Below are 288,358 nucleotides of genomic sequence, written 5' to 3'. Positions count from 1 at the left end.
GGGTCTGAAGGAGAGGAAACTCTCCTTCAGGCCCTGGGATCCATATTCATGTAAAAAAATAAAGAATAAAAATAAAAAATATGGATATACTCACCCTCGGACGGCCCCTGGCTGTCACCGCTGCAAGCATCTGCCTCCGTTCCTAAGAATGCAGAGTGAAGGACCTTCGATGACGTCGCGGCTTGTGATTGGTCACGTGACCGCTCATGTGACCGCTCACACGACTAATCACAAGCCGCGACGTCATCGCAGGTCCTACACTCACTGCATTCTTAGGAACGGAGGCTGCCAGTTGCACGGCTGAGGTCCGGGTCCGTTGGAGGGGTGAGTATATCCATATTTTTATTTTTATTCTTTATTTTTTACATGAATATGGATCCCAGGGCCTGAAGGAGAGTCTCCTCTCCTCTCCTCCAGACCCTGGGAACTATACGCACCGCACATGCCTGGGAACTTATAGGAACTTCCGATTCCGATTTCCGATATCACAAAAATATCGGAACTCGGTATCGGAATTCCGATACAGCGAATATCGACCGATACCCGATATTTGCAGTATCAGAATGCTCAACACTACCTATGACAAAACAGAGGTCATTTTCGGATTCAGCGCACTTAAAAACATAAAGATTACGTGGAATAACCAAAACAGCTCTTGAAAAAAATTTTTTTTCAGCCCTGTGTAATGAGCCATCCAGCATTGCCTTCAGTCGCAAAGACAGGCTTGGGGTCAACTTTGTTGCCGGAAAACCTTTTCCATGACACAGATTCCGAGGAACCGCACCCTGAAGAGTCCAAAAATCACTCAGGCAATTAACCAAAATCCAAACATAAATAGGAGGTTATCATCCACCCGATGTACAACCCCCACCACAGTTTTGCCACTAACTACAAGAACCCTCTCACTAGGGTTGAGCGAAACGGGTCGGCCATTTTCAGAAGTCGCCGACTTTTGGCAAAGTCGGGTTTCATGAAACCCGACCCGACCCCTGTGTGGGGTCGGCCATGAGGTCGGCAATCTTCTGAATCTGGTATCGGAATTCCGATACCGAGTTCCGAAATGTTTGCGATATCGGGAATCGGTATCGGAATCCATATTTAAGTGTTAAATAAAGAATCAAAATAAAAAATATTGATATACTCACCCTCGGACGTGCCCTGGTAATAACCGGCAGCCTTCCTTCCTAAGAATGAGCGCTTGAATGACCTGCGGTGACGTCGCGGCTTGTGATTGGTCGCGAGCGGTCACATGGGCGATCACGTGACCAATCACAAGCCGCGACGTCATCTAAGGTCCTTCACACGCTCATTCTTAGGAAGGAAGGCTGCCAGAAAGAAGCAGGGTGTGTCCGAGGGTGAGTATATACCTAATAGGAATATACTCACCCTCGGACGCGCCCTGCTTCTTTCCGGCAGCCTTCCTTCCTAAGAATGAGCGCGTGAAGGACCTTAGATGACATCGCGGCTTGTGATTGGTCGCGTGACCGCCCATGTGACCGCTCGCGACCAATCACAAGCCGCGACATCACCGCAGGTCATTCACGCGCTCATTCTTAGGAAGGAAGGTTGCCGGTTAGTACCAGGGCGCGTCCGAGGGTGAGTATATCAATATTTTTTATTTTGATTCTTTATTTTACACATTAATATGGATCCCAGGGCCTGAAGGAGAGTTTCCTCTCCTTCAGACCCTGGGAACCATAGTATCCCATTGCACTGCATTGGGTTTCGTGTTTCGGCCGACCCCGACCCCGACTTTTTTATAGGATCGGCCAATTTCACTCGACCCGACTTTTGAGAAAGTCGGGTTTCGTGAAACCCGACCCAATCCTATAAAAATGAAAGTCGCTCAACCCTACCTCTCACCACTGCTCATCGAAATGACCCAACCACATCCCCATCTGACATTTTCGATAATTCAACCTTACTTGAACCCCCAAGTTAAGGGTTGGGACCTTTGTTCTTGGTGCCTCCTGCAGATTGATAGCCCCCACCCCATCTAAGATAATATATAGGCCTGCTCTATTGTAAACACCCCCCCCCCTTTTACCAACCCCCTTAAACTTTTGACCACATAGAGCCTGAACTTCTTCTACCTTTGTTAATTTAACCCATGCTTGCCCTTCAAAGTTTAGTCATGGGTCACTGCACAAATGGCTCTGCTGTGGGCTTTGTTTATCCTTTAAATGAACACTCCAGATAAAAACACAGTATGATGGCATTCCTTCCTTCCTTTCTTTCTTTTCTGTCTCTCATTCTTACTTGTTTTCTCTCATTCTTTCTTTCTTTCTTTCTTTCTTTCTTTCTTTCTTTCTCTCTCTCTTTCCTCTTTCTTTTTCCTTTCTTTCTTCCTTTCTTCCTTCCTTCCTTCCTTCCTTCCTTCCTTCCTTTCTTTCTTTCATCCTTCCTTCCTTTTTTTCCTCTCTCTCATTCTTACTTTATTTCTCTCATTCTTTCTTTCACTCTCTCATTCTTTCTTTTTCTCTCTCTTTCTTTTTCCTTCCTTCCTTCCTTCCTTCCTTCCTTCCTTCCTTCCTTCCTTCCTTCCTTCCTTTCTTCCTTCTTTCCTTCCTTCCTTCCTTCCTTCCTTCCTTCTTTCTTTCTTCCTTCCTTCCTTCCTTTCTTTCCTCTCTCTCATTCTTACTTTTTTCTCTCATTCTTTCTTTCAGTCTCATTCTTTCTTTCTTTCTTTTTCTCTTTCTTTCTTTCTCTCTTTCTTTCTTTATTTCTCTTTCTTTCTTTCTTTCTTTCTTTCTTTCTTTCTTTCTTTCTTTCTTTCTTTCTTTCTTTCTTTCTTTCTTTCCCTCTTATATGTTTAGCTTGTGATGATGCACACCCCTCACTGTAAATCATGTTGAGTGAGAGTTAGTAATGAATAATTTATTATGTTCAGATTTGTGATTCACATGGGGGCTGACAGCTGAAAAACTCCAAAACCAACAGCTGTTTTCTGCAGAGATTCTCTGATTTCTCCAATTATTTTGGGATATAAAATAAAAATAAACTGTCATTTATCAGCCCGTCCTTATTATGTCCCTGACCGTAACTTACGGACATAACAGTATGACACCGACCACAGCTGAAGGTGAGGGACAGTCCGGGATCTATGAGGTCTGCAAAACATTGCATCCAACAGGATCGCAAAATATATTCCCTTCTCTTTTCCCTATCAACAGAAGGTCATATTTTGTAATAAGCAGCCAATAAAGCTGCATTGGGGCCCCTGGGGAAAAGGGGGCCAGAACCAGTTGGCTGCATACTTTTTTGCTCTCATTTTTCAAAACCGATTGGTCTGCAATGATCAATAATAATAATAATAATTTTTATTTATATAGCGCCAAAATATTCCGCAGTGCTTTACAAATTATAGAGGGGACTTGTACAGACAATAGACCATTGTCTGTAGAGATCAAACCATTTGAGCATCAGATCAGTGCCTAATGAGTGGCCAATTAATGTATTAATTTGCATACTGCAGAGAAATAGGCACGTAGGATATATGAGGAATGAAGGCATAGTGCTATTTTTTGGGAACATTGGCAAGAACTCATTAAAGCTCAAAGACACGTCTTTGAAACGATTATTAGCCTAGTAAATAGTGTTGAGCGATACCTTCCGATACTTGAAAGTATCGGTATCGGATAGTATCGGCCGATACCCGAAAAATATCGGATATCGCCGATACCGATACCCGATACCAATACAAGTCAATGGGACACAAGTATCAGAAGCTATCCAGGATGGTTCCCAGGGTCTGGAGGAGAGGAAACTCTCCTTCAGGCCCTGGGATCCATATTCATGTAAAAAATAAAGAATTAAAATAAAAAATATGGATATACTCACCCCTCCGGCGGCCCCTGGAGCTTACCGATGTAACCGGCACCCTCCATTCCTAAGAATGAGCAGTGAAGGACCTTCGATGACGTCGCGGCTTGTGATTGGTCGCGTGACCGCTCATGTTACCGCTCACGCGACCAATCACAAGCCGCGACGTCATTGCAGGTCCTAAACTCCTCATTCTTAGGAACGGAGGCTGCCGGTTACATCGGTAAGGTCCAGGGGCCGCCGGACGGGTGAGTATATCCATATTTTTTATTTTAATTCTTTATTTTTTACATGAATATGGATCCCAGGGCCTGAAGGAGAGTCTCCCCTCCTCCAGACCCTGGGAACCATACACTGGGAACTTCCGATTCCGATTTCCGATATCACAAAAATATCGGAACTCGGTATCGAAATTCCGATACCGCAAATATCGGCCGATACCCGATACTTGCGGTATCGGAATGCTCAACACTACTAGTAAATAAGTAGAGTCAATATGACGTTCTCATGTCTCAGTGACATACGGGAAAATATCTAGATAGGGTTGTATATTTTCAACAATCCATTCTTATTGGATAGAACTCATATAAAAAAAATTGGCCAATAATGAGCAGTGGTTCAGAGTTAATTGCCCCCACTGTAAATATTTGAATCTCCGTAAATTCCTGGATAGTTAGTTCCCTATGAGTCCAATATTGAACCTCCAATCCCGCACTCAAGTATTGAACTTCTTATCCCTCGACTCCATGTATTGTATTTTAAGAATTATAATAGCATTTATATGTTGCCTTTCAGTTCTGTACTTTTTTCTAAAAAGTTATAAATTGTTATTTTTCTTTGCTTAAATTACATTTTTAGTGACTTTTTATGTAAGACTTTTATAAATCTAACCCTAACTCTAGACTAAAGGTACCTTCACACTAAGCGACGCTGCAGCGATATCGACAACGATGCCGATCGCTGCAGCGTCGCTGTTTGGTCACTAGAGAGCTGTCACACAGACAGCTCTCCAGCGACCAACGATGCCGAAGTCCCCGGGTAACCAGGGTAAACATCGGGTTACTAAGCGCAGGGCTGCGCTTAGTAACCCAATGTTTACCCTGGTTACCAGTGTTAAATGTAAAAAAACAAACACTACATACTTACATTTGCGTCCCCCGGTGTCCGCTTCCCTGCACTGTGTGAGCGCCGGCCCTAACAGCAGAGCGGTGACGTCACCGCTGTGCTTTGCTTTACGGCCGGCACTGACACACTCAGTGCAGGAAGCTCTGAGCAGCAGCGCGGACGCCGGGGGACGTGACAGACATCAGAGGGTGAGTATGTACTGTTTTTTTTTTACTTTTACAATGGTAACCAGGGTAAACATCGGGTTACTAAGCGCGGCCCTGTGCTTAGTAACCCGATATTTACCCTGGTTACCATTGTAAAACATTGCTGGCATCGTTGCTTTTGCTGTCAAACACAACGATACACACCGATCTGACGACCAAATAAAGTTCTGAACTTTCAGCAACGACCAGCGATATCACAGCGGGATCCAGATCGCTGCTGCGTGTCAAACACAACGATATCGCTATCCAGGACGCTGCAACGTCACGGATCGCTATTGTTATCGTTGTAAAGTCGCTTAGTGTGAAGGTACCTTTAGTCCTAATACTATCATGTATGACGAATTCTCTAATAGGAAATGTAAGGAAAAATATAATAGTAGGACTATAATATTAGGATAAATCTGACATTCACATGATTAATTCTGCCCAAAGGGCCATAAAATCCATGAACTCTTATTACAGGTCAGGAGTCTAAGAGGAACTCGGACCCAAGAGGAAGAATCAACAGGATTGCCGAGAGTGTAATTCTTGACACATCAGCTTGGTGAACATGAGTTTGGGTTGGGCAGATGGTACTATGTAGCCAAACTGGACATTCCCCCATTTACTATAAGATGGGGACATGGAAGAAAATAAACTATGTAATATTCAATGTACAGGGTGGGCCATTTATAAAGTTGCATCCAAAATGGCCACCATGGTCACCACCCATCTTGAAAAGCTTTCCCCTTCCCATATACTAATGTGCCAGAAACAGGAAGTTGATATCACCAATAGTGTTGAGCATTCCGATACCGCAAGTATCGGGTATCGGCCGATACTTGCGGTATCGGAATTCCGATACCGGTATTCCGATACTTGCCGCGTATCGGATACCGGAATCGGAAGTTCCAAGATTCAAAATTCAGAAATTCAGCCAATGAGAATGATTCCAAGTGTGGGCACATCCTGTTTAGCATGGAGGGCATGAAACTACTGGCAAGGCTGTGATTGGCTGCTGAAATGATGTCATGATGCAGTTTAAAAGTCGCTGGCGCCATTTTCCGATCACTCTGCTGTGAATTCAGTTAGTGACAGGACGCTGTTTGCTGACTGAGGGACAGTTTAGAGATAGCGATTTGCTTCTTTGTGCTTTCCAAAGGCTAATTTAGCAACCGCTGTGTTCACCTACTATTCACCTTGCTTTTGCCTTGTAGCGCTGTTTTCACAGCGATCTGCAAGGTCTGTGTGTGTGTGTGTGTGTGAGTGCAGCCCACTCTCTAGTCTGAGTGCAGCCACATAGGCCATCCATAGCTGGTTGTATTCAGTTCAGGGAGGGTGGTTCATTGCCTCATACTGTTCTTTTTTTTTTTTTTTTTTCAAGTAGTGTAGTCTGCTGCTAATTTATTCAAAAAAATCCTATTAGTGTCTTTCCACCCGTCTCCAGCTAATTTGTGGAAAAACACTACATAGGATAAAGTGATCATAATACCCTAAACCCTAGACCCCAAAAGGGAATGGGTTACACTCCATTAAACTATCTAACATACCAATCCTTGAACAGGATCAAGAAGTGCCAAAAGACAATTCACATTCAATAAAACAATTTCTTTATTTAGAATATGTAATAATTTAACATGTAACAAACATATAATAAAATTGGTGCCTCAAACCAAAATACCAGGAGGTTGGTGGGTAGAATGAAATACAATTTTTGATTTCATAAACAATCATTTGAAATTGCGGGAACATAGGTATTGAGAGTCAGACTCTAGGTGGATCACATTTTTGTATATGGGGAAAGGAAGCAAAAGTGCACCAAAAAATTCTGCCGCTAAATTGCACCTAGATGCTGGGATAAACTCATCTCGCATCAGGCATACACCCTTTTTCCCTCAAAACACCAGAAGTAAAAATACAGAGTCACACTATCTTCATATTACCTAAGACTGTAATCCCACGTGTTTGACCAGACCTCCGGACCCCTACGCACGTTTCGCTGTCGCTTCCCCCAGGAAGAAGCGACAGCGAAACGTGCGTTGTCTCCAGCTCAGGGTTGTTCACTGCGTCATACCGCCAAATCAATTTTAATTTTTTTTCAAGTAGTGTAGTCTGCTGCTAATTAATTTTAAAAAATCCTATTAGTGTCTTTCCACCCGTCTCCAGCTAATTTGTTGAAAAACACTACATAGGATAAAGTAGAGGAGGGTTTTTGGGCCTTGCAGCGCCGTTTACGTCTGTCTGCACGGTCTCTGTGTGACTGCAGCTCTATCTGTTGTCAGTTCAGCCCCCAAAAAAGAAATAAATAATAAAGTTCACCAAACACACCAGTTACACCACTTTACATTTGTGTAGGCCACATTAGCTCATATTAAAGTCTAGTCCACACTTTAGAAAATTAGTGTTTCTTATACCTGTTAGGAGGAGTTGCTCAGGAATAAGCACACAAATCCGTTAGTACTTTTCTGCTTATCTTTATCAGTCAACCAAGATGAAGAAGGCAGTGAGTAAGGCACGTGGGCGTGGGCGCGGAGCAGGGAGGGGACGTGGGGATTCTGTGCCTGCTGCGGGCACCGGTGACTCATCAGCACCCACTTTCACCAGGCAACAGTCGTTCATGCGCAGCTTTGTGTCAGAGCGCCGTACACCGCTGCTGCGTGAAGACCAAATTGAAGCCGTTGTCGGATGGATGGCAGCTAATGCATCAACTTCCATTAGTGCCACATCCTCTCAGACACAGAGCACTGGAGAGCAGCCATCTGTCTCTTCACCACCTGCCAAATTGCCCAGGCAGACAGAGAGCCCAGGACAGGAGCCGTCTCTACTTCTGTTCTCTGAATCTCTTGGCTTGGAAACAGGGGGCCAGCCAAGCAGCATTGGAGAAATGGAAGAAGAGGCAGGGTGCAGTGATGCCCAACAGCTTTTTCTGTCTTCCTCTGAAGAGGCGGGTGGGCCAGTGGCTCCGGTCACCACATCGCAGGCCGCATCAGCTGATGATGACACTCAGGTGCCACTTACTGGTGCGTGCTCTGCTGCTGAGACTACCCAGGAGGAGCAGTTGGGGGCAGAGGGTAGTGTAGATGATGAGGTCCTCGACCCATCTTGGCGTGAGGGACAGGAAGGTGGTGGGAGCAGCTCTGAGGAAGAGATTCCCCGTACGGCCCAAAGAGGGAGAGGGAGGGGGAAGACTGCGGATCCTGCAGCCTCCGCTTTGGCACCCGTTAGGAGCATGTCTCTTCCAAAAGCCAAAAAGGGCGCTCCCAAGACTTGCAGTGCCTGGTCCTTTTTTGACACAGTTGCAGATGACATTTGCTATGTCAGATGCAACGTGTGTCATCACAAAGTCAAAAGAGGTCGAAATGTCAGCAGCCTCAATACCTCCAACATGTGGAAACATGTGCGCACCAGGCACCCGGCGTTGTTAGAAAAACACACTGAAGAGGTAGGCCAACCAACAGCGGCAGCTACCACCTCTTCAGCTCGTGTTGCCTCTTCCTCTAGCTCACACGCAGCTGGTTCGGCTTCCTCCCAGGATCGCCGTGGAAGAACCTCTGGCCCTGTTGTCCAGAGACCCGCTGTAATTCCACCCGCAGCACCACTTTCCCAGTCATCCACACACTCCCAGCCCAGTCTACAGCCATCGGTAGTACAGGCATGGGAGAAAAGGCGGCCTTTCTCGTCAAACCACCCACGAGCACAGGCTCTGACTGCAGGCATTGCCAAACTTCTGTCACTGGAAATGCTGTCATTCAGGCTGGTGGAGACTGACAGCTTCCGTGACTTGATGTCATTGGCAGTCCCACAGTACAATGTGCCCAGCCGCTTTTACTTCAGCAGGCAAGCCGTCCCTGCCCTGCACAAGCATGTGGAGGGACACATAAAACACGCGCTACTGAACGCCGTCAGTAGCAAGGTCCACCTCACCACCGATGCGTGGACCAGTCAACATGGACAGGGGCGATACCTTTCCCTCACTGCCCATTGGGTTAATGTCATTGAGCCGGGTACAGACCGTGCGAGTGGCGCAGGACGTGTCCTGCCCACTCCAAGGATTGCAGGAATCCATTCTGTACGCATTGACTCCTCCTCTTACACCAGTTCCTCAGAATCATCGCTGCAGGAGCCGTCACAGTCCACCTCCACATGGACCCGTGATGAACGTGTACCTGTTACGACCGACATGAGCACAGCCGTGGCCAAACGTCAACAGGCCGTGTTGAAATTAATTTTTTGGGGGAATCGTAGCCACACAGCGCAGGAGCTCTGGAATGCCATCAAGCAGGAGAGCGATCTCCAGCCAGGCATGGTAGTGTGTGATAATGGCCGAAATCTGGTGGCAGCTCTGGGCCTCGGCAACCTCACTCACATCCCATGTCTGGCACATGTGCTCAATTTGGTCGTGCAGAGCTTTTTGAGGGACTATCCGGATCTTGATGCACTGCTGCACAAGGTCCGCCTAGAGTGTGCTCACTTGCGGCGTTCCAGCACGGCAAAAGCGCGCATTGCGGCTCTGCAGCGCCGATACCGCCTGCCGGAACATCGCATCATATGTGACCTACCTACCAGGTGGAATTCCACGTTACATATGTTGGAGCGGTTGTGTGAGCAGCAGCAAGCTGTAATGGAGTACCAGCTGCTTCAGGCGCAAAGAAGTCGCACTCAGCGCCGTACAGACTTCACAACCACAGAGTGGGCCACTATGAATGACGTCTGCCAGGTTTTGCGTCCCTTTGATTATTCCACGCGGATGGCGAGTGCAGATGATGCACTAGTCAGCATGACTGTCCCCCTTATCTGCCTGCTTGAAAAATCACTGCAAGCACTAAGGGATGATGTTGTGGAAGAGGTGGAGGATGAGGATTCACCATTTCCATCATCTTCTGGACAGTCAGCGCCACGTGGTTCCTCACAAACGCTTAGGCAGGGGACAGTTTGTGAGGAGGATGAGGAGGAGTCAATGGAGGAGGAAGACGTCCGTCCAGAGGAGGGAGTTACCGAATTGTCCAGTACTCAGTGTGTACAGCGAGGGTGGGGTGATGACGAGCGGGCAGAGATCACGCCTCCAGCAGGGGACAGCGTTTCTTGGGCAGTTGGCAGTCTGCAGCACATGGTGGATTACATGCTGCAGTGCCTGAGAAACGACCGCCGCATCGCCCACATTCTCAACATGTCTGATTATTGGGTGTTCACCCTCCTCGATCCTCGCTACCGGGACAACGTAGAAAGCCTCATCACACCGTTGAACCGTGAGCGAAAAATGCGGGAGTACCAAGACACACTGGTCAATTCCATCATCTTCTCCATTCCAACTGAGAGAAGTGCTGCTAGTGCATTCCAAAGCAGCTCAGTGCGTCCAGGCAGTGGTGGAGGCTCTGCACAAAGAGGGAGCAGAAGCAGTGCCTCTGCCCAAGGCAAGACCAGTATGGCCCAACTGTGGCACAGTTTTCTGTGCCCCCCACAAAAGTCTACACCATCACAGACGGCTCCAGTCAGCAGGAGGCAACGGTTCCGTCAGATGGTGACAGACTACATGTCTTGCCCTCTTGCTGTACTCCCAGACGGCTCTTCCCCTTTCAAGTTTTGGGTCTCAAAGCTGGATACATGGCCAGAGCTAAGCCAGTATGCATTGGAGGTGCTGTCTTGCCCTGCGGCCAGTGTATTATCGGAACGTGTCTTTAGTGCTGCAGGTGGTGTACTAACTGACCGTCGCATGCGACTATCCTCCGATAACGTTGACCGGCTTACTTTCCTGAAAATGAACAAGGCCTGGATCTCGCAGGAATTTGCCACTCCTCCTCCTGATTAAATAATTAGGTCACTGTATACGTTATCCAGGTCTCCTGTTGTGTTCATCTTTCTACCACCTGAACTTTAATTCCTGGGCTCCAACACCGCCAGTTGAGGCTCAGAAGTGCCGTCTGCACAGTCAAAACATACGACCCAGTGTTATTGGGTTTCAGTAACGTCAGCTGATCCCCAGCTGTGTAGCCGGCAATGTGTCATGCGACCGCCACGCTGACACAACAACTGAAATGTAAGGGAATCTGTCCCCCCCCCCCAAGGCGTTTGTTACTGAAAGAGCCACCTTGTGCAGCAGTAATGCTGCACAAGGAAAAGGTAGCTATTTTTGTTTAGCTCCTTGCACACGCAGAACTTAACACTTATAAAATGTGTCCCCTGCAACCGTAAAACCGTCCCGGAGGTGGGACTTTCCTTCGTAATGTGACGCAGCACAGCCGTCATTCCTACCCCCCCGGCGCCGCGCACCGGCTCCTCAGCGTTGTTTTATTCCGTCCCGGAGCCTGCGCTGTTATGTTATCCCGTGGCCAGGCACACTTAGCGCTGCCCGTCTTCTGGCATCATTTGGTGTCAGGATGGCTGCGCCTGTGCGGCCGCGCTGGCAGAGAGCCCGCCTCGCAGTGTCTTCTGATTTAATTCCACTGGGGGCCTGGGATCCATGGACATGCGCAGTGCATATCTGAACCTCCACCTCTCACTCATTTCCCTATGGCTTCTTCAGACTGTTCGGTGTCAGCTGGTCCCTAATAGCATGCCACGGCCGTGACACCGCACAGTCTTAAGAAGCCGTAGGGAGGGGAGTGAGAGGCGAGGATATGCACTGCGCATGTCCATGGATCCCAGGCCCCCAGTGGGATTAAATCAGAAGACACTGCGAGGCGGGCTCTCTGCCAGCGCGGCCGCACAGGCGCAGCCAGCCTGACACCAAATGATGTCAGAAGATGGGCAGCGCTAAGTGTGCCTGGCCACGGGATAACATAACAGCGCAGGCTCCGGGACGGAATCAAACAACGCTGAGGAGCCGGGGCACGGCGCCGGGGGGGTAGGAATGACGGTTGTGCTGCGTCATATTACGAAGGAAAGTCCCACCTCCGGGACGGTTTCACGGTTTCAGGGGACACATTTTATAAGTGTTTAGTTCTGCGTGTGCAAGGAGCATGATGAAAAGAGCCACCTTTTCCTTTTGCATCTTTTGTGCTGCACAAGCTGGCTCTTTCAGCTACAAACGCCTTGGGGGGGGGTTAAAGGTTCCCTTTCGACTTTCTCAGGCTTCGGCCTACATTGTGTTCCTCTGCTTTTCCACCTGTCCCTGGGCTCCAACACCGCCAGTTGCCGTCCAGAAGTGCTGTACGCACAGTCAACAGTCCCTCCTCTGTTATTGGGGTTCAGTAACGTCAGCTGTTCCCCTGCTGTGTGTGTGGCAATCCCTCCAACCTCCTCCAACCTCCTCCTCCTCCTCCACCTGTCCCTGGGCTCCAACACCGCCAGTTGCCGTCCAGAAGTGCTGTACGCACAGTCAACAGTCCCTCCTCTGTTATTGGGGTTCAGTAACGTCAGCTGTTCCCCTGCTGTGTGTGTGGCAATCCCTCCTACCTCCTCCAACCTCCTCCAACCTCCTCCTCCTCCTCTGTTGTGAATTTGGATTCTGGGCTCCCCCGGTGGCCGCTTGTGGAATTGGACTTGTCATCCTCTTTCCTGTTTCACCTGGTTCCATCAGTAGTGGGTGTCGCTATTTAAGCTCATTTCTCTGGTGGTTTCTTGCCGGTCAACAATGTTATCTGATGCCTCTCAGTGCTTGTTCCTGCTTCTAGACTACTACTAGATAAGTTGGACTTTTGTCCATGTTTTGTTTTGCCTATTTGTTCCAGTTCACAGCTGAAGTTTTGTTACTGTGTCTGGAAAGCTCTCGTTGATCAGGGATTGCTACTCTGGCGTTATGAGTTAATGCCAGAGTTTAAGGTAATCTCTGGATGGTGTTTTGTTAGTGTTTTTCTGCTGACCATGAAAGTATACTATCTGTCTTCTGCTATCTAGTAAGCGGACCTCAAATTTGCTAAGACTATTTTCCTGCTGCGTTTGTTGTTTCATCTGAACTCACCGTCATTATATGTGGGGGGCTACTGTCTTCTTTGGAATATTTCTCTAGAGGTGAGCCAGGTCTTATATTTCCCTCTGCTAGCTATTTAGGTCTTAGGCCAGAGCTGGGCATCTAGCGATAAATAGGAAATGCTACCTGGCTATTTCTAGTTGCGCGGCAGGCTTAGTTCATGGTCAGTATAGTTCCATCTTCCGAGAGCTTGTCCCTCTATAGGCTTGCTATGATCTCTGCCTGCAGAGATCATGACAAAGATGGTGAGTTTGACCGGCCAATAAAGTGTTAAAGACCCAGGTTGAGAAAGGAGAGTTATAAGAAGTCTGCTGGAATTTTTTTTTTTTTTTTTTTTTCCTCCAGTCTGCCTTGCTGCAGTCTTTTTTCTCTCTCTCCTCCTAATCTCTGTATGGCTCTGTGTGCACCTGACAATAATGGATCTCCAGAGTGTAACTGCGGGTTTGAATAATCTCATCACGAAAGTACAAAATTTACAAAATTTTGTGGTACATGCTCCGGTATCTGAGCCGAGAATTCCTTTGCCGGAGTTCTTCACAGGGAATAGAGCTAGCTTCCAGAATTTCCGAAATAATTGTAAGCTTTATTTGTCCCTGAAGTCTCGTTCAGCTGGAGACCCTGCTCAGCAGGTTAGGATTGTGATTTCCTTGCTCAGGGGTGACCCTCAAGATTGGGCCTTCTCATTGCCAGCAGGGGATCCTGCGTTACGCGATGTGGATGCGTTTTTTCTGGCCTTGGGCTTGCTTTATGAGGAACCTCATTTGGAACTTCAGGCAGAAAAAACTTTGATGGCACTATCTCAGGGGCAAGACGAAGCTGAAGTTTTCTGCCAAAAATTCCGTAAATGGTCTGTGCTTACTCAGTGGAATGAGTGCGCCTTGGCGGCAACTTTCAGAGAAGGTCTCTCTGATGCCGTTAAGGATGTTATGGTGGGGTTCCCTGTGCCTGCAGGTCTGAATGAGTCCATGACAATGGCTATTCAGATTGATAGGCGTCTGCGGGAGCGCAAACCGGTGCACCATCTGGCGGTGTCTATGGAAAAGACGCCAGAAAGTATGCAGTGTGATAGAATTCTGTCCAGGAGCGAGCGACAGAATTTTAGACGGAAGAATGGATTGTGTTTCTATTGTGGGGATTCTACTCATGTTATATCAGCATGCTCTAGGCGTACAAAGAAGCTTGATAAGTCTGTTTCCATTGGCACCATTCAGTCTAAGTTTATTTTGTCTGTAACCCTGATTTGCTCTTTGTCATCCATTGCCACGGACGCCTATGTTGACTCTGGCGCCGCTCTGAGTCTTATGGATTGGTCCTTTGCCAATCGTTGTGGTTTTGATTTAGAGCCTTTGGAGACTCTTATTCCTCTGAAGGGGATTGACTCCACCCCATTGGCTAATAATAAACCACAATACTGGACCCAAGTAACCATGCGTATCAATCCGGATCACCAGGAGATTATTCGTTTCCTGGTGCTGTATAATTTACATGACGATTTGGTACTGGGATTGCCATGGTTGCAGTCTCACAACCCAGTCTTGGACTGGAGAGCAATGTCTGTGTTGAGCTGGGGATGTAAGGGTATTCATGGGGACTTACCTTTGGTTTCTATTTCGTCGTCCATTCCCTCTGAAGTCCCTGAGTTCCTCTCTGATTATCAAGATGTCTTTGACGAACCCAAGCTTGGGTCGTTACCTCCACACCGTGAGTGCGATTGTGCCATAGATTTGATACCGGGTTGTAAATATCCCAAGGGTCGTTTGTTTAATCTGTCTGTGCCGGAACATGCTGCTATGCGGGAATATATAAAGGAGTCTTTGGAAAAGGGACATATTCGTCCATCTTCTTCTCCCTTGGGAGCTGGGTTTTTCTTTGTCTCAAAAAAAGACGGCTCTTTGAGACCATGTATTGATTATCGGCTTCTGAATAAGATCACTGTTAAGTATCAATACCCATTGCCATTGCTTACTGATTTGTTTGCTCGTATAGAGGGTGCTAAGTGGTTCTCTAAAATTGATCTTCGTGGGGCGTATAATTTGGTGCGGATCAGGCAGGGGGATGAGTGGAAGACCGCATTTAATACGCCCGAGGGCCACTTTGAGTATTTGGTCATGCCTTTCGGTCTTTCTAATGCCCCTTCAGTTTTCCAGTCTTTTATGCATGATATTTTCCGCGATTTTCTGGATAAATTTATGATAATATATCTGGATGATATTCTGATTTTTTCTGATGACTGGGACTCTCATGTCCAGCAGGTCAGGAGAGTTTTTCAGGTTCTGCGGTCTAATTCTTTATGTGTGAAGGGGTCTAAGTGCGTTTTTGGGGTCCAGAAAATTTCCTTTTTGGGGTATATTTTTTCTCCCTCTTCCATTGAGATGGATCCCGTCAAGGTGCAAGCTATTTGTGACTGGACTCAGCCCTCCTCTCTTAAGGGTCTTCAGAGATTGCATCACATCTGGGGGCAGGTTATGGACAATTTGAAGTTGTCCCAGGAGAAGACTCAGCGTTTTGCCAACCGTCATCGTCGTGTTGGTTCTCGGCTTTGTGTTGGAGATTTGGTGTGGTTGTCTTCTCGTTTTGTCCCTATGAGGGTCTCTTCTCCTAAGTTTAAACCTCGGTTCATCGGCCCTTATAGAATATTGGAGATTCTTAATCCTGTTTCTTTCCGTTTGGACCTCCCTGCGTCCTTTTCCATTCATAACGTTTTTCATCGGTCGTTATTGCGCAGGTATGAGGTACCTGTGGTACCTTCAGTTGAGCCTCCTGCTCCGGTGTTGGTTGAGGGTGAGTTGGAGTACGTTGTGGAGAAAATTTTGGACTCTCGTGTTTCCAGACGGAGACTCCAGTATCTGGTCAACTGGAAGGGTTACGGCCAGGAGGATAATTCTTGGGTCAATGCATCTGATGTTCATGCTTCTGATCTTGTTCGTGCCTTCCATAGGGCTCATCCTGGTCGCCCTGGTGGATCTGGTGAGGGTTCGGTGCCCCCTCCTTGAGGGGGGGGTACTGTTGTGAATTTGGATTCTGGGCTCCCCCGGTGGCCGCTTGTGGAATTGGACTTGTCATCCTCTTTCCTGTTTCACCTGGTTCCATCAGTAGTGGGTGTCGCTATTTAAGCTCATTTCTCTGGTGGTTTCTTGCCGGTCAACAATGTTATCTGATGCCTCTCAGTGCTTGTTCCTGCTTCTAGACTACTACTAGATAAGTTGGACTTTTGTCCATGTTTTGTTTTGCCTATTTGTTCCAGTTCACAGCTGAAGTTTTGTTACTGTGTCTGGAAAGCTCTCGTTGATCAGGGATTGCTACTCTGGCGTTATGAGTTAATGCCAGAGTTTAAGGTAATCTCTGGATGGTGTTTTGTTAGTGTTTTTCTGCTGACCATGAAAGTATACTATCTGTCTTCTGCTATCTAGTAAGCGGACCTCAAATTTGCTAAGACTATTTTCCTGCTGCGTTTGTTGTTTCATCTGAACTCACCGTCATTATATGTGGGGGGCTACTGTCTTCTTTGGAATATTTCTCTAGAGGTGAGCCAGGTCTTATATTTCCCTCTGCTAGCTATTTAGGTCTTAGGCCAGAGCTGGGCATCTAGCGATAAATAGGAAATGCTACCTGGCTATTTCTAGTTGCGCGGCAGGCTTAGTTCATGGTCAGTATAGTTCCATCTTCCGAGAGCTTGTCCCTCTATAGGCTTGCTATGATCTCTGCCTGCAGAGATCATGACACTCCTCCACCTGTCCCTGGGCTCCAACACCGCCAGTTGCCGTCCAAAAGTGCTGTACGCACAGTCAACAGTCCCTCCTCTGTTATTGGGGTTCAGTAACGTCAGCTGTTCCCCTGCTGTGTGTGTGGCAATCCCTCCTACCTCCTCCAACCTCCTCCAACCTCCTCCTCCTCCTCCACCTGTCCCTGGGCTCCAACACCGCCAGTTGCCGTCCAGAAGTGCTGTACGCACAGTCAACAGTCCCTCCTCTGTTATTGGGGTTCAGTAACGTCAGCTGTTCCCCTGCTGTGTGTGTGGCAATCCCTCCTACCTCCTCCAACCTCCTCCAACCTCCTCCTCCTCCTCCACCTGTCCCTGGGCTCCAACACCGCCAGTTGCCGTCCAGAAGTGCTGTACGCACAGTCAACAGTCCCTCCTCTGTTATTGGGGTTCAGTAACGTCAGCTGTTCCCCTGCTGTGTGTGTGGCAATCCCTCCTACCTCCTCCAACCTCCTCCTCCTCCACCTGTCCCTGGGCTCCAACACCGCCAGTTGCCGTCCAGAAGTGCTGTACGCACAGTCAACAGTCCCTCCTCTGTTATTGGGGTTCAGTAACGTCAGCTGTTCCCCTGCTGTGTGTGTGGCAATCCCTCCTACCTCCTCCAACCTCCTCCAACCTCCTCCTCCTCCTCCACCTGTCCCTGGGCTCCAACACCGCCAGTTGCCGTCCAGAAGTGCTGTACGCACAGTCAACAGTCCCTCCTCTGTTATTGGGGTTCAGTAACGTCAGCTGTTCCCCTGCTGTGTGTGTGGCAATCCCTCCTACCTCCTCCAACCTCCTCCTCCTCCACCTGTCCCTGGGCTCCAACACCGCCAGTTGCCGTCCAGAAGTGCTGTACGCACAGTCAACAGTCCCTCCTCTGTTATTGGGGTTCAGTAACGTCAGCTGTTCCCCTGCTGTGTGTGTGGCAATCCCTCCTACCTCCTCCAACCTCCTCCAACCTCCTCCTCCTCCTCCACCTGTCCCTGGGCTCCAACACCGCCAGTTGCCGTCCAGAAGTGCTGTACGCACAGTCAACAGTCCCTCCTCTGTTATTGGGGTTCAGTAACGTCAGCTGTTCCCCTGCTGTGTGTGTGGCAATCCCTCCTACCTCCTCCAACCTCCTCCTCCTCCACCTGTCCCTGGGCTCCAACACCGCCAGTTGCCGTCCAGAAGTGCTGTACGCACAGTCAACAGTCCCTCCTCTGTTATTGGGGTTCAGTAACGTCAGCTGTTCCCCTGCTGTGTGTGTGGCAATCCCTCCTACCTCCTCCAACCTCCTCCAACCTCCTCCTCCTCCTCCACCTGTCCCTGGGCTCCAACACCGCCAGTTGCCGTCCAGAAGTGCTGTACGCACAGTCAACAGTCCCTCCTCTGTTATTGGGGTTCAGTAACGTCAGCTGTTCCCCTGCTGTGTGTGTGGCAATCCCTCCTACCTCCTCCAACCTCCTCCTCCTCCACCTGTCCCTGGGCTCCAACACCGCCAGTTGCCGTCCAGAAGTGCTGTACGCACAGTCAACAGTCCCTCCTCTGTTATTGGGGTTCAGTAACGTCAGCTGTTCCCCTGCTGTGTGTGTGGCAATCCCTCCTACCTCCTCCAACCTCCTCCAACCTCCTCCTCCTCCTCCACCTGTCCCTGGGCTCCAACACCGCCAGTTGCCGTCCAGAAGTGCTGTACGCACAGTCAACAGTCCCTCCTCTGTTATTGGGGTTCAGTAACGTCAGCTGTTCCCCTGCTGTGTGTGTGGCAATCCCTCCAACCTCCTCCAACCTCCTCCTCCTCCTCCACCTGTCCCTGGGCTCCAACACCGCCAGTTGCCGTCCAGAAGTGCTGTACGCACAGTCAACAGTCCCTCCTCTGTTATTGGGGTTCAGTAACGTCAGCTGTTCCCCTGCTGTGTGTGTGGCAATCCCTCCTACCTCCTCCAACCTCCTCCAACCTCCTCCTCCTCCTCCACCTGTCCCTGGGCTCCAACACCGCCAGTTGCCGTCCAGAAGTGCTGTACGCACAGTCAACAGTCCCTCCTCTGTTATTGGGGTTCAGTAACGTCAGCTGTTCCCCTGCTGTGTGTGTGGCAATCCCTCCAACCTCCTCCAACCTCCTCCTCCTCCACCTGTCCCTGGGCTCCAACACCGCCAGTTGCCGTCCAGAAGTGCTGTACGCACAGTCAACAGTCCCTCCTCTGTTATTGGGGTTCAGTAACGTCAGCTGTTCCCCTGCTGTGTGTGTGGCAATCCCTCCTACCTCCTCCAACCTCCTCCAACCTCCTCCTCCTCCTCCACCTGTCCCTGGGCTCCAACACCGCCAGTTGCCATCCAGAAGTGCTGTACGCACAGTCAACAGTCCCTCCTCTGTTATTGGGGTTCAGTAACGTCAGCTGTTCCCCTGCTGTGTGTGTGGCAATCCCTCCAACCTCCTCCAACCTCCTCCTCCTCCACCTGTCCCTGGGCTCCAACACCGCCAGTTGCCGTCCAGAAGTGCTGTACGCACAGTCAACAGTCCCTCCTCTGTTATTGGGGTTCAGTAACGTCAGCTGTTCCCCTGCTGTGTGTGTGGCAATCCCTCCTACCTCCTCCAACCTCCTCCAACCTCCTCCTCCTCCACCTGTCCCTGGGCTCCAACACCGCCAGTTGCCGTCCAGAAGTGCTGTACGCACAGAGCCAAACACCTCGCCAATGTGTTAGTGGGGTTCAGCACCGCCAGCTGTTCCCCTGCTGTGTATACGGCAACGTGTACTGCGACCGCCACGCAGTCACAACAAGTTTACTTTAAGGGAACCTGTCCCCCCCCCCCCCCCAGGCGTTTGTTACTGAAGGAGCCACCTTGTGCAGCAGTAATGATGCAAAGGGAAAAAGTGCCTCTTTTCGTGGTGCTCCTTGCACATGCGGAACCTAACAGTTATGAAATGTGTCCCCTCACAGCGTTAAACCGTCCGGTAGGTGGAACTTTCCTTTGTCGTGTGACGCAGCACAGCCATCATTTTTACCCCCTTGGCGCCGTGCGCCGCCTCCTCAGCGTTGTTTGAATCTGTCCCGGAGCCTGCGCTGTTAGGTTAGCCCTTGGCCATGCACACATTTTGCGCTGCCCGTCTTCTGACATCATTTGGTGTCAGGCTGGCTGCGCCTGTGCGGGTGCGCTGGCCGAGATCCCGCCTCGCAGTGTCGTCTAATGTAATCCCACCGCGGGCCTGTGATCCGTGCCCGTGCGCAGTGCATATCCTCGCCTCTCACTCCCCTCCCTACGGCTTCTTCAGACTGTGCGATGTCAGCTGGTCCCTAATGGCATGCCACGGCCGTGACACCGCACAGTCTGAAAAAGCCGTAGGGAGGGGAGTGAGAGGCGAGGATATGCACTGCGCACGGGCACGGATCACAGGCCCGCGGTGGGATTACATTAGACGACACTGCGAGGCGGGATCTCGGCCAGCGCACCCGCACAGGCGCAGCCAGCCTGACACCAAATGATGTCAGAAGACGGGCAGCGCAAAATGTGTGCATGGCCAAGGGCTAACCTAACAGCGCAGGCTCCGGGACAGATTCAAACAACGCTGAGGAGGCGGCGCACGGCGCCAAGGGGGTAAAAATGATGGCTGTGCTGCGTCACACGACAAAGGAAAGTTCCACCTACCGGACGGTTTAACGCTGTGAGGGGACACATTTCATAACTGTTAGGTTCCGCATGTGCAAGGACCATAATTAAAAGAGCTAAGTTTACCTTTTCCAGCATTAGTGCTGTACACAATGGCTCTTTCAGCTACAAACGCCTGGGGGGGGGGGGGGGGTTAAAGGTTTCCTTTCAACTTGCTCGAGTGCAGGCTTCGGCCTACACTCCGCTCCCCCTGCTCCTCCTGCTGACCCTGGGCTCTAACACCGCCAGTTGGGGCCCGGTACTGCTAGCTGCACAGAGAAAAACACCTCGCCAATGTGTCAGTGGGGTTCAGCACCGCCAGCTGTTCCCCTGCTGTGCAGCCGGCATCGTGTCCTGCGACCGCCACGCAGACACAACAGACCCAAAGCTGCCGCCAGTGCAGGCTTCGGCCTACACTCCCCTCCCCCTGCTCCTGCTCCTCCTCCTCCTGCTGACCCTGGGCTCTAACAAACCGCCAGTTGGGGCCCAGATGTGCTAGCTGCACAGAGAAAAACACCAGCCAATGTGTCAGTGGGGTCCAGCACCGCCAGCTGTTCCCCTGCTGTGCAGCCGGCAACGTGTCCTGCAAAAGCCACGCAGACACAAGAACTGAAATTGAAGGGAACCTGTCCCCCCTCCCCCAGGCGTTTTTACGTTATCCAGCCACCTTGTACAGCGGTAATGCTGCATGTGTGCAAGGTGGCTCAGAAACGTATTCTCCTCGCACATGTGGAACTGAAAACACGTCTGCAATGTGTCCTCTGTGTGACCATTTAACCGTCCCGGTGGTGTGACTTTCCTTTGTAATGACACGCTGCAACCCCCTTGGTAGCGCTGCCCGTCTTCTGGCATCATTGTTTGGCTGCCTGCGCCTCTGCGGCCGCCCTGACCCACACAACGCCCCTCGGTGTCTTATTTATTGGGACTGCGAGGGTGTGTTTGATGGGCATGAGCAGTGCATCAGTTCGCCTGTCCCTCATCTCCTTCCGCCTTCTTCAGACTGTGCGGCTTCATGGCCGTGGCATGCGATAAGGGATCAGCTGACGCCACATAGTCTGAAGCAGGTGTAAGAACCCAAGCGAGAGGCGAACATATGTACTGCGCCAGGCCATGAATCCCAGCCCCGCAGTGTTTTAACTATGTCAATACACTGCGGGGCTGTGATTCATGGGCATCGCGAACCGCACCAGCCAACATTAAATGAGGTCAGAAGATGGGCAGCGCTAACAGCGCTAGGCCAGGGGATAACACGACAGTGCAGACTCCTGTACAGCAAATAACAACGCTCAGGAGGCTGCACCCAGCACCAAGGTGGGATTCTTGACATCTGTGCTGCGTCTCATTACAAAGGGAACTCGCGCCTCCAACACAGTTTGACTGTATAAAGGGCTAAATGTTATACGTGTTTCATTCAGCGTGTGCAAGGAGCGAAATTAAAAGAGCAACCTTTGACTTGTGCAGCACTACTGCTGCATAAGCTGTGGCTCTTCTACTTTCTAACCCCTGAGGGGGGGTTAAAGGTTACCTTTGAAATTGGTTCAAGTAGGCTTCGGCCTACACTCTGCTCCCCCTGCAGAGCCCGGGCTCCAACACCGCTAGTTGCTGTCCGGAAGTGCTGGCTGCACAGAGCCAAACACCTCGCCAATGTGTCAGTGGGGTCCAGCACCGCCAGCTGTTCCCCTGCTGTGCAGCCGGCAACGTGTCCTGCAAAAGCCACGCAGACACTTGCTCTTGGACCTTCTGCTCCCCATCCTGGTTCCAGTACCGTCAGCTGGTTCCGGGCAGAGCCTTTGGCTTAGGTGCCTCCCTTTGGTATCCGAGTTCCACCAACGTCAGGTGGTCCTTGGTAGTGCTTTCAGGCACGGGTACCTCCTGCTTAGTAACCGGGTTCCAGTAACGTCAGCTGGTCCTCGGTAGTTCCATTGGCTCTTGGACCTTCGGCTACCCATCCGGGTTCCAGCACCGTCAGCTGGTTCTCGGCAGTGTCTTTTGCTCTTGTACCTTCTGCTCCCCATCCTGGTTCCAGTACCGTCAGCTGGTTCCGGGCAGAGCCTTTGGCTTAGGTGCCTCCCTCTGGGTATCTGAGTTCCACCAACGTCAGGTGGTCCTTGGTAGTGCTTTCAGCACAGGTACCTCCTGCTTAGTAACCGGGTTCCAGTAACGTCAGCTGGTCCTTGGTCGTTCCATTGGCTCTTGGACCTTCGGGTAGCCATCCGAGTTCCAGTTCCATCAGCTGGTTCTCGGCATTTTCTCAGCCTTCTTGTACCTTCTGCTACATTTCCAAGTTCAAGAGACTAAACACGATGACCCGGAAGACCACCCCTAAGATGACGACGACACCAGAGACGACAACCACCGTGATGACGACGACCCTGGAGACGATGACCCTGAAGACCACCCCGATGACGACGACCCCGGAGACCACCCCGATGACGACGACCCCGGAGACGACGACCCTGGAGACGACGACGACCTGGAAGACCGAGAAGCAGAAGAACAAGAGGCTGCAGAACAAAGAGCAGAAGGACATTAAGCATAACACAAAATATCAGAGCAAAAAATATTATGTAAATTATAAGCAGAAGAAGACTAAGCAGTGTATGGGGGTGAGTCCGTTCCTCCTCGTGGTGCCCCTGGATAAAGCCTGATGCTGCAGGCCAAACTGAACGCGGACAAATGTAACTGTTTTGTGACAGGCAGAACGGAAGGTGTAATCTTCAAACTTTTATAGATAACAACTACGGGAATGCCTGTCACAAATAAGAATATGATGAAGAAGTAGAATATGATGAAGATAATAGTAAACTAAAAACAATATGAACAATGTAACCCAAAAAATAATAGGTAGAAGATGAAGAAGAAGATGAATAAGGTGAAGAAGTTGATGTCAAAGAAGCTGATGATGAGGATAATTAAGAAGAAAGCGTGGGAGAAGTAAAAAAAAAGGTGAAGGGCGTGGAAGCAGTGAAACATCAATATCTGACATTAAAAAAAAAATTAACATAGTCAAATTCTTTCTAACGCCGAACGTCATAAAAAAAAACGCAAAATCCTGCTATTCTATTACATTGGGCTAAACCTCTGTGCCTTTAATATCTCCGCCACGTCCCCCAATACATCCTACATTATTCTTAGTTGTTTTCCTTCATGTAGAATGAACCTACAAGTGTATAAAGGGTTTATTTTAATTCCGATATTTTCGTCCCATTGACTTGCATTGGGATCGGGTATCGGTATCGGATTAGATCCGATACTTTGACGGTATCGGCCGATACTTTCCGATACCGATACTTTCCGATATCGGAAGGTATCACTCAACACTAATCACCAACCATTCCCATTTTATTTAGGTGTATCCATATACATGGCCCATCCAGGTCTATCTATATGAATAACCCACCCTATATTTGCCTCCTTAATAACCTATGATCCAGTTTCAGTCTTAGTCTTGTGATGTCTATATTACAATGTGGCCCATCCTAGAAACTTGAGCCCAGGACTAAGATATAAAAATGGGTAAAACAATCGAAAGATGTCAACATGTTGTGGAGTCAGCCAAGCTGAGTGTGATCCATAACCTTCTCTAACCTCAAGGAACCAGAAGAACAACTTTAGACAGAAATGTTTAGGTATTTCTGTCATTTCTCTTTTTTTATTTTATTCCTTTTCTTTGTGTGTTGCCTCGTTGTTCTCTTTTTATCCATTTTTTGTATGGTCTGTACTTTTTATATTAAACCTTAAAACTTTAATATGTTTCGTCCTTCTATGCTTTAAAAAAATCCATAGACCTTGGAGTCGCAACCTTCGCCATGATTTGAAAAATGTGTGACCGAATATTAGAAAAAATAAAGTTGTTTTTTTTTTTTTTTTTCTAATGTAGAAGAATTTGAGGGCATGTTCACAGAGGATGGATAAATTGTGGATTTTCTGGGATTTTACCAAATATTAAAGGATGCATTTTAATGCATACCTAACTCATGTGGATTTTGTTGCAGTTTTTCGGCAGATTTTGCAGCGATTGATTTTTTTCAGCTTAATATACAGATAAAGACTTACGTTTAATGAATTTTTTTCCTGCTTTTAAACCTGTCAAAGCTCACTGGTTGTGGTGCAAATCTTGGGTTATCTATAGTCATGACCACTGCAGTCAATCAGTAACTTCTGATCGGCTGCAGCCTTCATGCTCTGTCTTAGGTGGTTTCTTCCACTCGGAATGGAATGTGAAGGCTGCAGTGGTTGCTGACTGCCTGAAGATGACATATGTAGCCTCCACTTGATGTTAATACCCCAAAACCGATAGGGTACACAGTGGTAAGTGTGGCGAAGCTGTGCTTGTTCTCTAGAGGAGTATAGGATTATTTTTTCATTACCCCACACTTGTCATTTGGATCAAAATTGATCATGTGTCTGATTTTTTTCATTGACCGTTGGGTCTGAGGAAAAATTCAGCCCTATAGAATATCATAGGTACGAGTGCTATCCTTGAAAACCATAAATAGCAGCTGTCCAAGAAAATCGGTCATGTGCACGAGTCCTAAGGAGTTTTTTTTTCTTCTTGATTTATATGAGGTGGTAGCCTCCCCGTGCACCGACAAAAATGGTTTGATGAGTATCCGACTCATCAGGTCTCCTTTGCCTTTTTCGAGCAGAGTTATGGAAGTTCAGTGAGGAATTGGAAGGTGAGTATATGTAGTAATTTTTTGTTTAGACCATCCTGAGTCCAGATTTAGAGAGTGAGAAAGAGATGAACAATCCCTCAAAGCAATTTTACTTGCCTTCAAGATTTATTTTGTTGACTATACCTTACAGGGATACATTGAAACTGCCTATATTGTGCAGACCAGATATAATTTGGAGCTTTTTGCTGATATACAAAAATTGCAAACCGGTAATTCTCGTCAGTATAGTCTGACTTTCAGAAACCTTTTAAAACACTTAGTTTTATATAAGAATGATGCCATATGCCAGAGTTATGGTCCTCTCCCGCAGTGGATGGATCATTGATGTTGTCGTCAGCTCAGTCACGTCCTAGCCTCTTGTTTTTCTAATGCGGAGGATTGGAGGTCACGTCACTTTTCTATACATAAAAAAAAATGGCTGTAAAAAGAAGTTATTTCTCGGGATATTGTGTTGTACAGAAGGTTGCCATCTGGCTCCATAAAACCTAAATGGGCTCAGCCATTCTGGGCGTTTTAGAAATACAAGAAGAGATTTGCAGTTCAAAAATGGCTGAGGCTGCTCATAATAATCTGCAGCCATCAATTTAACCCACCTGCATGATACCGGAGAGCGACTAAAACATGATTTTTATTCTACATCTACATTACAGGACAAACTGATGTCAAAGCAGAATTATGGTGCAGATCTCACCCGACGCTGCTGTTTTATTCAAATGTTTCCTTTATTTATGGACTGTGCTATATAGACGCTGACCCGGAGCATCAATTATAATGGTGCCGCATAAAAACAAGCTTAGCCTTATGTGATAAAACCTGCGCCGCTGACATGTCGTTTTGCCAGATTCGAGGTATTCTTGTTTTCATCAACCAGGTTATGTAAATCCATAGCGGCCAGGCATTTATATTATTTGAAATTAAAGGAGTTGTCCAGCCACCGACATCTTTTTAATAACAATTAAAGATGAGTGAATCTCCTGATACACCGCCACACAATAACCATATATTATCACCGCATAGGGTCTGAGTACAACCACCAATCTGTTACTGAAGAAATTCCACTATACCAATACCAATATAACAATAATACCACATCAAGTGGATAAATACCGCCATACAATGACCATATATTATCACTGCATAGTGTCTGAGTACAACCACCACCAATCTGCTCTAAACAAAAACATTATACTAAGACCTATATACCAATAATGCCACATACAAGGGATAAATGCTGCCACACCATGTCCAGACCACATATTACCCCCACATAGTAATCATATATTGCCACGTAAAGTGGATAAATACCGCCACACAATAACCATGTATTATCATGCATAGTATCTGCGCACAACCACCATTCTGCTACTAAGCAAAAAACATCATACTATGATCTATATACCAATAATACTACATACAAGGGATAAATGCTGCAACACTATGTCTGGACCACATATTACCCCCACATAGTGATCAAAAATGACCACATAAAGTGGATAAATACAACCACACAATGGCCATAAATAATCACTGCTTAGTGTCAGAGTACATCCAATCTGTTACTGAAAGAATTCCACTATGCCAAGACCAATATGACAATAATACCACATAAAGTGGTTAAATACCGCCACTCAATAACCATATACTATGCTTACATAATGTCTGTGTACAGCCACCATCATATTAGTAATCAAAATCCACTATATCATGACCAGTAATATGACATAGAAGGGATAAATCCCACCACATTATTTCCGGACCACATGTGACCACCACATAGTAACTGAATAATACATCCATACTGACCATTACCTAAAACAACAGTACAAAGGTCAAAATTGTACTGTATATTTTATATTTTGCTATTGATTTACAGCTGCATTTGATTGCAGTGTTTAAAAAAGTTTTGAACAAAAGTTATAAAAATTTTAACAAAAATACATTTTTTCCTAAAAATGCTATGTATGAAACCACCGTAAATAAAATGTTTGAACCTGATATTTCAATACAAACCATGCAAATGCATTGGGCAGAGTTGTAATACCAGACACCTCTCTTTTTTTGGAAAACAACATATCCAACTCCTTAATATTTCAAACTCCTAAATATACCATAAAGTCAGAAGTGTTTTTCGACTCAATTATTAATTTTTACTTTGGGAATTTATTGAGATTTTCCATGTTTTTTTACTTTTACATAGAAGACCTACAAAAATCAGGATCCATATCCCCAATTCACATAAATGAAGTGATCTTGGCCCACTTGGAGATCAGAAAATGAGAAACCTCTTTCTGGGACAATATACTGACATTGTTTTCTTTCTAGTGTAACGTTCCTTTGAAGGCTCCTATTGGGAAAATTATTGAAATTTTACTCATTTTTTGTCTATTATTTACAAAACCCACCAAAATCTGATTCCATATTTCCAATTGTTTTCAATTAATTTATCTCAGCTTCCGTGGAGATCAGACATCAGGAAATCTCTGTGTGGGACACTTGACTGACATTGCTTTCCTTCTAGTGCAAACTTCCACTTGCAACCGGAACATCACTGCCATTGGCTTTAACCTTCCAGTTAGTAGTAGCACCAAACACAGGTCACAATTAGCTTACTTTTCCTCTGATAAACATTGTAGTGTTGAGGAAGCAGAGGACTTTTTCAATATATGGAAAATCACTCAACCCAGTCACAGCAGTATGATGTTACCTCTGACAGAGACACCATCAGTTTGAGTTAGTGTTCTGCATAGTCCATTTCCTCCACCACCATATCAGTAAATCTTTTACTTTGTAGACATTCCGTTATGTCAATGATTCATATATCTGTTCTGCCCCTTATTCCATAATTCCGCAGCACTCCAGGAGGCTAAGGAAGGTTTCACAATAGCAACTTTTTCCTGTTTATTTACTGAATGAGATGAAGAATACACCTTAGTATTCAGATGACATGGAGCTGGAGGAGAGTTAGGACACAATTTAAATGCTTAATTGTTTTCATGACAATGTCTGCCCTAATTGTAGGTCAGAAGTTCAAGTGGCACACTGAATCAGGACAAATCTAGAGGTGGAAATAATTTGGGGTCAAGGAGCTCAGAACATTTACCACACTTAAGCAACTGTCATTGTAGACAGAAATGAATGATAATGATATTTATGTGATGAACAAGACCTGGGAACAAGTTCGAGGTGCCAAGAAGGTGATGTAATAAGAGAAAGAGAGTGGTGGCATTAGCCATAAAGAGCTGGCCAGACACATAACCCAAAGATCTTCTGTTTCTCAGATGAATTCGAGAGTAGTTCATGCCATGACTGAAGCTCAGCAGCACCTGGATACTCTGCATATTTGTAAATCACTATGGAATTAATGGCGCTATATAAGCGGGTAAAATAAATGAAAAAAAATTAAGTCTAATGGTTGGAAAGGCTGATCAAACCAGGAATCTATCTCTAACTCTATGTTTTCTGTGGTCTGGACTAGGGTTGAGCGAAACGGGTCGTTCATTTTCATAAGTCGCCGACTTTTGGCAAAGTCGGCGTCTCATGAAACCCGATCCGATCCCAGTGTGGGTCGGCCACGTGGAACGCGAACTTGGCGCCAAAGTCGCGTTTCGAATGACGCCTTCCCCGCCATTTTTTTGAGCCAATTAATTGTGGGCAGCGTGATGACATAGGTTCCGGCTCCTGCGGCATCATAGTGCTATGTTACGTTTTCGGACGTAGTAATTTCCGGAGTCAAAAAAATAACATATGTCTTGCACGGAGGGGAGAGAGAGAGAGAGAGAGAGAGAGAGAGAGAGAGAGAGAGAGAGAGAGAGAGAGAGAGAGAGAGAGAGAGAGAGAGAGAGAGAGAGAGAGAGAGAGAGAGAGAGAGAGAGAGAGAGAGAGAGAGAGAGAGAGAGAGAGAGAGAGAGAGAGAGAGAGAGAGAGAGAGAGAGAGAGAGAGAAATAAAAAAATAAAAAAATAATTTCATTGACATACATTGGGTTTCGTGTTCCGGGTCCGGACCCCGACTTTACAGTAGAATCGGCCGATTCCATACGATCCGACATCCGAGAAGGTCGGGTTTCACAAAACCCACCTCGATCCTAAAAAAGCTAAGGTCGCTCAACCCTAGTCTGGACACAATCTTAGGTGCATAAAGCAACGCATCAAGTGTATAAGGCACAGTGTCAGTGATACATGAATGGATGGTCGTACTCAAGTTCAGGACCCTTCATTCATACATTAGAAAATGCATGTTCAACCAGGCTTGGCGTAGACCCCAGGTAAAGGAAGATCAATTCTTAGGAGGCCCCTGAGCAGGAAATTTCAGTTGTTCTCCTGGAATTACAGGCAGTAACAGAAATGTCTTTCTGATCACAAAAGACTAAAATCATGATTCATCAAGGCTTGTACTCCAGTATTCTGGTGTAAAAGCTTTGAAAAGTTTAAGAATTTTGGCACAACTTGAGGCAGCGCTAGCATTTGGTAACTTTTAATGTTCCTATGCTGTTTTTGCCCAGCTCCTAAAAAGTGACCACCACTCTTCGTGAATCTTAGCATGGACTGGAGTATGATTTATGAAAAATTGGCCACCACTTGTCCTGAATCCTAGTAGGGACTGGAGTAAGATTTATGACAAGACACACATAGATGCGCATGCCACTTGTCTGATGCTCCAAATTCATAAAGAGGATTGCGCCTCTTAATGAATCAAGGGTCTCTGACACCAGCACACCTCCTTGTCAAGACTGACACGAATAATGCCTGTCTAGATAAATCTGAGCTAAGAGGGATAATTTTTAGACATTTTTTTAGTTTTAAAAAGCCTGAAGACTTTGTCAGCTCCCTGTGTTATTAAACAGACTATTGATTACCACCAGTTAACATCAGTTTAATGAGTTACTGTTTTTGTGTTAAAGGCTCGAAAGGGGCTCATTACAGTCCTAGACATCAGTTATACATATTTTCAAGGTTTTAGAAAAGTTAGATGAAGGTGATGAATTTGAACCCTAAAAGACTTAAGCTTAAACCGTCATTATTGTTTCATCAAACTATGTATAAAATAATTGTACAAGTGAATATAAGAAACTTTGTAATATGTCTTTTTAGAGAAATACTTTATGTTTCTCTCTCCATTTGTGAGCCACTTTTCCTTGTGAACTCATTACTCATTCTAATAAAAAAAAGCTAAAATCCATCTTGATCAAAAACAAAAAAGGCTGCTAGATGACTGATGTGTCAGATTACAGCTGCCTATTGAAGTCTATGGAGAAAAAGAAGGAGGGGGGATGTGAGAGAGTGGCACAGAAGATGCTGCTGGTTCTATTATCTTAACTCACTCCGGTGCTGGATTCACATTTACACTGCTCAGTGCTGTTGTATAATATCCTCTATACTGGTGAACATGTAGTACATAAAGTGAAGAAAGCAGGAATCATGACCATGAATAGTGTTATTCCACAAGTACACACACGTGACATCTTACTCTGAGTTTTCACCTAACAGGTACACTATAAATCTGCAAGAAAAGGCAACACTGGTCAGACTCACAAAAAACTATTTGAAGGAGAGTTATGGTTGACTAAGAGTTATGTCTTGAGTAATGAGCATATCATGAAGTCCGGTGTAATAATAGTGTCCATATACAGAGACTTGACAAATAAACCCAATGAGCCAGATTTACTATTTAGGAATGACATCACTCACGTCCAAGTAAAAACGCGACATAATTATTCCGCAAAGACGTCTACTTATCATTGTCACTACAACACTGTTATAATTTATTAGAAATAGTTTGGTTATATTTTCTTCTTCTGCTTCTCTTCGAGCTCCCATGCTTCGGTTACAGCTGTGCGTACTGACCTGCTGACACTACATGGAGTCCCTACTGTTCTGTACTTCCGAGCTGTGGGCGTCCTGTGTCCTTCTAGATGAACTATGCATATAATATAGCGCCAAATTATGGAGCTCTTCTCCAGCAGAAGCAATGTTTTCTAAGGGGAGAATACCTCAACACTTCGGCACCCAACGGAGCAAGGTAGAGTTTAGTTTCTCTAGGATGCTGTAGGAAATAGATCAACAATATCAGTTTATGAACTTTTATAGGAGTAATACAGATATGTCCACCTTGTAAGATACATACTCTAAAAATGCATATTCATTTTTAAACCGTAGCCATTTCATGTCGTTTTGGTAAAAGCTCTAATTATTCCCCGAAATGAAGATACAGTTGAAATTGCGATGCCTATTGGTGGAAGTATGACAGTGGCATTAGGCACTGAGCATGCCCAATCTAGTGGCCATAAAGAGGGTAATCTCTTATGGCCAGCAGGGTCCTCTCTCTCCTGTAGAGTGTAAGCCCTTATGGTCAGTGGGATGTTCTCTCTCTCTCATAGACTGCAAGTACTTAGGGCAATTTTTTTTGTAAAATACTAGGTGAATTTAATTTCCCCCTAAGCTTTTTAGTAAAAAGATGATCAAAAGTAGACAGCTCCTTTAAATATTTGGCTATACAACTCCATTCTCCCATGCATGGCTTTGTGCTCGCACTCTATAATACATCTCCGGCATTACAATATTATAATGTCAGACTGAAGCTCGGTTATAAGTAGTTCTATTGATTGGGAGAATTGTGCAGGTTAACAGCGGCTCAGTGTGATTTCACTCTCCGAGTTATAGCTATGATTTTCCAATAATGTCTATTCATCTTCATTAATGATGTGTTAACATGGTGCTGCCGTTGTTCAATATCGCAATGTATAAAAATATTGGAGCTGTTTAGAGCCTATTAAATCGCCATATAACTAGCTCATTAGTAAACACAATCAGGTACGGAATGCGGAGGCGGGGGAGGGGTACGGTTGGAGAAAATGAAGTGATTTAAACCAGAGCAATGGCTTCTTCTAATCTGCTAAATTAGGGTCTAATCACAAATAGACATTGGGAACGTGTCTGAAGTTGTGTGTAAAATATTTTCCCTAAAATGTATTTATATACGGATTGTGATATATGTGGTGGTGTAGTGACCCCTGTGGCAGTTAGGGGGCGCTCTGTGCGCTCTGCGAGATATGCATGGAGGCGTATCTGTTGTGGTGATATTCGTGGTGAACCTGTGATCGGCAGTGTTGTAAATGGCCGATATGTGTCGCAGAGAGAGTCTGCGTAGTAAGTCTGATGTTTTGTGTTTATGCTGGGACCTGTAGTCCCTCAAGAGTTTCTGTAATGTGTATAGTTAAGTTTGGGTGACTTACTAGGCTAGTCATGAGAGACGGGAGGGTCAGACTAGCCACACATCCACACACACATCCAGGGGTGTGGTTTCAGGTATATAATGTGACCAGGATGTGCGTCACATGGGAGGTGTGTCCGGTAGGTCCTGTGTGGTTCCTGTGTGGAACCTGTGTATGGACCTGACCGGTGAAGGTGCTGGATCGTCCTGGGAATGACTAGGGTCCGGAGAGCACCTGGGAACGGTGCGGGACTTTCCTAGGAATGACTAGGGTCCCGAATGGTGCTGGATTGGCCTAGGAACGACTAGGGTCCGGAGAGCACCTAAGACCGTGAGACTTGGCTTCGGGTGGCCTGGGTATTGGACGTGCCCGGCTGCGGAAGGACGTCCTGAAGAATACCCGGACTAGGCCACCGGCGTGATCCTGGTAACCTGAGGTAACGGGTGGAGGACGGGGTCCAGGACCTAAGCTGACAGGTGGAGGACGGGGTCCAGGACCTAAGCTGATAGGTGGAGGACGGGGTCCAGGACCTAAGCTGACAGGTGGAGGACGGGGTCCAGGACCTGTGGTAACGAGGAGAGAGCCAGGATCTGCGGAGCCAGAGACTGTTCCTGTGTGGGGAAGCTGCAGTCCTTCGGTGAGGTCCGGACTGACTACTGTGTGCCGGACAGGCAAGTTGGGGACCCCCGTTAGGCAGCTTACCCAGAAGCATGTTAACAGAGTGTGGGGAAGCTGGAGTCCTTCGGTGAGATCTGGACTGACTACTGTGTATTGACCAGGCGAGTTGGTGATCCCCGTTAGGCAGCTTACCCAAAGGCTGTTGGAAGAGTCGGCAAGGTGGAGCAGGAGCTCCCGTCAGGTACCAAAGAGACTGTTGGTGCCTGTTGTATTCTATGTAATGAACTGTGCTTAAACCCGGTTTATGTGGCTTAATAAACCGTATGGACTGCTTTCTTTTATAAACCCGTGCTGTGTGCTTAAATATCGCGGTCAAGCGAGTGTCCCCCAACACTCTCAGTAAGAGAAACCTTACAATTGGTGGAGAATTTTGGCAACAATCCCGCTAGCACACGTGGAGTTAATTGCTGTGGCAGAGCCACGAAGGTGACAAGCGTCTAGCTGTAACTCGGCGGGGTTACGAAAGTGACAAGCGTCTGCTGTGACTCGGCGGGGTCACGAAGGTGACAAGCGGCAGCGGTGGAGCCGTGCAGAGCCGTGTGGAGAGTAGCCGCGGTTGCAGCGAGAGGTTCCGTAGCAGCCAGAGCTGCAGTGGCAGCAGCGGTGACTTGTGGTTGGCAGCACCTGGAGGTGCCGGTTGTGTGTGACTGCAGCGGGAGCTGTGGCGGTACCAGCAGGAGCTGGTGAACTGACATAGAAAAAAAAAAAAAAAAAAAATTTTTTTTTGTGCAGACTCTTAAAGGGCCAGTACAATCCCAGAGACGTTGGGGTGTACTGTGTGAACTGGGGCCTGCCGTGGGGAAGTTCACGGGGTGTATCCCAGGGAGGGGAGTATCCCTAATAGTGAGCAGGAACCCAAATGGAGATAGTTGCCCAAAAGGGGGCGGAGTCCCAAAAAGGGGCGGTAACCCGAATAGGGGTAATGGCCCAAAAAGGGGTGGAATCCCAAAGGGGGGCTGAATCCCGAAACGGGGTGGTGTTAAAAAGCAAAGCACTTGCCCAAAAAGGGGGTGGAGCCAAAAAAGGGGTGGAAATCAGTGAGGAGCCACGTCTGTGTACTTTTTGGCTGAATGGAAAGTGTGTGCGGGGGTTGATAGACCCAGGGAGAGAAGCGTCTGTGCTGGGAACCCGTCCAGGAGGTTCTGTATCACCTGGGGACACTAAATGTCTTCAGGCAGCCACTCTCTCCGTTACTGCAGTTGATGTTTCCACATACCATGAGGTGATTGTAGTCCCGAGCTGGCCGTGTCCTATGGTTAAAGGACAAGATTTGGTGAGACTGGGGGACTGGTGGAAAACGGGTGAAGTGTTTGTGGATGTTATGTGGAAGGGTGGTAGTATTAGTGAGAATGCACTCCCTAGAGTTGACAGTCCTAAGGTGGGCGTGACTAAAGGAAATGATAAATGTGCCCAACTTACGGACATGCCACCTGAAGTGTGCCACAATGCGACTGGTAGTGGTCTGGTGGAAAAAATAAATGGAACTGACACCCAGACAGAGAGTGACTTGTGGGGTCAACGTACTGTGGAGTGTGACACAGACTCTGGGGGTGACTGTGACAAGTCAGGGCCAGTAACAAGGGCATGTGCCGTGCTGACGATTGGTGATGACTCCCATTCAGACGGTGATGCCAGTGAGAAAGAAAGGCTCCTGAGACAAGAGGCTGAGCACAGGCTGAATGAGCTGGAGAAGGAAGTCTCGGAGCTCAGAGGTCACCCGTTATCTAGGGAAGATGTGAAAGGGCTCAGAGAAGCATTAAGTGGTCTTCTACAAGAGAAGAAGATGCTGGTTGAAGACTCACGTCTGCTAATGCCTATCGTGACCAGGGGTCTGGAAGAGGGTAAAGCTGAAGAAGAGTGGGCGTTAAGAGCCGAACAAGAGAGTCACCCGGTTGTGGCAGATGTCTTGTTGGAAAGGACGATGGCAAAACAGGGGCCGTCCGTTCCTGAAGAAAGTGTGGATCCACTCTTCAAGTGGGTGATAGATGTACCCGAAGAGGCACAAGATGCATGTACCGGTGAGGGTGTGCATGAAGCCTTTAAAAAGACAGTAAAAGCGTATAGTGTGCATTGGGCACTAGAGATGAAACAGATGATCCTGTTGAGGAATAATGAAGCAACTCGACGTTTGGAGCAGGCCAGGGAAGCTAAAAATCGCCTGGGCCTGGTGGAGTGGCTGATCGCCAAGGAAGAGTTAGAGGCAGTAATTCCTCAGTTAACTCAGTGTTGAGTGACCTAGGTGGGAGACCTGGTAGAGAAAATGTGGTGACTAAGGGTTAGTGACACAGACTGTGATTTAAGGGCCAAAACTCAAGGCCTACGTGTGGACCGCTGGGGGCGGGGTAACCCGACAAGAGTATGAATATGATTATGAGTGTTGCTCAAAACCGTTTGAGACAGTCTTCTCGACTGGTGGGACAAGAAAGTGTGTGTGACCTGTTTCGAGATTTCAGGTGTTTGTCAGGTGTTCAACCCTACGGGTGTGAACAGAGGGGGAGGATATGTGATATATGTGGTGGCGTAGTGACCCCTGTGGCAGTTAGGGGGCGCTCTGTGCGCTCTGCGAGATATGCATGGAGGCGTATCTGTTGTGGTGATATTCGTGGTGAACCTGTGATCGGCAGTGTTGTAAATGGCCGATATGTGTCGCAGAGGGAGTCTGCGTAGTAAGTCTGATGTTTTGTGTTTATGCTGGGACCTGTAGTCCCTCAAGAGTTTCTGTAATGTGTATAGTTAAGTTTGGGTGACTTACTAGGCTAGTCATGAGAGACGGGAGGGTCAGACTAGCCACACATCCACACACACATCCAGGGGTGTGGTTTCAGGTATATAATGTGACCAGGATGTGGGTCACATGGGAGGTGTGTCCGGTAGGTCCTGTGTGGTTCCTGTGTGGAACCTGTGTATGGACCTGACCGGTGAAGGTGCTGGATCTCCTAGGAATGACTAGGGTCCAGAGAGCACCTGGGAATGGTGCGGGACTGTCCTAGGAATGACTAGGGTCCCGAATGGTGCTGGATCGTCCTGGGAATGACTAGGGTCCGGAGAGCACCTGGGAACGGTGCGGGACTGTCCTAGGAATGACTAGGGTCCCGAATGGTGCTGGATTGGCCTAGGAACGACTAGGGTCCGGAGAGCACCTAAGAACGTGAGACTTGGCTTCGGGTGGCCTGGGTATTGGACGTGCCCGGCTGCGGAAGGACGTCCTGAAGAATACCCGGACTAGGCCACCGGCGTGATCCTGGTAACCTGAGATAACGGGTGGAGGACGGGGTCCAGGACCTAAGCTGACAGGTGGAGGACGGGGTCCAGGACCTAAGCTGACAGGTGGAGGACGGGGTCCAGGACCTGTTGTGACAGGTGGAGGACGGGGTCCAGGACCTAAGCTGATAGGTGGAGGACGGGGTCCAGGACCTAAGCTGACAGGTGGAGGACGGGGTCCAGGACCTGTGGTAACGAGGTGAGAGCCAGGATCTCCGGAGCCAGAGACTGTTCCTGTGTGGGGAAGCTGCAGTCCTTCGGTGAGGTCCGGACTGACTACTGTGTGCCGGACAGGCAAGTTGGGGACCCCCGTTAGGCAGCTTACCCAGAAGCATGTTAACAGAGTGTGGGGAAGCTGGAGTCCTTCGGTGAGATCTGGACTGACTACTGTGTATTGACCAGGCGAGTTGGTGATCCCCGTTAGGCAGCTTACCCAAAGGCTGTTGGAAGAGTCGGCAAGGTGGAGCAGGAGCTCCCGTCAGGTACCAAAGAGACTGTTGGTGCCTGTTGTATTCTATGTAATGAACTGTGCTTAAACCCGGTTTATGTGGCTTAATAAACCGTATGGACTGCTTTCTTTTATAAACCCGTGCTGTGTGCTTAAATATCGCGGTCAAGCGAGTGTCCCCCAACACTCTCAGTAAGAGAAACCTTACAGGATGCAATTAGGAACGGTGTAGAAATATGACATTAGAGGCAATTATAAAAATGAGGCAATGATGAGGTTGGTAAAGAGTCAAATACAAACATCTTCTGGGGTTTATATTGTGCACTAATAATGGATCGCATAATGGAAGTTTTGGAAAACCCTAAAAAATTTAACAAATCTGCAAAAATTTCTAAGAATTTCTTGAATTTATAGGATGGGATACAGTTCCACTCCCAAAAATATCCTTAAGTTACCCACATGGAGTAAACATTAAAATATATATCCATCTTCTAAGATAATGTTGCTTTTTGATCCAAAATTTGATTCCCTAAAATATCTTTATGGCGATTGATTTCTTGTTTTCATGATACTTAGCTCCAATTTTTTTTGCTTGGACATTGGGCAAACAATACACCTCTGGTTGCCAGAAGTCACCACTAAGAAGGGCTTATTGGCTTGGTAGGAACCTCCACTTGGAGGACCTTAGGACCTTACCATTTTTTTCACTATTTCAATGTACAGAATTTTATAAATCAATGGGAATTTTGGGCCAATTGAAGAATAAAAAAATTCAGCTTAGTTTTCTGTGTGCTCGAGAGTGACATTCTGTATGAGCACTGTTTATTGCCCCTTCTCTAATTGGAAGGGTGTGGAAATAAAGCACAGAAGCTGGACTGGATGCCACTTCACCCTCTGTAGTGTGTACAGAACATACACAGGCTCCACGACAAAAAAAACAAATAATAGGAACAATTCAACAAGTCTTCATTTACAGCCACCCAACCGAACTTGTTGGCACTTGCACCTTTAATGTTGCACAACCGCAGAACACTTCAAGAAGTACATGCAGTCTCTGGCCTCTCCACCTTTCCTGGACTTGCCACTTTAACACCACTGTTCTTTCAACCACATGGTCAGTCAACTCTTGAAGCATGGTCACACTTTTTGTACCATTTTCCCAGTTCTCTCAATGAAGCTCACTTTCGCACTGGTATTTGTGATTGAGCTCCACATCATTCCAGGCCTTGACCCTCACTGTGCCCACTTGCACAACTGAACGTAACTCTCCTGAACGTGCACTCCATGCCCTAGTCCTTACAGTGCCAATTGCACCAACCAGACAACATCCTCCTTAATCACAAAGCTTTCCAATATGGCACCTGTATCGGTGCCTGACTTTACTGCCTCTGCTTCTGTTGCCGGGCAGCACCACATTCTCATGTCGGGTGAGGAGGGGAGACACTTCTAGTTTTGTGTCCTCTGGGATTTGTAGTCTCATCCATACTATAGAGTTAACTGATTTGTGGTTTGGATGGAGATGCACTCTATTTAAGCTCCTGAAAGCCTTCTGTTCACTGCCAATTACTATTCTCCCAGTAGATATTCCTGATTTTCTACCTCAGCTTGCTTTTTTACTTTTCTCATTCTTTACAATTTTGTCCCTATGATGACCTACTGATTCTGACCTGGCAATCCAACTATTCTTTTTCTCTTTTTCTCTTTTTTGCTCCTCCAGATAGCAGCTCATCCTTGGAAGCAATCCAGTGGTCCCAATTTCAAGACCATATCCATGTACACGGGATAAAGGATGAAGGCCGGGTTCCTCGGGAATCTTCCAGATGGAGTAGCTTGCTCCAAGGTTGCCTTTTTGAACCTCTGACAGACATAACATCCTACCGCTACCAGTCATTATCCCACTTGCTACTTCAGGTGCAGACATTCATTCTTCTGGTTACTGGCTATGCTCATGAAGCTTTAGCTATGGCAGCTACTTCATGTAGAACTCTCACTCAGATGTTGACTTGGAATTTGTCCTCCATTTCCAGTACTTACCTCCTCTTAAGTGGCAAACTCCATCAGGGCGGTCTTTTCCTTCTCTCCTTAAGAGGCTGCCGGTCTACGACACCCGGGACAGGAATAGATCTTCCTTCTCCAGCCTTATACAGAACTCAGTACTCCTACTACTCTTCTTGTAGCTACTACTCAACACCATGGTTCCTTCTCAATAGACAGGCCCTATGTATCTGACGCAGAACGGAGGGAAGCCAATCGCTAAATGACCACTGGCCTGTTGTGATTTTGCTTTTTGCTCCCTCTAGTGGTCATTAGTGATTTGACTCTGGAGCGTCTGTCTTTTCCTATATCCTCACCTGGGCCGTTAGTTCAGGGGCGTTGCTATATAAGCTCCCTGGACCTTCAGTTCAATGCCTGGCATCGTTGAAATCAGAGCTAATCTGTTGTGCTCTTGTCCTCTGATCCTGTTCCTGTTTTTCAAGCTAAGTCTGCTTCTTTGCTTTTTGCTTTTGTTTTGTTTGGTATTTTTGTCCAGCTTGTTCCTATCTGTATCCTGACCTTTGCTGGAAGCTCTAGGGGGCTGGTGTTCTCCCCCCGGACCGTTAGACGGTTCGGGGGTTCTTGAATCTCCAGCGTGGATTTTTATAGGGTTTTTGTTGACCAGATAAGTTATCTTGCTATATTCTGCTATTAGTAAGCTGGCCTCTCTTTGCTGAACCTGGTTCATTTCTGTGTTTGTCATTTCCTCTTACCTCACCGTTATTATTTGTGGGGGGCTTGTATCTTGCTTTGGGGTCCCTTTCTCTGGAGGCAAGAGAGGTCTTTGTTTTCTTCTCCTAGGGGTAGTTAGATTCTCCGGCTGGCGCGAGTCATCTAGCGATCACCGTAGGCATGATCCCCGGCTACTTCTAGTGTTGGCGTTAGGAGTAGCTATTTGGTCAACCCAGTTACCACAGCCCTATGAGCTGGATTTTTGAATCTCGCAGACTTACACGTTCCTCTGAGACCCTGTCCACTGGGGTCATAACAGTATGCCAGGCCAGTATTAAATGTTTAATGCATTGCAGAAGTGGGATTATAAGAAAGAAAATTTTGAGTTTTTTTTTTTCCCTCTCTCATTTTTTTTTTTCTTTTCCCCTTTACCTCAGAGTGGCTTAAGCTTGCTGCAGACATGAATGTCCAGACCTTGATTACAAGTGTGGACCAGCTTGCCGCTCGTGTGCAGGGTATACAAGATTATGTTACCAGAAATCCTAGGTCTGAACCCAAGATTCCGATTCCTGAACTGTTTTCAGGAGACCGATTTAAGTTTAGGAATTTCAGGAATAATTGTAAATTATTTTTGTCCCTGAAACCTTGTTCGTCTGGAGACTCTGCTCAACAAGTAAAAATTGTTATTTCATTCTTACGGGGTGACCCTCAGGATTGGGCTTTTTCGTTGGCGCCAGGAGATCCGGCATTGGCTGATATTGATGCGTTTTTTCTGGCGCTCGGTTTACTTTATGAGGAACCCAATCTTGAGATTCAGGCAGAGAAAGCCTTGCTGGCTATGTCTCAGGGCCAGGACGAGGCTGAGGTGTATTGCCAAAAATTTCGGAAATGGTCCGTGCTGACACATTGGAACGAGTGTGCACTGGCCGCTAATTTTAGAAATGGCCTTTCTGAGGCCATTAAGAATGTTATGGTGGGTTTTCCCATTCCCACAGGTCTGAATGATACCATGTCCCTGGCTATTCAAATTGACCGGCGGTTGCGGGAGCGCAAAACCGCAAATTCCCTCATGTTGTTGTCTGAACAGACACCTGATGTGATGCAATGTGATAGAAAAACCGCAAATTCCCTCATGGTGTTGTCTGAACGGACACCTGATTTGATGCAATGTGATAGAATCCTGACTAGAAATGAGAGGAAAATTCATAGACGCCGGAATGGCTTGTGCTACTACTGTGGTGATTCTACACATGTTATCTCAGCATGCTCTAAACGTATATCTAAGGTTGTTAGTCCTGTCACCGTTGGTAATTTGCATCCTAAGTTTATTCTGTCTGTAACTTTGATTTGCTCACTGTCATCTTATCCTGTCATGGCGTTTGTAGATTCAGGTGCTGCCCTGAGTCTTATGGATCTCTCATTTGCTAAGCGCTGTGGTTTTATTCTTGAACCATTAGAAAATCCTATCCCTCTTAGGGGTATTGATGCTACGCCATTGGCAGAAAATAAGCCGCAGTATTGGACACAGGTTACCATGTGCATGACTCCTGAACACCGCGAGGTGATACGTTTTCTCGTTCTACATAAAATGCATGATTTGGTTGTTTTGGGGCTGCCATGGTTACAGACCCATAATCCAGTCCTTGACTGGAAGGCTATGTCAGTGTCTAGTTGGGGCTGTCATGGTATTCATGAGGATTCCCTGCCTGTGTCTATTGCTTCTTCTACGCCTTCGGAAGTTCCGGAGTACTTGTCTGATTATCAGGATGTCTTTAGCGAGTCCAGGTCCAGTGCATTGCCTCCTCATAGGGAATGTGACTGTGCAATAGATTTGATTCCAGGCAGTAAATTTCCTAAGGGAAGACTGTTTAATCTGTCGATACCTGAACATACCGCTATGCGTTCATATATCAAGGAGTCTCTGGAGAAAGGACACATCCGTCCGTCTTCTTCCCCTCTTGGTGCGGGATTCTTTTTTGTGGCTAAAAAGGACGGATCTTTGAGGCCTTGTATTGACTATCGGCTTTTAAATAAGATCACTGTCAAATTTCAGTATCCTTTGCCGCTGTTGTCTGACTTGTTTGCCCGGATTAAAGGTGCCAAGTGGTTTACCAAGATAGACCTTCGTGGTGCGTACAACCTTGTGCGCATTAAGCAAGGGGATGAATGGAAAACCGCATTCAATACGCCCGAAGGTCATTTTGAGTACTTGGTGATGCCTTTTGGGCTCTCTAATGCCCCTTCAGTTTTTCAGTCCTTTATGCATGACATTTTCCGGAACTATCTGGATAAATTTCTGATCGTTTATCTGGATGATATTCTGGTTTTTTCTGATAATTGGGACTCGCATGTGGAGCAGGTCAGGATGGTCTTTAAAATTTTGCGTGAAAATTCTTTGTTTGTCAAGGGCTCAAAGTGTCTTTTTGGTGTACAGAAGGTTCCCTTTTTGGGGTTCATTTTTTCCCCTTCTGCTGTGGAGATGGACCCAGTCAAGGTCCGAGCTATTCTTTATTGGACTCAGCCCTCGTCAGTTAAGAGTCTTCAGAAGTTCTTGGGTTTCGCTAACTTCTACCGTCGTTTTATCGCTAACTTTTCTAGCATTGTGAAACCTTTGACGGATATGACCAAGAAGGGCTCTGATGTGGTTAATTGGGCTCCTGCTGCCGTGGAGGCTTTCCAGGAGTTGAAACGTCGGTTTACTTTGGCGCCTGTTTTGTGCCAGCCTGATGTCTCGCTTCCCTTTCAAGTTGAGGTGGATGCTTCAGAGATTGGAGCAGGGGCCGTTTTGTCGCAGAGAGGCCCTGGTTGCTCTGTTATGAGACCTTGCGCCTTTTTCTCTAGGAAGTTTTCGCCTGCGGAGCGAAATTATGATGTGGGCAATCGGGAGTTGTTGGCCATGAAATGGGCATTTGAGGAGTGGCGTCATTGGCTCGAGGGTGCTAAGCATCGTGTGGTGGTCTTGACTGATCACAAAAATCTGATGTATCTCGAGTCTGCTAAACGCCTGAATCCTAGACAGGCCCGCTGGTCATTGTTTTTCTCCCGATTTGACTTTGTTGTCTCGTATTTACCAGGTTCAAAGAATGTGAAGGCCGATGCTCTTTCCAGGAGCTTTGTGCCTGATGCTCCTGGAGTCGCTGAACCTGTTGGTATTCTTAAGGATGGTATTATCTTGTCAGCTATTTCTCCTGATCTGCGACGTGTGTTGCAGAGATTTCAGGCTGATAGGCCTGATTCTTGTCCACCTGACAGACTGTTTGTGCCTGATAAGTGGACCAGCAGAGTCATTTCCGAGGTTCATTCCTCGGTGTTGGCAGGTCACCCAGGAATTTTTGGCACCAGAGATCTGGTGGCCAGATCCTTTTGGTGGCCTTCCTTGTCTAGGGATGTGCAGTCATTTGTACAGTCCTGTGGGACTTGTGCTCGAGCTAAGCCTTGCTGTTCTCGTGCCAGCGGGTTGCTCTTGCCCTTGCCTGTCCCTAAGAGACCTTGGACACATATCTCCATGGATTTCATTTCTGATCTTCCGGTGTCTCAGGGCATGTCTGTTATCTGGGTGATATGTGATCGCTTCTCCAAGATGGTCCATTTGGTTCCTTTGCCTAAACTGCCTTCCTCTTCCGATCTGGTTCCTGTGTTTTTCCAGAACGTGGTTCGTTTGCACGGCATCCCTGAGAATATTGGGTCAGACAGAGGATCCCAGTTCGTTTCCAGATTCTGGCGATCCTTTTGTAGTAGGATGGGCATTGACTTGTCGTTTTCGTCTGCTTTCCATCCTCAGACTAATGGACAGACGGAGCGAACTAATCAGACTTTGGAGGCTTATTTGAGGTGTTTTGTCTCTGCTGATCAGGACGATTGGGTGACCTTCTTGCCGTTAGCTGAGTTTGCCCTTAATAATCGGGCTAGTTCCGCCACCTTGGTTTCGCCGTTTTTCTGCAACTCTGGTTTCCACCCTCGTTTTTCTTCGGGTCATGTGGAACCTTCTGACTGCCCTGGGGTGGATTCTGTGGTGGATAGGTTGCAGCGGATCTGGAATCTTGTGGTGGACAACTTGAAGTTGTCACAGGAGAGGGCTCAGCGCTTTGCCAACCGCCGCCGCGGTGTGGGTCCCCGACTACGTGTTGGGGATTTGGTGTGGCTTTCTTCCCGCTTTGTTCCTATGAAGGTTTCCTCTCCCAAATTTAAACCTCGTTTCATTGGTCCTTACAAGATATTGGAAATTCTTAATCCTGTATCCTTTCGCCTGGATCTACCTGTGTCGTTTGCTATCCACAACGTGTTTCATAGGTCCTTGTTGCGGCGGTACGTTGTGCCTGTGGTTCCTTCTGCTGAGCCTCCTGCTCCGGTGTTGGTTGAGGGCGAGTTGGAGTACGTGGTGGAGAAAATCTTGGATTCTCGTCTCTCCAGGCGGAGGCTTCAGTACCTGGTCAAGTGGAAGGGCTATGGTCAGGAAGATAATTCCTGGGTGGTCGCCTCTGATGTTCATGCGGCCGATTTAGTTCGTGCCTTTCACGCCGCTCATCCTGATCGCCCTGGTGGTCGTGGTGAGGGTTCGGTGACCCCTCACTAAGGGGGGGTACTGTTGTGATTTTGCTTTTTGCTCCCCCTAGTGGTCATTAGTGATTTGACTCTGGAGCGTCTGTCTTTTCCTATATCCTCACCTGGGCCGTTAGTTCAGGGGCGTTGCTATATAAGCTCCCTGGACCTTCAGTTCAATGCCTGGCATCGTTGAAATCAGAGCTAATCTGTTGTGCTCTTGTCCTCTGATCCTGTTCCTGTTTTTCAAGCTAAGTCTGCTTCTTTGCTTTTTGCTTTTGTTTTGTTTGGTATTTTTGTCCAGCTTGTTCCTATCTGTATCCTGACCTTTGCTGGAAGCTCTAGGGGCTGGTGTTCTCCCCCCGGACCGTTAGACGGTTCGGGGGTTCTTGAATCTCCAGCGTGGATTTTTATAGGGTTTTTGTTGACCAGATAAGTTATCTTGCTATATTCTGCTATTAGTAAGCTGGCCTCTCTTTGCTGAACCTGGTTCATTTCTGTGTTTGTCATTTCCTCTTACCTCACCGTTATTATTTGTGGGGGGCTTGTATCTTGCTTTGGGGTCCCTTTCTCTGGAGGCAAGAGAGGTCTTTGTTTTCTTCTCCTAGGGGTAGTTAGATTCTCCGGCTGGCGCGAGTCATCTAGCGATCACCGTAGGCATGATCCCCGGCTACTTCTAGTGTTGGCGTTAGGAGTAGCTATTTGGTCAACCCAGTTACCACAGCCCTATGAGCTGGATTTTTGAATCTCGCAGACTTACACGTTCCTCTGAGACCCTGTCCACTGGGGTCATAACACTGGCCATCACTAACATATTGTCTTCTCAGACTCCTGGACAAAGGTCACAGCTCCTAGCAAGACTCAGCATCCCCCGAGGCACAGAGCATATACGGAGAAGTCATTGCCAGAAATACACACACAAAACAAAAACAAGTGCACTGAACATAAGTCCATGTCAGCACAAGAAACAATCATCACCGGTCCTCATCATCTTTCTCTGGCAATGCTGTGACCTAACAATAAAATAAAATGAATATAAATGCACAGTGCAAAAAGAACAATGTAATAATGGCATTATCGAAGATAAATTTGTTGAACATGTCTCTTTTTTCAACCATGTAATAATGTAACATGCTCAAATTATAAAAGAGAATCTGTCAGGTTTTTGCTATGTTTATTTGAGAGCAGCATGATGTCGGGGCAGAGAGCCAAATCCCTGTGATGTATCACTTACTGGGCTGCTGGGTGCAGTTTTAATAAAATCCCTGTTTTCTCTTCTGCAGATCTAGCAGGGCTGTGAATGCTGAGCTCTGTATCACCCTGCCCTCACCACTGATTGACAGCTCCCTTTATGTATAGTGCATTGTCAGCAATCTGCTAATCAGAGGTGAGGGCGCAGTTACACAGATTAGATGGACTTCTCTGCACATGACACCTAGTCCTGTAGTGATAATCTCCTGCTAATAAAACAATGATTGTATTGAAACTGCACCAAATAGCTGAGCATTTAATACATGTCTGGAATCAGGTTCACTGTCCCTACATTATGCTTCTGGATAACATATTGGTGACAGATTCCTTTTAATAAAAGCCAAACTGGCAAGAGGTTGAATAGAGTTTACGTTCATCCTCTTACAAGGATCATCCCGCTGCCCAGTATATGTAATATGTGAATGTCTTTGGATAAAATTGGCAGAGTCTGCTGGACACCATGGGTTCTGAGAGAAGGAGTCGGTCAAGTTGAGCACACAAGAGCCTTTGATTTTTTGCATTTTCTTAAATGAGGACAACAACCAGCAACAAGTGAAATAAATGATATTTTTAATATTTAGGTTGATTGGAATGAATCACCTAAGAAATTACACATTTAGTGCATACAGCTAAAATTCTCTACCTTACCTTTGCTCATAGTGAAGAGCTGACTGCTGTGATTCTAAAATGCCCTGTGTGAACCCAACCTCATTGTACTCCATTCTTCAGAAATCTGATACAATTTGTGGCTTTAGAAAGAAAGAACATTTTGAGCAGTTTCGCTCTTTATTCTAGTTAAGTATTGTATATCTTTAATTAGCACATTTTTTCTGGCTAAAAGAAAGAGAGATAATGAGGGAAAGAAAGAAAGAAAGAAAGAAAGAAAGAAAGAAAGAAAGAAAGAAAGAAAGAAAGAAAGAAAGAAGGGAAAAAAAGATAAGAAACGTGGAAAGACAAGGGAACAAACAAATGAAACACATTAACTAATAGGCAAAGAGAGAATAAATGAAGAAAGAAAAAAGAATGAGAGAATGAAAAAAAAAGAAATCAAGAAAGGAAAAGAAAATATAAAAAAGAAAAGGGAAAATGAAACAAAGAAAGGAATAAACAAATTCAGAAAGGTGACAGAAAAGAAGGAAAGAGAGAATGAAATATGAAAGAAAAGGGAAAGCGGAAATGAAGAAGGAGGAAAGATGGAAAGATAAAAAGAAAGGAAGAAAGAAAGAAAGAAAGAAAGAAAGAAAGAAAGAAAGCAAAGCAGAAAAAAAGACAAAGTTAATGGAGAAAGAAAGAAAGAAAGAAAGAAAGAAAGAAAGAAAGAAAGAAAGAAAGAAAGAAAGAAAGAGGGAAAAGAAGGGAATAAACAAATTAAGAAAAGAAAGAATGAAGGATGAAAGAAAAGGCAAAGAGGAAATAAAGAAGGAAAGAAAAAAGAAAGGAAGAGAAAGAAAAGGAAGGAAAAAAAGAAAAAGGGAAGAAAGAAAGAAAGAAAGAAAGAAAGAAAGAAAGAAAGAAAGAAAGAAAGAAAGAGAGAAAGAACGAAAGAGGGCAAAGAAGGGAATAAACAGATGAAGAAAGATGAGAGAAAAGAAAGAATGATGGATGAAAGAAAAGGAAAAGAGGAAATAAAGAAGGAAAGAAAAAAGAAAGGAAGAAAGAAAAAAGAACGAAAGGAAAAAAAGAAAAACAGAAGGAAGGAAGAAAGAAAGAAAAGTAAATGTTATCGTATCCAAAAGGGATTTTTTTATGGTTAACGGAGGGAAGAGTGTGGAATAAGAGATAAGAAAGAACACTTTAATGGTGGAGAAGGTAAGAAAGGAAGCAAGGAAGAATAAAATTAAGTAACTAAAGTAATAAAGGAAGGATCAAGAAGAGAATGAAGGAAGAAAAGGAAGAGGGAAGTGCTATTAATCAGATATAGTAGGTGTGAAAGGTGTGAAATAGAAGAAGGAACATTTTTTTTTGCAAAGGAATTGAATCTTATGACTGCTCTGTGGTGTCATTACTTCCCTCCCGACATTACTTACCCATCTGTCATAATCTCTATGATGCAGAGCAGAAGAATCTTAGCAGTTAGATTAATAAAACTAGAGGAAAAGAAATCTGCCCAGAGATAGGCCTTAAACAATATATATCACTGAGTTATAGTTGCCAACCGTCCAGAAATTCAAGGACACTTTGTAAACATTGGGAACCTTTTGTCCTGTCCACAAAAAAATGTAAGGTGCTAAAGAAGCTTCTACATATTATTTTGACTGTAATTATCATCATTTTACATATCAGAATTATGGGCTGCAGACACCAATCACTTATAATCATAACGATTTATTGTGCTTTTCCAATGTGTCCATAAAATATATTGCCTTTCCTTGATTTTTTTTAAACACTATACATAAAAAAATAAAAAGTCAAGTTGGCAATCCTGCACTGTGAATTGCGTTCTGTAGAGCAGGACTGCAGTACTTATTTCCACCACTAAGTCAAGCTTTACAGTGCTGTTTTATGTTCTACACAGCGCACCATGTGGTCAGGCAGGGTACTGCAACTTGTACTTTTTAATAAATTGAATGTCACCTATTATAATCTACCCAAAGTGGCATAATTAGAAAATTTTATATGCTAAATCTCTCTCTCTTACCACTAAAATCTACAAGTAAACATGAAATATTTGGAGATGTACCCATCTGCGAAAACACACAAACAACGAGAAAAAAAAAATGGTGACGTTAATCACTTTTGATACCAGCGAGAGTGGAAATGTAATTGATAAAGATGAGTTAACATTAAAAGATATGAAAGCCACATGAAGATCGCAGATGAAAGCGGACAGGGAGACGTCGGGAAATCAGAAGATAATGTGGCTCTGGCAGGATGAGAGTGCTGATAAGTAAAAGGGCTTCTGATCAGCGAGGATGTAAGGAAAGGATCTGTCGGAAATACGTACAAGCTCATGTCACCCAGCAGTGAATATGGGAGAAAAATACGCCAAATAGAGCCCAAGTTTAGAACTCCAATTTAGAAAATGTTAATAGGGAGAGTGATTTGAAGGCTTTTTAAATGTTTTGACACTGAAGCTCACCAGGGGGGAGTAATAAGCTCTGACAGAGCTGTTTTCTATGGTAATGCACTTTACTGACTGAAATGTTGTTTACTGTAAAAATGTCTGTTTATGCAAATAATGTTCCCGGCACCGAGGCGCGGAAGCGCAAAAAATCCATTTATCCCATTTTTAACATTCCCCCCCCCCCCCCTCAAAAAAAAAAAAATAAGTCATTTCTATTTTTTAATTCGAGGCTGAACTGAAATTTTAAATTTTGCAGATCTTTAGCGAACGGTATCGATGGCTTTCAAGTGCCAGCTTCCATATTTTATCATTTGCAATGAGTTCTCGGATGACGCGGAGGCAAACGACTGACAGTTTTGTCTGCTATAAATTTAGCCCGGCGTCGGGAAGTGTTTTGGCAGTGTCTGCTTTCTAAATGTTTGCACAGTAAGGAAGCAAAAAATAAAATAGAATTTCAAAGTGATTTTTTTTTTTTTTTTCGGGTATATGTGTTAAGAAGTTTAGAAACTTTGTGAATAAACATTTTTTTTTTTTTTTAACTAAGAGCTAACAACTTCCATAAAGTTCTAGAGCAAAAAATAAATAGAAAAAGAAAAATGGAATGACACGAAAAATCACTTAGTGCCAAAAGGTGGAAAATTCAGTAGGGTTGTCACTACCGTTCCCATTGAGGGTTGTCGCCAGCGTAAGATGGTAAGACACATTAGGCCGGAGTCACACTAGAGAGGAATACGGACGAATACGGAAAAAATCGCATAGCACTCGGACCAATGTTAATCTATGTGGCTGCTCACATCATCCGTTGTTTTCTCTGCCGTATTATACGTGCGAGTGAAATCGCAGCATGCTGAGATTGTACCATTTATCAGCCGAGACTCGCCAATGAAAGTCTATGGGTGCGAGAAAAACTCGCACACCACACGGACCATCAGTGTGACTTATGAGAAATACGCACCAGTGTCCTGTAGAAAAGTCGGCAATTCAGTGCGGTGTACAGTAAAATCACACTGACAGGTTAGAATAGAATAGATAAAACAAATGTCTACACATAGAATAGGTATATGTATATGACACTAATATATATAGTGTCTATGAGATATATATATATATATATATATATATATATCATAGATAGATTAAAGAATAGCTGACAATTCAATTGTCGTGTTCTATAAAATCATCACAGAACCCAACAGCATATGAGACATAGTTTACATATGGTAAACCATTGCATATCCGTTAGTTTTTTTTATACGTCCCTGACTAATAATGTTAGTAGTGTGTGTGTATAAAATTTTGGAGCTGTAGGTGTTAAGTTAAAGGATTAATTCACGGAAAAAACTGGTGTGGGCTTCCAGGCAATTTTGTCCGCCAGAGAGGGAAAGCCAGTGACTGAGGGCAGATATTAATAACCTAGAGATGGACCATGGATATTGCCCCCCCCCAGCTAAAAAAAATCTGCCCCCAGCCACCTCAGAAAAGGAGCATCTGTAAGATGCGCCTATGCTGGCACGTAGCCCCTCTCTTCCCATTGCCCTATAGCATTGGCATATGGGGTAATAAGGGGTTAATGTCACCTTGCTATTGTAAGGTGACAATAAGCCAGATTAATAATGGAGAGATGTCAATAAGACACCTATCCATTATTAATCCAATAGTATGAATGGGTTAAAAAATACACACACATTAAGAATAAAGTATTTTAATGAAATAATGAAACACACAGGTTTACCATCTTTATTACACTCTCAATCCAAGTGAAGCCCTCGCTCTTCTCTAAAAAAAATAAAATAAAAAAGCAACAATATCCCATACCTGTCTGCTGTACAGTCAAGTCCCACGCTACAATCCATCTCAAGGGGTTAAATAGTTTACAACCGGGAGCACTGCTAATGCTACCGGCCGGGCTGTAAACCATGGAGGAATGAATGAAAAGCTGCAAAGCTGCCTGCGCAGCCTCCCTGCCTGACTGGACATGAACTAATTAGCGTGGGAAAGTTTCAGAACATTTTCCCACGCTGTCAAGTTCACGGCGTCAGGCCGTGTGACGTCAGCGGTAGCCTGACCCGCCTGACCTGAGGTGAACTTGACAGCGTTCAGAAACACAGATTAGCCTGACTACCTGGCAAGTGACACCTAGTCCAGCAGTGATAATGTCCTGCTGATAAAACACTGATTGTATTGAAACTACGGCAGGTGACAGATCGCTGGAATCATTTCTCTGCCCCTACATTATGCTTCTCTCAGATTAACTAACAGAAAACTGCTGACAGATTACATTTAAATAGAATTCAGCAACAATTTTTTTTTTTATATTTTCTGCTGCTAAAACCTACCGTGATCAGCTGTAATCACTGCAAATATTTGGTAATAACTGTTTAAATACCCTGCAGCACTCCTGCAGGTGAAATGAAGCATTACCCAGGTTCTATGGGAGATTCATATTGGCTCCATGTAATGTACGGACATGCTGGTTCCTCCAGAGTAAAACATACTCTACTCAAAGGCAAACAAATGAAGTGACAGCACATAATGGAGGATTGACATTTTTTAAAGCAGAATTTCTTGTTAGCATTTTTTATATATTTTCTACCAAGTTCCCTTTGCAGGGCATATAGTTTTAAATATCTTTTATTTTTGAGTTTGAGTTTTCTAGTATCTACCTGGAAACCATCAAGAAGCAGGGGGAATTTTTAAAGATTGAATTTAAAGTTGAGCCTAAAGATTTAAAGGATATCATCATTCGAGTGATGGCCGAGGAAGTTTGCACTGCCCTTGACCAGCAGCCACAGATTACTAGCGCAGACACAGAACCATGGATTTGCTTAACTCCGCTGTAAAGGTGGAAACACGCAAAGTTTCCACAGCAAAAATCGTGCCAATATATTATATTATAAATTGTCAATGTTTTCAAATGGTTTTAAAAGTAAATTTGTCTTATACCTGCAAAACCACATGGTTATTAACAATCTACCGTGAGAGTTTGCTGTAAGACTCCATGGTGGGGAGATCGCTACATCTAGTTTTGGAAAGTCCTGGTAATCAGATGGTATCATCTGAGACAGTTATTGCCAGCCTCATAGTCTCCTTGCATTAGCCACTACAGGAGAAATAAAGAGGTATTTTAATTTGGAAGCTATACTCTATCAGTGGGATACGGGGACAACTTCTCAATCAATGGGGATACTACCACGGGGACCATCACCAATCTCCAGAACTGGGGTTCTGAAGAACCCTGTTTGAATGGAGCAGTGGTCAACCTTTCGCACTGCCGATCCATTCTTTCTTATGGGAGTGCCAAAGATCAGCCAAGTACTGTGATTGGTTTTATCTCCTATAAAAAAAGAAAGGAGAAGCAGTGCATATGATTAACCACAGCTCCATTAACACCGGGCATTTCAGACCCCTAGTTCATCAGATAGATGAGGTCACAGTGCACAGACTCCCATACGATATAGATTAGATATTAGAAAAAAAGCTTTTTGACAGTGAAGATGATCAATGAGTGGAAGAGACTGCCACCAGAGGAGGTGAGTTCTCCTTCAATGGAAGTCTTCAAACAGAGGCTGGACAGACATCGGTCGGAGAAGGGTTAGAGAATCCTGCATTGAGCAGGGGGTTGGACCTGATGACCCCTGAGGTCCCGTCCAACTCTAACACTCTAACATTCTATGATCAAGACGTTTGCCCCTATCCTGTGAATAGGTGACATCTTCTAATCATGAGACAACCCCTTTAAAGAGTTACATGAGTTTCAACAAAAAAATTCTGAATAGGAACTTAGATTTATTAATATTCTTTAAGTTATATTTTTTTAACTTTTTGCCCACAATTTCATATTAAAAAATGAGTTTTACTGTTATGAATTTGAGCGCAGAGTACATAGATGTAAAAAATATAGTGTTGTAAATTGGAAATAAAACTGAGATTAGACACGTCCTTTCCACTGTAGCACTTGCACACAACATTAATTATATTTTTCAATTTATACGATTTTAAATATAATTAAAAGGATCAAACGCGAGCTGTACAGAAAGCCGTAAACAGGTCATTACAGAATCAAACCACGGACTCTATTAAATTGGACATTAATAATTACCAACCAATAGCAATATACAGTAAACTATAAGACTAATACAGCTTAAAACCTTATTCTTTTAAGCTACGACGGACGAGTGCTATCTAATTATTTATGGGATAGCACACTGATCCATGTTATTTAAAGGGGCAGTGCAGAAGGCCAATTTTTTTTTCACTTACAGAATCACAGAGTGCTGCTATTTTACTCTGAAATTAGGTGAGACTCATCCATTCCAATTTATTGGTGTGATACAAAAATCGGATGTCAGTGCAGAATCCGATTTTTATGGATCCATAGCAATTCTATAACATAGGAAACTGTAAATGGTCTTGTAAAAGAAAAAAAAGATTAATATCTGATGTTTAGAGATGAATGAACCCGAACGGTAAAATCCGGGATTGGTACCAAACACCTATTGTCCAGTGCTGAACCCCAGAAACAGATTTCTAAAATGAAGTCCATGTTACTGTTCGGGGTCGCCAGTAAAGCTCGTTGAAAGGCTGCAGTGCAGCCAATCAACAAGCTTCAAAGCTGTGGGGACTTCCAGCCCATCGCAGCCACGCAGTCCGGGACGCATCCTGTATAACTGTGCTATGACTAGCTTAGGGACAGTGTAAAATAAATAAATAAATAATTTAAAAAAACAGCATGGGGTCCCCCCTATATTTTAGTAACCAGCCAAAGGAAAGCAGGCAGCTGTGAGCTGGTCTTTTTATGCTGGGAAGGGGCCAATATCCATGGACCTTTCAGGCCTACTAATATCAGCCACAGGCTAATAGTTTTGCGGTTGTCAGCTGTGTAATGTTAGCTGGCATTAAGGCCAGGGGTTAGTAATGGAAAGGCGTCTATCAGACACCCCCATTACTAACTCCATATTTAAAAATGAAAAAAAAAATACACACACAGGAAAAAACATTTTTTTTAAAATAAAGACTCCCCAACACATTCCGTAGTTTACCCATTTATCATTAAAACAAATCCCCGCAGCTCCGACCTAATCCATTCTGGTTCCCACGATGTCCAGCGATTCTCTCCTCAAAATATGTAGTCTCGATCTGAGAAAGACACTCCATGGTTCACTCTCAGACATGTTTCATGGGCTATGATGTCAGCTTCTAATTTAATCACCAGTGGGACATGACTCCGAGTGACCTCATATGATGAAAGGCAGGAAAAGTTGGGCTTGTTTAACTTCGAAAAAAGACGTTTTACATATTTCTATGTCAAGGAGCTGCAAAGTAACCAGAAAAAATGGGATGCTATACTGTGGCTCTGTACGGCATCCGATTTTTTTCTTGCACCTTCAGACTTGTATGGGTGAGTCTAATCCAAATTTTGTAGGAAAATTGTTCATGCTGCAATTTTTCTCATTAAGTGACAAAAATTGTTGATCTGCACTGCCCCATTAAATAACATTGGTCCAAGTGCGAACTAATATTTTGTTGAATAGGACTCGGACCGTGTGATACCATTATCTCAACACCCTTTCTCCAGCAGCTGGAGAAACAGTGGGCGCTATCATTTTTCATCACTGTAGGTTTTTTGTTTTGCTACATATAGGACACAGTAAAAGATTTTTCAGCAAATTGAGAAGTTGGAGCTTTTAGCCATAGGACCTCTTTAGTTCATGTCTGCCAGAGACACCAGTTTGCATAGTCTTAACGAAAGTCATTTATTTCACTCAAGTATCCAAATGAAACAAAATATATTTCCTCCTCATTTGATGATTGTAATTGAATTAGTTGCTTAAACTTATATTAGTATTTTTTCCATCAAGGAACATGAGTGATTAATATTCTAAACACTACAGGAAAATATAATCTTGAGATTAATATTAATTTATTCTTTTATTATATTTCTTTAACTAAACTTCTTAAGTTATAGTTATGGAAATTGGGTAACTATATAAAGCACTCAATAATTCCATGAATATTAATTATAGAAATCATGTAATTTAATGGTTATACAAGGTTCTGTAATTTTCTTTTTAATCTTTTCATTTTAGTCTTTTCCAGAATGAAACAGATTGTAGACATCAATCTTGAACTCTTCCTTTGTACTCAATGTTTTAAAATGCTGGCAGAAGATCTAAAATTTGGCAACTTTTGATATAGTCTGAATTAAGTATTTTATTGTTTTGTGTATACAGTTCCATCGCAGACCGGTTGTCCCTGAGAAAGTCTCTTGGTTTGCCCTCCTGACTCTGTGTCTTTACTTTGTTGTTGAGCTCTGGACCATTTGACCACCCATGTGCTTTTCACCCATGTGCTTTTTGTTTTGTACTGTAGTACTTCTTTTTGTTTTTAACCTTTTGACTTTCCACTTGCCATGTTAATAGGTCTGACTTGGTGCCTGACGTCATTGTCTAGCGCCGAACTCCCGCAGTAGGACAGTTCACCTGAGTTTATAGCTGTACTCCCGTGAACTCACGTATGGCACCGCTGCATGGGAAATTTCTCACTCAGCGAGCAGTGCAGGAAATTCACCAAGGTTCAGATATGAACTCCAGTGAGCTTTCTCACTGCCAGAGCTCAGTGCTAGACACTGACAGGAGTGATTAAGCTCCTGTCAGTGTGTGTCATCAGGCGAGGAGAGCAGTCACTAATGTGACTGCTCTCCAAGTCATTCACATTATTGTGGGACAGTATGGATTAGCTACAATTCGAACAGGTGAGGAATATGGTTGTTTATTATTTTTCTTTTATTACAGGGGGCATGGGCATCGGTGGATTAGGTGTAAGGTGAGGATTTTTATTTTTTGTTATTTTTTTACAGGTGACAAGGGCTTCAATGTGATGGGCATTAGCTGGGTATAACTTTCCTTCTTTTAAATTAAATTGTAAAACAGAGTGAGGATTTTTATTTCAAACAAAGGACTTTATTGTGGGTAGTTTTCATTTGCAATATGACAGTGGGATTAGTATAAAGCTGAAAGGTGAGAGTTGCAGACTGCAGCTGTCAGTTTTGACATGCTGGTTATCAAAAATAGAACAGAACCCACACATATTTTCTTAATCTATTTATAGTGCAGGCACTGGCTGATGAATACTCCCATCATCAGCGCCTGCTCTCACTGTTATTAGCGGCAGCAGGTGTTGGCTAAGGGGAGTAGTACTCTTTCATCAGCCAACGCCTCTGTGACTGGAGGTAAACTTTTTACTGCCGGTCACAGCTGCTGGCTCATGCTGCCGTCTGCCAGTGTGGGAACCACAACTCTCTGAGCACCGGTAATAGTTTTACCCCGATCAGAGGCAGTGTTTGCTACGCTGTGAGACAGATGATAGCGTGGTAAACAACGGATGTTCAGGCCCCCCATTCATCCGAATGGGGTCCGGGTTTGTGTACAGCTCTGGTATGAACATCCAGGGGTTGTACTAATCGTGTGCGCTATTTTGATAAATAAAACTAAAATCACAAGACAAAAAAGGAAAGTGACTTAAAAATACTCCCGGCAATAATGAATTTACCAAATTGACAGAAGGAACTAGAAGACAAACAAAAGGCTGAACCTTTAAGGCTCGTAATCTTGAGAACTGTTACCTAAAGACATATGGAAAACCCTTGAGGTGCAAGGACTGTAACTTAGGGATATGCAAGACCCAAGAAACAAGGGTCCTGAAGTGGAAGTGGAATGACCAAAAGCTGAACCAAAGTCCAGAAATTAGACTTGTACATAATTATCACTGACATCCATATGTTTTAAAATTGTGTGCAAAGGTGTCATGGAGTATGTGGCATAAGAGGGTAGCACAGCACTGAAGGTTTTAACAAGCTAGAGCAAGGATGTGTCCGCCATAGTGTATCTCTGCTGCCATAGCCTCTAGTGCTGAAATATCAACTGCACCCTGCAAATTGATACTAGATGCAGGATGAAATGTCCAGGTGAATAAATTAGTCAACGATAACACGATTTAATGCATTAGTCAATACATTAATGGTCGTAAGCTTTGACCTCGGCTTCTGAAGCCGCCGGTGGCCACACAAATTTGCTTTCTCTGCAAATCCAGATGCAATGTCATCCTAACTCCCTATGATAGATTCCCAAATGTAGCGCTTGCACTTACATTTAAATTATTACTGCAACCCACTCATCAATCAAGACAAAGGGGATGAATAATGAGACGTTATTATTGACATCCCCGTGCAGCTGTAAGTGGTTAGAGCAGGAAGCAATGGAGTTATATGCGTCAACCCTGTATATTATTAGTGATCACCAGCCTTTCACTGCGGACATCAGAAGACTTGACCTGCCTTGTTTGCGTCTGCAGTTCACATCCTCAATGATAATCAATGAGGCTACCTATAAATAAACCTTAAGTAGACAATACGTCAGGACAAGACGGACATCTTTAGCTGTGTTTGCTTTTGGCTTCTAAATCATAGCCAAAAATGTAAATGAGCAACCGCAACTGAGAAAAGGATCAATTAGAGAAAGAGACGGAAGATTTAACTATCGTCTAAAAGCCGTATAACCACTTTTAACGAACGTATTAACTAGCATTGTGGGGGATATAGTATTAGGGTTACCCTAATCTTAGCCGACATGTGTAAACTAAGACAGCCTAGTAGAGGGTATAGCTTCTATAAAATCACATATTTAGTGCTCAAATTGCTGCATAAACTGAAACTTAAACATGCTAAGTAGGGTGCACTGTTGGTGTGGCCAAGTGGCTCAGTGCACCTTTCCATCCACTGGTTTCAACCGCACCTGCTCCCTTACTGGGGTTTGACAGCACTTATTTGCCTGAGATTTCAATGCAAACATTGATGGCTACAGACAAACCAAAGCTGTCAATCACCAGTGAGGGCAGCTGGTACATGCAATTCCAGCGGGCTGAAGTGCATTGAGCTTTTTGCCACACCAAGGGTACACTGAACTGTAGTAAAACTATTGCTATTATAAAATGACTATAGAGTCAACCTTTCATTGTGTTCCTCCTGGACTATCAAGTGTAGATAATCTATTTATTTTTTATTTTTTCTATTAATTTATTAGATATTGATGAGTTAGTTGATAGAGAGGGGGATCCACTCTTTAAGACACAGATGCAAATAGGATGCAAAGAGGCGATTTGCCTGTACATTACCCATTATGTCCATCTACTATATTGACAGCTTATTTTAATGTGAACAGTGCATTACATCATTTCACCTGTAATGACGCTATGGCAGAATTCAAATTGTTATTCAGCTTCTGCAAAAACAATAGAAGCAGAAAAGTCTGTAAAATAAAAAAATATATTTATTGTGGTAGATCAACTCACGGGGGTCGTCACAGGAACGCTTTCCATTTAAGTTTCAACTGGTTTATTTAAAAAAAAGTGCTGCATAAACCAGTACAAAACTAGATAAACAAACATGGTTCTTCTGGCATAGCAGGAAAAACAAAATAACATACAGCACAGTCTGTGTGGCTGCAGGGATCTGCCTGCTCAGGGAAAAAAAAAAATAGTTCAGCTCTCTTTAACCCCTTCACCCCCAGAGCTTTTTCCGTTTTTTCGTTTTTCGCTCCCCTCCTTCGCAGAACCATAACTTTTTTATTTTTCCGTCAATATGGCCATGTGAGGGCTTATTTTTTGTGGGACGAGATGTACTTTTGAACAATACCATTGGTTTTACCATGCCATGTAACAGAAAACGGGAAAAAAATTCCAAGTGTGATGAAATTGCAAAAAAAGTGCAATCTCACACTTGTTTTTTGTTTGGCTTTTTTGCTAGGTTCACCAGATGCTAAAACTGACCTGCCATTATGATTCTCCAGGTCATTACGAGTTCATAGACACCTTACATGTCTAGGTTATTTTTTATCTAAGTGGTGGAAAAAAAATCCAAATTTTGCCGAAAAAAATAATAAAAAAAAATTGTGTGATTTTCCGATACCCGTAGCTAGGGTTGAGCGAAACGGGTCGGCCATTTTCAGAAGTCGCCGACTTTTGGCAAAGTCGGGTTTCATGAAACCCGACCCGACCCCTGTGTGGGGTCGGCCATGAGGTCGGCGATCTTCTGAATCTGGTATCGGAATTCCGATACCGAGTTCCGATATGTTTGCGATATCGGAACTCGGTATCGGAATCCACATTTAAGTGTAAAATAAAGAATTAAAATAAAAAATATTGATATACTCACCTCTCCGACGCAGCCTGGACATCGCCGCTGGTAACCGGCATTTTCTGTTCCTAAGAATGGCGCTTGAAAGACCTTTCGAATGCTTCACGGCTTGTGATTGGTCGCGGCGGCCCACGTGACCGCTGAGCGACCAATCACAACAAGCCGTGACGTAATTCTCAGGTCCTAAATTCCTCATTCTAGGAATTTAGGCCATGAGAATTACGTCACGGCTTGTGATTGGTCGCTGAGCGGTCACGTGGGCCGCCGCGACCAATCACAAAGCCGTGACGTCATCTAAGGCCCTTCACGCGCTAATTCTTAAGAAGGAAGGCTGCCGGAAGGAAGCAGGGTGCGTCCGAGGGTGAGTATATACCTAATAGGAATATACTCACCCTCAGCTTCTTTCCGGCAGCCTTCCTTCTTAAGAATTAGCGCGTGAAGGGCCTTAGATGACGTCACGGCTTTGTGATTGGTCGCGGCGGCCCACGTGACCGCTCAGCAACCAATCACAAGCCGTGACGTAATTCTCATGGCCTAAATTCCTAGAATGAGGAATTTAGGACCTGAGAATTACGTCACGGCTTGTTGTGATTGGTCGCTGAGCGGTCACGTGGGCCGCCGCAACCAATCACAAGCCGTGAAGCATTCGAAAGGTCTTTCAAGCGCCATTCTTAGGAACGGAAGATGCCGGTTCGTACCAGGGCGTGTCAGAGGGTGAGTATATCAATATTTTTTTATTTTAATTCTTTATTTTACACTTACATATGGATCCCAGGGCCTGAAGGAGAGTTTCCTCTCCTTCAGACCCTGGGAACCATAGTATCCCATTGCACTGCATTGGGTTTCGCGTTTCGGCCGACCCCGACCCCGACTTTTTTATAGGATCGGCCGATTTCACTCGACCCGACTTTTGAGAAAGTCGGGTTTCGTGAAACCCGACCCGATCCTATAAAAATAAAAGTCGCACAACCCTACCGATAGCGTCTCTAATTTTCATGATCTGGGGTCAGTTGAGGGCTTATTTTTTGCGTGCCAAGCTGGCGTTTTTAATGATACCATTTTGGTGCAGATACGTTCTTTTTATCGCCCGTTATTGCATTTTAATGCAATGTCGCGGCGACCAAAAAAACGTAATTTTGGCGTTTTGATTTTTTTTCTCGCTACGCCATTTAGCGGTCAGGTTAATCCGTTGTTTTTATTGATAGATCGGGCGATTCTGAACGCGGGGATTCCAAATATGTGTATGTTTGATTTTTTTTATTGTTTTATTTTGATTGGGGCGAAAGGGGGGTGATTTAAACTTTTATATATTTTTTATTTTTTTATATTTTTGAACACTTTTTTTTTTATTTTTGCATGCTTCAATAGCCTCCATAGTAGGCTAGAAGCATGCACTACACGATCGCCTCTGCTACATAGAAGTGAAGTACAGATCACCTCTATGCAGTAGAAATGGTCGTGTACTTTGAACGCCGACCACAGGGTGGCGCTCAAAGCATTCGGCCATCAACAACCATAGAGGTCTCAAGGAGACCTCTGGTTGTTATGGCAATGCACTGCTGACCCCCGATCAAGTGACGGGGGTCAGCAGTGCGAGCATTTCCGGCCGCGCGGCCGGGAGCGCTAGTTAAATGCCGCTGTCAGCGCTTGACGGCGGCATTTAACTAGTTAATGGCCACAGGTGGATCGCGATTCCGCTTGCGCTCATTGCGCGCACATGTCAGCTGTACAAAACAGCTGACATGTCGCGGCTTTAAGGTGGGCTCAGCGCCGGAGCCCACCTTAAAGCAGGGGATCTGCCAGCTGACGTACTACTCTGTCAGCTGGCAGAAAGGGGTTAACACAAGCACAACTCAGGAGATCTCATCTCCAGGGACACTGAACACTGAATGAATTGAAGGGATTCACATTTAGCTTCTGGACCACTTCCTGGGGTGGAGAGATGGTGAACAGCCTCCCACCCACTCCTCCGCTATTCACAAAAAAACAGCCCATAACATGGTCAATTAACCCCTCTCAGTGCTTAGTGTGCTGGAGTATTTTTCCAGGCTCATATCACTGTGGCTAAAATCCTGAGTGACGCATATCTCCCCTCCAGTATTTTACCAGTGACTTTCTGGCAATATATTAAAAAAAAAAAAAGCTCTCCGCTTCTATTACCTGCCAATCCATTGCAAATGCTCCAGTTGCGTACAACTGACTTCACATTCAGTGCTGAGACCTGATCTCATTACAGCACATCACATCACATCTTGTTTTTGTGGTCAATAGCATTACTTGTTACAACTCTTCTATAAATGTGTATCTTTTTGCATTTCTGTAGCTCCATAATGTCATAAAATTCTGGAAATCAGATGACATAAGTGTGAAACGTATGAAAATATTAAACTGTGTTGAGAAAACAGGCTTACACAGGATGTCCTCTTATGGGTGACTCCCTGTTAATGGCTCCAGGATCCTTGATGAAGTAAAAAACATGAATGAATGAAAGAATGAATGAATGAATGACCAGTATCGGACAGCCATTTTGGTTTAAAAGCTCAGGGATCCTAGTGTTTTGGGGCCTCTTAAGGCAGCAAATCCAACTACCATATCTTCCCACTCTATAGCTGTGCCCCATCAGAAAATAATTTAAGGAGTCAAAGCCCTGTAGCTCCTTACCGATGACCTTGCCACATGGATCCAGCCACGTGGATCTATATTAGTTTTCAGGAAACTGACAAAGCCTCAGTATCAAGGCCGAGACACAACATTGTCTTGTGGGTTTGTGCATGGGTGGTTTTAGAGGTGTGGCCAGATAAGCAGGGGTGGGGTTAGGATAGAATTGACTGCCAGCATTTTGTTATAGTATGTTGTGCTTACCTGATACTTTTCTAGAAAGGGTGGCACTATTGTCAACCATTTTATTTTGTTCTAATCTCATACAATTCTTTCACTGTAGATGTTATAGACATTGCGATACATATTTGGCCAACATTTGAAGTATCATCTACAGAGCATTGTACTTTCTTCACCCGCTGAGTCAAGCTTTATCACACGGGATGGCAAAGCACTAAATCCTTCTCCTTATGTGTGGAAATCACGAAAGTAGAATGAAGGAAAGAGTCATAAATTATAACAACATCTAGTATTTATAGCATCAAGCCTAAGCCAAGTGTGTGACACCGGTGAAGATGCCTCCAGTGATGAGAGTCAGGTGGTGGCAATACTTCATCAGAATCCATTCTACGTTCTATAAATACTGTAACTATGTCTAGGTGAGAATTAACGGTAGAAACACCTAGAGGGGCCATTCAGTTATATCTCATTTTTTTATGTAAATTCATCTGGAGATGAAAGTAAATTACGGTAGATATTTTTAAAAGAATGTAAATTTGAAGGTCTTACAGGGCTTGGTACAAGCCTTTTATGCACTTGAAGTAAAATTAGGAAAAGAAAATTCTCATTGAATGGAACAAAAAAAACTTAGACTTTTTTTCCTGGACATGCTCTTTTGAATACCTTCAGAGTGCTTTATAAAATTAGATAAAAGCATACTTACCTCCCAGATTGGTGCTGCTTCTCCGCACTGAGTGCAGCCAGTGCCCCTCGATCTCATGATATTATGTCATGTTGAAACAATAATCGAAAAACACAACGCATATAATGAGGCCGAGAGCATATTAAAATACAGCTCTCCCAGAGTAAAGCAAAGATATAATAATCAAAGTGGAATACTCCCAATAATATAGCAAACTAGAGGAGAGCGGAGCAAATAGAGATTCACAAAAGGATGATACAAATCAAGTCAATGTTATTAGAATATCAAATGAAAACTGAATCAAACAGACAATAAATAAATAATAAATATTAAAAAAAAAACTGTGAAGGTAGGCAAAGGAGGGAATAGGAGTCAGGGTATGACTGGGGGGGGCAGGATTAAAGAAGGAATCATTGTGACATGACCATAGACAGCAACAGGCTGGAAGACAATAGGCTTCATAGTTTACAGTTGGGATCATAATGCAAATAATCTGAAAAACTTCATATTAATGCCTTATAAAAGTTGTACAAACCGTAATACAACACCCAAAAAAACTCAATAAATGTTTAGACTGTTCCAAAGCATCTATAAAATATTAAGCAAATTTGCAAGTAGCTTTGACTGTATGTAGCTCTATTTTTTAGCTATGTGTCTCTGTGGTTACAGGCCACAAACATGCAGGTAGAGATGAGCAGGTACACCACTAGACCCATATAAAATTCAGAGGGCACAAAAAACCGAACTATACTTAATTAATTCACAAGGGAGAACCGGTATAAAGTGCCAATATGCACCAGAAAAATTATTTTATTAGAAAATACACATAAAATAGACAAAAAACAAGTACAATTGCAAGGTAGCTACTAAGAAGCAGAGACTGCCATACTAGGTAGTAAATGTTATAAATATAAGTATTAGCACACCTATGCCTGCTTTAGTATGCCCATACAATAACTCCACAAACTACATAGTGTAGGGGTAACACGACCCTGTCTAAATACATAAGGAAAATATGTTAGGGCAAACAGCAATCAAAATCAGCGGCACTTACATTAACCTGGTGTGGATCACAGATGGCGTCCCCGCCGCCCCAACGCACGTTTCGCTTCTTCGTCAGGAGGCGTGTGTTGGGGAGGGGTGAGATTGTTTATAAAGGACAAAGGGCCAATACACGAAGAGGAACGCTTAGAACAGCAAATTGCCAGCTGCCAGTAAAAGGCAGTAATACAGCGACTTCCGGAACTCCATCGCGCATGCGCAGACGACCATGCCCATCATAATGACGCATAAACTTGCGGCCGTGGAACGCAAGCTAGCATGGGCCGTCAAACAGACGGCGCATGCGCAAGCGCCCAATTGGCCACTCATACAGGCGTCAGAGAGCATATCAGCCGCGCAAGCGCCGATTCCAGGAGTCGCAACAATCAAAGAAAAGAAAAGAAAAAGAAGGCCAACCTGTTCCTTGGAGCTTGGGAGCGTGATATTTTTCAGTGTGACCCTCCCAGATATATAGATAAAATACAACACTGGATTCGTTATATTGATGATATCTGGTTTATCTGGGAGGGGTCAGAGAATGAGCTTAAAAGTTTGATGGATGACCTAAACGACAACGACTTGAACATCAGACTAACGTATACATATGGCCGCCATGTCAACTTTTTGGATATTGATGTTCAGGTAAGCGCAACTGGTATTTTGGAGACGGATGTATACCGAAAACCGACTGCCACAAATTCACTGCTTCATGCTCAATCTTCGCACCTTCAGTCAACAATTCGGGGAATTCCTATTGGCCAACACCTTAGGATCAAGAGAATATGCTCCACGGAAGATAAATTTCAAAATCAAGCGAAAGAATTGTATTCTAGGTTCCGTGAAAGAGGATATAGTCATAGAACAATTCGCAAAGGATATCATAGGGCAAGAGATGCTTCCAGGAATGCATTGTTATACAAACCACCAATTCTAAAAAGTGGGTCGTCTCAGCAGGTTAGGTTAATTACAACTTATAATAATCAATGGGACCAACTAGCTGCTATCTTTAATAAACACTGGAAGGTGTTAGAGACTGATCCTATTCTACGAAAATTTCTTTCCACGAGACCATTGATTACAGCTAAAAGAAGTAAGAACCTGCGGGATTATTTGGTTGATAGCCACTATGCCCCTAATCCTAGGCAGAGTAACCCTACTGTTCCGGCATACTCACAAGGCTTCTTTCCGTGTGGACTATGTAAGGCCTGCAGAAATCTCATTAGATGTAAGGAGTTTCCCAATTCTGGGGGGACACGGACTTTTAAGATTCTTCATAGACTCACATGCTCATCTTCGGGGGTGGTCTACTTTGCCCAATGTCCTTGTGCAAAAATATATATTGGTATGACCACCAGGGAATTCAAGATCAGGGTAAGAGAGCACATACGGGACATTGATAAGTCCAAGGGTATGCAGCATGATGAACCTCTTAAAACCCTGCCCAAACACTTCAGGGACTTTCATAACTCCGACTCTAGCAAACTTATCCTGAGGGCTATTGATCAGGTCTCTATGGGTCAGAGGGGTGGGAATTTATTTAAAAGACTTGCACAGGTAGAGAGTCGGTGGATTTACCGACTCCAAACGGTAGCCCCCTTTGGCCTTAATGAGAATTTTGGGTTCAGTTCATTTCTCTGAATTAGCATCTATTTTATGGGTGTTTGGTGGGAGGGGGTGTTGTATAATTTTATGGGTAATGTTTTTAATTGCTTTGTTACTAAAGCTTGTTATTTATTTCTAGTTCATCATCTTATATTTCTATTGGTACCTGATAAGGACAACTGTGGCCCAGAATACGTGTACTGAGAACGCATCTTCTACCAGTCTGCTTTTCTCTTTGATCTTGGCCCTCTTTTGGTAAAGAAATCTGCGCAAAAGAAGGAGTAAAAACCAGTTACAATATATGGATTTCATAAAAACATATTTTTCTGACTGTATTGGTGTGCCCTCAGCATCATTATTCACTTTGTATTGTCTTTGTAGTTTTTATGATGTGTATATTATTCACTTTATAACTGTTTGATTATATGTGATAATGTTTATTTCATAATATAATTATATTGTGTATATTTACTCATGTTTTTTGCACTATGCACTTTACTGTAGGCATATGGGGTTACTTTTAAGGATATTTTTAAGTTTAGTTTATAAATATGCATTTTTTCATCATAATGATAAAACATCTGTTTTTATAAATGACATCTGCATATATATTTATATATTTATGTGCTCATATGTTTCACTTATATATAGAAATATTTATCATCACATACAGCTGGCACTAGCACCTACTGTGGGCACAAAGCGTTTTCTCCCCTTCTTTTTCTTTTCTTTTCTTTGATTGTTGCGACTCCTGGAATCGGCGCTTGCGCGGCTGATATGCTCTCTGACGCCTGTATGAGTGGCCAATTGGGCGCTTGCGCATGCGCCGTCTGTTTGACGGCCCATGCTAGCTTGCGTTCCACGGCCGCAAGTTTATGCGTCATTATGATGGGCATGGTCGTCTGCGCATGCGCGATGGAGTTCCGGAAGTCGCTGTATTACTGCCTTTTACTGGCAGCTGGCAATTTGCTGTTCTAAGCGTTCCTCTTCGTGTATTGGCCCTTTGTCCTTTATAAACAATCTCACCCCTCCCCAACACACGCCTCCTGACGAAGAAGCGAAACGTGCGTTGGGGCGGCGGGGACGCCATCTGTGATCCACACCAGGTTAATGTAAGTGCCGCTGATTTTGATTGCTGTTTGCCCTAACATATTTTCCTTATGTATTTAGACAGGGTCGTGTTACCCCTACACTATGTAGTTTGTGGAGTTATTGTATGGGCATACTAAAGCAGGCATAGGTGTGCTAATACTTATATTTATAACATTTACTACCTAGTATGGCAGTCTCTGCTTCTTAGTAGCTACCTTGCAATTGTACTTGTTTTTTGTCTATTTTATGTGTATTTTCTAATAAAATAATTTTTCTGGTGCATATTGGCACTTTATACCGGTTCTCCCTTGTGAATTAATTAAGAGATGAGCAGGTAGTCTGAAAGCCAATTTAACCAGCTTTACTACTGATCTCCGATACGCAGGTATGGTTATCCATATAATAATGATAATAATGATAATTTAATTTAAACAGCGCCAATATATTCTGCAGCACTTTACAACTAAGCACGAGACATGTACAGACAATAAAGACATCACATAGTAACACATTGCTCATCAGTTACAGGAGGAGTGAAGGTTCTGCGCGCAAGATGAGAATCAATAAGGAAATGGGGGAGACACAATAGGTAGAACATGTATGTTATGTACGGCCCAGCCATCACTATCATCATAAATGAAGGTTTTCATATTAAGCTGTATGATCCGGTCATCAGCCAGGATCTGATTAGCTAGTTCTCAAATGCTATTGGGTGCATGGAGGATGTGGAGACAAATTCTGAAGAAAAATTAGAAAAAGGGAGCAGGGAAGAGTTAAATTATGGCATTGAGGTGATAGGCCTGTCTAAAGAGATGTGTAGATGTATTTTTAAAGCACACTTAAAAATGTGGGGGCTAGGTATTAGTCGGATTATCTGGGGAAGTGTATTCCAGAAAACTAGTGCAGCACAAGAGAAGTCTTAGAAATGGAGATGCAAGGTTTGAATTAGGGAGGATGTTAGCCTTAGGTCAGTTGCAAATCAGAGATGACAGGTGAGGTGAAAGAGATGGCATAGGGTGGTACTAAAGTGTGACGAGCTTGGTGGGTGACAGAGAAAAGTTTATACCGTATTTTGCAACATATGGTCATCCAGTGTAATGACTGGCACAAGATGGAGGCATTAGTGTAGAGGCTGGATCGCAATACGACCCTGGCTGCCACATTCAGGACAGATTGGAAAAAGGAGAAAGTTTGGTGACAGGGAGATCAGTCAGTAGACATTTGCCATAGTTCAGATGAGAATAAATAAGAGCAACAGTAAGAGATTTTGCAGTTTCAAAAGAGAGACAAGTTCATGAGTGATTGAATATAAAGGGAATAAAGGAAAGTTCTGTGTCAAATATGACCCCAAGACAATGAGTGTGTTGCTTGGGAGATATGGTAGGACCACCAAAGACAACCGCAATATCAGCTATTGGTAGGTGAGTGGAGAGAAGAAACACAAGAAGTTTAGTTGTGGAGAGATTCAGTTTCAAATAGAAGGGGGACATGATGCTAGGGACAGCGGGCAGACAATCCCTGGCATTCTGTATTAAGGTGAGAGTGACAGTGTAACACCCCAGGTTCCTGGTTGTTACAGTGGCATTGCTTTCCTCACGGTGAGAGTGATGCCATGCTTGGAAGAGAGGAAGGATTCCTTTAGCAGGTATCACAAACATGCAACATGTTCTTACTCCAGGCCAGAAGGGAGAGCTCTGATCCAGGTTATGGGTGGCTCCCCTATATATTTTCTGGCTGGAGGGAAAGTAGTCACTCAGTGAGAGAAGAGTCTGTTGGAGGGAGACACAGAGAGAGGAGTCTGTCAGAGGGACAGAGCAGAGTGGAGGCAGACGGAAAGGAAAGTCAGGAAGAGAGTGGGGCTATGCAGCAACGTGAGGTGCTGCAGCTCCTGCAAGGAAACAGAACCAAAACAGTTGTAGAGACAGTGAAGGAGGAAAAGGAGCACAGGAGAAGTAAGAAGCTGGAGGGAAGCTGCGACTGGGCTCCCTCCATGCTGAAGCGCAGATACTGGTAGCCGTAAGACCGAGGTTGTGGGTGTAACTTCATGTCATACAGCAGACACCGGCGGACAGCAGATTGCAGGTTGCATGTCCACCAGTAACACCTGAAGAAACAGTAGCACAGAAAGCCCGGCGTCATCTGAGAGACCCTGTAAAAAGGCTCAAGTTACCTGTCATACAGGTAGTGTCCTACCAACAAGGGGGACAGAGAGAATGTGAGGACCTTGTGAGAGGCCAAGGCAGCAAGGGACTACAACACAGCACGTAGTGGAAGGCTTCCAACCCCCCCTGGTTAGGGGATTCCTGAATCGCTTCCAAGCTGGCCGGACCATACTAGTACCTGTAATCCGGTACCCTGGACTGCGGCTGCCTTACACCAGTAACGAGGTAAAGAGACTGCAACTCTGTTTCTTTCTACACCATCCTTATCTACTACACCAGGAGCCGTGGGGACCCAGGTTCACCTGTGGGAAGCCATACCATCCCTGTTGCCATAACATCACTCCTGTGGACCCCTTTAAGCAGTGTCAATTAATCCTGACCGAATACCACAGGTGGCGTCATGACTTTATTCTTTATTCACCAACCCCTTTAAAGACCTTTCCCTTTTACTTGGACGCCCAGGGCCACGGACCGGGTCACTGCCACCCTGACACATCCCTTTAAGTACTGGCCCGGTACCAAGTACCCCATGGCCCTAGCGGGGAGCTCCAATGTTATGAGATGATATTATAGTATGGGGAAGCCCACGCCTTATTACTGGAAGGGCTAAAGATGGGGACATTATTACTGGAAAGGGTCAGAATGGGAACATTATTACTGGAAGGGGGCACATGATGGGGGACATTGTCCCTGGTAGAGACCCCGAATGAGGGATAATTTTAAGGTTAGAGGCCATTATGGGGTAGATTTTTACACAAAGCATCCAGGACAGGACAGGCCCAGGTCCAATTTTTTACCGGGGCCCCTCAGACTCTAGTTACACCACTGTTCATATCGTCTAGCCCTGTGTGTAGTCTGATTCTGCATTTGTATAGCATTATCATTTCCAGTAAAATCATTTTAAAGCTGATCATCATTTTAGGATACGTCAACCGAAAAAGAAAAGGATGGACATATCTGATTTCCTTCACTATTTCTTGGTACACCTACTCGGAAGATTTTGTTTTTGTGAACCATTCCCTAATCTCTACCGTCAAGTCTCATGATAATTTGAGGTTAAGTAATGTGGTGATATTAAACAGAACTGCGGTCAACAACCCCGGAGAAAGGAACATCTCGAAATTAATTTCACACTGTAATACCTATGTCTGTACCTCTCCCCGCACACTTAATAATAAACACAACTCTCCGAGCTTTTCAATTAACACAGAAAAGAAGATCCATTAATTTTTTTACTGAAGCATTTCATGGTAATTATGCTTTCCTCTTGCTTTTAGCGTTAACTGCTAGATTGCTGGTGTCAAAGTTCTGTCGTTGTGTTAAAGTGCGGGAGAAAGATAAAGGTTGTGGGGGGTCAGAAAATATGTATTTTTATCTATTTTTGAATCCTGTATAACTCCACCCACACCACTGATTGGTAGCTTTCCTGGTACACTGTGCATAGACAGAAAGCTGCCAATCAGTGGGTTATACAGAGGCCATAAATATAAGAACCATATGGCCGCAGATTTACTAGTCTTGTAGTGATCACATGCTAATAATACTGGTTTTATCAAAACTACAGCAAGCAACCCAGTAAATGGCATAGCTGGAAATGGGGTCACTGCCTCTACATTGTGCTGCTCTCGGATTGGGAGGCTGACATATTCCTTTTACTTAGCTGTCTTTAAGTAGCTAAGGCACCCTGCTATTTTCCCATAGCGTCGCTAGGTCAGTCCTGCTGTTCCAGGACATGATAATTACTGCCCAGCGGTATTAGTCTGTCACAGATTGCAGGACTGGGAGAAGGTGTTGACTGGGGGATTGTGGCCAGCATTAGGGTCTTCATGGATGGCTCTGGAGCAACATGGGGACTTACAGTGAAGTCAATAGAAGAACTCTTCTTTGGCAATGCTATGGGACCTTGGTACAACTCACCATCTATGCCACAGCTCTATGTCCCTCTTTCGACAATTTAGTCACAATAGAGAGGGCCGGAAAATTGAATTTTGGTTCAAGCCAGTCTTCCTCAAAATCTGAGGACTGATTTTTTTTCCCTTCGCAGCAAGGCTCCTTTCCACCAACTGTTGCTGTGTAGCACTGCACAGACGACCAGGCGGCCAGAAGTGCTGCTGTGCAGTAGAAATGTTGAGGTCTCCAAGCCTTAAAGGGTCGTTCTCAACAAAGTTATCAATTCTCCAAATTATAGGCAATTACTTGCAAATCAGTTTGAGTCTAACTGCAGGGACCCACGTGGCTTCTGAGAACAAGGCGCTGAAATGCCCAAGAGCAGTTCTCTACCGGAAGTCTCCTTAACAATGAACGTATTATGCTTGATTATTTTTTATTTTGAAACCTTTTAACTAAGCGTGATTGTATTTATGAATCTATATCTTCTATGTAAATTGCCTCTTCTGGCAGAAAGAGGACTTAAACTCTACAAACAAGCCTACCACATCAACTGCTTAGTAAACTAATTTTGTCCTGTTCCCTCTGTCCAAATATTACTCTGAATCTGCTCCCTACTATTCATCTGTCTCCACACCCTCCATGCACATGATAACTGCACTTGATACTTGACTATTGCACTTAAACACACAGGTTGATGACCGGATCATGCAGCTTTATATGAAAATCCCTATTTATTATAATTGCCAGACCTGAAATAACATTGTCTTAACTTGTTTTGAATTTATTGTCTGTACATGTCCCCGCTTAATTGTAAAGTGCTGCGGAATATGTTGGCGCTATATAAGTAAAAAAAATATTATTATTATTACATAGCGCAACCTGTTGGAAGTAGCGATCCTACAAGTCACAATCTACCCATTAACGAGACTTGCAATACGACTTTGGATAAAAGCCAAACCTGAGTCTCAATTTGCAGACACAGTGTTTCGGGATATTGGACCTCATCAGTGAAAAGTATGAGATCTGATTTGGCTAGGTGAGAGGCTCTGGACTGGGGTCTAAGGGTAAGGCTTCTCCTTGTGGAGAGTGACATACCTGCTCTGGCTTGTCAAGGTAAGGAGGCTTATTCACCGTGCAATGCTCTTCTGGGAAATTTTATATGCAAATTGCCTCTTCAGAGAGAAAGAGGACTTGAACTCTATATAGCGCCACCTGTTGGAAGTAGTGATGAACAGGTGGCGCTATATAGAGTTCAAGTCCGCTATCTTTCTGAAGAGGCAATTTGCATATAAAATTTCCCAGAGGAGAGTTGCACGGCGAATAAGCCTCCTTACCTTGACAAGCCAGAGCTGGTATGTCACTCTCCACAAGGAGAAGCCTTACATCTATATCTTCTAGAGATTGATTCATTGTTTCATTTTCCAAATAATCACCATTATTTCTTACATATTTGAACACCCCAGGAATAATTGTCCAGAGGTGTCTGATCCAGAAACATCTGCTGGAAAAAGGTGAGAAGTAGTGTTGAGCATTCCGATACCGGAAGTATCGGGTATCGGCCGATACTTGCGGGTATCGGAATTCCGATACCGAGATCCGATACTTTTGTGGTATCGGGTATCAGTATCGAAACAACATTAATGTGTAAAAAAAAGAATTAAAATAAAAAATATTGCTATACTCACCTCTCCGACGCAGCCTGGACCTCACCGAGGGAACCGGCAGCGTTCTTTGCTTAAAATGCGCGCGTTTACTTCCTTCCGTGACGTCACGGCTTGTGATTGGTCGCGTGCCGCCCATGTGGCCGCGACGCGACCAATCACAGCAAGCCGTGACGTAATTTTCAGGTCCTTAATGCCTAATTCTAGGCATTCAGGATTTTAAAATTACGTTCCGGCTTGTGATTGGTCGCGTCGCGGTCACATGGACGACGCGACCAATCACAAGCCGTGACGTCACGGGAGGCAGGAAACGCGCGCATTTTAAAATTACGTCACGGCTTGTGATTGGTTGCGTGCCGCCCATGTGACCGCGACGCGACCAATCACAGCAAGCCGTGACGTAATTTCAGGTCCTGAATGCCTAATTCTGCATTCAGGACCTGAAAATTACGTCACGGCTTGCTGTGATTGGTCGCGTCGCGGTCACATGGGCGGCACGCAACCAATCACAAGCCGTGACGTAATTTTAAAATGTGCGCGTTTCCTGCCTCCCGTGACGTCACGGCTTGTGATTGGTCGCATCGCCCATGTGACCGCGACCAATCACAAGCCGGAACGTAATTTTAAAATCCTGAATGCCTAGAATTAGGCATTGAGGACCTGAAAATTACGTCACGGCTTGCTGTGATTGGTCGCATCGCAGCCACATGGGCGGCACGCGACCAATCACAAGCCGTGACGTCACGGAAGGAAGTAAACGTGCGCATTTTAAGCAAAGAACGCTGCCGGTTCCCTCGGTGAGGTCCAGGCTGCGTCAGAGAGGTGAGTATAGCAATATTTTTTATTTTAATTCTTTATTTTACACATTAATATGGATCCCAGGGCCTGAAGGAGAGTTTCCTCTCCTTCAGACCCTGGGAACCATCAGGGATACCGTCCGATACTTGAGTCCCATTGACTTGTATTGGTATCGGGTATCGGTATCGGATTAGATCCGATACTTTGCTGGTATCGGCCGATACTTTCCGATACCGATACTTTCAAGTATCGGACGGTATCGCTCAACACTAGTGAGAAGTGACCAAAGTGAGAAGCCTTCCATTTATTTGCTTCTCATTACTTGTACAACGTTACCTTATGGGCCGCTCTGCTTTTTTCTGAGTTGCTTCACTACATTGCATGTAATCAAACACATTTAATAAAGGTATTATCTACAGTATTTGTGATTTATCTTTTTAAGCCAAAATTTTCTGTCTTCAAGTTATTATCTATCCACAAGACAGGTGATAACTTATTAAGTAGTGGAGGTCTGATCATTGGGACCCTCACCGATCAGGAGAAAGGGGCAGTTTTATCCTTGATAGAGTGCTCTATCGGGCACTTGCTAAACTACTGTCCCATTAGTTCCCAAAGGGGCTTCTGAACGCAGTTCTCAACTTTTTCCGACAGCATCATAGAAAATGAATGGAGCAACAGTGCACAAGACCGATCGCTGCTCCATTCATTCTTGTTGGGGCTCCAGAGCGCTTTGATGAGTTTTTTCCAGCAACCCCATAGAAAATGCCTGGAGTGATGGTCTGTAAAGGAGATAAAAGTGCCCTATCGGGCACATGCTAGATGGCTGTTCCATTGATTCCCTAAAGGGCTTCCGAGCGCTGCTCTCAACTTTTTCTGACAGCCCAAAATGACTTGAGCAGCAGTGCACATGACCGATCGGTGCTCCCTTGCTACCCAGTAGAAAATGAATGAAGTGGTGGTCGGGCATCCAGTCTGCTGCTCTATTCGCTAGCTTGCCCTGTTCAGGATAATAATTCCCTATCCTACTGGTCCCACCGGTCAGACCTCAACCGATCAGTAAATTATCACCTGTCCTGTGGATAACATGTTGTCACTACAGAACACCTTTAAAGGGTTAATCAATGTGTTGGCATAAGTAGTGGAACAAGGACCTCGCGGACCTCTCTATGGTAAATCCAGAGAGCGAGGAGCAGTATGTAACCATGATTAGATGACGTGCCTCCTCACTAAGGCTACTTTCACACTAGCGTTAACTGCAATCCGTCACAATGCGTCGTTTTGCAGAAAAAACGCATCCTGCAAAAGTGCTTGCAGGGTGCGTTTTTTCTCCATAGACTAACATTAAGCGACGTATTGCGACGGATTGACACACGTCGCAACCGTCGTGCGACGGTTGCACCGTGTTGTGGCGGACCGTCGGCACAAAAAAACGATACATGTAACGTTTTTTGCCGCCGACGGTCCGCTTTTTCCGACCGCGCATGCGCGGCTGGAACTCCGCTCCCACCTCCTCGCACTTCCCCGCACCTAACAATGGGGCGGCGGATGCGCTGGAAAAATGCATCCGCTGCCCCCGTTGTGCGGAGCAGAGAACGCTAGCGTCGGTAACCTCGGCCCGACGCACTACGACGGGCCGAGCCCGACGCTAGTGTGAAAGTAGCCTTACTCACTCGCTGCCGTGCTGACTGCTGCCTCTTCTAGCCATGTTCATTAACTGAATAGCTGAGCACTTAATTTTCTTGACCCTGGGATGGATTTATAGATTTATTGATTGGCACAAATTGTGATCAGGACCATTAGCTGACTGCGTTACCAAAATAAAAAAATGTGTCATTTAATCTTTATCAAGCCGCCAACATTGTGACGGAGACCACAGGAGCATTGAAACTGTATCTTATTTTCTGCTGCGCAGCAACACGGAGCTCATAAAACGTTCGATCGCTGCTTAAGCAATTTCTTAACAGAAACGACTCTGTTTACCAGGACAGGTGTGATAGTTTTCCTTTGTTGGTGGAAGAAAGAAACGAAATGCTAGAAATTTAAAGAGATACAGACACTGTAATTGTAAGCAATCCCGACATGGAAAATGGAAAGTATTGGGGTCTTGTAACCATCTTTTTCCAATGCAAAGTTCCAAACTTGGTTGTATGTGAACATTGTGAAAAAGTTATTTTTAAATCTGGAAAAAATAAATATTCTCAAACACTGTGGTTGCTTAGCTGAAGCCTCACCCCCCAACATACACACACATACAATTCTTTGTTTTTGAAGCTGTTGATAAATTTGGAAAATATTGCACATGATTTAAAGAGGTTTTCCACAGCTTTTATATTGATGACCTGTCCTCAGGATAGGGTAACAATGTCTGATCGGCCAGAGTCGGCACTTGGCTCCCCCCCGATCAGCTGTTATCGGTGCCCCCGGCTGGAAGTACTTACTTGCAGAGCTTGGCCGTCTACTTGTAGTGGCTGCCACTGAGTACTACACATCCGCATCCTGCTCAATTCAATAGTAGGAAGATGTGCAGTACCAAGCCCCGGCCACTACAAGTAGATGTCCAAGCTCCGCAAGTAAGTACTACTGGCCAGTGGCACCGATAACAGCTGATTGGTGGAGGTGCTAAGTGCTGGACTCGGCCGATGAGACATTGATGTCCTATCCTAAGTATTGGGCATCAAAGGAAAAGTAGTGGACAACTTCTTTAAAGGGAATCAGTCTACAGGATTTTACACCCCAAACTATTTATGTAGCCCTTTCAAAAACCATTCCAGCACTACCTTTACATGTCCAATCCGTTCCTCCGTTACTGAGAAATCAGCGCATGAATTTACCTGCAAATGAGGCTTAAGAGCTATGATAGATCTGAAGCCTCTGTAACTCAAGCTCTATTCCCTACCCAGCGTAATGTTCTCCTGCTTGAGTGACAGTGCCGTGTAACTGTAGACAAAGTTTCCAACAGTCAAGTAGGAGGAGGCAACGCTGAGCAGGGAACAGAGCTGAAGTGACAGAGGCTTCAGATCTATCATAGCTCTTTAGCCTCATTTACATATCAATTCAAACGCTGATTTCTCAGAAATGGAGGAACGGACTGGCCATACAAAAGTATTGTCGGACTAGTCTTTGAACAAGCCACACACACATATACAGTTAGGTCCATATATATTTGGACAGAGACAACATTTTTCTAATTTTGGTTGTAGACATTACCACAATGAATTTTAAACAAAACAATTCAGATGCAGTTGAAGTTCAGACTTTCAGCTTTCATTTGAGGGTATCCACATTAAAAATGGATGAAGGGTTTAGGAGTTTCAACTCCTTAACATGTGCCACCCTGTTTTTAAAGGGACCAAAAGTAATTGGACAATTGACTCCAAGGCTATTTCATGGGCAGGTGTGGGCAATCCCTTCGTTATGTCATTCTCAATTAAGCAGATAAAGGGCCTGGAGTTGATTTGAGGTGTGGTGCTTGCATTTGGAAGGTTTTGCTGTGAAGTAAACATGCGGTCAAAGGAGCTCTCCATGCAGGTGAAACAAGCCATCCTTAAGCTGCGAAAACAGAAAAAAACCATCCGAGAAATTGCTACAATATTAGGAGTGGCAAAATCTACAGTTTGGTACATCCTGAGAAAGAAAGAAAGCACTGGTGAACTCATCAATGCAAAAAGACCTGGGTGCCCACGGAAGACAACAGTGGTGGATAGTGTTGAGTAGTGTTGAGCATTCCGATACCGCAAGTATCGGGTATCGGCCGATATTTGCTGTATCGGAATTCCGATACCGAGATCCGATACTTTTGTGGTATCGGGTATCGGTATCGAAACAACATTAATGTGTAAAATAAAGAATTAAAATAAAAAGTATTGCTATACTCACCTCTCCGACGCAGCCTGCACCTTACCGAGGGAACCGGCAGCGTTGTTTGCTTAAAATTCGCGCTTTAACTTCCTTACGCGAAGTCCCGGCTTGTGATTGGTCGCGCGCCGCCCATGTGGCCGGGACGCAACCAATCACAGCAAGCCGTGACGTAATTTCAGGTCCTTCAGGATTTTAAAATTACGTTCCGGCGTGGTGATTGGTTGCGTCGCGGTCACATGGGCGACGCGACCAATCACAAGCCGTGACGTCACGGGAGGCAGGAGACGCGCGCATTTTAAAATTTTAAAATGCGCGCGTCTCCTGCCTCCCGTGGGTCACTAGTGTTTATTGATGATGTGACACAGGACAGAAGAATGAATTCTGAGGTATTCAGAGCCATACTGTGTGCTCAGATCCAGCCAAATGCAGCCAAACTGATTGGTCGTCGTTTCATACTACAGATGGACAATGACCCAAAACATAAAGCTAAAGCAACCCAGGAGTTAATTAAAGCAAAGAAGTGGAATATTCTTGAATGGCCAAGTCAGTCACCTGATCTCAACCCAATTGAGCATGCATTTCACTTGTTAAAGACTAAACTTCAGACAGAAAGGCCCACAAACAAACAGCAACTGAAAACCACCGCAGTGAAGGCCTGGCAGAGCATCAAAAAGGAGGAAACACAGCGTCTGGTGATGTCCATGAGTTCAAGACTTCAGGCAGTCATTGCCAACAAAGGGTTTTCAACCAAGTACTAGAAATGAACATTTTATTTAAACTTATTGAATCTGTCCAATTACTTATGGTCCCTTTAAAAACAGGGTGGCACATGTTAAGGAGTTGAAACTCCTAAACTCTTCATCCAATTTTAATGTGGATACCCTCAAATGAAAGCTGAAAGTCTGAACTTCAACTGCATCGGAATTGTTTTGTTTAAAATTCATTGTGGTAATGTTTATAACCAAAATTGGAAAAATGTTGTCTCTGTCCAAATATATATGGACCTAACTGTAAATAGTTTGATAGTGAAAATCTGCTGACAGATTCTCTGTAAGCCTCGTTATTTAATACGCAAAGGACATAAACGTGTTTAAAACTATTTCTGTTTCTTACAATGCAGCTTCAATATAAATATAAAAAACACGTTTTGATTTAAAGAATCCTATGATTTTGTGTACACAGCTCCTACGTATATTGATGTATTTTCATGGCTACAGACTACAAGGAAATTTTCTGCAATTCTATAATATGGGGCAGATGGTAGGGGGCATCTTTGTAGAACTGGAGCTGTACACCCAAAATGCTTTTCTATTTTAGATGTACTGTGGGAAGGAAGGACAATTAATGTGATTTTTCCCATATTCATTTCATTCATGTGTTCTCCTACGTCTTTACGCAGTCATCTTGGCTTTCAGGGTGTGAATTGGGGTATCCCAGATACTCTAGGTGGGGTACAGTAAAATGCCTTGTGAATTACTGTTTTTAGGTGTTTTAATCTTTTTTTATTCTATGTCAAATTGAAGAATATTTTCCAAACATCTCAAATCTTTAGCTCTTACTTTTGCTGAACCGGTACATTATTAATATTGTGTCAAAAATTACTTTATATTTTAGCAGAAATGCTCCATAAAAACAAATGAAGTAAATTAAAAGATATCAAAGTGTCATATCCCCTTGTAATCATTAATCTTGTCATCAGCTTGTATGTCTGGGTGTATTTTAAAGGAAACATCCAACTTTAAATACCATTTATTTTATATTCTGAACAGTTTTGAAGTTCTTTGATTAATTCCTTAAACCTTTCAGGAGTAGGAAATGTATTTATTTTTTCTAACCGTCTTCCAAAAGCCATTACTTTTTATTATTCCAGTCGATAAAGCCTTGTTAGAACTTGTTTTTTTACGGGACGATTTGTAGTTTTAAAAAGTGTCATAAAAATACAGAATGATTCAAAAATGTTGTTTAAACAACAGCAAAAAAAAAGTCGTACTCGCCTCTCTGATATCTAACAGGTCCGATTCCAATGTTGCCCAGTTCTTGCTGCTCTGTGTTCCCTAGTCCCATCCTCGACACATCAGAAATTACTGAAAACATCTCCTCAGCCAATCACTGGTGGAGGCGTGTCCTTTCTGAAGCCAGCCATTGGCTGAGTGGGCATTTCCTGGAATGGAACTAACACAAAGCAGCTGGGAATGGGCAGCACTGGCTGTGGGGATCAATTAGGGTGAGTATGGCTTTTTTGATTTGCTTTATGCAATCTATACCCTTTTAATTAAAATGTATTTTCCCTGGACAAACCACAGAATTTTGCTCATAAATGGATGTGAAAAAAATGAACGAGTACCCACTTTACATACCCCTTTGGATGCGATATGCTACAAACAAGACTTCTTCAACTCAGTCATATCTGAGCAACGCAGTGATGAAATTTCTATACGCTTTCTTCTATGGAGACCTTCATCTATTCTAGACATTTCTCCTTTAAGATGCTATAACGTAAGCTCTTCGCAAGCACAGCTTAAAATGTATGCAATTATTATACGCCATTAAATGACAAGTATTTCAGAAAGTGAGATTCTCTCTTCAACAAAAGCAGAAGAAGAAGAGGAAGCCATTAGTGAATACAAGCTTGAAACATGATAGATAGCTCAATACAAAGGAAGCTGTAGAGAGAGAGCGAGAGAGAGACGGCCTTGAGAAGAAAACAAGACTTTACCAGAAATGGGAGTCTGGGCCTGGAGAAGCGATTCATAATTGATAAGAATTGAGTCTTGAGTGTTGTAGATGCTATTATGTTAATGCTATGAGTAACAAACAGGTCATTAATCTATAAGGAGAAGGAATTCATTCACAATAGTCCGGCCTCTACATATGCAGAAGTAGTTATGTAAAGTATTGCCCTCATCGTGTGCCTTGAATATTACCGCTGTCAGCATGAATAAGCCATGAGAGTCTGGAGACGCTTTATTTTCCAATTAAACAGCGTGTTTTATGGCGGAGCCTCGAGACTGCTTTATGATATCAGGCGCTCGCGTGGTTTGACACCACTAATATTAACCACTCCCAAGTTGCCCGTAAGTTTGGAACATCCTTCGGTATCTCGGTGTCTCTGATTATACAATAGGATTAATTGATCAGCCCTCAGTCAGGGGGAGACGAAAATAAATATATAATCTGGACTAACAGTTCGCGCAATTACCGTCTCCTTGTTTCATGCTGGGAATCGTAATCAGGTATTTGCACGGCCTACACTAATGAGAAAATAATAGATTACAGCTTTTCGTATTTTGGAAAAAAAAAACGCACATAGGGATTTTCAGGCTAAAGTCGGAGATGAGCAGTTTAACCTATTAATGATGTTGTGTCTGGAAGCTTGGGGCCATGGCTTTGGGTAAAGCAAGCAGAAGTAAAAGTGGGAGAGTAAAAGAAAACTGTACTATAATACCAATCCAATAGTATTAAAGAAAATTAATTAATCTAGAAATATTCTCCATTTTTCACAGGCCATTGAGCTGTTAAGAGGTTATCACTTTATTTGGCTTGTGTTGTGTACACTTGCAGTAGGGTATATAGTCATCTCGTAATTATCATTCGGCATTATAATACAGAGTGGTGTAATATTGGCCCAATTGCAAAATCTCCAATGGGGCTATCAAAAATCTTGAGTCTTTAATAGTGTTGTTCTTTTTATGCTGGCTAAAGTGACTCTTTGGCCACCCCATAGCCTCCAGTGCCTGGGTGATATTGCAACCCATGAACCTATTATAGCTACACCCCTGCTTCAATTAAACAGAACGAGGAGGATAACCCAACCTCACACCATTGTAAATTGGTAAGGCGGACAGCTCAGTTTGTTTCCCCCTAACTGCACCAAGGAAGGTTTAGAGCAGGGCAAATTGGGCAATTATCCAGTCCTGAGTACTAGACCTACCTTAGGCTTCCCGCAATAATGAAAATGAAAAAGAGGGGGCACCGAGACACAGGTTATTTATTGCAGGAAAAAAATATCAGGACAAAGAGGTGTCTAAAAAAAAATACCTTTAGTAACTAGTACGGTAAGTGGTGGCACAGAAGGCGCTCACAAAAATCATGAATTGGTAAAAAATATATTAAAAAAGTAATGAAATATCATGGAAACATGGCAGCAGCTGTTATATAGAAATGGATATTGTCCACAAATAAAGTGCAGCATGCAGTAGGTGAAGAGGACACGTGTGACCACAAATGTGCACAAGTAAATATAAGGGATATTATTATTATTATTTATTTATATAGCACCATTGATTCCATGGTGCTGTACATGAGAAGGGGTAACATACAAGTTACAGATATCACTTACAGTAAACAAACTAACTATTCCAGACTGGTACAGAGGGGCGAGGACCCTGCCCTTGCAGGCTTAAATTCTACAGGATGGTGGGGAAGGAGACAATAGGCTGAGGGTTGCAGGAGCTCTGGTGTTGGTGAGGTGGTAGCTCCGGTAGTGGTAGACTATCCTGAAGAGGTGGGTTTTCAGGTTCCATCTGAAGGATCCGAATGTGATTGATAGTCAGACGTTTTGGGGCAAAGAATTCCAGAGGATGGGGGATATTCAGGAGAATATGGAGGTGATTGGATGAGGAGCGAATAAGTGTGGAGGAGAGAAGGAGGTCTTGGGAGGATCGGAGATTACGTGAGGGAAGATATCGGGAGATTAGTTCAGAGATATATGTAGGAGAAAGGTTATGGACGGCTTTGTAGGTCAGTATTAGTAATTTGAACTGGAAACGCTGAGGGAATGGGAGCCAGTGAAGAGATTTGAAGAGAGGAGAAAGCGGAGGAGTAGCGAGGAGAGAGATGACTATAAGTAATTAGAGAATACTGTATATGAATATACACATATGTAACGTAAAAGTTGCAGACAGTATAATGCGTAGAAAAATTAAATTTGTAGTGAAGTTGTTCTTCACAAATTCAATATTCCCTCTTATGTTCTGAGGTTTCTCTAGATCCCGGAGCATATTTAACATAAGCTGTAAAAAAAAAACAACAACTCCTTATACCTCACCACTCTCTGACCACTGTCCCGTTTTCCGCACCACCGTCTCATCGGATCTCTGGCCTGGTGTTCACTCTCAGCCAGGACTTCTAGCCCCCACCAGAATTCAATTCCACTTGTATAAATCAGCCCATCTCTAGTGAGCAGTAATAATATTTAAGACCCCCATAAATGTTAGGTTACTTAGCTAATTTAGGCTGGATCAGCTGACCATTGAATGTGTATGTGGGGTATGAGGGCTACCCTTACTGATGATGTTATGGATGAAAAGGATCACACAGTTTAAAATCAAGCTGCCGATTCTTTCACTCTTTACCCAGATTGGTCTGGCAGTGACTCCCTCTGCTCTCCTCATGGAGAACACATGAATACTCAGCTGAGCTGATCGTTCATTTGCACAGGGAAGTCGGGAGAGATATCTGTCTTAAACGAGCATGACAATTATCTAAAGTGTATTTGCAAATAGCCTCTTCAGAGAGAAAAAGTACTGGAATTCTAGTGCCAACTATTGGAAGTAACAATCCTAAAAGGGCAGTGGTTAGCACTGCAGCCTTGCAGCGCTGGGGTCTTGTGTTCAAATCCCACAAAGGACAACATCTGCAAGGAGTTTGTATGTTCTCCCTATGTTTGTATGGGTTCCTTATGGGTTCTCCTGTTTCCTCCCACACTCCAAAGATACCAATAAGGTGGGGACAGTGATGATGATGTCGGTAAAGCGCTGAGGAATTAATGACGCTATATGAGTGAGCAAAATAAATAAGTAAAAGTCAATATCAACCCATTAAGGAACCTTGCCACATGTCTTTAGATAAGAAGCCAATCCAGAAACTCTATTTGCTGACCTGTGCTTCAGGGTGTTTCTCCCTCATCAGTGTAAAGCAGGAGATAATTGCTTTGGGTGGGTGAGAGGGCTTAAGGCCATGTGCACACGTTAAGTATTTTTCGCGTTTTTTTCGCGTTTTTTCGCTATAAAAACGTGATAAAAACGCGAAAAAAACGCTTACATATGCCTCCCATTATTTTAAGTGTATTCCGCATTTTTTGTGCAAATGTAGCCTTTTTTTCCGCGAAAAAATCGCATCGCGGAAAAAAAAGCAACATGTTCATTAAAATGCGGAATTGCAGGGGATTCCGCACACCTAGGGGTCCATTGATCTGCTTACTTCCCGCACGGGGCTGTGCCCACAATGCGGGAAGTAAGCAGATTATGTGCGGTTGGTACCCAGGGTGGAGGAGAGGAAACTCTCCTCCACGCACTGGGCACCATATAAGTGGTCAAAAAATAAGAATTAAAATAAAAAATAGTCCTATACTCACCCTCTGATGTCTTCCCGCCTCCACTGCATGCTGTCGCTTCGGTTCCTGTAGCTGATGTGCGGTGAAGGACCTTGCTGATGACGTCACTGTCCTGTGATTGGTCGTGAGCGGTCATGTGACCGCTCACGTGACCGTGACGTCACGGAAGGTCCTGCGCGCACAGACCAGCTATAGGAAGAGGAACGGACGCCGGTGAGGAGATGTCTGGGTGAGTATAACCTTTTTTTAAATTTTTTTTATTATTTTTAAACATTCTATCTTTTACTATAGATGCTGCATAAGCTGCATCTATAGTAAAAAGTTGGTCACACTTGTCAAACGCTATGTTTGACAAGTGTGACCAACCTGTCAGTCAGTTTTCCAAGCGATGCTACAGATCGCTTGGAAAACTTTAGCATTCTGCAAGCTAATTACGCTTGCAGAATGCTAAAAAAACGCGAAAAAAACGGAAAAAAAACACACAAAAAAAATGTGGATTTCTTGCAGAAAATTTCCGGTTTTCTTCAGGAAATTTCTGCAAGAAATCCGCAACGTGTGCACATACCCTAAAGGTTAAAGTTTTTCCTTGTGAGAGTGCAAAACTGATGTAGGGAGACTTACAGTCTGTTCAATGTTCCTCTTGGAAAGTAAATGTGTCATTTCATAGAGGAAGAAGACAGGAACTTTAGTGCCACCTACTCTAAGAAGCAATCTTATAAGTCTATATTGACCCTTAAAGGTTCTTGTCTTTATGACCTAGGATAAGAAGTGAAATCAGAAATTCCATTTGAGGGGAAAACGTGTATACTGGCACTTTTAAGCATTGTCCTGTTTCGGCATGCATACAAATATGGAAATATAGACAAAGCATGCTTGTTAAACTCTGTTTTTGAAGTTGTTGTTTATTTTTTCATATATTGCTGGTTTTATAAAAAAAAATGGGCCACTGACCATCAAGATAAGGTTCCCTCCTCATCATTTTTTCAAATTTGTAAGAGGTCCAGGTAGTGAAATTTTATTTTCAAAAACTGCCAAGCAAGCTAAAAAATGAAAAATCCTGAAGACCTACCTCTTCCGGCAAGCTTAAAACCTGCAGTAATCACCGATCAACCAAACCGCTGCACGACCAGATCTATCCTCACCTACAGTATCCTCACCCATCCCTTGTAGATTGTGAGCCCTCGCGGGCAGGGTCCTCTCTCCTCCTGTACCAGTTATGACTTGTATTGTTCAAGATTATTGTACCTGTTTTTATTATGTATACCCCTCCTCACATGTAAAGCGCCATGGAATAAATGGCGCTATAATAATAAATAATAATAATAATAATAAAAATAAAGCATACTCACCTCACTAATCCTTAGCTGGTCATCTAATGATGCCACCAGTCTCTGGTCACATACCAGGAGCATCTGAACAGGATGTACATAGACCAGCTCTGTACATCTTGTTTTAGCTGTATGGACACATGAGACCATAAAAGACCCAAGCATTACTGGAAGAAGACCATTGGGGGATTGGAAGGGTCAGTATGCTTTATTTTATATTTTTGACAGAGCTGGAGATGCTTGAAAATGTTTTCAAGAATGGACAACCTTTTAATTTTTCTTGGTGGTCCAGACAAATCAACTTTCCTTTTGAGGTTCAGTCCAGATGGAAAGGTTCTACTTAGAAATTGTGGGTCCTGTGTCCTAAAGTCAGCACAGAATATGCATCCTCGAATGTTCTCACATGGGTTTGTGCAGATCATGTACTGTTATTACAGCTTGAAAAAGGTCCTTGCTGCCATCTACTATTCGTGTTCAAGGGCATCAACAGAACACGTGCACTTTGCTCATCAAACACCACTAAATTGAAGTCATCTCACCTGCCAAAAAAATGTTCACGCACTATATTACTGAAATGGGGAATGATTCATCATTCCAACAAAATGATACCAGTTACTTGATTGTTAATATCGTTACAGTATGACACGATATGGTGGCTGAATTATACTGTACTTTACTTTGTAGGTCAACTATTTATTTTAAAGGGGAATGTCTCTGAAAAAAGAAATAAAAGAAATCGCTCTAACCAAGGTGGTCCTGCTGATAGGACAAGCACTGTTTCCGAGATATACAGTGCCATCTGTTAGTCTTGGCATGGTGCATACTGCAGGCCGTGTAAAGAGCATAGACAACAAGACAACTATAACTTATCAGTAAGTATATACAGAGCGCTGATGTCTGGCTGCATACAGATATATATTTTTTGCAGGAATACAATATGTTAAAATTGGAATATTTTCCTTTTGTAAAGAAGACATTAATATGGCATAAGCTCATCCCACATTACAGGACTGCACAAGATTTGCAATGCCAGAATGAATGCTGTAGCATAGACATCCCCTTATGTAGCATGAGTTGAATGATGAAGACAGCCCCTTATGTTAGCTCTCCTTGTAATCAGATGCTCGATGCAGGTCCAACTTCCTTCATACCTGGCGATCAGCTGGAGGATACCTAGATCTGGTGTAAAGATATGTTCACCGTAACCTTTCCACAAATTTCACTAAGAACTCCAATCATGTTATAAAATCAATATATTATTGCACCTCGTTATCGAAACCCTCAACAAGTTGCAATCCAACAACCACTTATGGACACATATATCATAAACATCTCACACCAGAGTATCACAAAATCATGTTTTTTCCAAAGCTGTTCATCTCACACCACTCACCCCAGGAAAATTCAAACCAAGTAGGAGATATATCTGTATATTTTCCTTTCAGTGATTGTAATGAAGTTCTAATTGGTACTGGTCAATTTATTGAGACGATCAAGATCCAAAATGGAGGTGTTTCTTTCCTGAGCAACATTTTCCTTTTAAGTCCAAGACCATGGCCTAAAGTAGACAGAGGACCATAAACTGTTTATGACCCATAATTTGTATTTTGTGTAAGATCAAGAACAGTAGAAGAAAGTCAGGAAGACATAAGTGTCATTGCAGACCGACTTCTCGTTTTAGTGTTTGGTGGGAGGTTCCATTCCCAGATCCCAAATGATGCAATTTTTGACACTTCAACAGTTGTCCAAATTAAACCCCTTGGCCTTGAATACTTACTATGCAATTGTTTTTTTTTTTCACTTGAAAGAGATGCTAGTCCAGCATTGAAACGTGTTGTGGAAATAAAAGCCATTTAACTAATCTTGGTCTCAAGATTCTTAATACAGCATTGCAGCCTGATACCGTGTTACTGTCCAAACTTGTCAACTATCCTGGAGAAGATCATCCACAGCCATGAAGCAGCAACAGCTGATATCATCAGGTGTGCATAGGAGCTGTGCCTGCACACAACCTGCTCAGGTGAGCACCTTCTTTTTACATATTTAGGATATGAGCTTGGTTCTGGTGCTGTATTTAGGATATGAGATTGGTTCTGGTGCTGTATTTAGGATATGAGCTTGGTTCTGGTGCTGTATTTAGGATATGAGCTTGGTTCTGGTGCTGTATTTAGGATATGAGCTTGGTTCTGGTGCTGTATTTAGGATATGAGCTTGGTTCTGGTGCTGTATTAAGGATATGAGCTTGGTTCTGGTGCTGTATTTAGGATATGAGCTTGGCTCTGGTGCTGTATTTAGGATATGAGATTGGTTCTGGTGCTGTATTTAGGATATGAGCTTGGTTCTGGTGCTGTATTTAGGATATGAGCTTGGCTCTGGTGCTGTATTTAGGATATGAGATTGGTTCTGGTGCTGTATTTAGGATATGAGCTTGGTTCTGGTGCTGTATTTAGGATATGAGCTTGGTTCTGGTGCTGTATTTAGGATATGAGCTTGGTTCTGGTGCTGTATTTAGGATATGAGCTTGGTTCTGGTGCTGTATTAAGGATATGAGCTTGGTTCTGGTGCTGTATTTAGGATATGAGCTTGGCTCTGGTGCTGTATTTAGGATATGAGATTGGTTCTGGTGCTGTATTTAGGATATGAGCTTGGTTCTGGTGCTGTATTTAGGATATGAGCTTGGCTCTGGTGCTGTATTTAGGATATGAGCTTGGTTCTGGTGCTGTATTTAGGATATGAGCTTGGCTCTGGTGCTGTATTTAAGACATGAGCTTGGCTCTGGTGCTGTATTTAGGATATGAGCTTGGTTATCTTTCTGTATTTAAGTTATGTGCTTAGTTTTAGTTCAGTGTTTAGGTTATGAGCTTGGTTCTGGTGCTGTATTTAGGTTATGAGCTTGGTTATCTTTCTGTATTTAAGTTATGTGCTTAGTTTTAGTTCTGTGTTTAGGTTATGACTGAGCTTGATTCTGGTGCTGAATTTAGGTTTTGAGCTTGGTTCTTTTTCTTTATTTGGTTTATGAACTTAGTTCCAGTGCTGTATTTAGATTATAAGGTTGGTTCTTGTGCTGTATTTAGGTTATAAGCTTTGTTGTTTTTCTGTATGTAGGTTATGAGCTTAGCAATAGTGCTTGTGAAGATCTGAGATTGTAGGTTTTAATAATGACCTAGGTTGGTTAAGAATGAAACTATTTTTTATTCCTTACATACATAGTCTTACAAAAATTCCAGGTAGATGGCCACAATGCAGTGTCCCCAGGCCACAAGATCCCATCATAGGGTCGATAGTTCTACTGCCCCGATATCAAGTGATACCCACTGTCTCACAACTTTTGGTTGGCCCACAGCTTTTGTATCTCCCGCCAGTATAACCCATGCTCCATTCCATGACCATAGCACATGTCTCCCACTACAGCTGGCAACAACAGTCCTTAAGTTAAGGTACCTTCACACTAAGCGACTTTGCAGCGAGAACGACGACGATCCGTGACGTTGCAGCGTCCTGGATAGCGATCTTGTTGTGTTTGACACGCAGCAGCGATATGGATCCCGCTGTGATATCGCTGGTCGGAGCTAGAAGTCCAGAACTTTATTTAGTCGCTGATCACCCGCTGTCATCGCTTGATCGGCGTGTGTGACACCGATACAGCGATGTGTTCACTTGTAACAAGGGTAAACATCGAGTTACTAAGTGCAGGGCCGCGCTTAGTAACCCGATATTTACCCTGGTTACCCGGGTGCTGCAGGGGGACTTCGGCATCGTTGAAGACAGTTTCAACGATGCCGAAGTCGTTCCCCTGATCGTTGGTCGCTGGAGAGAGCTGTCTGTGTGACAGCTCCCCAGCGACCTAAACAGCGACGTGCAGCGATCGGCTCGTTGTCTATATCGCTGTAGCATCGCTGAGTGTGACGGTACCTTTAGTTCCTTACATACAGATGTTAGCTATCACGACCGTAGCACATGTATCAAGCTCCGGACAGCAACCATTTATAGTACAGTCCCAGCCGGGGTCCTCCATACCTCTTTGTGGGTTCAGTGAGGGGTAAAGGAGCAGACCTGTATTCCACCAGATGGAGTCATGGTTCCTTGTGCTGTTCCTGAAGAAGGTCTCTTTGAAGAAGGAGCCAAAGACTTTTTTATATCCACAGCTCCCACTCAGGACATTCTTCGACAGGATGGAGGAAGGTAAGGGGAGCTGATCCTTCATTGTTCGATTGTTCAAATAATCTGCATATTTATCCTGATGCAATGCTCAATCAGCATGCATTTACAAATTAACATACAAGAGTCAACATATAGTCTCATATGAAAAAAATGGCTCAATTGAGGTCTCTGACACACTAACAAAAGTAATGGAATTATTGCTTTTACCTTTACCTTTATCACATGTATACATACGATCCAGCCCACACATCTTCCTCTTCAAACTATCACTGAATGGAAACATTGATTCCAGAGGCTGAACACTTTCCAGGTGAAATTAGTGCACTTAAACTGACAAGCAAGCAAATCTCTAAGAAAACACAGCAAGCAAATTTCCAATAAAACACAACACTAAAGGTACCTTCACACGAAACGACGCTGCAGCGATAGCGACAACGATGCCGATCGCTGCAGCGTCGCTGTTTGATCGCTGGAGAGCTGTCACACAGACCGCTGTCCAGCGACCAACGATGCCGAGGTCGCCGGGTAACCAGGGTAAACATCGGGTTGCTAAGCGCAGGGCCGCGCTTAGTAACCCGATGTTTACCCTGGTTACCAGCGTAAAATGTAAAAAAAAACAAACAGTACATACTTACATTCGCGTCCCCCGGCGTCCGCTTCCTGCACTGACTGACTGACTGAGCGCCGGCAGTAGCAGGGCACAGCGGTGACGTCACCGCTGTGCTGTGCTTTCACTTTCACTTTGCGGCGCTCAGTCAGTGTGGGAAGCAGATGGCGGGGGATGCGAATGTAAGTATGTACTGTTTGGTTTTTTTACATTTTACACTATGTTATGAGCTTAGATTTAGAGATGTATTTAGGTTATGAACTTGGTTCTGGTTCTGTATTTAGGTTTTTAGATGGTATGTTGCTGAGTTTAGGTTCCGAGCTTTGCTCTTTTTCTGTATTTAGGTTACGAGCTTAGTTATGGTGCCATAGTTAGGTTATGAACTTGGTTCTAGTGCTGTATTTAGAATGTGATATTGGTTCTGGTGCTGTAATTAGGTTATAAGCTTAATTATGTTTCTGTATCTAGGTTATGAAGTTAATTCTGACAGTAAACTAATGTGATGAGTGTGATTTGGGTGCTGGATTCTAAGTTGGATATATAAAAATTTTAAATCTGTTGAGCATTGGAAATGTCAGTGGGTTGATAATATACCCAAATTGTGAATTTGTCACCAAAAACAATAATTTCCAAAGACTTTTAGAGCTGAATTTCCTTTGATAATTAATGAGCTTTGCGTTACATAAAGATCAAGATAAATCAAAGTTTGTCTGTTAAGGTACCGTCACACTAGGCGATATCGCCAGCAATCCGTGACATTGCAGCGACCTGGATGGCGATATCGCTGTATTTGACACGCAGCAGCGATCTGGATCCCGCTGTGAAATTGCTGGTCGCTGCTAGAAGGTCTGCACATTATTTGGTCGCTAGGTCGCCGTGTATCGCCGTGTTTGACAGCAAAAGCGACGATACCAGCGATATTTTACACTGGTAACCAGGGTAAACATCGGGTTACTAAGCGCAGGGCCGCGCTTAGTAACCCGATGTTTACCCTGGTTACCAGCGTAAAAGTTAAAAAAACAAACAGTACATACTCACCTGCGCGTCCCCCAGCCTCTGCTTCCTGACACTAAAGCGCCGGCCCTAAACTGAAAGTGAAAGCAACAGCGGTGACGTCACCGCTGTGCTGTTAGGGCCGGAGCTCAGTCAGCGTCAGGATGCAGAGGCTGGGGGACGCGCAGGTGAGCATGTACTGTTTGTTTTTTTAACTTTTACGGTGGTAACCAGGGTAAACATCGGGTTACTAAGCGCGGCCCTGCGCTTAGCAACCCGATGTTTACCCTGGTTACCCGGGGACCTCGGCATCGCTGGTCGCTGGAGAGCGGTCTGTGTGACAGCTCTCCAGCGACCACACAGCGACGCTGCAGCGATCGGCATTGCTGTGGCTATCGCTGCAGCGTCGCTTAGTGTGACGGTACCTTTATTCCCACTGTTTTCCCATTAAGCTCAGTTGAGTGGGTTTGTCAGCTAGGCAGCAGATTTACCCTCTGGGCTTGGGTGTTAAAAGTGTGAAACATGATTAGCAAGTTTGATTCCATTGCAAATAGATGAATAGAAGGCATTTCACAATGTGTCAATGTATCATTGCACAATTACGGGCAGAATCATACACATCCTGTGTGGTGTGAACATAAAGTATCATGTTTGGTATTTCAGCTTCAAATTATCATATTAAACTCTTCTGCCGCCCGGCGTAAATATGTATCAGTGTAGCACTTTATTAACCCCTTCTACTCCAAGTCAACTGGCAGTAATTAGAGAGAAGCAAGGAGTAACATCAACTTTACTATTTTGCTAATGCCTTGACAACCAGAAAGCGTGTATGCTTAAGAGATTTCCAAACTGAAAGATGTAGAATAATAAAAAAAACAACATCTCGATGCTGGTGAATACTCGTGTCCCAATTCATGAAGACCAGTCATTTTTTTTTGCCGGTCTTGATGACTAGACATGGCGGAGACAAACGTTCCTGATTCATGGAGGTTCATGCCTCTTTAGAAATCGTGTGTCTGATAAGTGGCATATGCGCTATGCCAGAAATCTTACTCAAGTTTGGGACTGGAGTGAGATTTCTGGCATAGGAATTGCCACATGTCAACACGCCCCGGCTGCACCCCTGCCACACCCGAGCCTCTCCCATTTTAGCAAAACTGGGAAAAACTTTGTAATGCCAAAAGTGGCATAATTTTGGCACAACTTTGAGATGCATCAAACTTTTGTGACTTTTCAAAGCTTTTATGCCACTTTTTGGGCATAAATGCTTTGATGAATTGGGGCCTAACAATCACCTGTGTCTTTGGACATCATTACTCATGGGATATATTATTTGTGCTAAGGTGCCATTTAGCTTTTAGTCCTGATGTAACCGATACCATTAGGTCAAGGATTGATTTCTTATCGGAGTGATAATGTCTTATGTAACTTTCTGCATGTGGCAAAGACCAGACAAAAAAAAATGAAAAAAAGTCACAAAGCCATAGATTTTCTTTTGCACAGGGCACAGTTTTATCTTGTTGCCCTAGACCTCTATGTATATGAACGCATTGGCCAAGGCAAAGTGGCTCATTGGCACCCCATCGTACCCAGTAGTCAGCATCCTAACACCAACCAACCTACTTTTATTTTCCCTCTATTGTTACACGCATTGTGCTATGGTGTCATTGATTGACAATTTATGAAATACGTCTTCAGATTCGTGCAAAAATGAAAAATATCTTTTGCCTGTGCTCTAAAATCTTCCATAATTGTGTTCATTTACGGAGAGATCTAACATTTACTGCTAGTTACAATATAACATTTTCCTTTTGTTTTTCTCAAGCATCCTTAATTTCTCCTCCATCGAAAAAAACTTGAACGGTAAATGATCATCTTTTATTTTTACGAGCCCATTAAACAACGTTAAGTATTGCAGCGTTGCTTTCTCTTTCCCATTGTTGCCCGTTTGCATATATTTTGTTTTTGTCTGCAGTGATTCAGTAATTCAGTTATTTCCAATTAATGTTTTGTACTGTTCCATTCTGTGCTACAATTATGCCTTCATATTACTTTTGGGTAAAGAACTATAAAATTCTTGTAAGAGCAGAAAAAAATGTTGTCTGACAGGAAGAAATGTTAAAAATTATTACACCTATTTTTTGGCAAAGGTGGAGAAGTCCGTACGTAGTTAACTATTTAAACAGTAAGTGCATTTCAATGTGGATTATTTGTCCACAACATCACTAAATAACAAATATGAGCAATAAATATTATACACACATGGATACTGCAGGTGAGTAAATCAGGGCAACTAAGTTAGTCTATTTGGCCGCGTTCAGACTAACAAAAACGGTCCTTTTTAAAGGGGACGACTCTGTCTCAATGTCTAAGTTTCCCCCTTGTGAAATAAATGATGCCGGCGCCGTTTCAGCAGTGTTGGTACTCGCTTTCCAAGGATCGCGTAACCTTATTATGTCATGCAGTCCCTGCTGCCAAATTAGCGGCTGCTTCACTCTCCCTGCCTTTGGACAAATCACACATATTTGGAGGAAATGAGAGAGCAGCAGATGTAGTTTATCTGAAGGAGAAGAGAGTGAAGAGAGAGGAGATTGGCTGCAGGGATCTCGTGACATAACTATGTCACACAATCTCTGAGAGATTTAGTGTCAACAACACTGTTGGAACAGCGCCGGACCAGAGGTGTGTATAAGTGTTATTATTTTACAAGGTGAAAACTTAAGGATTGCCTAAGTAGTGGACAGCCCGTTCAGCATAGCCAGTAGCTTAAAAAAATAATCTATATTTATCGGGCTTAGAAAAGCTCCACCACTAAAATGTTTATTCCATTTGGGATGTGCAGGTTTTTCAACTTTTAGAAAGATAGAAAAAGGTTTGATTCCTCTTTCCAGCCCAAAAACTATGAGAACTTTTTGAGAACTTCTTTAGGTCTCAGAAATAACGATGGAGGACTACGGTTGTGTTGGCTTTTACATAGCTTTCAAATGATTTTCCCTTCCCCGGACGAATGTATATCCCCTTTAATTGAGCTCCAAATAAGAAGATCCATGCGTCCTATGAATCTCTTGTCTGGATTAGATTGTAAAATGTGTTTCACAGAGGGCTTAAAACCTCTATTCTGGCTAACCTGATTGATGCATGCAGCTACTCTTTTACAAAGTTTAATGACCCGCGTTCATTTAGCATTTGAAATATTTCTACTACTAGAGAATAAAAATTGAAAGATTGTTGCAATTACACTTTAGAAGGTCACTGCTGCAAAACTTTAGACAAAGGTGTGAACTTCAAAGCGGCTCCATCTTGTAGCCAGTGACCCTGACGCATTTCATTTTATCCACATTTTTTTGGCTAGAGGAATTTCAGCAAAAAAATATCACATAGCATATGAGCGCTCAGGTTGGAGAAGTGGCGTGAATCACACTCTGGGCAGGTCTACAATTATGCCAAATGATGTCTGATACATGCTTGGAATATTCAATCATCACCTAAGAGAACGACTGAAGACGGGAATGCTTCAATAAATCAGTCATCTCAACGTCTTATCTTCTGGATTTCCATATTCTAGTGGAAAATCTCAGGCAAACGACTCCATCCGTGATCTTATGAGTAGCCAGTATTTTTTTTTATTATGGTGGTGTCATCACCATAATAAAAAATACTTGTGTGTCAGTGTCTACATGATACTATTACTATCATTATTATTATTTATTTATATAGCACCATTAATTCCATGGTGCTGCACAGTAGAAGACAGGCTTTTTAGATTCGAACCAAATGATTTACATTTTTGCAAATTTTTCTCATTTCCATGAATGCACATGATCATTTCTGTTTGTCAGCTACATATGCTGGTTTCCATTGTTCTGGGCAAATGCTTAAAGAGTATCCATCGTTTTATATTTGTTTATTCCATAAATCAATAGCACACGTGAAAATTAGAAACTATGTAATATAACTCACTAGAAAAAATATGTTTTTTTCTCCTCCTTGACTTATCATTCATTCATAAAATTTGCAATTCTTGGGTAAAATCTGTCTCCAGTGAATACACAATCTCCCATTACTGAGATAAGAGCTGTCAGTTAGTGCTCATAAAGTTCTATGGAGAACTCTAACTGTCATTTCAGGGTATGATCACACTGGCGTATAACAAAGCCGAGTGCTGTGTGAGGTTTTATTGGATTTTATTGTACTATCTGCCAATTTGGCATGAGAAAACAAATGCAGCATGTGATGATCGGATCACGCGTACGCATACAAGTCTATGGGAGGGCGTGAAACATTTTACTGCACTCAGAAGTTTTGTAGCATAGATTCCAGATGCTGAGACTCTCCGTAAAGTGCCAGTCTCCTTGGGTAGATGGGTTTAGCTTCTTGCCCTACTTAAATGGATTCATAGATATATCACAGCTCACTATTGTCATTGTATATGTATAGATATGCCTCTCCTTAGATTTTCTCTCAGCTTGACATTTCAAAAGGTGAGTGGCTTGATAAAACCAAATTTGAAAAAAAAGACAACAAAAAAAAACATTATTTTGAGATACATATGCTATCAAGAGATGTTTATGCTTTATGTGGCAGTCCATTGATTGTGATGACAATGACAGCTTGTTGAGAATTTATCTAATATGACTTAATAATTTATTATAAAGGTACAGTGAAATTTAAACCCTTAGCAAAACCCATTAAAAAGTTTAAGATACAAACACTTCTACACTGAGTAACAAAATAAAGCTAGAAGCTTGTCCTAGTAGATAAGCCATCAGTTATTGGTGGGGAAAATGTTACTCCACTAAATATTTAATCAAAGTTTTACTTTTTTTTCCCTGTGTGGCTAAATAATCCTTCTTACAGAATCAATAGAGGTCATAAAAGGTTGAAACCCGACCAACCATGATGTTATGACATAGTTTCTTGACATACGGATGTGTCCACCGTTCTTACCATAAAAATTCATTACTTTCTCGCAACTTTTTACCAAAACACACCACAGGTTGGAATTCAAATCCCAACCGTCGGACAGCCACACATACTGTAGAAACATATAGCATAAACATCTCGTAACGGGGCACCACAATGACATTTATGTTTTTTCAAAGCTGTTATCCCTGAATAAGTTTGACAAAGACCTGTAGCAGGCCAAAAGTTTGCTATTAGTGATGAGTAGTAATGAGCGAGTGTACTCGTTGCTCGGGTTTTCCGGAGCACACTCGGGTGACCTCCGAGTATTTATGACTGCTTGGAGATGATTTAGTTTTCATCGTGGCAGCTGAATGATTTACGGCTACTAGCCAGGCTGAGTACATGTGGGGGTTGCCTGGTTGCTAAGGAATCCCCACATGTAATCAAGCAGGCTAGTAGCTGTGCATCATCCAGCTGCGGCGATGAAAACTAAATCTCCGAGCATTCATAAATACTTGGAGGTCACCCAAGCGTGCTCGGGAAAACCCGAGAAATGAGTACACTCCCTAATCACTAGTGATGAGCGAGCATGCTCGGATAAGGAGTTATCCAAGCATGCTTGGGTGCTAAGTGAGATACTTCGGCGTGTTAAAAAAATATGTTAGGGTTCCAGCGCCTACATGTCTCCCGACTGTTCGACAGCCAAAATACATGCAGGGATTGCCTAACAAACAGGAAATCCCTGTCAATCCCTTCACTGGCTCCCAATTACCCAGAGACTTCAGTTCAAAACCCTAACCATATATAAATAAACCTGGCACTCAACTTTCTTATCTGGAGATTTATTTTATTGTCTGCAACAGCAAAACGTTTCGGTCTCAAACTGGACCTTCCTCAGTTACGTGCTATGCAGAGCTTTGGAGAAAAATGTGCCCGTGTAGGCAAATGAATGATAGTTTCCATGAGGATGCAGAGTATAAGTCTGTAAACGGCTGGCTAGGCAAAGCCCGTGCGGGGATGGTGTGACCGACGCGGTGTCCACCGCTAGTCTGTAGACAGTTGAGTGCCAGGTTTATTTATATATGGTTATGGTGTTGGAACCTACCTGAGCACCGCTAATACTAAGGCAGTGCACAAGTTTATTTATCTATTCAAAACCCTAACCATGGCATGTAAAGCCATCCACAACCTGTCTCCTCCATACATCTGTGACCTCGTCTCCCGAAACCTTCAAAAAGAACCTGAAGACCTACCTCTTCCGACAAACCTACAACCAGCAGTAACCCTCGTTCCACCAAACCACTGGACGACCAGCTCTACCCTCACCTACTGTATCCTCACCCATCCCTTGTAGATTGTGAGCCCTCGCGGGCAGGGTCCTCTGTCCTCCTGTACCAGTTGTGACTTGTATTGTTCAAGATTATTGTACTTGTTTTTATTATGTATACCCCTCCTCACATGTAAAGTGCCATGAAATAAATGGCACTATAATAATACATAATAATAATCCCTGTATGTGTTGCGGCTGTCAAAGTGGGTTCCTTGATTTTTTTAATTGTGCATCCCTATGAAAGATAGTGCTTTGGGGCCACCTGTTTTTTACATTAACACTTAGCATAATCATCTCATGACGGAGTATCACAAAGTCGTGTTTCTTATTTTCAAAGCTGATCATCTCGGAATAAGTTTTGTCCAGAGAAAAGGTAAGGAAGGACTTATAACATGCTAATACCTCTTTAATGAGTAGTTTAGGTAGAAAAGTTCTGTTTTCAAAGTCTGTTTTTGAAAAAATAAAAAAGAGAGATATTTACCTATATACAAAGGAACTTGTTTTACATTGCCGGTTTGGGAAGCTGGTAATGTAATTGCATGTATTACTTGCACATTAATTGCAAATCTAATTGCAGGAATCAATTGAACTATTTTTTTCCTCGCTTTAGGTACAGAAGTTCATTATACTCTAGCAATGTCCCTGTAGGTGTTAAAAGACGAGCCCTGCCTTAATTCTTTGTGGCCAATTTTATTTGTTCGGAGACTTGTTTCTACTCCTTGTGACATCAAAGCTGGTTGAAGTAAAGCAGCCCGGACAATGTTCTTTGCTTTTATTTAATTTAAAAGTTAATGATACAACCTCTGTAAGAGAACTTTTAACACGAGGCCTTCCACAATTACTCCTATAACATTAATTAACAGGATACCAACAAGTTCCCAAAGCAGCTTCTATTTCAGTCAATGTGCCCCTTGGTTCCTTGCATATTGATCTTTCCTACTTCTCAACCTTCTCGTCATTTTTCCAGTCCAGAACTGAATCCAATAATAGTGTCTGAACACCGGGGATTGATGACTTTGGACTTGTGTCCCCATAAGCTGTTGGATATATATATATACTGTAATAACAAAATTAAAGAAATATCAGCAAAGTTGTTATCTTGTAAACCTAATGATATTACTTAGTGACAATGATCATGGCTTCTACTACAGACATGGTTACAAACCATTAACGATACTGTCTAAATAGACAGTGGACTGATTGTCACTATAGGGAAGTATCATTATACTGTTTTTAGCATAACATATTGTATAAAATTTGATTTTGGGATTCAATCTACAGCAGAAATGTTGGCATCAGAAAAAAATTACTGCAGCAGGAGAGTATAGTGAGCGTGCTTTGTATCATATGCAGAGGTCACTGTGCAGGGAGAGGGAGGAAAGAGGAGGAGCTGAGCTCTCCTCATTGTCTATAATCATAGGTGAGATTCCTTGTTTTCTTCTTCCATATTTTTTGTAATTCTGCATTTTGGCCTGAGGTGACTGCTCGTCCTGCACCCAGTATACACAGCTGTTCTGTCTTCTTATATGTTCTCACAGTGTGAAATCTGCCATTCAGCATAAACTTTCTCTGTATTCCAAAATAAGCAGACCATTCTCTGTAGTCTAATTTTTTTAATGGTCAACAGGTTGATGTATATGAATCAAAATGTATGTGTGGTAAAATTACAAGAATACAAAGAACAGGTATAAGTATAGAGCTTAGAATATCACATAACTATGACATTTACAAATAACAGTGAAAGCACACAGCAAAATGGAGCTTGTACATGTGAACGCATGACCTAGTAACAATCACCGTCTGATTTAACAACAGTTCTGAATACACAATACCACAGAAGAGAGATAGTTCACTTACCAGATATACTTTATCCAGGATAATGGAGTTTTAGTAACACAATGCAGTGGATAGTTTTACACAACTGTTCTGCTAGACTCCTTCTTACAAAATTACTGCTTCACGAGGACCTTCTTACCCAAAATGCATTGGTTTTTCCCACAATGAAACTGACAGCTTTACAGAAAAACAACATGTAATATAATTTAATGTCATCAGATGGTGCTGTTACCACATTAGACGTCACTAACAGAGTATTACAGCTTATTAAAGTGACAACAGAAATGTTACCTCGTCTTTTGCCCTTATTAGCAAAAGAACAGTGCAAGCTGAAAATAGCAGCAGGAGCAGGCGAGGCTGATGAGAGTATTCATCAGCCGGCATCTGTGCAATAAATAAACAAAAAATGTCTTAGGCTCCCCTCTATTTTTGATAACTAGCACAGGTAAAGCTAACAGCTGTCAGCTTTATTATGGATGGTAATCAAAAATAGAGGGGTCCCCACTATGTATTTTTTAATTATTGAAATAATTAAAAAAAAACAAATGGGGCCCCACCTTTTTTGACAACCAGCCAAGCTAAAGCAGACCGCTGGGGGCTGGTACTCTCAGACTGGGAAGAAGCTGTAGAGTATTGTCTCTCCCCAGTCTAAAAATAATAGCACACAGCCACTACAGAAAAGGCATATCTATTAGATAAACCAATTCTGGCACGTTGCCTGATTCTTCCCACTTGCCCTGGTGTGGTGGCAAGAGGGGTAATAGCTTTGAGGTTGATGTCAGATGACACCAAGTCCAGGGGTTAATAATGAAGAGGTATGTATAAGATTCCCCATCACTAACCCCACAGTCATATTTAAAAAATACACAGCCAGAATAAAGTCCTTTACTTAACCCCTTCATGACCCTGGGATTTTCCGTTTTTCCGTGTTCATTTTTCGCTCCCCTCCTTCCCAGAGCCATAACTTTTTATTTTTCCGTCAATATGGCCATGTGAGGGCTTATATTTTGCAAAACAAGTTGTACTTTTGAATTACATCATTGGTTTTAGCATGTCGTGTACTAGAAAACGGGAAAAAAATTCCAAGTGCGGTGAAATTGCAAAAAAAGTGCAATCCCACACTTGTTTTTTGTTTGGCTTTTTTGCTAGGTTCACTAAATGCTAAAACTGACCTTCCATTATGATTCTCCAGGTCATTACGAGTTCATAGACACCTAATATGTCTAGGTTATTTTATAGCTAAGTGGTGAAAAAAAATTCCAAACTTTGCTAAAAAAAAATTACTCCATTTTCCAATACACTTAGCATCTCTATTTTTCATGATCTGGAGTCAGTTGAGGGCTTATTTTTTGCGTGCCAAGCTGGCGTTTTTAATGATAGCATTTTGGTGCAGATACGTTCCTTTGATCGCCCGTTATTGCATTTTAATGCAATGTTGCGGCGACCAAAAAAACATAATTCTGGTGTTTCTAATTTTTTTCTTGCTACGCCATTTAGTGATCAGGTTAATCTTTTTTTTATTGACAGATCGGGCGATTCTGAACGCGGCAATATGTGTAGGTTTGATTTTTTTTATTGATTTATTTTGAATGGGGCGAAAGGGGGGTGATTTAAACTTTTATATTTTTTTTTCACATTTTTTTTCCTTTTTTTTTACTTTTGCCATGCTTCAATAGCCTCCATGGGAGGCTAGAAGCTGGCACCACTCGTTCGGCTCTGCTACATAGCAGCGATCATCAGATCGCTACTATGCAGCAGAAATGCAGGTGCGCTATGAGCGCCGACCACAGGGGGGCGCTCACAGCAGGCCGGCATCAGTAACCATAGAGGTCTCAAGGACCTCTATGGCTACCATTTTGATGCATCGCTGACCCCCGATCATGTGACGGGGGTCGGCGATGCGCTCATTTCCGGCCGCCCGGCAGGAAGCGCCGGTGAAATGCCACTGTCAGCATTTGACAGCGGCATTTAACTAGTTAATAGCGGCGGGTGAATCACGATTTCACCCGCCGCTATTGCGGGCACATGTCAGCTGTTCAAAACAGCTGACATGTCCCGGCTTTGATGCGGGCTCACCGCCGGAGCCCTGCATCAAAGCGGGGGTTCTGACCTCGGACGTACTATCCCGTCTGAGGCCAGAAAGAGGTTAAAAGAAATACACAGACTCCTTATTTTAAATAAAATTCCCTACCCTCGTTTACTTATTTATTCACAAAAATAAAAAGAAAGAAGGAAAGTTATACTCACCTTTCCGCTGATAATCCATAGATGCCCATGTTACACAGTAAACTACATAAAATAATATAACACCATATTTCTCACCTGTCCGATTATAATTCATTGATGCCCATATCCTAATGTAAAAAACACAAAATAATAAAACACTATATTCCTCACCTGTCAAACAATAATCCATTGACACCCACGTCCCACTGTAAAAGGCAAAAAATAATAAAACACCATATTACTCACCTGTCTGACAATAATCCGTCGATGCCCACGTCCCACTGCAAAAAGAGAAAAAATAATAAAACATCATATTCCTCACCTGTCCAACGATAATCCATTAATGGGCATGTCCCACTGCAATACCTATGATTTGGAGAGTGGTCACATCAGTGATGCAACCGCTCTCCCCGCCAGCCACAACACACTGAGACAGGAGTGTGATTACGCTTCTGCAGTGTGTAGCGCTGACAGGAGAAAGGTCATCGAACTTCATAGCTGATGAATCCCGGTCACCTCACGCCTGCATCGTGGGAAAATTCTCATCCAGCGAACGGTGACGAACCGAATGGCTCCCAGGACGAATAAAATTCATTTTCCCTGGGGAGAAAAGACCTTAATAGAGTACATGAAATGTACATGTATAATGTTGTAGAGATGGCGTAGGACACTCTGGAGACCTTACAAGTTGCCTTTAATGCCAGGACAGAGCTTCCTCTTGTGTTTCCTGTTAGTGCCCTGCATAGTAACATACGTCAAAGATCTTGTTTAGTAAAGTAGAGATATTATTGCATCATGGGCCCAAGAGGGAAGGGAGACCAGTACCACCTCCACAGTAGTAGACAGCTTCTGCACAGACACATTATTGGACTGTATAAGGCTCATATACTATTCGTGCACGGGGGTCCTCTTCTGTTTATGTCCACCCCTGAGGAAGTCTATGTGACGCCCTAAATATTTGCTTGGTAATACCTCAAACCTTAGAGGAACACATCTTTACGGCACAGTTTATATCTCTATTATGTCTCTTATGTGACATTCAAGAATTTGCCATGACTGCAACTAGAAATACAAAATAATGAGTAATGCAATGTATCAGCACCAAGGCAAAAAGTAGGTCAGAGAAGGAATCTCCAAAAGGAGATAGGGAATAATTTTGTCAAATTATAATACCTTTTCCTATCCCAATGCATTTGCAAAGTGAGGCAACTTTTGATATCAGTGATATTAGTTATAAGTAAATGATGCGTAAAGATGGACAGAGCCTTCAGATATTCGAGGCTCCAGCTTCCAACTAATCACGTAAATGATGATATTAATTAGATTAGAAGCATACGCTTGTATTTTCTTCCAGTGACTCCTACAGGCTTACATTCCTCATAATCATTAGGGTTCTAGTATCCTGCGTTACTTATTAAATTAGTGAACTCGGCGCCCACCACACTTCTTGTTCTGTGACATTTAAATACCCATATCACAGTTTTATGCCTGATTACTGCACCGCACTTAGTGGGTTTTTCATTTCTTTTACCACTTTCAAGAGTTTAATTGGACCTCTCGCTGTTGTTTTATTCCATCGAATTCATTCCTCATGCTTTGTGTTATATTTTATTCTCTTTTATGTGAAGCCAATTTGGCTTTTTTCCCCCCTTATTTTACTATATCTACTTGCGGCTTCATGCAAAGCAGTTTTTTTTTTCTTTTTGATTCGTTTATAGTGTTCTAGAAAAGTATGGAATATAAAGTGTTGGATTATTTTGGTTAAATAGATATCTATACAGTGAAAGGGTCATCAGTATATGGATAATTTTACTTTAAATATAATGCTGTAGGTGTCAGAAGTTCTATATTAAATGTTTAATTAGTCCTTTCTATTTTTTTTTTTTTTTTTTAAAGTCCTTTTTTATTTTTTTTGTGTTATTGTATTGGGCTGATTTGTTAAGATTGGCATTGTGCACACCAGTGTTAATGAACAGGCTCGATGGGGTACAATGCACCTAAGTCATTAAGAAGTGAGTGCCATTTAATAAATTAGTGCATTTCCTAACGGGCGTGGGTCATTTAATGTCTCCCAAACACAGAGATAAAGAATTCATGCTTCCCTGTCTCTGTGTAGCAGACGGAGCAGCAAGATGTCGTACAGCGACATGGGAGGCGTACAGCGACAGGTCATGCGGCCGCTGTGCTGCCCGTGAGTCTGGGGGGCGGTAAAAGTGATGGCACCGCCTCCCACAAACCCTGCCTGACTTTCAACTGTATCCGCCTCCTGGATGTACATATAGCTGAAAGCAATGATGGAGGAAGGAGCTATCAGCTGACACTCCCTTCTCCATCATTCTCACTGTGCATCTGATGTCTCAGCGCAGTGGGTGTGATAACGTCAGTACATTTCAACCACTGTATCGAGCAGTGCAGACCACACCCTGCAGAGAAAGGAGCAGCGGGGAAACGGAAATAGTTAAGTATTTATTTTTTTTTATCAATGAGCAATTTTTAGGGGCATCATACTATGTAAAGGACTGTTTATGGGGCAATCACACTATATAGAGGACTATTTATGGGGCCATCATACTATGTAAAGGACTGTTTATGGGGCCATCACACTATTTGGAGGACTATTTATGGGGCCATCATACTATAGTCAGGGTTATTTATGCAGCTGTCATTATTTGGAGGGCTATTTATGGGGCTATCATACAACGATGATGATGACTATTTATGGGGCCATGATACTATGTGGAGGGCTGTTTGTGGAGCCATCATACTATGTGGAGATGACTACTTATGTGGCCACCAAACTATCTGGAGGACTATTTGTGAGGCCATTATACTGCAGAGATGACTATTTATTGGGCCTTGATATTATGATAATTCAATTGGATTCTTTTTTTAACATTCTTTTAGAGGTTAAACATCTGCCTTGGTCATGAGATGAACACACAGGCCATCTGCCCATTAAAGTACAGTGCTGCTGTTAACTGGGTATTCCCAAGGGCGTAGCGATCTCTGCAACAATCACCAGGCCCATGGTGGGGGGGGGCCAGCCGATGCCAGCGCTTACGTCAACTGGATGCACATTCAGCTGAAATGTATTGCAGTGCAGGGACCCTCTGTTTAATTGTGCTGCAATACATGCTACCAGCCTATCAGAGGCCGTCAGCTGTTGTCGGCATGCAAGTCATGAGCAGCGCATGAGCAGTGACATCATGTGCTGCCCATGCCGTCACACTCAAGCGAGTTACGTAAGAGTATGCCATATGTTGTTGGAGCAGAGGAAAGTACAAAGAGTTGTTTACTTTTTGTTTTGGAAAACTGAATGGACATTATACAGAAAGAGGCCAAGGATAAGGATCATTATACACATTGTACAAGGAAGGAGTCCAAGATGGGGTCAATATATCAGAATATGTTCCAGAATGGGGGTAATTATACCTGAATGGGTCCAGGAAGGGGGTTTTATACAATTAAGGGACACAGAATGGGAGTCATCATTCCAGAATGTTGTTCATGAGGGGGTCATTTTACCAGGAAGGGGCACTGAATGGGGGTGAATATACAAGAAAGGGGCTCAGGAAAGAAGTTATTTTACCAAAATGGGGTCAAGGATGAAGTCATTGTACCAGGAAAGAGCCCAGTATGGGGTCATTATACAAGGAAGTGATCCAGGATGGGGGGCATTATATCAGACTTGGGTCCATAATGGGGGTCATTATACTAGAATGGGGTCCTGGAAGGTTGATACTATGCCAGGAAGAGCTCAGGATAGAGGACATTATAACAGCAAGAGACTCAGGACAGGGGATATTATAAAAGGAAGGAGCTTAGGAGGAGAAACATTATTACTGGATGGGGGGCTGGACAAGGGATATTACAGAAAGAGGCCAGGACTGGGGATATTAATACAAAAGGGGCTAGGACAGAGGATATTATTACAGGATGAAGACATTATTATAGAAAGGAACCAGATGGGGACATTATAACAGAAAGAGGCCAGGACTGATGACACTATTACAGGAAGGGCACAGGATGGAGGAGAGTATTACAGAAGTGGGCCCAGAAGGGTGACATTATTACAGGAAGTAGTTGAAGCGCCCCCACACCGCCGCAGGGCCGAGGGGTACCCGGAGCCGGGCCTCTGGGTCTCAGTCCTGGGGTTGTCACGGTGGCTAGACCCGGTCCGTGGCCCTGTCTGTCAGTGAGGGACGTCCGGTGCAATAAGTGGTGGTGTAGCGGTGCAGTTGTGGGGTGCAGGTCGCGGTAAATAACGAGGACACCAGGTTGCAGTCTCTTTACCTCTTGTTGTGATTTTGCTTTTTGCTCCCTCTAGTGGTCATTAGTGATTTGACTCTGGAGCTTCTGTCTTTTCCTATATCCTCACCTGGGCCGTTAGTTCAAGGGCGTTGCTATATAAGCTCCCTGGACCTTCAGTTCAATGCCTGGCATCGTTGAAATCAGAGCTAATCTGTTGTGCTCTTGTCCTATGATCCTGGTTCCTGTATTTCAAGCTAAGTCTGCTTCCTTGCTTTTTGCTTTTGTTTTGTTTGGTATTTTTGTCCAGCTTGTTCCAATCTGTATCCTGACCTTTGCTGGAAGCTCTAGGGGGCTGGTGTTCTCCCCCCGGACCGTTAGACGGTTCGGGGGTTCTTGAATCTCCAGCGTGGATTTTTATAGGGTTTTTGTTGACCAGATAAGTTATCTTGCTATATTCTGCTATTAGTAAGCTGGCCTCTCTTTGCTGAACCTGGTTCATTTCTGTGTTTGTCATTTCCTCTTACCTCACCGTTATTATTTGTGGGGGGCTTGTATCTTGCTTTGGGGTCCCTTTCTCTGGAGGCAAGAGAGGTCTTTGTTTTCTTCTCCTAGGGGTAGTTAGATTCTCCGGCTGGCGCGAGTCATCTAGCGATCACCGTAGGCATGATCCCCGGCTACTTCTAGTGTTGGCGTTAGGAGTAGCTATTTGGTCAACCCAGTTACCACAGCCCTATGAGCTGGATTTTTGAATCTCGCAGACTTACAAGTTCCTCTGAGACCCTGTCCACTGGGGTCATAACAGTATGCCAGGCCAGTATTAAATGTTTAATGCATTGCAGAAGTGGGATTATAAGAAAGAAAATTTTGAGGTTTTTTTTCCCTCTCATTTTTTTTTTTTTTTTTCTTTTCCCCTTTACCTCAGAGTGGCTTAAGCTTGCTGCAGACATGAATGTCCAGACCTTGATTACAAGTGTGGACCAGCTTGCCGCTCGTGTGCAGGGTATACAAGATTATGTTACCAGAAATCCTAGGTCTGAACCCAAGATTCCGATTCCTGAACTGTTTTCAGGAGACCGATTTAAGTTTAGGAATTTCAGGAATAATTGTAAATTGTTTTTGTCCCTGAAACCTTGTTCGTCTGGAGACTCTGCTCAACAACTAAAAATTGTTATTTCATTCTTACGGGGTGACCCTCAAGATTGGGCTTTTTCGTTGGCGCCAGGAGATCCGGCATTGGCTGATATTGATGCGTTTTTTCTGGCGTTCGGTTTACTTTATGAGGAACCCAATCTTGAGATTCAGGCAGAGAAAGCCTTGCTGGCTATGTCTCAGGGCCAGGACGAGGCTGAGGTGTATTGCCAAAAATTTCGGAAATGGTCCGTGCTGACACATTGGAACGAGTGTGCACTGGCCGCTAATTTTAGAAATGGCCTTTCTGAGGCCATTAAGAATGTTATGGTGGGTTTTCCCATTCCCACAGGTCTGAATGATACCATGTCCCTGGCTATTCAAATTGACCGGCGGTTGCGGGAGCGCAAAACCGCAAATTCCCTCATGTTGTTGTCTGAACAGACACCTGATGTGATGCAATGTGATAGAAAAACCGCAAATTCCCTCATGGTGTTGTCTGAACGGACACCTGATTTGATGCAATGTGATAGAATCTTGACTAGAAATGAGAGGAAAATTCATAGACGCCGGAATGGCTTGTGCTACTACTGTGGTGATTCTACACATGTTATCTCAGCATGCTCTAAACGTATATCTAAGGTTGTTAGTCCTGTCACCGTTGGTAATTTGCATCCTAAGTTTATTCTGTCTGTAACTTTGATTTGCTCACTGTCATCTTATCCTGTCATGGCGTTTGTAGATTCAGGTGCTGCCCTGAGTCTTATGGATCTCTCATTTGCTAAGCGCTGTGGTTTTATTCTTGAACCATTAGAAAATCCTATCCCTCTTAGGGGTATTGATGCTACGCCATTAGCAGAAAATAAACCGCAGTATTGGACACAGGTTACCATGTGCATGACTCCTGAACACCGCGAGGTGATACGTTTTCTCGCTCTACATAAAATGCATGATTTGGTTGTTTTGGGGCTGCCATGGTTACAGACCCATAATCCAGTCCTTGACTGGAAGGCTATGTCAGTGTCTAGTTGGGGCTGTCGTGGTATTCATGAGGATTCCCTGCCTGTGTCTATTGCTTCTTCTACGCCTTCGGAAGTTCCGGAGTATTTGTCTGATTACACAGGTCAACAAAAAAAAAAATTTTTTCTGGTGTCCAAAATATTTTAATGAATTTGGGGTATTTTTGGGGTGCTGATTCTGAATATGCTATCAGTTTTGCCAGATTGGCTCAAGTTTTTGAGATTTTTGGTATCTTATTTATAGCACTTGTTGGTAAATGCGACGCATCATCTCATTAATTTCTTTGGATTAGTACTTGAACTGAGCAGTTCTCAATATAGTTTTGTGTTAATTAGTGTTCTAAAAGTTTGTTCATAGCTTGATTTTTGCACTAACTTTATGTTGTTGTCTGTTTTCCAGTGAAAAGCATGAACTCATCAAGAAGAAGTTGTCTTAACGATCCAGACTCATTCTGTTACATTTGTGGTGAATACACACTGCCAAAACATAGAAGAAACATAACAGACTTCGTAAAAAAAGTGTATTTTGCCTATTTTGGGGTTATGCTTGGGGACCAAGACAAGTTTTGGGCACCACACATAGTGTGCAAAGCATGTATCGAATTATTACGAAAATGGAGCAAAGGACAAAGAAAAAGCTTCAAATTTGGTGTTCCAATGGTGTGGAGAGAGCCAAAAAATCATCATGATGACTGTTATTTCTGTGCAGTGCAAGTGCAAGGATTCAATAAGCATAAGAAACGAAAATGGGAGTAACATGGAATCTGCAAGAAGGCCTGTCCCTCATTGTGAAGATGTGCCTGTACCTGTGTTTACCATAAATAACAGTCATCATGATGATTTTTTGGCTCTCTCCACACCATTGGAACACCAAATTTGAAGCTTTTTCTTTGTCCTTTGCTCCATTTTCGTAATAATTCGATACATGCTTTGCACACTATGTGTGGTGCCCAAAACTTGTCTTGGTCCCCAAGCATAACCCCAAAATAGGCAAAATACACTTTTTTTACGAAGTCTGTTATGTTTCTTCTATGTTTTGGCAGTGTGTATTCACCACAAATGTAACAGAATGAGTCTGGATCGTTAAGACAACTTCTTCTTGATGAGTTCATGCTTTTCACTGGAAAACAGACAACAACATAAAGTTAGTGCAAAAATCAAGCTATGAACAAACTTTTAGAACACTAATTAACACAAAACTATATTGAGAACTGCTCAGTTCAAGTACTAATCCAAAGAAATTAATGAGATGATGCGTCGCATTTACCAACAAGTGCTATAAATAAGATACCAAAAATCTCAAAAACTTGAGCCAATCTGGCAAAACTGATGACATATTCAGAATCAGCACCCCAAAAATACCCTAAATTCGATGAAATATCTTTGGCACCAAAAATGCTGTTGACCAGTGTTATCAGGATGTCTTTAGCGAGTCCAGGTCCAGTGCATTGCCTCCTCATAGGGAATGTGACTGTGCAATAGATTTGATTCCAGGCAGTAAATTTCCTAAGGGAAGACTTTTTAATCTGTCGATACCTGAACATACCGCTATGCGTTCATATATCAAGGAGTCTCTGGAGAAAGGACACATCCGTCCGTCTTCTTCCCCTCTTGGTGCGGGATTCTTTTTTGTGGCTAAAAAGGACGGATCTTTGAGGCCTTGTATTGACTATCGGCTTTTAAATAAGATCACTGTCAAATTTCAGTATCCTTTGCCGCTGTTGTCTGACTTGTTTGCCCGGATTAAAGGTGCCAAGTGGTTTACCAAGATAGACCTTCGTGGTGCGTACAACCTTGTGCGCATTAAGCAAGGGGATGAATGGAAAACCGCATTCAATACGCCCGAAGGTCATTTTGAGTACTTGGTGATGCCTTTTGGGCTCTCTAATGCCCCTTCAGTTTTTCAGTCCTTTATGCATGACATTTTCCGGAACTATCTGGATAAATTTTTGATCGTTTATCTGGATGATATTCTGTTTTTTTCTGATAATTGGGACTCGCATGTGGAGCAGGTCAGGATGGTCTTTAAAATTTTGCGTGAAAATTCTTTGTTTGTCAAGGGCTCAAAGTGTCTTTTTGGTGTACAGAAGGTTCCCTTTTTGGGGTTCATTTTTTCCCCTTCTGCTGTGGAGATGGACCCAGTCAAGGTCCGAGCTATTCTTGATTGGACTCAGCCCTCGTCAGTTAAGAGTCTTCAGAAGTTCTTGGGTTTCGCTAACTTCTACCGTCGTTTTATCGCTAACTTTTCTAGCATTGTGAAACCTTTGACGGATATGACCAAGAAGGGCTCCGATGTGGTTAATTTGGCTCCTGCTGCCATGGAGGCTTTCCAGGAGTTGAAACGTCGGTTTACTTCGGCGCCTGTTTTGTGCCAGCCTGATGTCTTGCTTCCCTTTCAGGTTGAGGTGGATGCTTCAGAGATTGGAGCAGGGGCCGTTTTGTCGCAGAGAGGCCCTGGTTGCTCTGTTATGAGACCTTGCGCCTTTTTCTCTAGGAAGTTTTCGCCTGCGGAGCGAAATTATGATGTGGGCAATCGGGAGTTGTTGGCCATGAAATGGGCATTTGAGGAGTGGCGTCATTGGCTCGAGGGTGCTAAGCATCGTGTGGTGGTCTTGACTGATCACAAAAATCTGATGTATCTCGAGTCTGCTAAACGCCTGAATCCTAGACAGGCCCGCTGGTCATTGTTTTTCTCCCGTTTTGACTTTGTTGTCTCGTATTTACCAGGTTCAAAAAATGTGAAGGCCGATGCTCTTTCCAGGAGCTTTGTGCCTGATGCTCCTGGAGTCGCTGAACCTGTTGGTATTCTTAAGGATGGTATTATCTTGTCAGCTATTTCTCCTGATCTGCGACGTGTGTTGCAGAGATTTCAGGCTGATAGGCCTGATTCTTGTCCACCTGACAGACTGTTTGTGCCTGATAAGTGGACCAGCAGAGTCATTTCCGAGGTTCATTCCTCGGTGTTGGCAGGTCACCCAGGAATTTTTGGCACCAGAGATCTGGTGGCCAGATCCTTTTGGTGGCCTTCCTTGTCTAGGGATGTGCGGTCATTTGTACAGTCCTGTGGGACTTGTGCTCGAGCTAAGCCTTGCTGTTCTCGTGCCAGCGGGTTGCTCTTGCCCTTGCCTGTCCCTAAGAGACCTTGGACACATATCTCCATGGATTTCATTTCTGATCTTCCGGTGTCTCAAGGCATGTCTGTTATCTGGGTGATATGTGATCGCTTCTCCAAGATGGTCCATTTGGTTCCTTTGCCTAAGCTGCCTTCCTCTTCCGATCTGGTTCCTGTGTTTTTCCAGAACGTGGTTCGTTTGCACGGCATCCCTGAGAATATTGTGTCAGACAGAGGATCCCAGTTCGTTTCCAGATTCTGGCGATCCTTTTGTAGTAGGATGGGCATTGACTTGTCGTTTTCGTCTGCTTTCCATCCTCAGACTAATGGACAGACGGAGCGAACTAATCAGACTTTGGAGGCTTATTTGAGGTGTTTTGTCTCTGCTGATCAGGACGATTGGGTGACCTTCTTGCCGTTGGCTGAGTTTGCCCTTAATAATCGGGCTAGTTCCGCCACCTTGGTTTCGCCGTTTTTCTGCAACTCTGGTTTCCACCCTCGTTTTTCTTCGGGTCATGTGGAACCTTCTGACTGCCCTGGGGTGGATTCTGTGGTGGATAGGTTGCAGCGGATCTGGAATCTTGTGGTGGACAACTTGAAGTTGTCACAGGAGAGGGCTCAGCGCTTTGCCAACCGCCGCCGCGGTGTGGGTCCCCGACTACGTGTTGGGGATTTGGTGTGGCTTTCTTCCCGCTTTGTTCCTATGAAGGTTTCCTCTCCCAAATTTAAACCTCGTTTTATTGGTCCTTACAAGATATTGGAAATCCTTAATCCTGTATCCTTTCGCCTGGATCTTCCTGTGTCGTTTGCTATCCACAACGTGTTTCATAGGTCCTTGTTGCGGCGGTACGTTGTGCCTGTGGTTCCTTCTGCTGAGCCTCCTGCTCCGGTGTTGGTTGAGGGCGAGTTGGAGTACGTGGTGGAGAAGATCTTGGATTCTCGTCTCTCCAGGCGGAGGCTTCAGTACCTGGTCAAGTGGAAGGGCTATGGTCAGGAAGATAATTCCTGGGTGGTCGCCTCTGATGTTCATGCGGCCGATTTAGTTCGTGCCTTTCACGCCGCTCGTCCTGATCGCCCTGGTGGTCGTGGTGAGGGTTCGGTGACCCCTCACTAAGGGGGGGGTACTGTTGTGATTTTGCTTTTTGCTCCCTCTAGTGGTCATTAGTGATTTGACTCTGGAGCTTCTGTCTTTTCCTATATCCTCACCTGGGCCGTTAGTTCAAGGGCGTTGCTATATAAGCTCCCTGGACCTTCAGTTCAATGCCTGGCATCGTTGAAATCAGAGCTAATCTGTTGTGCTCTTGTCCTATGATCCTGGTTCCTGTATTTCAAGCTAAGTCTGCTTCCTTGCTTTTTGCTTTTGTTTTGTTTGGTATTTTTGTCCAGCTTGTTCCAATCTGTATCCTGACCTTTGCTGGAAGCTCTAGGGGGCTGGTGTTCTCCCCCCGGACCGTTAGACGGTTCGGGGGTTCTTGAATCTCCAGCGTGGATTTTTATAGGGTTTTTGTTGACCAGATAAGTTATCTTGCTATATTCTGCTATTAGTAAGCTGGCCTCTCTTTGCTGAACCTGGTTCATTTCTGTGTTTGTCATTTCCTCTTACCTCACCGTTATTATTTGTGGGGGGCTTGTATCTTGCTTTGGGGTCCCTTTCTCTGGAGGCAAGAGAGGTCTTTGTTTTCTTCTCTTAGGGGTAGTTAGATTCTCCGGCTGGCGCGAGTCATCTAGCGATCACCGTAGGCATGATCCCCGGCTACTTCTAGTGTTGGCGTTAGGAGTAGCTATTTGGTCAACCCAGTTACCACAGCCCTATGAGCTGGATTTTTGAATCTCGCAGACTTACACGTTCCTCTGAGACCCTGTCCACTGGGGTCATAACACCTCTTTACTGAAGATCTCTGGGTCCTCAGTCCGGAATACGGTTCACCAGGCTGCACAAGTCCGGCCGGTCCAATGGCACCTCCAGAGTTCTCTTCACAGGTGGAAATCTGCGCCTTCCCCCTAGCGCTAGGTGTTGTGGTCCTTCCCTGCTGTGCTTACGGAAAGTACCCCACAACTGTTGTGTCTGTTTCTTAAGTTCCCTCACAACTCGATTAGATGATGTTTTGCTAATCCTCCGTCCCTCCCTGATGTTCTGGTTGGGACGGCACCCATTTGACGGGTAGGCTCGGAGCTCTTCCGGGACCCTAGAGTCGCCCCTCTCCACAAGTTGCCCCCCAAGACTGCATAGGTGATTTGAGTTAGACAGCCCGCCTTAGACTGACTGTCCTGCCGCTGTTTAAAGTATTGCTTGAAGCTGGATATTATAATACTCCCTCGGCGTTCCGGCAACCGGTTATGCGCCTCAGTAGGATGTTGCTTTGGTCTTACAGCACGACTCCTACTGGTGTTCTCCTATTGCTATGATCTCGTTTCTCACTCAGCACAATCTATCTCACTTCTGATCCTTTCTTGGGCACCGCCGCTATCCTGAGCAGGCACGGTCCCGTTACGTTCGTTCAAGTTGCCAAGCCTCTGTCAGGATCCCACCCGACAGAGACCCTACTGTATCATCCCCCACAACACCCTCTGCCACAAGGTGTTGCCTGGTTCCAACCCAGTCAGCTTCTGACTAACTTCCTGCCTGACCCCCAGTTTACCCACTATGGTGGGGAGTGGCCTAATGAATAGAACCCTTAGCTCCCCCCGGAGGCCCGGCTGTGAAATGTATTGGTGTCTGTGATACCTGATCAGATGAACTCCTTCAGTGCCATCAGACGTACCATAGCTCCCCATAGTGGCGGAGCCACAGTACTGCAACGACCAGGACTCTGGGGCGCTGCACTCCCCCCTGGTTAAACACAGTACTCCGGGACTGGGAAGAAAACAACAATACAAGTTAGCAAAAAGACATACAGTTTTGTTGAGTGCAATAACAGTAAGTATACTTGAACAGGCTTCCCTTTATGGGAGGTAAGGACACTTGAACGTTACAAACATGGTTAAATATCATAGCAACATGCTATGAACAACTCTTCTTACCCAACCGGGTATTCTACTTAGTGCAACATTGTTGAACAATAATTTAACTTTGCCTTTAATGACTTACACTCGGAATCTGCTAAAGACCTTCTTATAATCACATTATAAGGCAATTTAACTTTTACATTCGCCTTCTTTAGATCTTCAGGACCGCCTGTCCTATCGGCACCAGACCTACTGCCTCTCCTTTCTTACAGGACCGCTCCTTTTAGCCCGAGCCTTCTGTCTTTCAACTACTATACACAGTATAGAACATAACATTACTTTCAATTTAAGAGCACTGAGCCATCTCTATATGGCTCCTATGAGGACTCAGGGTTTACCTTCTATCCTCATTATCTATCAACATTATTAAACATTTCCTATAGAACATCAACCTTCTCATTATTTTTCTCACTAACATGCACGCTGGACACTTCATCTATCCCTATGGGTCCACTGCGTCCTTCTTCTAGCTTTCACTTTCAGGGAACATCATCAGCATTTCTTTACAATTAACTAGTTGGATACATATAACTTTCTTTCACAAACATTATCATCACTTCTTCTTTATCAAAGCATTATTGCTATTTCTCAGTCTTAAAGCAATACGATTCTCTCAAGTGCAACATATGAACACCCCTTTAAGAGGGGTCCAAGTCTCTATGAGGTAGCATATCTTCTCAAGCTACCAGTCCTTACTCAGCAAAGGTTCCAGTGTGGTATCTTCACAAAGAGTCCTTTTTGAAGTAAAACCAGTAGGGAGCACCTTTAATAAGGTGCAAACTATGTACAAAAAGTTTGTATCATGCACTGTTCATGATTGCGGCAGTTCTTAAAACTTGTGCAAAACTCAGAAAAAATAAACAAAACAACAGGGATCCCGGGTCAACAAAGGGATCCCTATTAAAAACTAACCCTGAACGGGTTTAGCAGCAGAACAGGAAACAGTAACTATATACATATTTTAAGAGTAGTATTATCTTACTCATTCGGTGCAGAAGGTGGTTTCCTCCCGGGCCTCACCAGACCAACGGGTCGCGCTGGTGATCCAGGAAGTGGTTCTGGTCCCAGCAACGACAGGATCCCTCGCCGCGATGCTCTTTTCGCCGAGGATCCTGCACGCCCCCAGGGTACATGGTGGGTCCGGGTTCTCCGCTGCTCCGCTGGGTCAGGTTCCATTGCCTTTTCGGCAGGAGGCTCATCTTCAGATGTTGCAGCGGCGGCTTGGAGCGCGACGCACCGCTGGACGCCCCGCGCCATCCAGCCAGCCTCGCCGGTTGCCCTCCTCCACCTAGTATAAGTGACAGCATCACCGGGCTCCAGGTCGCGAGCAAACCTTCTCCCGCAGGGCTCGACCTCCTCCCGGTCCACGTGGACTTGTAGCGGCTCCCCGATCTCCTGTATAACCCCTCTTCCATGTCGGGGGTTGAAGGAGACTACTACACCCCAGTGTGACGACGGGGTTTCTCCCACACTGGTCAAATCAATCTGAGCTGCAGGCTGGGGCCGGCTCCGCCATGCCGTCATCAGGTGCCGCAGGTGCTCGGCCTCTGGCAAGATCCTCATACCCTGTGTGGGCAGCGTACCTTCCGCCGTGGCCGGGTTGGGAAGAGCAGGGGACACCGGAGATAGACGGATCTCCGTGGGCTGGCCTAGCCGAGTAAGCACGCGGGCATCAGCCTCTAAGCGGCGCGCTATTTGGCAAGCCTCGGCTGCAGCTACACACTCCTCAGATGGTGGCAAGGGGGGTCGGCCCATCGGTAGCTCCGTGAGGGTCAGTCCCTGCAACGTTGACGCATCTGGGGCTGTGTCAGGTGGTGCAGCCTCAGGCTGGATCGGGTCAGTCCCACGCGGTGTTCTCGGTGTCGCCATCTTTTCTCCTTCTCCAGTGTCTTCTTCCCGCGGTCTTTTTCGTGGGCGGCCCCGTCTCCATAGTCTCCACCCTCCAGACAGGATCAGGAGGCGGACCTCGGCTGTTGACGGACACGTCCTCAGGACACAGAAATATTTAGACTGGGCGGCCATTGTTGTTCGCGCTCTCCAGCTTATCTACGCCCACTCCATGCCCCTCTTCTCTTCCTGCACTCTCCTCAGCGCTGCAATGGTGGCAGATTTTGGCGGCAAGTGGCGCAGCACACAGTCTTTGCAATAAAGTACAGTCCAAGCACAGTAAATCACAGTTCCAAGGCACACATGACCTGATTCTTCAGGCTTAAGTAGATCCTGTTTGTGATGCCAAGTTGAAGCGCCCCCACACCGCCGCAGGGCCGAGGGGTACCCGGAGCCGGGCCTCTGGGTCTCAGTCCTGGGGTTGTCACGGTGGCTAGACCCGGTCCGTGGCCCTGTCTGTCAGTGGGGGACGTCCGGTGCAATAAGTGGTGGTGTAGCGGTGCAGTTGTGGGGTGCAGGTCGCGGTAAATAACGAGGACACCAGGTTGCAGTCTCTTTACCTCTTTACTGAAGATCTCTGGGTCCTCAGTCCGGAATACGGTTCACCAGGCTGCGCAAGTCCGGCCGGTCCAATGGCACCTCCAGAGTTCTCTTCACAGGTGGAAATCTGCGCCTTCCCCCTAGCGCTAGGTGTTGTGGTCCTTCCCTGCTGTGCTTACGGAAAGTACCCCACAACTGTTGTGTCTGTTTCTTAAGTTCCCTCACAACTCGATTAGATGATGTTCTGCTAATCCTCCGTCCCTCCCTGATGTTCTGGTTGGGACGGCACCCGTTTGACGGGTAGGCTCGGAGCTCTTCCGGGACCCTAGAGTCGCCCCTCTCCACAAGTTGCCCCCCAAGACTGCATAGGTGATTTGAGTTAGACAGCCCACCTTAGACTGACTGTCCTGCCGCTGTTTAGAGTATTGCTTGAAGCTGGATATTATAATACTCCCTCGGCGTTCCGGCAACCGGTTATGCGCCTCAGTAGGATGTTGCTTTGGTCTTACAGCACGACTCCTACTGGTATTCTCCTATTGCTATGATCTCGTTTCTCACTCAGCACAATCTATCTCGCTTCTGATCCTTTCTTGGGCACCGCCGCTATCCTGAGCAGGCACGGTCCCGTTACGTTCGTTCAAGTTGCCAAGCCTCTGTCAGGATCCCACCCCTGACAGAGACCCTACTGTATCTTCCCCCACAACACCCTCTGCCACAAGGTGTTGCCTGGTTCCAACCCAGTCAGCTTCTGACTAACTTCCTGCCTGACCCCCAGTTTACCCACTATGGTGGGGAGTGGCCTAATGAATAGAACCCTTAGCTCCCCCCGGAGGCCCGGCTGTGAAATGTATTGGTGTCTGTGATACCTGATCAGATGAACTCCTTCAGTGCCATCAGACGTACCATAGCTCCCCATAGTGGCGGAGCCACAGTACTGCAACGACCAGGACTCTGGGGCGCTGCATGAACAGGATGGGAAAATTATTACAGAAAAGGGCCAGGAAAGGGGACATTTTGCAGGAAGGTGCATTATGGGGACACTGTTACATGTACACTGCTCAAGAAAATAAAGGGAACACTTAAACAACAGAATATAGCTCCAAGTAAATCAAACTTCTGTGAAATCAAACTGTCCACTTAGGAAGCAACACTGACTGACAATCAATTTCACATGCTGTTGTGCAAATGGAATAGACAACATATGGAAATTATTGGCAATTATCAAGACACACTCAATAAAGGAGTGGTTCTGCAGGTGGGGACCACAGACCACATCTTAGTACCAATGCTTTCTGGCTGATGTTTTGGTCACTTTTGAATATTGGTTGTGCTTTCACACTCATGGTAGCATGAGACAGACTCTACAACCCACACAAGTGGCTCAGGTAGTACAGCTCATCCAGGATGGCACATCAATGCGAACTGTGGCAAGGTTTGCTGTGTCTGTCAGCGTAGTGTCCAGAGGCTGGAGGCGCTACCAGGAGGCAGACCAGGAGACATGGAGGGGGCCGTAGGAGGGCAACAACCCAACAGCAGGACTGCTACCTCAGAATTTGTGCAAGGAGGAACAGGAGGAGCACTGCCAGAGCCCTGCAAAATTACCTCTAGCTGGCTACAAATGTGCATGTGTCTGCACAAAAGGTTAGAAACTGACTCCATGAGGATGGTCTGAGTGCCCAATGTCCACAGATGGGGGTTGTGCTCACAGCCCAACATGATGCAGGAAGCTTGCCATTTGCCACAATACACCAGGATTGGCAAATTCGCCACTGGTGCCCTGTGCTCTTCACAGATGAAAGCAGGTTCACACTCTGCACATGTGACAGACATGCCAGAGTCTGGAGACGCCGTGGAGTGCGATCTGCTGCCTGCAACATTTTTTAGCATGACCAATTTGGCAGTGGGTGAGTAATGGTGTGGGGTGGCATTTCTTTTGAGGGCCACCCAGCCCTCCGTGTGCTTGCCAAAGGTAGCCTGACTGCCACTAGGTGCTGAGATGAGATCCTCAGACCCCTTGTGAGAACATATGCTGGTGCGGTTGGCCCTGGGTTCCTCCTAATGCAGGACAATGCCAGACCTCATGTGGCTGGAGTGTGTCAGCAGTTCCTGCAAGATGAAGGCATTGAAGATATGGACTGGCCCGCCCGTTCCCCAGATCTGAATCCGATTGAACACATCTGGTGCATCATGTCTCGCACCATCCACCAACGTCACAATGCACCACAGACAGTCCAGGTGTTGTCAGATGCTTTAGTCCAGGTCTGGGAGGAGATCCCTCAGTAGACCATCCGCTGCCTCATCAGGATCATGCCCAGGCATTGTAGGGAGGTCATACAGGCACGTGGAGGTCACACACACTACTGAGCATCATTTCCTTATATTGAGGCATTTCCACTGAAGTTGGATAGCCTGCAACTTCATTTTCCTCTTTGATTTTGAGCATCATTTCAACTTCAGGCCTCAGTGGGATATTAGTTGTGATTTACATTGATCATTCTTAGGTTTTATTGTTCTCAACACATTCCACTATAATGAATAAAGATTTACAATTCTAATATTTCATTCAGTGATATCTAAGATGTGGGATTTTAGTGTTCCCTTTATTTTTTTGAGGAGTGTATGTCTTTATAGGATCTTGAAAGCTACAAAGGCCTTTACATTTGACCAACATGGAGTTGGAGTCAAAGGCCAAATATTGCAACGGGGCCCAAGGGACTCTAGATACGCCAGTGGGTTTTCCTTTCTCAGACACAGAATATATACATATGCACAGGACATGTCATAAATGTTTCAGAGATGTGGATCCAACCACTGTAAACTTATCGTAACTCAAAAATGGAGTAGCATTTTGTGCCACTGTGAATGAAATGCGGCCCGCACATTTGGGATTCTCACCATACTCTTCAATGCAAGGTCCATAAGAAGCCAAGAGGGATGGACCGACTTTTTTCAGGACTTCTGTAGAAGTCAAAAAGTCCTTCTGTCGAAGTCAAGAAGTTCTGTAGAAGTCCTTCTGTCCTTCTGTATAAGTCAAGAAATTCTGTAGAAGTCCTTCTGTCCTTCTGGAGAAGTCAAGGAGTTCTGTAGAAGTCTTTCTGCAATCACTGTTCCACTGACCCATTCTCAATGCAGATCAGGGAGATGAGACCTACATCTATCAAACATTTATGGCAAATCCCATGGCACAGCCATAAATGTCCGAGACAGTTAAACCCAGTCAACGTTATTATTATAAGACAACAAGCAACAACCGCATAGAATTTATGCGGAGTATATTGGAAAACTAAATAACTTATCATTACAACAAGAACACACTTTTTCCTAAGGCTAGAATGTTATTTTAGCCCAACAAAAAAACCAAGACACACTACTGTGGCTTTAATACTGATCATCTGCTAGTTCTCAGTATTAAACTTCTACATATCAGCGCAGACGCCACACATTTAACCTTAAAGGAAATAATGAGATATAATGAGTACGAGAATAATGAGATCTGCATCTGACAAATGTTTTGTTGTGTGTTCGATGCCCCAAATGCAAAGATAATTAATGTCAAGTTGTTATCCGTGTAAAAGAGGCGCAAATTAAAAGCGCGTTGGTCAATTAGATGCTATCTGATCTGACAGCTTCGGTAAAGGCCGGGAACGCACAGCTGCTCCTGTTGTTTTACTATATATTAGAAGATAAGGTCATTTGTTGGAGGGGAGTATCTGTGACACTCACATATCCAGGGTGTGGGGGTCTTCCGCTTGGAGGAAATGTACAGCATTGATATTAATTAGACTTACCAGCCTTCTAGAAGGTGATGGTGGCGCTTGACATGATGTGGTGTACTTCAGACTGCTGGGGGGTCTGTCCTTCCTTGGTGTCAGAAATTAGCTTTTCGTGTGTTAGACAACTGTGTTTACACATGTATCTGTCTTTTCCAGAACTGATTGTCTATGTTTGTATGAGGCATCATGTAATGCAGACGTACAAGTAGCCACCATATTCTCACACATCCACTTGCACTCAGGCTAATCTTCATGGTTTACAAGTCAAAATGAAAACTGCAGTATTAGAGATAAAATGTGACACTTTCGAAATTGTCAACTGGTCTCTTGCAGAGACGAGCGAATCTTTCAAAATCTACATTGTTGCCAGTAAATATGATTTGCTGTGAATCATTTCAACTCAAATCAAAAGTAGTCCGTGTCCCAAATGGCCCTGAAAAAAATCGTTTATGACATGTTGAGGTTTCCATTTTCTCTCTTCTAATCAATTGAATCTGCATTTTTCTCTTTCACTCACCCACCATTTTTTTCCAATGTTGGGCTGTCGCACACTATCTGTACAGTTTCTTCAGTGTTTTATGACCTTCGCTCGCTATCTCTATCGCTTAGGCTACATTCATGTGTCCAGTAGTTTTTTTCCACTTTAGGATCCATTATGGTCTAAAGATAACAGAAATAAAATAATCCAATGCAGGATCTAGTCATTTACAGTAAATGAGGGCAGAAATGTCCTACAATGCTTTAGTTTTGACAGCAATGCAGCGCCTATCCGTTTTTAGCTGGAACGCAAAAATGTAGCCTGAACTGTAGAAAAAAAAGACATGGACCACATATCCAAAAATCACACATTGATATAATAACGTTAGGCAAAAATGTCAAAAACTGAACATGAGGTTCTTAGTTTAAGATTCTGATCAGACTGCAAGAAGCCCACTGTCACATCACGATGAACATCTTAAGTGGGTCCTTAGCCTGAAAGATGCGGTCCTCATGACTCCGGGTCACACCTGATGCTGATGAAGTGGCGGCCATTGTTGCCAGGATATTGTGCCTGTGTGGCCTGGAGTTCGGGGGACTCATCCTCATAACATGGGTGCTGTAAAGCACTAGTTTGCCCACCCTGCTCGTACACTGTCATTGTGATGGCAGATTGCACACCTTTTAGGCTAGGAACCCACTGAGAGGTTTACCGTGAGGTGGCAATGGGCTTCATACAGTTTAAACAGAAGGTTAAACTAAGAACCTCATGTCACTTTTGTAAATTTTTGCCTAGCAGCAATAGATCAATGTATGACTTTTGGATGTGCTGTCCATATCTTTTGTTCTACATTAATGTAGTCTGCACAATTTTCTGTCCAACGAAACATATGGATATCAATTGGATCCATTTTTTTAAATTATTGAATCTATGGGAAGCGAATCATATCTGATGGTTATCTGTTATGTCATCTATTAATGGATACATTTTTTAAGCACTGTGCAAGGCCAAGATGCTAGAGGGGCTTTGAGACACTTCTAATAAAAACAAATCCATTACAAACATAACAAAGATGGACGCAAAATGGAAATCAAACCATTTTTTGCTGCGTTGGTAATGAATCAATTTTTTTTTTAAATACAGGATCTGTTGCAAACAGATGTCAACTGGATATGTGAACAGAGCCTAAACTGTGAGCTGTGACGTCCTCTCACTATCCAGATTCATCCCAAAATGGCCGATACGTTCCCCGCCTCGGCTTTTAAGTAGGCTACGATAGTCTTCCTGATTGGCTGTGCTATATCACATGATATGATTTCTACAAGGCATTAAGGGAAAGCCACTTGAAGTCTTCTTTGTCTAATCTAATCTTCTTTTAAGTGAAAAAGTTTAGACGAGTTAAGGAAAGCAAATCGCATATTGTTCAAATTTCAACAGTGTGTTGAGAGCAATACACGATGCCGAGAGTCCTAAACTCTACTCTAGTCCTCCAGTTGCCAGGTTTCTAAATGTTTTGATGCCATTGCTTTTATGATGGTCACCGATCAGGACAGAGGAGAAGTTTTGGACTCTATTGCCATGGCGTGCAACTAAAATAAAAGGAGACAGTTTTAGAACTGTATAGAGGGAATGGTTCGCCCCTGCCTCCTCCTCACTTTAGGTTACCTGTTACTTGAAGCTTCCAACCTTCACTCCCCTTTTTACTTTTTATATTGCTATGTATATGATTATTTATACTGTTTTTATTATTATTATTATTATTATTATTATTATTACTATTATTATAATTAATATTATCTAAGGTATGCTAGACTCTTTTTCATAACTGGCTTTTGAGGTTGGAAATTTGAAGATCAACCTGCCCTCCATGAGCCCGAAGTTGGGCATTGTATTTCTATCTCTATGCTTTGGTTTAAAGCATAATAAAACATGCTGTTTGTAACGGTGTTTTCTAAAAGATTAAAAGTTGTGGCTATCACAAAGAAAAGGTTAATTGGTGTCTGTGTTTATTTTTGTGCTGGGTTCACATGTTAATTATTGTGAAAAGTAATGTTCTTTTGTTCCCCGCACTATACGGCAGGAAAATAATGGCCCCCACTGCCTAAGCAGATTGAGCACAGCTCTTGTCGTTCAGTTTTCCAAATTTCCAAAACTGTCCAGTTAGGTAATTTTCAGAGGTTCAATCAACTCCACACATCAACTGAGAGAGGCACGCGACAGCGCCGTGTCCTAGAAGATGGAGCTTCCAGGAAACATAGTCTTTTTCCTCCTTGAAAAGTATAGCTACAGCTCGGCTTTAAAGGCGATCTCCACGTTGGAGACAAATTTTCTTTCTTAAATGTATGCACTAGGGTTGAGCGACTTTTATTTTTACAGGATCGGGTCGGGTTTCACGAAACCCGACTTTCTCAAAAGTCGGGACGAGTGAAATCGGCCGATCCTTTAAAAAAGTCGGGGTCGGCCGAAACACGAAACCCAATGTAGTGCAATGGGATACTATGGTTCCCAGGGTCTGAAGGAGAGGAAACTCTCCTTCAGGCCCTGGGATCCATGTTAATGTGTAAAATAAAGAATCAAAATAGAAAATATTGATGCGCCCTGGTACTAACCGGCAGCCTTCCTTCCTAAGAATGAGCGCGTGAATGACCTGTGGTGACGTCGCGGCTTGTGATTGGTCGCGAGTGGTCACATGGGCGGTCACGCGACCAATCACAAGCCGCGACGTCATCTAAGGTCCTTCACGCGCTCATTCTTAGGAAGGAAGGCTGCCGGAAAGAAGCAGGGCGCGTCCGAGGGTGAGTATATTCCTATTAGGGTCCCTTTCCACTTGCGAGAGAAAAAACGGTCCGTAATCTGGACCGAAAAAACGGATGTAACATATGCGATTGTCATGCGAGTGCAATGCGAGTGCAATGCGATTTTTAATCGCATCATCCATTTTTTGTAATCGCATCATCCGTATGACATCCGTATTACTGTCCGATTTGTACGCACCGGTGTCCTTTGAAAAGCCGGCAAATCAGTGCTGTGTACAGTAATATCACACTGACAGGTTAGAATAGAGTAGATATACAGTGGGGCAAAAAAGTATTTAGTCAGTCAGCAATAGTGCAAGTTCCACCACTTAAAAAGATGAGAGGCGTCTGTAATTTACATCATAGGTAGACCTCAACTATGGGAGACAAACTGAGACAAAAAAATCCAGAAAATCACATTGTCTGTTTTTTTATCATTTTATTTGCATATTATGGTGGAAAATAAGTATTTGGTCAGAAACAAAATTTCATCTCAATACTTTGTAATATATCCTTTGTTGGCAATGACAGAGGTCAAACGTTTTCTGTAAGTCTTCACAAGGTTGCCACACACTGTTGTTGGTATGTTGGCCCATTCCTCCATGCAGATCTCCTCTAGAGCAGTGATGTTTTTGGCTTTTCGCTTGGCAACACGGACTTTCAACTCCCTCCAAAGGTTTTCTATAGGGTTGAGATCTGGAGACTGGCTAGGCCACTCCAGGACCTTGAAATGCTTCTTACGAAGCCACTCCTTCGTTGCCCTGGTGGTGTGCTTTGGATCATTGTCATGTTGAAAGACCCAGCCACGTTTCATCTTCAATGCCCTTGCTGATGGAAGGAGGTTTGCACTCAAAATCTCACGATACATGGCCCCATTCATTCTTTCATGTACCCGGATCAGTCGTCCTGGCCCCTTTGCAGAGAAACAGCCCCAAAGCATGATGTTTCCACCACCATGCTTTACAGTAGGTATGGTGTTTGATGGATGCAACTCAGTATTCTTTTTCCTCCAAACACGACAAGTTGTGTTTCTACCAAACAGTTCCAGTTTGGTTTCATCAGACCATAGGACATTCTCCCAAAACTCCTCTGGATCATCCAAATGCTCTCTAGCAAACTTCAGACGGGCCCGGACATGTACTGGCTTAAGCAGTGGGACACGTCTGGCACTGCAGGATCTGAGTCCATGGTGGCGTAGTGTGTTACTTATGGTAGGCCATGTTACATTGGTCCCAGCTCTCTGCAGTTCATTCACTAGGTCCCCCCGCATGGTTCTGGGATTTTTGCTCACCGTTCTTGTGATCATTCTGACCCCACGGGGTGGGATTTTGCGTGGAGCCCCAGATCGAGGGAGATTATCAGTGGTCTTGAATGTTTTCCATTTTCTAATTATTGCTCCCACTGTTGATTTATTCACTCCAAGCTGGTTGGCTATTGCAGATTCAGTCTTCCCAGCCTGGTGCAGGGCTACAATTTTGTTTCTGGTGTCCTTTGACAGCTCTTTGGTCTTCACCATAGTGGAGTTTGGAGTCAGACTGTTTGAGGGTGTGCACAGGTGTCTTTTTATACTGATAACAAGTTTAAACAGGTGCCATTACTACAGGTAATGAGTGGAGGAAAGAGGAGACTCTTAAAGAAGAAGTTACAGGTCTGTGAGAGCCAGAAATCTTGATTGTTTGTTTCTGACCAAATACTTATTTTCCACCATAATATGCAAATAAAATGATAAAAAAACAGACAATGTGATTTTCTGGATTTTTTTGTCTCAGTTTGTCTCCCATAGTTGAGGTCTACCTATGATGTAAATTACAGACGCCTCTCATCTTTTTAAGTGGTGGAACTTGCACTATTGCTGACTGACTAAATACTTTTTTGCCCCACTGTATACACATAGAATAGGTATATATACATATATATATATGTCAGTGAGACACCTATATATGTATATTTATATTTAATGCAGCACTAGATAGCATTAAAGCCGCTAATTCAATTGCCGGCTTTTCATTTCTCCTTCCCATACCCGACATGATATGAGACATGGTTTACATACAGTAAACCATGTCATATCCCCCTTTTTTTTTAATATTCCACACTCCTAATGTTAGTAGTGTGTATGTGCAAAATTTCAGCGCTGTAGCTATTAAATTTAAGGGTTAAATGGCGCAAAAAAATTGGCGTGGGCTCCCGCGCAATTTTCTCCGCCATAGTAAAGCCAGTGACTGAGGGCAGATATTAATAGCCAGGAGAGGGTCCATGGTTATTGGCCCCCCTGGCTACAAACATCTGCCCCCAGCCACCCCAGAAAAGACACATCTGTAAGATGCGCCAATTCTGGCACTTGGCCACTCTCTTCCAACTCCCGTGTAGCGGTGGGATATGGGGTAATGAAGGGTTAATGCCACCTTGCTATTGTAAGGTGCCATTAAGCCAGATTAATAATGGAGAGGCGTCAATTATGTCACCTATCCATTATTAATCCAATTGTATGAAAGGGTTAAAGAAACACACACACATTATTAAAAAGTATTTTAATGAAATAAACACACAGGTTGTTTTAATATTTTATTGCTCTCTCAATCCATGTGAAGACCCTCGCTTGGAAAAATAATAAACCAACAATATACATACCTTCAGATGACCTGTCACGTCCCACGATGTAATCCATCTGAAGGGGTTAAAATATTTTACAAGCAGGAGCCCTGCTAATGCAGCTGTGCTCGTGCTTGTAAGCCCCGGGGAATGAAGGAAATGTAGGTCAATGACCTATAGTTACCTTCAGTCGCGGTGATGCACCCCCTGCTGGTTGTCCTCGTATGACCTCGAGCGTGGGAAAAAGTTCCCAGGCTGCTGTTCATGAGGACAGCCAGCAGGGGGCGCATCACCGCGACTGAAGGTAACTATAGGTCATTGACCTACATTTCCTTCATTCCCCGGGGCTTACAAGCACGAGCACAGCTGCATTAGCAGGGCTTCTGCTTGTAAAATATTTTAACCCCTTCAGATGGATTACCTCGTGGGACGTGACAGGTCATCTGAAGGTATGTATATTGTTGGTTTATTATTTTTCCAAGCGAGGGTCTTCACATGGATTGAGAGAGCAATAAAATATTAAAACAACCTGTGTGTTTATTTCATTAAAATACTTTTTAATAATGTGTGTGTGTTTTTTTAACCCTTTCATACAATTGGATTAATAATGGATAGGTGTCATAATTGACGCCTCTCCATTATTAATCTGGCTTAATGGCACCTTACAATAGCAAGGTGGCATTAACCCTTCATTACCCCATATCCCACCGCTACACGGGAGTGGGAAGAGAGTGGCCAAGTGCCAGAATTGGCGCATCTTCCAGATGTGCCTTTTCTGGGGTGGCTGGGGGCAGATGTTTTTAGCCACTGGTGCGTAAAAATCGGACAGAACTCGCATCAATACGCAGCATGCTGCGATTTTTTTCTCAGCCGATCCAGATTTTTCTCAGTCCGATTTCGGTTGAGAAAAAATCGCAAATGAAAAGACACCTATTGAATAACATTGGTCCGAGTGCAATCCGATTTTTTATCGGATTGCACTCGTCCGTTTTCCTCGCAAGTGGAAAGGGGCCCTTAAGTATATACTCACCCTCGGACACGCCCTGCTTCTTTCCGGCAGCCTTCCTTCCTAAGAATGAGCGCGTGAAGGACCTTAGATGACGTTGCGGCTTGTGATTGGTCGCGTGACCGCCCATGTGACCACTCGCGACCAATCACAAGCCGCGACGTCACCGCAGGTCATTCAGGCGCTCATTCTTAGGAAGGAAGGCTGCCGGTTAGTACCAGGGCGCGTCCGAGGGTGAGTATATCAATATTTTTTATTTTGATTCTTTATTTAACACTTAAATATGGATTCCGATACCGATTCCCGATATCGCAAACATATCGGAACTCGGTATCGGAATTCCGATACCAGATTCAGAAGATCGCCGACCTCATGGCCGACCCCACACAGGGGTCGGGTTGGGTTTCATGAAACCCGACTTTGCCAAAAGTCGGCGACTTCTGAAAATGGCCGACCCGTTTCGCTCAACCTCAGTATGCACGTTTGAAAAAAAACATTGTTTTAAATTGGACTTCATTAAAAAATGTGCAGCTTTTTCCTTTTTTCACTCTTTTCATGTATTACAAAAATGTAATGGACATGGTAACGGCAAGACAGTGCAACATTTTTAATAAAACTGAATGGCAAATATGATTTTTAGCTCCAAATACATGCATTTAAGTAAAAAATATCCCAAGTGGTGGATCATATTCTTAAAGGTTTTTTTCCATCTGAATCTTCCATAAAACTCCACATTTCTCCTATTACAGACCCTACTAAGTCTGGACCTTTTCAAGGCTAAAACAAAGTTGTACCAGGGTCCAAAACTGGCTGGCATCTAGGCACTGTGAAAATCTTTTAACCTGTAGTTTATCTGATCTCATACAAACTATAATTTCCATGATGCCCTGATGATCGTTGATTGGAAATTTGTTGGCACCAAGCACATAGACACCTAACAATGCCATCTACTGTTTTCCAAGATTATATAGCAGATTAAAGAGAACATATTGACAGGATTTGTTCCTATGTAATCTGAGAGCAGCATAATGTGGGAGCAGAAACCCTGATGCCAATTATGTATCACTTACTAGGCTGTGTTTTTTTCAGTTTCAATACAATTAATGTTTTATCAGCAGGAGATTATCACAACAGGACTAAGTGTCTCGTGCCCCATCCTCAGCACTGATTGACAGGTTACTGTTTATATACAGTGTACACAGAAAGCAGCCAATCAGTGATGTGGGTGGGGTTATACACAGCTCAGCATTCCGAGCTCTGTTGGATCTATAGCAGAGAAAACTGTGATTGTATCACAACTGCTGCACCCAGTAAACTAAGTGATATATCACTGGAATCAGAGTTTCAGCCTCTATATTATGCTACTGTCATATTACATGGCAAAAACCTGCTGACAGATTCCCTTTAATATTGATAGAAGATAAAATTGATATAACGTGGGTAGACCAAGTGAGCAAAACATGATGCATGAATTTACTTTTTGGCTTTCCCTGAATTTCCATTCTCTGTTCATACCCATCTGAACGTGCTGCATTAGATATAACACAACGTAAAAGTTTCGCCTGGACTGTTCCTTAAAAGGCACTTTTGGATTATTTTTTACTTTACTTAGCGTTATAAATGTCAGAAAGAGAAATGTCGGCAAATCTCTTATAGCGATAACATCTTATGGAATACTTTGAAGACATTGTGCTATCGTCTCATACTTATGACTCATTAATCTTAATCTTACACATGATACAGTATCAGCCCTCTGGTTTATTGAACTGCTCCTCTAAAAGGAACGGCGGGTTATGAGCTGAGCCCAGGAAAATCAGGAGATTCTCCCAGTTACATTTAATTAAAGTCTCTTTGGCCGGGTGTATGAAATGCTTCACTGATCGGAGTTCCCTCCATCAGCTCTTTCAAAACTCCCAACCATAGATATTTAATACATTTGAGAACACCGGTGTGGACGATAACTCACTTTTTAATAGAAGTTATGGGGAAGAATCTGGAATTGACTAATTTGTACTTTTTAGTACTTTACAAAGAGAATAACGAAGTGCAGAGACATAGCTATAGGGGTAGAGGAAGCAATTGCACCCAGGTCCTGGAACATAGAGGAACCCAATGTCCTCTCCAACTCATCAGTATTATACATGGCACATGGTAGTTGTCACACATTTTGCATTGAGGCCCATAAGCTACTCATTTAATAGCATCCTTGGTATATAATGGTACGTTATAATAGATGAATGTGGATAAAATCCGCGCTGCTGTGACAAATAATGGATCCAGATATAGTTGTAAGGTGTTCGGGTGGTTTATTCAACGCGTTTCGAAGCTCATGGCTTCTTCTTCAGGATGTTTCCACACAAAGATATATCTTTGTGTGGAAACTTCCTGAAGAAGAAGCCATGATCTTCGAAACGCGTTGAATAAACCACCCGAACACCTTACAACTATATCTGGATCCATTATTTGTCAGAGCAGCGCGGATTTTATCCACATTCATCTATTATAACGTCTCTAAGAGGTCGCAGCGCCGACCTGTGGGTCTGCAGCAGCTGACAAACTACACGCCTTTACTTTGTACCACCAGGTGAGCAGTTCTCTCATAATTGATTAGAAGCAATCCTGGGGATAAGACCCTATTTGCGCTTTTTTTGTCTCCTATTTTTCTATACTGGTATATAATGGTGACATATTACTGTAAAGTGGGGGGGTCCAAATGTATGGAAAAAAATCTGCTTTATTAGAACAACAGTGCCACCCCTGATAATGGGTTGTGCATGCTGTTTCAGCTCAGCTATATTCACTTCAATAAGGTGAGTGGCAATTACAGACACAATCTTTGGGTTAGGGTGGTGCTGTTCCTGAAAGGAAGCAGCCATGTTTTTCTAATCCTAGACAACCTTTTTCCCTCCATTTTGTCATTTTTTTGCCTTCAGCTTTTTTAGCTAAAACCTTTATTTTTCAGCCAACATAGTCCTTGGAGGGATTATTTTTCCTTACGACAACTTTTAGTTTATTATCTAATGAACTTGTGAAGAACATGGGAAGATTTAATGGAAATTTACAATCCTCCTTCAGCATGTGTAGCTGTAACAGGACACCTGGCTCTACAGGTAGTCCAGCCGCACCAGCTAGTATCCAGGCACATACACAATGACCAACTGTGGAGTCCACGCTGTGTAACTGCTTCTTTCAAATTTCGTCCAGACAGATAGGATTTCATAAGGAGATTTAAGAAGAATATGGAGTTATTGTAAGTCCTAGCCACACACCCTTATATTTTTTCAACATCTCTGGAATGGACAGAACGCTTTCCAGAGTCTCGATCCGTTCTAGCCCCACAGGGTGGGGAGATATGCAGAATGGCTAGTAGAAACCAGGTAGCAAAGATGTGTTTGACCTCCATGGGTAAAAGGGGCCCAGCCAGATCTGATGGCATCAGAACCGCTGCCTTACCACCTTGCATTGGGAAGTTATGATCCTTAATAGGTTTTGGGAGTTTTAGCTTCAAACACCCAGGGAAGGCGGATAAGGACCATCCTGGGGACAAAAATGGTGTGACCGACCAAGAGGCTAAAAGAATTCTGACAGGCCATGTGCTCTTTCTCTTTGTCATGCTTGCTGTTAGAGTCCCAAGTAATGTGTTGGAAGGAACTGGAACCATCAGGCAGCTCATGCCCCCATGCGGCCAGCACACATGGTCGAACAATAAACCGGTAACTGACATGATTCATCTGAATATATATCTTTTGGACTTGCATATCTAACCATTGTGTATATAGTGTTTTGTCTAGTGTGCCTTTAAGGCGCTTAAATACATAAATTAAGCTTAGGCTGCTCTTTTATCTCGATCCACAAATCCACATGTCTGTATTCTTGGTTTTAACTTCACATGCTACCGGGGCTGGTTTCTGGCCCAATATTATCTCATTAACGGGCCTGGCTTATATCAAATGAGGAACTGGTGGCAGTCCTACCGGGCTGGCAGGGCTCTGTTTCACTGATGCTAGTGAAAGAGGCATGTCAGGGTTGTGAGCAAGTGTGGTGCCACGTCAGCGGCTTCATGGGCCACCTTCTCTCACTTCCATGCCTTCCTGTCCCCGTGTGGACAATGTGGTGTCAGTATAAAACTGTGCCAAGCTTACCTTATGTGTCCCCAGGGAATGCTTAACATCATGTTGGTACAAGTCCGGAGAACGTACCTCGTGATCCCTCTGACGTAATTGTGACATCAAGCGGAGTTTTCATGGAACAGGTGCGAGTTCGTCATAGAACTAAAAAATGAGGAAAATCTATGTGGAGTGGAATGGAGGAAAAAATTAAACCATTGTTGTCATGGAGTAAATTGTGTGGTAAAAGTGACTTTTCTCTTTGGGTCAGAACAATTTGAGAGATATAAAATGTATATAGTATTTAAAAGTGTTTTTTTTTTAAATAAAATTGTGGTTTGTTGCCCCATAATCTGAAACCCAACTTTTTTTTGTCTTTTTCTTTTCCTGGGGCTGTAGGTGAACGTATTTTTTGAGTGACATGCTGTAGTTTACAGGTACCCTTTTAGGATACATACACATTTATGATTAGTTTTTATTCTATTTCTTGGGAGGACATAAGGTGGTTGAAAAATGCCATTTTTTATGATTTCCAGAATAAATGCAATATTTAAAAAATTCTGACTATTTCCAATTAATAATCTACTTATCCATTGCCTGTAGCATACATGCTTCTGCGCAGTGAAGAGTTAGCTGCCTCTCCTGTGCCATGTTTGTTTTTAAGGGCTCAGGTATACTTAGGTTTTTCTCATACGAATGCTATTCATTTTTTTTTATTATGGATAGCGCTTGTACCTTAAATAGTAAATGGGGCTATTTACATGTTCATGTTTTCTGGCAGGACAAATAAGGAGACATGTCCGATCTTCTTCCAAGTGATGGATCAAAATTAGCAATGCAAGTCTATGGGTCCATGAAAAAATCAGATAGCATTTGGATGCCAGTCCAAGACCACCAAATGGGAAAAGATGGACTTTTTTTTAAACTGATGGTAAACATTTACACACTGACCGAACTCTGATAAATAAATAATCCTTCATGAAACATGGACTGATTATTTCCTTGCATCAACTCTAAAGGGTAATTTAGAGGTAGAGTTCATCAAAAAAAATTACAGGAACCTGGTCAAGCTGCCACATCAGTAGTCCATGGCCGCCGAACTAGGACACTGCAAACCTCCTTCTTCCTACTGACATTTCCAGGACTTCTTCTAAAATGTTAGACCTAGTGAGACATCATCATTGTTGCTCAACGTGTATGATGCCGGCAGGTAGAAGGTTCGCCGGGCTCTTGTCCCACAGTTGTGGACTACCGACGTGGCCACTAGACTACGGTGGTGTAAATCTTTTTGCTCAACACTACTTATTAGTGGTGGTACTTTACAAAAACTTGCAGAACAATATTATATTAATGTGATCTTATTTTTACCGATGAAGGATATTTTTACCTCTACCTCCTGAAGCTGCTCCTTATCAGTTATGCAATGCCCAATTCTTATTTTCAATGAATCCATTTATTTTCTGAAAAGTCATTTTTATATTCTGAGCCCAGCAGCCATGTTTTCTCTCTATGGTTCTTTTATGAGGAAATTCTTTATTTCATTGCTTTTTGTTTTAATAATAAATGAGCATGGCTGCCGCAGAATTTACTACATAGGAAGAGACCAGGAGGAAAGAATGATATCTTCCTAAATAATGCTGTATGCAAACAGAAGTCCCAGCAAGGAGGCCACCACATAGGGATTAAAGGGAAAGGAGTAATGGGAGAAAATGGCACCATTTAAGGCACCATCTCAGAGGAGGCATGATTTATTTAGCAGAGAAAGTTGGCGGTTCAATAATTTGCCATTTGGCAGTTATCATGTGGAACATCAAGGATTAGGGTGAAGGGAAGGTGCAACTAAAACTCCTTTCTTTGGCATCATAAAAATATCCTCCCTCATTCACTTAATCTTAAGCACAAAAATGGTGGACTTCTGGTATCAGATAGCCATCTGCTTTTTGTCTATTTTTCTCCACCCTATTAATATTCTAAAAAGTGGACGGAGTTTAGAGGGAGGAGTGGAGCATCCCACATTCCAATCGACTGACTATAATTTTGCCTCACTTTAACATAAAACTACACCAGAATATGGCAATCTGGCATTAATTTTAGGTATGTGGTCCTGGCTCTTGGACAGGGGGCTGAATCTTCCTACTGGCTCGGTCAGAATCCCTCTGTGTACGTCTGTGCAGGTTACCATGGCTGTGATTCTTACAGAACTTAAAAGGCCGGCACAGGCGGTGGCATACTGCCTGAGTATTTTATCTTAGATTTTGAACATTCAGACATATCAAACTTTGGTATCTCCATCAAAATGTAATAGCAAAGGAATTATGCCTATGATTAAGAACTTTGTTCGAAATGCGTAGGCATTTTAGGGGCTACGTCCCCGGATGATGTTTTTCTTGACATGGAAATAAAATATTGAAGATTTTAATGAAGAGATGCCTGGTGCTGGAACATTTTTCCTTCATTTGCTATTGCTAATGAGTGGTATTCAGCCACTTGCTCCTGGCACCTGTGTTCATCTGGATTCCGATGAGACACCACTAATACACTTCCCTCCTCCCAGTATGATGTTGGATCAAAATGTAGTGCCAGCTCTTGAATGGATTGAGCGCTTCATTATTGTGGGAACAACATAAACCTCTTGTGCAAACCCGTTTTGCTTAATTGGATCTTCTAGGTCCAGTTGCTCTTCCTGTTGCCATTCTATCACAATAGTTTCCGTTTTGCCATCTGGATCTCTCTGCTGCACCAACGTCACTTGTCCATGCTGTATAACAGCTGATCACCTGGATTAAGGTCTTCGAGGATCCACATAAAATATGGGCTGCCTAAGATGAGCCAAACGAGTCTACACTTCTTATTGAATTTGTACATTTTAAACAGTTCACTTTTAATTATGAAACTCTGGTCTCAAGGTAAGTGTCCTAAAATTTTTGGAAGGACTACTGGTCTCTTTTACTCTTGTCTTGAAGGGCTTTTCTAGTGTTTATTGCTAGGATATGCCCACAAAGTCCGATCGGTGTGGATCTTTGAAGGGCACATGACATTATAGTCAACAGGCACCCAAATAGCCATCTGGGAAAAGTTGAGCAATGCTTGACTATACAGCATAGAGTAGTGTTGCTCCGCTGCCATTTTCTCAAACAGTTGATGGGTGTTCTACAAGTCAGTCCGCCACCGATCGACACTGAGGACATATTCTAGTAATTAGTCACTGTAGCTTACTTTGAGACGAGGCTTTAGACCAAGGATTTTTTGAAAATCGCACTTTAGGAAAAATCCCTATAAAATAAAATGTCATCTTATTCTAGATACAGAGCATGTGAAATCAGCGGGATGGCTAGTAAACTTACAGATGACAATAATGACCACAGGATGGGTCAGTAATTGTTATTCATGTAGTAGTCCTGCTATTTATACATGTACCAGAGACATCATTGACCTTGCTCGGCAGTTGACACTCGCTGATGAATCGGCCGGTGTGCCTTAACGATGGAATCTGAAGTTTTCAGGGAAGCTTGTACAAACACCATCTGTGAAGGGATCTCATGCTGGGAAACGCAGTCTGGTAAATGATCTTGTGCTTCGTACAAGTGAGGTGACTGCGCAGAACCAAATCAAGCAGTGAGTGTTCAGTATGTCAGACTGCTGGTTAGGTCGGATATGACCCTGAACTGAGCTCCAGCAGACTGCACTGAGTTTATGGGAGAGAATTCACATGGAACGCTTGTTTAGTAATAGTTTCAAATGTAAATACTTGGAATAACTTTGCATTTTAGGATAATAACTTGGAAATGGAGTCTAAAAAATCATGCCATCCAGCCATGATTACTACAAGTGTCCCTCTAAGCCTCGGCAGCTAGAAAAACAAGGCAGATAGTGACCTGGATGTTGGATTAATAAAAAAACAGCAAAAAATAAACATATAAATCTCTAACAATTACCAATAAATCAGCCGTATATAAAGATAAATGGGATTAAAGGGGTTGTCCAACATACACTTTTTTTCAAAACTCAGGAAATGTAATAAACCTCACAAGATCTCCTTCTCTGCTCCCCTCTTATCTCCTCTTCCCACAATCGCATACAAGATTTCTCTCGCGTATCGCCCCTACTCTGGAACCCTCTACCACAACACATCAGACTCTCACCTACCATCGAAACCTTCAAAAAGAACCTGAAGACCCACCTCTTCCGACAAGCCTACAACCTGCAGTAACCACCGATCGACCAAACCGCTGCATGACCAGCTCTATCCTCACCTACTGTATTCTCACCCATCCCTTGTAGATTGTGAGCCCTCGCAGGCAGGGTCCTCTCTCCTCCTGTACCAGTTGTGACTTGTATTGTTCAAGATTATTGTACCTGTTTTTATTATGTATACCCCTCCTCACATGTAAAGTGCCATGGAATAAATGGCGCTATAATAATAAATAATAATAATAATAATACCGTAGTTAAAAAAGGAGATACTATGACTGTGCCAAGCAAATTGCAAGAAATCCAACCATTTTGCATTTTTCATGACTTGCAGTAACCTTGATTTCGCAATGCTACTTCATTCACTGGCATGGTGCTTCATTTCACAGCGACACCTAGCAAACTGGTTTCCATCTAGCCCCAGTTTTATTTTAATAAAGTCCCTAATTTGGGAATCGTGTCCACAATCAGTTGCCTATCACTTTGGAGGACCAAACATGTCTGAACATAGATAATGCAATAATTCCAGTGGATGCCATGCAATACCTAATGTCTCCTGTGGAGGTACTGTAGGAAAATAGAGCACTCACTGTCAACTCAACAGAATGTCATCCTCCTGTGATCATTTTTTTGGTAGGTCCTTCTTTATAAAGGGATTTTCCAAAGTATACAGCCCAGTTAAATAAGTGAGCCACAAAGCTTTGCTACGTTAAGATGTATAGAGTGTCCATTTTACAGAGACCAAAGTGATATAACACTGGTTATTTTAATGTATTGTAGTCAGGGTCACAGAATATTTTATTGGCCTGGAGACTCAATGAGAAAAAAGACAAAAAGCACTGTCTATGTTTCTATCACAAAGATGTAAGACCCCCGGCAAGGTTGTAATATATCATGGGAGGCAGAGTTTTGTCCATCCTGACAGCCTGGTTCTTTTGGAAATATGATAGTAAAGTGAGATTCCTTCCGTGGACCTCAAGGCAGTTTAGTTCCCTTGCTCAGGTTGAACACAACATGGGTGGTAAAGACGAGACAGATTGCAAGAGAAAACTCCAAGCGCTCTACGAAGATGATTTGTATTCCGCAATGGTCTTCCATTTTTACACACATAGTAGTATCTCTGTCCTTTATGCTAGACGTTATAAATTATACCTAGTAAAATGCCACCTCATCAAGGTGGCAGGTAATTTTTTTTTTTGACTGATTGATCTCTTTGATACCACAAGTTCTGTTATCGGTTCCTGGAGCCGCTGAATCTGATCCAAATGTGTTTTTATGAACCATGTGTAAGTCTATTGAACCGTCACAGTATCATTCCCGTTGGATAATTGACTTCCATAAATCACATTTAAATACTTCTATAAGACACTCAATAAAAAGTATTAAGACTACTAGATTCATAGTCCGTCAGAGAGGGGCATTTCGCATTGTGTGTCGCTGTATATTAAATATTCACACTGTGAAATTCAACCATGATTCTATTCGTCACAGTAAAAAAAAAAAAGATTTTCCAAACATAAAATCTTTATAACTGGCTAATAGTAAAGGACACAAAACATAATAATAGAAATATTGCAATTAAATTTTCATATTCGAAACTGCAGTAGCAGTCTGGGCCTAAACTAGTGGTGGTGCTCTATACTGGTGAAGAAAAGTTAGAAAATCGTTTAGAAGAATCCAAGGCTGTCCTAGAAAAAGAGGAGATCTCATGGACTCTTGGAAAAGTTGGCAAATGACCCAAGTGCGGCAAAATCCTTTAAAGACTTCACAGAAAGCATGTGCTGGAACACTTTGCCATCAGATGGTTCTCCATTGTCCATAAACACATGGCATGTGCAAAGGGCATGGTCATTCAAAAACTTGGGGTTTCATCCTCAGTGTATGGAAAATAACTCCTCTCTTAGCTGTTTCTCCCTTTTATGCCACGGTAAATAGAAACTGCTATATCTAAGAAGTTTAACACACGGAGATAATATCTGTCAACAGTACAATAAAAGTGATGGCTCTTGAAATTCAGCTATAAAAAAATGTCATTAATTGTGCTAATATTGGGGTTAAAGAGAATCCGTCAGCATGTTCTGGCTATGTAATCTGACAACAGCATGATGTAGGGGCTGAGACTCTGATTCCAGCGATGTATCACTTAGTTTACTGGGTGCAACTGTTGTGATAAAATCATAGTTTTCTCTGCTGCAGATCTAGCAGAGCTCGAAATACTGAGCTATGTGTAACCCCGCCCACAGCACTGATTGGCTGCTTTCTGTTTTCATTAAATAGTGAAGGAGAGCTGCTAATCAGTGCTGGGGTGTGGTTGGACCAGGAGGCACGAGGCCAGTTGTCCTGCTGTGATGATCTTATTCTGATAAAACACTGATTGTATTGAAACAGCCAAACACAGCCCAGTAGGCAAAACATCTCTGACATCAGTCTTTGCCCCTACATGTTGCCCTAAGTTTACATAGCAAAAATCTAAACAGTCAATAAAAATCTAAATGTTTGACATTGTGTAATTATATCTAATAATTGTGTAGCATAAAAACAAGGCAGAATTGGGGTTTTTCCTTCCAAAAAAGCTTAAAAAATTAAATGAATAATTTATATGTTTTATTTAAAAAGTGCAAAAATGAATGCCATATGCACAGTAAGTCTTTATCTCTAATACTCTTATAGAGTACTTTATGTTAGGAGTTTTTGATATTCCTACACTTCACATTCTCAATTGTTCATATGTTCTTTCTCTTGGAGTAACATGTGCATATATTATTAGTAGTCTTCTGGGCTGAGCAGCCATTACCATTGATTAAAAAAGGAATACATCCATCTTCGGAGAAGCAGCGTGCAGCTGGTGTGATTATGGCTATAGCATTGGCAGGTAGGATGGCCCGCAGAGAAAGCAGTCATATAAGCCAAATAGCCATTAAATATCCACTTTTTATTACTTTTGACAACAAGCCTTTAATGGAGAACTCTGAGCACTGCAGTCTTCTTAGTGTACGGCAGATGGAAAGGAACAGAACACAAGGATTCTCTTTTTGTATTTTCTTGAATCCTTGCAATAAAAAAAAAGCATGGGAACTAATATTCACCTTACCAATCCCCTGCCGCTACTTTGCTGACTCTTTCCTAGTCCCCGACAGGCCTCAGTTCTTCCCACTCCAGTGATGACACTTCAACATGAATGTTCCCCAAAAATGTGAAAGGTGGCAAATACATTTCCATAAATTTGGAAATCTTGTAATTATTTGGAAAATACAAGTGGAGAAGAGAAGAGAAAGAGTACCCCACTGACCATAAGAGCTTACACTTTACAGCAGAGAGAGGATCCAACTGACCATAAGAGCCTACACTCTACAGGAGAGAGAGGACCCCACTGACCATAAGAGCTTACACTCTACAGGAGAGAGAGGACCCCACTGACCATAAGAGCTTACACTCTACAGGAGAGAGAGGACCCCACTGACCATAAGAGCTTACAGTCTACAGGAGAGAGAGAGGACCCCACTGACCATAAGAGCTTACAGTCTACAGGAGAGAGAGGATCCCACTGACCATAAGAGCTTACAGTCTACAGGAGAGAGAGGATCCCACTGACCATAAGAGCTTACACTCTACAGGAGAGAGCGGACCCCACTGACCATAAGAGCCTACACTCTACAGGAGAGAGAGGACCCCATTGACCATAAGAGCTTACACTCTACAGGAGAGAGAGGACCCCACTGACCATAGAGCTTACACTCTACAGGAGAGAGAGAGAGGACCCCAATGACCATAAGAGCTTACACTCTACAGGAGAGAGAGGACCCCACTGACCATAAGAGCCTACACTCTACAGGAGAGAGGACCCCACTGACCATAAGAGCTTACACTCTACAGGAGAGAGAGGACCCCACTGACCATAGAGCTTACACTCTACAGGAGAGAGAGAGAGGACCCCACTGACCATAAGAGCTTACACTCTACAGGAGAGAGAGGACCCCACTGACCATAAGAGCTTACACTCTACAGGAGAGAGAGAGAGGACCCCACTGACCATAAGAGCTTACACGCTACAGGAGAGAGAGGACCCCACTGACCATAGAGCTTACACTCTACAGGAGAGAGAGAGAGGACCCCACTGACCATAAGAGCTTACACTCTACAGGAGAGAGAGAGGACCCCACTGGCCATAAGAGCCTACACTCTACAGGGGAGAGAGAGGACCCCACTGGCCATAAGAGCTTACACTCTACAGGAGAGAGAGGACCCCACTGACCATAAGAGCTTACACTCTACAGGAGAGAGAGAACCCCACTGACCATAAGAGCTTACACTCTACAGGAGAGAGAGGACCCCACTGACCATAAGAGCTTACACTTTACAGCAGAGAGAGGATCCAACTGACCATAAGAGCTTACACTCTACAGGAGAGAGAGAGAGGACCCCACTGACCATAAGAGCTTACACTCTACAGGAGAGAGAGAGAGGACCCCACTGACCATAAGAGCTTACACTTTACAGCAGAAAGAGGATCCAACTGACCATAAGAGCCTACACTCTACAGGAGAGAGAGGGCCCCACTGACCATAAGAGCTTACACTCTACAGGAGAGAGAGGACCCCACTGTCCATAAGAGCTTACAGTCTACAGGAGAGAGAGGATCCCACTGACCATAACAGCTTACACTCTACAGGAGAGAGCGGACCCCACTGACCATAAGAGCCTACACTCTACAGGAGAGAGAGGACCCCACTGACCATAAGAGCTTACACTCTACAGGAGAGAGAGGACCCCACTGACCATAGAGCTTACACTCTACAGGAGAGAGAGAGAGGACCCCAATGACCATAAGAGCTTACACTCTACAGGAGAGAGAGGACCGCACTGACCATAAGAGCCTACACTCTACAGGAGAGAGGACCCCACTGACCATAAGAGCTTACACTCTACAGGAGAGAGAGGACCCCACTGACCATAGAGCTTACACTCTACAGGAGAGAGAGAGAGGACCCCACTGACCATAAGAGCTTACACTCTACAGGAGAGAGAGGACCCCACTGACCATAAGAGCTTACACTCTACAGGAGAGAGAGAGAGGACCCCACTGACCATAAGAGCTTACACTCTACAGGAGAGAGAGAGGACCCCACTGGCCATAAGAGCCTACACTCTACAGGGGAGAGAGAGGACCACACTGGCCATAAGAGCTTACACTCTACAGGAGAGAGAGGACCCCACTGACCATAAGAGCTTACACTCTACAGGAGAGAGAGGACCCCACTGACCATAAGAGCTTACACTCTACAGGAGAGACAGAGGACCCCACTGACCATAATAGCCTACACTCTACAGGAGAGAGAGGACCCCACTGACCATTAGAGCATACAGGTTATAAGACAGAGGTAGAGAACCCCACTGGCCATAAGAGCTTACACTCTACAGGAGAGAGAGGACCCCACTGACCATAAGAGCTTAGGCTACGTTCACATTTGCGGTCAGCGCCGCAGCGTCGGGCGCCGCAGCGGCGCCGCATGCGTCATGCGCCCCTATATTTAACATGGGGGCGCATGGACATGCGTTGTGCTGCGTTTTGCGCCGCATGGCCGCAAGCGTTGGACGCAAGAAACGCTTCAAGTTGCATTTTTTTTGCGTCCAACTTTCGGCCAAAAAGGACGCATGCGGCGCAAAACGCAGCGTTTTAGCGTGCGTTTTGCCGCGTTTTTGCTTGCGTTGTGCGCTGCGGCGCCGACGCTGCGGCGCACAACGCAAATGTGAACGTAGCCTTACACTCTACAGGAGAGAGAGAGGACCCTACTGACCATAAGAGCTTACACTCTACAGGGGAGAGAGGACCCCACTGACCATAAGAGCTTACACTCTACAGGAGAGAGAGGACCCCACTGACCATAATAGCCTACACTCTACAGGAGACAGAGGACCCCACTGACCATAAGAGCTTACACTCTACAGGAGAGAGAGAGAGATATATTCGCTGACCATAAGAGCTTACACACTAAACAAGAGGGAGACTTACCCAGCGCCTTTGGAGATGGAGAATGACTGTTGTACAAACTGTTCTCCGCTGGGAACCGCTGATTTCTGATGAACCAGTTACTGACCACCACTGTTCAAGATATGATGAATTGATCCATAAATTTCATACCTGCAGGGCAATATGGGAAGTCCAGCTCGACAAGGCAAAATGACATCAGCCCACTCTTTGATGCTTCAGCAGTGTTGGAAATGATGCCGAGAAAGTTTTTTTTTTTTTTCAAACCACAAATCATTTCTCAAAATGTTTGAATTCTCATGGAACCGCAAATTTCATGAAATGCAATTCTAACTTGATCATCCGCTGATTGATAATCTCATCTCTATATGTGAGCGCTGCAGCCAATCACTGGCCTCAAAGGTGACCTCAGTAGTGTCACATGCCAGTGACTGCGGTTATTACTTATTTCTCCAGGACATCGCCGGTCCCTGGAAAAAACAGAGACTGGCTACGGATGTGGAAAGCATAACTCCACAAATTGTAGGTGGATAATTCTGGTTGCATGGAATAACTTGCTGCCATGCGCAAAGTGACAGCTATTGTAAATGCAAATCTTGTCTTTCAATTACGCTGCCTAATTAATCAGACAATCTTTTGGAAAGGAGCAAATGGAGACCATATCTGGCCATTGCAACCAGTTTTACTGGAAACCATGTTGCTCTCGATCAGCGTTAAGTTCTTTAAGCATAATGCGAATAACCAGTAATAATAAAACTGGAGAAGAAAACCCCCTTCCTCAACTAACCTTTTCCTAACCTGACCCACTTCCAATAAAAAATAATTCTGTTTGTTCTTTTGTGACACAAAGAAATCACAAAATCCCTCTAACAGGTCTACATAGAAAAAGCAAAAGCATCTGTTGTTGCCTCCCGTGGACCGGCGTCACCACAGCAACCGTGGAGGCCTTACAGATGGAGCGCATGTCGAACACATTACAACCCTGACCCAAGGTTAAAGAGGATTGTATAAGTCCAGAGCAAGGCCTCACTGAACAAAAGCTAATGTGGCTTTCTTTTCAGAAATAAGAAACAGGAACACTGACTTTCTGAAATGTTAAAGTTACCGTTAGTCCATCTCAACAGTACAAGACGCCTTGATAAACTGATGTTTCCCATATAAAGCCAAAAGTGGAAGTAGATTAATCTGGGAAAAAAATTCCTTAAGGGGAGAAGGACTCTAAACATGGACTCCAGTTCAATTATCTTAGACAAAAAAAAAAAAGTATTTTAAAGCATGGATTTTATATAACTATTCACAGCGCTGTGCAAAAGTTTTAGGCAGGTGTGTGAAAAATGCTGTCAAGTAAGAATGTTCTTAAATTAAAGGTATTAATTGTTTGTTTGTCTATCAATTAGCAAAATGCAAAGTAAATGAACCTAAGAGAATTGAAAATCAATAATTGGTGTGACCACCCTTTGCTTTCATCAATCCTTCTAGGTACTTGTCTCTTACGCACAGTGTCATGGCTCGACTCCAAAGTTCAATCTGGTGACCCCTGGCTGTAGGTCGGTTCCCCTCTTTGTGGGACCATAGCCTGTGTTGTCTCTGTCCAATTGCAGATCATGCTGTCATCTCCACCATGACAGATCAGCTCTCCGCCCTCCTGTCAAGATCACATCTCACCACTTGCATGCTTGACCCGCTCCGTCTCACCTCATCCCTAACCTCGCCACAGTCTTCATCCCAACCCTAACACACCTCTTCAACCTCTCACTTACAAATGGTGTCTTTCCCTCATCCTTTAAACATGCCTCAATCACACCCATCCTCAAAAAGCCCTTCCTCAACCCATCCTCTGTGTCTAGCTAACGCCCAATATCTCTTCTCCCTTATGCCTCAAAACTACTGGAACAGCATGTCCATCTTGAACTGTCCTCCTACCTCTCCTCCTGCTCCCTCTTTGACCAGTTATAATCTGGCTTCCAACCGCATCACTCAACTGAAACCGCCAAGAGCAAGCAATCACTCCTCTGTCCTCCTTCTCCTGGACCTGTGTACTGCTTTTAACACTGTGGACCATTCCCTCCTGCTACAGATTCTCTCATCTCTTGGCATCACAGACTTAGCCCTATCCTGGATCTCGTCATATCTAACAAACCGAAGTGTCTCCCTTTCCTACACGACCTCCTCAACTCGCCCCTTGTCTGTTGGTGTTCCTCAAGGCTCAGTTCTAGGACCCCTATTATTCCCCATCTACATCTTTGGCCTTGGACAGCTCATAGAATCCCACAGTTTGCAGTATCATCTTTACGCCGATGACATGCAGATCTACCTATCCGGACCTGACCTCACCTCCTTACTCACTAAAATCCCACACTATCTGTCTGCTATCTCAGCCTTCTTTTCTGCATGCTTTCTAAAACTGAACCTGGACAAAACAGAATTAATCATCTTTCCCCCATCTCACTCTACCCTTCCACCAGACCTATCCATCAATGTCAATGGCTGCTTACTTTCCCCAGTCCCACATGCTCGGTTCCTCGGGGTGATCCTCGACCACAAAAACACTAGTGCACGCCATTATCATCTCCCGCCTTGACTACTGCAACCTCCTACTCTGTGGCCTCCCCTCTAGAACTCTGGCACCACTCCAATCCATCCTTCACTCTGCTGCCTGACTAATCTACCTGTCTCCCCGCTATTCCCCAGCCTGTCCCCTATGCCAAGCCCTTCACTGGCTTCCTATTGTCCAGAGATTCTGGAGCGCCCCATCAGGGCAAGGGGTTACTCGGTACCGGGTTCCTTAGTTCACAAGGTGATGTCATGGTGGCTGACCGGATCCATGGCCCTGGGACGTCCGTATAATAGTGAAAGGTCTTTAAAGGGATAAGGTTTACGTTCATGATGCCACCTGTGGTATTTGGTCAGGGTGACCGATGCTGCTTTAAGGGGTTCGCTGGGGTGATGTTATGGCAGCTAGATGGTATACCTTCCCACAGGTGAAGTATATCCCCAGGGCTTCCCAGTATGTAGATGGTGAATGGTGAATGGCACAGTGAAGAACGAGGACACAAGGCTGCAGTCTCTTTACCTTTACTGAAGACTTCAGCATCCACAGTCCAGGGCACCAGATCACAGGGCAGGCAGAGTCCGGCCGGTTCGGAGGCAAGTCCAGAGTCCCCTTGTCCAGGTGGAAATCAATAGCCTTCACTTGCGCTGTAGTGGTGTAGTCCCTTACTGCATAAGCTCCAAATAAGGTCCTCACAGATGTAGTGTCTCTCTCTCTGTCTCCTGTAGTCAGATAGGGCAAAACCCGTATAACTGGTGGCTTGAGGCTGTTTATAGGGACTCTAGCATTCCCCGGCCTCTGAGGGGTGCCACCGTGCCTCCTAGGTGTAGGTGCGGACAGGTAACATGCAATTAGCTGTCCTGCCGGTCTCTAAAGTAAGGCATAGAGGTCTGCACCTCAGAAGGAGGCAGCCTGCTCGGGGCTGGTCCCCTTCTGGTATCCTCTCCTTTGCTTTGCCTTCCTTCATGCTCGCTGTAATACAAATCTGCCTTCCAAATGTCTCTTTCTGGGAGCTGCAGCTCTTAGGGCATGCACAGCTCCATGGACCCTCTCCTCTGTCCTTTGACAGGAATTCGCTCCTGCCAGGAACAGCTTCCCTGAAGGACTGACTGACTTTCCCTACAGACTAACAGTTATATCTGTATGGGGAGTTACCTAATAAATAGGATCAGAAGCTCCCCCTGGTGGCCTGGAGTATGAATGTGTTGCATGTTTATGATTCCTGGATGCAGTTATCCTTCCTTGCCTCTGAACGTAGCATCACTCTCCCCATGAGGAAAGCAATACCACTGTGACGACCAGGACCCCGGAACGCCACAATTCCAGTTCAAAACCCTTACTATTACATACAAAGTCATCCACAACCTGTCTCCTCCATACATCTGTAACATAGTCTCCCGGTACTTATCTTCACGCAACCTTCGATCCTCACAAGATCTCCTTCTTTACTCCCCTCTTATCTCTTCTTACCACAACCGCATCCAAGACTTCTCCCGTGCTTTCCATACTCTGGAACTCTCTAACCCAACACATCAGACTCTCGCCTACCACGGAAACCTTCAAAAAGAACCTGAAGACCCACCTTTTCCAACAAGCCTACAACCTGCAGTGATCCTCAACCTACTGAATCGCCACACAACCAGCTCTACCCTCTCCTAGTGTATCCTCACCCATCCTCTGTAGACTGTGAGCCTTCACAGGCAGGGTCCTCTCACCTTCTGTACCTGTTAATGCCTTGTTTTTGCTCATGTTTATTATATTTGTCTATATATGCCCCTTTTCACATGTAAAGCGCCATGAAATAAATGGTGCTATGAAAAATGTATAATAATAATAATCTACAATCTATAATAATCTAATTGTCTAAGGGTCACTTCTGTCTTTCTGTCTGTCCTTCTGTCTGTCTGTCACGGATATTCATTGGTCGCGGCCTCTGTCTGTCATGGAAATCCAAGTCGCTGAATGGTCGCGGCAAATCAGCCACGACCAATCAGCGACGGGCACAGTCCAGCGGCAAAATGGCAGCTCCTTACTCCCTGTAGTCAGTGCCCGCTCCATACTACACCCCTGTCAGCGCTCACACAGGGTTAATGGCAGCGTTAAAGGACCGCGTTATGCCGCGGTGTAACGCAGTCCATTAACACTGCTATTAACCCTGTGCGACCAACTTTTTACTATTGATGCTGCCTATGCGGCATCAATAGTAAAAAGATCTAATGTTAAAAATAATTAAAAAAATAAAAAATAGTTATATACTCACCGTCCGTCGGCCCCTCGGATCCAGAACAGACCTTTCCCGCTCCTCGCGACACTCCGGTGACCGCTCCATGCATTGCGGTCTCACGTGATGATGACGTAGCGGTCTCACGAGACCGCTACGTCATCATCTCGCGAGACCGCAATGCACTCTTGGGACCGGAGCGCGCGAGGAGCATCGGTAAACGCTTCGCCTGGATCCGGGCCAACGGAAGGTGAGTATATTTTTTTATTTTAATTCTTTTTTTTAACAGGGATATGATGCCCACATTGCTATATACTGCGTGGACTGTGCAATATACTACGTGGGCTGTGCAATATACTACGTGGGCTGTGCAATATACTGCTTGGGCTGTGCTATATACTGCATGGGCTGTGCTATATACTGCGTGGGCTGTGCTATATACTGCGTGGGCTGTGCTATATACTGCGTGGGCTGTGCAATATACTACGTGGGCTGTGCAATATACTACATGGGCTGTGCAATATACTACGTGGGCTGTACAATGTACTACGTGGGCTGTGCAATGTACTACGTGGGCTGTGCAATGTACTACGTGGGCTGTGCAATATACTGCGTGGGCTGTGCTATATACTACGTGGGCTGTGCAATATACTATGTGGGCTGTGTTGTACACTACGTGGCCTGTGTTATACACTACGTGGCCTGTGTTATACACTACGTGGGCTGTGTTATATACTGCGTGCATGGGCTGTTATAAACTATGTGGCTGTGTTATATGCTATGTGGGCTGTTATACACTCCGTGGGCTGTGTTATATATTACGTGGCTGTGCTATATACTCCGTGGGCTGTGCTATATACTCCGTGGGCTGTGCTATATACTATGTGGCTGTGCAATATCATACGTGGCTGTGGAATATACTACGTGGCTGTGCTATATACTACGTGGCCGGCCGTGAACAATCAGCGACAGGCGCAGTCCGGCCGTGAATTGGCGTGGGATTTGAACCACGCTTCTCTAATTGGTCGCGGCCAGCTGAATCCTGTGTATTTAATGTATTATTCTAAAATCTTCATAAATAAACTACATACATATTCTAGAATACCCGATGCGTTAGAATCGGGCTACCATCTAGTAATAATAATAATTATGCTCTTTACTTTGCTGTGTTGTTTTTATGCAGGTGTTTTCACTTCCTCATGTGGTTTGTCCTATCACATCTTGGGCGGAGATGTTTATTCTCTCCTGGCTAGTGTTGAGCATTCCGATACCGCAAGTATCGGGTATCGGCCGATACTTGCGGGTATCGGAATTCCGATACCGAGATCCGATACTTTTGTGGTATCGGGTATCGGTATCGAAACAACATTAATGTGTAAAAGAAAGAATTAAAATAAAAAAATATTGCTATACTCACCTCTCCGACGCAGCCTGGACCTCACCGAGGGAACCGGCAGCGTTCTTTGCTTAAAATGCGCGCGTTTACTTCCTTCCGTGACGTCACGGCTTGTGATTGGTCGCGTGCCGCCCATGTGGCCGCGACGCGACCAATCACAGCAAGCCGTGACGTAATTTTCAGGTCCTGAATGCCTAATTCTAGGCATTCATGATTTTAAAATTACGTTCCGGCTTGTGATTGGTCGCGTCGCGGTCACATGGGCGACGCGACCAATCACAAGCCGTGACGTCACGGGAGGCCGGAAACGCGCGCATTTTAAAATTACGTCACGGCTTGTGATTGGTTGCGTGCCGCCCATGTGACCGCGACGCGACCAATCACAAGCCGGAACGTAATTTTAAAATCATGAATGCCTAGAATTAGGCATTCAGGACCTGAAAATTACGTCACGGCTTGCTGTGATTGGTCGTGTCGCGGCCACATGGGTGGCACGCGACCAATCACAAGCCGTGACGTCATGGAAGGAAGTAAACGCGCGCATTTTAAGCAAAGAACACTGCCGGTTCCCTCGGTGAGGTCCAGGCTGCGTCGGAGAGGTGAGTATAGCAATATTTTTTATTTTAATTCTTTCTTTTACACATTAATATGGATCCCAGGGCCTGAAGGAGAGTTTCCTCTCCTTCAGACCCTGGGAACCATCAGGGATACCGTCCGATACTTGAGTCCCATTGACTTGTATTGGTATCGGGTATCGGTATCGGATTAGATACGATACTTTGCCGGTATCGGCCGATACTTTCCGATACCGATACTTTCAATTATCGGACGGTATCGCTCAACACTACTCCTGGCACATGCAGTCTTTGCCGGCTATATTCCAAGTTAGATGGATGTTTGGAGTGCCAGCTCCCCAGTGAAGGATTATCTTGCCTAGCTTTTCTCTATTGTTTCTCCTTCGGTTTATTTCTGTGTTCCCCTTCTCAGCTCTTTTTACCATTTTGTTACATTCAGGATCTGGGGGGTTTTCACGTATACCGAAGGTCTTTTTGGGTTCCTTTCTTTTTCTTCCGTCTTTCATTTATGACTGTGTGAGCAAACATGTTTTTAGCCCTATGCCTCACCCTCTGGCTATGTGCACTACCTTCTGTTGTTGTGGTTTTGGGTAACACTCTGTGGGTAGTTGAAGGTGCCGTTAAGGACACTCAGGGTCAGCTGACATTTAGATTTGGCGCCATTGCGTAATTTTAGAGTGCCAACCTCTGCAGTAATTTTAAAGTTACATGGATATTTTTAAGTTGTAGAACCCCCATTTAAAGGGGCTATTCAGGACTATATAATTGTTTTTAATATGGTCCTAAAAAACTAGGTTGCTTACTACCTGCTGGCTGTACCCGGTTCCAATTTGTGTCAGCACAGAGTGGTCAAGAAGAGCTCATTCCAGTGATTGAATTGATTTAGGTGACGTCACATGAACAGAGCAGCGGCTTCTCATCCACTCTGCTCTGTTGACAAGGTATGACTGCTGATTAGTGATGGGCAAGTGTGCTTGTTACTCAAGTTTTCCGAGCATGCTCAGGTGTTCTTCGAGAATTTTGGGTGTGCTCGTAGATTATGTTTGTGTCGCCACAGCTGCATGATTTGCGACTGCTAGACAGCCTGAATACATGTGGGGGTTCCCTAACAAACAGGCAATCCTCTGCATGTGTTCAGGCTGTCTAACAGCCACAAATCATGCAAACAAAAATAATCTACGAGCACGCCCAAAAAACTCGGAGAACACCTGAGCATGCTCGGAAAACTCGAGTAACGAGCACACTCACTCATCACTACTGCTGACCTCATGCTGATTGACATCTGGCTCCCTACTGCCAAACTGCATGGAGCAAGCTGCCAATCAACATGATGTCAACAGTAATGCCCCATCGATAGAGGAGCATGGAAGAAGTAGAGCTTCTCTGTTGACGAGGAGCAGCTGAATCGCAGGCAGGAGCGGTCTGTAACATCTGTGAGCCTGTGCTGGATAGAACAGGCAGGTCATTGCACCTTCCTGCTTGTTTTTAGACCCATAGTAAAAAACTATAATAGTCCTGGACAACTCTGTTAAGTAATATTTATTGCCTCGCAATTGTCATGAAGCTCAACATACATCTCCCATTCTGGAGAGATTATTTTTGCACCATTTTTGGCATTTAATACAATATTTTTTTATCTTATAACTTTATAACTGTATATCTTAAACAAAAAAAATACACATTTTGCTTCATTTAGACCCCATCATGGCAAAACATGATGAAACTAGCAATTTCTTTTCACAAAATACACCAGTCTCAGCATTTTCTGCTCACAAGTCATAAGGGAGCCCAAAGAAGTTGAAAAGAATTGGTTATGGAACAATGGAAAATGCCAAAAGAACGTGCTAATTCCCAGTCCTACGACATTAAACCCTCTGTAACACTTCCTATAACCACTTTCCAGCGCTAATATTACTTATATCAATCCTGCTAAAGCTCCTTCTTTTTTCCTGAAAGTGCTCCCCCGGCCTCTTACTGATGCAACAAAATGCAAAGCGAGAACAAACTGCGGTAATATACCGCAATACACATCCCTCTTACAGTCAACGCGGAAACTTTTATAGGCACAGATCTGAATTTATTAAAATATCCTCTACATGAACTTTGGGAGGAAAACTATTTGTTTATTCTCGGGCCATCGCAAATAACGAAATTGGAAAAGACAATATTTTCGCAGTGTTTTGTTGAGTTCACCATGTTCGGCATTCACTCTGTATTTGGTTTTTCCCTAATTAACTAGATTGAGTCCATTTCTGTAGCCTTCAGCTCATTAAAGTCCTTAATTACATAAAAGTGGAGTTGCTTTGCCATTCATTGGATCCTGTATTGTCTTCTCAGTGATTAGTTCTATAATTGTCACTTTGAAAGGACAATTAAAAATGTTTAAAGACGTCTTATCGGCGCGCTGAAGAGGGGGCCATTAAATAATGGGTGTCCGGGTATGACACAATGTTCAAGATGTCGCCACTTGTATGTTTAACGTCCCTGGAGGTTTCTCTTTGACGGATGGTTCACTGCAAATCTTTATTATTTTGTCAGCCCACTAAACGTATTGAATTATTATTTTCTTTTTTTTTACTGACCAGAGGCATATGACTAAAAATTAAAGGGACAGTTCCAGAAGTTACAGCGTCCTGAATTGTCCTTTTCAGTTCAGTCTTTAAAGAGAATCTGTCAGCAGGTTTCTGCTAAAGAATATTAGGGCAGCACAATGTAGGGGCTGAGATCCTGATTCCAGTAATGAATCACTTACTAGGCTCACTCTTTGTTGTAGAAGTGGTCACAATGTTGAGCTGTGTATAACTCTGCACATAGCACTGATTGGCTTCTTCCTGCTAGCAAGCTGCCAATCATTGGTGGAGTCGGGGTTACATAGATTAGCCGGACTGCATGGCACCAACACTTGGTCCTCTACTGATAATCTCCTGCTGTTAAAACACTTATTATATTGGAACTAAAGCAAGCAGCATCGTAAGTGACACATTCATGGAATCAGGTTCTCTGCCACTACATTAATAATAATAATAATAATAATAATAATAATAATAATAATAATAATTATTATTATTATTATTACATCATGCTGCTCTCAGATTACATAACAATAACCTGCTGACATACACCTTTTAAATAAACATAAGAAGACAAGTAATGATTAGAGATGAGTGAATTAATTCAAAGTAAATCAAATTTCAAATCAAGCAAAATGGAGATTTCTTAGCTGCCATTTTTTGCTTGATTGCCTCTTAGTTTTGGTAAAGGGTTGAAAAAGAAAAATAATGCTATACTCACCTTGTCCATTACTAGTCCTGGTGCTGCAGCTTTTTCCCCTTCTGCCCTCAACTTGCTTCCTTCCTTCTTCCAGCAGTGGTCATTTCTTCCATCTTTGCTCTTGGTAACTCTACCTCTGATGAGGCCTGACATAACACTGAGGTGCGACACATGTCATAGCATCATGTGAGGCCTAGTTTGCCATGGAGCCTCTAAATAGTGAAAATTGTCCACCTAGAGCTGGAGGGAAGAAGTGACTCTGCAGAGAACTGGTAAGGGAGCTGCGGTACCAAGGCAGGTCAGGGATGAGGTGAGTAAACTTGGAGAGACCTCTGAGTATAATAAAAAGCTTATACTAGCAATTCGATTCACATAAAATAAATTAGATGCAATTCAACTTTTTTTGGTTGAATTTGAGGAAATCTGGCAAATCAAATTCATGCAGATTCGCTCATCTTTAATAGTAAAATCAATCCTCTGCCTCCAGGACCACTCTTCTGCCTCTAGGAGCATGCCTCTGACTCCAGGACCACTCCTCTGCCTCCAGCACCACTCCTCTCCCTCTAGGAGCATGCCTCTGCCTCCAGGACCACTCCTCTGGATCCAGTACCACTCCTCTACCTCTAGGAGCATGCCTCTGCCTCCAGGACCACTCCTCTGCCTCCAGCACCACTGCTCTGCCTCTAGGAGCATGCCTCTGACTCCAGGATCAGTCCTCCGGATCCAGGACCACTCCTCTGCCTCCAGGAGCACTCCTGTGCCTCCAGGACCATTCCTCTGCCTCCAGGAGCACACCTCTGACTCCAGGACCACTCCTCTGGATCCAGGACCACTCCTCTGCCTCCAGGAGCACTCCTGTGCCTCCAGGACCATTCCTCTGCCTCCAGGAGCACACCTCTGACTCCAGGACCACTCCTCTGGATCCAGGACCACTCCTCTGCCTCTAGGAGCATGCCTCTGCCTCCAGGACAACTCCTGTGCCTCCAGGACCACTAATAATGGAAGAGCTTGCAACATCTGAGGACTTAAAGGTATCCTCTCAGAAAAAAACTGGCAATATAACTAAGCAAATAGCCTTGTAAGGGATATAATACCTATAAAAATCGCAACTTTATTGCACTAATCACTGACTTCATTCTTCAAAACCTGAAGTTTAATAATATATGCTAGTTAGCATGCTCGGTGCACCCCGGGTGTGGCCAATATGCATAGTGTACCACTGCACCCACTAGTGTTGCATGCCCCACCTACTTCACTGGTAATTAACAGTGCTGGCTTGCCTGAGCTTTGACTGCAAACAGCGCCCCCTACAGGCAAGCTACGTCACTTTTTGCTGACCGGAGGCTGTGCTTAAAGCACTAGAGGTGCAATTTTTATAAGGGCTATATCCCCTACAAGACTGTGTGCTTAGTCTATTTTGTTAGTTTGAGCTGATAAGATTCACTTGAACATAGCTCTCACTGTCCAGGCAAACACTCTCAGCACTGTCATAGTTGCCTTATAGTTCCTTTCGCTGCTGAGGCAGAATGCTGGTGATCCTCTAGCAATCACTCCAGCCATCAGCTGGCCTATCTCTAAGAAGGAAAGGTTACCAAAACAGGACATAGACTCTGATAAATCCAGACGATTTCTTACACTCCTTGCTGGCCTAGGGTATGAATCTCAGATTTCCTAGTTAATGTGTTCCCCTTGGTGGGGAGTACACAATTCCCTGAAATACTAATGGCCCCTCTCCAATTGCTCCTATACGGAGCCCCACTTCTTTGCTGGAGCAGTGGCCTTTCTTGAGTAGGTCCCCAGGGACTGCCTCCTCATAGAATCATAAAATGTTAGAGTTGGAAGGGACCTCCTGGGTCATCATGTCCAACCCCCTGCTCAATGCAAGATTCACTAAACCATCTCAGACAGATGTCTGTCCAGCCTCTGTTTGAAAACTTCCACTGAAGGAGAACTCACCACCTCTAGTGGCAGCCTCTTCCACTCATTCTTGACCCACACTACCAAAAGTATTATTTCTAATATCTAATGTGTATCTTCTCCCTTTCAGTTTCATTCCATTATTTGTTGGGTTTCCATGTCCAAACAAGAATAAGGATAATCCCTTTATGGCCTGACACTGCTTTGGTGGACCCAAAAGATATAGTCAGCATTTTCCTCCTTTTAAGGGGACTTTGTCCAAGCAAGAGTCATCTCTAAGACTGTGAGGATCTAAAACCACCAATCACCCATTAGTGAACCCCGTCCCATCATTACTGTAAGAAACACAACACAACTTTATATGGGTCAGATAGGGATGGACACAGCTTTACTAAACATAAACGATACGAAACTATCCATGGCTTTTTACTTTCTATGCCCAATTGTATCTTGGTTCTTGACAAAACACAGATGCCATCTGATAAATGGCCAACTGGTGTCATAAAGTGGGCCTTGTAGACGGTCATTTTTTTTCCAGGCTAAGGACAACCCGCCAAGCCATGACAACAAATTCAGAAACGATATATAAGGATCACCAATGTAAGCTGGCACCATCTACTATCTTGCACCCAAAATAATGGAGGCCAGGCGGGCGTTCCTCTCACCAAGCTGAGAAAAGGTAAGCACACCCATGTAGCCCAACCTCATGTTGCTTCCTCCCTTAGCCAGCCCTAAACCAGCCTGAAGATCACTAATGAAACCAGCCTCTCATTGATCCAATTCTCCTCTTACAGCCACCGACTTTTTTATTCTGCACTGTGGTACCTACCATTTGGATTTGGACAATAAAGGTATGGTTCTTACAGTATTTGGACAATGTCCCCTACAAGGTGCAGTTCTTGTCATTTTATTTTACTAATAGACTCCATTGTAACAGTGAAATTGAAGATATAAAAAGGTTAACTACTTTGTCCTTGATGTAACATTTTCGTAGATTTAGTTTTCTGAATCTTAATTAACTTTAGTCATTTATAACTTGTAATGTCGATTTAGTAGTAAGTTACCTGTAGACTGTCTTTCATCATGCATGGATGAAGAATTTCAACAGGCAGAGAACACTTCCCGGAATATCTGTACTAGGTGGAAAAAAGACGGATCTACAATTACAAATAATGATTTGCACAAGCACAGAACTCTTGGACCATAGCTCAAAGTAATTAGAGAAGCCAAATTTCATTTGTTCAACCATCTCCTCTCAATTTCGGAAACTCTTACTGAATGCAGAAAAAAACTGCTATTCTGCATTCTTGTCATTTCACAAAAAAAGTTAGTATTCCTTATGCAGATATCTGCTTTCTTCAATAAACCGCCTTCCAAAAGACGACATTTCAAAGCCGGCGAACACTACGTGCTGTGGCTTTTATACACTAGTGCCAGACATTATGTATATGACCCATTTCATCTTGACTAAGTGTTAGGTTATGTGCACACAGAGTTTTTGAAGCAGAAACTAAGTGGAAACTTTCCAAATCCTACTAAAAAAAAAAATTGAAACTGCTCAAAAACTTGAAGTTTTTTCTTTGTTTCTGCTCCAAAAACTGTGCACATGCCTTTAGGCTATATTGTCACCGAGTTTTTTCAAACAGTTTTTAGCGCAAAAACTAAACTGAAATTTTCCAAGGTTGTGTACACACAGCAACTTTTTCAGTTGGATTCCGCCTGGAACGGGCCTTGATAACAGCAGCAAAAGTAACCGGCATCGGAGCTACTCAAAGAATGATGGTGAAGCTGTAGGCAAAGAGACCTCAGCAAAACGATGGGCATGATCCTGAAGCGGCTTTGCCTTTGAAATCTCAGAAGTGCTGGTACCTAAAACATGCACGTAGCCCGAATATTCATCAAAACTCTTCAAAAAATGACTAGTTTCTGCTTAGTCTCTACTCTACAAAAGATTCACTGTGCACAAAATCTAAGATTATGATCACATGGAGTCTTTTTGCAGAGTTTCCAGGCCAAAAACTGAGCAACATCTGAGCAAGTTTTTGAGTTTTGAGTTGTCCAGCCTCTGTTTTAAGACTTCCATTGAAGGAGAACTCACCACCTCTCATGGCAGCCTGTTCCACTGATTAATCACTCTCACTGTCAAAAAGGTTTTTCTAATATCTAATCTGTATCTTCTCCCTTTCAGTTTCATTCCATTGTTTTTCGTGTCTCCATGTGAAAATGAGATTAACAATGATCCCTCTACACTGTGACACTGTGACAGCCCTTCGGATATTTGTAGACAGCTACTAGGTCTCCTCTTAGCCTTTTTTTTGCAAACTAAACATTCCCAGATCCTTTAAGCATTCCTCATAAGACATACTTTGCAGTCCGCTCACCAACATTTTTAAAAAAGACTTCCAGTCCAGTTTTTCAATGTCTTTTTTTTAAATGTAGTGTCCAGATTTGGACTCAGTAATCCAGATGAGGCCTGACCAAGGAGGAGTAGAGGGGGATATTTACTTCACGTGATCTAGACTCTATGCTTTTCTTAATACATCCTAGAACTGTATTTGCCTTTTCTGCTGCTGCATCCCACTGTTGACTCATGTGCAGACTGTGATCTATTAGAATTCCCAAGTCTTTTTTACACGTGCTGTTGCTTAGTTCTATTCCTCCCATTCGGCAGATTTAAAATATTTGAAAATGTGGGTGATGTGCGCTGGGTTGGTGTCAATGCGATTTTATTTTCAACGTGTTTCAAATGCAGATTTGGAGCTTTGAATAATTAAAACTAAGCTCCAACCCTTCTAAAGACATGATGAAAAATGAGTTAGCGCAGCACTTTGGATCTAAAAATGACATAGAATCAAAAGTTGGACTTTCACTTTATAGCTGTTCCATGCATGATGCCCTGGAGATCAACTGTAAATCCTCCACTGATTCCAGCCTTTGGTTACACAAGTTGCCAGATGCTTTCGATTTTATGAGAATTTCCGGGTGTCACATAAATTTACTCATAAAGCTAGTCTGACAACAATTTGTGTATTTCAATCTCTGTCCATGCTGAGTTTTTTTTTACCCTCCAATAAGCTCAATAAATAATAAAAAAAAGACGAAAACATTGCAGTCCGTGAGGCGCGGATGGATAAATGTGCAACATTAAAAGGAATAAATTGCATCAGTTCAGCTCCAAATAACAGATTACAAACAGATGACATTCTCAGCAGGAAGGCGGTTTGATGGCAGGTACGGCAGCCTCGCCAACTAATGGCTTTTCTTCTGTAAAATTAGGCCTTGTTATCTCGTTGTCAATTTTATTTTAATATACATCTGAAACCCTTGGAATACAAATCTTGCTCGTCCGCCAGTCAGTCCCTGGCGTGATCAGGATGGCAGGGGAACACTTATTTGGGCATGGCTCTGCATATAAAGGGCTGTGCCAGATTGTAAAGTCTCTCGGTTAGCGATGTAATTATGGATACTGAATACAAAAATAATGAGCGCGGAAGAATGGACGAAAGCCATCTGAGTTCTAAGACGATGCCTCAGACCAAGGAGCCGGATTGATTTGGAAAACCATCTGACTCGCATAATGACAAGATTGCTCCTGTGTGGTCTGAGTTTAATGCTCAGTGTTACTGGTTTGGAAGACATTCCTGTTGCAATCAAGGCTCCCATTTGTAAGATTTCGCACACCGCCTCCAGCAGGGAGGTGGTTAATGGTGCAAATCCACTACACCGTTTGTGAAAATGTTTCATTGCCACATAACTGGAGGTGATTTTATTTCTTGCATGGTTGGATGGAGCTGTATGTTTTGAACTTTCTACTTAGTTTATAACTGTGAAATAAAGATTGTCATACTCTCTCCGTCAATGCTATTCCGCATCTTGATCATTCATCGTAGGCAGCTTAGTTCTTGCACTGAGATTGGTCAGAGGTAAATACAAATGTTTAACCACTTTAAGGCAGGTTTCACACATCCTGAAACAATAACAGAGATATCAGTGTCCATGTGTGTAATACTTGAGGCACACATGTGGCGCATCAGTACCAAACGTACTGGTGCCTGGGAAGCAGTGGTATTGTTAGCGCTGTTCCCCGGCACCGGGTGCTTAACACCATTCTCATCATTCTCTCCTGCTCGTGCCGTGAGAATGTTAAGAGTTATATTCAACTGATAACAGCGTGATCAGGCGGCGGCTGATAGAAGTAGTCATCAGCCGGAGCCTGCGCTATCAATAAATACATTTAAAAAACAGCATGGGTTCCCCTGTATTTTTGATATCCAGAAAGGCAAAACTGACAGTTGTGGGCTGAAACCCTCAGCTGTCAGTGTTAGCAAGGCTGCTCGAGCAGGGGAGAATGATGCGAGCGGTCTTCAGCACCCGATGTCGGGGAACAGCTCTAACTGTAACGCTGTTTCCCTGGCACCACTATGTGTCACACTGATGACACACGGATGTCATCCGTGTATGATTAGTGCGCACATGTGCAGGACTTTTTGAGGCCTGTGCAGCTGTAAAAAAAATTGACATGTCAGCTAATTTTGCACACGGACACGTGGACCGTGGAAACACACTGACATGTGCACAGACCCATTCGCTTGAATGGGTCTATGTGAGTGTCTCCGACACGTGTGAAAACTCACCACACGTATCGGACACACTAACATCTGAAAGAGCCCTAAGACTGGACCAACTTTTTCTATCCACGACTAGAGATGAACAAACAGAAACTTAAAAGTTCAGAATTCGTACTGGACAGTTAGTGTCCGGTACTAAAAGTCGAACACGGACTAATGCCGGAAGTCCATTGCAAAGTTCGGAGTTCTGGGGAAAAAGAGAGAGATTTTTTTTTTTCTGCTGCAAAGTTTGGGTACCTATTGATTTCAATGAGGTTTGGGTTCATGTTCAAGTTCGGGTACAGTTCTAGTACACAAACCGAACTTTGGAATAAAGTTTGGGTTATGTACCAAAACCTGAAGTTCCAAATTCCGCCATTTGGGGTAGGCCATATATTTTTTAAGCTTCCTGATATGCAGAGTAAAGCAGCATAATCAGAGAAAAGGGGTTCAGAATAGTAGTAAAGCTATTAATAAAACCTCCTTTAATGGAGTACGGGCGGTAACACAACTTTTATAGAAAAAATATTTAGTAAAAAAAACTGCTGAAAAAAAAAAAACAGAGAAAGACAAACGAATATAAAATTGTATTACTAAAACTTTTCTTTGCCTCCATTATTACGTAAGTGGTGAAGGCGCTATAGCTTTTACTTTTTCCACTGACGTTCGAATACTTGATGCCTTTGTCCCATGGGGCAGTAGAACGTACCACGCGTAAGACAGATGTGCTGTATATCAGGGTACTTCACTGCTGGTTACCTTAGCAACCGGAATCAAGTTGAAAAGTTCTTTAGAGTTTTGCCAGCAAGTATCAGTTGGTTTCTATATTGTGCTTTACTGTTTTCAATCTTTTTTCCGACATCTTAGGATCGATAGATAGATAGATAATAGATAGATAGATAGATAGATAGATAGATAGATAGATAGATAGATAGATAGATAGATAGATATATGGATGGATGGATGGATGGATGGATGGATGGATAGAGAATAGATTATAGGTAGATAATAGATAGATGATAAATAGATTTGGGGACTTGGGGATTATTTGGGGACCAAACCTCTGGATATAATGAAACTCAAGTATTCAATAAAGAAAATAAAATGACACCGTCCAGTCTTCCTACATAGAAACGTGAAGGCTTCCTACAAATTATTTCAGTGTTTGCTGGCGCTCCTCATCCTAGCCTGAGACTGTCCTCCAGATGCGCCCTCTCCGTATGAAGAAGTGGAATATATCATTAGGTGGCCTGAACACTAATGACATGCTGGATAAGATTAAGCCCCATCACTCATTATAATGTATTTTATCTGGTTCTTCTCCATCATACATCACCCCAGTAATGGCATCGCTGTTATACATCACCGGGGTTACTGCACTAACAATGCACGCCATTCGTAGCACGGTGCTGGACATGTCTGAGAGCTAGCATGATAAATAGATGGACACAAAGATATAAAGGGCACTGGGAACACTTTCTCCTAAGAAGTAGGACAAATGAAAGGGATACAGGAGCCTGGACTGACACCAGAATTAAAATGAGGGAATATATGAGGGGTATTTAATACAGGGAGCATGGCAGGAAATATGATTTGTTAAATGACAATGAATCACTCCAAAATTTCATATAGCCTTATTTATTAGCTTAGCACTATCATGGCAAACATTCCCTGCAATAGAAAACAGGTGAGAGCTTAGACCTGACTTAACCTCTTTACCCCCAAGGGTGGTTTGCACGTTAATGACCAGGCCAATTTTTACAATTCTGACCACTGTCCCTTTATGAGGTTCTAACTCTGGAACGCTTCAACGGATCCTGATGATTCTGACACTGTTTTCTCATGACATATTGTACTTCATGATAATGTTAACATTTCTTTGATATTACTTGTGGTTATTTGTAAAAAAAAAATGGAAATTTGGGAAAAATTTAGAAAATTTCACAATTTTCCACCATTTGAATTTTAATGCCCTTAAATCACAGAGATATGTTACACAAAATAATTAATAAGTACAATTTCCACATGTCTACTTTATATCAGCACAATTTTGGAACCCAATTTTTTTTGTTAGGAGGTTATAATGGTTAAAAGTTGACCAGCGATTTCTCATTTTTACAACACCATTTTTTTTTAGTGACCACATCACATTTGAAGTCACTTTGAGGGGTCTATATGATAGAAAATACCCAAAAGTGACATAATTCTAAAAACTGCACCCCTCAAGGTGCTCAAAATCATATTCAAGAAGTTTATTAACCCTTCAGGTGTTTCACAGGAATTTTTGGATTTTTTGCTGATACCCCATATGTGGGGGTGAACTACCGTTTGGGCGCATGGCAGAGCTCGGAAGGGAAGGAGCACTGTTTTGGAATGTAGACTTTGGTGGAATAGTCTGCGGGAGTCACGTTGCATTTGCAACGCCCCTGATGTACCTTAACAGTAGAAACCCCTCACAAGTGACCCCATATTGGAAACTAGACCCCCACGGAACTTATCTAGATGTGTTGTGAAAACTATGTACCTCCAACTGTGTCACTAAAGTTTATAAAGCAGAGCCATGAAAATAAAAAACATTTTTTCCCACAAAAATGATTTTTTTAGCCCCCAAATTTTTATTTTCACAAGGGTAACAGGAGAAATTGGACCACAAAAGTTGTTGTTCAATTTGTCCTGAGTATGCTGATACCCCATATGTGGAAGTAAACCACTGTTTGGATGCACAGCAGAGCTCAGAAGGGAAGGCGCACTGTTTTACTTTTTCATCACAGAATAGGCTGGAATTGAGATCAGACGTCATGTCGCATTTGGAGAGCCCCTCATATGCCTAAACAGTGGAAACCCCCAATTCTAACTCCAACCCTAACCCAACACACACCTAACCCTAATCTCATCCCTAACCATAACCCTAACCACACCCCTAACCTGAACACACCCCTAACCCTAATCCCAACCCTAACCACACCCCTAACCCCAAAACACCACTAACCCTAATCCCAACTGTAACCATAGCCCTAACCACACCCCTAACCCTGACACACCCATAACCCTAATCCCAACCCTAACCCCAACCGTAAACATAATCCAAACCCTAACCCCAAATCTAGCCCCAACCCTAACTTTAGCCCCAACCCTAACCCTAATTTTAGCTCCAGCCCTAACCCTAACAAGAGCCCCAACCCTAACCCTAACTTTAGCCCCAACCCTAACCCTAACTTTAGCCCCAACTTTAACCCTAACTTTATCCCCAACTCTAACCCTAACTTTAGTTCCAACCCTAACTTTAGCCCTACCCCTAACCCTAATGGTAAAATGGAAATTAAAACATTTTTTTTATTTTATTATTTTTCCCTTACTAAGGGGGGGTGATAAAGGGGGTTTGATTTACTATTTATAGCGGGTTTTTATGTTTGGCAGCTGTCACACACTAAAAGATGCTTTTTATTGCAAAAAGTAGTTTTTGCATCACCACATTTTGAGAGCTATAATTTTTCCATATTTTGGTCCACAGAGTCATTTGAGGTCTTGTTTTTTGCAGGACTAGTCGATTTTTGTGAGGCAGAATGAACAAAAACCAGCAATTCATTAATTTCTTTTGGGGGGGCTTTTATACCATTCCGCATTTGGTAAAATTGATAAAGCAGTTTTATTCTTCGGGTCAGTACTATGACAGCCATACCTCATTTATATCTTTTTTTTTATGCTTTGGCACGTTTATACATTAAAAACTATGTGATATAAAAATTAATTATTTTTGCATCGCTTTATTCTGAGAGCTATAACTTTTTTATTTTTCTGCTGATGATGTTGTATCACAGCTTGCTTTTTGGCGGGACAACATGACGTTTTCATTGGTACCATGTTTATTTATATCTGTCTTTCTGATCTCGAGTTATTCCACTTTTTGTTCAGCGGTATGATGATAAAGCATTGTTTTTTGCCTTGTTTTTTTTTACGGTGTTCACTGAAGGGGTTAACTAGCAGGACAGTTTTATAGGTCGGGTCGTTACGTATGCGGCGATACTAAATATGTGCACTTTTATTGTTTTTTTATTTACATAAAGAAATGTATTTATTAGAACAATACTTATTTTATTGTAGTGTCTTTATTTAGGAATTAAAAACAAATGTTTTTATGCAGTATAATATTTTTTTTTACATTGTCCCAGGGTGGGACATCACTGTGAAAAGTCAGATCGCTGATCTGATCCTTTGCACAGCACTGTGTCAGATCAGCGATCTGACAGGCAGTGAAGAAGGCTTGCCGGTGCCTGCTCCCAGCAGGCTCTGACAAGCCACCTCCCTGCAGGACCCGGAAGGACCCCGCGGCCATCTTGAATCCAGGGGCCTGCGGGGAGGAGACCAGAGGAGACCCTCGGAACAAAACGATCACATCTGAGGGTCTGAGGGAAGCACGCAGGGAGCCCCCTCCCTGTGCGATGCTTCCCTATGCCACCGGAATGCTGCGATCTTGTTTGATCACAGTGTTCCATGGGTTAAAGTGCTGGGAGTGGTCCGTGACTGCACCTGGCACATAGTGCCGGGTGTCAGCTGTGATAATCAGCTGACATCTGGGCACGGTCAGCCGCGCTGCCCCCTGAAGCGCGGCTAATGGCATGTGATGTACTATTCCATCCATGGGAATTAGGGCCCGGGTCACATGGATGGAATAGCACATCCAATGGTAGAAAGGGGTTAAAGGGAATGTGTCAGTAGGATCAACCCTGCTAAGCCACCTGTATGGACATGAAGGTCATAGGAAACTGAATAAAATGACACCTTGATATCTGTGGTTCGTGTGATTCACATTTTTCTAGATATGCAAATGATAAGAATCTGCCTCCAGAGCTTATTTTAAGTAAAATGGGCTTTACCAGTGTGAGACATGTAATGACTACTCTCTCCTCTCCTGATATCACTGCAGAACTGTATGTGGCTATACCTGACACATCTGCAGGTTCCTCTCAGCTTCAGCTTCCATATTACACACAATTTAAATTCCAATATTGCAGAGCTCAAGAGCTGTAAAAAATGTGTGTGTTATGAGACAAAGTTCAGTTCTACTATTCTGTGTTAGTTACTTGTCTCACATTGGTCAATCCTCCTTTTATTTATGATGAGCTCTGGAGGCAGATTCTCGGAGAGATCTATTTCCGGCCCATAGCCTGGAACAGCTCATTTACATTTAAGAATGTAAGAAAAATGTGAATTTCTCAGGGATAAGACAGTGATCGGCAGATATCAAGGTATCATTTTATTAACCCTAGTATGCGTGACATCAGAAATCTTCAAATTAACGTATTGGGGGGCTTTTAGGCCCCATGCAAATCATATGGAAAAACACACTTATATAACTTTACAAGTTTATTTTAAAACTGCCAAATAAAATATGATTAGTAAACAAAATTTTAATTATAATTTTTCACCGAAAACACCCCCCAAATTTTTTTTTTCAAAATTTCACACAAGCATATGAAAAAACGCATAGAAATCTATACCAAACTAGCTGCAGCTACATTTCTATTATGTTTCTTTTCTATTATATTAGTCTTTCAAACAATTTTGACAAGTTATTTTTTCGTAAGAAGGTTCTTTGCAGACATTTTCCTTACAAATTGAACAAAATCTCTCAGTTTTCCTTTCTATGTTTCTTGGACACATGAAACAGAGCTTTCTTTTTCTTTCTCCTGGCCCTGGAATCATCTGAAACTGTACGCCACACTGTTTCGTTGCTTCATGTGAGGCATTACAAGTTCATGACAAAGGTCCTTCAAAAATAGGCGTCTCCTGTCCTTCCTCCGTGCATGGAATTCTGGATGAGTTTCTGTATAAATGATGAATGAATTTAGGGCTGCTACATCAAGCATATTTGAAAAAAGTACTAAAGGCAATAGTTTTGTTTGTCTCTTGCATGAATATTCTCCCACCATCTCATCCATTTTGTCTACACCTCCTTTTGTTGTATTGTAATGCAGGATGATTTCTGGTTTTAATTTTCTGTCATTGCTGTCCATATTGCAATTGTGATGCATGGTACTGAGTAAAATCACTGATTTCTCCTTCTTCGCTTTGTAAGATACCAAAGTCGCTTTGTTATTGAATCTAAAGACACTCTCATAAAGTGCTAGCTGACGATTGTGTTTCAGTGCTTCTGGAATTTCTCGTAGTTTTGGCTTGGTAGTACCAACAAGTGTAATAGCTTATTGAAGCAGAAAATTGCCTAGTTCAACATTGGTGAAATAATTGTCCATGGTAATGTTTCTACCTGAATTGAATATTGGAACAGCAAGAGTTTTGACAATTTCAGACCCCAGATCCTTCTGTACTGGTGCACCAACCTCTTTGCCACAGTAGATTATGCCATATATTGAAAATATGCAAAACGTGCTGGCACAAATGGGATAATGCACATAGTGAAGGCTTAACAACTATCAATGGGGGTCCCATTTTTTTCCTTCTCCCATCACCATAACTAATGTTTGCTATCCTTCGAGTGGAGATGGGTTCTCTTACCTCTCGGGTCCCAAATTGGTTTTTATACTTGTTATTCCAGCAGTTGTGCCCATATGCAGTACAATTATGTACAGAATAAGGACATTGGCTTGGTCAGTCCTGCTATGTGTCTAAGCCCTAGATCTCAGCCTATATGTAAGACGTCTTGATTTCCAGGCATTTAATTTTAATAGATTATTTTCAATCTAGAGGTGTCCAGTAGATAATGGATCCATATTTTCTTTATTATATGATTTTACGGCTGGCGAAAAAGTATTTAAAATTGCCAAAAAACTCACATTTTTAGGTTTAGGCTCCCATTAACAAATAGGAATATAAATATAAAATTACCGTAATATTAATATAAATGCTCAGCAGAGAATTCTAAATAAATGACGTGACCACTATGAGGCTATTTTCTTCCATGTCACCTTAGTGTGTATGTCACAGATACAGAATCCTTACTAAGTTGCAATCAGACAGAGTGTTAGTAGCCACAGATCCCTCGGGGAAGCCATAATGATTGGTAAAGGAGACACATAATACCAACCAGGAGATCACACACAGACAGGTGGACCCTCGGTTCCTATTGAGCCTTGTGGTTGCATCTCAAGGGTGAAAAGGTGACAGTAATAAGAGGAGGTGAAACACAAGGGTAAAACTGAGATAAAACAAATAATGAAATTACCACATGGATTGTTTGCCATCATAGGGGCGATACCTCCCAGATGTATTATCATATAATTTATTTAAAGGGGTTCTCTCCGAGAAAAAAAATTAAGGGAATTGTCATTCTAAGTAAATTCCTAAATACTTAGTAGGCAAATCTGAATTGTTTTGCTTAGGGAGGTAATTACTGTAGAATTGAAATGTCCGCTGTCTTTTTATACCTGCAGATATGATTAAGAGCATTGAGTTGTAGCTGTCTGTGTTTTTTGTAGAATGTCACACCGTCAGGGTTTTAAAGAGAAATGAATAAAGCTGCATTTTGAAATTTTATCTGGAATGCTGTGGACATTTTGTCCTAGACTGCTAATAAGACAGAAGTCTGTGAGCACAAGCAGTAGGAAGCTATGCTCACCCCTCATTTCATGTGTTGGAATTGTGCTCCCAATGGATATTCTGACCTAATAGTAGAGTGCCAGTGATGGTGAGGTAAGGAGAGGCTGCTCACACTGCTGTCGACCCTATCTGAACCAATACTAGAGCTACCAGGGGTGCTGAGGTAAGAACAGGCCACTTACACTACTGTCCACTCTGTATATCTGATCCAATACTGGAGATACCAGGGGTGCTGAGGTAAGAAAAGGCCACTTACTCTACTGTCCACTCTGTATATCTGATCCAATACTGAAGATGTTATAGGTGCTGAGGTAAGAAGAGGCTGCTCACACTGCTGTCCACCATGTCTATCTGATGGAATACTGGAGACACCAGAGGTGATAAGGTAAGAAGAGGCTGCTCACACTGCTGTCCACACAGTCTATCTGATGGAATACTGGAGACACCAGAGGTGATGAGGTAAGAAGAGGCTGCTCACACTGCTGTCCACCATGTCTATCTGATCTAACACTGGAGATACCAGGGTGCTAAGGTAAGAAAAGGCTGCTCACACTGTTGTCCACACAGTCTATCTGATGTAATACTGGAGATACCAGAGGTGCTGAGGTAAGAAGAGGCTGCTCACACTGCTGTCCACCATGTCTATCTGATGTAATACTGGAGATACCAGAGGTGCTGAGGTAAGAAGAGGCTGCTCACACTGCTGTCCACCATGTCTATTTGATTTAATACTGATAATACAAGGAGTGCTGAGGTTAGATGGAGCTGTTCACACTGTTAAACATCCTGCCTATCTGGACTAATACTGGAGTTACTAGGGTGCTGAGGTAAGAACAGGTCACTCACAATACTGTCCACCCTGTCTCTTTGATCTAATACTGGAGATACCAGGAGTTCTGAGGTAAGAAGAGGCTGCTCACACTGCTGTCCTCCATGTCTATCTGATCTAATAATGGAGGTACCAAGGGTGCTGAGGTAAGAAGAGGCTGCTCACACTGCTGTCCACCATGTCTATCTGATCTAATACTGGAGATACCAGGGGTGCTGAGGTAAGAAGATGCTGCTCACACTGCTTTCCACCATGTCTGTCTATCTGATCTACTACTGGAGATACCAGGGGTGCTGAGGTAAGAAGAGGCTGCACACTGCTGTCCACCATGTCTATCTGATCTAATACTGGAGATACCAGGGGTGGAAATTTAAGAAGAGGCGGCTCACATTGCTGTCCTCCCTATCTGTTTGATCTAACATTGGAAACACCAGGTATGTTGAGGTAAGAAGATCCTGCTCACACTGCTGACCACTGTGTCTTTCTGATCTAATAATGAAGATACCAGGAGATTCCAAACTATTAATAGATATCAAGACATGAGAGCATGTATGGTTAGACTACAATGAACACTTTAAGTTCAGGATCTAGTATACCCTTAAGCAAGAGCCACCCCTAATACCTCTGCAGACACTTGTTGGCATTGCATAAGGTGAGATACATCACAGCTTTTATAGCCTTGTACCAGCTATGGGGTTGCATGTTGACAAGTGGAGGTCCCACATTCCATTATCCACAATTGTGACCACTATTCTGACTGTAAGTAAAAGTAATACCGCAAGAACAGCAGAGAATAAAAAGGCATCAGATGATAATTATATTGTATTCTTGGGCACTGTTTTAATTGAGTTTGCTTTTAATGGTTTAATATAACATTAGAAATTCATTACAAGAGCGAACAAGATCTAAAAAGTACAGAAAAGAATCTAATTAAGAATCAAAACTCTTGGGGATGCAGATACATGACACAGTTGTGCTTATCGGCTACCTGTAACATAGTCACTTGTCACAGGATGACAAGTCCCAGTGGTGGCTTGTAGGACTTGCCTAGTGACTGCTGTGTAGGTTGGTTCCTTTAACTCTTCTTTTAATTACTTTGCTATATTACAATATAGGAGTTTAAGTCCGACATGAGAATGCAAAGCTTTGTAATACTTAGATTTTGATGAGTAATTACACGTCGTAATTAACGTTCCCTGCTTCCATTAAGCGTATTTCTAACCAGAATACAAATAGAGAAAAAGAGCAAATTTAGAACAGTTTAAAAAAAATTACGGTAACTTATCTTTCTGAATGGTTTTACAGGTGTTCCTACATAAAAATATGTTTCTCTCTCTTAAAGCCCCCATACACAATGGTTAACCCTTGGCAGAATGATTGATCTGCCCACAGCAATCTCTCCTAATTACCTCTGCTCGTCCAAGCTGAACATTCCTGTGTTCTCTATGAGAGCATCTGAAAGATTCCAACAGACCGGATCCTTCTTCTGGAGGTGCAGGAGGCCCCCATACACATTAGTCTTTAGCATAAAGTGTATGAGGGCCTTTATACTGAAAACAAATGTTATTATTTAAGCAGCAGTTTAATAGCCAAAGCTGCTCTTCATACCACAACAAATTGCCACCACATTCAATGCAGGACCTTCTATTGTAGAGATGAGTGGACAGCTTTGCGAAACCCTGGCCATGGACATGTGCTTAGTCTTCAGATCCAATAGTAGTAAAATATGCTGGTGGTAGCGTAATGGTCTGGAGCTGTTTTGCTGTTTCGGGATTTAGTAGACTTGCTGTGGTAAATGGAACCATGAATTTGGCTATCTACCAAATAATCCGGAAGGAGAATGTCCGGCCATCTGTTCCTGACCTCAAGCTGAAGCGCACTTGGGTTATGCAGCAGGACAATTATCAAAAACACATCAGCAAGTCCACCGCTAAATGGCTTAAGTAAACCAAAATTAAGATTTTGGAGTGACCTAGTCAAAGTCCTGACCTTAATCCAATTGAGATGCTGTAACATGACCTTAAAGGGAACCTATCACCCCGTTTTTTTCGGTATGAGATAAAAATACTGTTAAATAGGGCCTGAGCTGTGCATTACAATAGTGTAGTTTGTGGACCCCGATTCCCCACCTATGCTGCCGAAATACGTTACCAAAGTAGTCGTTTTCGCCTGTCAATCAGGCTGGTCAGGTCGGATGGGCGTGGTTTCTTCCCCCAGATATTGCGTAGTTTTCCGTTGGTGGCGTAGTGGTGTGCGCATGTCCAAGGTCCCGAATCCTGCACAGGGGTGTGAAAATAGCAGCGATGTCCGTTATTCCATTGGTGATCGGTGGGCGCGGCCATCTTGCTTTGGCCGCGCGTGCGCAGAAGCGGCGCTCTGCTGGCCGCGGCTTCAGGAAAATGGCCGCGGGATGCCGCGCGTGCGCAGATGGATATCGCGGCGGCCATTTTCCTGAAGCCGCGGCCAGCAGAGCGCCGCTTCTGCGCACGCGCGACCAAAGCAAGATGGCCGCGCCCACCGATCACCAATGGAATAACGGACATCGCTGCTATTTTCACACCCCTGTGCAGGATTCGGGACCTTGGACATGCGCACACCACTACGCCACCAACGGAAAACTACGCAATATCTGGGGGAAGAAACCACGCCCATCCGACCTGACCAGCCTGATTGACAGGCGAAAACGACTACTTTGGTAACGTATTTCGGCAGCATAGGTGGGGAATCGGGGTCCACAAACTACACTATTGTAATGCACAGCTCAGGCCCTATTTAACAGTATTTTTATCTCATACCGAAAAAAACGGGGTGATAGGTTCCCTTTAAAAAGGCGGTTTGTACTTTGAAACCCTCCAATGTGGCTGAATTACAACAATTCTGCAAAGATGAGTGGACTAAAAGTCCTCCAGCGCTTTGTAAAAGACTCATTGCTAGTTATCACAAATGCTTGATTGCAGTTGTTGCTGCTAAGGGTGGCCCAACCAGTTATTAGGTTTAGGGGGCAATCGCTTTTTCACACGCAGGTCCCTGTAGCTATGGATTTCTTTTTCCCTTAATAATAAAGACCTTCATTTAAAAACTGCATTTTGTGATTACTTGTGTTATCTTTGTCTAATAGTTAAATTTGTTTGGCGATCTGAAACATTGAAGTGTGACAAACATGCAAAAGAATAGGAAATAAGGAAAGGGGCAATAACTTTTTCACACCACTGTATGTGCCTGTGTAGCGTCCTGTACTTACCAACCCATACTGATAACTTCATTTAGAGAAGCATGCAGGAGACGAAGCTCAGCCTGTGTCTGATGTTCTTGTCATGTTTAATGAATGATGGTTTACTCGCTTTGATATGCAGTTGCAATTTAAAACTTCAAATAGACATTGAGGAAACTGAAATGTCAGGTTATCAGAAGCTGCAGCCTGGTACACAAACCCCATTTACAAGAGAAAGCCTCGAAGATCAAAGTTAATTTTGCACTTTATAGATGTCAAGTGTTGATAAAAATGTAATAACCCCACCATGTTACTGTTTTTAACTCCTTTATTGAGGAACAATTCATTAGAGAAAATACATTTCCGTATCTCACCCGTTACAAGAAGATAGAATAAAAATGAATTGAAAAACAACATATTAAGCCTCAACTTCATGCTGTGGACACTCATCTAACTAGGAGGGAAGCAACGGGGACTTCTCTCCCTCATAACCAGGTGATTTTATGTTTTTGCGCTTTTGTTTTACCTCTTATCCCAAGAAGTATAACTACTTTATATTTCCATCAACACAGCCATATGAAGACTCTTTTTTTTGCATGAGCTGTAGTTCTATATGACTCCTTTCACTTTACCCTAAAATGTTCTTAAAATGGTAAAAAACAAGTTCCAGGTGGGGTGAAAGGTTAAAAAAAAGCATAATTTCTCCATTGTTTTTTTCAGTGTGGTAAAAGCTGTATGATTCTCCTTGTCAGTATCATTATGGAGATACCAAACATAATTTTGTTTCTTAATTGTAGTGGTTGAAATAAATGTTGAACCTTCAAAAGTAAAATTGGCTTGTATCACCATTTTCTGAGACCAGTAACTTTGTTATTTTTCAGTCTATGGACCTCTGTGAAGGCCTCTTGTATGACCTGACGTTACATTTTTAATGATGGAATGTTGTGGTACGTAAGATGATTTGATTGCCTTTTGTTGCATTTTTTTGTGAAAGGGCGGCGGCTATTGATGAGCGAATGTGCTCGTTACTCGAGTTTTCCGAGCATGCCTGGGTGTTCTCTGAGTATCATGGGCATGCTCGAAGATTATGTTTGAGTCCCCGCAGCTGCATGATTTGCTGCTGCTAGACAACCGGAACACATGTGAGGATTCCCTAACAAGCAGGCAACCCCTGAATGTGTTCAAGGTTGTCTAACAGCCGCAAATCATGCAGCTGTGGGGATACAAACATAATATATGAACACTCCCAAAATACTTGGAGAACACCCGAGCATGCTCGGCAAACTCGAGTAACGAGCACACTCGCTCATCACTAGTGGCGAATAAAAATAGGCAATTCTATTGTTTGGATATTTCTTTATAGCTTTTAAATAATGCTATATTTTGATAAAGTGGGCTTTTCTAAATGTGTTTCTTTTTGATAAACAGATAAATAGACTCCTATTTTTTCCATTTTTATGACCCCAAGCGAATTTGAACCTGCGAACATTTGTCATTTGATCTCTTATACTATGTATGTAAGCACCTGGATAAGAATGAAGTGATTAAACAGAGTCAGCCTGGGTTTGTAACGAATAAGTCATGTCAGACTAACTTAATTTCCTTCTATGACAGAATCACTGACTGGGTGGATAAGAGAAATGCTGTAGATATATATTATATCTTGACTTCAGCAAAGCATTTGACAAAGTATCTCACACAATCCTTATTGAAAAAATGACTAAGTATGGAATAGACAAGGCAGCTGTTAGGTGGATTCATAACTGGCTTAGTGATCAGACCTAAAGAGTGGTCATAAATCGCTGCACATCCAGTTGGAAGAATGTCTCAAGTGGAGTACCACAGTGTTCTGTCCTGGGCCCTGTATTGTTCAAGATCTTTATCAATGATTTAGATGAAGGAATTGAGGGTAAACTGATTAAATTTGCTGATAACACAAAGGTAGGAGGGATAGCTAATACTAGAGAAGAGAGAAAGGATTCAAAACATATAAATAAACTGGAGCAGTGGGCAGCAACTAACAGAATGGTTTTAACAGGGAAAAATGCAAAGTACTATATCTGGGCAATAAAAATTAAAAAAGCATATACAGAATGGGAGGAATAGGGCTAAACAACAGCATATGTGAAAAAGACGTGGGTTTACTAATAGATCACAGACTTAACAAGAGTCAAGAGTGTGATGCAGCAGCAAAGAGGGCAAATACAATTCTGGGATGTATTAACAGAAGCATCCAGTCTAGATCACGTGAAGTCCGTATTGCCCTCTACTCCTCTTTGGTCAGGCCTCATCTGGAATACTGTGTCCAGTTTTGGGCACCACATCTTAAAAAAGACATCAACAAACTGGAGCAAGTTCAGAGAAGAGCGACCAGAATGGTGACCGGTCTGCAAACCATGTCCTATGAGGAATGTTTAGCTTGCAAAAAAAAAAAAAAAAAGAGGAGACTTAATAGCTGTTTACAAATATCTCAAGGGCTGTCACATTGTAGAAGGATCATCTTTATTCTCATTTGCACAAGGAAAGACTAGAAGCAATGGGATGAAACTGAATGGGAGGAGACACAAATTAGATATTAGAAAAAACTTTTTGACAGTTAGGGTAATCAATGAGTGGAACAGGCTGCCATGAGAGGTGGTGAGTTCTCCTTCATGGAAGTCTTCAAACAGAGGCTGGACAGACATCTGTCTGGGATGATTTAGTGAATCCTGTTTTGAGCAGGGGGTTGGACCAGATGACCCAGGAGGTCCCTTCCAACTCTACCATTCTATGACTACTGTAAATATGGTATTACCTAAAGGGGCTGTCCAGTCTTAAGCTGCGAGTCTGTAATCACTCTAGACACTGTGTTCCGTGATGATTCTCTGATGCCGGGAGCAGGAAGTCATGTGACCGCAAGTATATGATTTGCATACTTCCAGTCACATTCAGACTCAGGTATCCGACCTCGCTGAATACACTTGCATTGAGTGAGGCTGTGCACGTCTAGTCGGCATGTAACCACATGTATTTAAATCACATATTTTCCATCACGCATCTGCTTCTCCTGGTGCCAGCAATGTGAGGATTCACAAGTCTGCAGTCACATAGAGTGACAGCAGACTTGTAGTTTAAGATTGTACAACTCCTTTAAGCATTACATTATTTAGCACACTTTACATTCTATTAGGAAGCCACAGGCTTGGATTCACAGGAGGACCAACATGGCAGCAATGGGGTTCTTCTGTCAGCCCTTGGCTGCCATGACAGTCAATGGTGGTGGTGCACACCAGCAACCGGTCCATGTAGGCGCCACTGTCAATGATTAGTTAAACAGCAATTCTTAAACTGGGTCCATATGAAAGCACCCTGACTGTGATGTACAGCCAGTGCTGCCGCTAGGAATTTTGGGGCCCCATACTGGCAAAATTTTCAGGGACCCCGTGAGACTCCACCCAGGCTCCACCCCAGCCCTGCCTCTATTCCTTGAACTGTCCACAGTCAAAAGATTTTTTAAGCTGCCACCACTACAAGGTAGACTCTTTTGGTCGAGCACTACTCTACTCAATCCTATTAATCATTTGTTAAAATATCCAATACAATTTAGGTATATTTGTATTTATTTTTCAATTTTAAAGTGACCAATAATATCACATACAGGGGACAAATACCACCGCACCATGGCCAGACACCATATTACCGCCACATAGTGACCTATGGTACAGCTACAATCTTAATAATGAAACTTATTATATGACGGTATGGGTCGTAGAAGAACAATGAATATGATATCATCCTTGTAGTAATCTGACATGCCAGCGGTGCCTATTGTGTCTTCTAGAAGCAAAAAGTTGTATGTAAAGCTTCCACACAACTTTCTTATTACAGTTATATTAATAAAATTGCTCATTAGTGGTTTTATATACTCTGTAATTAAACCTGCCACGCTAATTTGGCTGAGAGTAAAAATGCTTTTATTTTGCATAATGCAAGAATAAAAAAGGCATAATACTCATAAAACTAGATGATTGTGCCGTCTATTGTTAATGGAAATGCACAGCATAGAATGCACTTACCAGATGAAAAGAATAAATATCTATGAAGAAGTTGGTTTAAGGTAATACAAGAACAGATACCATGCCATTGTTAAGTAGGACCATACTGACACAACCGGCTGTGTTGTCAATCTAGTGAGCTGTCAATCAAGAAGAGAAAGGTGGGACTGGGTGGAGAATAGGACCATGGAGGCAGAGACTTGGGAAGTGCTTTGGCACACCTAGAGCACTTATGCTTTCTATGCAAATAACTTAAAATAGCATTTTGTTTTTCAGTAAGGAAGCAACAGATTACATAAGTAAAGGTCTGGACGAAATTATCTTTCAGAGAGCAATGTGACCATATAAACAGTTTTTCTTTTTGGGGGGAGAGGATCATTCCCATATAAATGCAAAAACTGCACCAGTAAGGTTTTCCATTCTATAGGTAAACAGAGTATAATGTGTTTTTATAAAATACAAGGAGAACTGTGTGTAAAATTTCAATTTTTTTAAAAATAAAATAGAAAGACAATGCATGTATAGGCAGTAGACTCAAGAAATCCACTGGTGTTCTTTGGACCCATTAGAGTAGATTATTATTATTAATATTATTATTATTTATTGTTATAGCGCCATTTATTCCATGGTGCTTTATGTTTCATATGTTTGCTTTGCAATCATCAATAGGGTCTAATAGACTTTTTTGTGAATCATCATCTAGTGGTAAGTGATCGGGCTACAAAAGTATCTTCCAATGGGGTTGCCTTCTGCTGGACCTTTGAGATCCATATTTGTAACAGTGCCTGGACCAATCAACGTTTCTGGACACTTCAGTGGTGTCCAGAAAATGTACCAACTCCTCCTCTTTCCTTTTTATCTGCGAGCCATTTCCTGGCAAGTATCTGCAAATTATTTCTTCACAGAGGACCAGGACATGAACTCTAGCGCCACATATTGGAAGTATCAATCCTAAAAGTCAATATTAACTCTATAGTGAGCTTTGTCACATGACTTAGGACAAAAACCAAACAAGAATTTCAATTTTCAGACACGTGTTTTGGGGTGTTGCCACTACTCAGTGCAAAGCATGACATCAGATTTGGCTGTATGAGAGGCCTCTAAGTGGGATCTAAAGAGTAGTGTTTCTTCTTCTGGAGAGTGACATGCCTGGCATTACAGTGTATTGTGGATTGTGGAACCACTGTGCCATGGACCGGGCTTACCCATTAGTGGTGTTTCTAAGCATCAACCTGGTTTGTACTAGAGCTAGGTGGAGTAAGGCTTGTGCAACAGGTAGCCGCCATTTACCACTCCTGGGCAGTCCCCGGTACTGCAGCAGCTGACCTCAAGAGTTAGGAAAGCAGTCACGAACACTCACTCAGAGTTACTGGCAGGACAGGATTCAGAATTGCAGGTAGACAATGCTGATTCTGGATCATCAGACAGAGCAGGCACAAGTACGTGTTCAGGGGCCGCCGTAAAAGTTTGGGGCTTAGATACTGCAGTAGCAGTTTCAGGTACTGCCGACGTGGTTTCTGATTCAGGTAACCAATCATCCAAGCCACCGCACGACCTACACTACCCTTGCCTACTGTATCCTCACCCATCCCTTGTAGATTGTGAGCCTTCGTGGACAGGGTCCTTTATCCTTATGTACCAGTCATGACTCGTATTGTCTATGATTATTGTGCCTGTTTTTATTATGTATACCCCTCCTCACATGTAAAGTGCCATGGAATATATGGCGCTATAATAATAAAGAATAATAATTAAGGTAGCTCGCCTGTGTGGCTTCAGGCTCTGGTATCACTGGAGCGGCTTCGGGTTCAGGCTCCGCCAGAGTAGTTACAGTCTCAGATACAGCTGGAGCTGTTTCAGGCAACAGAGGTGAAAGAAACAGGTTCTGGTTTGGAAAACACGGTTATCAAGAACAGAGACAGGGACCTGGCAACTGACTAGTTGCACCTACACTGACTAATCAAAGGGAAGGCGCTGCTCACGCACCTCCCTACTGTGGACAGTGCATTGTATACTCAATGCCTCCCAGAATTGAATCAAGGAGCCTGTACACGAACTAGATGCACCTCCGGGAGGCCTTACTGACATGCACATGCCCAGAAAACAAGGAAGCTACAGCAGGGAATGGGAAGACTGCCATATAGCCGCGATCCCTGCCGGGAGGAGAGAGAGGGACCACGCAAGGACGCCGGACATTGCAGAGGCTTTTTACAAGGCTTGCTAAAGGATCGATATTGACTTTTAGGATGGCTACTTCCAATTAGTGGAACTAGAGATCAAGTAATCTTCCTCTCTGATAAGACAATTTGCATATTTAATTTCCCAGAGGAGCAGTGCATGGTTTATAAGCCTCCTTACACAGGCATGTAAAGTATGTCACTCTCCACATGGAGAAAGAGTACACCTTACCGTAGATCCATGGCAAATATGTTCACACATGGCAGCTTTTTTTTTCTACTGCTTGAGACCTAGGTACGGTAATATGGAAAAACAATACCTAACTGGGTGCCTCTGTAGTCAGGTTCTCCTTCATTCCCTCTGTTTTTTTTTATATGGAAATTAGTTTGGTTGCCCCTCCAGGAAGTTTTTTTTTTTAGCTTAATATTGTAATTTATCTTCTACATATTTACATCTAATTAAAGGGGATATCTCATAGACACATGCTCACTATTGCTACTTCCAATAGGTGGCACTACAGTTCTAGTCCTCTTTCTCTCTGAAGAGACAATTTACATATTTCCCAGAGGAGCATTACAAGGCTTAAAAGTCTCCTCACCTTGGCATGCCTGGCTTTACATGACAGTCTCCAGAAGGAGAAATGTTACCCCTCAGATTCTGGGCAGACGTCTCTCACCCAACCAAACCAGATCTCATGCTTTGCACTGATGATGGGCAGTACCCTGAAACATAGTGTCTGCAATTTGAGATTTTGGTTCTGGCTTTTATCTTAAGTCATGTGGCAGGGCTCATCAGAGGGTTGATATGAGCTTTTAGGATTGCTACTTCCAATAGATGGCAATAGATTTCCAGTGCTCTTCCTCTTTGATTAGACAGTTTGCATATTAGAAGGCTAAAAAGTCTCCTCACCTTGGTATATCAGCCTTTACATGTCAGTCTCCAGAAGGAGAAACATTACCCCTTGGATTCTGGGCAGGCGACTCTCACCCAACCAAACCAAGTCTCACACTTTGCGCTGATGATGGGCAGTACCCTGAATCACGGTGTCTGCAATTTGAGATTTTGGTTTTGGCTTTTATCTTAAGTCATGTGGCAGGGCTCGTCAGAGATATGAACTTTTAGGATTGCTACTTCCAATAGGTGGACTAGAGTTCTAGCCCTCTTCCTCTTTAAAGAGAGAATTTGCATATTTCCCAGAGAAGCATTTAAAGGCTTAAAAGTCTCCTCACCTTGACATATCTGTCTCTGCAAGGAGAAACATTACTCCTTGGATCCTTCACTACCTCTCCATCACGCAGAATATTTTAACGTGATCAATAAAGGTTTTGGTGGTCATACATTTATCATCTATTCTATTGATAGGCAAGACATTTTTTTTATTGATTTGTACGTTCAGAAAAACAACTTTTATTTTTTTCCAGAGAGTGGGATACATGGCTAACAGATATTTCCGGCAGTGCTCATGTCATGTTTTCTCTATGTGCCAACAAGTTCCAAAAATGCTTCATTTTTGTAGCCGACTAAGTGGGTAAAAACAACACCTGAGAACGATATTTCCCTTCGCTCTACGGGAAGTATTGTCATTACAAATTCTGATAAAAGTTCCTTAATGCATTTTGCTTAGAGGTACGAAAAAAAAATAAAAACAAATTTGCATACGGAATAGCGTGTGATATCTTCAAACGCACCTAAGCGGGTGTGTAGTGTCGCCAATTGCGGAGAGTCTTAAATCCCCAGCAGTGATGATACGGGGGACGGTATTTTGTCGTGTAGGTTTTGCTCACAAACAATGCTCCGTCTAATTAGTCACATTAAACCTTTGAGCTTGGAGTCTCTTTGTGATATCGGCGCAGTGGATTGTACTTTTATTTATAGCTCGTTTCTCTGAAGAAGTTTAAATTGCAATATGTTATTTTGATAAGGAAAGGAACAATGTTGTCTGTTTTCTTGTTGCAAGAGCTAATTAATGAGTTTGCTTTCAGTTGCCCAAACAATGAAGCGCAACGTGCATGATGGTAAATTGTCTTAAAGTTAAAGTGAAAATGTTTTTATTAAATTGTCGTGTCGTCAAATAATTCATTTGTTTGTTAGGTTTTTTTGTTGTTTTTTAAAAGGGAATAGAGGAGGACAATGTCTTCTCAATCGTTAACGCCTTCAAACCCATTAGATTAAAGTCATCTGAGTTGAGCAAAATGATTAGATGGGTCTGGTCGCCTCTTCTGATTATGATGCCCCCACTTCATGACATAGCAGAGGTCTACTAATCAAAAGAAGGCAACCAGGATTACAAGTTATCAACTCTCAATCATGAATGAGAGAACCTTGACCGCCCTGTGCGGAGTGTTGGTCAAGCATTGGCACTGATGCTCAATTCGAAATGTTTGGAACTGACGCAGGCAGTAGAGTACAGAGCTCAACTTTCTTCTTCAGTCCCATAAAAAGTGAACACAGGGGCAGTGGTCATGCTTGACCACCACTACATTCAAACAGGAACATAGGACTCCCATTCTTGTGAAAGATGGGAATCCCAGCAGATAGAGCAATTTTTGAAAATGGTGGCAAAATGAAATCAATTCTACCACGATTGCACCCTCAAAAAACTAAATGTGGCTACAACGTAGTCTAAAGATAGAGGGTGTGACAGAGTATCAGTGAAGAAAATAAGTTTGTAAGTAAAAGGGAATAGTGTCCAAAAATTTTTTTAGGGCAATTGGAGGCTTAGGAGTACTCTCAATTTGCTGCAAACTGATTTGACGGTAATGAAACTTCGAAGGAAAACTCAGCAAAATTGACATATTCGAATTGTAATAGATTCGCTATTACTTCTGATCTCTTTTGTCATATTTGTATACTAATATAAGGCAGAAGACCCTTTTGGGCCCTCAAGGCATCAGTGTCCAGCTGTGAACACAATCTCTACACTGTCTATTGCTATTGTTATATCCTTATAAGGAACCATAATTTAAGCAGGTAGCATAAAAGCTCTGCCAAAGGTGTCTTACGAGTGCAATGAACCTTCTATATGCTATTTGACCCCCTTTTTCAAGAAATAGCACCACCCTTGTCCATTCCTTGCAGCTCAGCTCCAATACGGGAAATTTGCAAGAACAAAATCACTCCTCAAACCAAGCATAGGCACTCAGTGCACCCTTGGTGTGGCCAAATAACTCAGTGCACCTTCCCACCTACTTATTTCCATCTACATCCGTCCTCTTCTTTCTTGATTGATGGTTCTAGCATTACAGGAGTAAGAGAAGGTTAGAGATAAAAGGAAAACAAGTAGGTGGGAAGATGTACTGATCTGCTTGGCCTCGCCATGGTGCACCAAGCGCCTGTACTTGGTTAGAGCAGTCATTTTATATTGACAGAATATCTTTAAAGAAAATACGGCTGAACTTACCATGGAAACCTTCAGAAGGGACCGGATGAACTTACCTCTTCCAACAAGCCTACAGCCTGCAGTAACCACTGATCTACCAAACCCCTGCACAACCAGCTCTACCCTTGCCTATTGTATCCTCACCCAGCCCTTGAAGACTGTGAGCCCTCATTGGCAGGGTCTTCTCTCTTCCTGTACCAGTCATGACTTGTATTGTTTAAGATTATTGTACTTGTTTTTTATTGTGTATACCCCATTTCACATGTAAAGCGCCATGGAATAAATGGCGCTATAATAATAAATAATAATAACTTTAATAGCATGCGCCATCTGGGTGCAGGTGTGGTGCTAGTTCTATAAGTAATCAGCCATATTTTTATAATTCTTATTCATCTAATCCTTCCAAAAATGTTGTATAATAATGTTCAATGAACCTTGAAGAAGTATTGCAGATACTGCAGTCCATTTACAAATGGCTCTAAACAATCATCATTCATCATGAATCATGCAGTCATTGGGTTTAATACTTGAGGTCTCGTCGCCTCTCTGCAGCACGAAGGTTTCTCTTCCACAATAGACGCACGATGCGCCTCTCTCGCCCCGGCCTTCGCGTTTCATCTCCTCACGGTTGCTGACGCTGAGCAGCACATACCATTGTCACTTTCTCCTTGACCTCTGCTGAGAATGATGGGACCTGCTGCAAATTTGTAAATGAAACAATAGCCTGCGGGCTTTACTCATACTCCCTACCTGGAGTGTATGCGGAAAAGAATATCACGGTAAATAATATTACTTTCGTGATTTATTGCACCGCTAGCATTTGCTCATGTCCTCGACTTGTGAGCAAAAACTGAAAAATAATAATGTCTTCATATCTACTCAAGAGCAATTCACTTTAAGTGAGTCTAAACTAATATATTGGGAGCAATTTATTAATATAGTATTGTTATCAGATCCGATTGTAGAGGAGCAAACTGATGACACTCCAATTTAATCAATAAGATAGACACTAGACAGTTTATTTTCCTTAGCATACAGTACAGACCAAAAGTTTGGACACACCTTCTCATTTAAAGATTTTTCTGTATTTTCATGACTATGAAAATTGTACATTCACACTGAAGGTATCAAAACTATGAACTAACACATGTGGAATTATATACTTAACAAAAAAGTGTGAAACAACTGAAAATATGTCTTATATTCTTGGTTCTTCAAAGTAGCCACCTTTTGCTTTGATGACTGCTTTGCACACTCTTGGCATTCTCTTGATGAGCTTCAAGAGGTAGTCACCGGGAATGGTTTTCACTTCATAGGTGTGCCCTGTCAGGTTTAATAAGTGGGATTTCTTGCCTTATAAATGGGGTTGGGACCATCAGTTGTGTTGAGCAAAAGTCTGGTGGATACACAGCTGATAGTCCTACTGAATGGACTGTTAGAATTTGTATTATGGCAAGAAAAACGCAGCTAAGTAAAGAAAAACGAGTGGCCATCATTACTTTAAGAAATGAAGGTCAGTCAGTCTGAAAAATTGGGAAAACTTTGAAAGTGTCCCCAAGTGCAGTTGCAAAATCCATCAAGCGCTACAAAGAAACCGGCTCACATGCGGACCGCCCCAGGAAAGGAAGACCAAGAGTCACCTCTGCTTCTGAGGATAAGTTTATCCGAGTCACCAGCCTCAGAAATCGCAGGTTAACAGCAGCTTATATTAGAGACCAGGTCAATGCCACACAGAGTTCTAGCAGCAGACACATCTCTACAACAACTGTTAAGAGGCGACTTTGTGCAGCAGGCCTTCATGGTAAAATAGCTGCTAGGAAACCACTGCTAAGGACAGGCAACAAGCAGAAGAGACTTGTTTGGGCTAAAGAACACAAGGAATGGAGATTAGACCAGTGGAAATCTGTGCTTTAGTCTGATGAGTCCAAATTTGAGATCTTTGGTTCCAACCACCTTGTCTTTGTGCGACGCAGAAAAGGTGAACGGATGGACTCTACGTGCCTGGTTCCCACCGTGAAGCATGGAGAAGGTGTGATGGTGTGAGGGTGCTTTGCTGGTGACACTGTTGGGGATTTATTCAAAATTGAAGGCATACTGAACCAGCATGGCTACCACAGCATCTTGCAGCGGCATGCTATTCCATCCGGTTTGCGTTTAGTTGGACCATCATTTATTTTTCAACAGGACAATGACCCCAAACACACCTCCAGGCTGTGTAAGGGCTATTTGACCAAGAAGGAGAGTGATGGGGTGCTACGCCAGATGACCTGGCCTCCACAGTCACCAGACCTGAAGCCAATCGAGATGGCTTGGGGTGAGCTGGACTGCAGAGTGAATGCAAAAGGGCCAACAAGTGCTAAGCATCTCTGGGAACTCCATCAAGATTGTTGGAAGACCATTTTTGGTGACTACCTCTTGAAGCTCATCAAGAGAATGCCAGTCATAAAAGCAAAAGGTGGCTACTTTGAAGAACCTAGAATATAAGACATATTTTCAGTTGTTTCACACTTTTTTGTTAAGTATATAATTCCACATGTGTTAGTTCATAATTTTGATGCCTTCAGTATGAATTTTCAATTTTCATAGTCATGAAAATACAGAAAAATCTTTAAATGAGAAGGTGTGTACTGTTGTGAACTCCGTTTTCAGGCTCCCTCTTGTGGTCACAGATGGTATTGTGTGACTTTGGTTTTTTGGCTCCCCCTGGTGGTTTGGTTTATTATCCTGCGGGTCTGCTGGATCAGCTGCCTCGTTATTCACCAGGGAGGCTCCTATTTAGCTCTGCTTCACTTCCACTTGTTGCCGGCTGTCAATGTATTCAGTGCTATTCTGATTACTCCTGATTATCTCGTTTTCTGCCTCTTCAGGATAAGCTAAGTTCTGCTTGAATATTTTTTGCTCATCTGCCTGCAATATGATTTCTGTGTATGATGAGTCTAGTCCAGCTTGCTAACATGTGATTTCTTTTTGCTGGTAAGCTCTGGGGTACGGAGTTGCTTCCCCCGCACCGTTAGTTGGTGCGGGGGCTCGAGCAATCTCTGCGTGGATATTTTGAATAGGGTTTTTTATTGACCGCACAGTTTCCTTCCTATTTTCTGCTATCTAGTATTAGCGGGCCTCATTTGCTAAATCTGATTTCATCTCTGCGTTTGTGCTTTCCCCTTAACTCACCGTTAATATTTGTGGGGGTCTATTCTATATCTTTGGGGTCTTCCACTGAGGCAAGTGAGGACTTACTTTCCCTCCAGGAATAGTCAGTTTCTCAGGCCGTGACGAGACGTCTAGGATTTTTAGGTAACGTTCCACGGCTGCCTATAGTTGTTTGCGGATAGGATCAGGTTGCGGTCAATCTAGTTACCACTTCCCCAGAGCTAGTAGTCTGTTCAGTTACTTAGCTAGTCCGACCTGCGATCCTTGCCACTAGGATCATAACAGTGTACTGTACATATCGCCAAAACTTTCCATTGTGCTGTACATATATTGTCATCAATCACATAGGCGCCAATCCCAAATAGGGCTTACAATTTAGATTCCCTATCTAAGGCCAGTCATACCTTTTGGATGGTTGTCAGATGAATGATCGTTCAGCCGTTGGCCATCTCAGATAAAAATCTCCCATACACAGGGAGCTCATTTGACCAAGTGTTCCGGCGTTCTCAATGAGAAAGCTGCCAACTGAAATGTCGGCTAGTGGCTTATCTCAATGTTGTCGGCAGTCCAAATTTGGACATAACTGATCTACGTCACTCTCGACCATCATTTGGCTGGAGCTCCCATACACATTTGATCGTCAGATGAACCTGTCGATATCTGTGGGTTTGGCCATCACGTGTCTAAGGTTTATGGCCTGTTTAGTCTATCCATAGAAAGACAACCTCTCACTTTAAAGATTAGTGCACCTATGTGATTTGCATAGCATGGCACTCATTCAATGCCAATAAAACATGCTGATCTTCTCAAATAGTACACTGTTATGGACCTGGTGGTTAGGAGCACCCGGAATGACCTGATGAGTAAATTCAAAAACAGGACTAGCTCTGGGTAAGTGGGAACTCTGCTGACCGCAACCCTACTCCTATCACACACAACTAGAAATAGCCGTGGAGTGTACCTAACTCTCCCTAGACGCCTCTTCACAGCCTAAGAGCTAACTACACCTAAAGATAGAAATAGAGCCTTACCTTGCCTCAGAGAAATTCCCCAAAGGTAAAGGCAGACCCCCACATATATTGACTGTGAGTTAAGAGGAAAGTCACAAACACAGGAATGAAACAGGTTTTAGCAAAGGAGGCCAGATTTCACTAAATAGTCAGAGGATAGAAAAGGGATCTATGCAGTCAGCACAAAAGACTACAAAAAACCACGCAGAGTAAGCAAAAAGGCTCCCCACACCGACTCACGGTGTGGAGGTGCCACTCTGCACCCCAGAGCTTCCAGCTAGCAAGGGAACATCATGATAGCAAGCTGGACTAGAAATTAGCAGTAACAACAAATGAACTAGCAAAGACTTAGCTTCTGCTGGAGTAGACAGGTCCTCAGAGAAGTCCAAGAGAGATCTGAACCAATACTGAAACAATGACAGCTGGCATGAAGTAACGATCTGAGTGGAGTTAAATAGGGAAGCAGCATAGCAATAAACGAGAGCAGCTGATAAAGCCAACCTCAGTGACCAGCAGTTCCGCTCAAAGCCACCAGAGGGAGTCCAAGAGCAGAACCAACCAAAGTACCATTCATGACCACAGGAGGGAGTCCGAGAACAGAATTCACAACAGTACCCCCCCTTGAGGAGGGGTCACCGTAACCCTCACCAGGGCCCCCAGGCCGATCAGGACGAGCCAAATGAAAGGCACGAACTAAATCGGCAGCATGGACATCGGAGGCAACAACCCAGGAATTATCCTCCTGACCATAGCCCTTCCACTTAACCAGGTACTGAAGCTTCCGTCTCGAAATACGAGAATCCAAAATTTTTTCCACCACATACTCCAACTCCCCCTCAACCAACACCGGAGCAGGAGGATCAATGGAGGGAACCATAGGCGCCACATACCTCCGCAACAACGACCTATGGAACACATTATGGATGGCAAAAGAAGCTGGAAGGACCAAACGAAATGACACAGGGTTGAGAATTTCAGAAATCTTATAAGGACCAATGAAACGAGGCTTAAACTTAGGAGAAGAAACCTTCATAGGAACATAACGAGAAGACAACCAAACCAAATCCCCAACACGAAGTCGGGGACCAACACAACGACGGCGGTTAGTGAAACGTTGAGCCTTCTCATGGGACAACGTCAGATTGTCCACTACGTGAGTCCAAATTTGCTGCAACCTGTCCACCACAGAATCCACACCAGGACAGTCAGAAGGCTCAACCTGCCCCGAAGAAAAACAAGGATGAAAACCAGAATTGCAAAAAAAAAGGCGAAACCGAAGTAGCCGAACTAGCCCGATTATTAAGGGCGAACTCAGCCAATGGCAAGAAGGTCACCCAATCATCCTGATCAGCAGAAACAAAGCATCTCAGATAGGTTTCCAAAGTCTGGTTGGTTCGTTTGGTTTGGCCATTTGTCTGAGGATGGAAAGCCGAAGAAAAAGACAAATCAATGCCCATCTTAGCACAAAAGGACCGCCAAAACCTAGAGACAAACTGGGAACCTCTGTCCGACACAATGTTCTCCGGAATGCCATGCAGACGAACCACATGTTGAAAAAATAATGGCACCAAATCAGAGGAAGAAGGTAATTTAGGCAAGGGTACCAAATGGTCCATTTTAGAAAAGCCATCACAAACCACCCAGATGACAGACATCCTTTGAGAGACAGGAAGATCTGAAATAAAATCCATGGAAACATGCGTCCAAGGCCTCTTCGGGACTGGCAAGGGCAAAAGCAATCCACTGGCACGAGAACAGCAGGGCTTAGCCCGAGCACAAGTCCCGCAGGACTGCACAAAAGAACGCACATCCCGTGACAAGGAAGGCCACCAAAAGGACCTAGCCACCAAATCTCTGGTACCAAAAATCCCAGGATGACCAGCCAACACCGAGCAATGAACCTCAGAAATAACTCTGCTAGTCCATCTATCAGGGACAAACAATTTCTCCGCTGGACAACGGTCAGGTCTATCAGCCTGAAACTCCTGCAGCACCCGCCGCAAATCAGGTGAGATGGCAGACAGAATTACCCCCTCTTTGAGAATACCAGCCGGCTCAGGGACTCCCGGAGAATCAGGCACAAAACTCCTAGAAAGGGCATCCGCCTTCACATTCTTAGAACCTGGAAGGTATGAGACCACAAAATCGAACCGGGAGAAAAACAGCGACTATCGAGCCTGTCTAGGATTCAACCGCTTGGCAGACTCGAGATAAGTCAGATTTTTAAGATCCGTCAAGACCACCACGCGGTGCTTGGCTCCCTCAAGCCAATGTCGCCAGTCCTCGAATGCCCACTTCATAGCTAGCAGCTCCCGATTGCCAACATCATAATTACGCTCAGCAGGCAAAAACTTTCTAGAAAAGAAGGCACATGGCTTCATCACAGAGCCATCAGAACTTCTTTGAGACAAAACAGCCCCTGCTCCAATCTCAGAAGCATCAACCTCAACCTGAAAAGGGAGCGAAACATCTGGCTGACGCAACACAGGGGCCGAAGAAAAACGACGTTTCAGCTCCTGAAAAGCCTCAACGGCCGCAGAGGACCAATTCACCACATCAGCACCTTTTTTTGTCAAATCAGTCAAAGGTTTAACCACACTAGAAAAATTAGCGATGAATAGTGTTGAGCATTCCGATGCTGCAAGTATCGGGTATCGGCCGATACTTGCTGTATCGGAATTCCGATACCGGGATTCCGATACTCTTGTGGTATCGGATATCGGGTATCGCAACAACATTAATGTTAAAATGTGTAAAAGAGAGAATTAAAATAAAAAATATCGCTATACTCACCTGTCCGACGCAGCCGGGACTTCAGCGAGGGAACCGGCAGCGTTGTTTGTTTAAAATTCGCGCTATTACTTGGTTACGTGAATTCCCGGCTTGTGATTGGTCAGGTCGGCCATGTTGCCGGGACGCGGACCAATCACAGCAAGCCGTGACGAAATTACGTCACGGCTTGCTGTGATTGGTCCGCGTCCCGGCAATATGGCCGCCCTGACCAATCACAAGCCGTGACGTCACGGGAGGCTGGACACGCGCCCATTTTAAAATGAGCGCGTCCAGCCTCCCGGCTTGTGATTGGTTGACCGCGGCGCAACCAATCACAAGCCGTGACGTCACGGGAGGCTGGACACGCGCCCATTTTAAAATGAGCGCGTGTCCAGCCTCCCGTGACGTCACGGCTTGTGATTGGTCAGGGCGGCCATATTGCCGGGACGCGGACCAATCACAGCAAGCCGTGACGTAATTTCGTCACGGCTTGCTGTGATTGGTCCGCGTCCCGGCAACATGGCCGACCTGACCAATCACAAGCCGGGAATTCACGTAACCAAGTAATAGCGCGAATTTTAAACAAACAACGCTGCCGGTTCCCTCGCTGAAGTCCCGGCTGCGTCGGACAGGTGAGTATAGCGATATTTTTTATTTTAATTCTTTCTTTTACACATTTATATGGTTCCCAGGGCCTGAAGGAGAGTTTCCTCTCCTTCAGACCCTGGGAACCATCAGGAATACCGTCCGATACATGAGTCCCATTGACTTGCATTGGGATCGGGTATCGGTATCGGATTGGATTCCGATACTGTGACGGTATCGGCCGATACTTTCCGATACCGATACTTTCCGATATCGGAAAGTATCGCTCAACACTAGCGATGAAGCGACGGTAAAAATTAGCAAAGCCCAGGAATTTCTGGAGACTTTTCACAGATGTAGGTTGAGTCCAATCATAAGTGGCCTGAACTTTAACAGGATCCATCTCGATAGTAGAAAAGGGGAAAAAATGAAGCCCAAAAAGGAAACCTTCTGAACTCCGCAGAGACATTTAGACCCCTTCACAAACAAGGAATTAGCACGAAGGACCTGAAATACCATTCTGACCTGTTTCACATGAGACTCCCAATCATCCGAAAAGACCAAAATATCATCCAAATATACAATCATGAATCTATCCAGATACTTTCAGAAGATGTCATGCATAAAGGACTGAAACACAGATGGAGCATTTGAAAGCCCGAATGGCATTACCAGGTACTCAAAATGGCCCTCGGGTGTATTAAATGCTGTTTTCCATTCATCGCCCTGTTTAATACGCACAAGGTTATACGCCCCTCGAAGATCTATCTTGGTGAACCAACTAGCCCCCTTAATCCGAGCAAACAAATCAGACAGCAGAGGCAAAGGGTACTGAAATTTGACCGTGATTTTATTGAGAAGGCGGTAATCTATACAGGGTCTCAGAGAACCATCCTTCTTGGCCACAAAAAAGAACCCTGCTCCCAACGGTGATGAAGACGGGCGAATATGCCCTTTCTCCAAGGACTCCTTTATATAACTCCGCATAGCGGCGTGCTCTGGCACAGATAAATTAAAAAGTCGGCCCTTAGGAAACTTACTACCAGGAATCAAATTTATAGCACAATCACAATCCCTATGAGGGGGTAGGACACTGGATTTGGGCTCATCAAATACATCCTGGTAATCCGACAGAAACTCAGGGACTTCAGAAGGAGTGGAAGCAGAAATTGACACCAACAGAACATCGCCATGTACCCCTTGACAACCCCAACTAGACACAGACATTGATTTCCAATCCAATACTGGATTATGAACCTGTAGCCATGGCAAACCCAACACAACCACATTATGCAACACCAAAAAGCGAATATCTTCCTGATGTGCAGGAGCCATGCACATGGTCAACTGAGTCCAGTACTGAGGTTTATTCTTGGCCAACGGCGTGGCATCAATTCCCCTTAATGGAATAGGATACTGCAAAGGCTCCAAGAAAAAACCACAGCGCCTGGCAAACTCCAAGTCCATCAAATTCATGGCAGCGCCTGAATCCACAAATGACATAACCGAGTAGGATGACAAAGAGCAAATCAGAGTAACAGACAAAAGAAATTTAGGCTGTACAGTACCAATGGTGACAGACCTAGCGAACCGCTTGGTGCGCTTAGGACAATCAGAGATAGCATGAGTATGAGTGGGGTCACCACAGTAAAAACACAGCCTATTCTGACGTCTGTGTTCTTGTCGTTCAGTTCTGGTCAAAGTTCTATCACATTGCATAAGCTCAGGCCTCTGCTCAAAGGACACCGCCAAATGGTGCACAATTTTGCGCGCACGCAAACGTCGATCAATTTGGATGGCCAAGGACATTGATTCATTCAGACCAGCAGGCGTGGGGAATCCCACCATAACATCCTTAAGGGCTTCAGAAAGACCCTTTCTAAAAATTGCTGCCAGGGCACACTCATTCCATTGAGTAAGCACAGACCATTTTCTAAACTTCTGACAATATATCTCCGCTTCATCCTGACCCTGACACAAAGCTAGCAAGATTTTCTCTGCCTGATCCACTGAATTCGGTGCGTCATAAAGCAATCCAAGCGCCAGAAAAAACACATCTACATTAAGCAATGCAGGATCTCCTGGTGCAAGGGAGAATGCCCAGTCTTGAGGGTCACCACGCAACAAAGAAATAATAATTTTTACTTGCTGAATGGGGTCACCAGAGGAGCGGGGTTTCAAAGCAAGAAACAGTTTACAATTATTTTTGAAATTCAGAAACTTAGATCTATCCCCAGAAAGCAAATCAGGAATTGGAATTCTAGGTTCTAACATCAGATTCTGAACTACATAATCTTGAATGCTTTGTACCCTTGCAGTGAGATGATCCACACAAGAGGACAGACCTTGAATATCCATATCTACACCTGAGTCCTGAACCACCCAGAGGTTAAGGGGAAAAGAGAGACAAAACACACTGCAAAGAAAAAAAAATGGGTTCAGAACTTCTCTTATCCCTCTTTTGAGATGCATTAACACTTTCGGGCCAGCTGTACTGTTATGGACCTGGTGGTTAGGAGCATCCAGAATGACCTGATGAGTAAATTCAAAAACAGGACTAGCTCTGGGTAAGTGGGAACTCTGCTGACCGCAACCCTACTCCTATCACACACAACTAGAAATAGCCGTGGAGCGTACCTAACTCTCCCTAGACGCCTCTTCACAGCCTAAGAGCTAACTACACCTAAAGATAGAAATAGAGCCTTACCTTGCCTCAGAGAAATTCCCCAAAGGTAAAGGCAGACCCCCACATATATTGACTGTGAGTTAAGAGGAAAGACACAAACACAGGAATGAAACAGGTTTTAGCAAAGGAGGCCAGATTTCACTAAATAGTCAGAGGATAGAAAAGGGATCTATGCAGTCAGCACAAAAGACTACAAAAAACCACGCAGAGTAAGCAAAAAGGCTCCCCACACCGACTCACGGTGTGGAGGTGCCACTCTGCACCCCAGAGCTTCCAGCTAGCAAGGGAACATCATGATAGCAAGCTGGACTAGAAATTAGCAGTAACAACAAATGAACTAGCAAAGACTTAGCTTCTGCTGGAGTAGACAGGTCCTCAGAGAAGTCCAAGAGAGATCTGAACCAATACTGAAACAATGACAGCTGGCATGAAGTAACGATCTGAGTGGAGTTAAATAGGGAAGCAGCATAGCAATAAACGAGAGCAGCTGATAAAGCCAACCTCAGTGACCAGCAGTTCCGCTCAAAGCCACCAGAGGGAGTCCAAGAGCAGAACCAACCAAAGTACCATTCATGACCACAGGAGGGAGTCCGAGAACAGAATTCACAACAGTACCCCCCCCTTGAGGAGGGGTCACCGTAACCCTCACCAGGGCCCCCAGGCCGATCAGGACGAGCCAAATGAAAGGCACGAACTAAATCGGCAGCATGGACATCGGAGGCAACAACCCAGGAATTATCCTCCTGACCATAGCCCTTCCACTTAACCAGGTACTGAAGCTTCCGTCTCGAAATACGAGAATCCAAAATTTTTTCCACCACATACTCCAACTCCCCCTCAACCAACACCGGAGCAGGAGGATCAATGGAGGGAACCATAGGCGCCACATACCTCCGCAACAACGACCTATGGAACACATTATGGATGGCAAAAGAAGCTGGAAGGACCAAACGAAATGACACAGGGTTGAGAATTTCAGAAATCTTATAAGGACCAATGAAACGAGGCTTAAACTTAGGAGAAGAAACCTTCATAGGAACATAACGAGAAGACAACCAAACCAAATCCCCAACACGAAGTCGGGGACCAACACAACGACGGCGGTTAGTGAAACGTTGAGCCTTCTCATGGGACAACGTCAGATTGTCCACTACGTGAGTCCAAATTTGCTGCAACCTGTCCACCACAGAATCCACACCAGGACAGTCAGAAGGCTCAACCTGCCCCGAAGAAAAACGAGGATGAAAACCAGAATTGCAAAAAAAAAGGCGAAACCGAAGTAGCCGAACTAGCCCGATTATTAAGGGCGAACTCAGCCAATGGCAAGAAGGTCACCCAATCATCCTGATCAGCAGAAACAAAGCATCTCAGATAGGTTTCCAAAGTCTGGTTGGTTTGTTTGGTTTGGCCATTTGTCTGAGGATGGAAAGCCGAAGAAAAAGACAAATCAATGCCCATCTTAGCACAAAAGGACCGCCAAAACCTAGAGACAAACTGGGAACCTCTGTCCGACACAATGTTCTCCGGAATGCCATGCAGACGAACCACATGTTGAAAAAATAATGGCACCAAATCAGAGGAAGAAGGTAATTTAGGCAAGGGTACCAAATGGTCCATTTTAGAAAAGCCATCACAAACCACCCAGATGACAGACATCCTTTGAGAGACAGGAAGATCTGAAATAAAATCCATGGAAACATGCGTCCAAGGCCTCTTCGGGACTGGCAAGGGCAAAAGCAATCCACTGGCACGAGAACAGCAGGGCTTAGCCCGAGCACAAGTCCCACAGGACTGCACAAAAGAACGCACATCCCGTGACAAGGAAGGCCACCAAAAGGACCTAGCCACCAAATCTCTGGTACCAAAAATCCCAGGATGACCAGCCAACACCGAGCAATGAACCTCAGAAATAACTCTGCTAGTCCATCTATCAGGGACAAACAATTTCTCCGCTGGACAACGGTCAGGTCTATCAGCCTGAAACTCCTGCAGCACCCGCCGCAAATCAGGTGAGATGGCAGACAGAATTACCCCCTCTTTGAGAATACCAGCCGGCTCAGGGACTCCCGGAGAATCAGGCACAAAACTCCTAGAAAGGGCATCCGCCTTCACATTCTTAGAACCTGGAAGGTATGAGACCACAAAATCGAACCGGGAGAAAAACAGCGACTATCGAGCCTGTCTAGGATTCAACCGCTTGGCAGACTCGAGATAAGTCAGATTTTTAAGATCCGTCAAGACCACCACGCGGTGCTTGGCTCCCTCAAGCCAATGTCGCCAGTCCTCGAATGCCCACTTCATAGCTAGCAGCTCCCGATTGCCAACATCATAATTACGCTCAGCAGGCAAAAACTTTCTAGAAAAGAAGGCACATGGCTTCATCACAGAGCCATCAGAACTTCTTTGAGACAAAACAGCCCCTGCTCCAATCTCAGAAGCATCAACCTCAACCTGAAAAGGGAGCGAAACATCTGGCTGACGCAACACAGGGGCCGAAGAAAAACGACGTTTCAGCTCCTGAAAAGCCTCAACGGCCGCAGAGGACCAATTCACCACATCAGCACCTTTTTTTGTCAAATCAGTCAAAGGTTTAACCACACTAGAAAAATTAGCGATGAAGCGACGGTAAAAATTAGCAAAGCCCAGGAATTTCTGGAGACTTTTCACAGATGTAGGTTGAGTCCAATCATAAGTGGCCTGAACTTTAACAGGATCCATCTCGATAGTAGAAGGGGAAAAAATGAAGCCCAAAAAGGAAACCTTCTGAACTCCGAAGAGACATTTAGACCCCTTCACAAACAAGGAATTAGCACGAAGGACCTGAAATACCATTCTGACCTGTTTCACATGAGACTCCCAATCATCCGAAAAGACCAAAATATCATCCAAATATACAATCATGAATCTATCCAGATACTTTCAGAAGATGTCATGCATAAAGGACTGAAACACAGATGGAGCATTTGAAAGCCCGAATGGCATTACCAGGTACTCAAAATGGCCCTCGGGTGTATTAAATGCTGTTTTCCATTCATCGCCCTGTTTAATACGCACAAGGTTATACGCCCCTCGAAGATCTATCTTGGTGAACCAACTAGCCCCCTTAATCCGAGCAAACAAATCAGACAGCAGAGGCAAAGGGTACTGAAATTTGACCGTGATTTTATTGAGAAGGCGGTAATCTATACAGGGTCTCAGAGAACCATCCTTCTTGGCCACAAAAAAGAACCCTGCTCCCAACGGTGATGAAGACGGGCGAATATGCCCTTTCTCCAAGGACTCCTTTATATAACTCCGCATAGCGGCGTGCTCTGGCACAGATAAATTAAAAAGTCGGCCCTTAGGAAACTTACTACCAGGAATCAAATTTATAGCACAATCACAATCCCTATGAGGGGGTAGGACACTGGATTTGGGCTCATCAAATACATCCTGGTAATCCGACAGAAACTCAGGGACTTCAGAAGGAGTGGAAGCAGAAATTGACACCAACAGAACATCGCCATGTACCCCTTGACAACCCCAACTAGACACAGACATTGATTTCCAATCCAATACTGGATTATGAACCTGTAGCCATGGCAAACCCAACACAACCACATTATGCAACACCAAAAAGCGAATATCTTCCTGATGTGCAGGAGCCATGCACATGGTCAACTGAGTCCAGTACTGAGGTTTATTCTTGGCCAACGGCGTGGCATCAATTCCCCTTAATGGAATAGGATACTGCAAAGGCTCCAAGAAAAAACCACAGCGCCTGGCAAACTCCAAGTCCATCAAATTCATGGCAGCGCCTGAATCCACAAATGACATAACCGAGTAGGATGACAAAGAGCAAATCAGAGTAACAGACAAAAGAAATTTAGGCTGTACAGTACCAATGGTGACAGACCTAGCGAACCGCTTGGTGCGCTTAGGACAATCAGAGATAGCATGAGTATGAGTGGGGTCACCACAGTAAAAACACAGCCTATTCTGACGTCTGTGTTCTTGTCGTTCAGTTCTGGTCAAAGTTCTATCACATTGCATAAGCTCAGGCCTCTGCTCAAAGGACACCGCCAAATGGTGCACAATTTTGCGCGCACGCAAACGTCGATCAATTTGGATGGCCAAGGACATTGATTCATTCAGACCAGCAGGCGTGGGGAATCCCACCATAACATCCTTAAGGGCTTCAGAAAGACCCTTTCTAAAAATTGCTGCCAGGGCACACTCATTCCATTGAGTAAGCACAGACCATTTTCTAAACTTCTGACAATATATCTCCGCTTCATCCTGACCCTGACACAAAGCTAGCAAGATTTTCTCTGCCTGATCCACTGAATTCGGTTCGTCATAAAGCAATCCAAGCGCCAGAAAAAACACATCTACATTAAGCAATGCAGGATCTCCTGGCGCAAGGGAGAATGCCCAGTCTTGAGGGTCACCACGCAACAAAGAAATAATAATTTTTACTTGCTGAATGGGGTCACCAGAGGAGCGGGGTTTCAAAGCAAGAAACAGTTTACAATTATTTTTGAAATTCAGAAACTTAGATCTATCCCCAGAAAACAAATCAGGAATTGGAATTCTAGGTTCTAACATCAGATTCTGAACTACATAATCTTGAATGCTTTGTACCCTTGCAGTGAGATGATCCACACAAGAGGACAGACCTTGAATATCCATATCTACACCTGAGTCCTGAACCACCCAGAGGTTAAGGGGAAAAGAGAGACAAAACACACTGCAAAGAAAAAAAAATGGGTTCAGAACTTCTCTTATCCCTCTTTTGAGATGCATTAACACTTTCGGGCCAGCTGTACTGTTATGGACCTGGTGGTTAGGAGCATCCGGAATGACCTGATGAGTAAATTCAAAAACAGGACTAGCTCTGGGTAAGTGGGAACTCTGCTGACCGCAACCCTACTCCTATCACACACAACTAGAAATAGCCGTGGAGCGTACCTAACTCTCCCTAGACGCCTCTTCACAGCCTAAGAGCTAACTACACCTAAAGATAGAAATAGAGCCTTACCTTGCCTCAGAGAAATTCCCCAAAGGTAAAGGCAGACCCCCACATATATTGACTGTGAGTTAAGAGGAAAGACACAAACACAGGAATGAAACAGGTTTAAGCAAAGGAGGCCAGATTTCACTAAATAGTCAGAGGATAGAAAAGGGATCTATGCAGTCAGCACAAAAGACTACAAAAAACCACGCAGAGTAAGCAAAAAGGCTCCCCACACCGACTCACGGTGTGGAGGTGCCACTCTGCACCCCAGAGCTTCCAGCTAGCAAGGGAACATCATGATAGCAAGCTGGACTAGAAATTAGCAGTAACAACAAATGAACTAGCAAAGACTTAGCTTCTGCTGGAGTAGACAGGTCCTCAGAGAAGTCCAAGAGAGATCTGAACCAATACTGAAACAATGACAGCTGGCATGAAGTAACGATCTGAGTGGAGTTAAATAGGGAAGCAGCATAGCAATAAACGAGAGCAGCTGATAAAGCCAACCTCAGTGACCAGCAGTTCCGCTCAAAGCCACCAGAGGGAGTCCAAGAGCAGAACCAACCAAAGTACCATTCATGACCACAGGAGGGAGTCCGAGAACAGAATTCACAATAGTACACCTCGCACCATCCATGAAGTTGGCGGCTGTGGTATCTGTACTTTTGCAAAGCAGAAAGAAACCCATACAATCATAAGAAGATACAAAAACCATGCAGATGTTGCCATATTTGAACCCAAGAGACTATGATACTCTCAAAGACATCAACGCCATGTGCATGGACCCTGCAACGTGAGGTAACCGGGGGCAAACGTAGTCTTTATTGGTGTCTAGAACTGAGGTTTCATATTTCTATATTAAGGCAAGAGTTTATTATCTTATGACTTCTGTATGTATCTGTTCGGGACAAAATTTTTGTGTGCTTCCATCTAAAATCAGAGATATAGAGGTACACAATGGGTCCATAGCATGATATTGGCACATCATTATGGATAACACAGAGGATCCTATAGTGAACTACTCTACTTTTGTCTCTTCTCACCTGACCTCTTGGTACAAAATCCTAATTTTCGGTTTGGAAGAGTAACAGAGATTTGGGTTGCCTCAATATTTGTGTAATAACTTCACTTCTTTTGTCTTTTCTAATTTCCTTTTATTGGAGAAAGTTTCAAACCAGTAAATAGGAACACAACTTACAAAATTTATGCATACAAACTAGGTGGGTAAGAAGAAGCTGTGGGAAGAGAACAAAATACGAGTTCCTGAGTTGCTCAAAGTTAGAAAAACTGTAAAAAACTAAAAAAAAAAAGTATCAAGTTCTCTAGTTAATCATATTCAGAAAAATGTCAGCATCAAATACTCTTTACCAATATCCTGGTAAAGGACATAATAAGAACATAATGATGGCACATTGTAAAGTGGAGGAGAAGACCTAGGAAAAACATCTCAATATCCTCAACAACATCTTTGGGGACCCCACTTACCAAATGCTATTTATAAAACTGTATTCTACTAATGTGAAAGAGGGGCCATCGGGCCCCCTCAGACACAAAGACCAGGGTGGAGATACTACCTCTACATTACCTGTTGTTACACTCACCATTGAGTAGCATGGAAACAAGAGCAAACCTGCAATAAGATGCATCTTGCTGGAAAACCTTCAGCAAACAGGCTAAGACTTTCAAGAATTAATTTCTAGTGCTTTTTAGTTCAATAGCTTTTCATACTGCAAAATTTCACCTGCTTTGGAGGTGGAAGTAGATCACCCTATCCCTTGGGACCCTGTGCGGCCGGACAGGTTGGGCCTGCTACTCGGCCTGCTACTCTTTCTGAAGGCCATCCCCCGTTTAAACAGAACATGTACATGTCCAAATGTATCATCAATAAGGTTTAATGATCTAGTAGGTTATTTGAGACTAAACCCAGAAGAAGTAGACCCTAGAGACAAATGTTTGACTTCAAAGTCAACTCCATGTCTGGTTTTCTTTGTGTAGACATTTTGGACAGATTATTGTGCCAGAGATAGCTTGGGTATTTTGACAGGCCAGTAATACTCTGCCCCGGGTAGCTGCAGCACGATCCTTTTCTGGCCCCAGCAGTTACTTGCTGTCCAGGTCAGAAGAGGAATATTAATGATAATAATTTTATTTATATAGCGCCAATATGTTCTGCAACATTTTACAGTTAATCGGGGACATATACAGACAGTAGCACATTTTATCAGTTACAGGAGGAGTTAGGGTCCTGCTCGCAAGCAAATTGTATAAAGAAAAAGGGGGGCACATTAGTTAGAACGTGCTTGTCATGTATGGTCCAGCCAGCCATCATTATAATAAATAAGCATTTTCATACTAAGCTGCATGATCCAGTCATAAGAAAGGATCATGCACCATGTTACCATGTACTATTGAGTGCATGGAGAATGTGGAGAAAGATGAATAGGCAGGAGCAGATTATGATTAACATTTTTGAAGTAGCAGGGGAGAGTTAGGTTAGAGAGTTGAGGTGAAAGGCTTATCTAAACAGATGTGTTTTTAAAGCAAGTTTAAAAACATGGGGCTAGATATTAGTCGGATCTTCTGGGGTAGTGCATTCCAGAAAACTGGTGCAGCACGAGAGAAGTCTTGGAGACAGAGGTGTGAGATTCGGATTATGGAAGATGTTAGTCTTAGATAATTTGCAGAATGGAGGGCATGGGAAGGGTGATAGACAGAAATGAGGAATGAGATACAGGTGCAGAACTGCAGAGGGCTTTGTGGGTGAGAGAAATGAGTTTGTATTGTATTCTGTTCTGAATGGGAAACCAGTGCAATGACTGGCACAGGATAGTTAAAAAAGTACTGTCACATCATGACATTAGGATTAATCAGAGGTGCAGATGTCCACTGTGAAGACAGGAGAGGACCGGAGTCACCTAGAAGATGACAGGAGGCACGTAGAAGAGGACCTAAGGACTGGACAGGTGCACAGAGGGTTAGGGGAGGGCCATTAAGTTTTAATATTTTTAACCTCTTTTTTGCCTTTTGGAATCCAGGAAAATGACGGCCTGACAACATTTTGCTAAGTTCACACGAAGCAAATCAAAAAATAAAGGATTTGGAAGTATCGAAATTATAAGCAAAGTTCTAAACAAATTGGAGTTGCCATGATACGATTTTCTCATTTCTATAGGTAAGTACATAATATTTACTATAATGCAGAGTTGCCTTTATATTATTTTATTTTACTGTTTTTTGTTTCATATTTTTAGCTTTCTAGCGTTACTTCAAATACGACAAATGTCTTTCTTGCACCAATTAATTTTCTAATTTTCATATCCATTCTTTCCAAAAATGGTGAAATACAATTTTTGCAAAACATCAGGCATCCTAACTAATGCCTGATCTTTGAGTGTTTAGTGGGGATTTGTGCGAGATAGGTGCTAAGGAAATATTTTCTATTGTCCTTCTTTAAGCTGGAACCCTGTGAAACATTTACATAAATAGCTCACCATTTATCACACATTTTGCTGAAAAGTGTTGAAAATTACACGTTGCCAACAGGGCAGTGATAAATGATGTTTTTTTCTTTTTTGATTTTTTTTATAAATAAGGCGATTTACTGTAGATTCAGCAAGGCTTTTGATACCATCACAGGGAGAACAGATCTATGATGGCAAAGCCAGTGGGACATATTTTCATGTAAGGCAGGTGGAATGATCCATGATGCTGCAGGACACTGACGAAGGCAGAATCCCTTCCCTAGAGAGTGCGCCACCGCTGCTATGTTTTCTCTGCATTTATTGGAATTTAAACATTTCACTACAAAAGATGAGGAATTTAAAGGGACAAAGAACAAAGCATCTATTTCTATCTGCTCTAGAATAATTTAGCCTTAGAAGACCAAAAACTATGGATTTATGGGGATCTTGTTCCCAAAAGACTTTATTTAAACTATAATTTGCACATGATCAAAAACCATTGTGAAAAATTATTCGCCGTAGGTTCATCTTTTACACCACATTGGAGAATTCAACTTAAGGGCTCATTTAGATATCCAATTTTCACGTATGAGAACTATCTGTGTTTTTCACAGATCACACTTGTTCCTGTGATTGTTTATAGGGTCTTAAATTCAAGAAAATGATCTGTGAAAAAATTGGAACACCCTCGAATGTCGTCGAGTGTGGTCCAGTTTTCATGGACTGTCAGAATGGAAAAATTTTTTTTTAGTTTTACTTCTCCATGAACAAGAAAAGTCGATGACACGCAGACCAAACTCTAATCACACTCAGATCAAAGTCTGACGGAAACACTGGTCTGTTTTTCTAGTACGTGGAAAAATTGAACTTGTGAATGAACCCTATTGGAAACTTTCCATGACATACAGTATATATTTCTTATCAACTCAATTTGAGGTCTTTTCTCTAGGACCCATATGGATTCTGCAAACCAAGATACCTATGGTTGCTCCTAGGGTTGAGCGACTTTCATTTTTTTAAGATCGAGTCTGGTTTTGTGAAACCCGATTTAGTCCAGAGTCGAGTCGAGTGAAGTCGGCCGATTATCGCTAAAAGTCGGGGATCGACCGAAACACGAAACCCAATGCAAGTCAATGGGGAAGCATAGCCGGCAGTGAGTGGAGGCCAGGAAAACACCTACAGTGCACATTTTACTGCCAAAAACATCCATTCTTGTTTTCTGAAGCTTGTCAATCTTAATTAACTTTATATTAATAGTTGGGCACTGGAAATTGGGGGTCATTTGGCAAAAGTTGTGGGGGTAGGGCTGGTTCAAGGTTTTAGTGGGCCCAGGAAACATGGACTACGTCATGGCGGTGGAGCAGGGAGAAGTAAGTATTTCAACGTTGCAAGTGCTGTGATCCTGAGCAAGCAGGGGGGGCCCACTCGTTCGCATTGGCACTGGCACAGGGCCCCTCAAAGTACGGCGGTGTGTTTGCATGGCGGGGGCGCCTCCCACCAGCAGCGACACTTTTGCGTACTCTGAGTGGCCCTGTGCCAGTGACGTCGCCAACGAGTATGCCCCCCCACCTGATGAAGGAACCTGCACTTTCATCTGCACCTTCCTCTTTGTCCCTGTGTAAGGTGGTATAATATGCGGGAAGGGGAACCTTACTTTCAGCAGGGTCAGATTCTGGCTGTGTAGAGTACAAGGGGAATGTAGTGGTCTAGGTCAATGTACCAGCAGACTCATCTAGCAGTGGCTGGGCAATGGGCAGGATGATGAGGAAACAGATATAGGGCCAAAGAATAAAGTAGGCTAAATGCAGATCAAAATTGGTAACAGGACTAAACAGGCGGCATTGCTTTGTTCAGTGGAGTAGCAAACCCAAGAGCAGCAGACACTGTTTCAAGGGCCTAACCACACTAGTAGGCCAAATGCAGTTTAATATCTGATAGTATAGGCCGAAAGCCAGAATGTGGAAGCTCAGCTTTGTTCAGTTGAGGACAACACCAGGGAGGGGCAGACACCGTTAGTAGGCCCTAACCACCATTTTGTTTTTTAAAAAACACTTAATGAGAGCCAGAAGGTTGAAGCTCAGCTTTATTCAGTTGAGGGCAACACCAGGCAGGGGCAGACACCGTTAGTAGGCCGGAACCACCATTTTGTTTAAAAACAGCAGTTAATCAGAGCCGGAAGGTAGAAGCTCAGCTTTATTCAGTTGAGGGCAACACCAGGGAGGGGCAGAAGCCGTTAGTAGGCCCTAACCACCATTTTGTTTTTTAAAAAACACTTAATGAGAGCCAGAAGGTTGAAGCTCAGCTTTATTCAGTTGAGGGCAACACCAGGCAGGGGCAGACACCGTTAGTAGGCCGGAACCACCATTTTGTTTTTTAAAAAACACTTAATGAGAGCCAGAAGGTTGAAGCTCAGCTTTATTCAGTTGAGGGCAACACCAGGCAGGGGCAGACACCGTTAGTAGGCCGGAACCAGCAATGTGTTTAAAAACAGCAGTTAATCAGAGCCGGAAGGTAGAAGCTCAGCTTTATTCAGTTGAGGGCAACACCATGGAGGGACAGAAGCCGTTAGTAGGCCCTAACCACCATTTTGTTTTTTAAAAAACACTTAATGAGAGCCAGAAGGTTGAAGCTCAGCTTTATTCAGTTGAGGGCAACACCAGGCAGGGGCAGACACCGTTAGTAGGCCGGAACCAGCAATGTGTTTAAAAACAGCAGTTAATCAGAGCCGGAAGGTAGAAGCTCAGCTTTATTCAGTTGAGGGCAACACCAGGGAGGGGCAGAAGCCGTTAGTAGGCCCTAACCACCATTTTGTTTTTTAAAAAACACTTAATGAGAGCCAGAAGGTTGAAGCTCAGCTTTATTCAGTTGAGGGCAACACCAGGCAGGGGCAGACACCGTTAGTAGGCCGGAACCACCATTTTGTTTTTTAAAAAACACTTAATGAGAGCCAGAAGGTTGAAGCTCAGCTTTATTCAGTTGAGGGCAACACCAGGCAGGGGCAGACACCGTTAGTAGGCCGGAACCACCATTTTGTTTTTTAAAAAACACTTAATGAGAGCCAGAAGGTTGAAGCTCAGCTTTATTCAGTTGAGGGCAACACCAGGCAGGGGCAGACACCGTTAGTAGGCCGGAACCAGCAATGTGTTTAAAAACAGCAGTTAATCAGAGCTGGAAGGTAGAAGCTCAGCTTTATTCAGTTGAGGGCAACACCAGGGAGGGACAGAAGCCGTTAGTAGGCCCTAACCACCATTTTGTTTTTTAAAAAACACTTAATGAGAGCCAGAAGGTTGAAGCTCAGCTTTATTCAGTTGAGGGCAACACCAGGCAGGGGCAGACACCGTTAGTAGGCCGGAACCACCATTTTGTTTTTTAAAAAACACTTAATGAGAGCCAGAAGGTTGAAGCTCAGCTTTATTCAGTTGAGGGCAACACCAGGCAGGGGCAGACACCGTTAGTAGGCCGGAACCAGCAATGTGTTTAAAAACAGCAGTTAATCAGAGCCGGAAGGTAGAAGCTCAGCTTTATTCAGTTGAGGGCAACACCAGGGAGGGACAGAAGCCGTTAGTAGGCCCTAACCACCATTTTGTTTTTTAAAAAACACTTAATGAGAGCCGGAAGGTTGAAGCTCAGCTTTATTCAGTTGAGGGCAACACCAGGCAGGGGCAGACACCGTTAGTAGGCCGGAACCAGCAATGTGTTTAAAAACAGCAGTTAATCAGAGCCGGAAGGTAGAAGCTCAGCTTTATTCAGTTGAGGGCAACACCAGGGAGGGACAGAAGCCGTTAGTAGGCCCTAACCACCATTTTGTTTTTTAAAAAACACTTAATGAGAGCCAGAAGGTTGAAGCTCAGCTTTATTCAGTTGAGGGCAACACCAGGCAGGGGCAGACACCGTTAGTAGGCCGGAACCAGCAATGTGTTTAAAAACAGCAGTTAATCAGAGCCGGAAGGTAGAAGCTCAGCTTTATTCAGTTGAGGGCAACACCAGGGAGGGACAGAAGCCGTTAGTAGGCCCTAACCACCATTTTGTTTTTTAAAAAACACTTAATGAGAGCCAGAAGGTTGAAGCTCAGCTTTATTCAGTTGAGGGCAACACCAGGCAGGGGCAGACACCGTTAGTAGGCCGGAACCACCATTTTGTTTTTTAAAAAACACTTAATGAGAGCCAGAAGGTTGAAGCTCAGCTTTATTCAGTTGAGGGCAACACCAGGCAGGGGCAGACACCGTTAGTAGGCCGGAACCACCATTTTGTTTTTTAAAAAACACTTAATGAGAGCCAGAAGGTTGAAGCTCAGCTTTATTCAGTTGAAGGCAACACCAGGCAGGGGCAGACACCGTTAGTAGGCCGGAACCACCATTTTGTTTTTTAAAAAACACTTAATGAGAGCCAGAAGGTTGAAGCTCAGCTTTATTCAGTTGAGGGCAACACCAGGCAGGGGCAGACACCGTTAGTAGGCCGGAACCACCATTTTGTTTAAAAACAGCAGTTAATCAGAGCCGGAAGGTAGAAGCTCAGCTTTATTCAGTTGAGGGCAACACCAGGGAGGGGCAGAAGCCGTTAGTAGGCCCTAACCACCATTTTGTTTTTTAAAAAACACTTAATGAGAGCCAGAAGGTTGAAGCTCAGCTTTATTCAGTTGAGGGCAACACCAGGCAGGGGCAGACACCGTTAGTAGGCCGGAACCACCATTTTGTTTAAAAACAGCAGTTAATCACAGCCGGAAGGTAGAAGCTCAGCTTTATTCAGTTGAGGGCAACACCAGGGAGGGGCAGAAGCCGTTAGTAGGCCCTAACCACCATTTTGTTTTTTAAAAAACACTTAATGAGAGCCAGAAGGTTGAAGCTCAGCTTTATTCAGTTGAGGGCAACACCAGGCAGGGGCAGACACCGTTAGTAGGCCGGAACCACCATTTTGTTTTTTAAAAAACACTTAATGAGAGCCAGAAGGTTGAAGCTCAGCTTTATTCAGTTGAGGGCAACACCAGGCAGGGGCAGACACCGTTAGTAGGCCGGAACCAGCAATGTGTTTAAAAACAGCAGTTAATCAGAGCCGGAAGGTAGAAGCTCAGCTTTATTCAGTTGAGGGCAACACCAGGGAGGGACAGAAGCCGTTAGTAGGCCCTAACCACCATTTTGTTTTTTAAAAAACACTTAATGAGAGCCAGAAGGTTGAAGCTCAGCTTTATTCAGTTGAGGGCAACACCAGGCAGGGGCAGACACCGTTAGTAGGCCGGAACCAGCAATGTGTTTAAAAACAGCAGTTAATCAGAGCCGGAAGGTAGAAGCTCAGCTTTATTCAGTTGAGGGCAACACCAGGGAGGGGCAGAAGCCGTTAGTAGGCCCTAACCACCATTTTGTTTTTTAAAAAACACTTAATGAGAGCCAGAAGGTTGAAGCTCAGCTTTATTCAGTTGAGGGCAACACCAGGCAGGGGCAGACACCGTTAGTAGGCCGGAACCAGCAATGTGTTTAAAAACAGCAGTTAATCAGAGCCGGAAGGTAGAAGCTCAGCTTTATTCAGTTGAGGGCAACACCAGGGAGGGGCAGAAGCCGTTAGTAGGCCCTAACCACCATTTTGTTTTTTAAAAAACACTTAATGAGAGCCAGAAGGTTGAAGCTCAGCTTTATTCAGTTGAGGGCAACACCAGGCAGGGGCAGACACCGTTAGTAGGCCGGAACCAGCAATGTGTTTAAAAACAGCAGTTAATCAGAGCCGGAAGGTAGAAGCTCAGCTTTATTCAGTTGAGGGCAACACCAGGGAGGGGCAGAAGCCGTTAGTAGGCCGGAACCAGCAATGTGTTTAAAAACAGCAGTTAATCAGAGCCGGAAGGTAGAAGCTCAGCTTTATTCAGTTGAGGGCAACACCAGGGAGGGGCAGAAGCCGTTAGTAGGCCCTAACCACCATTTTGTTTTTTAAAAAACACTTAATGAGAGCCAGAAGGTTGAAGCTCAGCTTTATTCAGTTGAGGGCAACACCAGGCAGGGGCAGACACCGTTAGTAGGCCGGAACCACCATTTTGTTTTTTAAAAAACACTTAATGAGAGCCAGAAGGTAGAAGCTCAGCTTTATTCAGTTGAGGACAACTTGAATTAGGGACTGCATACAGACTTAGCAGGCTGTCCCCTGTGTGGACCATGCATCCAATACATTAACCCATTGAGCCACAAAGGACACGTAACCTTCCGTGGCCATGCCTACAGGTCCATGTGTCTGTTGTCAGGTGTACCTTTGTCAGTGTAGGCCTATTGGAAGGAGGGACCGCAGACAGGCTTCGAAGGCCTAACACAATAAAATGGGCTGGCTGTAGGCACTTTAAAATTGGTTCCAGGGGTACACGGGCAGCAGTGGTCTGGTCAGTGGAGGCCTAGTGGAAGGAGGGACCGCAGACAGGCTTCGAAGGCCTAACACAATAAAATGGGCTGGCTGTAGGCACTTTAAAATTGGTTCCAGGGGTACACGGGCAGCAGTGGTCTGGTCAGTGGAGGCCTAGTGGAAGGAGGGACCGCAGACAGGCTTCGAAGGCCTAACACAATAAAATGGGCTGGCTGTAGGCACTTTAAAATTGGTTCCAGGGGTACACGGGCAGCAGTGGTCTGGTCAGTGGAGGCCTAGTGGAAGGAGGGACCGCAGACAGGCTATCAAAGGCCTAAAATAACAAACAATAGGCTCATGGCAGTTTTACAGCGGTTACATGGATACACGGGCAGGCAGCTGGTGATGAGTGGAGGAGTATTTAAAGTAGGGACCGCAGACAGGCTATCAAAGGCCTAAAATAACAAACAATAGGCTCATGGCAGTTTTACAGCGGTTACATGGATACACAGGCAGCTTGGTGGTGAGTGGAGGAGTATTTAAAGTAGGGACCGCAGACAGGCTATCAAAGGCCTAAAATAACAAACAATAGGCTCATGGCAGTTTTACAGCGGTTACATGGATACACAGGCAGCTTGGTGGTGAGTGGAGGAGTATTTAAAGTAGGGACCGCAGACAGGCTATCAAAGGCCTAAAATAACAAACAATAGGCTCATGGCAGTTTTACAGCGGTTACATGGATACACGGGCAGGCAGCTGGTGATGAGTGGAGGAGTATTTAAAGTAGGGACCGCAGACAGGCTATCAAAGGCCTAAAATAACAAACAATAGGCTCATGGCAGTTTTACAGCGGTTACATGGATACACAGGCAGCTTGGTGGTGAGTGGAGGAGTATTTAAAGTAGGGACCGCAGACAGGCTATCAAAGGCCTAAAATAACAAACAATAGGTTCATGGCAGTTTTACAGCGGTTACATGGATACACGGGCAGGCAGCTGGTGATGAGTGGAGGAGTATTTAAAGTAGGGACCGCAGACAGGCTATCAAAGGCCTAAAATAACAAACAATAGGCTCATGGCAGTTTTACAGCGGTTACATGGATACACAGGCAGCTTGGTGGTGAGTGGAGGAGTATTTAAAGTAGGGACCGCAGACAGGCTATCAAAGGCCTAAAATAACAAACAATAGGCTCATGGCAGTTTTACAGCGGTTACATGGATACACAGGCAACTTGGTGGTGAATGGAGGAGTATTTAAAGTAGGGACCGCAGACAGGCTATCAAAGGCCTAAAATAACAAACAATAGGCTCATGGCAGTTTTACAGCGGTTACATGGATACACGGGCAGGCAGCTGGTGATGAGTGGAGGAGTATTTAAAGTAGGGACCGCAGACAGGCTATCAAAGGCCTAAAATAACAAACAATAGGCTCATGGCAGTTTTACAGCGGTTACATGGATACACAGGCAGCTTGGTGGTGAGTGGAGGAGTATTTAAAGTAGGGACCGCAGACAGGCTATCAAAGGCCTAAAATAACAAACAATAGGCTCATGGCAGTTTTACAGCGGTTACATGGATACACAGGCAGCTTGGTGGTGAGTGGAGGAGTATTTAAAGTAGGGACCGCAGACAGGCTATCAAAGGCCTAAAATAACAAACAATAGGCTCATGGCAGTTTTACAGCGGTTACATGGATACACAGGCAGCTTGGTGGTGAGTGGAGGAGTATTTAAAGTAGGGACCGCAGACAGGCTATCAAAGGCCTAAAATAACAAACAATAGGCTCATGGCAGTTTTACAGCGGTTACATGGATACACGGGCAGGCAGCTGGTGATGAGTGGAGGAGTATTTAAAGTAGGGACCGCAGACAGGCTATCAAAGGCCTAAAATAACAAACAATAGGCTCATGGCAGCTTTACAGCGGTTACATGGATACACAGGCAGCTTGGTGGTGAGTGGAGGAGTAGTGCAAGGAGTGTCTGTCCCAGTACTCCCAAAATATAAATAGATGTTAATGTCTCGCAAAACAACCAAAACAAAAAAAAAGGTGGCATACTTAGGTACAGGGGTGGGCTCATCTACTGAGTTTCTGACATAGTAATTTGGCAGTAACTATTTAATGGTGCCAATATAGGACACAGACACAGACTACTTTAAGTTGCATCATAGATGTCTACAAATTTGTATTGTCAGTGCCAGACATTGAATGATGTCAGCGAATAGACTAAAGATTGGTGGAGCTGTGCGACATAATTTTGCACGTGGTAGAGCACATTTTGAGCTGGGGTAGGGGGGAACTCTCTTGAGGCCGGCGGGACCGCCCCAGGGCCCCTCATGTTACAACGGTGTGTCTGACGTTGGGTGCGCACCACCACCGCCAGAGACACTACATTGTACTATGAGGGACCCAGTAGCAATGCCGTCAACCAAAAGCGAGCACACCCACCTCTTCAGACAAACAGCAGTCTCACGGGTGCTTGCGCCAAGTCGCGATACCACGGCCCCGTGTGGGGAGTTTTGCCATTTAGGGAGGTGTAAACATGTCGTATGCTGTACAATCAGCTGCAGCAAATTAGACATTAGAAAAGTAATTCACAGGCAAGAGCTTTTCATAGGAAAGCTAGGTGTCGGCCGGGCAAGGTGGGGCAAAAGATTTCGAAATCCAGTTGTGGTTCATTTTAATGAATGTTAGATCGTCAACATTTTGGGTAGCCAGACGAGTCCTTTTTTCGGTTAATATTGAACCTGCAGCACTGAATACTCTTTCTGATAGGACACTTGCTGCCGGGCAAGCAAGCTCCTGCAATGCATATTCTGCCAATTCTGGCCAGGTGTCTAATTTGGAGGCCCAGTAATCAAATGGGAATGACGGTTGAGGGAGAACATCGATAAGGGATGAAAAATAGTTAGTAACCATACTGGACAAATGTTGTCTCCTGTCACTTTCAATTGATGCAGCAGTACCTGTCCTGTCTGCGGTCATAGCAAAATCACTCCACAACCTGGTCAGAAAACCCCTCTGTCCAACGCCACTTCTGATGTGTGCACCCCTAACACTCCTAGTCTGCTGCCCCCTGGAGCTCGTCTGAGAACGATCACGTGCGCTGTGTGCTGGGAATGCCTGAAGCAAACGGTCAACAAGAGTTGATTGTTTGGTTGCTAATATTAGTTCCAAGTTCTCATGTGGCATAATATTTTGCAATTTGCCTTTATAGCGTGGATCAAGGAGGCAGGCCAACCAGTAATCGTCATCGTTCATCATTTTCGTAATGCGTGTGTCCCTTTTTAGGATACGTAAGGCATAATCCGCCATGTGGGCCAAAGTTCCAGTTGTCAAATCTCCGGTTGTGATTGGTTGAGGGGCAGTTGCAGGCAAATCTACGTCACTTGTGTCCCTCAAAAAACCAGAACCCGGCCGTGACACGCAACCAATTTCCTGTGCCCCCGGGAAAGGTTCGGCATTAAAAATATACTCATCCCCATCATCCTCCTCGTCCTCCACCTCCTCTTCGCCCGCTACCTCGTCCTGTACACTGCCCTGACCAGACAATGGCTGACTGTCATCAAGGCTTTCCTCTTCCTCTGGTGCAGACGCCTGCTCCTTTATGTGCGTCAAACTTTGCATCAGCAGACGCATTAGGGGGATGCTCATGCTTATTACGGCGTTGTCTGCACTAACCAGCCGTGTGCATTCCTCAAAACACTGAAGGACTTGACACATGTCTTGTATCTTAGACCACTGCACACCTGACAACTCCATGTCTGCCATCCTACTGCCTGCCCGTGTATCCTCCCACAAATAAATAACAGCACGCCTCTGTTCGCACAGTCTCTGAAGCATGTGCAGTGTTGAGTTCCACCTTGTTGCAACGTCTATGATGAGGCGATGCTGGGGAAGGTTCAAAGACCGCTGATAGGTCTGCATACGGCTGGCGTGTACAGGCGAACGTCGGATATGTGAGCAAAGTGCACGCACTTTGAGGAGCAGGTCGGAGAACCCAGGATAAGTTTTCAATAAGCACTGCACCACCAGGTTTAAGGTGTGAGCCAGGCAAGGAATGTGTTTCAGTTGGGAAAGGGAGATGGCAGCCATGAAATTCCTTCCGTTATCACTCACTACCTTGCCTGCCTCAAGATCTACTGTGCCCAGCCACGACTGCGTTTCTTGTTGCAAGAACTCGGACAGAACTTCCGCGGTGTGTCTGTTGTCGCCCAAACACTTCATAGCCAATACAGCCTGCTGACGCTTGGCAGTAGCTGGCCCATAATGGGACAACTGGTGTGCAACAGTGTCATCTGCCGATGGAGTGGTTGGCAGACTGCGTTCTGTGGAAGAGCTGTAGCTTCTGCAGGAGGACGAGGAGGAGGAGGGGGTGCGAACGCCTACAGCCAACTGTTTCCTAGACCGTGGGCTAGGCACAACTGTCCCTAAATTGATGTCGCCTGTGGACCCTGCATCCACCACATTCACCCAGTGTGCCGTGATGGACACATAACGTCCCTGGCCATGCCTACTGGTCCATGCATCTGTAGTCAGGTGCACCTTTGTACTCACAGATTGCCTGAGTGCATGGACGATGCGCTGTTTAACATGCTGGTGCAGGGCTGGGATGGCTTTTCTGGAAAAAAAGTGTCGACTGGGTAGCTCGTATCGTGGTTCAGCGTACTCCATCAGGGCTTTGAAAGCTTCGCTTTCAACTAACCGGTAGGGCATCATCTCTAACGAGATTAGTCTAGCTATGTGGGCGTTAAAACCCTGTGTACGCGGATGCGAGGATAAGTACTTCCTTTTTCTAACCAGAGTCTCATGTAGGGTGAGCTGGACTGGAGAGCTGGAGATCGTGGAACTTTCGGGTGTGCCGGTGTACATGGCAGACTGAGAGACGGTTGGAGACGGTATTGTTTCCGCCGGTGCCCTAGATGCAATATTTCCTCCTACAAAACTGGTGGTTCCCTGACCCTGACTGCTTTTGGCTGGCAAAGAAACCTGCACAGATACTGCCGGTGGTGCGGAAAATGGTGGCCTTACAGTGACGGAAGGGATGTTGCGTTGCTGACTAGCTTCATTGGCCGAGGGTGCTACAACCTTAAGGGACGTTTGGTAGTTAGTCCAGGCTTGAAAATGCATGGTGGTTAAGTGTCTATGCATGCAACTAGTATTTAGACTTTTCAGATTCTGACCTCTGCTTAAGCTAGTTGAACATTTTTGACAGATGACTTTGCGCTGATCAGTTGGATGTTGTTTAAAAAAATGCCAGACTGCACTCTTCCTAGACTCGGATCCCTTTTCAGGGATTGCAGACTGAGCTTTAACCGGATGGCCACGCTGTCCTCCAACAGGTTTTGGCTTTGACACGCGTTTTGGGCCAGATACGGGCCCGGCAGATGGAACCTGTTGCGATGTTGATGCCTGCTGCGGCCCCTCCTCCACCTCCGCTTCTGAACTACTGCCGCCTGCACCCTGTTCCCCCAATGGCTGCCAATCGGGGTCAATAACTGGGTCATCTATTACCTCCTCTTCGAGCTCGTGTGCAACTTCGTCTGTGTCACTGTGTCGGTCGGTGGTATAGCGTTCGTGGCGGGGCAACATAGTCTCATCAGGGTCTGATTGTGGATCTGTACCCTGAGAGGGCAATGTGGTGGTCTGAGTCAAAAGAGCAGCATAGTACTCTGGCTGTGGCTGTGCATCAGTGCACTCCATGTCAGAATATACTTGTAATGGGCATGGCCTGTTAAATGTTTCACTTTCTAAGCCAGGGACGGTATGTGTAAAGAGCTCCATGGAGTGACCCGTTGTGTCGCCTGCTGCATCCTTCTCTCTTGTTGTAGTTTTTGCTGAGGAGGACAAGGAAGCGACTTGTCCCTGACCGTGAACATCCACAAGCGACGCGCTGCTTTTACATTTACCAGTTTCGGAAGAGGAGGCAAAAGAGCTAGAGGCTGAGTCTGCAATGTAAGCCAAAACTTGCTGTTGCTGCTCCGCCTTTAAAAGCGGTTTTCCTACTCCCAGAAAAGAGAGCGTTCGAGGCCTTGTGTAGCCTGACGACGAAACTGGCTCCACAGCTCCAGACTTAGGTGGAATATTTTTATCCCCACGACCACCTGATGCTCCACTACCACTACAATCATTACCAGCTGACAATGAACGCCCACGACGACCTCTTGCACCAGACTTCCTCATTGTTTTAAAATCTTAACCAAAGTAACTTTATTTGTTGCTGTCAAACAACTTACACGGTGAGCTATAACTTCAGTATGATTTCAATATCCCTTAACAGGTTGGTGAGACCACAAGGAAAATCAGGCACAATGTTACACACTATGTTTTCTGTGGCACAAAATCACAGAGATGACACACACGCAGGACTGTCACTCAAGCACTAATGTCAATATTAATCTCCCACCTAATTTATTTTTTTTTTTCCCTCAGGGAGACTTTAGAAACCAAATAATATAAAAAAAAAAAACAAAACAAAAAACAACAAAAAAAAGGCTTTCTATGGCCCACAATTAGAGAGAGAGAGGTGGCACACCCAGGAGTCAAGACTGGCGCACAAGCTGAAAGGGCAATATTACTCTCCCACTGTTTTTTTAAGTTTTTTTTTTATTATTTTCAGGGAGACTTTAGAAACCAAATAATATTAAAAAAACCAAAAAAATAAATAGCCTTTCTATGGCCCACTGAATGAGAGAGAGAGGTGGCACACCCAGGAGTCAAGACTGGCACACAAGCTGAAAGGGCAATATTACTCTCCCACTGTTTTTTTATGTATTTTTTGTTTTTTAAGGGAGACTTTAGAAACCCAATAATATTTAAAAAAAAAAAAAAAAAAAGGCTTTCTATGGCCCACTGAATGAGAGAGAGAGGTGGCACACCCAGGAGTCAAGACTGGCGCACAAGCTGAAAGGGCAATATTACTCTCCCACTGTTTTTTTAAGTTTTTTTTTTTTATTTTCAGGGAGACTTTAGAAACCAAATAATATTAAAAAAACCAAAAAAATAAATAGCCTTTCTATGGCCCACTGAATGAGAGAGAGGTGGCACACCCAGGAGTCAAGACTGGCACACAAGCTGAAAGGGCAATATTACTCTCCCACTGTTTTTTTATGTATTTTTAATTTTTTAAGGGAGACTTTAGAAACCCAATAATATTTAAAAAAAAAAAAAAAAAAAAGGCTTTCTATGGCCCACTGAATGAGAGAGAGAGGTGGCACACCCAGGAGTCAAGACAGGCACACAAGCTGAAAGGGCAATATTACTCTCCCACTGTTTTTTTATGTATTTTTTGTTTTTTAAGGGAGACTTTAGAAACCCAATAATATTTAAAAAAAAAAAAAAAAGGCTTTCTATGGCCCACAATTAGAGAGAGAGGTGGCACACCCAGGAGTCAAGACTGGCACACAAGCTGAAAGGGCAATATTACTCTCCCACTGTTTTTTTATGTATTTTTTGTTTTTTAAGGGAGACTTTAGAAACCAAATAATATAAAAAAAAAAAAAAACAAAAAAAGGCTTTCTATGCCCCACAATTAGAGAGAGAGAGGTGGCACACCCAGGAGTCAAGACTGGCGCACAAGCTGAAAGGGCAATATTACTCTCCCACTGTTTTTTTAAGTTTTTTTTTTTTTTATTTTCAGGGAGACTTTAGAAACCAAATAATATTAAAAAAACCAAAAAAATAAATAGCCTTTCTATGGCCCACTGAATGAGAGAGAGAGGTGGCACACCCAGGAGTCAAGACTGGCACACAAGCTGAAAGGGCAATATTACTCTCCCACTGTTTTTTTAAGTTTTTTTTTTTTTCAGGGAGACTTTAGAAACCAAATAATATTAAAAAAACCAAAAAAATAAATAGCCTTTCTATGGCCCACTGAATGAGAGAGAGAGGTGGCACACCCAGGAGTCAAGACTGGCACACAAGCTGAAAGGGCAATATTACTCTCCCACTGTTTTTTTATGTTTTTTTTTTTTTTTTTTCAGGGAGACTTTAGAAACCAAATAATATTAAAAAAAACAAAAAAAATAAATAGCCTTTCTATGGCCCACTGAATGAGAGAGAGAGGTGGCACACCCAGGAGTCAAGACTGGCACACAAGCTGAAAGGGCAATATTACTCTCCCACTGTTTTTTATGTATTTTTTGTTTTTTAAGGGAGACTTTAGAAACCCAATAATATTAAAAAAAAAAAAAAAAAAAAAGGCTTTCTATGGCCCACAATTAGAGAGAGAGGTGGCACACCCAGGAGTCAAGACTGGCACACAAGCTGAAAGGGCAATATTACTCTCCCACTGTTTTTTTATTTATTTTTTTTTTTTCAGGGAGACTTTAGAAACCAAATAATAAGAAAAAAAATAAATAAATAAATAGGCTTTCTATAGCCCACTGAATGAGAGATAGCACACACAGCAGTGGCACACAAGCCCTGACTGAGGCCAATATTTTTCTACCACTGATTGATGTAGTGTTTTTGTGTTGAGGTAGAATTTAGAACACAAATCACGGAAAAAATAAATAGGCTTTCTATGGCCCACTCAGTGAGAGATGGCACACACAGGGATGGCACTGTAGCAGAAATGCCAATCTTAATCTCCCACAAAAAAAAACAAAAAAAAAAAAAAACAGGGACTGTCCTACAATTACTATCTCCCTGCAGTAATGTAAGCCAGGTATGGCAGGCAGCAATAGGAGTGGACTGATGCACAAATTAAATAAAAAGTGTGGACAAACAAAAAAGATAGCTGTGCAGAAAGGAACAAGAGGATATGTGCTTTGAAAAAAGCAGTTGGTTTCCACAGTGGCGTACACACAGCAATACAGCTATCACGGAGCCTTCTAGGGCAGCCCAATGAGCTACAGCGCTGAGGAAAAAAAAAAAAAATAGCTTCCACTGTTCCTGCACACCGAAGGTGGTGTTGGACAGTGGAAATCGCTACAGCACAAGCGGTTTGGTGGTTAGTGGACCCTGCCTAACGCTCTCCCTGCTTCTGACGAAGCGGCAGCAACCTCTCCCTAAGCTCAGATCAGCAGCAGTAAGATGGCGGTCGGCGGGAACGCCCCTTTATAGCCCCTGTGACGCCGCAGACAGCAAGCCAATCACTGCAATGCCCTTCTCTAAGATGGTGGGGACCAGGATCTATGTCATCACGCTGCCCACACTCTGCGTTCACCTTCATTGGCTGAGAAATGGCGCTTTTCGCGTCACTGAAACGCGACTTTGGCGCGAAAGCCGCGTACCGCATGGCCGACAAGCACAGGGGTCGGATCGGGTTTCATGAGACGCCGACTTAGCCAAAAGTCGGCGACTTTTGAAAATGATCGACCCGTTTCGCTCAACCCTAGTTGCTCCCTTAGGGCTACTTCTCTACAATGATATTTGACTTGCTTTACATTACGGCAAAATCGGATGATTAATGCGTTAGATCTCAATGTTGAGATACAGCTGCAAATTTTTTGTACCTGCTGTGATCGGCACAAATTGGGATGCCATTGGGGATGAGCGAATTGATTCAAGGCTGTCAGGGAGAGACTAGGTGAGCGAAAGCTAATAACCCTGGCTCCTGCAATTTCCCTAAGACTAGGGAAATCCTGACTGACCCTCTACCTGAAGTTTACACTGATGGTGTGCATGTTCAGGCCTCGAACCTCACCCTAACTCCTGAGCTCAGCCCTAGGCTGAAACCTCCACCCACCACCCAGTGAAGAGGTAATACTTAAATACCCACAGTTAGCACAGACAAGGATAAAGGAAAATATACACCATGCCGCAGACACTCAGGAATACACTATAAACGTGCAGGGCAAAATAAACACAAATATAGGAAGGAGTAAATAAGACAAAGGAATATACAGCACCAGCAACGAATCTCCAACCACCAGCTCTCCACTCCAGACCGAGATAACAACGCAAGACAGAAGCTATAATTGGCGACGCCCAATGATAAGGAGAACTATTTAAAGGCCATGGAAATGGCTCAGCTTCCAATCCGAGGATCAGGTAAATTAACCCCGGAACAGCTAGACAAAATCTAGCAGACGCCAATGAGTAAATAGTGGTCAAAAGCAGAATTACCGCTGACTGTCGGACGACCTGGTCTGAACAGCATCCGACATGACAAAGGCATTTTGATTTCATTTAAAATTTCATAAAAAATTTGGATTTTCCAGAACCCAATTTTTTTGCTATTCAATTTGCTCAATATAAGCGAAATGACCACCACTGTGCTTGATTGTTTTAGGATTCATCTGTTCTGGTGATGCAGCTTCTAGCTTGGTCCTCCTCTGTCTCACTTCTTACGTCCAGCTCTGGTCTTCACTCCTTAGACATCAAGTAACCTTATGAAGTCGGTGGGCGAGCACATCATGACTTTTCGTGCAGCCTAGTCAGCACCAGAGGCCCCAGATGCTCCATACAAGGGAGCCTACAACATATAAGACAGATGGTTTTATGTTATGAGACTGATGGGGTGTAAATTTGATATTCAGTATTCCTTGTTGTAGATGTTTTGTAGAACGAACTGTGGTGAAAGTACACACAATAGAATGACTTTATGTTAGGAGGAAAAAAAAGTGGTAAAAAGGCATTTCTCACCTAGGGGATGGTATGCGCCCCTGTCAAAAGATCCTCCTGCTGTTGACTCGTGGTTGGGGAGAGTCTCCAAGTAAAATGTTCAATACAGAAATAAAAAACTATTTTGAAAAGTACCCTGAGCTGGTGGAAGAAGATGACTTGCTGTAAGAGTATATGAGAAGGTTCTTTTACTAGGACAATGCATTTTGACACTGGAAAATCTTCTTCGTCAAAATATTACAGTTCTTAAAGTCATCTTCATCCGCCAGCGCAGCCTAATTCTAAAATTGTTTTTATTCTATTATTGGACGGTGTTATAGATGTTTTATCGGTTCCCAAGAGCTTTTGTTCCACCTCCAATCTCAATAATTCTTCATCTGCAGTAAGGAGACACAGCGTGAAGTTGTGTTTTGATATATTTTAAGTCTTCCTATAATTGCTGCAGCACAACTTCATTTTCTAAGTGTTTTTTAGCTTCGGAAATTCACCTAAAATCATTTCCTTCAAGTGGCTATGCTTCTGCATCACAATAATTTGTATCTCTTTTGCAAAAAGCTATGGATTAAGAAATGCTACTCCGTAGCTGGTCATGCGATTACTGTAATTATGCACACCTGTACATCTATGAATATGCATACAGGCTGACGATCATCATTTGCATGGGCGAAGGGTTGTCGGTAATGCTACAGTTCAGCATTCATCCTCCCGTCTACTGCCAACAGCTGGCACCTAAATTTTTATCAGAGACAATGGAGAATCGGTGGCCCAGCCATATCGTAAAGCCAAAAGGAGCTAAGCCAAGACATTACCTATTCTGCCACTGTCCTCTCCTTCCATTTGTCGTAGCCCCAATTGTGAACAGTTAAACGCAATGCTGGAGGCACAATAGGCAACTGGTAATTGTGAAGTAGGAATTAATGAAACGCTTATAAACTAAAGATATTTTCAACGGAGGAGGAAGACGAGAAGTAGAGAGAATGCTAAATGTCTTTATAAAGCATAATTGTGGTAAGAAATCTTGATTACATCTAATTAATCCACCTGCTGATCTTCATTACAGAAGTGTTGTCAACTGGAGCCGAATTGAAGATCTAAATCCATCGACAAGTTTGAAGCCGCCCAAGTTTTGGCTGACCCATTGGTACCTTAAAAAATCCATTGTAATTAGACACCTGCCTTCAATTGATAGGTGAAGTCCGAGGCAACAGACATAAAATGTTGAAAAGTTTTAGTGGGCGTTGATTAAAGAAGAAAGTAAAGAATGTAATATAATTTGTGATCTCGGTGGGTTGCAAAGGTCAGAAGGAAATGCATGTCATCGGAAACATCTATATAAATCCAAAACAAAATAAACACCCACACCAAAAATGGAAGGGGTGCCAGGGTATAAATAATGAGGTTCAGTGCAATGGAATAGAGTAAACCAAGAAAGAAACAAAAGGCACCATGAGAACCAAATATTAAAAGGAAGTAACAAACTTTATTATATCCAAGACAATATATAACATAACAAAACAGAAAACCACAGGACAGATGAAAGGGAACACACCATGAAGGTGGCACCACGGAAACCGACAGGCAAACCACAGTATGTTAGTAAATGAGCATCACAAAAAACCTTATTCATATGCACCCAAGTAGGGCAAACATGCAGATATATAAATAAGCTAGGACAAGTACCAATAATGTAAGGCACCAATAAGGAGTGACTATGTCCACAAAGGACGTATGAAGATGCACATAAGTCAAAGTAAGAAGAGTTTTACCTGCGGGACCGCGATGCCACCCACCCCAACGCTGCGTTTCGGCTACGTGCCTTCTTCCGGGGGTATGGCATCATGAATGGGGGCCAGCGTTTTAAAGGTTGTGGTAACCAATCCGAGTCTCCGTAACAAAAGGACCCATGTGTCGGCACATGCGCAATCGGCTGCATCCAGGAGACAGGCCGACACCGAGGGCGTCAAGCAAGGCCGAGGACCGCGTCACCAAGGACCGCCCACATGCGAACACGTGAGCGGAGGAGACGTCAGAACCCAGACAAGCCTGTGAGACGCCATCGGCATCGCCTGGCAACAGAGCGCCGACGCGCATGCGCACTGGGTCAGGTAAGTATATAGGGAACGGCACACAGACATAACATTGGCAACCAGAAACCCAAATTCAGTAACAAGATAAAATACATTGCGGACATAAGAACAGATGGGACCAGCCAATAAGTATAAGGTGCAACTGTGATACTAAAGTGCAAAGTGCAAAATGATATAAGAAAATAGACCCCCCCCAAAAAAAAAAAAGGGGGGGGAGAGAGGAAGTTATAATGTAAGCTAAATTGTGCACCATAAAAATAGCAGCACTAAAGCCAATAACAGACATAAATTGCAAAAACTGAAGAAATTGAAAGTGATAATAATTACAACAGTGCTACAAGAATAAATACACAGTGAACAATAAATGACATTAAAAGATGGAAAAATCCGTGATTCAGTCACTGTGATCTTCATCTAAGAGGCTGGTATCCCATATGATTCTAAAAGAAGAGTACAGAAGCAAAAGCCACAATGATGAGGATCCAAAGGACCCCAATCTAAAATGAATAAAAACATAACAAATAGTGTTGAGCATTCCGATACTGCAAGTATCGGGTATCGGCCGATACTTGCTGTATCGGAATTTCCGATACCGAGATCCGATACTTTTGTGGTATCGGGTATCGGGTATCGCAACAACATTAATGTAATAATGTGTAAAAGAGAGAATTAAAATAAAAAATATTGCTATACTCACCTCTCCGACGCAGCCTGGACCTCAGCGAGGGAACCGGCAGCGTTGTTTGTTTAAATTTCGCGCTTTTACTTGGTTACGTGAAGTCCCGGCTTGTAATTGGTCAGGGCGGCCATGTTGCCGGGACGTGGACCAATCACAGCAAGCCGTGACGAAATTACGTCACGGCTTGCTGTGATTGGTCCGCGTCCTGGCAACATGGCCGCCATTAACCAATCACAAGCCGTGACGTCACGGGAGGCTGGACATGCGCGTATTTTAAAAAGCGCGCGTGTCCAGCCTCCAGTGACGTCCCGGCTTATGATTGGTCACGGCGCCATGTTGCCGGGACGCGGACCAATCACAGCAAGCCGTGACGTAATTTCGTCACGGCTTGCTGTGATTGGTCCGCGTCCCGGCAACATGGCCGCCCTGACCAATCACAAGCCGGGACTTCACGTAACCAAGTAAAAGCGCGAATTTTAAACAAACAACGCTGCCGGTTCCCTCGCTGAGGTCCAGGCTGCGTCGGACAGGTGAGTATAGCAATATTTTTTATTTTAATTCTTTATTTTACACATTTATATGGATCCCAGGGTCTGAAGGAGAGTTTCCTCTCCTTCAGACCCTGGGAACCATCAGGGATACCGTCCGATACTTGAGTCCCATTGACTTGTATTGGTATCGGTATCGGATTGGATCCGATACTTTGCCGGTATCGGCCGATACTTTCCGATACCGATACTTTCAAGTATCGGACGGTATCGCTCAACACTAATAACAAACAACAAAACAAGAGGGTTAAAAAAATGACACAAAACAAGATGCCAAATTAAAAAGTGTGACTATGATGATCAGAGGAATGGAGCAAAACTAAATGTTTCGTTAAGGCCCAAGGGATGTAATGTCTGGAGTCTCCATATCCAACGCGCTTCTTTCTGCGCCAAATGGCGACTCAAATTTCCACCTCATAGATTAACAATCAAATGATCAATGCCCTTGATCCTAAAACCCGAAGGGTCACAAGAGTGGTATAACTTAAAGTGTCTAGGAATAGTTTTTAGACACTCTGCATTCTCCACTTTGGCAGCCGCCAAAATGTCACGGACATGTTTACGTGCCCTCACTTTTAGGGTACGTGTTGTAAGCCCAATGTATATTTTGTTACAAGGGCATGTCCCATGATATACCACCATTGTAGTCAAACAATTGATTGTATGTGTTATGGTAAATTCACAGCCGTCTGATGAAAGAAAGTGCGTGGCAGAATCAATATTGGGGCATGCTATACAGTTCCCACATGGTCTGCAACCCCATCGGGGACGGTTGGTATTAAGTCCGCTAGAGAAAATTGGAGGAGGAGGTACCGGTTGGAAGTAGCTCCTAACGAGATGGTCCCCTAAATTTCTAGATCTATGTGCCGTGACAGAGGGATGTAGGGGCAAATATTGTCTTAAAACAGGATCCGCAAGCAAAATGTGCCAATATTTGGCCAATATATCAGTCATCTCCCCCCACCTAGAATGGTACTGTGTAACAAGTCTAACCTGATTTGTAACTTTGGTCGATTTAGAAGAAAAAAGAAGTTGATGACGATCTGAGTACTTCGCCCTGTACGCTTTTTTGATACTTCTTTTACTATAACCGCGATCCACAAAACGATTTTTCAAATCCTCAGCTTGAATTTCAAATGATTCATTAGTAGTACATATTCTTTTCAATCGAAGAAATTGTCCAGTGGGGACCGCTCTAATCACATGGGGTGGGTGGGAAGATGAAGCATGTAGCACTGCATTCACAGCTGTCTCTTTGCGGAAAACACTGGTAAAAAGCAGACCGTCCACACTCCTCTCCACCAAGACATCTAAGAAATCAATACGGGAAAAATCATATTTGTAAGTGAGATGAATATTCAATTGATTGTCATTCAACTCCTGCACAAAAGACCGTAATTCAACTGGAGTCCCTTGCCAGATCAAAAATATGTCGTCGATGTAGCGGGCCCAAAAAACGACCCGCTCCATCGACGAACTATGATCTGACGAGAATAGATCCCTCTCCCACAGCCCCAGGAACAGGTTGGCGTACGAAGGCGCACAGGCCACGCCCATCGCTGTTCCCTGGAGCTGCAGGAAGAAGGATCCGTTAAAAAGAAAAAAATTAGTCTATAGACTGAAGTCTGAATCTTTATCACGAAAATAACTGGTTTGTTCATTGTGCAAGCTATACTCTAGAATAAAATGTTACAAATGTAGGAATCCATATTGATCAGACATAAAATTTGAACCACCATAATTTTGAGATGGCCATCAAATCAGCTCTGTCTCTGACCGATCAATCCTGGACTCCACGAAACCTGGAAAAATCTCCTGTTCTCTCTGGCACTAAGACCTTAACATCAGGTTCTTTGAGTCCTGTAGTCTGTGATCAGACTTGTTTTTCAAGTAAATGACAAAGTTGATTAATCTGATTGAGATCCGGAGAATTTAGAAACATGATGTCATAACCTTAAACTATTTGTCAAGTTCTTCAGGTAATCCCTGGTTGATTTTTGGAATGTGGCAGGAGCATCATAATGATAAAAGGATAATATATTGTAGGTCTAACCGTTTAGTATCAAAACATCTCTAACCCATGAAGGCAAAGATACAACATGACCAGCATAAAAAGGGTTCTCCACTGAAAAGAAGTTATCGCCTATGCACAGGATAAGCAATAACTTATAGATTATTGGGTTCGAATGCAGCAGCATTGCATATGCTCCATTCATTCTCTTTGGAGGTGAAGGAAAAAAGCCAAGCTTAGCAGTCCCATAGAGAAATAAAGGGAATCTGTCAGTAGGATCACCTCGCCTAAGCCATCTATATGAGCATGCAGGTCATATGAAGATGAATAAAATGGTACCTTGATATCTGATGTCTTATTCCAGAGATATTCAAAAATATCTTAATATGTAAATGAGCTGTTAAGATCTATAGGCTGGACAGAGATCTCCCTGAGAATCTGCCTCCAGAGCTTATTTTAAATGAAAGTGGGCATTATCAATCTAAAAGTGCCCCATTCTGCTGATTGATGAGGTCAGATCCCCATCGATCTATAAGTTATCACATGTCCTATGGACAATTTCTTTGATTTTTACAGTTTAGTTCAACAGCTGGATTAGTCCAGATGGTCTAATTTTCAATCTCCAACCCCATCATTGAGCCTTGGCCGGTCATGGTGATGTTGAAAGTTTATAATATATCCTTTCCTAGACCACTTACGGTAGGTTATGATCACTTCAAACTAGGAACGCTCAACAAGACCTGACATGTTCAAGATCCCTTGACCTAGTTCTCCTGGCTCTTATCACATTTTTCCTGCTTCCAATAAATTTCCATCAATTTCAACTGACTGTCAACTTTATTATATCATATATGCCCCCTTCATGCTTTGACAGCCCCCATAGCAATTATATAATTAATATTACTTTCAGTACCTGGGGTTTTTTCTGAAGATACCTATCCCTCTCCTCAACATAGACCATTGCAGGAGAGTGCTATAATGGCAAACTGATGTGAGTGTCACATGCCTGTTACTGGTGGGAATTATTCCATTTTTAAGAACACAACTACTCAATAACCTGATTTCTCAGGGGATGATGCATTACTCACTATTGCCAGCTCTGCAGTACACATGTGATTGGTCTTTCTTTATGCCTGAAAATTTTACCACTCCCAAGAGGAACAAAGGAGCAAAACAACATGACATACAGATCACACACAGGTAGGAGCCATGTCTATTGTTCAAGTGTTATCTATAAAGTATTCATGAGTCATGACATATATGTGCTCGAACTGTAAACTTTAGTACACAAGTATGAAATACGCTATGTGTGTACACACACACACACACACACACATATATATATATATATATATATATATATATATATATATACTGTATAAACAGGTACATAATCACGTTCCTTCCTCTGCCTTACAAGCAAGAGGTGAAAAGGGATAACATCCATGCTTTCTGTTCAGTTTTTATCTTAGCACATCCTTCTAATGAAAGATGCGTTCCCTAAAATATTAGATTCATAGCAAGCTGGAAGATTATTTAGTGACTCTGTCACCCGAACACAAAACCTCCCTATTTCTTCTCTTTTGCTTTGTCACCGCTCTATATCACTCTGATATATTATCACAATACAAGTTGTGTTATAAGATTAAGGGAGCAACGGAGAGAGCAGCCAGGAAGATTCACAGGAATTACCGAGAGCCGCAAAGGTTAGGAAATCACCGGAATATTGAACATCAAAAATGATCATTAGATGAGGTTCCAGTACTGGAGAATGAGACTAAATATTATCTGCATCTCTCTATCTAACCATTATCTATCTATCTATCTATCTATCTATCTATCTATCTATCTATTATCTATTATCTATCTACTATCTATCATCTATTATCTATCTATTATTTATCTATCTATTACTGTATCTATCTATCTATTTATCTATTATCTATCATCTATCTATTATCTATCTATTATCCATCTATTATCTATCTATCTATCTATCTATCGTCTATCTATTAATCTATCATCTACATATTATCTATTATTTATCTATCTATTATCTATCTAACTATCTATTATCTATCAATCTCTCTATATATTATCTATCTATCTATCTATCTATCTATCTATTATCTATCTAGCTATTACCTACCTATTATCTGCATATCTACCTATCTATTATCTATTTATTATCTATCTATTTATCATCTATCTATTTATCTATCTATCTATCTGTCTGTCTGTCTGTCTGTCTGTCTGTCTATCTAGAGAAAAAAAAAAAACAACCAGCACTCCTAATGTGAACTCGTGCATGCTGCAAAACTGCATCATATAGATAAAAAAGAACACAGCAGCACATGTGCATGAATCTAGGCCATGTGAAAACACAGACAAATATTCAATATAGATTATACTTCTCAAAAATATTTTTTCACAATTTTTTTCAAAAAAATGTTTTTTCAAAAAACTAACAGTAATAGATGAAATGAAGGTTCTTAGTGCATAAATTGGCCAATTCATGTGTGCCTATCAACCACGGCAAGGTCACCTCCCTCTGATGGGTCCTACTCTACCGTACATGCCACTTTTGGGCCACCAGCCTACAACTCTGGACAATGGTAGAGCTGATTACGGCCACCTGCAAGGTCAATGGGAGGAGTGCAAGATCACCCTGGAGGCAGCCGGCATCCCGTGACTGCCCATAAATTGTAGGCTTAGCCCAAGAGTGACATGTTTTGTCCATAGTTGTAGGCTGGTGGCCCAAAAGTGGCATGTACGGTAGAGTAGGACCCATCAGAGGGAGGTCACCTTGCCGTGGTTGATGGGCATACATGAATTGGCCAATTTATGCACTAAGAACCTTCATTTCATCTATTACTGTAAGTTTTATGAAAAAAAAAATTGAAAAAATTGTGGAAAAATATTTTTGAGAAGTATAATCTATATTGAATATTTGTCTGTGCTTTCACATGGCCTAGATTCATGCACATGTGCTGCTGTGTTCTTTTTTATCTATCTATCTATCTATCTATCTATCTATCTATCATCTATCTATCATCTAACTATCTAAGCTATCTATCTATCTATCTATCTATCCATCTGTCTAGCTCTCTATTATCTATCTATTATCTATCTATCTAGCTATCTCTCTATTATCTATCTATCTGTCATCTATCTATCTATCCATCTATCTAAATAGAAAACACAAGTAGCAGCACAAGCTTGAGCAGATTTTGGGTGCAATACTTCCTGAATAATGCGGTTGTCCAACGCAAAATATAAATAGAAAAAAATCAGGCAGCACTCCAGTTCAAGGAAAAATTGTGTATTCCAGCACCAAGTGCTGCAACGTTTCAACTTCACAACACGGTCTTTGTCAAGCACAAGGGTGCTTGACAAAGACCATGTTGTGAGGTCAAAATGTTGCACCACTTGGTGCTGGATTAAAGTCCACAATTTTTCTTGAACTGGAGTGCTGCCTGATTTTTTTCTATCTATCTATCTATCTATCTATCTATCTATCTATCTATCTATCTATCTATCTATCTGTCTGTCTGTCTGTCTGTCTGTCTATCTTCTGATCTAAAGTATTCAAAAAAAGAGGCAGCACTCTTTTTTAGAGAATATTTTTTGCGCCAGTCACACAAATAGCGTAACAACAGGATGTGCCTAATTTTCCGTCTTTCTAAGCTTAGCTCTAACAGTCCGGGGCTATTTAATTCCCATTGAAGGAGGAAGAATCGACAAAATCCTTCTCTCTGCGGCAGGAAAGCTCTTTATGTCTGAAACTTCAGACATTTTCCAGCCATCAATTCCTTGCAAGCTTCTGTATTTCTCAACCCCTGCAGCAAATACATTCTTCTTGGCTTTGCAAAAAACAACAAAAAAACAAAGACATAAAAAAAAAACACACAAGACTTCTGGAGAGATTTCCAAGTGGGAAATACGAAGCAGCAATTAACAAAAAAATCAGAATAAATATTATGTCTGTTTTGCAGGAATATATGTATTTTCTGGGGTATTTTTAAAGCTTTGGATTTGTTAAAGTCATTCAAATGACGTATTAATGTAAAAGGGCCTTAAAGCGTTTCTGTCTTTTTATACAAAACCTGTAGAAAAACATATTCCTGCTGTCCTCATCCTCAACAACAAGTAAAAACTGGTTTGGGCACACATACCAGTCTCATATGTTCGGGAAGTGTCCCAATTCTCATGCTCTGTAACTTGCCATCTACTCTTTTTCAGTGGGAAATTCCCTTTTTTTTTTATCAACACTCTACCAACACTATAGGTGCTGGAGCTTCCTTTCCCTAACTTTTCATCAAGCATTTCTCCTGCTATTATATCTCTATACAGTATTCTTTCATAGTTGTGCCTGCTCGCACAACTCCATGAAGTGAGTTTAATTACTCACGAACCACTTTGATGTTACACTTTTAATATTACTCTTAGGTAATGCTCCCTTTTTTACCCTCTTTCCTTCCAGGACTTTTTATTACCTCTATTCAGTATGACAGGAGAACTGAGAGACCTGTCACCACTGTTTGTATAAAGGCAAAAACTCCCCTTTATTTCCTGCACAGAGACCAAAATCAGTGGGCAGTTCCAGTAGAAACACAATAGCCTGGACTCCACTTCCTGTACTCTATCTTGGCATATTTTCTGCTGACTATGGATTACTCCTGACAACAGGCATCGGGCAGCAAATTACGCAGAGAATTGAGTCACCTAGTGGCTAGCACTCTGGAGTGAATTTTGTAGTAACATTCTACCTTGTCCTTTAGTCAGAGGGGTGGGCTTCTGTTGGTTCCAGTCACGGTCTCATCATCTTATCCACACCCACGCACTTTAACTGATCGGCAATACTGGCCTGATGTCACGGTTCCTGCACAGTGACGAGCAGCTCCCCAGGCATGCACATGGAATTTGGGAATAAGTCCCCGGCTTCATTACCTGTTTGCGCATTGGTGTCCCAGTGGTCTTCATTAAAATGGCACTGGTGGTGGCACATGCGCAGATTGAGATCTCGATTCAATTATGTATTTTACAGATGTAACTGAAATGAGAGTGAATTCTGCGCATGTGCACCCACTTTTTGTGCCACTTTATTGAAGACCAACTTAGAAAACAATCTGTGCACACGCCGCCTGTTGTAAGGATGGAACCAGCACAAAAATTCAATCAAGAGGCAAATCACTCTCAAAGCAGTGACACAGAATGAGGAGTCATAACTCCACCCACAGTCCCACCCATATGCACCTAATTCTTGCTTCACGAAAACTAGAAATGCGGATTATAGAACAACCACAATGTGGATTTTTTTCACCAAATGTATTGATTTATCTGTATTACATCGCCAATATGGCCTTGCGCTCTACTTTTACTTGCAAAATTGTGCTCACCAGCTGATATGTGCTCACGATCAGGAGTTGCTGCGGGTTGGACTCTGCATACTTGTGGAGCGTCCATCCCGCAGTGTCCAGATATTACAGCATAGTGGATGGGATTTCAAGAAATCCCATGCTCACTATGCGTGCAGAGATGCCCGCGGCTCTCCTGCGGAGACGGACATGTGGCGTATCTTTCCAGACCGCAGCATATCAATCTCTCTTGCGGAGACACTAGCATGATGTTACAATGCCGGGTGGCACAACTCATGAACAGGAGTAGCACTGTTTATGTAGGGAAAGAATAACAAAGTCTTAAAAATGTACTGAATTTATAAAGCACTGTTGAATGTGTTGAGCGCACTTTCGGCAATTACCATAATATGGACCTACGGTTGAAGCAATTAATCCTGACCGCTTCGTTCGGCCTTACAGAACGTCTTTGTACGTTGATTGGGAATCTTAAAGTCAATGAAATGTGTATCAATATACATCTGTCATATCGCATGTGGCCGCCAGAACGGGTCAATATCCTTTGAATTTCTAGTGCAATTAGTAAGCCGACTGCATTTTAGGTGAAAACGAGAACATCTGCCAGAACAAAGGAATGAGCGGACTAAGAAATATGAGTTATTAGGGTTTGGAGCTCTTATTTCTGTTCTGTGGATATTTATAAATATTAATTACTGTACATTATTAGGTTCAGGGTTATGGTTGGTGCAAACTTTATATCTAATGGAGTTCTCCAGAATTAGATAAACATGGATGCAGCGCCGCCACTGACCATGGGTTGGGTCTGGTACTACCGCTCAGGTCCACTGAAGTGAATAAAGCTGAACTTTAAAGCTCAGCCTGCAGATAGACATGGCAATGTTTTTTGTTTTTTTTAAAGAAAGCATCAATGCAGCCCCTATAAATAATTCCACTCCTGTTGCCATTGGTCCGGCATCTGTGACTCCCACCAGTCCCAAGAACGAGGGGGCTAAAAGTCCCATATATTAATAGAAGGGTAGTGAGACTGTGAGACCACTACTTCTATAGACAGTGAGTGATACAAGGGTCTTATTTGCTGACTACCGCTCTGTTCAGACAAGGATCTTTGGGACGCTCATTTCTGCAATTGGTCGGGATCTCAGCAGCTAGATCCTCAATGATCACACACTTCATCACTTACATTATGTGGAGTTTATATAACTGGTTTATGGGACAAACCAACTCTTTAAGATCAAAAACTTTCTTTGAACGTTTTAGAAAACGAACAAAACAGTTTTTGTTCTATTTACGAGTTTTCAAACATAAAAAAAACTCTGTTTGATCATATTTAAAGGAATAGTGGGCTAAATAAAACGACTTCTTTACTCCTTTTAGGTACATTTCTAAACAGTCCAGTTTTTACCAGGATGTCCTAAAAATGTGCATGCAAAGAGATGCGGCTTACTTAGATTTGGGAGTAGTTTTATGCACCTTGTGGACATTATGAGTAAGACATGGTGGAACTTAAAAAGAATCTGTCAGCAATTTTTTGCTATGTAATCTGAAGACAGCATGCTGTAGGGATTAAAGCACAGATTTCAGGGATGCCTCTCTTATCAAGCTCAAGCTCTGTGCTGTTGTTTACTTGCAATGATTGTTTTAGCTCCAGGAGCTTATAATTGCTCAGACTACAGCAGTGCATGCCTCCTGGTCTGACTCCTCCCCCTCCTGTGATAAGCAGCTCACTGTCAATGGACATTGTATATACAGAGCCTGGTGTTGGCGGGGTTAGCTTTCTCAACTCTTCTACAATGCTAAATCTAAAGACACTGATTGTGACAAAATGGTTGCACCCAGTAATCTAATTGATGCTTCATTGGATTGAGGATCTCTTCGCCTACATTACACTGCACTCCAGGGCTGGACTGGCCATCGGGCATTTCTGGCAAATGCCAGAAGGACCGGTAGCAGTCGTGGGCCGTTCGCCAGCGCCGACACACCTCCCTCGCCAGCGCCGCTGCATTCAACTATACCAGCATCTATGATGCCCGTACAGTTGAATGCAATGATGGAGGAGAGAGCGTTTGCTGTCGCTCCCTCTCCCATCATTCCCCGCTCTGCCTCTGACACTGCGGGTGCGCGATGACGTCATATCATCGCGCACCTGCTGTGTGACCGGGCGGGCAGACTGCAGCCGCTGAGACCGGAGCCGGGAGCAGCGCGGGCACAAGGAGAGATGAGTGTTTTGTTGTTTTTTTTTAAATATATCAATGAGTGATAACTGGATTGTGGGGCTATTGGGGGGGGCTGTATTACATTCTATGGGGGGGATTTATTACATTCTATGGGGGCTGGCTGCATTACATTCTATGGGGGGCTGGCTGCATTAAATTCTATGGGGGCTGTGCTGCATTACATTCTATGGGGGCTGTGCTGCATTACATTCTATGGGAGACTGGCTGCATTACATTCTATGTGGGCTGTGCTGCATTACATTTTATGGGGGCTGTGCTGTATTACATTTTATGGGGGCTGTGCTGTATTACATTCAATGGGGGGCTGGCTGCATTACATTCTATGTGGGCTGTGCTGCATTACATTCTATGGGGGCTGTGCTGCATTACATTCTATGGGGGCTGTGCTGTATTACATTCTATGGGGACTGTGCTGCATTACATTCTATGGGGGGCTGCCTGCATTACATTCTATGGGGGGCTGGCTGCATTGCATTCTATGGGGCTGGCTGCATTACATTCTATGGGGGCTGTGCTGCATTACATTCTATGGGGGCAGTGCTGCATTGCATTCTATGGGGGCTGGCTGCATTACATTCTATGGGGGCTGGCTGCATTACATTTTAAGGGGCTGGCTGCATTACATTCTATGGGGGCTGGCTGCATTACATTCTATGGGGGGCTGTATTACATTCTATGGGGGGCTGTATTACATTCTATGAGGGGCTGTATTATATTCTACGGGGGTACATTATATTCTATGGGGGGCTGCATTATGCTCTATGAGGGGGCTACCATATATTATATATGCAGGGGCTGCATTATACTATATGAGGGGGCTGCATTATATTCTCTGGGGGTTACATTATACTCAGGGGCTACAATATATTCTGTGGGGTGGCTGCATTATACATTATACTATATGAAGAACTATGGGGTGCATTATACTATGGGAAGTGAATTGTACTACATGGATGACAATGGCAGGGCATTATACTATATGGAGCATGATGAGGAATTTATTATACTATTTTGAGGACTGAGGAGTGTATTATACTATATGGAGGACTATGGCAGTACATTATACTATATGGAGGACTGAGGAGTGTATTATACTATATGGAGGAATTGCAGTGTATTTTAATATATGGAGGACTATGAGGAGTGTATTATACTATATGGAGGACTATGAGGAGTGTATTATACCATATGGAGGACTGAGGAGTGTATTATACTATTTGGAGGACCGAGGAGTGTATTATACTATATGGATGAATGTGGCAGTACATTATACTATATGGAGGACTGAGGAGTGTATTATACTATATGGCGGAATTGCAGTGTATTTTAATATATGGAGGACTATGAGGAGTGTATTATACTATATAGAGGACTATGGGGAGTGTATTATACTATATGAAGGACTGAGGAGTGTATTATACTATATGGAGGACTGAGGAGTGTATTATACTATATGGAGGACTGAGGTACATATTGTAATATATGGAGGACTATGGGGTGTATTATAATAAACAAGCAAAATGCTGCCTATTCATCGAGTGATTGGATTGTTTATGTGGGAACAGAAATCCTTCTTCTCAGCAGCACATCGCCGGTGTAAACTGTAGATGTGCTGCTGATAACATGATACTGTATGGGGACAGATTGATCTAACTGCGATTATTCTGTCCCCATCATTCTTTCTCAGTTGGTGTAAAGATACCGGGAAACAAGTGAACGACTTCAGTATTGTCGATCACACTCGTTTAGTGGCCTGAGATCAGCGCCTGTAAATACAACAGAAATGCTTCACAGGGAGATGAGGAAAGGATGATGACAGTTGTAGTTAGCACCCGGCACCTAGGAATAGCGCTAACTCTACTGCTTTTCCCAGCTGCCAGAGCATTTAATTCTGGTATGTGTAATGATTTTTAGGGTTGATGTCAGCTGCGTAATGTCAGCTGCTATAAGAAGCTGCTCAATAGATGTGAGGTCAAATGAAGCAGCAGAATTGCCGGCAGGAGCGGTCCGTGAGATGGCAGAGATTGGCGCAGCACAGAACCGGTACGTAGTTGTCAACTACCTACATGTACAGTAAGTTCTTAGCCCCATAAGAAAAAAAAATTACAAAAGTCTTAGACAAGACCAAATGTCTCATGTGCTTTTTGTAAAACTGTTTTTAGCACCTCCCATTAGTTGATCCTTTTGCCTACATCCAAATTTTGCATATTCTCCCCATACTTGTTTCAGCTTCTTTCCTCCCTCCAAACACATTCCTGCATATGATCTTAGAATTTAGATTGTGAGCCCCAATGGGGACAGAGACTGATTGCTCATAGATTCCTATAATCTGTATTGTCACAGTGTGCAGGACATCAGGCTCGGATGATGTAGCTGCTTTTGTTTCTCCTATTAGTGCCTCTGTGGACACTTACAGGGCCGTTGCCCAAAGCATTCATTAATTTCGTTATGTCTTAGCTCAAATCCGCAAATTACCTCCTCTCTGTTAGATTTCCATGACAACGCAATAGACGTCGTCCGTCTCAGTGAAGATTCAATCTGCCACACCGGTTGTCTCTCTGCCCCTTAAGATTTCCGACTGTTATCTGGAAGCGTCTCAGCAATGGCTTCGGGGTTTCCAAGAATACGCACCTACAAAAATCAACCCAAAAGAGCTGTAATGTGATATACTGCTCGTTCCATTACCCGCAGCCACTGCTAACGCTGATGGAGGAAGACTATTACCGCATCGCTTGATGTCATTGATCAGACTATGACACATGGCCCCCCTAGCCATGAAGGTGTTAATGAAATAGTGAAAAATATTGAAACACCTGAGATGTGAATGCTCATCATTATCGAAAATCGAGGTCAGTTTTATTTCTGATGCACAGCTCCAAACCCCTGCACAAATATTTGGAAAAGTCTTATTATTATTGCATATTTTCAATCCAGATTCACTGGAACATCTGTGACTTTTTTCCTCTCTCGTTACCAACTAAACCACCATCGGCCCGGCTCATTTAATATGTAATTATACCTGAAATTGGCCCAAATCTTAGGGCAAATCTACACTTCCTCAAAGCAGTCATAGCTTTCAATTTTCAGCATAAAGACTGTCAAAGGTGAGTCAGATTTATTAAGAAGTGTTTCTCCCCCGCTTTATATATTTGGTGCATTTTATTCCAGTGCCAAAAAAGTGTAAAGCCGGCACATGAAACAAGAATCGCAACCAAAGAGTAATAATAAATTTCTAAACACCTACAACCACCGCTAGAGGGAGATAAAGAGTCAACTGCATACATTAAAGGGATTATCCATAAATCAGACACCACTTGTGACTCCGTTTCTCTCCTTCCAGTAAAATAATAACACCTATACTCACTTCCGGTGTCGGCACCATTCCATCGGTATTGGCATTGGTTCTCCCAGGCTCGAGTGACATTGTTATGTCATGCCATCCTTGCGGCCAGTCTTTGCTCTCTTCCATAGCTGTCACTTCCTCTGGATGTCTTGATTCATCCAAAGGATGGGAGAGTGAAGCCAGCACTGATTGGCCCCAGGGCACGTTTGGTATGACATAACAATGTCACTCAAGCCCGGGAGAACCAGTGTCAAAACTGCTGAGATGGTGTCAGCACCAGACATGAGTATAGGTGTTATTATTTTACAGGAGAGGAAACAGAGATTCAGAAGGGATTGTCCAAGTAGTGGACAATGCCTTCAATCCGCCGAGTTTGGAAGGTTGTCTTTCTCCAGCAGTCCCTTAGTGAACGAATGGAGCGGATGTCGAACCTCTGCTCCATTAAAACGTCAGAACCTCTTCATGGGACACGTGGAAGTTCCAGAGGTTGGACACCCAATGATTGGGAAATGATCCTCTTTCCAATGGACAAGAGAAATCTTCCAAACATGGTCCAAATACTTTAAGTGGGTTGTGCCACAATCACAACTTCTTTTCTATCCATACGATAGATGAAGAATTGCTGATCCCAATCACTTCATTCTGATGGGGGTCTTCAGAGCCCTGTTTATCAGATTATTGGGTTTCCAAGCGGTCCAAACTCCAGTTATTATCTATGGATAAGGAATAACGTCCCAAACCCTTTAAATGGCTCATACCACAGTCACAACTTATCTATCCACAGGATAGATGAAGAACTACTGATCCCAAACATGTATATGTGGGTCCGAAGTCCAAGTCCTGAGTGGTGGTCAAGCATGCCGAGGAGCTCTACATGGCACTCTGATATCTCCATCAGTGCCTCCTGAATGGAGCCATCATGTGTTTGATGGGCAACAATCTATGTACTTAAGGGTATCAGGAACCTCTGTCCTCATGATTGGTGCAATCAGCTCCAACATGCTAGGAGATGTTTTACAAACTGAATCCTAATGTTTGATACAACATTTATGAAATTGGTGACTTCATACGGGCACAACGTCTTTGGGCCTCTCAAGGAACCAGGGAACCAGTGCGGCTTCTACTCCAACACTTCTATAAGAACGTACTACAATTTTTGTAGCTCCAATTGAATTAAAGAGAACCTGTTCCTCAATTAATGATGCCCAAACTGTGGGTAGCATAAATCAGAGCCTGGCTACACGATTGTAGCTAGGTATTTATTTCTCTGAAACATGCCGGGATTTTAGTGAAAACACCATTTGAAGAGTTGGCTAGGACTATAGGAAGAGACTTGACCAGTTCGACACCGCTCAAACCGCTTCTCCTGGCACTGCTCTAGTTGATTGTTAAGTCTCTCCTTTGTATATACAGAGAAAGAGAACTGTCAATTACATGGAGTGGAGGGAAGACAGCTATGGGCAGTGCTGGACTAGTCATGTCTCTCAATATAGTGCTGTCCAGCTCTTAAAACTGAGTTTTCTCTGAAACATTGGAGCATTTCATATAAAAACATATCTGGTTGCAATTTTGGAAGGTACATCTTCATCAAAACGGAACCCTCCCAACAGTAAAACACCATACACATAAGTAAATTTCCACTTCTAAAAAGGGGAACTAATCCGACCTAAATCCACTCAACTAATTCTAAAAATAACTACTGCAATTCGAAAGTGTACCTGTAATTTTAGGTAACTTTTAAAGAGGTTATCGAGGACTTTTTTTTACTATGTTTCAAAACAACAACAGGCAAGTAGTTGTTAACTACCTACCTGCTGTATGCACCGCCGGCTCAGAGCGCTCACTGACCGCTCCTGCAGGCAATTCAGCTGCTGCACAACAACAGAGCAGCCTTTATTCTTCCACACTTCTCTGTTGATGAGGTGTGACTGCCGGAGTCAAGTTGATTCAAAGCTGGAGTTAGGCGGCAGGGAGCCTACAGTAAATCATAAAGATATCGGCAATCACGCCCTGTATAAAGAGCATAATGGAAGAGAAGCCACTGCTCTATTGGAGTGATGTCAGTGGATGTCAGTAAATTGCTGGCAAGAGCGGTCTATGACTGCTCTACACTGGCAGAAATTGGCACTGAGCACAACAGTTCTTAGACACATTGTAAAAAAAAAACTGATTTAAGTATAAGTTGCTGTGTGTATACATGGCTAATAACACCATTTCTGGCCTCATTATATTCATTATACTTCTATCCTGCATTTAACCAGTTTTCTCCTCTGCAGATTCTTTTTTCTAGTTTCAGTTGTCTCTGAGCTACTGGGCAGAGACTGGCTGCTATGATGTCTTACATACACAGAATACACTGACATGCGGGATTCCTGCTCTCCTGTCTCCATGTAGCATATGTCCAGAAGAAGACAATATACAGCAGTACTTAGTAGCACAGTTTGTAGAATCAAAAGTGACCAATTAAGCAACCCCCTCCTAGTTATTTACCTCTTCGTTTACTTCTTTGGGTTCTCATTACATGTGGGAAATCTGTTCACAACAGTTATATTGACTGATGTAATGACTTTTTTCAATGTTTTCCTTGTTAATAAATTTTTTATAAAATATTTTTTGTTTTAAATTGTATAAAAAAAAACTCCTCTGTTTTCTCTGGCTAACATTAATGTTACTAAATGATTTCTATAAATTAGAGGGTATGTATGACTAAACTCTCGGTTCTGTTTTAACATAACAAAAATGATTGAAGATTATTTTGTCTAATTTCTATTTTTAAAGTAGGAAGCAGGCGGCGGTGATCTTGTGATGTCTTAATCTGTCGCCTACTGGAGAGCTTAATTATGACAGTGGGGATTTCATTAGCTGCTTGAATGTAGTTAAAACATACACGGGAGGCTCTGAGAATTTTTCAGGCTGTTTACAGACCCATCAGGGTGCCTTGTCATCTGCATTTTTAAACACTTATTTATTTGATGTGTGGTCTGGCAACAAAATGTAAATCTCTGAAATATCTTGTGATTTCTGGAACTGAATGTTTAAAATAAATTGGTATTTATGTAATGTAATTGGTGGGAAATATGTACTATTTATCTCATATCTATCTATCTACCTATCAATCTTTCTATTTATTATCTATCTAATAAACCTTTATCTCTAGATCTTCTGTACCTATTCACCATCTATCTACAAAAGGAAGTACAGCAGATTACTGACTGCATCAAGACACATACAAACATTGAATATATAAAATATAAACTGCATCGAAGCCGTATAGATTATATTTAAAAAATTAAGATACTCAATGCACAAATTTTCCATTTCATGAAAGCCCATCAGACACAACTAGAGATGAGCGGATCTTCTGAAATTCAAATTCTTTGGCTTTGCTGAATTTTACTATAGAATTTGATTTGTGGCTAATAAATTCAAGTAAATCTCAAAAATGGAAAACTTGTAATTGCTGGAAAAAGAGATAGGACCCCACTGACCGTGAAAGCTGATACTCTAGAGGAGAGATACACAGAGAAAAAGAGAGAGGGAGAGGACCCCACTTACCATAAGAGCTTACACTCTACAGGAGAGAGAGGACCCCACTGACCATAAGAGCTTACACTCTACAGGAGAGAGGACCCCACTGACCATAAGAGCTTACACTCTACAGGAGAGAGAGGACCCCACTGACCATAAGAGTTTACACTCTACAGGGGAGAGAGAGGACCCCACTGACCATAAGAGCTTACACTCTACAGGAGAGAGAGGACCCCATTGACCATAAGAGCTTACACTCTACAGACGAGAGAGAGGACCCCACTGACCATAAGAGCTTACACTCTACAGGAGAGAGAGGACCCCATTGACCATAAGAGCTTACACTCTACAGACGAGAGAGAGGACCCCACTGACCATAAGAGTTTACACTCTACAGGAGAGAGAGGACCCCACTGACCATAAGAGCTTACACTCTACAGGAGAGAGAGGACCCCACTGACCATAAGAGCTTACACTCTACAGGAGAGAGAGGACCCCATTGACCATAAGAGCTTACACTCTACAGACGAGAGAGAGGACCCCACTGACCATAAGAGCTTACACTCTACAGGAGAGAGAGGACCCCACAGACCATAAGAGCTTACACTCTACAGATGAGAGAGAGGACCCCACTGACCATAAGAGCTTACACTCTACAGGAGAGAGAGGACCCCGCTGACCATAAGAGCTTACACTCTACAGGAGAGAGAGGACCCCATTGACCATAAGAGCTTACACTCTACAGACGAGAGAGAGGACCCCACTGACCATAAGAGCTTACACTCTACAGGAGAGAGGACCCCACTGACCATAAGAGCTTACACTCTACATGAGTGAGAGGATCCCACTGACCATAAGAGCTTACACTCTACAGGAGAGAGAGGACCCCACTGACCATAAGAGCTTACTCTCTACATGAGTGAGAGGACCCCACTGACCATAAGAGCTTACACTCTACAGGAGAGAGAGGACCCCACTGACCATAAGAGCTTACACTCTACAGGAGAGAGAGGACCCCATTGACCATAAGAGCTTACACTCTACAGACGAGAGAGAGGACCCCACTGACCATAAGAGCTTACACTCTACAGGAGAGAGAGGACCCCACAGACCATAAGAGCTTACACTCTACAGACGAGAGAGAGGACCCCACTGACCATAAGAGCTTACACTCTACAGGAGAGAGAGGACCCCATTGACCATAAGAGCTTACACTCTACAGACGAGAGAGAGGACCCCACTGACCATAAGAGCTTACACTCTACAGGAGAGAGGACCCCACTGACCATAAGAGCTTACACTCTACATGAGTGAGAGGATCCCACTGACCATAAGAGCTTACACTCTACAGGAGAGAGAGGACCCCACTGACCATAAGAGCTTACTCTCTACATGAGTGAGAGGACCCCACTGACCATAAGAGCTTACACTCTACAGGAGAGAGAGGACCCCACTGACCATAAGAGCTTACACTCTACAGGAGAGAGAGGACCCCATTGACCATAAGAGCTTACACTCTACAGATGAGAGAGAGGACCCCACTGACCATAAGAGCTTACACTCTACAGGAGAGAGAGGACCCCACAGACCATAAGAGCTTACACTCTACAGACGAGAGAGAGGACCCCACTGACCATAAGAGCTTACACTCTACAGGAGAGAGAGGACCCCGCTGACCATAAGAGCTTACACTCTACAGGAGAGAGAGGACCCCATTGACCATAAGAGCTTACACTCTACAGACGAGAGAGAGGACCCCACTGACCATAAGAGCTTACACTCTACAGGAGAGAGGACCCCACTGACCATAAGAGCTTACACTCTACATGAGTGAGAGGATCCCACTGACCATAAGAGCTTACACTCTACAGGAGAGAGAGGACCCCACTGACCATAAGAGCTTACACTCTACATGAGTGAGAGGATCCCACTGACCATAAGAGCTTACACTCTACAGGAGAGAGGACCCCACTGACCATAAGAGCTTACACTCTACAGGAGAGAGGACCCCACTGACCATAACAGCTTACACTCTACAGGAGAGAGAGGACCCCACTGACCATAAGAGCTTACACTCTACAGGAGAGAGAGAACCCCACTCACCATAAGAGCTTACACTCTACTGGAGAGAGGGAACCCCACTCACCATAAGAGCTTACACTGTACAGAAGAGAGAGGAACTCACTGACCATGAGAGCTTACACTCTACAGGAGAAAGAGAGGACCTCACTGACCATAAGAGCTTACATTCTACAGGAGAGAGAGGACCCCACTGACCATAAGAGCTTACCCTATACAGAAGAGAGAGGAACTCATTGACCATAAGAGCTTACACTCTGCAGAAGAGAGAGGTCCCTACTGACCATAAGAGCTTACACTCTACAGGAGAGAGAGGTCCCTACTGACCATAAGAACTTACACTCTACAGATGAGAGAGGAACTCACTGATCATAAGAGCTTACACTCTACAGGAGAGAAAATTTTTAGTGACTCTGGATATAGAAAATGACTTTGCTATACAAACTGTGCTCCACTGGGAAGCACTGATCTGCGATGGCCCATGTACTGGCCACCACTGTACAAGGTGAGATAATCCTCAAAAGGGATGATTTTCAATAAGATCCATTAAGACTAGTGTTGAGCATTCCGATACTGCAAGTATCGGGTATCGGCCGATATTTGCTGTATCGGAATTCCGATACTGAGTTCCGATATTTTTGCGATATCGGAAATCGGAATCGGAAGTATGCGGTGCGTATGGTTCCCAGAGACTCTCCTTCAGGCCCTGGGATCCATATTCATGTAAAAAACAAATAATAAAAATAAAAAATATTGATATACTCACCCCTCCGGCGGACCCTGGACCTTAGCAATGTAACCGGCAGCCTCCGTTCCTAAGAATGAGTGAGTGTAGGGCCTGCGATGACGTCGCGGCTTGTGATTGGTCGCGTGAGCGGTCACATGAGCGGTCACGCGACCAATCACAAGCCGCAACGTCATCGAAGGTCCTTCACTCTGCTTTCTTAGGGAACGGAGGCAGACGCTTGGACCGGTGAGAGCCGGGGCCGTCAGGGGGGTGAGTATATCAATATATTTTATTTTTATTCTTTATTTTATACATGAATATGGATCCCAGGGCCTGAAGTAGAGTTTTCTCTCCTTCAGACCCTGGGAACCATTCCGATATTTTGTGTCCCATTGATATGCATTGGTATCGGGTATCGGTATCGGCGATATCCGATACTTTTTGGGTACCGGCCAATCCAATCCGATACCGATACCTTTGCATGTCGGAAGGTATCGCTCAAAACTAATTAAGACCAATTTTTGCTAGTGAAAGAGCCTAGCTGTAGGTGCTTTATTTGTTTGTCTGACTCAACTAGTAAAGATATTCCCTATCCCCTAATTTTCTCCATTCTCCTTCCTCTTGCATGGCATCTAGCTCACTTTCTGTCTTTCAACCAGTTATGGAAGAAAAAATGACCAGGCTCCTTTTATCTTCTCGCCCTACTACCTGCACCAGTGACCCTATTCCCTCACGTCTCCTCCAGTCCCTTTCTCTGGCTGTCACCGCTCACCTAACTAAAATATTTTTTTTCCCCTCACATCTGGTTTCTATTCTTCCTCATTTAAACACGCCAGCATATATCCCTTTCTTTAAAAAAAATCCCTTGATCAGAATTGTGCTGCAAAAATAGACCTGTTTCCAATTTTCTGTTTGTCTCTAAACTCCAGGAATGCTTGGTCCACTGCCATCTAATCCGCTATCTCTCTGGTTTCAGCTCTTTTCACCCTACTGAACTTCCCTCATTAAAGTTTCTAATGATCTACTAACAGCAAAATCTAATGGTTCCTGCTCCCTGCCGATTCTCCTGGATCACTCTGCAGCATTCGAGATGGTGGATCATCAGCTCTTCCTCACTATGCTCCGCTCCGTTGGCCTCAAGGACACCGTTCTCTCCTGGTTCTCCTCCTACCTCTCTGACCGCTCCGTCACTGTTTTTTGCTGGCTCTGCCTCCTCTCCACTTCCCTATACTGTTGGGTTCTCAAGGTTCAGTCCCAGGCCCCCTCCTTTTCTCCTTAGACACTGCCCCTATTGAACAAACCATCAGTAGATTCAGTTTTCAGTACCATCTCTATGCTTATGACACCCAATTATAGACATTGTCTCCTGACATCACCCTTGCATTACTACAAAATACCAGTGATAGTCTTTACGCTGTCTCCAACATTATGTGTTCCTTCTAGCTAAAACTAAATTTGTAAACAACGTAACTCCTTGTGTTTCTTCCCTCCACTAACCTACCTATGACCAATATTCAATATAGCAATTTCTGTGTGTAGTTCCACCATTACTCCCAGCAACAAGCCCGCTGTCTTTGTGTCATATTTGATTCAGACCTTTCCCTCATTCAACACATCCGATCATTCGCCTGCTCATGTCATCTACACCTCAAAGATATCTTTAAAATTCGACCATTTCTTTCCTTTGACTCCACAAAAACTGTTACGTAACTCTTATTCATTTTCATCTGGACTATTGCAACTTTCCATTAATCGGTCTTCCTCTTACTAAACTCTCCCCTCTCCAATCTGTTATGACCCCAGAGGACAGGGTCTCAGAGGAACGTGTAAGTCTGCGATATTCAAAAATCCAGCTCATAGGGCTGTGGTAACTGGGTTGACCAAATAGCTACTCCTAACGCCAACACTAGAAGTAGCCGGGGATCATGCCTACGGTGATCGCTAGATGACTCGCGCCAGCCGGAGAATCTAACTACCCCTAGGAGAAGAAAACAAAGACCTCTCTTGCCTCCAGAGAAAGGGACCCCAAAGCAAGATACAAGCCCCCCACAAATAATAACGGTGAGGTAAGAGGAAATGACAAACACAGAAATGAACCAGGTTCAGCAAAGAGAGGCCAGCTTACTAATAGCAGAATATAGCAAGATAACTTATCTGGTCAACAAAAACCCTATAAAAATCCATGCTGGAGATTCAAGAACCCCCGAACCGTCTAACGGTCCGGGGGGAGAACACCAGCCCCCTAGAGCTTCCAGCAAAGGTCAGGATACAGATTGGAACAAGCTGGACAAAAATACCAAACTAAACAAAAGCAAAAAGCAAGTAAGCAGACTTAGCTTGAAATACAGGAACCAGGATCATAGGACAAGAGCACAACAGATTAGCTCTGATTTCAACGATGCCAGGCATTGAACTGAAGGTCCAGGGAGTTTATATAGCAACGCCCCTGAACTAACGGCCCAGGTGAGGATATAGGAAAAGACAGAAGCTCCAGAGTCAAATCACTAATGACCACTAGAGGGAGCAAAAAGCAAAATCACAACAGTACCCCCCCTTAGTGAGGGGTCACCGAACCCTCACCACGACCACCAGGGCGATCAGGACGAGCGGCGTGAAAGGCACGAACTAAATCGGCCGCATGAACATCAGAGGCGACCACCCAGGAATTATCTTCCTGACCATAGCCCTTCCACTTGACCAGGTACTGAAGCCTCCGCCTGGAGAGACGAGAATCCAAGATCTTCTCCACCACGTACTCCAACTCGCCCTCAACCAACACCGGAGCAGGAGGCTCAGCAGAAGGAACCACAGGCACAACGTACCGCCGCAACAAGGACCTATGAAACACGTTGTGGATAGCAAACGACACAGGAAGATCCAGGCGAAAGGATACAGGATTAAGGATTTCCAATATCTTGTAAGGACCAATAAAACGAGGTTTAAATTTGGGAGAGGAAACCTTCATAGGAACAAAGCGGGAAGAAAGCCACACCAAATCCCCAACACGTAGTCGGGGACACACACCGCGGCGGCGGTTGGCAAAGCGCTGAGCCCTCTCCTGTGACAACTTCAAGTTGTCCACCACAAGATTCCAGATCCGCTGCAACCTATCCACCACAGAATCCACCCCAGGGCAGTCAGAAGGTTCCACATGACCCGAAGAAAAACGAGGGTGGAAACCAGAGTTGCAGAAAAACGGCGAAACCAAGGTGGCGGAACTAGCCCGATTATTAAGGGCAAACTCAGCCAATGGCAAGAAGGTCACCCAATCGTCCTGATCAGCAGAGACAAAACACCTCAAATAAGCCTCCAAAGTCTGATTAGTTCGCTCCGTCTGTCCATTAGTCTGAGGATGGAAAGCAGACGAAAACGACAAGTCAATGCCCATCCTACTACAAAAGGATCGCCAGAATCTGGAAACGAACTGGGATCCTCTGTCTGACACAATATTCTCAGGGATGCCGTGCAAACGAACCACGTTCTGGAAAAACACAGGAACCAGATCGGAAGAGGAAGGCAGCTTAGGCAAAGGAACCAAATGGACCATCTTGGAGAAGCGATCACATATCACCCAGATAACAGACATGCCTTGAGACACCGGAAGATCAGAAATGAAATCCATGGAGATATGTGTCCAAGGTCTCTTAGGGACAGGCAAGGGCAAGAGCAACCCGCTGGCACGAGAACAGCAAGGCTTAGCTCGAGCACAAGTCCCACAGGACTGTACAAATGACCGCACATCCCTAGACAAGGAAGGCCACCAAAAGGATCTGGCCACCAGATCTCTGGTGCCAAAAATTCCTGGGTGACCTGCCAACACCGAGGAATGAACCTCGGAAATGACTCTGCTGGTCCACTTATCAGGCACAAACAGTCTGTCAGGTGGACAAGAATCAGGCCTATCAGCCTGAAATCTCTGCAACACACGTCGCAGATCTGGAGAAATAGCTGACAAGATAATACCATCCTTAAGAATACCAACAGGTTCAGCGACTCCAGGAGCATCAGGCACAAAGCTCCTGGAAAGAGCATCGGCCTTCACATCTTTTGAACCTGGTAAATACGAGACAACAAAGTCAAAACGGGAGAAAAACAATGACCAGCGGGCCTGTCTAGGATTCAGGCATTTAGCAGACTCGAGATACATCAGATTTTTGTGATCAGTCAAGACCACCACACGATGCTTAGCACCCTCGAGCCAATGACGCCACTCCTCAAATGCCCATTTCATGGCCAACAACTCCCGATTGCCCACATCATAATATCGCTCCGCAGGCGAAAACTTCCTAGAGAAAAAGGCGCAAGGTCTCATAACAGAGCAACCAGGGCCTCTCTGCGACAAAACGGCCCCTGCTCCAATCTCTGAAGCATCCACCTCAACCTGAAAGGGAAGCGAGACATCAGGCTGGCACAAAACAGGCGCCGAAGTAAACCGACGTTTCAACTCCTGGAAAGCCTCCACGGCAGCAGGAGCCCAATTAACCACATCGGAGCCCTTCTTGGTCATATCCGTCAAAGGTTTCACAATGCTAGAAAAGTTAGCGATAAAACGACGGTAGAAGTTAGCGAAACCCAAGAACTTCTGAAGACTCTTAACTGACGAGGGCTGAGTCCAATCAAGAATAGCTCGGACCTTGACTGGGTCCATCTCCACAGCAGAAGGGGAAAAAATGAACCCCAAAAAGGGAACCTTCTGTACACCAAAAAGACACTTTGAGCCCTTGACAAACAAAGAATTTTCACGCAAAATTTTAAAGACCATCCTGACCTGCTCCACATGCGAGTCCCAATTATCAGAAAAAAACAGAATATGATCCAGATAAACGATCAAAAATTTATCCAGATAGTTCCGGAAAATGTCATGCATAAAGGACTGAAAAACTGAAGGGGCATTAGAGAGCCCAAAAGGCATCACCAAGTACTCAAAATGACCTTCGGGCGTATTGAATGCGGTTTTCCATTCATCCCCTTGCTTAATGCGCACAAGGTTGTACGCACCACGAAGGTCTATCTTGGTAAACCACTTGGCACCTTTAATCCGGGCAAACAAGTCAGACAACAGCGGCAAAGGATACTGAAATTTGACAGTGATCTTATTTAAAAGCCGATAGTCAATACAAGGCCTCAAAGATCCGTCCTTTTTAGCCACAAAAAAGAATCCCGCACCAAGAGGGGAAGAAGACGGACGGATGTGTCCTTTCTCCAGAGACTCCTTGATATATGAACGCATAGCGGTATGTTCAGGTATCGACAGATTAAACAGTCTTCCCTTAGGAAATTTACTGCCTGGAATCAAATCTATTGCACAGTAACATTCCCTATGAGGAGGCAATGCACTGGACCTGGACTCGCTAAAGACATCCTGATAATCAGACAAATACGCCGGAACTTCCGAAGGCGTAGAAGAAGCAATAGACACAGGCAGGGAATCCTCATGAATACCACGACAGCCCCAACTAGACACTGACATAGCCTTCCAGTCAAGGACTGGATTATGGGTCTGTAACCATGGCAGCCCCAAAACAACCAAATCATGCATTTTATGTAGAACGAGAAAACGTATCACCTCGCGGTGTTCAGGAGTCATGCACATGGTAACCTGTGTCCAATACTGCGGTTTATTTTCTGCTAATGGCGTAGCATCAATACCCCTAAGAGGGATAGGATTTTCTAATGGTTCAAGAATAAAACCACAGCGCTTAGCAAATGAGAGATCCATAAGACTCAGGGCAGCACCTGAATCTACAAACGCCATGACAGGATAAGATGACAGTGAGCAAATCAAAGTTACAGACAGAATAAACTTAGGATGCAAATTACCAACGGTGACAGGACTAACAACCTTAGATATACGTTTAGAGCATGCTGAGATAACATGTGTAGAATCACCACAGTAGTAGCACAAGCCATTCCGGCGTCTATGAATTTTCCTCTCATTTCTAGTCAGGATTCTATCACATTGCATCAAATCAGGTGTCTGTTCAGACAACAACCTGAGGGAATTTGCGGTTTTTCTATCACATTGCATCACATCAGGTGTCTGTTCAGACAACAACATGAGGGAATTTGCGGTTTTGCGCTCCCGCAACCGCCGGTCAATTTGAATAGCCAGGGACATGGTATCATTCAGACCTGTGGGAATGGGAAAACCCACCATAACATTCTTAATGGCCTCAGAAAGGCCATTTCTAAAATTAGCGGCCAGTGCACACTCGTTCCAATGTGTCAGCACGGACCATTTCCGAAATTTTTGGCAATACACCTCAGCCTCGTCCTGGCCCTGAGACATAGCCAACAAGGCTTTCTCTGCCTGAATCTCAAGATTGGGTTCCTCATAAAGTAAACCGAGCGCCAGAAAAAACGCATCAATATCAGCCAATGCCGGATCTCCTGGCGCCAACGAAAAAGCCCAATCTTGAGGGTCACCCCGTAAGAATGAAATAACAATTTTTACTTGTTGAGCAGAGTCTCCCGACGAACAAGGTTTCAGGGACAAAAACAATTTACAATTATTCCTGAAATTCCTAAACTTAAATCGGTCTCCTGAAAACAGTTCAGGAATCGGAATCTTGGGTTCAGACCTAGGATTTCTGGTAACATAATCTTGTATACCCTGCACACGAGCGGCAAGCTGGTCCACACTTGTTATCAAGGTCTGGACATTCATGTCTGCAGCAAGCTTAAGCCACTCTGAGGTAAAGGGGAAAAGAAAAAAAAAAAAAAAAAAAATGAGAGAGGGAAAAAAAAACCTCAAAATTTTCTTTCTTATAATCCCACTTCTGCAATGCATTAAACATTTAATACTGGCCTGGCATACTGTTATGACCCCAGTGGACAGGGTCTCAGAGGAACGTGTAAGTCTGCGATATTCAAAAATCCAGCTCATAGGGCTGTGGTAACTGGGTTGACCAAATAGCTACTCCTAACGCCAACACTAGAAGTAGCCGGGGATCATGCCTACGGTGATCGCTAGATGACTCGCGCCAGCCGGAGAATCTAACTACCCCTAGGAGAAGAAAACAAAGACCTCTCTTGCCTCCAGAGAAAGGGACCCCAAAGCAAGATACAAGCCCCCCACAAATAATAACGGTGAGGTAAGAGGAAATGACAAACACAGAAATGAACCAGGTTCAGCAAAGAGAGGCCAGCTTACTAATAGCAGAATATAGCAAGATAACTTATCTGGTCAACAAAAACCCTATAAAAATCCACGCTGGAGATTCAAGAACCCCCGAACCGTCTAACGGTCCGGGGGGAGAACACCAGCCCCCTAGAGCTTCCAGCAAAGGTCAGGATACAGATTGGAACAAGCTGGACAAAAATACCAAACTAAACAAAAGCAAAAAGCAAGTAAGCAGACTTAGCTTGAAATACAGGAACCAGGATCATAGGACAAGAGCACAACAGATTAGCTCTGATTTCAACGATGCCAGGCATTGAACTGAAGGTCCAGGGAGCTTATATAGCAACGCCCCTGAACTAACGGCCCAGGTGAGGATATAGGAAAAGACAGAAGCTCCAGAGTCAAATCACTAATGACCACTAGAGGGAGCAAAAAGCAAAATCACAACACCAATCTACCCTTAATGCAGCAACAAGGATCATATTCCTCACCAACAGCTACACTGATGCCTCTACACTGTGCCAGTCATTACACTGGTTGCCCATCCGATACAGAGTTCATTATAAACTTATCTCTCTAACCCACAAAGTTCTCCACAGCTCAGCACCATCCTACATCTCCTCTCTTGCCTCAGTCTATCACGCTACCTGTGCCCTCCATTCTTTAAATTTCTTAAAACTAAAATTCTCAATGATCTTAACCTCCCATTCTTGTCTCCAAGACTTCTCATGTGCTGCCCAAATTCTTTGGAATGCACTACCCAGGACAATTCGATTAATTCCCTATACCCACAGTCTTAAGTATGGCCTAAAAACCCATTTCTTTAGACTGGCCTATTGACTCACCTCACTTATCTAACTATCCCCGTTTTGCCCATACAAAATTTTCTTCAAAATCATGACCCTCGTAGCATCTGTTCTCCTGCCCTCCATGCACTTAACAGCCATCTGTGTCTGTACTCTACACATACTGGCTGGTGCCCGAGTTGTGTGCAGATCCTATTTAGTATACAGTATTATGGTTGCTTCATATCATATAAGCACTCTTTACCATTTACCTTTCATGTCCCCCAATTTCCTCATAGATTGTAGCTTGTGGCAGGGCCTTCACTCCTTTTGATATGTGAGTTTTGTTTATTCTGTAATGTTTTTATTGTCTGTACAAATCCCCTCTAAAATGGTAAAGTGCTGTGGAACACGTTGGCACTATAGAAATAAAAATTATTATTATATTCCTGAACGCAACCAGAAGGGACCAACACTTGACCACAATTTGATTCATTTTGATGGCAGAGCTATATATTAGGACTCGCTTATGTTAGCTATGTGCCACATCTGATCACCCACTGCCAGGATAGCATGCATTTAATGGTGCCCAGTGTATAAATTAAGTTTATCATTTGCACACAGCTTAGGTTTATGTTCTTAGAAGCCACTTCAGTATGAGCCCCGCTGTGCAGCTGTTGATTGGTAATGTTCTAACAGTGAGCGAGCAGTAACATGGGAATGAAGATAAATGTAGAAATTGGCGACCACTCTCCCTCTCGCTGAATATGCGTCATGCTGTTTATTGCAAGTGAAGGTGTAATTATTTCATTATGATTTCCTGTGAAGTGTGAAAAGTATCTCGAACCGTCCTCTAAAATGAGTTAATCGCAATATGTGCCAGGACGCTCCATGTTAATTGAAAATTGGAGAGGCGTTTATTGGGCAGTTTTGTGTGACCAACTGTGACAAAATTTACTTTATTAGGGTCCTCTCAAGTGATTCATTATTAAAGAGAGAATTAAGGGTTTGAAGCAATAGTCTGGAGATACAGGAGGCGAGCAAGTTCTTCTTTTAATTGAAGCCTTTGTTTATGGAGAACACTACACTACGGACTTACTGGGTTAAATATGAAAGGGAACACCCTCATAGTATAGCACATGAACAGATCCTTCACTGATAGAGTAAAGCGCTATGGAATAAATGGCGCTATAACAATAAATAATAATAATAATAATAATAGAGAGATTGTGGAAAAAATGGCTCACATCCAGGGTATTTCTGGCTAAATGTATTCAGCTGTCTATGAGTTATCTTGGTCTACATGGATGGAGAACCTGTTTGACCACCACTTATGGCAGCCTATATTGGGCACCCTACGGTTGTCTTCCTGCTTTCCTGGTCTCCTCTTCACTGGCGTTATTGGTGCTGGTTAGGCCTCAACATACACCTTGGAGTTATTACATCATAATGTGCATCTAGCTCAGAGTCAAGAGGAGACTGGAGCCGGTATGGGTTCCATGGGTTCCGTAGGAAGGCAGTGAAGGACTGGTTGGAAGATGAAGTGGCCGGAACATGTGAGAGGCAAGGCAATTCAAATACTTCATTGTTGTTTAACACCATTTTCTAACCCACCTCTTTGCTATATTTTGGGGTTGGGAGATTGATAAAACCGAATCGAGAGAGTGGCACAGTAGAGTAAACTCACCAAGGAAGTAGATAACGGTATGTCAGAACGTTCTATGTGGAACAGTTAAACATCATAGCAGAGCCCAGCGATGTAGCACAGCTGGGTATTCAAGGAGTCTCAATGTAGAGTTGGTCAGCAGAGTTGTGAAATTTTGCAGAACACAGTGATTTAGCAGATCCCTACAGTGTAGAGGAGCTGGGTATATCAGGTGCCACAATGTAGAGAGGCAAAAGTATTCCTAAGTAGGTGGTGATACCCAAACCATCACCTGATCCAACCTACAAGACCTTGGAGCATGACTTCACAGGAGCTCACTGGGTTACCATGAAGAGCAGAGGGAGCTGGACTAAGCAGAATGAAGAAGCAGAGCCCAGCGCTGAAGCCAGGGAAGGTAAAATTTAATGCATAATGGGAACTTCTGTTTCAGAAAAATTTGATCTGTAACCATTATAAAGATCTCTTAGAACATGACACAGATGTAAATACAGCATTGGACACAGAAGGATGAGCATTTAGTTGATTTAACCCCCCACAATCCTCCAGAGCCTACTGTAACTTTGCAAAAAATGTATATAAATGCCCCAGCAGAGACAATAATATAAATCCTTGATGCGATAATAAAATGTATGTGCCTCAAGCTACAAGTACGAGCTTCAGAAAATGACTTCCGTCTTCTGTGTCATGCTGTACTGATTATATTGAAGGGTTTGGCTTCAGCAGATCGATTGTGTAATGTGTGAATGCCATTGACATGAAAGTGATATGTAGATCGACTCCGTGCTGCCCATTAATGCAGGATTGCTTTACACTTTGGGATTTACAGATACAATAGACAATTAGTGAAATCCAAGATTGGAGAGTGGGCTCTGCTCATTCAGGAGCAGAATTCGCTCACTTTCCTAAAGAAATGAAGCATCTGTGTTCTCCAGCGTTATCCCCACCCGGCTCTTGTCTCTTTATCGTTCTGCCATTTACTTTATTACATCTTGAGCTGTGCATGAATAACCAGCCTCGTTCTATGGCAATGGCAAATGTTGATTTCAGGAAATAAAGCGCAAAGCGAAAGCCAACAAAGGGATCAGAGTATTCGACATTAATCTATGCAAAGCAAGGTGAAGGCAGACATTTTTCTTCATTGACAGAACTCATAACGCTTCTAACATGTCACTAGTCAGGCCGTGAACCTGCGCATACATCATGTCACCTGAGAGGTGTATTCATACTCATTGCACTATTTGTCAGCTGCACTTCGGATCTAATTGCTGTAACGCGTTTCAAGACTCAAAATGTAATAATATCGGTTTATTCCCCCAGAGGAAGTAGCAACACAATATCAGTAAAGATCATTCCATAATTAAAGGGGTTGTACCGAGATAACAACTAGTGATGAGCGAACGTGCTTGGAAAAGACATCATCCGAGCATGTACGGGTGCTAACTGAGTGTCTTCAGGGTGTTCTAAAAATTTGTCCCCACAGCCAGATGTTCAACAGCAGCAACACATTCAGGGATTGTCTGTTGAATAGCCATGAGACAAGCAACAGCGGGGATTCGAACATATTTTTTGAGCACGCCGGTTAGCACCCGATCATGCTCGGAAAAAACCTTTTCTGAACCTAGGTCTTCTGAACTTATCACTAAAGATGAGAGGATCCATTCATATAAGCTTGGTCCACTGGCCACATCAGTACACCATGGATGAAGGATGGGAGACTTGTGTACCTCCATGATGAGAGTAGAAAATGCGTCACTCGCCAATCCATTAAAACTTAGTCCTTTATCCCCATATCAGGGACAGGGAAGTGGTGTTCACGTGATGGGGGAGTGTGGAGGACGACGGCTGTTTCACGCTATTACAACGCTTCTATGGGTCCAGGTGTGATGTGATGAGGGGCTACTGCCTTTATGGGCAGTCCAACATTCTAGTCAGCAAGGACATCAAGCATCACACTTAAAATACATATTAACTTAGGTTGGGTTCATACTGCCTTCTGGCAGTCCGTTAGACGGACTGCGTTACACCGCGGCATAACGCGGTGTAACGCAGTCCGTTAACGCTGCCACTCTATTTCCGGTACATCGCTAGCGCACGCCATAAATGGGCGTGCGCTAGCGATGTGCCATCATTGAATGACGGACCCTGGGAGGCGGGCTGCAGCGTTTCCGGGTCCGTCACCGCTAGCGCAGATAGAGCATCTGCTAGCTCTATCTGCGCTAGCGTGGTGACATGTCGGTACTTGCATTAACGCAGCCCGTTTAACGCATGTGTTGAATGGGCTGCTGTTAACGCAGTGTGAACCTAGCCTTATAAAACACTGACAAATCAAATCTGTGATGTAAGACTAAAGGTTCCTGAACATTTTCATTCATCATAATTCATCTAGCTTCTCTCTTTAACAACAGTTTATTGTGATCTTCACCTTGCGGCGAATACTTCCGAGACCTGCGATCTGCAGTGTTTAAGGACCGGAGCCATGATGATCCTGTATGTGTTGGAATAACGTAGGAGAATCTTTAACTGAGGTGATTGAATCGTAATGTTCATGAAAATGCATGTAAAGAGGTCTAATTTTTTTTTGCCCATATAATATAATTTACAGGGGCTATAGATGATATAAACTACAAAATTAGTTCTTCAAAATATGAAGTCAGTTACCTGATGAAGGACAGGGTCTATACGCAAGGGCTTACTAGTAATATGAAGATGGTGTGAGAGCAGGATTTATTTATCCACAGTGTCATGTAAAAGTTTGGGCACCCCTGGTGAACATTACTGTTATTGTGAACAGTTAAGCAAGTTGAAGATTAAGTGATCTCTAAAAGGCCTAACGTTAAAGATGACACGTTTCCTCTGTATTTTAAGAATTTAGGCAAAAATATATATATCTTTTTCATACTTTACGTTATAAGAATTACATAAAGGAAAAATGGGCCAATGCAAAGTTTGGGCACCCTGCATGGTTAGTACCTAGTAGCACCCTCCTTTGAAAGTATCACAGATTGGAAATACCTTTTGTAGCCAGTTTTTAAATTTTTGTTTCAGGGATTTTCATCCATTCTTCCTTGGAAAAATCTTCCAGTTATGTGAGAATCTTGGGTCGTCTTGCATCCTTTGCTATTTTGAGGTCTAGCTACAGATTTTCAATGATGTTCAGATCAGGGGAATGTGAGGGCCATTGTAAAACCTTCAGCTTGAGCCTTTTGAGGTTGCCTATTGTGGGTTTTTACGTTTGTTTAAAATCATTATCCATTTGCAGAAGTCAACCTCTTCTTAACTTCAGCTTTTTTTACAGACGGTGTTATGTTTGCATCAATAATTTGTTGAAATTTCATTGAATCCATTCTTCTCTCTACCCCTGAACTGTTCCCTGTGCCACTGGCTGCAATGCAACCCCCAAGCATGATTGATCCACCATGTGCTTAATGGTTGGTGAGATGTTCTTTTCCTGAAATTCTGTGCCCTTTTTTCTCCACACATACCTTTGATCATTGTGGCCAAAGAGTTCTATTTCAACCTCATCGGTCCACAGGACTTGTTTCCAAAATGCATCCAGTTTTTTTAGAGGCTCTTTTGCATACTTCTGATGCTGAATTTTATGGTGAGGATGCATTAAAGGTTTTCTTCTGATATCTCTTCCATGAAAGCCATGTTTGTGAAGGTCTTTTACAGTCAAGAGGGGGGTTCTGATTTACCTCTCTAGCAATCCAAAGAGCAGCTCTCATTTAAATTTTGCATGGTCTTACAGAGGGAAGCATGAAGTGCTCTAAAGTTTCCTGGTAGACGGCTGCGCTGACTCTGGTCTTGATAAAACACAGCAGATTACATGGCTCCCCAAACCATCATTGATTGTGGATACTTCACAGTAGACCTTGGAAATCAAGGTCCCAGAGTCTGGAGAAAGAGTGGAGAGGCAGACAATCCAAGCTGCTGGAGGTCTAGTGTAAAGTATCCACAATCATTGATGGTTTGGGGAGCCATGTCATCTCCTGGTGTATGTACACTGTGTTTTATCAAGACCAAAGTCAGCGCAGCCGTCTACCAGGAAATTTTAGAGCACTTCTTGCTTCCCTCTGCCGACAAGCTTTTTGGCGATGAACATTTCATTCTCCACCAGGACTTGGTACTTGTCCACACTGCCAAAAGTACCAACACCTGGTTTATATACAACAGTATCACTGGGCTTGATTGGCCAGCAAACTTGTCTGACCTTAACACCATAGAGAATCTATGGGGTATTGTCAAGAGGAAGATGAGAGACACCAGACCCAACAATGCAGACGAGCTGAAGGCTGCTATCAAAGCAACCTGGGCATCTATAACACCTCAGCAGTGCCACAGGCTGATCACCTCAAAGCCATGCCGCATTAATGCAGTAATTGATACCAAAGGAGCCCCAACCAAGTATTGAGTGCATTTACTGAATATACATTTCAGTAGGCCAATATTTCGGATTTTACATTATTTTTTTCAATCTGGTGTTATAAAGTATTCTAATTTACTGAGATAATGACTTTTGGGTTTTCATTGGCTGTAAGCCATAATCATAAACATTAACAGAAATAAATGCTTGAAATAGATCACGCTGTTTGCAATGACTCTATATAATATATGAGTTTCACATTTTGTATTGAGGAACTGAAAAATTAACTTTTTGATGGTATTCTAATTTTGTGAGATGCACCAATAAAAACATTATCAGATGGATTATGCAAGCACCAAGGACCACCTGTGAAGAGCAATAAAAATACCTGGGATCAGCAGGAACAATTGTTTTAAAAAAAATCAATAAGTAATGCGCTCAACCTCCATGGCCTGTATGTACGCTCACCATGCAAGTGAACAAAAAGTTCAAGTGAGTTTAAAGTTTGCTCAACAACATTTAGGAAAGTCTGTGAAATGCTAGGAGAATATAGTCTGGTCAAATGAGACCAAAATTGAACTCTTTGGATGCCATAATACAAACCCTATTTGGAGGCCAAAAAGGCTCTGTATATCACCTCAGAAACGCCATACCAACTGTGAAGTTTGGAGGTGTGAATGTCATAGTGTGGGGCTGTTTTTCAGTATGCAGTACGTCACTGGCAAACTTCATATAATTGAAGGAAGGATGAATGGACAAACGATGGTGAAGATTAGTGTTGAGCATTCCGATACCGCAAGTATCGGGTATCGGCCGATACTTGCGGTATCGGAATTTCGATACCGAGATCCGATACTTTTGTGGTATTGGGAATCGGAATCGGAAGTTCCCAGTGTATGGTTCCCAGGGTCTGAAGGAGAGGAAACTCTCCTTCAGGCCCTGGGATCCATATCCATGTAAAAAATAAAGAATTCAAATAAAAAATATTGATATACTCACCTCTCCGGAGGCCCCTGGACATCACCGCTGGTAACCGGCAGCCTGCTTTGCTTAAAATGAGCGCATTCAGCACCTTCCATGACGTCACGGCTTCTGATTGGTCGCATGCCGCTCATGTGACCGCCACGCGACCAATCACAAGCCGTGACGTAATTCTCAGGTCCTAAATTCCTAGAATTCGGCTTGTGATTGGTCCGTGGCGGTCACATGAGCGGCACGCAACCAATCAGAAGCCGTGACATCATGGAAGGCCCTAAACGCGCTCATTTTAAGCAAAGAAGGCTGCCGGTTACCAGCGGTGATGTCCAGGGGCCTCCGGAGAGGTGAGTATATCAATATTTTTTATTTGAATTCTTTATTTTACACAGTAATATGGATCCCAGGGCCTGAAGGAGAGTTTCATCTCCTTCAGACCCTGGGAACCATCAGGATACCTTCCGATACCTGGTGTCCCATTGACTTGTATTGGTATCAGGTATCGGTATCGGCGATATCCGATACTTTTCGGGTATCGGCCGATACTATCCGATACCGATACTTTCAAGTATCGGACGGTATCGCTCAACACTAGTGAAGATGTAATGAGGGTGGACATTTTAGCAAGACAATGATCCCAAACACACAGCCAAGGAAACTCTCAATTGGTTTCAGAGAAAGAAAATAAGGCTGTTGGAATGGCCAAGCCGATTACATAGCCTGAATCCAATAGAAAATGTATGGAAGGAACTAAAGCTCAGAGTTCATAAAAGGAGCCCACAGAACCTTCAGGATTTGAAGAGTGTTCATGTGGATGACTGGGCCAAAATCACACCTAAGTAATGCCTGCGACTAGTTTATCCATTCTGGAGGCATCTTGAAGCTGTCATCACCAACAAGTCTTTCGCATGAAGTGTTAAATACATTTTAGTTAGTAAGCGTGTTCTGTTCATCACTTTTTCCCTTTGTCTTATCTAATTTTTACACATAACTTCATTTATGGACATTGATTTATATGCCAGTGTGGATTGGATGGGTTGTTACCGACTTCTAATTAGAATTTCATGTCACCAAAATTGGTGAGGTGTTCAATACTTATTTTACACCCTGTACTTACTAAAACAAAAGAAAACAGAACAGATCTCTTATAAATTACTGGGCAAGCATTGAGGAAACCATAATAATAAAGTTTAAGTGGTGGATTTCACATTTATATACAGACTTTGACACTTAGCTCCTTAGATAATGCACCGCCGAACTGTTACCAGCTCTTCTTGGGAAGTGCTTTAAGGAAAGTAAGGTTGTTACAGATGAGTAAATTGATTTATCTCCCTGGAGGATAAGTAGAGAAAGTGTACACCTTGCTAATTAAAAATGATCACCTCCTCCGCCACTGCAGATAAAGCATTACCAGTGCCCTCCACCCAGTGTCCATTACTCACCCATTTTAATTAAGAAGACACTTGACTGTGGTTACAGATTGTACAGCCACCGCGGTAAATCTTTCCCAGAGAGTGATGTCTGCTGGATGTGCTTAAAGCTGCTCATTCATTAAGTTAAAATGTAGCAATGTCCAGTGGCGTTCACAGCGGAGCAGAGGTCAATCCTACCGGTAACGTGTATGTATCCGTCTATGGATGTGTCCACCCTTGACTTTGCTTGAAACATTCAAGATATTATAATGTCAGACACGTCTTATAAACATATCTAGTCAGAATATCAAGAAATCATTTTTTTTTCCAAAATTGATTAGCTTGTGCCACTCATCTTGGGATATGTTGAGCCGAGGGCAAAGGTTACGAAGGACACCTCTCTATCAATTTTCTTCAGCTTTCTGAGCAATTTTATTCTTCACTGCCTCACCACGGCAAATTCTATGGAGTTGGCATGCTTTACTCATGATGAGATTTTCTTTAGGCATTTTCTAGCTTCTATCCATTTGTATGTTAATTTTTTTTTATGTGTGTGGTAGAGAGTAAGATAAGGATCCCACATAGACTCATGTGAGTAGTGACCATCCATAGATAGTGCCACAGCATCATGAGTAATGTGAAATAACAGGATTATTTGCTGATAGCAAGGAAAGCTACCTTTTCCCACCAATGGCAATCAGTAGGTATTTTCTAAGGGACAACTCAGTGGGTCAGATTTGGAATGGAGGTCCCGGGGATGGACAAGGAAGGTGACTGTTTTCCAATGCTTCTTAGTAGTGAAGTGGCCAATGAGCTGGTGCAAGACTCTTTGACACCAAAAACATGGAAGTCATAGAAAGCAGTGGAGGATGAATTTGTGTCTTTGAAGGAAGTATGAAAGGTTGTGTTCAAAATTTCAAGGAGTGTAAAGGGGTTGCTTACAGACTTTTGAGGTGAAGCAAGAGGATGGCAGGAAAATGTCTTTTGGGCTAGTCATGAAGTTGTATTGATCTTCCAATCAGAGAGACCAGATGCACCAAAATTCCTAGTTTGCAGAAAGGGTACAAAGCCATAGGCAGCAGAAGGCGAAATAATTTTAGACTCCTAAGACAACTGGAAAGGAGACTAAAGATGATATGTGCTAAGCCATATGAGCATTTACTTTTAGGCCTTCTGGGGATGGATTTGTAAGGGAAAGCAAAAGATAAGTGAGTCGAGTCTAGTTGGTGATGTGGAGATCGGCTTTGATCATGTGAAACTATGGGAGAGAACCTAAAAAAGTGATCATCTGAGAAAGGGTGTGCAAATGGTACAAAAAATTGTTTGACAAGGGATTTGCTTGTCTTTAGCTGTTCTTGAAACATGCCAAGAGTCCCATGAGGAGATGGGGCCATACCACCTCCAAAGCAGCTGGATTTGTGCATTGTGATGAGATATTTGGCTGCAAAGGACCCATATATTGTTCTTATACTGGGGTCTTCTTTTCTTTGTGTCTGCTCCTGATGCCATTAGTTCTCAATGTCACAAAATTCTAATTTCTGAAAGTCTTGATAATGTGCTCGTTGAAGTTGATGCTTTGGAGTTCGCGGGCCATTATTTCCAGATGGGGACAGCGATAGAGAATAGCTAGCTGGATTTGGCTAGGCAAGTGCTACAGATAAAAATTATATGTATGCTCTTGGAGGGTGGGAATCCAGGAGCTAAATGTCATGTGTTTCTGACATGGTGAGTGGTTCTCTGCTTCTATCAATGGCATGTTTGGAGGGGACTCTAATTTGTGCATTGAATGTTGTGAGGCCTGAATGTCACTGGTTGATTTTCTTATATAGTTACATGGGTTAAAAAGAGTAAAGGTCCATCAAGTTTTACCTTTTACGACCAGTAATACATTAGCTTGATTATTTATAAAGCACAATGCTATTGGTAGGTCACTCATAAGTAGTGTTGAGCGATACCGTCCGATACTTGAAAGTATCGGTATCGGAAAGTATCGGCCGATACCGGCAAAGTATCGGATCCAATCTGATACCGATACCCGATACCAATACAAGTCAATGGGACTCATGTATCGGACGGTATCCCTGATGGTTCCCAGGGTCTGAAGGAGAGGAAACTCTCCTTCAGGCCCTGGGAACCATATTAATGTGTAAAAGAAAGAATTAAAATAAAAAATATTGCTATACTCACCTCTCCGACGCAGCCTGCACCTTACCGAGGGAAGCGGCAGCGTTCTTTATTTAAAATTCGCGCTTTTCTTTCCTTTACAAGAAGTCCAGGCTTGTGATTGGTTGCGTGCCGCCCATGTGGCCGGGACGCAACCAATCACAGCAAGCCGTGACGTAATTTCAGGTCCTTCAGGATTTTAAAATTACGTTCCGGCGTTGTGATTGGTTGCGTCGCAGTCACATGGGCGACGCAACCAATCACAAGCCGTGACGTCACGGGAGGCTGGACACGCGCGCATTTTAAAATGGGCGCGTGTCCAGCCTCCCGTGACGTCACGGCTTGTGATTGGTTGCGCCGCGGTCAACCAATCACAAGCCGGGAGGCTGGACACGCGCGCATTTTTAAATTTTAAAATGCGCGCGTGTCCAGCCTCCCGGCTTGTGATTGGTTGATCGCGACGCAACCAATCACAAGCCGTGACGTCACGGGAGGCTGGACACGTGCCCATTTTAAAATGCGCGCGTGTCCAGCCTCCCGTGACGTCACGGCTTGTGATTGGTTGCGTCTCCCATGTGACTGCGACGCAACCAATCACAAAGCCGGGACGTAATTTTAAAATCCTTAAGGACCTGAAATTACGTCACGGCTTGCTGTGATTTGTTGCGTCGCCCATGTGACTGCGACGCAACCAATCACAACGCCGGAACGTAATTTTAAAATCCTGAAGGACCTGAAATTACGTCACGGCTTGCTGTGATTGGTTGCGTCCCGGCCACATGGGCGGCACGCAACCAATCACAAGCCTGGACTTCTTGTAAAGGAAAGAAAAGCGCGAATTTTAAACAAAGAACGCTGCCGCTTCCCTCGGTAAGGTGCAGGCTGCGTCGGAGAGGTGAGTATAGCAATATTTTTTATTTTAATTTTTTCTTTTACACATTTTTACATTAATGTTGTTTCGATACCGATACCCGATACTACAAAAATATCGGATCTCGGTATCGGAATTCCGATACAGCAAGTATCGGCCGATACCCGATACTTGCAGTATCGGAATGCTCAACACTACCCATAAGTCTACGTCTTGGCCATTTGTAGGTTGCCTGGGCTTAGAGAGTAAAGGATTTTTAGTACCCTGTTAAAGCTTTGGTGACACAATTATCAGGGATACTGTTGGGAGAATTCGTAAATGTATCTTGCTCGGCTCTTGGAGTTCTTGGATGCTCTTGGCATAATTATTTTATATGTTGGTGGTAGTGATGTGAGATGAGTCTATCAATGTAATCTGCTAAAGCATGTAATGAACATGGTGAAAACTCTGGTGCCAGTCGTATGTCTGGTGTAGGTCAAAATAGCACCTTGGACTTACTGTTGGCATGCTAGAAGCCTGGAATCTCTGGACAAGTCTATAGAGAAGATAAAGTAAGAACTGGGTATCTTCATTTATATCCACGCTGGAGTAGTGGGGCAGCAAAGGCTGAGGAACAGAAGTGGAAGCTCTAGAGTTAAGGTATGTGCACATGACGTCTTTTAGACACTGGCTTACTAACCGATATTTCTAAGGCAAAGCATTTAAGAAAAACACTGACAGGTGTTTTCCATAAAGTGTCTTCGCTGACATTTTTTCCGTGGTTTTTATGGCAGCTTGGTTTTTTGGGCAATTTAAACTTTAAATGTGCAAGCAGGTCTCAAGTTACTTCCTGGGGACCAGAGTCTATCTGACATTTACGGCATATTCTGTGGCTACGCCATAAATCTTGGAGATGGGAATGACCCTTTAATCTCATATTTTGGGTGAAGTAGATATTTTCAATTTTTGTTCTCCTGCTTTCCTAAAGTTTTAAAGTTTTAGGCAGTCTAAAAACAGTTCGTTCTTTTCCTACTATCTGTGTAAATTGCTGGCATCTTGCAGGGTCGGCGTAGAGTGCTGCGCACGGTTTACAGTACCTTTTGCAAGAAAAACCTTGGTAATGGATTCCGAAGGTGGTACAGAAGGGCTGGAGGTGAAGGTGCTTTAGAAATATGAAGACAATGGAAGAATTGCTGGCTCTTTGTGGAATAATATATATAACTTCTGCATCAGCCTTGCTTCTCTTCTGAGAAATGATTTCACCTTACAGGAAACATTCTTCTGTGCCAACTATTACGGCATTCAATGCTTCACAAATGTACTGGCTTTGAAGAATATTGATGGGCTGAAGATAAAGGATTTCTTCTTAGAAATCAGCCCAGCAAGGATTAGACCTCAAAAAGTAGGTTAGTATTACGAACCCATAGGCACCCCATGTTGCCCCCGTTAGGCAATATCTTCCCCCACCTGAGAAGACGCTCTGTACCTCTCGTTAAATGGCACATGATGGCACATGTTACACCCTATGAGACAAGAACCTTGCTGTGGCTGTTTAACTCTTTTAAGACTGGGCCACATTTTTATGAACATTTTGCAGTGGTCTCTTACTTTTTGCCAGAGCTGTATACGTATATATGTATACACATGAGGGTTTTGATGTGGTGATCTCTAAATTTTTGCCAGAGCTGTATGTATATATATATATATATATATATATATATATATATATATATATATATATATATATATATATATATATATATATATATATATACATATATATATATATATATATATATATATATATATATATATATATATATATACAGTATATATATATCTATATCTATCTATCTATATATATAATATATATATACAGTTGTGGCCAAAAGTATTGACACCCCTGCAATTCTGTCGGATAAGGCTGCATTCACACTAGCGTCGTACGTCGCAATGCGTCGCTTTGGAGAAAAAAATGCATCCTGCAAAATTGCCTGCAGGATATGTTTTTTCTCCATACACTTGCATTAGCGACGCATTGCGATGGATTGCCACACGTTGCATCCGTCGTGCGACGGATGCATCGTGTTGTGGCGGACCGTCGGCACAAAAAAAGTTACATGTAACGTTTTTTTGTGAGTCGTGTCTGCCATTTCCGACCGCGCATGCGCGGCCAAAACTCCGCCTCCTCCTCCCTGGACCTTGCAATGTAAAACTGCATCCGCTGCCCCTGTTGTGTTTTTTATTCACAGTATGCGTCGGTACGTAAGCACGTCGCATTGCGACGTGCGTCGTACAACGCTAGTGTGAAAGTAGCCTAATACTCAGTTTCTTCCTGAAAATGATTGCAAACACAAATTCTTTGGTATTATTATCTTCATTTAATTTGTCTAAAATGAAAAAAACACAAAAGAGAATGAAGCAAAAAGCAAAACATTGATCATTTCACACAAAACTCCAAAAATGGGCCTGGCAAAAGTATTGGCACCCTCAGCCTAATACTTGGTTGCACAACCTTTAGCCAAAATAACTGCGACCAACCGCTTCCGGTAACCATCAATGAGTTTCTTACAATGCTCTGCTGGAATTTTAGACCATTCTTCTTTGGCAAACTGCTCCAGGTCCCTGATATTTGAAGGGTGCCTTCTCCAAACTGCCATTTTTAGATCTCTCCACAGGTGTTCTATGGGATTCAGGTCTGGACTCATTGCTGGCCACCTTAGAAGTCTCCAGTGCTTTCTCTCAAACCATTTTCTAGTGCTTTTTGAAGTTTGTTTTGGGTCATTGTCCTGCTGGAAGACCCATGACCTCTGAGAGAGACCCAGCTTTCTCACACTGGGCCCTACATTATGCTGCAAAATTTGTTGGTAGTCTTCAGACTTCATAATGCCATGCACACGGTCAATCAGTCTAGAAGCAGCAAAGCAACCCCAAAACATCAGGGAACCTCCGCCATGTTTGACTGTAGGGACCGTGTTCTTTTCTTTGAATGCCTCTTTTCTTCTCCTTTAAACTCTATGTTGATGCCTTTGCCCAAAAAGTTCTACTTTTGTCTCATCTGACAGAGAATATTCTTCCAAAACATTTTAGGCTTTTTCAGGTACGTTTTGGCAAACTCCAGCCTGGCTTTTTTATGTCTCGGGGTAAGAAGTGGGGTCTTCCTGGGTCTCCTACCATACAGTCCCTTTTCATTCAGATGCTGACGGACAGTACGGGTTGACACTGTTGTACCCTCGGACTGCAAGGCAGCTTGAACTTGTTTGAATGTTAGTCGGGGTTCTTTATCCAACATCCGCACAATCTTGCGTTGAAATCTCTTGTCAATTTTTCTTTTCCGTCCACATCTAGGGAGGTTAGCCACAGTGCCATGGGCTTTAAACTTCTTGATGACACTGCACACGGCAGACACAGGAACATTCAGGTCTTTGGAGATGGACTTGTAGCCTTGAGATTGCTCATGCTTCCTCACAATTTGGTTTCTCAAGTCCTCAGACAGTTCTTTGGTCTCCTTTCTTTTCTCCATGCTCAATGTGGTACACACAAGGACACAGGACAGAGGTTGAGTCAACTTTAATCCATGTCAACTGGCTGCAAGTGTGATTTAGTTTTTGCCAACACCTGTTAGGTGCCACAGGTAAGTTACAGGTGCTGTTAATTACTCAAATTAGAGAAGCATCACATGATTTTTCGAACAGTGCCAATACTTTTGTCCACCCCCTTTTTTATGTTTGGTGTGGATTTATTTCCAATTTGGCTTTAGGACAAATCTTTTTGTGTTTTTTCATTTAAGACTAGTGTTGAGCATTCCGATACCGCAAGTATCGGGTATTGGCCGATATTTGCGGTATCGGAATTCCGATACCGAGTTCTGATATTTTTGTGATATCGGAAATCGGAATCGGAAGTTCCCAGTGTATGGTTCCCAGGGTCTGGAGGAGAGGAGACTCTCCTTCAGGCCCTGGGATCCATATTCATGTAAAAAATAAAGAATTAAAATAAAAAATATGGACATACTCACCCCTCCGGCGGCCCCTGGACCTTACCGATGTAATCGGCAGCCTCCGTTCCTAAGAATGAGGAGTTTAGAACCTGCAATGACGTCGCGACTTGTGATTGGTCGCGTGAGCGGTCACATGAGCGGTCACGTGACCAATCACAAGCCGCGACGTCATCGAAGGTCCTAAACTCATCATTCTTAGGAACGGAGGCTGCCGTGTTGTGATTTTGCTTTTTGCTCCCTCTAGTGGTCATTAGTGATTTGACTCTGGAGCGTGTCTTTTTCTATATCCTCACCTGGGCCGTTAGTTCAGGGGCGTTGCTATATAAGCTCCCTGGACCTTCAGTTCAATGCCTGGCATCGTTGAAATCAGAGCTAATCTGTTGTGCTCTTGTCCTCTGATCCTGGTTCCTGTTTTCCATGCTAAGTCTTCTTCTTTGCTTTTGCTTTTGGTTTGTTTGGTATTTTTGTCCAGCTTGTTCCTATCTGTATCCTGACCTTTGCTGGAAGCTCTAGGGGGCTGGTGTTCTCCCCCCGGACCGTTAGACGGTTCGGGGGTTCTTGAATCTCCAGCGTGGATTTTTATAGGGTTTTTGTCGACCAGATAAGTTATCTTGCTATATTCTGCTATTAGTAAGCTGGCCTCTCTTTGCTGAACCTAGTTCATTTCTGTGTTTGTCATTTCCTCTTACCTCACCGTTATTATTTGTGGGGGGCTTGTATCTTGCTTTGGGGTCCCTTTCTCTGGAGGCAAGAGAGGTCTTTGTTTTCTTCTCCTAGGGGTAGTTAGATTCTCCGGCTGGCGCGTGTCATCTAGCGATCACCGTAGGCATGATCCCCGGCTACTTCTAGTGTTTGTGTTAGGAGTAGCTATTTGGTCAACCCAGTTACCACAGCCCTATGAGCTGGATTTTTGTATCTTGCAGACTTACACGTTCCTCTGAGACCCTGTCCACTGGGGTCATAACAGTATGCCAGGCCAGTATTAAATGTTTAATGCATTGCAGAAGTGGGATTATAAGAAAGAAAATTTTGAGGTTTTTTTTTTCCCTCTCTCATTTTTTTTTTCTTTTCCCCTTTACCTCAGAGTGGCTTAAGCTTGCTGCAGACATGAATGTCCAGACCTTGATTACAAGTGTGGACCAGCTTGCCGCTCGTGTGCAGGGTATACAAGATTATGTTACCAGAAATCCTAGGTCTGAACCCAAGATTCCGATTCCTGAACTGTTTTCAGGAGACCGATTTAAGTTTAGGAATTTCAGGAATAATTGTAAATTATTTTTGTCCCTGAAACCTTGTTCGTCTGGAGACTCTGCTCAACAAGTAAAAATTGTTATTTCATTCTTACGGGGTGACCCTCAGGATTGGGCTTTTTCGTTGGCGCCAGGAGATCCGGCATTGGCTGATATTGATGCGTTTTTTCTGGCGCTCGGTTTACTTTATGAGGAACCCAATCTTGAGATTCAGGCAGAGAAAGCCTTGCTGGCTATGTCTCAGGGCCAGGACGAGGCTGAGGTGTATTGCCAAAAATTTCGGAAATGGTCCGTGCTGACACATTGGAACGAGTGTGCACTGGCCGCTAATTTTAGAAATGGCCTTTCTGAGGCCATTAAGAATGTTATGGTGGGTTTTCCCATTCCCACAGGTCTGAATGATACCATGTCCCTGGCTATTCAAATTGACTGGCGGTTGCGGGAGCGCAAAACCGCAAATTCCCTCATGTTGTTGTCTGAACAGACACCTGATGTGATGCAATGTGATAGAAAAACCGCAAATTCCCTCATGGTGTCGTCTGAACGGACACCTGATTTGATGCAATGTGATAGAATCCTGACTAGAAATGAGAGGAAAATTCATAGACGCCGGAATGGCTTGTGCTACTACTGTGGTGATTCTACACATGTTATCTCAGCATGCTCTAAACGTATATCTAAGGTTGTTAGTCCTGTCACCGTTGGTAATTTGCATCCTAAGTTTATTCTGTCTGTAACTTTGATTTGCTCACTGTCATCTTATCCTGTCATGGCGTTTGTGGATTCAGGTGCTGCCCTGAGTCTTATGGATCTCTCATTTGCTAAGCGCTGTGGTTTTATTCTTGAACCATTAGAAAATCCTATCCCTCTTAGGGGTATTGATGCTACGCCATTGGCAGAAAATAAGCCGCAGTATTGGACACAGGTTACCATGTGCATGACTCCTGAACACCGCGAGGTGATACGTTTTCTCGTTCTACATAAAATGCATGATTTGGTTGTTTTGGGGCTGCCATGGTTACAGACCCATAATCCAGTCCTTGACTGGAAGGCTATGTCAGTGTCTAGTTGGGGCTGTCGTGGTATTCATGAGGATTCCCTGCCTGTGTCTATTGCTTCTTCTACGCCTTCGGAAGTTCCGGAGTATTTGTCTGATTATCAGGATGTCTTTAGCGAGTCCAGGTCCAGTGCATTGCCTCCTCATAGGGACTGTGACTGTGCAATAGATTTGATTCCAGGCAGTAAGTTTCCTAAGGGAAGACTGTTTAATCTGTCGATACCTGAACATACCGCTATGTGTTCATATATCAAGGAGTCTCTGGAGAAAGGACACATCCGTCCGTCTTCTTCCCCTCTTGGTGCGGGATTCTTTTTTGTGGCTAAAAAGGACGGATCTTTGAGGCCTTGTATTGACTATCGGCTTTTAAATAAGATCACTGTCAAGTTTCAGTATCCTTTGCCGCTGTTGTCTGACTTGTTTGCCCGGATTAAAGGTGCCAAGTGGTTTACCAAGATAGACCTTCGTGGTGCGTACAACCTTGTGCGCATTGAGCAAGGGGATGAATGGAAAACCGCATTCAATACGCCCGAAGGTCATTTTGAGTACTTGGTGATGCCTTTTGGGCTCTCTAATGCCCCTTCAGTTTTTCAGTCCTTTATGCATGACATTTTCCGGAACTATCTGGATAAATTTCTGATCGTTTATCTGGATGATATTCTGTTTTTTTCTCATAATTGGGACTCGCATGTGGAGCAGGTCAGGATGGTCTTTAAAATTTTGCGTGAAAATTCTTTGTTTGTCAAGGGCTCAAAGTGTCTTTTTGGTGTACAGAAGGTTCCCTTTTTGGGGTTCATTTTTTCCCCTTCTGCTGTGGAGATGGACCCAGTCAAGGTCCGAGCTATTCTTGATTGGACTCGGCCCTCGTCAGTTAAGAGTCTTCAGAAGTTCTTGGGTTTCGCTAACTTCTACCGTCGTTTTATCGCTAACTTTTCTAGCATTGTGAAACCTTTGACGGATATGACCAAGAAGGGCTCCGATGTGGTTAATTGGGCTCCTGCTGCCGTGGAGGCTTTCCAGGAGTTGAAACGTCGGTTTACTTCGGCGCCTGTTTTGTGCCAGCCTGATGTCTCGCTTCCCTTTCAAGTTGAGGTGGATGCTTCAGAGATTGGAGCAGGGGCCGTTTTGTCGCAGAGAGGCCCTGGTTGCTCTGTTATGAGACCTTGCGCCTTTTTCTCTAGGAAGTTTTCTCCTGCGGAGCGAAATTATGATGTGGGCAATCGGGAGTTGTTGGCCATGAAATGGGCATTTGAGGAGTGGCGTCATTGGCTCGAGGGTGCTAAGCATCGTGTGGTGGTCTTGACTGATCACAAAAATCTGATGTATCTCGAGTCTGCTAAACGCCTGAATCCTAGACAGGCCCGCTGGTCATTGTTTTTCTCCCGTTTTGACTTTGTTGTCTCGTATTTACCAGGTTCAAAGAATGTGAAGGCCGATGCTCTTTCCAGGAGCTTTGTGCCTGATGCTCCTGGAGTCGCTGAACCTGTTGGTATTCTTAAGGATGGTATTATCTTGTCAGCTATTTCTCCAGATCTGCGACGTGTGTTGCAGAGATTTCAGGCTGATAGGCCTGATTCTTGTCCACCTGACAGACTGTTTGTGCCTGATAAGTGGACCAGCAGAGTCATTTCCGAGGTTCATTCCTCGGTGTTGGCAGGTCACCCAGGAATTTTTGGCACCAGAGATCTGGTGGCCAGATCCTTTTGGTGGCCTTCCTTGTCTAGGGATGTGCGGTCATTTGTACAGTCCTGTGGGACTTGTGCTCGAGCTAAGCCTTGCTGTTCTCGTGCCAGCGGGTTGCTCTTGCCCTTGCCTGTCCCTAAGAGACCTTGGACACATATCTCCATGGATTTCATTTCTGATCTTCCGGTGTCTCAGGGCATGTCTGTTATCTGGGTGATATGTGATCGCTTCTCCAAGATGGTCCATTTGGTTCCTTTGCCTAAGCTGCCTTCCTCTTCCGATCTGGTTCCTGTGTTTTTCCAGAACGTGGTTCGTTTGCACGGCATCCCTGAGAATATTGTGTCAGACAGAGGATCCCAGTTCGTTTCCAGATTCTGGCGATCCTTTTGTAGTAGGATGGGCATTGACTTGTCGTTTTCGTCTGCTTTCCATCCTCAGACTAATGGACAGACGGAGCGAACTAATCAGACTTTGGAGGCTTATTTGAGGTGTTTTGTCTCTGCTGATCAGGACGATTGGGTGACCTTCTTGCCGTTAGCTGAGTTTGCCCTTAATAATCGGGCTAGTTCCGCCACCTTGGTTTCGCCGTTTTTCTGCAACTCTGGTTTCCACCCTCGTTTTTCTTCGGGTCATGTGGAACCTTCTGACTGCCCTGGGGTGGATTCTGTGGTGGATAGGTTGCAGCGGATCTGGAATCTTGTGGTGGACAACTTGAAGTTGTCACAGGAGAGGGCTCAGCGCTTTGCCAACCGCCGCCGCGGTGTGGGTCCCCGACTACGTGTTGGGGATTTGGTGTGGCTTTCTTCCCGCTTTGTTCCTATGAAGGTTTCCTCTCCCAAATTTAAACCTCGTTTTATTGGTCCTTACAAGATATTGGAAATTCTTAATCCTGTATCCTTTCGCCTGGATCTTCCTGTGTCGTTTGCTATCCACAACGTGTTTCATAGGTCCTTGTTGCGGCGGTACGTTGTGCCTGTGGTTCCTTCTGCTGAGCCTCCTGCTCCGGTGTTGGTTGAGGGCGAGTTGGAGTACGTGGTGGAGAAGATCTTGGATTCTCGTCTCTCCAGGCGGAGGCTTCAGTACCTGGTCAAGTGGAAGGGCTATGGTCAGGAAGATAATTCCTGGGTGGTCGCCTCTGATGTTCATGCGGCCGATTTAGTTCGTGCCTTTCACGCCGCTCATCCTGATCGCCCTGGTGGTCGTGGTGAGGGTTCGGTGACCCCTCACTAAGGGGGGGGTACTGTTGTGATTTTGCTTTTTGCTCCCTCTAGTGGTCATTAGTGATTTGACTCTGGAGCGTCTGTCTTTTTCTATATCCTCACCTGGGCCGTTAGTTCAGGGGCGTTGCTATATAAGCTCCCTGGACCTTCAGTTCAATGCCTGGCATCGTTGAAATCAGAGCTAATCTGTTGTGCTCTTGTCCTCTGATCCTGGTTCCTGTTTTCCAAGCTAAGTCTGCTTCTTTGCTTTTGCTTTTGTTTTGTTTGGTATTTTTGTCCAGCTTGTTCCTATCTGTATCCTGACCTTTGCTGGAAGCTCTAGGGGGCTGGTGTTCTCCCCCCGGACCGTTAGACGGTTCGGGGGTTCTTGAATCTCCAGCGTGGATTTTTATAGGGTTTTTGTTGACCAGATAAGTTATCTTGCTATATTCTGCTATTAGTAAGCTGGCCTCTCTTTGCTGAACCTAGTTCATTTCTGTGTTTGTCATTTCCTCTTACCTCACCGTTATTATTTGTGGGGGGCTTGTATCTTGCTTTGGGGTCCCTTTCTCTGGAGGCAAGAGAGGTCTTTGTTTTCTTCTCCTAGGGGTAGTTAGATTCTCCGGCTGGCGCGTGTCATCTAGCGATCACCGTAGGCATGATCCCCGGCTACTTCTAGTGTTTGCGTTAGGAGTAGCTATTTGGTCAACCCAGTTACCACAGCCCTATGAGCTGGATTTTTGTATCTTGCAGACTTACATGTTCCTCTGAGACCCTGTCCACTGGGGTCATAACACTGCCGGTTACATCGATAAGGTCCAGGGGCCGCCAGAGGGGTGAGTATATCCATATTTTTTATTTTAATTCTTTCTTTTTTACATGAATATGGATCCCAGGGCCTGAAGGAGAGTTTCCTCTCCTTCAGACCCTGGGAACCATCCAGGATACCTTCCGATACTTGTGTCCCATTGACTTGCATTGGTATCGGGTATCGATATCGGCGATATCCGATATTTTTTGGATATCGGCCGATACCATCCGATACCGATGCCTTTGAGTATCGGAAGGTATCGCTCAACACTATTTAAGACACATTAAATGAAGATAATAATACCATAGAATTTGTGTTTGCAATCATTTTCAGGAAGAAACTGAGTATTATCTGACAGAATTGCAGGGGTGTCAATACTTTTGGCCACAACTGTATACTGTATATATATATATATATATATATATATATATATATATATATATATATATATATATATATGTATATATATATATATATATATATATATATATATATATATATATTGTGATATATGTGATGCAGTATGCAGTAACCCCTGTAACAGGGGTGCACGGAGTTGTATTGAGGCCGTGAGAATTGGCCTGCAGTGATGTCAGGATCACGTGACCAGCCCATGTGATCCATTACTGTGGGTGTGGTTACAGGTACATAACGTGACCAGGGTGTGGGTCACATGTTCCTGTGTGGTTCCAGTGTTGGACCTGGAGGGTCCAGGTGCAAAATCCCTGAGGGAGTTCCTGAGGGCTCGGTGTGTTCCTGTGTTGGAAGCCTGAGAGGAGGCTTCCTGGAAAGCACCTGCTGGCGTGGGAGGTCCTAGTAGGAGGACCGGATCCCGGAGCAGTGCACAGTGGAACTGGGGAAGCTGGAGTCCTTCGGTGAGGTCTGGACTGACTACTGTATGCCGGACAGGCAAGTTGGGGATCCCTGTTAGGCAGCTTACCCAGAAGAGTGTTGACGGAGTCTGGGGAAGCTGGAGTCCTTCGGTGAGGTCTGGACTGACTAGTGCGTGCCGGCCAGGCAAGTTGGTGATCCCTGTAAGGCAGCTTACCCGGAGGTGCGGACTGGCAAGGAGTTAGCAGGTGGAGCCGGAGCTCCCGTCAGGTATCGTACAGGCCGGTAGTGCTTGTGAAGTTCTATGAACTGTGTGGTCTCCCTTGGGAACTGGTTAAGGGAGGACCAGCGTGTTAGTGGCCGTGAGGCAAAGCCGTACACTGAAGTGTTAGAAGCTGCAAGTAAATATCACCAGTGGGTGCCTGTTGTGTTTCATGTTATGAACTGTGCGTACCCCGGTTTATAAGGCTTAATAAACCGCATCGACTGCTTTGTTTTATAAACCCGTGCGCTTGAATATCGCGGCCAAGTGAGTGTCCCCCAACACTCTCAGTAAGAGAAACCTTACAATATATATATATATATATATATATATATATATATATATATATATATATATATATATATATATATATATATATATATATATATATCTCGGTTGCTATCTCTAAGTTTATGTCTGGAAGATAAAGAATGGAGGCAGCACACCAGTTAAAGGTGAAAAAAGGTGCTATTTAATGCCCAAAGTGGCGACGTTTTGGCTCAGGGATGTGAGCCTTTATCAAGCAGCAAACAACTGACAGTGTCCATCTTTTATAGGTGTATGCATTTACATAATTGATGTTTAAGATATACAATAACTAAGGAACATCATCCTTAGGTTAACATGATATTCAATCATTAGTGACAGTATGTGATAAACTTTCAACACAGTGTACGGATAAAGTAGATATAATGTTTAAAATACAACAGGGACAGTTAATTATCTCTCAATTCACATATGTGGATTATTTAGTATAATGACTCACTCCATCCTAGTATTGAATATCGCGCCATACTCGGCGGTCACTGACGCCTACTGCGCATGACATCTCTTTACCAAGAAATAATAGGATTTCTGTGCATGCATGGTAGCATCTGATCATAGATATCGCCATTTGCAAGAATGGAATCAGTGTGGTCTTGTTGCGCATGTGCAGCACCCCAGGTAACCGGTTGCTGCAGTGATGTTGCCTTCCCTTCGGGGAGGGTGATGTCACGCTTGGAGGCAAGGGGGATTCTTTCTATCAGGTAAGGCACTTAGATTCAACACATCCGAATCTAGGCCAGGAGGGGGAGCTCTGAACCCGGATTCAGGGGAGCATCCCTTAGCTATATGTATCCTGGTCTGGAGGAGGAGCTAGTGGGTTAGTGGTGAATCTGAGAGGAGTGAGGAGAGGAGAAGGATGTCTGGAGCAGACATATGGGCCGAGCAGCCACGAGGGAGCTGCTACCCCGGGAAAGAGTGAGAACCAGAAGGAGAGTTGAATTGTGAAGGAGATGAGAGGGAAGAAGCACAGTGGAGAAAAGGGCTCAGGAGGGGAACAGCGGAAGGACACCCTCAGAGCCAGACCGCAGAAGCCAGGTATCGGGAGCCCAAGGTCGTGTTATTCTCCAGGACGTGCGAAAGAACCGGTGGGCATAGGACTCAATTGCCTGTAACAAGTCTGAGGTGAAGCAGTAACCCTAGGAGCCGGGTAATCTAAGAGATCCTATAAACAGGCTCAAACTGCCTATCGTACAGACATCTGTCTTTGGACAGGAGAGAGGGGACCCTGTCAGCAAGCTTTAAGCCGCAGGGACCTTGCCATCTGGCGCAACTAGGAAAGGCTTATGGAGCTCACCTGGAAGAGAGATCTCCTATTGCCTCCAAGCCGGCCAGACTACAGCCACCCTACACCTGGTACCCTGGACTGAGGACTGATACCATCAGTAAACCAGGTAAAAGACTCCAAACTCTGTGTCCTTCACTTATTCGTCGGCTTACACCATCTTGCCATACACTTGGGAAGCTGTGGGGACCCCGCTTCACCTGTGAGAAGCATTACCATCTTGCTGCACCAACATCACTCCAGAGGACCCCTTTAGGCAGCGTCGGTCCCTACTGACCGAATACCACAGGTGGCGTCACGAACAAAAGACGTTAAAAATCCCTTTAAAGACCTTTCCCTTAATTGGATTCCCAGGGCCACAGACCGGGTCGCAGCCACCGTGACATCCCCTTTAAGACCGGACCCGATACCGAGTAACCCGCTGCCCTGGTTGGGGCAATCCCATGCGCTGACCGTGTTGCGCACCCGCTGATAACAGCAATGGAATGTACTAAGCCGTGACATCTAACCTGGAAGCATTCAGAAACTAAAGCCCCTTATATACGTACAAGCATTTTTTGATACATGATATACATACTTAAGGCCACAGATCACATCTATATGCTACACTATATTTATATTGAGATTTAAACTTATATATTCATGAGTCGCCCGTCAGGGCCGTGGGGTACTCAGTCGCAATTAAAGGGGTGGTCACGGTGGCAGCGACCAGGTCCGTGGCCCTGGGCGCCCAAGTAAAAGAGACAGCCTTTAAAGGGGTTGTGGAAATAAAGAAAGTTTGTGACGCCACCTGTGGTTCTCGGTCAGAGGTGACCAATGCTGCTTAAAGGGGTCCTCTGGGGGGCGATGGTGCTGCAGCAAAGATGGTGTCGCTTCCCACAGGTGAAGTGGTCTCCCCAGGGTTCCCGCTGTATTTGGCAGGGATGATGAATGCCGCAAATAATTGGAGGACACAGGGTTGCAGTCTTTACCTGGTTTACTGAGATGGTATTCAGCCTCAGTCCAGGGTACCGGCAACAGGTGTAGCTGGAGTCCAGGCAGTCTGAAGACAGATGGAAATCCCCTTGACAGGTCAGTTTGGGAGCCTTCCACTATGCGCTGGTCTGTGATCCCTTGCTGCCTGTAGCTCTCTAACAAGGCCCTCTTTCTTCCCTGTTCAGAGACAGTACCTGCCCGGTAGGTGGGTCTTTGTTCACGGTGCCTCTGGACTCTGATTGCTGCTGTACCTCGGTTATTATGTGGGCAAGTCCCTTTTAGTTTCCTGCCCTCCGGTTCTGCCATGGGGCTTGTAGTCCCCCTCAGCCTCGGGCTCTCGGTGCCCGGTTTCTGCGCTCAGCTTAGAGAGGCCCAGTAGCAGTCTCTCTCTAGCTTCTAAGTACCTCTGTGCTCCTTCACTGTCTGCTACCAACTGTCAACTGTCTGCTTGTCTGCCTAGCAACTGCCTAGCAACTGACTCATCCTCCTGACCAGAGAGGAAAGCTCCCCTCAAGTCAGGTGTAGAGCTCCCTCTTCTGGCCTGGAGTCAGAATGTGTTGCATATAAGGTTAGCTGCCAAGGGATTCCTCCTGTCTCCAGGCATGGCATTACCCTCCCCGAGAGGAAGGCAATACCACTGTGGTACCTGAACTCCTGGGTGCCACATTCACATAAAGTGCATCTATGTAAAGTGCAGGAGAAGATCCTTGGGACCCTTTCTCTAAAGCAAGTGTGAAATTAGTAGCTTATCAGTGGATCAATATAAAGGAATATTGCTAGTGATGAGCGAATATACTCGTTACTCGAGATTTCTCGAGCATGCTCGGGTGTCCTCCTAGTATTTTTTAGTACTCGGAGATTTAGTTTTTTTCGCCACAGCTGGATGATTTACAGCTACTAGCCAGCTTGAATACATGTGGGGATTCCCTAGCAACCAGGCAACCCCCACATGTACTTATGCTGGCTAACAGATGTAAATCATTCAGCTAAGGCGATGAAAACGAAATCTCCGAGCACTAAAAAATACTCGGAGGACATCTGAGCATGCTCGGGAAATCTCGAGTAACGAGTATATTCGCTCATCACTAAATATTACATACTGTATATTTATCTATGAGCTTATAAAATGGTTAGAAAGAGAATACAAGCCAGAAATACACTAAAATCTTTTATGCTCATAAAGGTATATTCATGTAAAAAGACTTCTGAAGGATATAACTAAAAGCAGATGGGATAAGCCATAATTCCAGATTCTTTTTCATTGTTCTTGCACTTAAAGAAATAAAAAAAAAATAGAAAAACATGTAAATATATAGACATACTACAACAGAGGGACAAAGAGCAGATCAAGAATGACAGTAAATGGCAAGAAACTTCTATAATGTACTATTTAATTTATATTCTGCATTTAACCCATTAGGTCTTAGGGTCTGGAGTTTAGTTCCTTAGTTTTTAGCAACTTTGTTCTATCCCCTCCCCGTCTAAGCGGTGTGACATGATCAATAATGTGAAATTTAAAATGTTTCTCTTTATGAGTTTATTTATCGTCATCTGAGGAATGTTCTGCTGCACTGAGTGCACTTAGGCAATTCATCAAGATCCACTGCTGGCAGCTCCTGTGTAATCACCGACCTCTCAGATGTGATCGATGGGAGAAAAGTCTGGAGACGCTGCAGCCACGGGAGCACGTATAGTGCACGCAAGCTGCTCACAGTAGCGCAAGCAGCCTGATATCATGTTGAAAATGGTTCCTGGGAGACTTTAGAGTGCAAATACTTTGCTGCTAGAAGCCATTATGTCATTACTGAGAGCACAAATTAGTTACAATATGCAGATATAACCTATATGAATACTCTTTCTTATTTTAGACTACGCTCTTAATTACTGTATATACCAGTGAGATTCTGCTTCCTTATTGCATTAATGAGCATTGAGCGATGTTTTCTGGCAGATCATGTTCTTCGATCCTTACGCCGAATATGTCATTCCAAATGTAAATCCTTCGAGGCAATTGGCAGAAAAGTGGATACAACCGTAGTCTTCAAAGTTTATTGAATGCACTTTACCTTGAGGCAGCTATGAAAATGATTGTATCCTCCATCGTCTCCAGCAGCAATATTTCTTACATTATTATACCAGTGTGCATGATGACTTCTTTATATTAGTAATGCTGAATTTATTTATAGTATGCAGATTGAAATAACGCAAATAACTCAATACAAGATTTAGTCAGGCGAAGTTTTTGGGTGTTTTCACATTATGTTCATCCGTGAAGAGTACAGGACGTCATTGTCGAATCTGCCAATCTTGGTGTACTCTGGCAAATGCCAATCGCCCTGCACTGTGTTGGGCTGTAAGCACAACACCCACTTGTGGACGTCGGGCCCTCATATCACCCTCATAGAGTCTGTTTCTCACAGTTTAAGCAGACACATGGATGTTAGTGGCCTGCTGGAGTCATTTTGCAGGGCTCCGCCCCCTGACGAAGGTGTGTTCGCCGAAACGCGCGTTGGGGCGGAAGCGCGTTCCCAGGTATCCTCGTCCCGTGTGCGGTAAGTACTTGGCAACAACCACACTTTTCGGTACTTTACATGAGGGGTGATATGGTCTAAAGTGCCATATTATAGCCATACCTTTGGTCTGTTATTCCCATCGCCTCTATGTGCTACATTTATGGTTGTTTGCGGATTGCTGCAGATTGCTGTTCCATTTTTTCACCACACTTGCATTATCTTTCATCTAGTTTTTTGCGTTATGTATGTTTAGTTTTTATTTTTTGATTTTGTATTTCTGCTAATTTTTTATATGGCTAAGCCATGCATAATTAGATGATTATTCCTTTAAGGGACTTGGTTTCTGGGCATGCGCTTCCTGCTAGTTATTCAGCATTGTTCTTGGCAGTGTCATTTTCCCTCCTTTCACTTTGTCCATGTTTATCATTAATAAAGTTTACATTTTTTCATATTACTTTTCTGGACCGTTATTTCATCGTTTTTCTGGTAGTAGGGCTCTGGCACTGCTCCTCCTGTTCCTTCTTGCACAAAGGAAGAGGTAGCGGTCCTACTGCTGGGTTGTTGCCCTCCGATGGCCCCTCCACATCTCCTGGTGTACTGGCCTGTCTCCTGGTATCTGCTCCATGCTCAGGACCATGTGCTGACAGACACAGCTACCCTTCTTACCAAAGCACATATTCATGTGCCAACCTGGATGAGCTGCACTTCCTGAGCAACTTCTGTGGGTTGTAGACACACTCTAGATTGTAATACACACCATTATAGTCTATTGGTCCAGTCGGCATATGCATCCGGACCCTGTTTTGTGGTGAGGGATTTTGCCCTGACAGGGACACAGAAAGCAAGTGAAAACACCCTTTCCTGAATATTATAGGATAATGCAGAAGATATCATATAAGCTGGAGGGCCATATCCTTCCAAAGCAACCACTACATGAATGCAGTCAGTATAGATCATATTGTCACTGTTGCTTGAATGGTTCTCTAGTACAAGAGAATGTAAGAGAGTTTGTACAATATTTTATCAGTGAAATGTACTTTTTCTCAAATTATGAGTCATTTCTATTCCTCCACCTACCTCCTAAAGTTTCAGTCAGAAACACAGCTAAAATCCATCATAGCCAAAGCAAGAGGGACTGCCAACTCACTAAGAGACCACATTACAGCCGACTATTGAAGTCTATAGTAAGAGATGGCGGCACAGACAAATCAACTTTCTATTATGTGTTTAGAAGTGCTGGAATCACAGCTACACTGCTTACTGCTGTTGTAAATGTCCTCCATGTTGCTTCTGAACATGTGCTACTTAGTGACTTTGCACCAGGACTCCCTCATGTCTATGTGTGCTGTGTATAGGAAACATCTTAATGAAAAATCTCTATCCACTAGCTAAGAGACAACAGGAAACTAGAGAGAAATAGAATATAAAGGGGAAAACTGGTGAAATATGCAGGATACAGTTTATATAAAGGACAGAAACAGTGCTATTCCTCATGTGCAACCACATGACAGCTTATTTTGAAAAGTCAACTGAAATGACAGGCATGCAATGAAATCATGCTCTCTAATATGTTCAGGATTGAATTCTAATCTGCATGATTCAATTTGGCATGAGTTAGCAAAGTGTCAGGTTACTAAATCACTAGTAATAGTAGTGAATGTGGTCACATTTACAACTGCAAATCTCCAAGACCATCATCTATCTACTGTCAGAATCAAGCCCTGGTCAATATCCATAATAACATGACTCGGTGATGTAAACAGTGAAACATGGCAGTAGCTTGGTGAGGCCTACAATGAAGTATGGCAGTGGCTTAGCGATGTTGATAATAAAACATGGTAGTGGGCTCGATTAGGTTATTGGTAAATCATATGGTGTTGGCTCGCCTATGTCTGTGGTGAGTTATAGTGGTGTCTCAATGATGTCTACAGTAAAGCATGGTGTTGGCCCGATGCTGCCTACAGTTAAGCATGACGTTGGCTCAATGATGCATACAGTGAAGTATGGTGGAGGTTTGGTGATGTCTAAAGTGAAACATAGTGGTGGCTTTTGTGCTGTCTACAGTGAATCATGATGATGGTTAGACAATGTCCACAGTGAAACATGGTGATGGCCTAATGCTGTCTAGCGTTAAGTATGGTGGTAGTGTAACATGGCCCAGGGCCGTAGCCATGGGTTAGGAAGTTGTCTCCTCCTGTGACGCCCCGACATATTACATGAAAGAGTGGATACAGGCTGAGTGTTGGTGTTGGTGCTGTGAGGGCCTTGCATCTGTGCAGGCCACTTGTGGCTGATGGTGTTGGCCGTCTAGGACCATCAGATTCATAGTTGAATAAAGGAGACTCACATTCTAAAACACCTTCACTGAATGGTAACTTGGTAAGGGTTATGTTCAAGGAGTGGAGGGTACAAAATCTTATGGATGTTTCACAGTGAAAAGCATTTTCACAGACATCATTTACTTTCACTGTAGTTTGTGTCTTGATTAACAGGTTTCTCTATCTACTTAGCGGTTCCGCATCCTATTTCTTCCACTACTTGCTCCCTGGATCTACTGCTAGAAACCACCCACTAGTCCTACGAACGCAGTCCTGTTTAGATCCGTTACCTTCGGCATTTAGCAAACTCAGGTTTTCTTATGACACATCGTCCTATCCAAAGACCCCTTTAAGATGGAAGGCCACTCTGTGTTTTCTGTAGTTCAACCAATGGCAGCAGTGCCCAAATACAATTCCTACTGCTACTTGAGCTTGTCCCTATCAATTTACGGGAAGCAGTCACCTGCCCTAAAACTAGGACCTCCATATGGGCTAGTCCCGAGCATTAACACTTACCCTACCCTAACATCACTATCTAACTTCAATCAATACCTTATCCTTCCTATCTTATGTCCTAAATCTTAACCTATGTATTATCCTATACTATTCTATGCTGTACACTGCTAACATTATGTATCTTACAGTATACATTATTGCACATTACATCACATGACACGATATATACAAAAGGATGCATGACACTATTCACATTACAATACACATCACATTGCTATTGGTCTATTAAGGGGTAGGAATGCGTCAGTCTTGTGTTTCCTACAATGAAGACTGGTGGTGGATCAGTGATGCTTACAGTGAAATATGATGGCGACTTGGTGATGTCTGCAGTAAATCATTAATTCTACAGTGAACCATGGAGCTGTCTCAGTGATACACTGGGGCTTATTTGCTTCCTCTGTCACTGAAAACCTGCAACATGTGGAAGGCAAGATAGATTCAATCAAGTATCAGGATTCAGGAAGTCTTAAATTGTTTAACTTGAACCTCGTAGAAAAACTTTGGTGGGACTCATAGAAAAACTTTGGTGGGATTTGAAGAAGACAGTTGTAGCACATAAACCTAAAAATCTTGGAAGCCAGTGTCTGGGAGAAATGAACTAAGATTCCTCAGGAATGCTTCCACAAGTAAATGTTTGGCCATGAATCATGGAGCAGCCATGAAGAAGATTTCCCAAGAATAGAGAAACAGCATCATCCAGCTCATAGAAAAAAATCTCTCGGCAAAGAAAATTGCCAAACTTATCATGTGAGTGCAGCGCCCCAGAGTCCTGGTCGTTGCAGTACTGTGGCTCCGCCACTAAGGGGAGCTATGGTACGTCTGATGGCACTGAAGGAGTTCATCTGACCAGGTATCACAGACACCAATACATTTCACAGCCGGGCCACCGGGGGGAGCTAAGGGTTCTATTCACTAGGCCACTCCTGTTGTGAATTTGCTTTTTGCTCCCTCTAGTGGTTACTAGTTTTTTGACTCTGGTTTTTCTGTCATTCCTTTTATCCGCACCTGGGTCGTTAGTTAGGGGTGTTGCTATATAAGCTCCCTGGACCTTCAGTTCAATGCCTGGCAACGTAGTTATCAGAGCTAGTCTGCTGTGCTCTTGTCTACTGATCCTGGTTCCAGTTATATCAGCTAAGTCTGCCTTTTGCTTTTTGCTATTTGTTTTGGTTTTGTATTTTTGTCCAGCTTGTTCCAAATCTATATCCTGACCTTTGCTGGAAGCTCTAGGGGGCTGGTGTTCTCCCCCCGGACCGTTAGACGGTTCGGGGGTTCTTGAATTTCCAGTGTGGATTTTGATAGGGTTTTTGTTGACCATATAAGTTACCTTTCTTTATTCTGCTATCAGTAAGCGGGCCTCTCTGTGCTAAACCTGGTTCATTTCTGTGTTTGTCATTTCCTCTTACCTCACCGTCATTATTTGTGGGGGGCTTCTATCCAGCTTTGGGGTCCCTTTCTCTGGAGGCAAGAAAGGTCTTTGTTTTCCTCTACTAGGGGTAGCTAGATTCTCCGGCTGGCGCGTGTCATCTAGAATCAACGTAGGAATGATCCCCGGCTACTTCTAGTGTTGGCGTTAGGAGTAGATATATGGTCAACCCAGTTACCACTGCCCTATGAGCTGGATTTTTGTATTCTGCAGACTTCCACGTTCCTCTGAGACCCTCGCCATTGGGGTCATAACAGTTTGCCAGGCCAGTATTAAATGTTTAATGCATTGCAGAAGAGGGATTATAAGAAAGAAGATTCTGAGTTTTTTTTTTCTCCTTCCCCTTTACCTCAGAGTGGCTATGCTTGCTGCAGACATGAATGTCCAGACCTTGATTACAAGTGTGGACCAGCTGGCTACTCGTGTGCAGGGCATACAAGACTATGTTATCAGAAATCCTAGGTCAGAACCTAAAATACCGATTCCTGAACTGTTTTCCGGAGACAGGTTTAAGTTTAGGAATTTCGTGAATAATTGTAAATTGTTTTTGTCCCTGAGACCCTGTTCATCAGGAGATTCTGCTCAGCAAGTAAAAATTGTTATTTCGTTCTTACGGGGCGACCCTCAGGATTGGGCTTTTTCGCTGGCGCCAGGAGATCCGGCATTGGCTGATCTTGATGCGTTTTTTCTGGCGCTCGGTTTACTTTATGAGGAACCCAATCTTGAGATTCAGGCAGAAAAGGCCTTGCTGTCTATGTCTCAGGGGCAGGACGAGGCTGAAGTGTATTGCCAAAAATTTCGGAAATGGTCCGTGCTGACACATTGGAACGAGTGTGCACTGGCCGCTAATTTTAGAAATGGCCTTTCTGAAGCCATTAAGAATGTTATGGTGGGTTTTCCCATTCCCACAGGTCTGAATGATACTATGGCACTGGCTATTCAAATTGACCGGCGGTTGCGGGAGCGCAAAACCGCAAATTCCCTCATGGTGTTGTCTGAACAGACACCTAATTCGGTGCAATGTGATAGAAAAACCGCAAATTCCCTCATGGTGTTGTCTGAACAGACACCTGATTTAATGCAATGTGATAGAATCCTGACTAGAAATGAGCGGAAAATTCATAGACGCCGGAATGGCTTGTGCTACTACTGTGGTGATTCTACACATGTTATCTCAGCATGCTCTAAACGTATAGCTAAGGTTGTTAGTCCTGTCACCGTTGGTAATTTGCAACCTAAATTTATTCTGTCTGTAACTTTGATTTGCTCACTGTCATCTTATCCTGTCATGGCGTTTGTAGATTCAGGTGCTGCCCTGAGTCTCATGGATCTCTCATTTGCTAAGCGCTGTGGATTTACTCTTGAACCATTAGAAAATCCTATTCCTCTTAGGGGTATTGATGCTACACCATTGGCAGCAAATAAACCGCAGTATTGGACTCAGGTTACCATGTGCATGACTCCTGAACACCGCGAGGTGATACGTTTCCTGGTTTTACATAAAATGCATGATTTGGTCGTTTTAGGGCTGCCATGGTTACAGACCCATAATCCAGTCCTGGACTGGAAGGCTATGTCAGTCTCAAGTTGGGGCTGTCGTGGTATTCATGGGGATTCCCTGCCTGTGTCTATTGCTTCTTCTACGCCTTCGGAAGTTCCGGAGTATTTGTCTGATTATCAGGATGTCTTCAGTGAGTCTGAGTCCAGTGCACTGCCTCCTCATAGGGACTGTGACTGTGCTATAGATTTGATCCCAGGCAGTAAATTTCCTAAGGGAAGACTGTTTAATCTGTCGGTACCTGAACATACCGCTATGCGTTCATATATCAAGGAGTCTCTGGAAAAAGGACATATTCGTCCGTCTTCTTCCCCTCTTGGTGCGGGATTCTTTTTTGTGGCAAAAAAGGACGGATCTTTGAGACCTTGTATTGATTATCGGCTTTTAAATAAGATCACTGTCAAATTTCAGTATCCTTTACCGCTGTTGTCTGACTTGTTTGCCCGGATTAAGGGTGCCAAGTGGTTCACCAAGATAGACCTTCGTGGTGCGTACAACCTTGTGCGCATTAAGCAAGGGGATGAATGGAAAACCGCATTCAATACGCCCGAAGGTCATTTTGAGTACTTGGTGATGCCTTTTGGGCTCTCCAATGCGCCTTCAGTTTTTCAGTCCTTTATGCATGACATTTTCCGGAAGTATCTGGATAAATTTTTGATTGTTTATCTGGATGATATTTTGGTTTTTTCTGATAATTGGGATTCGCATGTGGAGCAGGTCAGGTTGGTCTTTAAAATTTTGCGTGAAAATTCTTTGTTTGTCAAGGGCTCAAAGTGTCTCTTTGGTGTACAGAAGGTTCCCTTTTTGGGGTTCATTTTTTCCCCTTCTGCTGTGGAGATGGACCCAGTCAAGGTCCGAGCTATTCTTGATTGGACTCAGCCCTCGTCAGTTAAGAGTCTTCAGAAGTTCTTGGGCTTCGCTAACTTCTACCGTCGTTTTATCGCTAATTTTTCTAGCATTGTGAAACCTTTGACGGATATGACCAAGAAGGGCTCCGATGTAGCTAACTGGGCTCCTGCTGCCGTGGAGGCTTTCCAGGAGTTGAAACGCCGGTTTACTTCGGCGCCTGTTTTGTGCCAGCCTGACGTCTCACTTCCCTTTCAGGTTGAGGTGGATGCTTCGGAGATTGGGGCAGGGGCCGTTTTGTCGCAGAGAGGCCCTGGTTGCTCTGTTATGAAACCTTGTGCCTTTTTCTCTAGGAAGTTTTCGCCTGCCGAGCGAAATTATGATGTGGGCAATCGGGAGTTGTTGGCCATGAAATGGGCATTTGAGGAGTGGCGTCATTGGCTCGAGGGTGCTAAGCATCGTGTGGTGGTCTTGACTGATCACAAAAATCTGATGTATCTCGAGTCTGCTAAACGCCTTAATCCGAGACAGGCCCGCTGGTCATTGTTTTTCTCCCGCTTTGATTTTGTTGTCTCGTATTTACCAGGTTCAAAGAATGTGAAGGCCGATGCTCTTTCTAGGAGCTTTGTGCCTGATGCTCCTGGAGTCGCTGATCCTGTTGGTATTCTTAAAGATGTAGTTATCTTGTCAGCTATTTCTCCGGATCTGCGACGTGTGTTGCAGAGATTTCAGGCTGATAGGCCTGAGTCTTGTCCACCTGACAGACTGTTTGTCCCGGATAAGTGGACCAGCAGAGTCATTTCCGAAGTTCATTCCTCGGTGTTGGCAGGTCACCCGGGAATTTTTGGCACCAGAGATCTGGTGGCCAGGTCCTTTTGGTGGCCTTCCTTGTCAAGGGATGTGCGGTCATTTGTGCAGTCCTGTGGGACTTGTGCTCGAGCTAAGCCTTGCTGTTCTCGTGCCAGCGGTTTGCTCTTGCCCTTGCCTGTCCCGAAGAGACCTTGGACACATATCTCCATGGATTTCATTTCTGATCTTCCGCTATCTCAGGGCATGTCCGTTATCTGGGTGATATGTGATCGTTTCTCCAAGATGGTCCATTTGGTTCCTTTGCCTAAGCTGCCTTCCTCTTCTGATCTGGTTCCTGTGTTTTTCCAGAACGTGGTTCGTTTGCACGGCATCCCTGAGAATATTGTGTCTGACAGAGGATCCCAGTTCGTTTCCAGGTTCTGGCGATCCTTTTGTAGTAGGATGGGCATTGATTTGTCGTTTTCGTCTGCTTTCCATCCTCAGACTAATGGACAGACGGAGCGAACCAATCAGACTTTGGAGGCTTATTTGAGGTGTTTTGTCTCTGCTGATCAGGACGATTGGGTGACATTCTTGCCGTTGGCTGAGTTTGCCCTTAATAATCGGGCTAGTTCCGCCACCTTGGTTTCGCCTTTTTTCTGCAACTCTGGTTTCCATCCTCGCTTTTCTTCGGGTCATGTGGAGCCTTCTGACTGTCCTGGGGTGGATTCTGTGGTGGATAGGTTGCAGCAGATCTGGAATCATGTGGTGGACAACTTGAAGTTGTCACAGGAGAAGGCTCAGCGCTTTGCCAACCGCCGCCGCGGTGTGGGTCCCCGACTACGCGTTGGGGATTTGGTGTGGCTTTCTTCCCGCTTTGTTCCTATGAAGGTCTCCTCTCCCAAATTTAAACCTCGTTTTATTGGGCCTTACAAGATATTGGAAATCCTTAATCCTGTATCTTTTCGTCTGGATCTTTCTGTGTCGTTTGCTATTCACAATGTATTTCATAGGTCCTTGTTGCGGCGGTACATTGTGCCTGTAGTTCCTTCTGCTGAGCCTCCTGCTCCGGTGTTGGTTGAGGGCGAGTTGGAGTACGTGGTGGAGAAGATCTTGGATTCTCGCCTCTCCAGGCGGAGGCTTCAGTACCTGGTCAAGTGGAAGGGCTATGGTCAGGAGGATAATTCCTGGGTGGTCGCCTCTGATGTTCATGCGGCTGATTTAGTTCGTGCCTTTCATGCCGCTCATCCTGATCGCCCTGGTGGTCGTGGTGAGGGTTCGGTGACCCCTCACTAAGGGGGGGGTACTGTTGTGAATTTGCTTTTTGCTCCCTCTAGTGGTTACTAGTTTTTTGACTCTGGTTTTTCTGTCATTCCTTTTATCCGCACCTGGGTCATTAGTTAGGGGTGTTGCTATATAAGCTCCCTGGACCTTCAGTTCAATGCCTGGCAACGTAGTTATCAGAGCTAGTCTGCTGTGCTCTTGTCTACTGATCCTGGTTCCAGTTATATCAGCTAAGTCTGCCTTTTGCTTTTTGCTATTTGTTTTGGTTTTGTATTTTTGTCCAGCTTGTTCCAAATCTATATCCTGACCTTTGCTGGAAGCTCTAGGGGGCTGGTGTTCTCCCCCCGGACCGTTAGACGGTTCGGGGGTTCTTGAATTTCCAGTGTGGATTTTGATAGGGTTTTTGTTGACCATATAAGTTACCTTTCTTTATTCTGCTATCAGTAAGCGGGCCTCTCTGTGCTAAACCTGGTTCATTTCTGTGTTTGTCATTTCCTCTTACCTCACCGTCATTATTTGTGGGGGGCTTCTATCCAGCTTTGGGGTCCCTTTCTCTGGAGGCAAGAAAGGTCTTTGTTTTCCTCTACTAGGGGTAGCTAGATTCTCCGGCTGGCGCGTGTCATCTAGAATCAACGTAGGAATGATCCCCGGCTACTTCTAGTGTTGGCGTTAGGAGTAGATATATGGTCAACCCAGTTACCACTGCCCTATGAGCTGGATTTTTGTATTCTGCAGACTTCCACGTTCCTCTGAGACCCTCGCCATTGGGGTCATAACACACTCCCCACCATTGTGGGTAAACTGGGGGTCGGGCAGGAAGTTAGACAGAAAGCTGACTGGGTTGGAGCCAGGCAACACCTTGTGGCAGAGGGTGTTGCGGGAGAAGATTCAGTAGGGTCCCTGTCAGGGGTGGGATCCTGACAGAGGCTTGGCAATTTGAGCGAACGTAACGGGACCGTGCCTGCTCAGTATAGCGGCGGTGCCCAAGGAGGGATTGGAAGCGAGATAGATTGTGCTGAGTGAGAAACGAGGTCAAAGCAACAAGGAGAATACCAGTAGGGGTCGTGCTGTAAGACCGAGGCAACATCCTACTGAGGCGGAACGCCGAGGGAGTATTACAATATCTAGCTTCAAGCAATACTCTAAACCAACGGCAGGACAGTCAGTCAAAGGCGGGCTGTCTCATCAAAATCACCTATGCAGTCTTGGGGGGCAACTTGTGGAGAGGGGCGACTCTAGGGTCCCGGAAGAGCTCCGAGCCTACCCGTCAAACGGGTGCCGTCCCAACCGTAACATCAGGGAGCGACGGAGGATTAGCAGAACATCATCTAATCGAGTTGTGAGGGAACTTAAGAAATGGACACAACAGTTGTGGGGACTTTCCGTAAGCACAGCAGGGAAGGACCGCAACACCTAGCGCTAGGAGGAAGGCACAGATTTCCACCTGTTAAGAGAACTCCGGAGGTGCCATTGGACCGGTCGGACTTGCGCAGCCTGGTTATCTGGATTCCGGACTGAGGACGCAGAGATCTTCAGTAAAGAGGTAAAGAGACTGCAACTTGGTGTCCTCCTTATTTACTGCGACCGGCACTACACCGCACCACCACCACCATCATCTACCCATATCTATCATTCACTGTACGCCCCCCTCGGCAGGGTCACGGACCGGGGCCTAGCCACCGTGACAACCCCAGAGCAGAGACTCAGAGGCCCGGTACCAGGTACCCCTCGGCCCTGCGGCAGTGGGGGCGCTACATGAGCACCATGACAGTTGGAAGAAAACAAAATGAAGTCCGTCCATCTATTCAAAAGTCAAAAGATGGACGTCCACACAAAATATCGGCATCAACAAGTCTTCATAAGGTCTATCAGTTCTGGCACGGCAAACACGGCAGTGGAGGTGGCTCATATGCTTCATAATATTGAGATCACAGATGTTCAAGCAAGCAACGTGTGATGCATGTTATACAGGTATGAAATGGTGGTTCAAAAAAACGTGAAGAAGCCTCGACTTCAATATCGTCATAAAGAGTGTCGGCTTGAGTTTTTAAAAAAGTACAAAAAGTGGACAGTAGAAGTTTGAGAGGAAAGTCAACAGACTAGATTCCGATGGGTGCAATTGGGTCTGGAAGAAACACAGGAAAAAGGGGGTAACGGATCGAGAAATTGAAGGAACTGTCAAGTTCGGTGGAGGAATCCTGATGATATGTAGTTGTTTCAGAGCATTGGATATTTCAGCAGGATCGATGGTGGTCTCAATACCGAGCTATATGTGAGTATCCTACAAGATGAGTTACTTCGCACTCTCGAGTACTATGGGTATGAAAGGATGAAATAGTGTTCCAGCACGACATCTTCCCTAAGCATACATCGGGATTTGTGATGAAGTGGTTCAATGATAATGAAGTAGAGGTGCTGGATTGGCCCCCCACAGTCCCCATTTCTCAACCTGATCGATTGTATACTTCGACCCTAACTCAAGATGTTGAAACTGGTGGTGCTTTAGGCGCCGTCCATTTAATTTTACTCTTACACGGACATAGCGGTAACACTTCCGCAAATTAAACAAGTTCCCATTTGCAATACCTACAGTGTACATTGTCATCAATGAATAGACTTGACTTATTGTTTTTCACGGCAGCAGATAAAAATGCAGGAAATATATATACCATGAAGTCATCCTCATTTTCTCACCACAGATGGCACAGAATAGATTTGCTGTGTGAATGCATGATAAGCTGAAAGACTGGGGAATGTTCTGCCATAGACATAAATCACCAGCGCATACATTGAGAGGCCTAATATATCGCATTGTGACGAGATGTTGTGATACGCACGTCTCCAGCGGTACGTACAAACCTCATCTGCAGCTTGTGATCTGTTCCCAAATTGGAACCTACTGCTATTAATTGTATGCATAGGGTGACTGAAGTTTGCTGGCAATACTACTCGTAAATCTCTGTTCACAATAAGTGAATTAATTATGCCAACACATTTGGCTCTTACTGTTACGAAGCCAAGTGTGTTATTGCCCCGGAGGAATCTTTATTAGCATATCTACAAACTGCTTATCAACATTGCAAATGTTTCCTTCTTAGAATATTCTTTTAAAAGATGTTTTTTTTCTTCAGGACTCGGATCATGACAATACACGAAGAAACCGGCAAAACGTTGACTTAATTGGAACCTTTGTCTCCATAATATTAGGAATTGCATGTATAAACAGTGTGATTTTATTTCAACGGGTAGTCAGGTATTTAAAAAAATAACAATTAGTTTATAGGATGGAAGTTGAAAAATTTTAAAAATAATCTTCGAATCCTCTGACGATGCTCTGGTGGTCACCACCAATCTTTATTTACTCCCTTGGAGTGATGGTCATATGTATCATTAACAAAACAATGGCAGCCAATCAGTGGCCTTATTGGTGATGCTAGTATATATGTCAGGAGACTTCTGAGGCCAGTGATTGTCTGAAGCAGTCTTGTGAGTGCTGTATGTGATGACATCACTGCAAGGAGGTAAACAGAGACTTGTGAGGATAATTGGAGCATCAAGGCTGGAGCGTCGGGACAGTGATGGGTTATTTATTTATTTATTTTTATTTCATTACATTTCCTACGTTTAGCTACCTTTTTCTTTCTTAAACCCCTCTAATGCCATATGGTTGCGTTCGGTGACGTTGAAAATTTTTTAGTGTTTGCTTAAGTATGGTGCCATAAATTCTTAAAGAGGTTGTCCACTACTCAGACAACTCCTTTTCAATCTGTATATTAGCAACCAGTAAAATAAAGACACTTATACTCATCTCTAGTTCCAGCACCATTCCAGCGGTGTCGGTACTGTCTCTCCCGGGCCTCTCATGACATTGTTATGTCATGTGATCCCTGAGGCTAATCAGCAGCCTCTTCACTCTCCCTGCCTTCGAACATGTCACTTTCTGTGGATGTATGTGATTTGTCCTAAGGCGGGGAGAGTGAAGCGGCCATTAATTGCCCACAGGGGCAACATGACATAATGATGTCATGCAAGCCCTGGGAGAGTCAGTGCTGACACTGCTGAAATAATGCTAGCACTGGAGGTGAGTATAATATTTTACTGTGCTCAAACATATGGATTAAGGAAGGGTTGTAATCAGTAGACAGCCACTTTAGAGGTCAGGGCCAAATTAAAATTGGTAGAAGGCCTCAATCCCGTTTTTGTAACTCAGATCCCACTAGACCCTTTTTCAAAACCACATATAGGAAAAGTAGCTACATATACAAAATGCCCTCTCAGCTAGAGTCTAGAAGAATTATGGATCCAAGTCTCTTACACTCCACACCCAAATCTACCCATCGCAAAGAAACTTAAGCCTTGGTGATTTAATATTCCCAATACATGTCCATAACAGGTTGAGTATGTCACATTTGCCAACTCTTCGAAACGTCTGGAAGGCTCCCTGACATTAAGGGAAGACCTCCCAAACTCTTGGGTGTTGCAGAAGACAGAAGCCACCTGGAAAGCTGCCCTCCCTGAATGCTTTCTTGTGTGTGACATGGGGATGCAGTGCTATCAGTGAAAAGTGGCGTGGTCTGCAGAAAAATGTATTAAAAAATTCATACCGCTTATTCTCTCGAAGGAGTCTTGCTATGTTCCGATGTGCATACATATATTTATGGATCTGTGCGATCAGTTTGCAGTTCCTTGCTAGAAACAAGTGCAAAATTATCAAGCTTTCTTGGATTCCAGCATTTTGTTTCTCATACAGTCTTGTTTTTCTCTGACCATAAGCTAACCCCGTTTAATAAATAATGAGGAACTTGTATACATACATAAGGCGAGATACATCTTCCTGTATGCTATAAGTCAGATACAATCACGTTTTACCATTCAGATACGACAGAAGTATCTTGTTAAATAAAAGGGGGATTTGAAAATTTCAATGCCGTCTCGAGCCAATTATTCTAAGAGTCAGTAGAACGAGTAGAAACTGATGGGAGCGCACTTTATTGGACAATTTCATTAGAAATGTACAATGCCTTCATGTCAAATTTATGCTGGCGAAAAAAAAATAAGATCAAAAGTAGCACATTCCATAACTTGAATTATTAATATTTTGTTGCTGGAAATGGTCCAGTTGGGCATTAGTTAAGTATTTCTTAGTCGGATCTGCTGCAAATAAAAAATAGCAAAATAAAATGGTTGGAAGACTTATTTTTTCCCATAGAAGCTCTGAAGCTTATTTTAATTCCTAATGAGATAATTAATATTCTTGTTCTTAGAGAATCATTGAACCTAAGCATCAAGAGCTAGACATATAGACAAATATGGCCTGTCACCGGCTCGGTAAGTGACACCTTTCGGAGACAAGCTGACACGATCAGACTCGCAGATGTCAGAGCATTCTGTGACTGAATGATTCCTCAAAGGTCATGCTGGTAATCATGGAGCATGTGTACAAAGTCATGGCTTGGTAACGCCAAATGATAACAGACAGGGGATGGCAGGTCATCAGATGTGGGGACACTGCTAATGGAATCACTTAGACGATGAAGTTCTTCATGACTTGGGTGAAGGTTTCACATCTAGTGTAGGATTGATTGATTCTTATCTGGTAAGCAGATTGTATTTAGTTTAAAAGGGATTTCTTTTCAGGGCTCAAGAGACATTTTTGCTGTCACTATATGTAACTACAAATTGCAGAATCCTGACAATGTCATAATCCACACCTTCAGGATTCCCTCTTATTTCCACCTTGACTGGGTAGTACTGGGACCACATTTATGTAATTTGCCTACATTTAGTAATGTGCCAACCACCTGCTCATTTGCTTCTCTCAAAAGAACACAAAAAAACGACTGTCCACTCAAGCTTTAAATAGGGGAGAATCCTCACAGCATGCTCATGTACGGTGCCAAAGGGCGAAAGTCGTGGGCAAGCTCCTGCTCCATGTCACCCTGGTACTTTGCAGGAAAATCCCAGTGTCTCCCTCCCGGTGTGCTGTCTCGTGCAGGCCGCAGGACTCTGCTCCCTTCAGTTCTCCATATTCAGGAACAGCTGCACACAAATCAGGGGACACCCAGTTTGTACTGCCCAGAATAATATGTATTACTTTTGCAGTTAACTCACTGCACCTTGAATTTTACCTTGTCACTGTCACTAAGAACTCCAACTAGTTCTCTTTCCACTATCAGGTAGTGGTTCCTTTCCCTGATACTAGCCCCTCCCACTGTGGGCTAGTACCAAACATTCACTGTATCTGTCCCTGCAGTCTGTTGCTGGGCAGATCTATCTTACAAACAATATGCATTTTATGCCAATATGCATTAAGCATAGTACACTTACAATGCAACTAGTTCTTTCTCCACTATCAGGCAGTGGTCTCCATTATCTAATACTAGCCCCTCCTACTGTGGGCTAGTACCAAACATCCGCTGTGTCTGTCCCTGCAGTCTGTTGCTGGGCAGATCTTCCTTACAAACACTATGCATCTTATACCAGCATGCACTAAGCATAGTACACTTACAATGCTTATCACACTCTATCTTATGTCCTAAATCTTAATCTCTATTTTACCCTATGCAGTCCTATGTTGTATACTGCCAGCACTATGCATTACCTTTACACTATGCATATTACTATATATCACAGTCTATTTCACAATACACATCAAACCGCAGGACATAGTTTAGACTTCATATGATGCAATACATTAATAAAAACACATCACACTATTCACAACATGATTGTTCTCTTCAGGGGCAGGAACATGACAGTACAGTCCATACCTTTACTCACATTGTCAGGATTCTGCAATCAGTCACATAGATTGACTGCATAAATTGCGTTGAGCCAGGAAAAAAACTCTTTAAGGACTCACAATAGAAATTCATTACACATTATCAATACATGCTAGCAAAGCCCTCAACAGGCAAAATCACAACCACTCTGTGGCCATATATAGACATTTATAGAATAACCATCTCCTGATAGAGCATCACATAATCATGTTTTCTTTTAAAGTTGATAACTCCACGTTATTCATCTTGTTGTACAATATCTCTACCTAAAAGGGAATGAGAGGAGAGACATATAGCAATCCCTTTTGTTATGCCCCGCCAAAAACTAAAGTAAGGATGTGCTATATTTTGCGTTGTTCTGACCCATGAGAACACCAAACACTCTTGTAATGGGCTGGCAAAATATTGGGTCCCAGTCATGCTTGTCCACTTTGCTCAATTGTTATTAAAGGAAGCTTCATCTCTACATTAGATTATTGATTATAATAATAATAATAATCTTTATTTTTATACAGCACTAACAAATTCCGCAGCGCTTTACAGGTTGCACACATTATTATCGCTGTCCCCGATGGGGCTCACAATCTAAATTCCCTATCACTGATCAGTATGTCTTTGGAATGTGGGAGGAAACCGGAGTATCTGTAGGAAACCCATGCAAAAACGGGGAGAACATACAAACTCCTTGTCAAACCAATATGTCACGGGTTCCCACCATGCTGCCAACACTATGTCACAGATCCCAGCATATATGTCAGGGATCCCGGGGAGGATATCTTTATCGTCCCCACTACTCACACCAATTTGTCATGAACCGGGGTTGTTTGGTTGCCCCTGGTTTCTTCTGCAGGGGATTTATCTATATCCAACTTCCCAGTTCCGGTTTGGAACTTGCAGCTCTCTGGCACCCCCTTTACCCTCAGGTCAGGTTAGGTACTGCACATAGGGTAATTAGTCTCCAGAAAGGCTGCCTGCTATGTCCTGGCTATTGGGCTCTGCAACGAGGGCGATGTAATTAATCCCATACAGGCGGGAACAATAATTATCAACGCCGCCGTCGCTACAAAGATTCGCAGCGAACAAGGTATGCTGCCACCAGCTCCGATTAATGGGTCCAGAGCCAACCCAAATCAGTAGCACAATTCACTTAATTGATTAAATGGCTTTAAATATTTTGAAAGATTTAAAATAAGCAAGTTTTCAGTAGACTTGCTTTTTTATCTTCTCAGGATCTCCTGTAATGAGAGGAGATCAGAAGCCCCACTTTGATGCGGGCTCCGGCGGTGAGCCCGCATCGAAGCCGGGACATGTCAGCTGTTTTGAACAGCTGACATGTGCCAGTAATAGGCGTGGGCAGAATCGTGATCTGCCTGCGCCTATTAACTAGTTAAATGCCGCTGTCAAACGCAGTGTGGGAACTTTTCCCAGGCTCGAGTTCATATGAGGACATCCAGCAAAGGGCACATCACCACGACTCAAGGTAACTGCAGGACATTCCCCTGCACTCCATTCATTCCCCAGATATTACAGACAGGAGCACAGCTGCATTAGCAGAGCTCCTGGTTGTAAAATGATTTAACCCCTTCAGATGGATTTACATCGTGGGACGTGACTGAATGACGGAAGGTATGGGATATTGTTGTTTTTTTATTTTTCCTTTTTTACAGAACGAGGGTCTTCAGGTGGATTAAGAGTCTAATAAAATATTACAACACCCTGTGTCTTTATTTCATTAAAAAAATACTTTTTAATAATGTGTGTGTGTTTTATTAACCATTTCGTACTATTGGATTAATAATG

Source organism: Ranitomeya variabilis, chromosome 7 (genome assembly GCF_051348905.1).
Source record: "Ranitomeya variabilis isolate aRanVar5 chromosome 7, aRanVar5.hap1, whole genome shotgun sequence".
In the NCBI taxonomy this organism is placed as follows: domain Eukaryota; kingdom Metazoa; phylum Chordata; class Amphibia; order Anura; family Dendrobatidae; genus Ranitomeya; species Ranitomeya variabilis.
This window is presented reverse-complemented; position numbering follows the sequence as displayed.